Here is a 288358-nt window from a genome sequence, read left to right as displayed (position 1 = left end):
TCACTAAACTTTTCCCAACATGCCATTTGTGACCATTTTTGAAAGTGGTTTATGTGAATAGTAACTCATGCCCTCATTGTCTCCAGATGCAGCATGATCTAATTTGAGCCGCTTGAAGATATCTCAGAAAATTCAGCTTGTGAAAAAATGAGGTATCCTACTTGCTGATCATTTAGAATTATTTTGGGAGGATAATGCCCACATTCTGCGTGCTGTATTGGTGATTTGTTTCTGAGTCTAATTTGAAGACGATTATAATTTGGATTCAAGTTGTCTTCAGAATTCTTGTCACTAAGGAATTGTGGTCAATTAAGGCCAAACTTAATGTTTTACCTAGGGGAAAGGATTTAACAGTTGGACTATTTACATCCCAAAGATTCTCTGCCGACTCACTTAACAAGTCTATTCAGATTACAAGAGAAATAAAACACCCTGGAGGATATATATGGGGTTCCCCTACTCAACTTGCTAGTACTGAAGAAGCTATTTCATTAAGCAGCAAAATGCTTCAAACTACAAGAATAAAAGACCATTTGCCATGACTCAGCATTCAGGCAACTCTGCTTGGATGACTTGAGCATTTCCATTGACAACTCATCATAGAATATATGAAGAACAAATAATTAATATGTAAAAAAAAAGAGGAATTGAGCTTGAAAGACTTGACTGTCCCTTATTATTTTTAGGAAATGCTTTCTATTGATTCTTCAGAAAATATAACTAAGCAGGGATTAAAGAAATAGGAAGAGAAAGGATGGAGGGAAAAACAGAGTAAGAAAAAAACGTGCAAATATAACAACAATCAGGAAAACAGATCTTAAATTATTTCATTAGTCAGAAAAATAAGCACATAGAGCCATGATAGCAAATCTATGGCACACGAGCAGTTGCCTCAGCGTAGCTCCACTGCTCATATGCTCCTCCCGCCAGCCAGCTGGTTTACGGGTCTCTACTGTGCATGCACTGGGTCATGCATGAATGTACAGGTGGGGGGTCACACGTGCATGTGGGGGGGGCAGATAAATGTATTGAATTTAGTGGGGCTTGTAGTACTTTTAAATAGGATTGTATTAGAAGAAAGGAGCCATACAATCAATGGAAATCAATATTCAGTAAAATTGACACTGCTTAAACCGTGTGACTATTCTATTAATTGATCCATTAACAGCAACTTCCAAGTCTTTGGTACCATTTATTGATAGTCATCAACCGGAATCATGCACTATAACATCTGGTTGGTAGTGAGCATATTTTATCTGATGAATGTTTTAATGAAAACATTCATTAACATCTATCAGACTGTGAAAAAAAGTATAATGTAATCATCTTAAAATATCTGAGTAATCACAAGTAAGAATATGGATTGATTTCCATAAAATATATTATGTACATTAATTGGAAGAGTTCTTGTAAGAAGATGGTATAGTAAACAAATTTATATAATCCACCAAATCTTGTTCTTTGTTTTCAGAGTTATCTTTTGCCTCATCCTTTGCAATTTAACTGATTAATATTTAGAGAGCTCTATAATTTAAAGATAAATCTTTCCCTCTGAATTAATACTTTCCTCAAAAAAAAATTCCTTAATGATATAATCAGAACCTGTGAAATTCATTTAAAATGAAGTCAATTTAGGCATCTCAGCATGCTCATATTATTGTCAACAGAGAATTAACTAAGCCATATGACGCCCAATACAGTACAAGACAAGATTGCCTCATCTCCATTTTTTAAAATTTTAGTCTTGGATGTTTTGAATTAAATATTAAATAAGTTCAATCCTGACTGACTCAAGGTTGTTTCAGCATTCCAACCTTCTGAAGTCAATACAATGAGGAGCTAGATTGTTGCTAACTCTGTAAACTGCTTTGACAATGCTGTAATGCACTAGGAAGCGGTATATAAGTCTAAGTACTATTGCTAAAACATTTAACTTGGATGTAACTTTGATAAGAAATGCAATGGTTTTGAATGTGAAGAAAACTGAATTTGAATTGTATTATGTGCCAATGATGAATGTGTTGTTGCTAAGATTTATATGATGTTGAAATTGAAATTGAAAAATTAATGTATTAAACATTACATGATTTAATGACCTAAGAATTCTGGTTGCAATATAAAGCTTGAACGGTGGAAAATATAGGATGAATGGTTTGAAATTTACCTTGAATTACAGTCTGAAAGAAAACTTTTACAAAATGATGTATTGTTGGTACTTAACATCTTAGAAACTGTCAAGACCGGAAGTACCTCAATGAGACAGACAGAAAAAAACATGGGCTCTGAAGAGCCTCACATAAATTCTGTCTGATAAACTGATGCTGATTGATCTTCAGATGGGAACTTTCCTGGGGGGAAAGTGAAGAAGGAGCTGCGTCACATTAGACCCAGAGGAATGTAACAGGTTCCTCATAGGTCAGAGATTAGCTCTCTGGATCAGCGTTGGGGGAGGCAGCATGGCTGCTATCAAATTGGGGGTTTCTGGACTAAGCATTTGAGGAGGAGCATTGTAGGAATGGAATGTGAAACCTGATAAGAAGATCTAATTAACCAACTGACATAAATCAGAATTTGGAAACAGCAAAGAACCTTGTGAATATAAAAAATATTGACGGATAGATTAGGATTTTGGAAAGAAAGAAGGGAAAAAATGTGGTTTAAATCATTAAGCCCAAAGAGAACTGCTTGTTTTAAACAACTTGGAGAAAGAAATACAAACTTTGAATTTGGATTTGAAAAGATTGTGTCTTTAAAAGAAGATTAATTGACAACTGACAATTGGGAATTCCATAAAGGGAAAGAAGGAGAGAAGAAACAAAACTTAAAAATATACCAAGGCACTTGCTTTGTTTGAGTTTGTTCTAATTTACATATTCTAAGCAACTTTAATCAAAGAGAGGTGGAAAGTAACAAGGAAAAAAATCAAGAAAAAGCACTATTTTCTCCGCTTTTAATCCTATCGTCTGGATTTAAAACTGGATTTAAAACTATCAAGCTGTATTGCTGGCAATCATCGAGTTGAAACAATATGGAGCCATTTGCCAGAGGGAAGAACAAAGAACAAAGAAAACGAAGTGATTAAGATGGCTTCCCCTTCTCTTCCTCTCCATTTTAGCTGAACTGGAATATAAATTGGATCAGAATTGTGAAATAAGAAGAAACCTTGGAAAATTTGGAACTTAAATTATAATTAACTATATAACTAATTGTAATCTTGGAACTGGACATTATGGAAAGGTAGGAATTTGAAGAATTATGTGAAATTATAAAAAAATATGCATTAATCATTAAAATTAAGTTTAAATAGAATCTTGAAGTTAGAAATTGAAGAGAGGCAGGAATGAGGGAAAAAGAGGAGGAGGGTAATGAAATGGTAGAAAAAGCAGACAAAAAATTTCACTGGGTTAAGAGCCAAGGTGGCGCAGTGGTTAAATGCAGCACTGCAGGCTACTGCTAGATCAGCAGGTCAGCGGTTCAAATCTCACCGGCTCAGGGTTGACTCAGCCTTCCATCCTTCCGAGGTGGGTAAAATGAGGACCCAGATTGTTGGGGGCAATATGCTGACTCTCTGTAAACCACTTAGAGAGGCCTGAAAGGCCTATGAAGCGGTATATAAGTCTACTGCTATTGCTATTGCTATAGTGGCATAGGGAAAATTGAAAAGGGGGAATATGTCCCAACAAAGAAAAGCGAAGAGACAGGAATAGAGAAGAAAGAGAAAGAAGAAAGGAGCGATAAGAGAAAAGAGGAAGAGAAGACAGGGAGACAGAGGATATGCCAAAAAATGCAGCAGTGGTTGGAGAAGAAAAAAGATATACCCAGTAGATAGAAAAAGCAGTTTAGAATTTGGGAAGAAATCAGATATTTAGACATTGTTATGTGGAGAATATAAAGTAGAGGTATGTGATTTACTCTTTTACATGATAATTAAACTGAGTTACTAATTATTTGAATATGATAATGGAACGATAATTAAATATAGGTCAAATATATGAAATATGGATACATATAGAATTCTTAAGAAGATGAACAAAAGTGAGGTGTATATTGCTTGTTATTTTATATAACAGACTAATGGAATTGTAATAAACATTGAACAGCAAGGATTGTTATTTAAAGACAATTAAATGTAAGCTAAGTTAAGATATGGAAAAATGGAGGGGAAACATGAAACATACTTATAATGGAAAATCATTAAAATGATAAAGACAGAACTAAAAATTTGGGGCATATAATGATGTATAACTATACAATATTATGATGAGAATAGCTGGGAATTGTAACCAGGTCCATATTTCAGCCAAAAATAAGTGTGTGGGGGTGGTTTAAAAATATAATTACTAGATATTTTTCTTTCAAAAAAGGAGGAGGAGGATATACAGTATGTTAAAATCAAAGATGTTTATTGAAATGGAATTATAAATACCATCAACATAAAATGGAGTCCACTTAGAGGGTGAAATAAACCAAGTAAATGAAATTAAGAGTGTGGAAGAAAGGAGAGTAGTAAAGAGAGGAAAGTTAGAAGAGAGGAGGAGAGGAGAGAAAGGAGAAATGGAAAGGAGAGAGATGAGAAGGAGAGAGGAAGGGAAAGTAGAGAAGGACGACAGAGGGAAGAAAGGAGGGAGGGAGGAGGGAGAAGAAAGTGATGGATAGGGTACAAATATGGTATATGGAGGAGAGCAGAAGAGCCAATAATAGTTCTTGGGGGTTGATGGTAAGACGAATTGATGTAAATATTTAATAATACAAAACAATGTTGGTTATGTAAAAGTATACATGTGGTTATTTGTATAAAAATGAAAAAATAAAAAAAATCTTAGAAACTGTCAAAAATGTATAAAGATTTTTCAACCATTTTTTGAAAATATAATTGTAAAGAAGGAACTTTTTCATTTTTGGTTGACTTGTGATAAAGCAAAGATATACTGGGGCCATATTTATGTTTTCTTTCTTTCTTTCTTTCTTTCTTTCTTTCTTTCTTTCTTTCTTTCATTCATTCATTCATTCATACATACATACATACATACATACATACATACATACATACATACATTCATTCATTCATTCATTCATTCCTTTTAGGCCTAATAGAAAAAGAGCTTGGAAAAATTGGATTTTTCTTATTGTATAAGTAAAACTTGAAGTTGTAATTGTATTTTGTATTTATTGAATGGAAAAAAAGTTGGAAGTCATTGCTTTTCTTTTTTGCCCTCTTACCTTTTATCTTATTCTCTTTTCTTTTTCCTTCTGTATTCCCTTATTATTTTGGTTTTACGTTTTCTATAATAAACTTTAATTTAAAAAATGATATAATCAGAATAACCCATGAAATTCAAAATGGAAATAATTAAATAAATTTATTATCATGTTTAAAACAAAGTTTCTTGAGTTGAAAATATCAAGTGATGCCAACACCATATCAGATGTGTTGAAACCAAAGCATTCTGTACATATTCAAAGCATAGTGCAAAAACAAAAATGCTAAAACTTGGAAATAAAAATTGGCTGGGAGCTTAAAGCTACAAGTAGGGAGCCCTATTGTTCCTATTTCAATAAGCGATATGGGTCAAGTCAAAGGTGGAGCCACAGTAGAGGGTCTCTGGCTAAGACTTCAATCTTAAAAAAAGAAATGCTTCCTTCTATGGGTTGGAAGAGTATAATTTGCAAATAAGTCCTTTTTTAATAATCCTTTTTCTGATTTTCATTTAATTTTCATTTATTTTTCTTTTACTAGTTATTATGGAAGGAGAAAAAATTCAATCAAACAAACCTGATGTTACTTTATACTTTTTGTCTAGATTGGCAGATTGGTTAATCAGTAAGTGAACTTCACAGACCTATGCATGAACTTCTGTAAATCTTATTCACTGAACTTGAAATGAACTTGAAAATAAATATAGTGGCACTAAATGTATGTGTCACATATTAACCTTTAACCAGGATGGCAATAAATACCAATTCTAATTGTACTCTTCCCCCAAAGATTGTGTTTGTCACCGAAAAAAACATTTATAAAACCTTGTAGCTATACAAATATTTTTAATCTACACAAAATATTTTTACAGATAGTCCTCGCTTACTAACCACTTGTACATCTACTGTTCAAAGTTATGACAACACTGAAAAAAGAGGTTTAGGATTCAAAGTTGTGGTTATGCAATGTTCCCTGTCATGTGATTGTGATTCAGGCACTTGGCAACCAGTGCACATTTATGATAATTGAAGTGTGTTTTTTTTAATGTTATATGCAGCCCTGAGTCCTTGGGAGAAGGGTGGCATATAAATCCAATAAACAAACATAAACAAGTGTCCTGTAGTCAAAACATGAATGTCTTTGCAACCTTCATAGCTAGCTTCCAACAAAGAAAGTCAGTGAGAAGCTGGCAGAAAGCTTTCTCAACTGCAGTGATTTGCTTAACTGCAGCTAGAGCTGATGTCGTAGGTTGGTGCAGTCATGTGACATTTCACTGTATAATCACAATGTTGAGTGAGAGAATTGTCAATCCAATTGTGGCCAGTAAATGAGGACTACCTGTACTTACATTTTACCATTAATGATGAAATAATATTCCCATCTAGGTAAGAGATGCTATCTTAGTGATAGTCAAATTATAAGATATTTGCCATGAATCTTGAAAAGGTTTATTACTTCATCTTTAGTGGTAAATTAGGGACTTTTTAACCAAACCTGTAACAGAAGCATGGGATAATATGCATTAGTCTCACTCTCTTAAAACTGTGTCCTCACTATACTGAGTAGGAAGAATTTTGAAGAACTTTTTCATGTATGTATGTATGTATGCATGCATGCATGCATGCACGTACGTACCGTGTTTCCCTAAAAATAAGTCAGGGAACCCTGAAATAAGTGTTTGGTCTTATTTCAGGGAGGTCTTATTATTTTTGAGGTGCAGGTGGCAGCGAGCATGGTCACCTCATGGGTGCTGCTGTGTTGCAGTATTTTCAGGGAGGGCATATTTTCGGGAAGGGTTTATTTTAGCACATGCACCAAAAGCCTGATTGAGCTTATTATCCAGGAAGGTCTTATTTTCAGGGAAACATTATATGTCTGTCTGTCTGTCTGTCTGCATGCATGCATGCATGCATGCATGCATGCGTACACTATAAGTATAATTGTTGTAAGCTTAATTATTCAGTAATAACAATGATTTTTTAAAAAATGAAATAGTATTTTGCTAATACAGGTGAAACTCAAAAAATTAGAATATCATGCAAAAGTTCATTTATTTCAGTAATGCAACTTAAAAGGTGAAACTAATATATGAGATAGACTCATTACATGCAAAGCAAGATAGTGCAAGCCATGATTTGTCATAATTGTGATGATTATAGCTTACAGCTCATGAAAACCCCAAATACACAACCTCGGAAAATTAAAATATTACATGCAATCAATAAAACAAGGATTGTACATAGAACAATATCGGACCTCTGAAAAGTATAAGCATGTTTATATACTCAGTATATGGTTTAGGCCCCTTTTGCAGCAATTACTGGCTCAAGCAGCATGGCATGGAAGTTAACATCCTGTGGCACTGTTGAGGTATTATGGAAGACCAGGATGCTTCAATAGCGGCCTTCAGCTCTTCTGCATTGTTTGGTCTCATGTCCCTCATCTTTCTCTTGGCAGTGGCCCATAGATTTCTATGGGGTTCAGGTCAGGTGAGTTTGCTGGCCAGTCAAGCAGAGTAATTCCACGGTCATTGAACAGGTTTTGGTGCTTTCGGCAGTGTGGGCAGGTGCCAAGTCCTGCTGGAAAATGAAGTCAGCATCCCCATAAAGCTTATCTGTGAAAGGAAGCATGAAGTGCTCCAAAATCTGCTGGTAGACAGCTGCATTGACCTTGGACTTAATGAAGCACAGCGGACCAACACCAGCAGATGACATGGCTCCTCAAATTAACACAGACTGTAGAAACTCCACACTGGACTTCAAACATCTTACAGTGTGTGCCTCTCCATTCTTCCTCCATATTCTGGGTCTTTGGTTTCCAAATGAGATGCAAAAGTTGCTCTCATCAGAAAAGAGGACTTTGGACCACTGAGCAACAGACCAGGTCTGGGGTTTTTTAGCCCAGGTAAGACGCTTCTGATGTTGTTTGTTGTTCAGGAGCGGCTTGACAAGAGGAATATGACATTTGAAGCCCATGTCCAGGATCCGTCTCTGTGTGGTGGCTCTTGATGCACTGACTCCAGCCTCAGTCCACTCCTTGTGAAAGTCCCCAACACTTTTGAATGGCCTTTTCCTGACAATCCTCTCCAGGCTGCGGTCATCCCTGCTGCTTGTGCACCTTTTTCTTCCACACTTTCCCTTCCACATAACTTTCTATTAATGTGCTTTGATACAGCACTTTGGGAACATCCAACTTCTTTTGCAATTTTCTTTTGAGGCTTTTCCTCCTTATGGAGGGTGTCAATGATGATTTTCTGCACAACTGTAGGTCAGCAGTCTTTCTCATGATTGTGATTCCTACTAAACCAGACTGAGAGACCATTTAAAGGCTCAGGAACCCTTTGAAGGTATTATAGCTTAATTAGCTGATTAGAGTGGGACTCTTTGAGCCTAGAATATTACACCTTTTCACAATATTCTAATTTTCTGAGATTGTGGATTTGGGTTTTCATGAGCTGTAAGCCATAATCATCACAATTATGACAAATCACGGCTTGAACTATCTTGCTTTGCATGTAATGAGTGTATCTCATATATTAGTTTCACCTTTTAAGTTGCATTACTGAAATAAATGAACTTTTGCATGATATTCTAATTTTTTGAGTTTCACCTGTAGGTGTATTATTATTCCACAGTAAACTAGAACTTACACACTAGCTGGGAAATTCTGGGAGTTGAAGTTCAATTATATTTTAAACTTATGAAGATTCAGAAATCTGCCAAATAATTAATATTTGAAACCACTTTGTATTATATATAAGATAACTAATTAGTTATCTAAAGCTCAGGAGCTTTAGATAACTAATTAGTTAACTTTAGATAAGATTTAAGACCAATGGAAATGAAACTGGTGAAATTAAAATACTTTAGTTAAAGTAATTTTTGGAATATTGAATCATAATGTATCTTGATAATTTTTAGCCTGGCTAAATTCCCAATACTTCACAATATAATATCAAAACAGGGCATTCCACAAAGCACAGGATATCTGGTAATTGTATAAAATACCCTCCCACCCTTCACCACATTCTACAAAGGACAAATCCTCTTACGTCTCTAATTTTTAGCTTAAAGGTTTAAAAAGGAATAATTGTTACACAGATACATTAGGCACAACAGCCTTTAGGTGATTATGAAGCACTGTGCATATTTCACTTCTAGGAAAACTATTGATAAGCACTTAAATTTGCTGCTTTAGGAATAACTAGTATGGATTAAATTATATTAGTAAAAAATGAGTGAAAGGAAATATGGTTTTTTTGATAGAATTTAAAACTTTTTTTTTCAGTATTAGTTTGTACAATGGGAGGAAGGGAAACATATATACATATAAAAAAACCATATTTAAAACTCTTTATCAGGAATTAGGAAGTCCTCTAACAAAATGCTGAGATTGTACTTGTCCAAAAATTTCATACTTCTTTATTTAATCTATAACTTCTTTTTTCATATTCTACTCTTTTAATTTACGGTGTATAATGAAATTTTTGTCTTCTGACTTTTTAATGATTCATCACTGGATATGAACTATCTGATTAATCTGTAACTTCAGAATCTCACAGCTTCAGTGCAGTTATGACAATCTTGTTAATCATACATTTTTATGTCATAGATGGGGTTACAGAATCAAATGCAAAAATTGTACTCAACTTTTCAATAGCTTAGTACATTTGTTCTATATCTTCCTTATAGTCTTTACAATATCCCTTCTTCTTTAAATCTTTCCTTTATGTCCAGGAGAAAATAACAAAATTGGGACATGATCTTTTTGGGCCATTGCTGTATGGCCATAACCATGACCATCACAAAATCTATTACTTATTATATAATTAAACATAGAATTAAATATAGGAATCTAAAATAAAAACTAATATTGTGATTTAGCATATCCATTTATTCTGTTGCCAAATCTGTGTTCCACTCAACTTTTAAAATGAGAAATTGTTGAAATATTCTGAGAAATAGAAATATACTGATATAAAATATGTAGTTTAGTCACAATTTTAAAGATTGTGACTTTAAAAATAGGGCTATTATTTCAGATAAATAACATATATTCCATTCTCTCTCTTTGAATTTTATTATAGTACTAAAAGCTTATTTCTATTGTTTTAACGTCTAAGAACTATTGAAACAAAGTACATAATATTTTTTATATATTAAAAGTCTCTAAGCAGCAATAGATTCCCAAATAAATACATTATAGCAATAACAATGATTAAAATAATAAATTTAAAGTCTGATTCAATTGAAGACATTTATATAATTCCATCCAATATCACTTGCAAAAAACGTTGTTACCACTAGAGGAAGCTCTTGTATGAACAGAATGTCTTACTAAAGTTCATTTAAATCAACCACTTTAACTATATTATGACGTGCATTTCTATAGCTCAATTTGCAAACAATTTGGATCTTCTAATTAAGTAAAACAATTACAGTGGCCCCAGCAAAATATGTTTTTTGAATACTGTTATATATTGCTTTGGTATATTTTGTGAAATTCTTAAATTGTACTATAATAGAGGTGAATGAAGGCAAATATATTTGTCAGGATTAATACAGATAGCCTTTGACTTACAACTACAATTGAAAATGGAACTTGGTAAGCAATGTAGTTTAGAATAGAATAGAATAACAGAATTGGAAGGTACCTTGGAGGTCTTCTCCCTGCCTAGACAGGAAACCCTGTACCATTTCAGAGGAATGGTTATCCAACATCGCCTTTAAAACTTTCAGTGTTGGGGCATTCACAACTTCTGGAGGCAAGTTGTTCCACTGATTAATTGTTCAGGAATTTCTCCTCAGTTCTAAATTGCTTCTCTCCTTGATTAGTTTCCATCCATTGCTTCTTTTTCTACATTCAGGTGCTTTGGAGAATAGTTTGACTCCCTCTTCTTTGTGGCAACTCCTGAGATATTGGAACATTGCTGTCATGTGTCCCCTAGTCCTTCTTTTTATTAAACTCGACATATTCAGTTCTTGTAACCGTTCGTCATATGTTTTAGTCTCCAGTCCCCTAATCATTTTTGTTGCTCTTCTCTGCACTCTTTCTAGAGTCTCCACATCTTTTTACATCATGGTGACCAAAACTGAATGCAGTATTCCAAGTGTGGCCTTACCAAGGCATTATAAAGTGGTATTAACACTTCACGTGATCTTGATTCTATCCCTCTGTTTATGCAGCCTAGAACTGTGTTGGCTTTTTTGGCAGTTGCTGCACACTCATATTTAAATGGTTGTCCATTAGGTTTCCAAGATCCTTCTCACAATTACTACTATTGAGCAAGGTACCACATATAGTGTACCTGTGCATTTTGTGGAACCTTACTTTTTTCACCATTAAATTTCATTTTGTTAGATAGTGCCCAATATTCAACTTTGTCGAGATTCTTCTGTATTTTAAGCCTCTCTTCTGGAGTGTTGGCTATTCCTGCCAGCTTGGTGTCATCTGAAAATTTGATGAGTTCCCCATTTATCCCCTCATCCAAATCATTGATGAAGATGTTGAAGAGTATTAGGTCTAAAACACAGCGTTAGGGCCACTGCATACTTCCCTCCATGAAGATGCAGTTCCATTAAGGACTACATGTTGAGTGAGGTTGGTTGCCAGTTACGAATCCATCTGGTGGTGATGCTGTCTAACCCACATTCTTCTACTTTATCTAGTAGTCATTTATGGTCTACTTTATCAAATCCCTTAGTCCTAGTAAATTATATCAACGGCATTATATCCACCAATTTTGTCACTTTGTCAAAGAATTCAATAAGATTAGTCTGGCATGATCTATTTTTGACAAAACCATATTGGCTTTTGGTTATTACTTTGTTTACTTCTAGGTGTTCGCTGATTCATTGCTTGATTATCTTTTCCAGACTCTTGCCTGGTATTGAGGTCAGACTGATAGGTCTGTAGTTTTCTGGATCTATTTTTTTTCCTTTTTTGAAAATGGGAACTACTCCAACTCTTTCCCAGTCCTCTGGCAGTTCCCCAGTGCTCCAGGGCCTCTGAAAGATGTAGTTCAGTGGTTCTGAGATCTCATCTGCCAGTACTTTCAGAACCCTGGGATGTAATCCATCCGGTCCTGGTAATTTGATTTTTGTGGTGCTGTTTTTGATAGGTTGGACTGTTTTTTCCCCCCTTTGTGTAAAGACAGATGCAAAACTATGAGTTAAATAGTTCTGCTTTCTCCCTGTTGCTTGTCACCTTGGCACTTTCTCCCAGCAATGGACCAATTGTTTCCTTGACTTTTTTCTTGTTTTTAACATGTTGGAAGAAGCTTTTTTTATTTTTTACTTTTGTTGCAAGCCTTTCTTCATTTTGAGCCTTAGCTGGCACTGGGCTGCAGCATTCCAGAAACAGGGCTATACAAATAAGCAGAGCCCCATCCGTGGGATGCAGGCAGCATGGGAAACCATAACTCCTCTGGTCCGCAGAAAAATCTTTCTCCATGAAACTGGTCCATGGTGATCAAAGGTTTGGGGACCTGGCTTCGATACAAGGACTAATTTGACAAAGAAAAATATGACTTCAGAATCGAGTATATTCTTTCTGATTTATAATATTTAATTTATGATATCAAGTAAATCAAATAAACAGTAAAAAGCAGGTTAAGCAATATATGGGTTCATAAATGCATATGATTCTGCTTTGAATTTCAGACCTGAGTACTTGAGAGACCGCCTGCTGCCAATTACCTCCAACAGACCTATTAGATCCCACAGAGTAGGCCTCCTCCGAATTCCATCTACCGGCCAATGTCGATTGGCTACCACCCGGAGGAGGGCCTTCTCTGTGGCTGCTCCGGCCCTCTGGAACGAGCTCCCGTGGAGATTCGGACCCTCACTACCCTTCAGGCCTTCCGCAAAGCCCTTAAAACCTGGCTGTTCCGACAGGCCTGGGGTTGACGAGTTCCCGTCCTCGCTCGAACTGTGTGGTTGTTGATTGCTTTTAAATTCTTTTGTACTTGCTTGTTTCCCCCTTGTCTGTATTCCCTTCCTTTGATTTGTGAGCCGCCCTGAGTCCCTCCGGGAATAGGGCGGCATATAAATGCAATAAAATCAAAATCAATCAAATCACTATCATATAATACTCATAGTTCATGATATAACATGACAGTACAATGCAAACCCAGACATTGCAGTTGATTTAGCAAGCTATAATTTAGCAATACACGAGGTAACATGAAATGATAACTAAATTATGCATTCAAAGGTACTGGGAACTACCACTGTTATTTCCAGTGGTTATTCTGTTATTCAGACTATGTTATAAAAACTCTAATTGTTATTCTAAACTGTTTTAGGTGAATACGGTACTTGATGAGTATAATTGTTTTGTTTATTTCTTTCATATGCCAGATGTTTAGTTTTTAATGATAACTAGGATTAGCTCATGGAAAGAAGTACTAAAGTATCTTTAAAATGCATTTCTATAGCTGTTAGGGCTAAAGGCAAATATCTTTATTTAACTAACCATATTTTTTCAATGAAGTCAAGCTTTAAAATTCAAAATGGATTTGTTGATCAAGAATGATGACTCCAAATGAATGTAGTATATAATTAATTGGACATAAATACATTGACATGTTGATTAAAGAAAAGAAACTCTATCCAATTTGACCTTAGATAGGTAAGAAAATTGCTTGTTTTATTTTATTTCTTGTATGATTGATCCATTTTTGCAGGCCTCATCACATAGTTTACATAATAGAACGTGTATATAACTAGGTGCTATAACAGTTTACAATCTATCTAAAACAGTGTTTCTCAACCATGACAACTTGAAGATGTCTGGACTTCAACTCACAGGATTCCCCAGCCAGCATTTGCTGGCTGGGGAATCCTGGGAGTTGAAGTCCAGACATCTTCAAGTTGCCAAGGTTGAGAAACACTGATCTAAAAGGTGGATTGCACGCAGTTGTTGTACTTCCATATTTGGATATCTGTTCCCTGACTCTACAATACTGAGGATTTATATATTTTTGACCCTTGCATTATATAATGATTTATGAGCCGTAGTGGCCCAGTGGTTAGAATGCAGTACTGCAAGTTACTCCTTTTTAAAAAAATATTTTTTAAATTTTTTTTTAGTTTAAAACAAATACAGCATCCTTCTTTACATGCTATAGAAAGTGTATCAGTTGGTTACAAAAAGACTTTTGTGCATCTCTTCCACAGTCAACAAACATAATTCATATTAACTTGTGTTTTAACTCAAATATTTATACTGTCACCATTATATCTCCATTTTCATTTGACTATAATTGCTTAAGTATCCTTCATAATAAAATATACCAAAATTTAATACATAACCACGTACTGGCCTTTCAATTACTAACCAAGGACCTAGGAACTGTTAAGGTAACATCAAAGGATATAAGCTGTTCCAAGTAGGGTGGTTTTTTGTAGAATCAGAATGTTCAAGTCTGATAAATTTAGAGTTTCCAAATAGCGAGATAGCCTTTTAGGTATTGTTCTAAGGGCTCCAATTACAATCGGGACAACACACTATTTCTTTTTCCACAGTCGCTCAACTTCAATTTGCAAGTCCCGGTAGTTTGTGATTTTTTCTTGCTGTTTATCTTCAATTCATGTATCTCCAGGTATTGCAATGTCAATGAACCATACTTTTTTCTTTTCAACTATTGTTATATCAGGTGTGTTGTGGGCCAAGTGCCTGTCAGTCTGGATTCTGAAGTCCCACAAGATCCTGACTTTCTCATTCTCTAAAACCTTGTCAACCTGATTGTCCCAGTGGTTTTTGCTGTACTCAAATCCAAACTTTTGGTACATTTTCCAGTGAATGGTCTTAGCATTCTAGGTAATCAGTTTGTGAAATGTTGCTGGCACCCACTGATCAAGTGGTCGATTGTCTCATCTTTCTCATTACAGAGGCGACATTTGCTGTTGGTGGTAACATGTTGAATTTTTGCCTTCATGTAGTTTGTGGCTAAGGCTTGTTCTTGAGCTGCCAAAATAAAGCCACCTGTTTCTTATTTCAGTGCTCCTGATCTTAACCAGTTCCAAGTTAGCTTTTGGTCAGCTTTGCCTTCAATACTTTTCATGTATTGGATATGCATAGCTTTGTTTTTCCAATTTTCAGTTCGCTTCTCAATTACTTCTTTCTTATATTCAGCTTTTGACTTACTTGTCTTTAAAAGGCATCCTTTATTTACTTCCTTAATCATTGGTTCTTCACTTTTCTGGATGTAATCATTCAAGCTGTGTTTTTCTTCTTCCAGTCTGTTTTACTTGTAGGAGTCCTCGACCACCTTTTGCTCTTGGTAGATATAATCGGTCAACATCACTTTTAGGGTGCAAAGCATGATTCATTGTCATAAGCTTTCTTGTTTTTCTGTCCAATTGTCCAACTCCATCTGGTCCATCAATTATTCCTGCAGAGTATCAAATCACAGGTATAGCCCAGGTATTTATAGCTTTTATGACGTTTCCTCCATTCAATTTGGACTTTAATATCTTGCAAATTCATCAAATGTACTTGGCTGAAGTTAATTCCTTGACTTTATTATGCAATAAGTCAGAGGATTCTAAAATCCCCAAGTACTTGTAGCCTTCTTCTGTTTTACTGCTTTTATCATTTCTTCATTCTCAAGTTCTATTCCATCATCTTCTATGATCTTGCCTGCTTTGGTTGCCATTGTTGCACATTTGTCAATTCCAATTTCAATTAATAAATTCAGTTCAGCTTTTGTTTTACCAAACAGCTTCAAATCATCCAGTCCTTTCTTTGCAAGTTCATATCCACAGTTCATCTTCTTCAAAATGATTGTCAGTGATAGCATTGAGAGTATAAAAAGTAGAGGTGAAAGGGAATCGCCCTGGAAAATGCCTCGTTTAATTTCAACTTCACCCAGTTCTTCATTAGCTGTAAGCTTCCTTTTCCAGAGGTTCATTGAAGTTTCCATGAATTTTTGTATGTTGCTGCGATGCCAAAGATTTTCAGGCATTTCTTGATCCAGCTATGGGAAACTGAATCAAACACTTTCTTATAATCTATCCAAGCCATGAACAGGTTGGTTCGTCTTTTCTTTGAATTCTTTAGGATTAGCTTGTCAATCAGCAGTTGGTCCTTTGTTCCTCTTGAATTTTTGCAGCATCCTTTCTGTTCTACAGGAAGCAAGTTATTTCTTTCCAAGTATCCATAAATTTGGTTTGCAATGATACCAGTAAGGAGCTTGTATGTTGTTGGCAAACAGGTGATTGGCCTATAGTTACTAGGGTACTTTCCTTTTTCTTTATCTTTTTGGATCAAAAATGTCCTTCCAGTTGTCGTCCATTCATCTTTTTCAGGTGTTTTTAAGATATGGTTCATTTGGGCTGTCTTTTGTGCACACTTGTAAGTGCCTTTAATCAGAAGCCATGTAACTCATCTGGTCCAGGTGCATTCCAGTTCTTGACTTTTCTTGACTATCTTTGCACCATTTCTTTTGTTATTTTCACATCTTCCATTTTATGCACTTTAATAGAATCCTCCATCTGTTTGATGCATTTTGCATTTCTGTTGTGGTTCTTGTTGTTTTTCCACAAATTCTTCCAGAATTTCAGGGCTTTCTCTTTATCAGGCTTTTCATTTGTTGCTACTCCATCTCCACTTTCTAAGCTCTTATAAAACTGGTGCTGATTTGCTCTGAACTGTGAGTTTTCCTTGAACTGAGTTACTCGGTTTTCATACCTTTTAATCTTTTCAGCAACAGCAACAACCCTCTGCTTCAGCTCTTCAATTACTACCACAATCTCCTTATTCTCCAAATTGTATCTTACTTCCAGGCTGCTTTTGACCTGCTTGTTCTTTAGCTGACCTTGCCTTAGGTTCTTCAAGTTACTCAAGTCTCCACAAAATTTTTTGATCTTCAATTCCAACCGAATTTTCTACTTAGGCTTCCTCTTCTTGCCTCTTCGGTTCTTTTGTATTTTCAAACCCAATTCTTTGGTGGTTATGAAGGCTGCTGCATACATCAGCTGGTTTGTTTCAGCTAATGTAGTGGTTTGAATGGTTTGCACAGCCTCATTGACCTTTTTTAGTACCTTTTTCAATTCTTTCCGGTTCATTTGGTTCAGCTTTGGCAAACGTGTTCTTTCGGCATCTTCCATTTGATTCTTTATTTTCTCAGCTAACTGAACAATATCTGTTGGTGTTTGTTCTTTAGTGTTTCCTTGTTCTTTATCTTCATCCATTTCAGCATCCTCTTCCTCCCTTTCTTCCTCAGTTTGCTTTTGAGTTTGCAGATCATTCTTGATGCTACTCTTCTTTGTTGGTATACTCAGACCATTAGTTGCTTTCTCTTCGATTCCTATTAATTCTGCTGTAGTGAAAAATTTGTAGCTTTGAATTACACGTCATTGGTCCATTAGCCTTTGTTCACTGATATCACAATCCGTGTGGTTCACCTTCCAAATCTGATACATTCGTTTTTGAAATCCACATTTTGCTGGCTCAGACTGATAGTAAGCATTGATAAGAGAGATGTTTTCTTCCGTAGTCCAGATTTTTTGCTTTTTCTTCAAGTAGCTTGTCAGCACCATGCCCTGGTTGCCTAGCAGAGGGAGCTGAGCCCTGTAGCTCATTTTGCGCAGAATGCCCAGGAGCCATAGCATCCAACGGAACCCTTGTTAATCCGGGCGACGTTTCAGCCGGCATAAATTTCATTTTTTTTTGTATTCACCATATTTGAACAGGTTGTGGAGCAAGTTTTGTCTGGCCCTTCACCTGAGACCTGTCTGATATGGTTGCACCTGTTCAGCATAGCCCTTAGGATCATTAAAGTGCGCAAGCCCCTCCAACACGGCAAGATAAAGCTCCTCAGAGGGATTATTATTCAATTGTATCACAGCGGCCAGTTGTTTCACCAGATTTGGCATTGGTTACTAGTCGGGCCCCACCCAGAGGCCTAGGACATCATAACGTATTTTCATAATATGCATGCACATCCAAGCAGTGCGGCTTTTTGCATTTGACTGATGTTGATTTTGTCAATTTTTAACTGTTTTAAATGTAATTCCAGTGCTTTTGGAATAGCACCCAGTGTGCCAATTACCACTGGAATTACCACTGCTGGTTTGTGCCATAGTCGTTGAATTTCGATTTTTAAGTCCTGGTATTTTGCTATTTTCTCATGTTCCTTCTCGGTGATCCTGCTATCACCTGGTATTGCGCTATCTATGATTGTGACCTTATTTTTCTCAGCCAGTGTGATGTCTGGTGTATTATGCGCCAGTATTTTGTCTGTTTGTATGCGAAAATCCCACAAGATCTTGTCCATCTGATTTTCGGTGACTTTTTCAGGCTGATGTTCCCACCAATTTGTTGCTGTTTTAATATTATAATTTTTGCACAAATTCCAGTGGATCATTTGTGCTACTGAATTGTGCCGCAATTTATAATCAGTCTGTGAGATTTTTTTACAGCAGCTGAGTATGTGATCAACAGTTTCATCACCATTATTATTATTATTATTATTATTATTATTATTATTATTATTATTATTGCAACAACAGAATTGTATCACAGCAGTCAGTTGTTTTGCTGGATTTGGCATTGATTACTAGTCGGGCCCCACCCAGAGGCCTAGGACGTCGTAACGTATTTTCATAATATGCGTGCGGATACAAGCAGTGCGGTTTTTTGCATTTGACTGATGGTGATTTTGTCAATTTTTAACTGTTTTAATTAATTATTATTTATATTATTTAATTATTTATAATCCCAAGGGACTGCTAATCTTCCTTACATGGATACCATTCAATATTCATATCCAATTATACTCATCATAACACTACACATTGTATACATTAGTAACATTATCAGTTATTTATTTAAGCTATATCTATTATCAATAAATTTCACTAAGTTTACCTAGTTTTAAATTATATTCTTCCCTCTATCAACCTGTAACTTTCCAATAGCAAAACAGTCTCATATATTCTGCCATTTGTTGTGCCAATCCTCTAATCATCTTCTTGAACAGCTTTGTATAGCCTTCTCTTAGCAAGTCCTTGCTTATAAGATCTCTTGTATAATCTTGATGCCCTCTTTCTGTTTCCTTATTTAGCTTATCTTTAATTGTAAGCAGTGTTATCAATGCTTTTGCTAGTAGAATCTGTCTCTTTAAATCCATAGATTCTTTAGTTTGTTCTTCTTCTGTATCTTGCCCTCTGGAATAGATTTCCTCTCAATTTAATTCCTATTTCAGTATTCCATTCTTTCCATTTTCAGAAACAAACCAATTACCATAAATATCAGCAAGTTTAATTTCTTTATATTCATTTTCCACTTTGATTTTTTGGGTTGCATTTGATAGACATCCTCAATTTTTTCATCATATTTTATTGTTATGTGCTCTAAGTATTCCAGTTTTTTCTCTATTCTTTCATATAGTTACTCCTGCTGACTTTTGGCTGCAGTTCAATTATCTTCAACTCAGGCTTGACTCAGCTTTCCATCCTTCCGAGGTGGGTAAAATGAGGACCCAGATTGTTGTGGGCAAGATACTGACTCTGTAGACTTCCTAGAGAGGGCTGTAAAGTGCTATTGCTATTTTGTATTGTGTTGTGATATTGGATTGCCTAAGATTAGATAGATCCCTCAAAACCACTTCATGTACAGTAGCCATTTAACCTGATTGAATTTTAACTCAAAAATTGGAGTGTTTCCGCAGGTTGTTTATATGACACAAATGACACTACAGGGTATGCTTAGTACTGTCCTCCAATTCTACTTCCAATAGTAGAATTTCCTGTCTAATGCAGGTACATTTCTCTCTCTTAGCCCCCCCCTCATTACTTGCATATGGATTATTCTTTATACTATTTATTTTCTTTGTATTTTTTGTCATGGATTGCACCAGTGAGGCTAAAATCAATTTTATTGTATACATTATGTACAATGACAATAAAGGCTATACTACAGACGTGCTGAGGCTAGCTTGTTGATCAGATAATGGAAGAACCACCCAGGTTTATGTCTGCTAGAGGCATCAAAATTTATTCTATGGCTCTGGACAAGTCACTCTCTCACAACTAGAATGACTAGATATCTGGACAGGCAAGAGTGTAGAAACAATTGGAAAGGGTACAAATGGGAGGAACTGAAATAGAACACACTTCTTGACAAAATCACTGCAAAAAACTGCAAAAAGAATACTTAGGTCTAAATGTACTGTATATAACATTACTTTTCCAATATCAGAAAGACTGGGTTTTTTAATCACAGCATTTTTCCAAAAAATCTTTATTTTCAAGAACTGATGGTAGTGATAGTATAGAATCAACAACAACACTTTTCAAATTTCACCATTGAAATATGAATATATTACATATGATGACTCAGATGATCTACAACCTACAGTGATCCTATATTTGAGGGGGTTGGATTGAAGCCCATGGAATTAGGAAATAAACAATGTAAAGCTAGGCAGTAGAGTCTGTTTTCTGAAGAGGGAAAGAAAGCAAACAATTTACAGTTACAATACACAAGTTTGAATGAGTACTATTTTGAAGACAGCCTTATTTTTAAAAAAATACACAAAAAGCAGGATAATGGACAATGTAAGGACAAAAATAGGATATGTCCTCCTCAGTGAATATCTGGTAACCCTATTCTCAGCTCAATTTCCATTTGGATAGTTGGTGAAGAAAGAAATAGTACATAGGGTGTCTTACCTTGAGCTCTGAAAGGAAAGATATAGGTACAAATAAATAAGGCTTCCTAGACCCTACTTCTTCCTGGAAATTGGTTGTGGTTTTCTAATCCTTTGTATCTCTCTGTGTATGCACCTACATGTCTGAACGTGTCTATAATTGGGCAGGATTCTTGACTACAAATTATATGCAAGAATAAATATGGTTAATGCTTGGAGGCTCTGGGGTCCCTGTGTTTTTTTTTAAATAACCTAAATCTATTACAGTACCTAAATTGGCTGAAAAACGAGAAAAAAGGATAAAAAGAAACAGAACAAAAAATCTAAACAGGAATTGGTTAATACTTGGTTGAGAGACCACCAGGAGATCTCATGGCTGCAGGCTATATTGGAATTTTTTTTTTGAAATCGCAGAAGAAAATTACCTAGGAATCCTTGTGGGGCAGAAGTTGAGAAGATCTTTATTTTTTTTCTATGTATACAGCCTTGCAATAGGAGCTTGCAATTATGGCTATACGCAGAAAACTGCATAGCGATAACCGTCTTAGATATGTATATCTTTTATTCTCGCGGTGGATTTTCCGCGCGGAATACCGAAAAGCAGAATATATTTGGGGTTCCTCAGACCTCTCCATATGTTCGATGGATTTCTGCTGCTACGCCCTCATTGCAGATTTCCCAAAACAATGACTCGGTCAATAAAACCAGAGCCGTTCTCTACGAACCCTGGGCGCGAGGCGAAGCAGCAATCGCCGTAAGAATATTCCCTTCGGGTTAGCGTCGGGACAACGTTAGCCCCGCCCACAGCCCATCCGAAGACCCCCCGATCTACTTCGTTTTCTATTTACCTGATAGACGCTTCCGTTGCGGGAGAAGTCGCGAGCTGGTCCTCAGAAGCGCATCCCTGTTTAAGGCCCGCCCTCTCGCTCTCCGGATTGGCTGGCGAGGCCGGTGCTCTGCGGTCTCTGTTATTGCTGCTGTGCCGTTGCTGCAAGAAATTTTGTGGTCCCTCTTTGACTGCGTTCAGCGGCTGGGAGCCCATCCTTAAAGAAGGAGAGAGGTGAGGGGGCGGTTGAGCGACCGCCGCGGGACTCGGGGACTCGCTGCGAAAGTTATCCATCACCTTGCGAAGTGGCATCTGGGGCTGAAAAGAAGCGGTGGCGGCCGAATAACCCTCCCTCCCTCCCTCTCCTCTGGAACAAAGGCGCCGACAAGGCTGCTTTGCCCTCGCCGGAGAGATGGCGTCGTTCAACTTCGGGGGGCTCAACGCCGCTTCTCGGAGGAAGAGCATTTATGCTCGCAACGCAGCCGTTGAGAGAAGGAATCTCATTACCGTCTGCAGGTAAGTTGAGCTCACTGTCTGGCTAGTTGCATACTATTCATTAATATGTGTGGTATATGTATATGTATATGCATATTCCTCTTTTTGGCCTTTTAGCTGTAAATAAAATGGATAGATATATATTCCCTGAAGTTTGCCTCTGGTGGAAAAAGGTAAGCAGGGCTGATCATAATTCATTCTGTTGGAAGAAATGTCCATCTGGGTTCAGTTCCAAGTGGGAAGAAAGATACTGGGCACGTGCGCCATCACCAGCTGCTCTTCTGGTTTCTGGCATGCACATGCACACCAGCCAGCTAATTTTTGTGCATTCCGGAACCCAATGACCAGCGCATGTGTGTGCCGGCCATCTGGTCTTTGGGTTTTCAGAGATCCAGTGCATGCGAAGACCAGCTGGCTGGTGCGCATGCGCACGGCAGAAACCAGAAGAGCAGCTGGTCATGGCACACACGGTCATGCGCACTGGCCAGCTGGTCTTTGAGTTTCTGGGGCTCCGGCAAGCAAGTTCTGGTTTGACCGCCATCACTGTTGTAGGTTGTCTTGAGTCCCAGGCTCAAGGATGAATCTTGCTGGGTGATGATGTAATGAAGAGGATTGTATTCTGAAAAGGTGTTGGGCAATTCCTATGGCTTAATGGCTTTGTCCTGATTTGGATCATGGGTGAGGGCTAATCCTATCATGTTCTGATGGTGAAGGTCTTTTGTTTTGTAGATAAGCTGGCCCAGCCCTTTGTCTTATAGATAGGTTGGCACCAAAATATCTACTGGGAGGCAGGGAGCTGAAGTTCCCCTTTAGGGAAAATATAATATTCTGCCTTTTTAATATTTCCTAGAAAATTTCATTCTTCTTGGAGATGGGTGGGTGCTAACTTCCTACAATACTTACATGGTGTTGATGTGTGTGTTTGTGTACGCACACAGACGCACACACCAATACTAATACTATATTTTAAAAAGGTAAAGGTTTCCCCTATCCAGTTGTGTCTGACTCTAAGGGGTAGTGCTCATTTCCTCCCGGAAGAGCCAGCATTGTCCGAAGACATCTTTGTGGTCATGTGGCCAGCATGACTAAACACAGGGAATGCTATTATCTTCTAGGCCGTGGGTCTCAACCTTCCTAATGCCGTGACCCTTTAATATAGTTCCTCGTGGTGACCCCAACCATAAAATTATTTTATGTTTTCCATATTTTTTCAAAACTGTGTGTTTTCCAATGGTCTTAGGCAACCCCTATGAAAGGGTTGTTCAACCCCCAAAAGGGTCCCAATCCACAGGTTGAGAACCACTGTTCTAGGCTGAAATGGTACTTTCATTTACATGCTTTCTAACTGCTAGGTGGGCAGGAACTGAGGCAAATAAAAGGATCTCACCCCATCACATGGCACTCAGATCTCATACCTGGGCTGGGAACTTTCCAGCTCACAAGCTCAGTGTGTGTGTGGATGTATATATTCTCTGAAGTTTGGCTTGGGTTGAAAAAGCTCAGCTGGTTGAACATAATTCAGACTTGGATATATGACCACCAAAAAATATGTGGAAAGATTAAAAAAAACCATCCCAGAAGAAGGTACTAATGCATTTTCCCCCCAAATCCCATTCTGTCCATGTTTTCTCCAGTCTGTGTATCTTGAGTTCTGTTGTCAGTAAGATTTTCTGGTACAGTGAGTATGCATAATATTACTGCCTGTTGGGACTAGAATGATTATTTTGCAACTTTTTATTTTCTGGTTTTATAATTACTAATAGGTTTTCCAGTTTTTGCCTTAGGAATTATTCACCATCCTGTTATAAAAGCAGCGCTGTTGCAAATGTTAAAAATGCTAATGGGATAATGGTAGTTTTTATAAAACTTTTGTATATATCTTCTAAGGAATTTCTCGTCTTTACCACTGCAGTTTCTTCATTTTGCCTCTGAATTCTGAGTTTATTTCTTCCTAAATCTGAAAACAGATAAAATGACATACCATATTTTTCAGAGTATAAGATGCACCAAGGTTTTGAAGAGGCAAATTTAAAAAAAAAGTAGGTAGAGGGATAGAGAGGAAGAGAAAGAGAGAGAAATATAGTAAGTAGGTAGGGAGAGAGAGAATAGTTAGATAAAGGGATAGAGAGAGAGAGAGAGAGAGAGAGAAATAGAGATAGAGAAATACAGTAGGTAGGTAGGAAGAAAGAGAGTGTGTGTAGGTAGGTAGGTAGGTAGAGGGATAGAGAGAGAGAAATAGAAAGAGAGAGAAATGCAGTAGATAGGTATGGAGAGAGAGAAAGTGTAGGTAAGTAGGTAGATAGAGGGATAGAGAGGGGGGAGGGAGAAATACAGTAGGTAGATAGGGAGAGAGAGAGAGAAAGTGTAGGTAGGTAGGTTTGTAGGTAGAGGGATAGAGAGAGAAATAGAAAGAGAGAAATACAGTAAGTAGTGAGAGAGAGAGAGAGAGAGTAGGTAGATAGAGAGATAGAGAGAGAGAGAGAGAGAGAGAGAGAAATACGGTAGGTAGGGAGAGAGAGAGAGAAAGTAGGTAGTAGATGTTTCCAGGTGTATTTATCCATGTGCTGGAGAAGGAAATCACTGGCAATCTACAGCACCTAACTTTGTTCCTGCAGGCACAGCACTTGATTAATGTAATTCTCATCAATCAATTAAAGAGCTTTCCAAAAGGGGGAAAATGTTTTTGCACTATGCAAACCTTTCCAAAATGCCCCCCCCCCTGTTTTTTTTGCAAAAACGAGCCTGTTTTTTTTAAAATAAAAGCATGAATAGCTGGGGTGGCTTTCAGAGTGCTCCTGGGGGGGGGCAAAGAGAAGCAAAAACGGCCCATTTTTCACGAAAACGGTCCCGTTTTCTGTCAAAAAAACTGCTTGCATTATGGAGGCTTATAGAGTGCTGCTGGGGGCTGGGGTGGCAAAAATGGTCCATTTTTTTGCTTATTTCTGCCCTCCCCAGCCCCCAGATGGTGTCTGAAAGCCTTCATAAATGCTATGCATGGCCATTTTGGTGAAGGGGGCAGGGCTTCAGGAGGCAAAATAATACTGTATTCGATATATAAGACGCACCCAGATTTTCAGCCTTTTTTGAGGAAAAAAGTGTGTTTTATACTCCAAAAAATACGGTAGTTTTATGTCACTTTCTTGCATTGGAGTAAGATTTATGCCCAGAATTTGTCATGTTGGTTAACATGTACTTTATTCTGTCTTGCTTCTCTTGTGTGTTTTTGAATTTTTATGTTTTTGTAAAAATGTCATTTCAGAAATACTCCTGTAATAAATCATATTTTTCTATATGTCCTTCTGACCATAAATAAGGGTTTCATACGTTATTATGAGTAGTTATGTCTCAATTTGATTTTTTGATTTAGTAATCTGTAGTGAAGCCCTTTTTAGTTTAAATCTAATTAGGATGAGTGACTTCATGGATGTGTTTATGTAGTTTTCGTGGCAACAATGAGGAGGTGGTCTGCCTTTGCTTTTTTCTAATATTATATTTCTTTTTAGTGTAGAACTGTGGGATTCCTTAATATTAGTAGGTTTCCATATTACTGCCGTTGTATTGTGTTAGGATGCTAAATCCTGAGTATCCAGAAAAGAGGATAAGCTTTTGTAGAAGAATATAAATTCTTCTAAATGAATAAATATAAATGAATTCCCATTGCAAAGAGAAAACAGCATTTGCCCTGTACCTCTTACCACTATAATTGGATTTCTACGAACCCAGGTTTAATGTGGTAATCTAGTGTGTAATGCAAATACAACCAATTTATAACTGAAAGTTGATTGAACCATATATAAAGATATTATGCAAATACAAATGATGCATCCTTAGTTCATTTTCTATATAAAACAAGGCTGACATTTATCTTGTGGAGAGGTAAAAGCCTCTATTTAAAGCAAAACAAAATGGATGGCATGGAGTACTTTATGTGATGAAGGCAAAAATGAATAGCATAATTTCAGTGACAATTATGTATGTCATGCATGTTACAGCATCTCACTGGGAAGCCTAGCAATACATAGGGCCTTGTTTCATCATCATACTCTGTCCTAATGATAGATATTTTCTTTATCAGCTACTTTCAAGTATCTCATTTCCCAATATTATTATCACTGTTCGCTGAGTGATTCCAGGCAGAGTTCTTTTAGAACAGTACTATGATATAAAAGCTATTGCAGATCTATTCCAACTGCACCTGTTTAATGAATTTTTTCTAGAGAAACAATACAATAACTAATGGAAAATATATGACTGATTAAAAGTAAAAGATAGTACTGTCTGAATTGCCTGAAAAATTCCAGGCAGAGTAATTGCATAGTAATGGCCTTATCGACAGCATACATTCTTTGTAAAATTTTATTTACTTTGTTTAGCTAGTTCACTTTAGCATTATGATTATGAGGTGGTGTTGATGTGTAGAAATAAAATATGTAGATTAGTATGCAATACATACTTTAAGCAAGAATAATAAACTTTGCAGGGTAAAAGCTAGGAGAGTGTTAAAATTAGAAAAATGCTAAAATATTGAAAAGCAAATATTTCAATATGCTTCCAAGTTGCTTTAATACTGTACAAAATTTGATATGGTTCACACATCCTGCTAAGATATATTAACCATGTTTAACCATGATTTATTACATGTATAAACATTGTGTGAGTTACACAATATGATGAGCCATAATTAAATATTGTAAATCATATTAAGACTAAATCAGAAAAATGGATTCCATTGCAATTTGACAAGTATAATAAAACTAGCTGTTCCCCGGGTATTTATTTATAGGGGGAAATGTCCAGACCAAATGTTATTTATAATGTTGGATTTTCCCTCTTATCAGTGGGAGCCCACTTGTGGAGTAATGTGAAGCCATTACCATGACAACTCCACTAGCTGTACAGTAGAAGCCATTTTATAGCAGTACAGTAGAAGCCATTTTAAGGCACAAGAGGCTGTATCTTAACAGAACACACCTGGGGGGTGTCTTGCCCCCAAAGTATTTGTTTCCAGAGAGTAAATCTTCTGAGTTTGGTTGAAATTGCTTGAGTCATTCCAGAGTTACGTGCGCGTGCGCACACAGACACACACATAAACATACACACACACACACTTTAAGTCTCAAATGTGTATGTAACCTTTAGCCATTGATGTATGTAAATACTTCATCTAAATTATTATATTATATTCTAGTAATCTCAGATATTTTTTGCTCTATAAGACACACTCCCCCCCCACCCCAAAAAGTGGATGGAAACGGTGCAGGTTCTTTTGTGAATAGCAGCCAAGCTGCGGAAGCGAGGTTCTTTTACAGTGCTGAACCCCGCCTCTTCTGTCTCTTTTCTGCAGTGCAGGAGTCAGTCAGAGCTGACACATGAGAGGACAGCTATCTGTGGTCCTCTCAGGCTCCACCTGGTATTTTTGTTCTTGTTTTCTTCTTCTAAACCTAGGTGCATGGATCTTATGGTCTGGTGCGTCTTATGGAGTGAAAAATATGGTAATTGCTACAGTTCTTGTAACATATGGTTGCTTCCATTTTTGTTCCCCCAAATTTGCTAAGTACTGAAAAAAAATAACTGTTTTGCCAAAACACATTTATTTTTATAAATTAATCTACCGTATATACTCGAGTATAGGCCGACCCGAATATAAGCCGAGGCACCTAATTTTACCACAAAAAACTGGAAAAGTTATTGACTTGAGTATAAGCCTAGGGTGGGAAATGCAGCAGCTACCGATAAATTTCAAAAATAAAAATAGATACCAATAATGCCATTGCCCATTGAATAACATATACAGCCTGCCTGTGCCCATTAAATATACAGTAGCCATTGTAAAAATTTGCTCTGCATAGCAAATTATTATCACACAATACCGGTGTATTCAATGAAATACTTCACTCACCTCATGATGCTGATGTCCCGCTGTGATGATGTCCCGCCTCCTATGACACACGGCACAGTGATTCCTATCATTGGATCACTGTACCAGAGGAGGTGGGACATCGCTATGTGGCTGCTTGCCATAACAAGGAGGAGGTGGGACATCGTTGCAGAGCGGCAGGAGGGGGAGGAAGGGGAATCGTAAGATAGCCCTGCATTACATTAGAACATGAGGAGGGGGGATGGTGCAGTGCACGCTGCGCGGCAAACTGACACAGAGGGAGGGGAAACTCAGGGGCACTGGGCCATTCACGAGCGTCACCCAGCGGCATGGCCCCGCCCCTTTTTCTCCTCCATTTCGGGCAAATTTTTCACTGACTCGAGTATAAGCCGAGGCGGCTTTTTTCAGCTCAAAAAGTGGGCTGAAAAACTAGGCTTATACTTGAGTATATACAGTACTAATAACCTTACTTCTATCAAATTTGGTAGATATCTGGAAAGTTAAATAAGGAAGGAAGGAAGGAAGAAAAAAGAAAAGGATGCGCAAATGAAGACAATACTTTATGCTTTCTCATATTATTCCTATAAATTCATCTATTTCTATTTGCGTAGAAAGGATCTAGATTGTTCATATTTTGTTTTATTTTACTAATATATTTCCTAAGTTTCCTTGAAAATATCTTATTCAGTAAGAAACTACAAATAACAGGAATAAATAAATACTGAGGCGGGCAAGACTATTATAATTAATTTGTTAACATATCATAGATCATTTGATATGAAATGTTGTACTGTATATTATTTCATTCTTGTACATATATTTTTCTGTTTTCTAATATAGATCTTTTTACTTCTTTAAATAAGAGTTTACTACTTTCAAATGAAGTCAGGCTAATATAGTTCTGTGTTGTTTCTTCTTCTATGTTGATTAAAGATGTGCAAAATATCCTCATATGTAATCTTACTATATAAAGCTTTATATATTAGTTATCCTGTCTTTTGAAAATAGAATAGACTGCATATTGCATGCATGATATAAGCAAATATAAATAAAATGGAGTTAATTGCAGTAGTTAATTGTACTACTTTACAGGTATTATATCCTTGATTAAAGACTGAAGGTACTAGGTCTCTTCCTATCTTCCACAGCATAGAGTTATTTTATGTGTGCAGGAATTTTCATGAGTAGGGATAGTTTTCCACTGCTGTGTTCATCTTTCAAAAAATTGAGGGCTTGTTAATGGACAATAAAAAGGAAATAGAACCAATGAGTTTGTATTCTCTCTCAGCAGCAGGTTTTGTTGAGTTAAGAATTATATATATTTCAGCTCCTTACATACATCCTGCTTAAAAGTTTGTGAGCCCTTTGGAATTTTCAATATTTTTACATAAATATGACTTAAAATATGATATGTTCTCCAAACAAACCCTAAAACTAAATAAGAGAATTTCATTTAAAAAATAAATGAACAAATTAAGTTTTTGATTAATTTATTGAAAAAAATGAAGCTATAAAGCCGCTTCACTAGCAATTAACATCCATATGAGCAGAAATTTACACCAAGATTAACATTAGACTAAGAAATAAACAATATCCCAATCAAAGAAGAAGTAAACAATATCCCAATCAAAGAACTACCAATGAAGACAAACAAGCTAATGCTAAACAACAGCCTAATCAAGGAGCCTCCAAGAATACTCATACCAACACTGACAGGGCAAGCCACTAGTAATATAAAAATGAAAGCAAACTCCAAATCCTTGCAGCACTGATGATGCTTCCTAGTTTGGTAATGAAATGTCTGTCAGAAAACTCAGTACTAAAGACCTACAGTTCAACCCTGAGCTCCATGTAATATTGTCTTCTATTACTGCTACATATTTATATGTAGCAAAAAATAGGTGTGCCTTTAGGATAATCAGTTCATTTGAAGGTGTTGAATGAAGGTGTTGAAGGTGTAGAATGAGGTGTTTTAATATATGGAATGATACTGGTGTGTGGAAAGTCATGCCTTATATAAAGAACAACATTGTGGTTATTCAGTCTCCAAGTTTGAACTTTGCAATTCCAGTTTAAAACCTTTGATAAACTAACATTTTCATAATACTGTAAATATTGTAATGAAAAATTATACAGCTCTGAAAATACATTTAAGATTAGAAAAGGGCATAAATAATCTGTTATTAGAACAATGGAACAAAAATCCCCTTCACTTTTGCTTGCTACCTTAGCCAATTTGTTTTTAGAAACTGACCAAGTGAGATTTTCTGTGAGAAAAAAAGGGGGGGGGAATAGAATAGAATTTTATTATTTGTATGCCGCCCTTCTCCGGGAGGACTCAGGGCGGCAAACAATTCAAGGGGGAAAAACGGGAACATAAAAAACAAAAAAAACAAAATACAAATAGTAAAAGTAAACAACAGTCGCACAACCATACATGTCGAGAGGGGAGGGAACTCATCACCCCCAGGCCTGCCAGCAAAGCCAGGTTTTGACGGCTTTTCGGAAGGCTGGAGAGAAGTGAGGGTCCGAATCCCTGTGGGGAGTTCATTCCAGAGGGCCGGAGCTGCCACAGAGAAGGCCCTCCCCCGGGTAATAGCCAGGTGGCATTGGCTGGTAGATGGCACCCAGAGGAGGCCAACCCTGTGAGATCTAATGGGTCTGTGGGAGGTAATTGGCAGCTGGCGGTCTCTCAAGTACCCAGATCCAATACCATGAAGGGCTTTATAAGTTACGACTAGCACCTTGAAGCGTATCCGGAGACTGATCGGTAACCAGTGCAGCTCGCGGAGGATAGGTGTAATGTGGGTATACCGAAGTGCACCCACAATCACTCGCGCGGCTGCGTTCTGGACGAGTTGAAGTCTCCGAATATTCTTCAAGGGCTGCCCCATGTAGAGCGCATTGCAGTAGTCCAGTCTTGAGCTCACGAGTGATGGACACGAGTGCCTCCCGGTCCAGGTAGGGACGCAACTGGTGCACCAGGTGAACCTGGGCAAATGCCCCCCTGGTCACAGCCGACAAATGGTGTTCTAGAGTCAGCTGTGGCTCCAAGAGGACCCCCAAGTTGCGAGCCCTGTCTGAGGGGCATAGATTTTCACCCCCCAGCCTGAGTGATGGAATATTGACCAAGTTTTTGGGAGGGAAACACAACAGCCACTTGGTCTTGTCTGGATTGAGTACAAGCTTGTTAACCCCCCATCCAGACCTTAACAGCCTCCAGGCACTGGCACATCATGTCAACCGTTTCACTGAGTTGGCAGGGGACGGACAGATACAACTGTGTATCGTCCACATATTGATGGTGTTTTATCCCGTGCCGTCGAATGATCTCACCCAGTGGCTTCATGGGAGGACAGGACTGAACCCTGAGGAACCCCGTATTTCAGGGGCCTAGGGGTCGACCTCTCCTCCCCAACTAACACCGACTGCGACCTGTCCGAGAGGTAGGAGGCAGGGGTGGGTTTCAGCCGGTTCGCGGCGGTCCCTGCGAACCGGTTGGTCGCCGAACCCGGAAGTAAGTAACTTCCGGGAACGGCGAAGGGCCCACCCGTGCGCCCGCGCCCGCTCCTTACCCGGTTTTGATGAATTCTGCGCTTCCACGCATGCGCAGGACGCATACAGCGCTTGCGCGATCCTCCAGGAGCAGCTGGAGCATCGCACAGATGCTAGTACCGGTTGGAACGGGGCAAGAAACCCACCCCTGGTAGGAGGAGAACCATCGAAAAATGGTGCCTCCCACCCCCACCTCTCGCAACCGTCGCAGAAGGATACTGTGGTCGATGGTATCGAAGGCCGCTGAGAGGTCAAGGAGCACTAGGATGGAGGAATGAAGTTTTGATGTTGAGATTTGAATATTAGATTGGATTTAATTAGGGAAATATTGTGGATTGGTGTGTATGTGTGTTTGTGTGTGTGGGGGGGTTGATTTGTTTAAATATGTTTGAATATTAAATGCAATAGTTAAATAGTTCAACTAAAACAAAGAATACATGAATATTGGATTTTTAAAATATTAAATGCTACTATTTAAAAGGTTGTTTATTCTTAACACATTTAAGAGATTGTTGTATTTTATTATTATTTCTGTTCTTGAAAAATCATAGGTCACCCTTCTTATAAATGTCACTTTTTACCTTTATCCATTTTATCCCCTACTTTTTTTAAAATGTTATGTTTTGTTTTTACTTTATATGTGTGTAAATATTTGTATTTATATATGTACTAGATAAATACAAATTATATATGTATTTATATATAAATGCTTCAAATTTTGTATATATGATAAATTATGTTATTTTTTTAGGTTTTCTATCAAGACATTGATTGATCGCTCATGCTTCGAAACTATTGATGATTCTTATCCTGAATTCAATAATTTTGCAGCTATTTTGGAACAAATTCTAAGTCATCGGCTCAAAGGTACATAAAATCTGATTTTATGTCTTTTGTGGAAGAGACCATCTTCTACAATATACTTTTTTTTGGAAATATAATGAGATTTAGTTGCTGTAATTATATATTTTTGCTATACATAGGTTTTGAGATTCTATGATTTTCAATTAGTCTTTCTCTGAATTGAAGTTAGGATTCTATTGCGAGCTGAATATATCTAGGTTGCAAACTGAAATTTTGAAAGATTATTAGAAAATAAAAATAATAGTAGGCTGTAGCCCAGCAATGGGATCATGTGGGACATGCCGCAACCATAATGCAATGTGCAATCCTCCCAGTGCACATATACACATGAGACGTGTGAACCCCCCTCCCCCATTTTTTGCATGTTTTTTTCACCCTTCCCAGGCTCCAGAGGCTTTATAGGAGCTTGGGGAGGGCAAAAACAGCCTCCCCCACCTCCCTGGAGGCCCTCCGGAGGCTTCAGGGACCTTCAGGAGGCTTCCCTGAAGCCTCCGGAGGGCTTAAACCGACCCTACAAGCAAACCGGAAGTCCATTCCCAAACTTCTGGTTTGCCCATAGGGCTTGTTTTTTGTGCTCCGGATGATTCAGGGAAGCTCCTGAAGACTCTGGAGGGCCTCTGGGTGGGCAGTGGAAGCTCTTTTTGCCTCCCCAGGCGCCTATAAAGTCTCTGGAGCCTGGGGAGGGCAAAAATGGCTTTTTAAAAGGCTGAAGTCAGCTGGCCAACGGCCACATGCGCGCTGGACAGCTGACAAGGCAACGCCTTGCGTGCCCTGACAAATGGCTCTGTGTGCCACCTGTGGCACGTGTGCCATAGGTTCGCCATACCGGCTATAGCCTATAGGCTAATTCTCCACAGGCAAAACAAAGCCATAAAAATACTCTTGAGAGTCTTGAGGAATGTTCTTGTACATGACTGTTGTTACCACAAGAATACCATTTGTTAAGTGATTTATCATAATTTCAAAATTTTAAATGCTCCTTAGCTCCCAAAGTTGGTAATTTCTATGTTATTTAAGGACCTTTTTTTATACCTCTAGGTTTTTATAATTCTTCAAATAATCAAATCATTTAATTTATAAATACTTTATGATATGCACACTTTATTTTAATAATTAATTTCTTTCTGTTCCCTGATTTTTCAGGTCAAATCACTTGGTTTGGGTATGAAAGCCCTCGTACTTTCTGGGATTATATTAAAGTGGCTTGTCGCAAGGTTTCATATAACTGCATTTGTAGCATTGAGAATATGGAAAATGTTGCTTCTTCAAGAGCTAGGGTGAGAATTTTAACATTCATCTTACTATGTGTTTGATATTGTTCAAAAGAGAGTAGAATAGAGTAGAGTAGACCAGACCAGACTGTCTGAGTGAGGAAAACATAAGGAACTTCTGGTTGCATCTGCATTACATTTAAATTTCCCAGTGCCTGCTGGGAGGTTGTGAGTTCAGGGGGACTGAGAAGTCGTCCAGTGGCGCAAGGTAAGCACCTGGAAATGGCTACGAATCTAAAACAGCAGCAATACATTCTTGGTAAGTGCATCTTTGATTGCAGTTCTATTTTATTTTAGCTTAAAATAAAATATCTGGCTTAGTTCAGTGCAGTGTTGCAACTGTCTTACACAGACACATGGACAGATCGCTTATCTCGAGTCTTTGCTCTTCAGATAGAAATTAGGTTTCCGGCTCAGCCATTCTTTTAATTGACCTGTCCCGCTATAAGCCTCCTCTACCACAAATACGCTGAAGGAGAAGGGCAGTATGAACAGCGGTGGGATCTGGCAAGGTGAGAGCTGTGAATAACAAACACAAAGCTTTCACTTTGTCCTTGCATAACAGATACAGTACCCTTGCTGACCTTACTAGGGATACTAAGGTAGCAGGTCAAGGCAGTTGTGATGACAATAACTCAAATGAGCAGAAGATTGTGGTCCAAGACAAAGAACTTGTTTTGGCTAGGGGAAAATATGAATCAGGTACTGTGTTTCCCCGAAAATACGACAGGGTCTTATTTTCTTTTTACTTACAAAATATGGCCTTGGGCTTATTATAGGGGAGGGCTTATTGTTTTGGGGTTGCCGGGCAACTGCTCCCTTGCAAACTGCCTCTCGAAGAGCCGGGCACAGGGTCAGGAGTGAAGCAGCCATGAGGTGACCAAGCTCACGAGCAACCGCTCGGCAAACCCCCTCCAGCCAGGCAGAGCACCATTCATTGACCGAAGGGGTATCCCTAAGGCCCAAGCCACGTGGCGCTCTGCCCGCTCCCCAGTTCCCGCGGCTTGGCACATTAGGGATACCCCCTAGGTTAGTGAATGGAGCTCTGCCTGGCAGGAGAAGGGGGTTGCGCGAGTTCCTGTTCCGCCCGCAGTAGGCATGCCTCCTAGCCTTAACATGTCCGGGCCCAGCTCTCCCTGCAGCAGCAGCTGCTGCTGCCACACTCCGAACATAACATCTTCTCCGGTACTAAACTCCAAAACTTGGCTGCCGAGTCTTCCAGCTGTGGCCGCTCTAGTAGTGCGCTCTATGTTGTGGGCTGACTGCTGGAACACTCTGTCCAGAAGATTCTGTTACAGAATCTTTATTCTTATTATTATTATACAATTGTATCACCGGCGACCCTGCTATCAATCATAGACATCGCAATACCAGGTGGATAGCAGGGTCACCGAGAAGGAACATGAAAAAATTGCAAAATACCAGGACTTAGAAATCGAAATTCAACGACTATGGCACAAACCAGCAATGATAATTCCAGTGGTAATTGGCACACTGGGTGGTATTCCAAAAACACTGGAATTACATTTAAAACAGTTAAAAATTGACAAAATCACCATCAGTCAAATGCAAAAAGCCGCACTGCTTGGATCTGCACGTATATTACGAAAATATGTTACGACGTCCTAGGCCCCTGGGTGGGGCCTGAAACAACAACAACAACAACAACAACTATTATTTTATTTCTTAAAATGAATTGTATAAAAACTTGAACATAAATAAATATGAATAGGATGAAGTATGATAACTTTGTTATTCTGTTTGGGTTTCAGAGATTGAATGACTGGACCAGATTTCTGTTTAATAATATTTATATCATAATTTTGGATTTCAGGGAAGAGCTTGGATTAGAGTAGCACTTATGGAAAAACACTTGTCTGAATATATTTCGGCAGCTTTGAGAGATTTCAAAACAACCAGGTATTAAATATTTTGTTAATAAAGTAGATTTTAAGTTATTATTTAAAATTCCTAGTTATTTATCAGATTTAGTCAGAAAATAATAACATGCATGCCATCCAGTGAAGCTACGTATTGGAAAGCAGACAAAAGCAAACACTTCTTTACTGATCACAAAATGAATTTGTAGAATTCATTATCATAAGACATGATGTTGCAACCAAATTTAATGGCTTTATAATGGAAGTAGATTAATTCATGGAGAAGAGGGTTATCAAGATTACTGGTCTTGAAGACACCCTGGTTTGGTCCTCCAAAAATCAGTGGCAGCAAATAATGGTGGGGGATATGTAGCTTTCCACAGGCACTATAGAGGCATCTGTAACTTATTTGAAAAAGAAAATGCAACACTAAAATAGTTTATTGACCTTATTAAGCAACACTGTTCCTATGCTCTGAATAAGTGTGTGTGTGTGTGTGTAAAAGTTCCTTTCTACCCCAATTGCAGCCTGATATTTTTTAAAAAAATATATAATAGTTAAGTTTTATCCTAAAAATATGCAGACATCTTTATTCTGAATAATTTGTTGTTTATAAATAGGCCCATAAATATATCAAATCCAAATAGTTCCATAGTATCCCTGATATGTATAAATAGAGAAGGTAATTTAAATTACTGTACAAATGAATAATTTTCTTAGCAATGTAAATTAAAATTTGGTAGCTCTTGGCATTAACCACCATCACTAATTTGAATATTTGGCATGTTATTTGTTAATCTTTTTGTAGAAGATTCTATGAAGATGGAGCAATTGTATTGGGAGAAGAAGCAAACATGCTAGCTGGCATGCTGCTCGGACTCAATGCTATTGATTTCAGGTATTCATTCTTGTGAAAGTGAAATGAAACAATTTTATTTAGTAGGATATAGTTGATTTTATAATTAACTTATTATTGGTCAAAATGTCATATTTAAAATGTGTTTATTTATTTTATGGAAGTAAAATTTTAGAATATAGAATAACAGAGTTGGAAGGGACCTTGGAGGTCTTCAAGTCCAACCCTATGCCAGCGATGGCGAACCTTTTTTGGCTCACGTGCCATAAGTGGGGGGAGCGCAGGGGGATAGTGTGCTGGCGTGCCGCACCCATAATGCAATGTGCGTTCCCCTGAGTACACATGCACGCACTACAGGTGTGACCCCTCCCCATTTTTTGCATGCTTTTTTCACCCTCCCCAGGCTTCAGAGGCTTTATAAGAGCCTGGGGAGGGCGAAAACAGCCTTCCCTGAAGCCTCCACAGCAGTCAAAATGACCCTCCGAGCAAACCAGATGTCACTTCCAGTTTGCTTGGAAGGTTATTTTGAGCGCTCCAAAGGCTTCAGGGACCTTCAGGAGGCTTCAGTCAAAACGACCCTCCGAGCAAATCAGAACCGAACTTCCGTTTTGCCCGTAGGGGCAGTTTTTTGCGCTCCGAAGGCTTCAGGGAAGCTGATGAAGCCTCCGGGGGGGGAGGGGCTCTTTTCACCCTCCCCAGTTTCCTATAAAGCCTCTGGAGCCTGGGGAGGGCGAAAAATGGCTTTAAAAAAGGATGAACTCAGCTGGCCAGCTGACAGGGTAGCGCCTCGCGTGCCCTGACAAATGGCTCCACGTGCCACCTGTGGTACGCGTGCCATAGGTTCGCCATCACTGCCATATGCTATTTCAGACAAATAGTTGTCCAGTCTCTTCTTAAAAACTTCCAGTGTTGGAGCATTCACAACTTCCAGAGGCAAATTGTTCCACTGATTAATTATTCTAATAGTCAGGAAATTTCTTCTTAATGTTAGGTTACTTCTCTCTTGATTAATTTCCATCCACTGCCTCTTGTTTTGCTCTCATGCCTTGGACAATAGGTTGATTCTGTCTTCTTTGTGGCAGTCTAGATATTGGAACATTGCTATCATGTCACTCCTAGTCCTTCTTCTCATTAAACCAGACATACCCAATTCCAGCAACTATTATTTATATGTTTTAGCCTTCAGTTCCCTAACCATCTTTGTTGCTCTTGTCTGCACTCTTTCTATAGTCTCAGCATCTTTTTTTACATCCTGATGACAAACTTTTTTGCAGTATTCCAAGTGTGATCTTACCAAGGCATTATAAAATGTTATTAATACTTCATGTGATCTTGATTCTGTCCCTCTGTTTATGCAGCCTAGAACTGTGTTAGCTCTTTTGGCAATTGCAGCACACTTCTGGCTATGTTTAAATGATTATTCACTAGGACTCTCAAGATCCCTCTCATAGTTGCTAGTATTGTGTCAGGTGCCACCTATACCTTACCTCTATGTTTGATTTTTCTTGCCTAAATGTACAACCTTACTTTTTTTTCAATATTGAATTTTATTTTGTTAGATAGTGCCCAGTATTCAATTCTGTCAAGGTTCTTCTGTATCTTAAGCCTATCTTCTGTAGGGTTGACTATTCCTGCCAGCTGGTGTTTGCAAATTTGATCATTTCCTAATCCATCCCCTCATTAAAATCATTGATGAAGATGTTGAAGAGTACTGGGCCTAAAACAGAGCCTTGGATTACCCCATTGTATACTTCCCTCTATATAGATGCAGTTTCATTGAGGATTACATGTTGAATGTGGTTGGTCATCCAGTTACAAATCCATCTGGTGGTGATGCTGTTTAACCCACATTTTTCTATTTTATCAAGTAATAGGTTGTGATCTACTTTATCAAATGCCTTACTGAAATAAAAGTAAATTATATTTACAGCATTCCTGTGGTCTATTTTTTGTCATTTTGTCAAAGAATACAATAAGATTTGTCTGGCATGATCTGTTTTTGATAAACCTATTTAGGCTTTTGTTTACTACTTTGTTTGCCTCTAGGTGTTTGCAGATTCATTGCATGGTTAACTTTTTCAGTATCTTCCCAGGTATTGAGGTCAGGCTGATAGATCTGTAGCTTCCTGGATCCATTTTCCCTCTTTTTTGAAGACGGGAACTACATCAGTGTTTTTCCAGTCCTCTGGCAGTTCCCCAGTGCTCCAGAATATTTGAAAGACATAGTTCAGTGGCCCTGAGATCACGTTCAGAACTCTGGAGTGTAATCCATCTGGTCCTGGTGATTTGAACTCGTCTAGGGTGGACATGTGCTTGACTGCTTGTGATGACATAGACATATCCATAGGTTGTTCTGGGCAATATCACAAAACTAGTTTTCCATTCATTTCTTTTATAATTTTGTTAACTATTTCTACATCTAACCTACAGTTCTGATATTTCTTGATAGTCTCGTGTCTATGCATTGACCAATTTTGATCTGCTTATCTTTCTAGATATTACCTAAGACTTGCTCATGTAGAGCTGCATTATACATTATAATTAGATTTTAAATGATTATGTATGATGGATTTCAATCAGAGATTAAAAGGCCCTTTGTTTTACATATGCTGTGGCTAGGTAATGATAATGAGTGGCAACTTTATTGTCATTTCTTTTTTATTTTATTTTTATTTTATCTATGAAGATCAAATAGATTATTTTGCTTTCCTTAAAAAGTATTGAATTCTTCTCCGGTATATATAAAATTATTAAAAAGAAATATTTGGAAAAAGCGTTCTTTAAAAACCCAGAATGACATTTTGATTGCTGGTGAAATGGTAGGTATGTCAGAATCTACATTTAAGGTTGAATTTTCTCATGTTAAATCCTGTTCTTACATAATTTTTGCAGTGGTGATTTTGTGGAAAAATGAATTAAGTGCTGAGATTATTTAATACTAATATGTTTTAATGTTCTTAATTTCTGATTTCTCACTCCACATCAGCTTCTGCCTCAAAGGTGAAGCTTTGGATGGCAATTATCCAGCTGTGATAGATTATACACCATATCTGAAATTCACCCAAAGGTATCTGTTCAGTCTGTAAAGTTCATCTGTGCTTTAAAGATTTCTTGTAATATATTTTCGTATGGTTTTTATTTCACATATTGTTTTTAATACTTTGTGATACTTTCTATTGGGAAGGGAAAGAATGAAGGAGGAGTTCCAAATGCCATTGAAAATGTTTTTATTGGAACATGACATGTATCATAATGAATTGTTTTCTCGTGGCTAGCCACACAGTGGTTAAAGGACTGCCTTCTCAGAGTCATTTTCCTGTAGCCATTGTATTTATTATAAATATAAGTGTAAGGAAGCTTTTTTCACAAATCTTGTAAAGGTTTACACCACATCTAAGACCAGCATGCATTTTGTATGCTATAGAGTACTCATGCCTTAATATAGATGCAGACAAATCTGTTACAACTCTCTTTCCCTACATCCCACTTTTCTATTTAGTGGTCCCATAAATATGTTTTTCTTTCTTTAGTTGAACTACTGATAGAAGAAAATATTTCCTTGAGCTTATTTTAATATACAAGACAAGTTGACAGAAGTTAGAAAGAAAATGGATACATTGATAATAGATATAGTTATAAAAGATATAGGAAGTGGTACTTATATTATGTAAAGGGAACCATCCAATATCTGCACAATATGACAATTTGTTCTGGATCATAGAATCATGTCCTTTTCCTTCTTCTATCTGTAACAGTATAAACCATCCTTAGCTATACTGAGATTAAAATAGTATTTCTTCTTTTTATTTCAACACCATCATAGAATAGTTGGAAGGTATGTACATCATGTTAGATTTTGTACCTGTTATCTTGGAGGTAATCTACATGATAGCAGTTACTTGCAACAGGAATAATAGAGGCAGAATTGGACTCAACAGCGGGGAAAGGAAACTGATCCATGAAGAAGTAGATAGCACTTTTCTGCAATGCAGAAACGCTTAGCGAATGGATGATATGTTAGCTTTTGTTTTTAGGATCTAGAATAATTTTTGCAAATTCATGATTATAAGATTGATCTCTTATTGGAATATCTAAAAACAAGCAATTTCGAATAATTCAGTTTTTCCATTTAAATTTTGCAAGTTATTGTTCTTAGTTGTTAAGTTTGATTTCTCAGTTCTGACAGCATCAGTAGTGATGAGGAAGAGCTAAGAACACTGGGCAGTAGTGGTAGTGAAAGCAGTACTCCAGAAAACATTGGTCCTCCTTTCAGCATGGATGAGAATAGCTGGTACAACAAGTGCAAACGGGTTGAACAGAAATACCTCCTCACTCTGGAACAAAAGGTAAACATTAATTGAGATAAAGTGACTGAAAATAACTGGTATATTACAATTGTTACAGTAACATTAATTCAAAGATTTAATTTAAAAAAATCTTACAAATGAAAATTATTATTTATTTAATGTAGCATTGTAATATTTTTAGTTAGCTATGGTTCTGGGAACAAGGTAATAGAAAAACTGCTTTTGATCGCACAAGACTTACTTCTTAATCAGATAATCCTTAAGTTATTGTATCTATTGAAGCTGAGAGGCAGCCAGAAAGCCTTCTGGCAGAGGAATCCTCAATTGTTCTTTTTCTTCCATCTTTTTCAAATTCAATTTCTACCTCTTGTTCCTGAAGCAAGAAAAAGTACAACAAGCAAAACTTAATGGCAATGTAGGAAGTTGTCTCTTAGTAAAGTCTTTAATCATTTATAGCAGAGATAAAAATTTATGCTCTTCCTTTTAAATTTGTATTGTGCTTTGTGATATATGGAGGAGGCATGCATACAGGAAATGTGAAGCATTTCAGTTTTCATTACATATATAGACAAAATGCAACATATATATAGTCAACATTATTGATCACAATGCAACAATATCTAATGTCTTCTTAAAGAGATATTATTTTTCTAATTTATTAAAGATATTAAAAGTCTTGATTTAAGTTTTTATTACTGAGTTTGCTTCACTTTTTTTACCCTCTAGTGACTCTTCTACCCGCAAAGATAGTTGGATTTGTTCTACAGAGACTGTTTCAATCCTATAGACAATTTCCAAGGAGTAGTTGCAGATCTCTACTATTTTCTGTTCTTTGGCATTTTTGAAACTGTCAGTAAGCTTGCTAATCAACCCATATAAAAGACTGGAAAGAGAGAATAATATTCTTACATAACATTTTAGATGGAGATTTGTAAAATCATTCAGTCTTTCTCTCGTAAATGCTATTATGCCTATTTTCAGTTAGGCTTTAGTTTTCTATAACTAATATTTTCGAGGTTCAACTGAATGGAAAAGTTTTTTTTTAATTTAAAAGCTGCCTGTTTGCACATTATTATGGATGGCTTACATTTTACACAATGAGCAATCATCACCCACATCCTAGAAGAACAGTCAGATTATCAGTTCATACGAACTATACATTCTGGCTATCTAGGCCTTTAAATAGACACAGAAACTATGTATATAGCTGGCAAATAACTTCAGTATCTGCATTTAATACATAAGCAGTAATATAGTCCATTTGAATGATTTTTTTCATAGGTTATATATCATCCAGCCCTTGTGTCAAATTAAATATATTGTCAAAGTACTTTTAAAACTAAAAGTTCATGAAATACTTATGTTTTTAGGGTTATCTAGAAGAGCTAGTACGCCTCAGAGACTCTCAGATGGCTGAATCCATCTCTCAGAAGAAGGCCTTGCAGCAGAAGATAGAATCTATGAATCTGGCTCATAAAATGGAAAAGGAACAACTTGAGTACATCATTGTAGAACTGCAGGATCAGCTGTAAGTTAGTTATGGTACAGATGTTTTCCCAAATTTGCTGTTGACTAAGTTTTTTTTTTATACAGAAAAGTACACTTAAAATGTTGAGGAATATTAATGTTGCTAAAATTAACTTTTAAATTTAATAAAAGTTACTAAAATTAACTATTTTCTTTACAAAAGATAGAAAGGCTGTAAGTTGTATCCTAGTTTTTTAAACACACTTTTTTTTCTAATGTTTAATTTTTAAATATTGTAAATATTATATAGCATATTAAGAATCATCAATTTCAGTAAGTGGATTCAACATTCATTTTTGGGTGCCATTTCAGCACCCAATTACTGCGTTAACCAAACTAACATCAATACACAAAACAGAAGCATTAGTATCTTTTCTACCTGAAATATTTGTCCCAAGCCATAACTAGATAATCTTTAGTGCTTCAGTGAAATTGTACAGCTTAGTTTTCAAAGCTTTGAGAGTTCTAAGCACTAATCATTTCCCCTTTCCTTTACAAATTGTTAATTTATATTCTTTTTTGGGGGGGTTATGCTGAGGACAGAAAGTGACTTTTTAAAAATTTTCATTACTTAAAAATCATTCTAGAATATGTCCTGAATATGCTTTTTTAAAGTCTCCTGGACTTTGTTTTTTGCTTTGAAAACATTTTGCTTCTCATCAAAAAACTTATTTAGTTCTAGACTGAAGAAGCTTAGATGAGAAGCAAAACGTTTTCAAAGGGGGAAAAATCAGGTCCAGTTGCCTTTTGAAAAACGCACTTGGGACCTGGAATGATGAAAATCTCCATAGAAACTCTAGAGTGGGGTTTTTTCAGAGTTTTCACTGAATAATATCTTGGGATAGGAATGGATTGTTCTCTTTATCAGAATATTTGTCAGTTTTCAAATGAAAGTATGTAAAAAGAGAAACAATTTAATATATTTTCTTTATAGTTTATGAAGAAAACTGGATGATTGAAACTATTTTATCACTATTCTCAGTAAAATGTTATGTACATAATTTTTAATCTTGATGCCTAATTGCCAGAAATAATGAAGATATGACTGTTTGTTTTGAAAAATTAAGAGTGTGAAGATACTACATTACGTACTCAGCAGTAACGATTTGTTGACTTCATTTAGTTACATAATACAATTAAAGAATAAAACATACATATGATAATATAAATGAACATAAAATAACCCAAACTCTAAAATGATAAAATAAATAAATAAATTTTAGAGTTTAACTCATGCTCACAGTAAAAAGAAATTAAGAAAGCTACTTTGCATCCATCATTGGTCCGGCGTATTTGGTTTTTCCCCCCACTCTTGGCTTGTACCCAAAATTTGCCCACTTTTAAATATGTTTCTAGGTATGAGTTATCAAGCAAAAAACTGATTTGTAATTCCTTTTTATTATAGCATGGTGGATCTTAGAAATGAGATAAAGAGAGTGTCATACTATGCACCTTTTAGAAAGATAAATTCCATTCATTCAACTTTCCAGAAGTCTTTTATATTATATTATTATATTATATATAAATTGTATACAATAGAAGTACAGTACAATACAAATACAATACTGTATTTATCCAGTAGAATAGCTGCAGACAGTTTCCTTTTTCTAAATGGAAAATTGATATAGTCAATAAAGTGTAGGAGATGAAAAGGGAAGGGTTAAGCACATCATCAATCTTGAAAGCCTTTGTATCAAGAAATCTACTGTATTTTTCGTAGTATAAGACGCACCAAGGTTTTGAAGAGGCAAATAAAAAAAAGTTTTTCCACTCTACAAACGTCCCAAAAACAGCCCGCTTTTCGCAAAAACAGGCCCATTTTTTGCCCCCAAAATGGGCATGGATAGCTTTTAGGAAGCTTATAGAGCGCTCCTGGGGGCTGGGTTGGAGGCAAAATTGAGCAAAAAATGGCCCGTTTTTTGCTCATTTCTGCCCTTCCCAGGAACTCTCTGAAAACCTCCTACAAGTTATGCACAGCCATATTGTTGAAGGGGGTGGGGTTTCGGGAAGCAAAAAATGCCATATTCAGTGTATAAGATGCACCCAGGTTTTCAGCCTCTTTTTTGAGGGAAAAATGTGCATCTTATACTCTGAAAAATATGGTAAGTCCAGCCCACCTTGAATTCTGTGACTCCTTATCTATCTCCAATTTGCTTTGACCATTAATAGTACAGATTTTTGTAAAAAGTATTAGCACACAATAAACCCATATGCATGAGGACCCAGATTGTTGGGGGCGATATGCTGACTCTGTAAACTGCTTAGAGAGGGCTGAAAGCCCTATGAAGCAATATATAAGTCTAACTGCTATTGCTATTGCTATTGCTATTTCAATTGCTTGGATTCCTGTGCTTGACATAAATAATATGTTTGATGCAGAGTACTTTTGATTGTATTCAGGTTACAGTAACTTCGACCTAGTATCATTAAATATTATCCCTGGAGGTTTGAACTAACCTGAACCTGCAAGGTATAAACAATCTTTTAAAATCTATTTCTCTTCCACCCCCATTCTCGGATTTAAGTTGGAGTCTGTTTATCCGGTGTGCATTATTTGTTTCACTTAAAGCAGAGGTGTCAAACTCAATTTCATTAAGAGCAGCATCAGGGTTGTGTTTGACCTTGGAGGGCCAGGTTGTATGCGTGTGTGTTTGTGCATTTGCGCGTTGGGTGGTTTTCTGCCCTCTGGAGGCTTCAGAGAAGCCTCCAGATGGCGAAAAACGGCCAAAAAAGAAGGCTGAAGTCAGTGTGCGCTGGAGCTGACAGGGCAGAGTCTCGCTTGCCTAATAAATGGCTCCGCATGCCACCTTGTGGCATACCTCATATGTTCGCCATCACAAGGATAGGCAACTGTAATTGGAAGTAGATGGTCAGATTAGTCCAGTCTGGTCCAGTATTGTATAGAGGTTTGTATGTAAGAAATGTCACCCTTACATAAGGAGATTATTGCTTTGTTTTCTGTATTTCTCTCTTTAATCTTAGTAGAAAATACAACAGTATTTTTGTGACCTCTCTTGTGGCATGCTCATTAAATACTCCATCAGGGATACCTTCTCCAGCCTATCTCATAAGAAGATGAAGTTTAAATTATTTTTTGCTGTTATTAGAAGTTACCTAAAGATATGAAGTGGATCTCAATGAATAAGCATTGCTTAGTTAATCAAAAGGGTTGCGGTGGCTCACTGGCTAAGATGCTGAGCTTGTTGATGAGAAAGGTTGGCAGTTCAGTGGTTCGAATCTCTACTGCCGCACAACGGAGTGAGCTCCTGTTACTTGTCCCAGCTTCTGCCAACCTAGCAGTTCAAAAGCATGTAAAAATGCAAATAGAAAAATAGGAGCCACCTTTGGTGGGAAGTAACAGCATCTTCAGACAGCGCTGGCTCTTTGGCTTTGAAACAGATGAGCATTGCCCTCTAGTCTCAGGAAAGACTAGCACTTATGTGTGAGGGAAACCTTTACCTTTACCTTAGTTATATCATTCAAAAGCCTGTAAAGTGTCTTCTTGTAGTTTCAGTAACTCATTTAATATTGCTGAAATTTACTATGTAGTTTTCTAAAACATATAGCTGATGTTTATTGCATAACTCTACAAAAAGGATGCAAGTAGTATATTGTGATGCAGATGCTGTGTTCTGATACTATGGTACTCATCTTTTGGAAAATACGTTCAGAGTTCTATACCACCCATTAAGTACCAAACAACTGGTAAATATATTGTTCCTAATCTGCAAGTACTAAAGGATTTGTATTTATTTTGCTGCTGCCTATCTTAAGTACCTCTGTTTCAGTTACCTCTCTGGTTTGCCCTGTGACAAATAAATTTTGGATCATATTGTATATGTTGTGCTGATTTCACAAGATAAATTATGGGGAAAAGAAGTTATATTAGTACTTACACATGAATGCTGATTTGAGGAATAAGCTCTAAGTGTGATTTCAGATATATCTGGCTAAATGAGGATATTAGGAAGTCCTATTTGTATTCTGAGCCTGATGGACAATACTTATTGGAACCAAATATTCTGTAGTTCATTTTATAAATTGAGCTGGAAATGTTGGATTGTGCTATACTGAATTAAGAGGTCATTTGTCACAAAAGTGGTTCCTTAAGACAGCTGCTGTAGATTCTTATTTGTTGAAGTTATGGTGAACTGTGTAAGATTTTTCTCTGTCCTCCTATGAGCTTCATTTTAAAAGTGTGTGCGAGTGTGTCAGAAAGAGAGAGAGAGATAGATTGAGATTTAGCATATGACGTTTACAGAGGTCTTGCAATCACTGATATGCAGACTTAATTTAAATAAAGCATATGTATGGATATTATAATTCAATATTTATATTTCAATAATTATATAGATGTAATAATTCAATATTTAAGGAAGCTAACCATCTAATTACTTTGATGTGGTTGCAATGAGATTATCTCAGGTGTCTTGAAATTTCCTGAAGAGATATTCTTGAATTATACTTTATGCATTATAGTTTGTACAGTTACATTTTGGGCTCTTGCCATTCCTCATTTAAAGAGCTTTGCCTTAGTTGTGTCCTGTCCTGATTCTATTCAGATAGCATCATGTTTTTTTGGGGGCGGGGGGGAGACTGCATTCTTGAAAGTGGTTTTGTTGGATCTGTGTGATCTGTTTGGTGGTGGTTATTAAAAGTCACCCATCTTAAACATCATTCTTCATCTAGATTGTGGTATGTTATCCCATTTATGTGAGAGCACTAGCACTAGCAACAGCACTAGCAACAATATTCATATAACTAATACCTTTCACACTGATTCTGTACCATATATCTTATCTGAAGATTTAATTAATGCTTAATAAGAGAAGCAAAACCTTACTGTTGTATTTCTCAAAGAGATTTTGCACCCTAGGTAATCTGTAATATGTCTCATCAATGTATTTTAATTGATGTAGCTGAAATAATGAAAAATATGAAGATTGAACTGCTTTTCAGAGTAAATCAGAATTGTCTCAAACAAAATTTTAGATATTTGGTCTTTGGGACCCTGTGTTATATGAGACAGCTCTGTTAGCATATTTTATTCTGTATTAGTCATCTGCATATCGGTAATAAACATTCTGAAGAAATATGTGAAATACTATGTATTTTGAAACATCCTGATGGAGCAAAACCCTGCAGATTCAGATGACAGTACCATCTCAGTCTTGTTTTTAAGTTGAACATCCTTTAGCTTGCTTTCTGGAAAATGGATGTCTACATAACAACTTCTCAAAAATCTTAATTTTGCTTTCAGTTTCCTTTTCCCTACATCCAAAATTAGAGGTGTTTGTGTGTGTGTGTATTCGTAGATTTTCACAGGTGTAGGTATGCTGGTCTTGTTGTATTCAGATCTTTTCCCATGTAAGATTGAGATTGTCTTGGCAACGTTTCAGCGAGGTCTCACTCGCCATCTTCAGGCTGGGTTTTGAGCTTAAAGCGTAGTCAGAGCTGCCGTCTTTCTATAAATCTTGGTGGAGTGGGGTGGGGTGTGTGAAGTGCTGGCATTTTTTCAGTAAGTGGAATGATTGATTGTGTGGTTGTATCATGATTGGTTGATTGGTGCTGGCTGTGTGTCCATTGTTGTTTTGTGTTGTAACGGCCTGGGTGGTGGGTGGGGCTTGTTTGTTGATTAGGGTTGGTTTCCAGATGTCTGGTAGGTGGGAGGTATCGTCATGTTTATTCATGTTGTGGGGGTGTTTCTCTATTTCGATAGCTTCCATAATTATTCTGTTGTTGAAGTGTTCAGTTTTGGAGATTAATCTGGTTCCTTCAAAATTAATTTCATGTCCTATAGCTTTAAGGTGCTGCAAAAGGGAGGAAGCTTTTTCTTTTTCTTTTACTGCGTTTTTGTGTTCTGTGATGCCTGCATTTATTCTCCTGTTCGTTTGTCCTATGTTTGTTGCAGGGCAGATTTTGCATGGTATTTCGTAGACTCCTTGGTTTTCTAGCTGGATTTTGTCTTTGGGGTTTCTTAAGATGTTGGCTATTTTTTGGTCAGTGTTGAAGGCTGTCTTGATTTTGTATTTGTGGAGAATTTTGCTGATTTTATCTGTGGTGCCTTTGATGTAAGGGAGGAGGGCGATGCCGTTGTCTTGTTCTGTGTCTCGGTTTCTGGGAGTCTCCCTTTGGATGAGGTTGGTAATTGTTTTTCTTTGGAATCCATTGGAGATTAATATGTTTGTGAGAGTGTGTAATTCAGTTTTCAGGTGGTCTTTATCAGCTAGGTGTTTGGTTCTGGAGTTGAGGGTCTTGGCTACAGAGTTTATTCAGCCTTTCTGATTTACAAGGTCAACGTCTTAGCCAATGAGCCACTGTGTCCCATATATATGTGGGTTGCTCCCTGTTCAGACCGGTAGCGGAAATTGGGCCTGGATTGCCAAACCAGTACTGACAGCTGGCCAGCCATGCCCCTGAATTGGCCCACTCGGACATTCGCCCTGCCTCGCCTTCGCCACATGGTTCCACAGAACTGCCTTCTCCTGCTACATATAGGTAAGCAGCATTCATGCTAGCCTAACTCTCCCACCCGCCAGCTGCAACCTGGGCCCCGCCTGGTCAACAGGGTGGGAAGGTAGAAAAGTGGCGAACAAGTGGCCTGGCCTCTAATTTTCCATTTGGCATGGAAGCAAGCAGTAAGGGAAGCAAGCCCCAGGCTGCCATCTCTGCCTCTTTCCTCCAAGAGCTGGCTTGGGGGATGGCCATTCTCCCCCGCTGCTGCGCCCTTCCCTCACTGTCCCTACTGGACCGAACATTGGAGGTCAGGCTGGTCCCGGGCTGCCCACCCATTCGCTTACCGCTTTCCCAGTTGGTGGCCCAGCTGACCAGGCGGGGCCTGGGTTACAACTGGCAGGGAGGGGGTGCACGTAGGGCAAAATGGGAGGTGTCCTGTTGGCAGAGGGTCCATGTGGACAGCGATGGAAAGATGCAGCAGTGGGGAGGTTGGCCATCTCCCAAGCTGGCTCTCGGAGGAAAGAGGCAGGTATGCCGGTCTGTGCTCGAGTCCCTTATTGCTCACCACTGCCCATGCCAGACAGAGCATTGTAAGCCAGGCCGGGCCTGGCCACCTGGCTGCTCACTTGCTGCCGGCAGGGCACCTCCCCACCACTGTACCCTTCTCTCACCATCCACTTATTTGCCACTTTCCTGGCCTGCCAGGAGCGGACGGCTGGCCGCGACTAGCCTGGCCTCCAACGCTCCATGCAGCATAGGCAGAAGTGGTGAGCTGTAAGGGAAGCAAGCTCTAGGTCAGCATCCCTGCCTCCTTCCTCCAAGAGCCGGCTTGGGGAACAGCCAATCTCATATAGCCTCTGCCAGTGGGCCCCCTTCTATTTTGCTACACACACATACACCCTCCCCAACAACTGCAGCCCGGGCCCTGCCCGGTAAGCTGGGCAGTTGGCCAGGAAAGCGGTGTCCAGCGCGACCTGGACCAGCATTGCTTCCAACACTCCATCTGGCATAGGCGGAAGTGGTAAGCGGTAAGGGAAGCAAGCTCCGGGCTGGCATCCCTGCCTCCTTCCTCCAAGAGCCGGCTTGGGGGATAACCAGCCTCCCCTGCTGCTGTGCCCTTTGTTTGCTGTCCATGCGGAGCCTCTGGCAGCAAGTTATTTCCCATGTCGCCCTACATGTGCCCCTCCCTGCTGGCTGCAGTCCGGACGCCACGTGGTCAGCTGGGCAGGCAGCTGGGAAAGTGACAGGCAAGCGAGTGGGACTGACCTGCCTTCCAACGCTCTATCTGGCATCTGCTACTGCCGCCACCTTGCAGAAGATGGGAAGTGAGCCATGGGCCAGCATCCCAGCCTCTTTCCTCTGAGAGCCATGGCCAAGGGGAAAGCGAGGCTTCTTTGCCAACCTCCCAGCTGGCAAAACATAAATTTTCGGCAGTTCTGTGGGCGTGGCTCGGTGGGGGGGATGTGACTGAATGGGTGTGTTCATGACTAATGTCAAGTTGGCCATGGCCACTTAGTCACATGTCTTCCCACTTAGCCACGCCTATAGAACTGGTAGTAAAAAAAATTGAAACCCATCCCTGATCTTTACATACTGTACATACATACATACACATACACACTCACTCACTGTTAGGAGTAGGTTATTAATTTTTTCTTGCTTAGATAAAACATTTTTATTAGATACTCTGGATTGATACTATTTTCATTGTAGCAGTTATAATCCTGTGACTCTACCTCATACACTAAAATAGTGTGCTAATGGGAAACAAGTTCTAGGTATTTGATTTCTTGTTAGTAAGATTTTTTTACATTAGTTGAGCATAAATTATATATTTAAGATGTGAAGTTATCATCATTAGATTTGGATTTTATTGTCATAGAAGATTTGTAAACTCATCTCATTTAATTCTGAATCCAGTCATAAGTTTGTCTATCTCTTTATCACATGTTTGAATCCATACTTCTTTTTAAAAAGTTCCAGCCAGAAGACATTAGAGTAGATTTAAATTTGCAATAGTGATGAATATCTGTAGCTTGGGTGTAGGATGAGGGTGTAGGATGAGGGTGAAGTTCACTGTCCGAGCTTATGGGCTGGTTTCTGAACGTTTCCTTACCAGGCTAGGTAATATCTTCAGCAGAGTTTAGGATCAATATCAGTGTTCTTCTACTTATAAGGTTACAGGTGTGGGTGTGTCAAATGAAGCTTCTTCAGCTGTGACTGGATGATGAGGAATGGACAGATTTATATTCCTTGCAGCTGCATTTGCATTATTTTAGAGAGCATTGTCAGATGTTTCTCAGAGACCAAGCCATGAGTTGTTGAGCGGTTTACAAATCAGCACCAGCATCTTAATTGGGCTAGTAGGCAGCTGACAACCAGTGTAGACCTTTCGGTGCAAGCATCAAAGTATTGTATACTGGATAGCAATCTACTTGCACCATTTTATACCATTTGTAGTCTGTAGTTTTCACAAAGACTGGATGCCTATTCTATATAGAACATTGTAAGAATACCTTTACATGAAATTATAATTTCATAATATAATATAAATGGTAATTATAATGATAAATTATAATAACATTTTCAAATGTTTCTGGCAGAAAGAAAATGACATAATTAATCTGAATTTATTTAAGGAGCCAATAGTTTATATAACCTTAAAAGTAAAAAAGTGTGAAATATTTTGAAATTAAGAATTGTTCAGCTGAAACAGCATACAAACAAAATACTAGATGCAAAATTTCTTCAGTACTGATTTGGACATTTTCCCCAAAATTAGAAATTTTGACATTTGAATGTTTCAAGAGGTTCAAGAGAAAACTATTTCAGTCATTACTTGAGAGAAAAATAATTTGGTTTGTGGTAACATAGATAAAAAATAGTGATTTAGATGTAACTGATATTTAATGAGGCCATCATAGTATATGATCTGGATTTTTTTTACACTTGTTGCACTGCTCCCTTTTCCTTCTTATTGGGAGAGAGTCCCAGAATGGAAGCCTGGCAAATAACCATGATCAGCAGAAAGACTGCGTATCAGTAACTTGAATTCTACTATTGTTATCTCCTCCATAAATCCGCAAACTCAGATTTCCTCAGCATGCTGTGTTTGTGTTAGTTTGCTTGCTTTAGGGACTTTCTAACACTATCTACTAACATGAAATAAGAAGACAACTAACACACCACATGGGCTTACATCCATGACATTTGAAATTTCAACAGATCTGAGTCGTCAAGGTGGTGATCAGAACTCATTCCATAGAGAGGGATATGTGAAGGAGATTACCCAATAGGAGAATTCATAGTATGGTACTGGTAAGTAATAAAGCTGTGGTTGTACTATTAGTTATAAACACTCTGAATCTTTCCCAAGTGACAGCCTTTATTGAGACGCATACTGAGGTTTGATATTTCTGACTAAGAGTGACAGTCATGAAATTGGGAAAAATTATTTGTACCTTAGGGTGGTTTCTTGCTATTTTAGATTTTGTGACATATAGTTCAATGCATTTTTCATAGGAATGAAAGTATGATGTATGTGTTTATGTATGTAGCTATATATTAAATGCATAGACACATACAACTCCCAAAATATTTAAACCTTTTTTCAAATTTGTAAGAATAACATTGCAAAATGTGATGTAGCCTATTTGTTTGGATGAAAATTATATTGTTATTTTTAAAAGAAAATGCTAAGGCACCAAACAATGCTACTATTGCCATAATAACCCATATAGAAACCTATACATCTTAATTTTGCTGCAGCAACGTATTTGTATGAAGCAGCATTTAAATCCTGCACCCCCCATTTGAAATAAATATGAATATATACTTCATTACTTCACATCAGCTGTTCTTGATTCAGAAATAACTTTTCTGAAAAAAAGGTAGAGAAACAGAGAGGGCTCTTCTATAAATTAGCAGTTAAATTAGCAATCTTAATGTATACTGGTAGTTTGCTTAGCATCAAATGTGATAAACTATGTAAGCATTTTTAATTTATTGTATTTAGTTCCATATTTATAATTGACTGATCATCTGTTCTTGTAGAATACAAGAAAAACATCCCTTACTCTAGTGTCATGTGAATTCAATTTTGTTCTTCAAGAGCAAAATTTTCATTGAGAAATCTCTTGAGAGAAAATGCTTTAGTATGCTAGCTGGAAAACCTTTCAAGAACAGCCTATTTTCTTCCTTTATTTTAAGATATTACTTTTAATGGCATGAAATTCACTATGTGTTCACAGAACTGTGCTAAAGAATAATGATTTAAGATCAAGACAAGAATTAACTACCCATCTCACCAATCAGTGGCCTTCCCCAGGAGCTCTGGATGTTAATGCTGTTGCCTTGGATACGCTGCTTTATGGAAAGCAAAATAAGCAATGGGATGAGTAAGTTGATATATTTGTGCAGTGCTCCTAAAATCCCAGAAATCTCATTCACCTTCCTCCACACACATATCTCATCCATCAGAATTTTAGATCTCAGCAGACAACCAAAAGTTGCTGAATGCCTAATTATTAAAACAGTGCAGAAAGACTTGTGATAAATATTTCATTACCTTAAAACACATGTAGAGTGCTATAATACAAATAGTTTATATAGTATCCAATATACAATTTTTACACTGTTGTGTGTGCACAAAGTGATTTACAATTAATGTAAATCACTTCCTATGTAAATAGGTTGTTTTTGTTAATTTTGCTTGTCCATGCAAATTGTTCAGAAAATTTATTATCTGCTATATTAAAAAGATGGGAAGCAAAACTAACATTCCAATTATTTTGACATTGCATAATTTTTGAGAGCACTGCATGTGACAATGGCTGTCCTTGAGAAATATATCAAACCTGTGTGAGCATAATGGAAGGATTGCAAATTGTTCAGATACTGCCTGTCTTGTGTTTTTTCTTATGTGAATCTTTTTCCTTTTCCAAGCTTGGCTTTACTAACCATAATTAGAAACATACTGAATCATATATAATGCTTAAGAATTGTAGACAGATTCCCCAACTCATAAGAAAGATTTCTATACTTTGTTCAGCATTAAGGCTTTGGTACGCTTTAAATTTTACATCAGGTTTGCATTGTTTTTCATTTCAAAATTTAAATTTGCATGTTAGCCCAATCTGACAAGGTTATAATTAAGCATATTGTAGTATATTGTGCATCACAGAATACTTGTATTTGATTAATTGAGCAATAGTTCAACATTGGAACAAATATTTAGATTTTCCTAAAATCTTCAATTAGTTTTTCTAAAATTGTTGGAACCAAAATTATTTGGGGCAATATGGTACACTGCAATAATTAAGATCATAGAAGTTATGCTTTTTAATTTTGGGTACAAATTCCCATTAGGATATTATTGACTGTTTAACATGGGGTTGTTTATTATTAATGCACATGCTATCAAAATGGGTATTTTATTTTTAGTAACAAAATGTGTACCAAAATATGTATAGTAGTATACAGGCTTATTCTATCTCAACCATAGTTTAAAATTTGTTGTTACTTGTTTCTATGAGTTCTTTGGAACAAATATAGATTTCCTCATTAATAAATTGTAGTTCACCCATTACAGCTTATCATATTTTGCTGGCTGATATGAAAGTGTGGACACATAATTTTTTAAGACACACATTTAAAGTTAGTTTTAAATAATATTAGCAACCTATTTATGCATATGTTTTGGAAGATTCTCTACATTTTCTTGAAACTTAGGAATTCTATTTTGATTTCGTTAGTATGTAAGAAAGTAAGATAAATCCTTATCAATAAGGCCCAAAGCCTATTTATATCAGCCTATTATTTCTTGCAGTACAATGTTGAACATTACATGAATCCAGAAAACCTCAAAACAGGACACGTAGGTGACAGTTCACCTTTTATTTTACTAGTCACAATTTAGAATTATTTTGGAAATAATGAATAATATATAGGTATTCATAATTAATAATCATTGATAAATCTATCCTCCATTAATGTGTCTAATTTTATTTAAATAATTTAAATTAGTCATCTAGTAGCTCTGAATTTCATAGATAGCCATATGTTGATAATGTATAAGAACTTCATTTGTTTTTTTCGGATTTATAGAATTCCATTTAATTATTAACCCTCCACTTATGCCAACATAGGCCCAGAGTTTATATTGGTCATGAATGGATTATAATAATTAGGGTTAGTAGTACTATCAGGTATTTGATAGCTTAGTTATTATATTTTATCTCCTATTTAAGCCTTGCTTTCCAAGAAAAATAATTGAAATAATTTACAACTATGTTTAATGTAATATTTTGTAAGAACATATTTTTTTGTTGTGAAATGAGATGAGCTGATAATCTTTGCTTTTGCAACATGGCATGTGCTGGCTTTATGTGAGAGGCAAGAACAAGATAGACAACAAGGAAAGAAGTAGTAATGGCAATAGGTTCAAATTGGCATGGTTAAAATAATATGTGATTGGTAAGCAAGTGATAAATTAGCTGTGCTTATTATTTTCTATTAATTTTTATATTAAAGATTAATTACACTTAGAACTATGATTGGGAAAAAGACTTGAAATATAAATGAGATGTTGGTTTGGGTAACCCTTTGCTCAGATAGCACCTTTTTTATCTAAGCGACATACAGGTTAAAAAAATTGGATCTGATTACGTTTATATAGACTGCTGTTAAGGTTTAAAGTTTCCATTTTTGGTTAAGTAATGTTTTTAAAATGCATAAATCCCTTAACAAAGACTGGGACTGGTTTTTTTTTTAAATTATTGCTTACAATAAAGAAAAAAACACAACTAGAACAAAAATAAATGGAGAAAATATTTTTCTGAATACTCATGATAAAATGCATTAAAGTTATTAAAGAGTAAATCGAACTCTGACCATATGAAGAAATATAATCAAACTGTCTAGACATCAATACCGAGCAAGCTGATAGTAGAAAGTAGATATGTTTCATCAGTCCAGGCTTTTAAATAAGGTTTGAATGTATTTTCATTAATTTCTAGCTGCAATTCATGCTTGATATGTAGAATTCCAATATGCTATTAAGATATCTATTAATATTTTACCAAAAAGTGACCATTTTGGAGCAAGCCAAAACATATATGCTAATGACCCTTCCACAATTTTATACATTCAACATATTGAAAGTAACATTCAACTCTTAATATTTTGTTATGAATTTAATATATTTCAAAGAGGATCTTTCACTGTATTAACCTTATTTTAAATGCATATTTAATGTTGATTAATAAATTAGTAGTTTTATTTTTGAAGACAAAATATTTCAACCAATTAGCATAATTTGTGTTTCTGTGAGTGCATACATACAAAAAAAGAAGTATATATAGGGAAAGTGTAAGACTAAACACATCAGTATCATCCAATTATAACAGTGTATCAATTCAATGCATGATAGGCAAATGATACAAAAGGGCATAAATAATAATGCACTAGTTGTATCCTGCTTATATGATGGGGGATTTTTGAATGTGACACGTATATGCTTCTATGGTATTACAATTCATTTTAGCTTCGTATAGCATTGATAATATAACTGTTATGAGTAATTATTTTTGTTAAGTTTTACTGTATCTGCCTTTGGTAATGTTTCTAACTGCAAGATACAATGAAATATTAATAACACGGGATATTTTTGAAAGTATTATTAGAAAAAGTATTCCTTTCAGTTAAATTATCTAGATATTTTTGATAAATACTAAGACTTGATAGCAACTGGAACAATTATAAGTCTGTAGCTAGTTATATATAAACATATATATTAAAATTTTCAAGTGATCAAATAACCCAACACTTAAGAGCAAATATATTATACTACCATTAAAATAATACAAAATCAGAATGAAATACAAGCAAAAATTTTAAATGTGAATTTTTTTTAAAAAAATGTATGGACTGGATTTAGAGTAAATTAGTATAGTATTAATGATCTTAACTCCTTTTCCAATTTTATGTACTATATTGTGTTATACATTTTTGGGGAAAGGCAGGGGAGATAATTTAAAGAATGTATAGTTGTATAAAAAGATATACTGGAATTAGAAAATTGTGAAAAAAAAGTTCAAAAGTTCAAAAATAATGAAATGAATTGTCACTGATATTGCAGAAAGAGTTATCACAGCCTGGATCAGCTCTCTGCTGATGTAAGCTTTTCTCAGACATCCCTGGATCCAAGTAATCCACCAGATGCAGATGGGAAGCAAGATGGACTAAATTTACTTAGTGAAGGTAAAGTGAACAACCCCAAATATCTGTGTATAATGCCTAATTTCCAGGTATACCTAAGACTATACAGTTGTTCTACGTATAGCTTAAGAATTACAAATCTGCAATTCAAAATTAAATTCAGTTGAATTAATTTAATATAAATAGCAGCGTAAATGTATGGTTTCTAATCTGCTTACATATTAGTTTTCTGGTCTCTAATGAAGGTTTGAGACTAAACTTGCCTGATTTGTAATATTACCGGTTTTTATATATTGTTGTGGAATAATGCAATTAGAGTATTTGGAATACAGTATCCTGCTTTTTCTTACCTTTTGGAGAATAGGTATAATTATATAGTTTTCATAGATAATACAAATTTATGCAATATTTCTATCTATCTAATACCTTTGCTATCTGTTCAACTTTGATTTTGAGAACAAATTACAATGCTTCAGCATCTGTCCTGGTATTGATTATAGTGTGGGGTCTGAAATTAATATGAAGGTGTCATAAAAATATTTTCAAAGAATTGTAAACTTGCAAGACAGTTTGTGTAACATAACAAATTAAACCTACATTTCAATGTAAGTCTGATATTTTAAACGGACTGGACTGAAACACTTTTGACATTGGTTTCTGTCTTGTGGAATAAAATAGTTGTGTTCGCTCATCTTCAAAAAACATTGAGATTTTTTTCTTTAGCCACAAGAGCTCACTGCCTCTGCCTGGTGGGATGAGGAAGTAGCTTTGGAGTAAAGCTGAGCAGTCTTGTAAAGGAGTCATGGGTTGTCTAGGGTAAATAAATATTTAACCTTTCTAAGCTCATTTGGATATAGCACAGTTAGTATCTCAACAAAAGTGCTGATTTGAAAATAAACAGGCTAAGATAAAAAAAGAAAAAAATGTTGAAAAACATAGGCATAGCAATTGGTGAAGTACACAATGCTACTTTCTTTCTTGAAATAGCAGCGGTTTGGGTAAAAGATTTAGAGAAAGGAGAACAATTTAATCCTGCCTTGAACATTTCATAATGTGTTTACTATTACTATTAAACTAAGAGTTAAAACTTTCTTTAATAGGGAAAGAAGACACTCCTTCATTACTTGGCCTTTGTGGTTCTTTGACATCAGTTGCAAGTTACAAATCTCTCACCAGCTTGAAATCAAGTGAATGTCTTGCAAGCCCTACAACAGAGATAACAAGTCCTGGACTAACACCTTCTTGAACAAGTCTAAACAGAAAGAAGCTTTTGTGTCTGCATTCAAGTGGCATTCCTTAATTTATCATTAAGACTTATAAAATGTCAACTCAATTTTTAAAAATGCTTTCTTTTTTGTTTCCATAAATCTAAAATATTGTGTTTAATAACTGTCTTTGAAAACAAAGATACACATCAACTCCGTAACAATATTTTTCATGTTTTCAACAAACAATTAAAATTAAAATCCAGTATAAAGGAAAAATATTCTTAACCACTAGATTCAATCTGCAAATAAAATATTACAATTAATAAGGGTTCATTCTAAAACCTCTAAGAAAATATTACACTAGATTTTCATATAAATGTTTTAAGTATTTTGCAATTTTTTGATTCAAATCTATTTTTTGCTATTTATTCTGTAATAAAATTTTAAAATGAGGGCCAAATAGCTATGATAACAGTAAACTTTATTTAATTTTTGAAGCTTTGCAATTTAAACTTTGAAGTGCAATTCTATTTAGTAAGAGTTTATTTTCCAGCATTACTGGCAATGGTTGAGTATATTAATACAATCTTGTGTAAAACATTCATATTTACAGGGACCTCTAATTTTGAGGACTATGAGGAAATGCTTTATTGTGCCAAAGAAGTTCTGTACATTGTTTACTAGTGTGCTGCAACATGTGGGTATCTACAAGTGCAGAAATTTAATTGTCAGTGTGACTATTACTAATTTAAACAAATAACGTGCCTCCAGTAAGACTTGCTTTGAAAAACAAATGAGATAGGGAGCACATGATTACTCAAAATCTTGTATTGGTAAGTTTACTGTGTTAACGTATGTGGTGAGCTATTTTTTTTAATAAAATAGCTCCTGCTTAGTCAAATGACATATAGCTACCTGATAATTTAATGCATGTTATCTCTTGTGAAATTAATATCTTTTAAGAACATAATGAGAAATATAATGTAGACTAACACTAACAAGCTTGTATGTGAAATCCAGTATGGTCCAGTAAGTTGTTGATTTAGAACAGTTACTTTTTTATAATAGCTGAGGACTGATTGGCATAGATGGGATGAAAAATTTTAATGTATGTATGAAAAAAAAACCTGAATCAATGCTTGTGCATGAAGAGACTGCCTTGAATTTGAAAACTTGCCAAGCTTTCAGAATGAAAAATTATGCGAATGTGTTGAGCTGTTGTATCAACATTGCAGATACATTAAAACATTTTGTACCACTGGCAACCTATAGTTGTATTATTTCTCGATGACTGGAATATTGCCCATATTACATTCAATAGCACTAAGCAATCAAAACCAACCGTGGAAACTGATTTAACTATCATTGGAACCTAATTACTCAAGACAACATGTGTTTATTAATAGTTACTGTACAAATACAGGTAGTCCTTCACTTATGACCACAACTAAGCCCAAAATTTCTATTGCTAAGCAAGATAGTGCTGTAGACAAATGCTAGGAATAAAGTTTATTCTAATACTGAAAACTTGCTTTTTAGCTGGAAAAATAGATATTCCACATAGATATTGCTGTACCTGAAAGTCAATCAGTGCTTCAATACCGGCAGCACAAGGAAAGATGCTGTTATATTTTCTTTCTTCCTTTGCAGTTTTCAATATTACCAAACATATATATTGGAGAATCACAGTTTGGGCTAAAATAGTCTTTAAAATCTTCAACCATGTTATCATCTTTTGGGCACAGAATTTTATAAGAGAAGGCATTCTGGATGAAGTTTTCCATATGTCACTTTAATAAGATCATTTATATAGTATTAGTCAACATGGAATTAGTTGTTTTCTTCTAATCTATAGATATTACCTTGTTATTCTTGTATGACACATGTAGCAAACAGGACTACATAAAGCATTCTGGCTGTACCTTTTAGTACACAACAGAATCAAGAAGCAGCTTTTAAAGTAATAACAATCACTCACATATCAATTCACTGAATATATGGCTAAGATAGTTTTTCTGATTTTGATAAACAAGTCTACTGCAATTAGTTTTCAATATAAATTATCCTAATCCTTCATGAGAAGGGCTATGAGCAAAAAGAAATGATGTTGCTCTATTGATATTTGATTCTACTAATTCAAAGCAATATTTAAGTAATTTACAGTAATTTATAAATCACTGTATATAATCAATTAATCTAGTACTTGAAACTGTATTGTTCCAAGAAGTACTGTATAAAAGTATAAAGAAACATGAGGGTTGGATATATATGAGTGAGGACCTAGGTGCTCTCTGAGCTTGGTTGTTTTCTTGCAAATATTTCCTTATCTGATTAAGTAATTTAATTTTTAGTACTAGGAGTGGAGCTTGCTATCTATTTATATATACATGCTGGTGGAAGTATTCTTGGTGATTCCTTCATCAGGTTGTTATTTACTTTTTGGTTGTTGGTCTAGTGTTTGATTATCTAGATAATCCACTAATTGGTCTATCAGATAATCTCTGCTCTCTAGGTTTTAAAACAGCTAGCAGACATTAACACCAAAATTAACACTAGGTCAGTAATCAGCACTCACTTGAGGTACCCAGTGATCTTCATGATTAGATGAGATTTGAATCTAAATCTCTTTCGCCGCAGTAAAATATATTAAGCATCTCAAAAAAAGGTCATATAAGAAACAATCTTATTTTCCTTTTCTAAAAATGTATCTCAAAAAAATTAGATACCTAGATAAATCCTTTCATTTAAGGTAGATAACAAAATGTAACACACACACACACACACACAAAGTTTTAAAAATATTTGGAAAATTCTATTAGGCACCAGATATTTAGTTCATTTAGTTATATGACCTCTTCAAATGCACATATGAATATTAACTACCTAGTACGTTTAATCTTTTTTTGAACCACTTGAAAGTTTTCTTCCAAGACACAAATACTAATTTGTAAAAAATTACATTTACAGTGATACCTCAGTTCTCATCGTTAATTGGTTCTGGGAGGCCAAAACGACAAGCACCAAACAAATTTTTCCCATAAAAATAATGTGAATAAGTTTTATGTGTTCCTGAAATAAAGACAATGCATATTTTAAGTAAAAATAGGATTGTATATCATTACATGAGAAATAAACGTAAAAGTTAATAAATACTGTATTTAAGATTGAATAAAATAAAAACTTAATTTTACCTGTACTGAAAAGAGTATATGTCCTAATGGGATTGGCCTGTTCCAGTCCACATGCACGAACTCTCAGGGAGTTTTAAAAACTTTATTTACATCAACTGCAAAGTTCCAAGCCTGCTCAAACTAGACACAGGGTTATAAAGTCCACAGGCAAAAGCACAAATCCACAAGTCCAATCTGAAATTCAGGCACAATCCAGGATCTACACACAATAAATCCAAGTCAAGGCACAAATCCAAAATGAGAGAAGCAGGTTTGGAATCCAAACATGCAGTCAACACAGCACAAATCTGAAGTCTCAAAAACTGGACTCATCGAATTGGAGCACATGCACAGCAGAAAAAAACAAGCTGCTATTTCCAATGTCGCATTGCTCCATGTGTTGGGTTAAATAGGTGTTGGTATAATTCATTAGTTTATTAAACATTAGGATGAGCCTACTTCCTCATGAGTAGCCTCGCTGACACTGTTGTGCCTCTCTTTGTTCAGTGGGATCTAGCAGAAAAGGCCATTCCAGCCTGCAACCCCTACAGGTTCAGCGACTCAGTCCCAATTTCTACTACTGGTTCACCCGAACCGGTGCGAACCAGTAGCAACCCACCTCTGGGTCATTCCCTTGATAGTCCCGCCAAGGTTCCTAGCCTCTCTTCTTCCTCTGACCCATTTACTTTCTGCTCAGAGTGAACAGAGATCTTGGTGTCTTCCTGATGCTTCCCTGTGACCTTCCCTGAAGCACCCAGAGTTGGCTTTTGCTCTTTGGGGAAGAGTGAACAGCAAGAGAAGTTACACAGAGTGTTACTTGGAAGGAGAGTTCCCCACCAATAAAAACATTAATCATCAGATGTTTTTTCTCTTTTCTGCCATTTTTCAACTTGCACCACAGCATCTGACATTCTGCTTGTTTTCAGAGTTCCTTGAAAGTGAAATTGGTCATTGAATAAATTCACATTTCAGCTCATTTCTGTCAAAGCTTTGCCCAGATGATATTTCTTCCACATGAATGCATGCAGCATGTGTGCACATGCGTGCAATACGCACATGCATCCTTAACGCCTGCAATGTTCCGTGACACTCCAGCTGGTCAGTAGAGTGTTGTGCAGGTGTCGTATTTAGGTATTTAGGTATTTATTAATGCTTATAGGCCGCCGTTTTCCCTGAGGGGACTCAGGGCGGCTTACATAAAATAAGGGGGGGGTATACAGACAATAGACACAACAATACATAGAAGTAAAATAGTAAGCAACATTCATTCATCATTCGGGTGGGGACAGTTATCTTTGTCCCCAGGCCTGACGGGCTAGCCAGGTCTTAAGGGCTGTGCGGAAGGTCTGGACGGTGGTGAGGGTACGAATCTCCACGGGGAGATCGTTCCAAAGGGTCGGAGCTACTACTGAAAAGGCTCTCCTCCGTGTAGTTGCCAGTCGGCACTGACTGGCAGATGGAACTCGGAGGAGGCCTAATCTATGTGATCTGGTCGCAGGGAGGTAATTGGCAGGAGGCGGTCTCTCAAGTACGCAGACCCACTACCATGAAGGGCTTTATGAGTAATAAGTAGCACCTTGAAGCGCACCCGGAGATCAACAGGTAGCCAGCGCAGCTCGCGGAGGATAGGTGTTATGTGGGTGAACCGAGGTGCACCCACAATCACTCTCGCGGCTGCGTTCTGGACTAGCTGAAGTCGCCGGATGCTCTTCAAGGGCAGCCCCATGTAGAGCACATTGCAGTATTCTAGCCTAGAGGTCACAAGGGTCCGAGTGACTGTTGTGAGGGCCTCCCGGTTCAGGTAGGGTCGCAACTGGCGCACCAGGTGAACCTGGGCAAATGCCCCCCTGGTCACAGCCATCAAATGGTGGTCAAAAGTCAGCTGTGGGTCCAGGAGGACTCCCAAGTTGCGAACCCTCTCTGAGGGGTATAAAGTTTGACCCCCCAGCCTGAGCGATGGAACAGTGATCGAATTATTGGGAGGAAAGCACAACAGCCACTCGGTTTTCTCCGGGTTGAGTACAAGCTTGTTAGCCCTCATCCAGTCCATAACGGCCTCAAGACCTCGGCTCATCACATCCACCGCTTCATTGAGTTGGCACGGGGCGGACAGATACAATTGAGTATCGTCCGCGTATTGATGGTATCTTATCCCGTGCCTCCGAATGATCTCACCCAGCGGTTTCATGTAGATGTTGAATAGTAGGGGGGATAAGACCAAACCCTGCGGCACCCCATATGTTAGGGGCCTAGGGGTCGATCTCTGCCCCCCCACTAACACCGACTGCGACCTGTCCGAGAGGTAGGAGGAGAACCACCGTAACACAGTGCCTCCCACCCCCACCTCCCGCAGTCGTCGCAGAAGGATACCATGGTCGATGGTATCAAAAGCCGCCGAGAGGTTGAGGAGAACCAGGATGGAGGCATGGCCTCCATCTCTGGCTCTCCAAAGATCATCGGTCAATGCGACCAAAGCGGTTTCTGTGCTGTAACCGGGTCTGAAGCCTGACTGGAAGGGGTCGAGATAGCTCCGTGCTTGTGCGCAGAAGCCCTGAAGAGCTCAAATATGGGAAAGAAGCACGGGTGGGTGGGCCCTCTGGAGCACCACACTGGAACAGTACCCAGTGCTCCTGGCAGGCACCGGTGTCCCCATACTGGGGCATACCGGTTGTAACCCACCACTGTTGTTCACCCTTTTGAACTTCTGCCAACTTTTTACACATTTCTTTTATCAAGGAACTGGGAATATCCTCTCTTATCTCACCTGAAGAAATCTTTTTAACCATGTTGCTGCTTTTGTATTCCTGCAACTTCTCAGTGCTAAACTCTTCATGATATTCTTCCATTAACTCAAAATCCACAGCACTGATCTCCAGACCCTTGGATTTGACCAAAGATACAATATCAAGCATCATGGTACCCTCTGTACTACGAGGCTTAGGATCAGCGTCAAACCATTCAAAGTTTCTCTGAGTCAGTTTCTGGCCACAAATTCTTTCACACTGAATTCATTGTCTTATAAGAGACTTTGTTCCAGGCCTTAACAGGTAAAGTTAAGGCAGGGTAGGATATTGAAATCCTTCATTCAAAATTCTGTGAGGGTTAACTGAGTGTCAGAGATTATTTCAGAACACTTCTGAAAAAGCCTTGGAGTAAAACTTTTTGAAGTTTGAAATGACCTGCTAGTCCATGGGCTGGGTGAGAGTAGTAATGAGGAACAAGAATCTTATAGTGATGAAGCTGACTCCTCCAATGTCATGTTCCAACCCCGGAGGATGGGTATGTGCATTGTCCATTAGTAGGAGAGTTTTCAGAAGCAAATCTTTCTCCAGCAAATATTTTATCACAGAGGGACCAAACACTTCATCTACTTGGTGAAAAATTGCCTCATGACCCAGCTTTGCTGTTTGCTCTCCATATCACATGGAGTTTTATTTTTAATGACATTATGCTTCTTGAAAAATTACAGGTTTTCACTATGATAGACATAGTAGAGGCTTGATTTTTAAGTCCCCACTAGCATGCCCACAAAACAATAGGATGTCTTTCAGTAGTTTGTGATCTGGTAATGCATTCTCTTTTGTGAGGTAGGTTCTACTCGGCATTTTTTCCCCAAAAAAAGTTCAGTCTCATCACAGTTAAAAAAACTGGTGGGAAATAAAAACCATCACAGGTGAATTCACAAGCAGCCTTTTTATTAGCATTCACTGCCTTGTCATACCTCACAACACTATGGATGTCAATTATTTTCAAAATTATCAAGAGTGGTTCTAGTGCCAGTGTCCTTGAATGAGGCTGCCTGGGCACTCTCCTAACCCAGCCCCGGGCCATTCCCTGTCCAAGTACTTGGTCCCAAGCTGGTGAGGCTGTGGCTGAACACAGCCTACGGAGGTGAACAAAACATAAGCCTGGCCCAGAGGTGGTAAGTGGGGCATCCCTGATTGCCAGCCTACCTGACAATCAAGAATGGCTGATCAGTGCCAAGAGGTGGCTGAACTTTTCCCTGGGCCATCTCCCTGGGCCTCAGCCAGCCCCAAGAAAAGAGGGACTAAGGCACCATCCAAGGGGTCTACCAAGTCAGGCAGGTCTAAAGCATCATCCCACAAATCCTCTGCATTAGATAGAGATGCCAGTAGGAGATTTAAGGCTTTGGAGAAACAGTTTGCTAGGGCGCAGAAGGTGCTGAGGGATAATTCATCTCCTTCAAGGCAGGCCTTTGAATTTATTCAGGCCAGGGATGAGGCACAGGATTGGCCCCCAGATGACGTTTTGCTCTCCCAGGGTTTCCAGGCAGCTTGTTTCAAAGATGATTTTGCACCCTTTGATTGTTCTCCCATTGCTGCCGAGGACTTACCTAGCAACCCAGGGAGGCTGAGTCTTTGGCTGACCTTAGATCCACCCCAGCAGGGTTTTCTGTGGAACAGCAGGAATATATTTCCCAGGCTATTCTGCAAGCCGTGGAATTGACCCTTCAATGCAGTGCAACTCTGCCTCCATCAGGAACCAGGCCCCAGATACCCAGGCCCAGAGCAGGGATAATCTCTTTCCCACTCAGAATCTCCCTTCTCCCAAACCATCAGTACAAAGTGAGGATGCACTAGCAGCAGAGGAGGTAGCTACTGAGCAGGTCCTCTCAGAAGATGAGGATATGACTCCGGACAAACATGCCTTTGTGAGTATCTTTAGGTCCAGACTTTTCAAGTCGCTGCTCCACAAGGCAAAGCCGGTCACTAGCTCAGAGATGGCCCGTATCTCAGCTGAGCCAGCCAAGGAAACACCAGCCAAGGCGCCCAAGGGCAATAACGTATTCTTGGAATCTCTGACCAAGCATGAGATTCCTGCTCCCCAACTCTTCTTAGATGTTGTCCAATGGCAATGGGCATAGCCAGGTTCCATCCCAGCTCCCAGGGGCTGTGACAAACGATTGTATTTGGTGGCTCCCGAAATGGAGAACCTACTACAGTGGTCCAAGGTAGATTCCCCTGAGGCCGCACTCACCTCATCAGCACTTATTCCTTCTGATCTCACAGAAGGGCTGAAGGCGAAGGACAAGAGAGCAGAGTCCTCTTTCAGGAAGGTTCACCAAGCTGTGTCCTGGGCTATTAGGCCTCGACCTCAGCTTCTTTTTTTAATAGGACCACCCTCATGTGGCTGAGGCAACTTTTAATAAATAAATAAATATATCTTTTATGTAAGATTCCTGTAGAGGATTCCAGGCTCTGCCAGGACTTAAACAATCTGGTGACAACTGCAGAATATCCGGTGGATGCCACCCTTAATGCCACCAAGTTTGCATTGTGAGCATTGTAACGTAACATCCAGGCATCTAGCTTCGCTTCACCATTGGCAGGCAGACATGCAGTCCAAGTGGAGCCTTGCTTGGCCCCATTAAAAAGATATAAACTCTTTGGCGAGGCCCTTGGCCCTGTATTGTTGGAAACCAAAGATAAGAAAAAGGTCTTACCAGACCAGTGCAAGCATACAAATAACAGTGTCTCCCTATACTCCCGCAAACAACTCTTTCATCAGGCTGACTTGGAACACAAGGTCCCCAGTTTCAGAGATCATATTCCCAGGGGGCTAATAGGTTCCAGGACAGAGAGATAGGCAAAAGCCCTATGGCAGACAACATTACCAGGGGAAGGTGTTAATAACAAGCCCTTCTGGAGAGCAAAGTGACTATTGACTCACGTTGCCCATTGGTGGTTGTCTACAGGACTTCTTACCCCAGTGGAAGGAGACGACCACGGATGCCTGGGTTCTCCAGATGGTGAGGCTGGGACTCAACATAGAATTTCTCTCTCCACCACCCCACCACTTTCTGAGTTGCCCCACTCCCAAGAATCCCTCAAAGACAGAATTGATGGAAACTGAGATCTGCCACCTCATAGACATCAAGTTGATAGGACCGGTTCCATCGGGTCAGGAAGGTCTAGAATTCTACTTCATACTGTTCCTAGTACCCAAGAGTTCGGGGGTGAGGGAGGGGTGCAGATTCATTTTGAATCTCAAAAGGCTTAACTCCCATGTAGCATACAAAAGCTTTAAAATGCAGTCCCTAAATTCCATCCTAGGCAGCATTTGGGAGGGGGATCTACTCTTGTCCATAGACCCCAGGGAGGCTTACCTGCACATACCCATCAGACCATCACACAGAAGGTTCCTGCAGTTCCACTATGCAGGGCACCACTTTCAGTATCATACCCTGCCATTCAGCCTGTCATCGCCCCTCAGGACTTTCACAAAACTGTTAGCAGCAGTAGCAGTATACCTCCGATCCCAACTGGTGTGAGTACAATGTTACTTGGACGACATTCTATCCAGTCATCATCTGTCAAGACAGGCACACCGGCATATGCATATCATGATGCTCGTCCTATAGAATCATGGCTCCTTCGTAAACATAGAGAAGAGTCATCTCCAGCCCATTAGCAGACTCTTGCACTTAGGGGCCATGATCGACACCTTGGCCTGCAGAGTGTCCCTCTAATCTACGACAGATGGTCACCTCCATTCAATCGCAATGCCAAGTGCCACTGATACAACTTCCCCTCCTGCTAGGGAAAATGATCTCTTGCTTGTCGATCATTCCCTGGGCAAGGTTGCATGCCCAATCATTACAGTGGCTCCTGTTTTCACACCAGCAAACCAAAAGAAGCAACTCCTACATCAAGATGCACATTTCTCCACAAATCTGCATTTCGCTTCTTTGGTGGACTTTTCCAACGATACAGAAAGGTTCTTTCTTTAAGGAACCACATCGGGCAACAGTGACGTTAGACGCCAGCCTGTCTGGTTGTGGGGCACACCTTCAATCACAACTGTCTCAAGGGTGTTGGTCACAGAAGCTGGAGAACAGCGTCAACTGGCTGGAACTGAGGGCCCCACACCTAGCCCTACACCGCTTCAGGGATTGAGTTCTCAGCCAACACATCCTCCTGCTCAGGGACAATGTGGCCACCAAGGCCATGTCAACCGCCAAGAGGGCACTCATTCCAAGGCCCTAATGCAGGAGGAGGAGAAACTGTCTGGAGGGGGGGGGAAAACTCATTTACTATCCATCCGAGCTGAGCACATCTCAGGAACAACCAACACTCAGGCACACTGACTCAATAGGTCTACCATTGAACACAAGGAATGGGGACTTCATCTCGACCTCTTTCAACAGCTCTCCGACATATTCAGCCGACCACAAGTGGATCCGTTCGCCTGATCGGAGAATACACATATGCCGAAGCTTTTCTCCAGGTTTCCGACAAAAGATGCAGAAGGAACCGATGCCCTCTGTAGCCCATGGCTACCAGCTCTCCTGTATGTGTTTCCCTTGCTTGCTCTCATCCCACAAGTGGTCAGGAAGATCCTCATCAAGACAGCAGAGGTGGCCCCGACGTCCATGGTTCATGGACCTAGTCAGTCTGCTGGTCTCCCACCCATGGAGGATACCCCAGGACAGGGTATCTCTCAGCCAGGGAGTGCTAGACTACCCAGAACCTCAGTTAACAATCTGGCACTTGAGAGGGACCACCTAAGAAAACGGAAATTCTCTGGGTGGGTCAGCCAGACCATACAGGCTTCCAGACGTGACTCTACTATCCACATTTACGACACAACCTGGGGCACCTTCTGCAGGTGGTGCTCCAATTCCATCAAGTCCACTTCGGCCTCCATTCCTCAGGTGCTCGAATTCCTTCAACATGGACTTGACAAGGGGCTTGCCCCAAACACTGTTCAAAGGCAGATCACCATCTTATCAACAATTCTAAGATCAGGCTCCAATTGCACTCTCTCAAGACATCTGCGTCTACTCTCCTCCTGTGTGCAGCTAATCTGCGACCACCTGTAATTCACCAATATCTCACATGGGATCTTTTCCTGGTATTACAGGCTCTCATCAATCCATCTGACACTGAAAGTTGCCTTCCTTGTGGCAGTTACTTCTGCAAGGTGTATTTCAGAGCTGGCAACTCTGTCTGTCCAAGAAAACCTGTGCATCATTCGGCCTGACAAGATCATCCTCATACTGTACCAATCATTCATCCCTAAAATAAACTCTCATTTTCACAGGTCTAAGGAAGTAATTTTACCTGAGTTTTGCCACAATGCCACTCATCCCACCAAAAAACCATGGCATAATTTGGATGTCAGAGGGACGATTCGATGTTACATCAAGAGAATGGCTTCCTTTCATCGAACTGAATCATTATTTGTGTCCTTTCAGCCGTCTCCATGGGCAAGATGTCATCAACTGTTATTGGCAAAGGGCTGAGGGCCTGCATTGTGCTATCCTATGAACAACAATCCAAACAGCCACCTGGCTGTATCACGGCTCACTCCACTTGCAGCGGAACCACCATAGCAGCTTGGGCTAATCAAGCTTCAGTGGAGGAAATGTGTAGGGCACCCACATGGGCCACCCCACTGCCGTTCATCAAAAATTATAAACTTGATTCATTTGCTGAGGCATTGTTTGGGCAGGGTCCTACAAGCAATCTATGAAGCTGACAGGGCCCCAGACAGTTTGTCATCCCGCCCATAGGACATTAAGCTTGGGCATATTCCATGCTTTGACTCTCCAAGCAGCGCACAGAAGGACCATTGTTTTACCTGAACGGTAGATCTCTGTGTGCTACAGGAGAATCCAGCTCCACCCAAAAGTCTGGGTCCACATCCAGATTACATGAAGATAATCAAGTCGAAACACGCATCAGGTTGTCAAAGTCTTCTTATTATCCACATCTTTGTTGAGAAACTGAGGCAGTTAAGTCGGGAGGCATGGCTAAAAGACTCTAAAATTAACTCTATCACTGGACAGACAAACTGAAGTTGAACGCATGCTTGGATTCTCCCGCAGCACAGAGAACTACCGTTCAGGTAAGATAACAGTCCTTCACTTTTTCACATATCATACCTTCTGATGCAATGTCATCCACTGCTTCTTGTTTTTGTTTACCAAAATCAACAGTTCAAGTGTTCAACTTCAAGTGTTTGGGAACACTTCTTTATTCTTAATGATATTGTTCTAGGCACACTGTATTCTCTAGTAAATCAGTAATGCTAATGCCGCTGTCATATTTGTCTATTTCCCCCTCTTTTTTTCTTGGTGGTGTAAGCAATTTTCTTTTCTGCTCAACACTATTACTCTTCTTTTACTTAGGATCCATGATTAGAAGAAAAGCACAAAAATATACAAAATGACCACAGAAAAACTAAGAACGCAAGAGGATGTGCATAGGGCCACAGATAACATGTGACCCTCTTTTTGGGCTGGAAACGGCAGGGAGTCATGAAGCAGCTGATATCAAGAAGTTCTAGCTTGTGCGTTGAGCACCAAACAAATGTCAATTACCAAAACAATTTTTTTGTATAAAATGTATCAAGTACAAAATTCTATAACTTTTAGAGCAGTCAAATACTGAGGTACCACTGTATGTATCTGAAAATTGCTTTAAAGTTTATGTACTTACTTGTTTTGCAGAAACATATGCTTATTTCAATCTTTTCTTTACCATATGTTTATGCAAGATTAACTATATTTTATGTTTGAAGCATGATAGAGGTTTTGGGAATATCAAACATACAGGGAATAATTCTGAACATAATGCTGGTAGAGGCATGGATGCATGTGCAATGGAAGTAAAATCTATGTAATAAAATACAGCTTACGTGGACCTTTATGCATACTAAGTACTGATATTTCAATTTTACAGAAACAACATTAATAGTTCTTCATATCTTTGTCTTTATTTAATCTACGAAAGAAAGTTTTCCCGTATTCATATGTGCTGATCATTATGGCACAAGCAGGAGCAATTTTTGTCAGTCTTGGAATAATACCTGTGGGGAAAAAAATTATAGGCATTGAAAAATGAGGTGTCACAAAAAACTAGATATTGAAAAATAACTTCCAAAACAATATACTGTTTATAAAACCACTGCTTGCTTTTTTTATATTTCCATAGAAATATTTAAAATGGATCTGCATGATAACTTAATGCTACATACAAGCTAACAATGTGGTATTAAAACATGCTTGAGAATAAATTCTGTATAATTGGGATGTTAGTCAAATTATTTTTTGATTTTATTTATTTATATGTATTTATTTGTATCCTGCATTGATTATTTTTACAAATAACACATTTTTCTCTTATTTTCCCTACAACAACAACACTGTAATATGGGTTGGGTAAGAGAGCCCAAAGTCATCCAGTTGGCTTTCATAACTTAGGTGAAACTTGAACTCACAGTCTTCTATTTTAAGTATGATATTTTAACCACTAGATCAGTGATGGTGACAGAATGCCAAAAAGGTCCCGGGGAAACATGATGTGTGCATGCGCTCATTAAGGCCGCACTCCAGAAAAGCTGAACTTCCGGTTTCTAGTGTGCATGCGATCCCAATGATCAGCTGGCCAGCACGCATGCACAGGATGGTTTTCCGCACTGCTGTGCATATGAAGGGATTGTGCTCTGGAAAAGCTGAACTTCCGGGCTCTGGCGCACATGTGCACCCGTCAATCAGCTGGCCGGCATGCCAGAAACCCGGGACACAAACAAGCAAGGCTACGCATGCCAGGCAACATGGCTTCGCATGCCACTTTGGGCACACATGCCATAGGTTAGCCATCATGGCACTAGACCAACACAAACACAAATGTACACATAATGGCAACTCTGACAAATCCCTGATATTTGCAATCTTTATGAGATTCATTCATTTTGAGCCACTAGTAATTTGATTAAGAAATTAATCAGATTATATGAGAATTTTAAAGGAATTTAATTTTCTTGGTCAATACCAAATTACACATTTTGGAATATAAGCTATTTTTTTTGTCAATAGTCACTTTTGATTCCACCTCAAGTTGATATAGACTTTTAAACATAAGGCTATATTAAGGTGTCAACATTGTTTTATTCTACTTTTTAATATACTTAACAGATCAATTTCTTATATGGCCTTTTAGCAGTCTTTCATCAAAGATGGTAATAAATATTTCCAAACTAATTTATTGAGTTTATCCCTAAGATTTTATTTATTTTGGAATTTTATTTTTCAAAGCTGGCAAAACAGTTTATAGGGAAATCTGCAGTGTGGTAAAGCTTTCTTAGTTTATGTAGTAAAAACTTTGATATTGCTATATGTGTAATATATAGAAATAAAATATTTTACAGTCAGCAGCAAACAAGAATTTACCAGTAAATAATCCAGTAAATCCATTTTCAATCACAATTCTCTTCATTACTTCCCATATTGATCTAGTTTTCTTCTGTGGAGCTGAGTAAAAGAAAAGGCATTTCATTTTTCTACACTTTTTTTTAGTATGATTTAATGTCAACTTAGTTTTACCCACTGTATGATAATAACATTAATCTTTCGAGACTATTTTCAGATGGGATACAGTGAGAATCTGTTCTGAACATTTCTTGTCTTTTAACTATAAGGCAGTTTAACAAACATGATTTAAAGTAAGTCTACTTAAAATGACACACAAAAAACCTGCAAAACAAAAGCATCCTATTACCGTATTTTTTGATCCATAAGACATATTCCTACCCCCCAAAAGTAGATGGAAATGGTTCTAGTCCTTTGGTGAATAGCAACCTGGCTGGGGCGGCGAAATCCGTTTACAATGCTGAACCCCACCTCTTCTGTCTCTTTTCTGCAATGCAGGAGTCAATAGGCAGAGCTGGGATGTGGTGGAGAGGACACCTAACTGCGGTACTCACAGACTCCGTCTGATTTTGTTTGGTCTTGTTTTCCTCCTCTAAAGCTAGGTATGTCTTATGATCAGGTGCATCTTATGGGGCGAAAAATACGGTCTATTCCCTATAATCAGAAGTCATATTCCTTATAGTTGGAAGGCACTATACTAACCATTAGAAGTAAATTTATATAGTAGTATTTGTAATAAGAGATTGTGTTTTCTATCCTATAGCTATACGTTATAAACACGAAAAAGTCCTTTTCAAATATGACATCAAGTTTTTAAGAATGTATTCAAAAATGTATAATGTAATTAAACATTTTCTGAATATTATTTTCCTTCTTACATAGTAACAACACTGCCTGCACCATTCTGCAGATTCAGGTACTCTAGGATTGAACATATTCAATTCTTGATATTATAAACACATCAATAATAAAAGCCTGAAGCACCAAATAGGGTTTATGTATACTAAAATATGAAGACATTATGGAATTAGAATACTTCTGAATCTTAAAAAAACTTACATTGTGTAATATCAAGTTCCCAAAGCTCAGTCTGTCGGTATGTTTTTATTACATCAAATGGTAAAGTTAATGTAGCTGCAATCTGCAAGGAAAAATACTCATAAATATTAAGTGGCCAAAATGCAAATAGTGTAACTTTCAAAATTGGAATGTAAATGTTTAGCAGAATTAACATATTATTAAAATATGCATTTCTATTTCTAAAAAATTATTAGGAAGAATAAATGAAGAGAATAATGATACTACACAAAATAGAAGGAAAGGGGGATATAAAAGAAGAAAGAAAAAATATGTACAGATATGAAAAATAAACTTTTTGAGTTCTATGGTTTTACATATCAGAATATAGTAAAAATCATCTGGTCCTTTGCAGGTCTTAAAAATAAGTATACAACTTCAGATAAACAACATATGACTTATTACACCATGTCATTATTTAATTTACAAAAAGAAAGCCAAAATGGAGAAGCCATTTGTGAAAAACTAAGTAGACCTTATGATTCAATAGCTTATAGAACCAGTTTTATCAGCAATAACTTGAAGTAATCATTTTTTGCATAAATTATCAGTCTCTCACATTGTTGTGGAGGAATTACGGCTCACTATTTTTTACAACACTGTTTCAGTTCTATGGGCATTTGTTTATTCACAGCTCTCTTAAGTTCCCATCACAATATTTCAATCGGATTGAGGTCTGGACTTTGACTAGGCTATTGATTCTCCCCCCCACACACACACCCATTCTATTATAGATTTGCCGGTGACCTTGGAATCATTGCCCTGTTGCATGACCAAATGTCAGCCTGGCTTTAGCTGTTGGACAGATGGCATCAGATTAGGCTCTAGAATGCTTTGTATATAGGAGTTCTTCGTTGATTCAATGACTGCAAGGTGCCCATGGTCCTACAAAACAAGCCCAAACCATTACTCCTCCATCACCATGCTTGAGAATTGGTATGTAATGTTTGTGCTGATATGCTGGGTTTGGTTTTCACCAAACATAACACTGTGTGTTATGACCAAACATTTTCACTTTGGTCTCATCTGTCCAAATACACTGTTCCAGAAGTCTTGTGATTCTCTTGGCAACCCTTCCAAACAAACCATACTTGTTCACTCTTTTTCTAATTGTACTGTGATAAACTTTTAACATTTAATATTCTAACTGGATAGCCAATTGAAATAAAATATCAAATATTGATTCTATTCTAAAGCAGGAGCTTATTCCTATTGGGAAAATTTACATGGAATAAAACATGTGAAAATTTTAGCAAGTTGTAATTGTTCATTAAAACAAAAAAGTTACTACTTGTATCGTAATAGTTTCAACTATATAACAACTTTAAAAAATAATATTAAAAATCTAATTTAAAAGAACACTTTATAAAAAACAATATATATAACCCAAATTTATGTAATCAATTTCTGTTTTGTGCATATATTTACAAAGAATAGTGATGGAGTTCTTATAATGTAATAACCAATTTGATAGCTAATAATGTAATAACCAATTCAATATCTAGTTATTATAAAAAATCATTAAATTAAACCACATTCATTTGACTAATTAAAGATAGCTAGGCAGATTTTCTTTTTGTCAGTGTGATCAGTTTAGCTAATAAAGAATGCATTACACATATAGTATAGTAGCTTGACTTCAGCAAAATATTTAACAAATCTACCATTAAATCTTGATAAATAAGATGGCAAAACATGAACTTGACAGTGCTATTAGTTGGATGTCAAATATATTGAATAATCATACCAAAAGTGTATGTGTCAATGTTAAAAATATCTTTGCCCAGTCTTAGACTGTGCACTTTCAACAGATGAATACATGACTTGGATCAGGAGTTAGAAAATGTTATGATGAGAGATAAAATCAACATAAAGGTGTTGTGTTTTCCACATATAAAAATTCTGGAATGAGCAAAATTCTTCCTAGCCTGGGGAGAGTTGGTATTGGGAAGCAGTACATGGAAAAGTATCTGTGTTTTGGTGGAGGACAAGTATAACATGATTCAATTATGAATTACAGGCTGCAAAAAGTAATCAAAAACAAAATAAATGCAATCCTACTCTACATCAACAGAAATACAATATTAAATCGAGCGAAACCATTCTTCATTTATATTTAACATTGATCAGGAGACACCTAGTATATTGGACAACACACTTAAGGAAGAACATTTACAATCTGAAAGACAATCAGGATTGTAAAGGGTCTTGAAGAATTTTTTTCCAAAATGACTAGACGCACTAGGTACATTTAGCCTAGGAAAGAAAAGACTACAAAATGACATGATAGCTGACTTCCTAAGGACAAAAAAAATCAAAAAATTAAACTTTTCAAATCTTCTGGTTATAATTATGTGCCATCAAATCAGTATTGACTGTTGATGATTGTATGGATAGAACTCCAACATGAACTGTTCCTAACCTGGTCCTTTAAACTTCCAATATTACTGTATATCCATTGTGTTTGTAATAAGAGTCTGTCCATCTTTGCTGAGACTTGTCATGTTCTTTGTTCTTCCACCTTTTCCAGTATTATAGATATCTAAGAGCGCTAGGTCTTAGCATTTGTCCAGAATATAATTTATGCTTGGTGGTTTGCACATTAAGTGAAGTTTAACCTATATTTTGTGGAGTGATCTATGTTTTCTTGTTATCCATTATATTTTCAGGAGTTTTCTCCAACACCAAAGCTCGAAAGTGTAAATCTCCAACTTCTGCTTCCCTTGGTTGAGCATCTGATTTATCATCTAGTTGCATGTCCAAAGCAGATGAGTTCCTTCTTATTGATCACTATTTCAAAGAAGTAAATATTTTTAAACTTCATCTAATTACATGTATTTTAAAATTTATTTTGTTCAGTCAACATCATTAATTTAAAATGTTTGAATGTTTGAATGTTTATTTTATTTATATGCCGCCCTTTCCCCCCGAAGGGGACTCAGGGCGGCTCACAACTCAAACCAGGGAAGGGGGGATACAGACAAAAAATTAAAAAATGACACAAAACAATGCATAATTTAAAACACACGACAGTCATACCATTCGAGACGGGGGCAACAGCTCTTTAGCCCCAGGCCTGTCGGAACAGCCAGGTTTTAAGGGCTTTGCGGAAGGCCTAATAAATTTCACAAATTTATGTTTTCTTATATGAACTATTAGCAAAAGAAATTTGGCTTACAGAACCAGCTGCTGCTCCTGATGAGAAGATGATAAAAAATGTTGGCTCATTCGAATTTGTTTTTTTGCATAAGCTCATCTTGAAATATTCATAATTGTACCAGTACAGTGCTATGGGATCAAATAGTGAGATATTGAAAAGTTTGAAACTGCAATTAATTGATTGCTTATGTGCTAAAAAGTTGTTTTAGAAATTTGAAGTGCAACAGAAATTTTAAATGCTTGCATGATGCCTTGCCTTGGCAGCAATCACCCCTAACCTTGCTGCACTCACAAAGAGCCTGGCAGCCTCAGCAGCAGCCAAAGGAAAAAGATGATGAAGGTCATCTGGGGGCAGCAGGAGTGGTATAATACTGGCAAAGGTGATGGTGATGGGAAAGATAGAGTAGGTGGTGGTGGGCAGTTGAAGTGCATCTTGCAATGTAAATGTGGGCAGGCTATCAAATATGTGAATTTTCACTGTATGGCTGTAGGGGTGCTACGATATCCATAACTTCAATAACCAGGCATAAATACTATTCATTCAATGCCATCATACCTTCAAATGGTTACTGAACAAATGATTATACCCGTACCACATAAGCTTAGCTCTGAACAAATAGCTCAAATCATTACATAGTCACAAAGAAAAATATGTTGTATCTTGATATACATTATCATCTGTCTGTCTGTCTGTCTGTCTGTCTGTCTGTCTGTCTGTCTATCTATCTATCTATCTATCTATCTATCTATCTATCTATCTATCATCTATCTATCTTATATCATATTTCATTTAATAAAAAAGCTGTCATCAGTTGCCTATTTGAGCATGCGCTGTGGTGGTGCAGTGGTTAGAATGCAGTATTGCAGGCTAACTGTGTATTCCACTGCCAAGAGGTTGATCCTGACCGGCACATGGGTGACTTTTAGAGAGTCCTTTATTGCTCTAAGATTCTAAGTAAATTTTGTACCAAATAGCCCTCCAATGACTGGTAAGGCTCCACCCCATGCTACTCTGAAAGCAGCCACCCTCAATTCCCAAACAATAGCCTGTATATAACAAAAAAAGTCCACAGAGTAGGAGCATGGTCACAGAGCAAGGTCCAGGATCTCAAGCCCAGTCCACCCAGTTAAGCAAGTCCATGAGGCAAAGTCAAGATAAAAAGGCTCAAAGCAAAGACAAGGTACAAAGTAAAAGGCAGTTCTCAAGGTAAGGCAAGACAAAAGGCAGAACTCAAGGCTAGTAAGGCAAAAGGCACAAGTCAAAGCTAGGGGAATGTAAGCCAAAACAAACAGATTCCCCACAGCTTCTCTTTAAGTCAATCCACTCAGGTGTTTTTTTTTTGAGGAGGAATGGCACAGCCCTTCCAGAGTTTGCCTATATTCTGCCCTTTGTGCCCTTGGATTGAGTGGGGGAAGCAGCTGTTCCGCATCAGAGGGGATTGCTGCCTATCAGCATCACTGCTATCAGAAGCCGATCTTCCCCTGTATCTGTCCCAGGCAGCTTTCCATCCACCCTGACACATCCTTTCAAGGTCGATAAAATGAGTACCCAGTGTGCTGGGAGAAATATGCTGACTCTGTAAACTGCTTAGAGAGGGCTATAAAGCAGTGCCAAGCGGTATATCAGTGTAAGTGCTATTGCTATTTATGACTTATCTGATGGGATGAAGTTTCTATGAAGCATGATGATCAATACAAATAAGATTCAAATACTGTGCTAACGCATAAAACAGTTTATTTAATTTTAATTTCAGATGAATATGATGTGTGAATGTAACTAACTGTGATTTATGTAATAAAGCATTTTTAGGAAACCACACTTAAGATGAATAGCATATAAAAGTTATTTCACCTGAGCATTATTCCAATTCCAAATAATTGAAAATAATAATAGAAATATCAGTATATATCAATGTCCAGTACTCTTCCTTTGTCAACTATTGAAAAGCTTAACTCTTCTTTGTTTTAATAATAGCTAGGGATAGCTATGGTTCCAGCAATGAATTATGTCAAAAATTAAAGAGCAAGATGATTTGGTTAATATCTGAAGGAAAGAAATGCTGGTATAAAGCCAAAATCATCAACTACTAAACTATAAAAACAGTGTTGTATTCTATTAACTGAGGAAAGTAAATTTGAAAAATATAGGTATCTTCTACCTATGATATGCACATATTTTATACTACTAAAACACAACTGTATTTTTAAAACGTGTATCTTGTGAACCCTAAAATCCTCAGTAGAAGAGAGCTTGTAGTAACCAGCACATATAAAAATATGTATTTCTGAAAGAAATCATACCTGAGAATGGCACATCTCTAAGGATTGTGGGACCCCATCCTTTCCAGAGTGAAAGCCAGCCATATTGGGTCACATCTGTACTGATGCGAGCAAGGAGTTGTGTGTAAGTCAATCGTCCAGACTGTATTCTTGTTCTAATCATTTCAATTGGACTTATTATAGTAGCAGAACATACTAAATTTGAGACAGAAATACAGTGCTCAAAATTTACAAACTTTTTTCTGCAAGACATTTGCTTTAAGTATATGCCCATATCTATTATTTTTGGGCATTAAACATTTCGCTACATAATAAACATATGGATAGCTATTGATTCAGCAGTATAATTCATCCCAGAATTGTTAGGAGTGAGGTATCATACACATTTAATAAATTAATAATTCAACTTTCATGTAAAGAACTCAAGATTCTAATATTGTTTATTGTAGATTGATTCTAAATTCAGGGAGTGCTTCATTAACCCAGATTTATAGTGATGGGAATGAAATGCTCTAAATGTAAAATGCACCTAGTACCTTACCCATCAGGTTTATAGCCCCAAAGTCAGTGCACGGCTATGAGGCTTCTCTTTTCTCTTCTCTTTCCCTCCTTGATTACTAAGCTTCAGATCACTGCATCTCCTTTGTAGATCTACCATAGCAGAATTTTAGGAAGAAGATGAAAATAAAGATTCTTCCTTCCATGGTGATCCTTAACAAATCCATTCATTCATGCATTTGCTTATAGCTTCAACATGGATCACATATAGCCCTGAGAGCCATTTTATACCACACACATCAGGTATAATTGTACATGACCTACTGGAGTTAATATTAACCTTGTTCTAGACAGCACAACAAACTATTATCCCTAATTAATTATTAAAGAAAATTAGTCATTATGAAAATATCACATTTTCATAAAAATATCACTTTTGGTCACCTTACACTCCACTGCATATTGCAGAATCCAAACATATAAGATTCTATTGGCTTGTCTCCAACCTTCACTGAAGCCGATAGGCCATTCTCCAGGAATGCTTCAAATGAGCTGCAGAACACACACTGCATTTCTGAGAAGCCCTTGTCCTCATGCTGGAAGGGCTACTTTCCAAAATGCAAGTTGCAGAATATGAATTGTACTTCCAGGAAGTCCTTATCCCTGAACTTCCTCTATTGGATGGCGTCCTGGAGAACCATCCTTTAGCCTCCTGTGAGAGGTGGAGGCAAGCTCAGGGCCAACAGAGCCTACGTGTCTGGATCCTGGAGGGAGGTGTAAAGTGGTGGAATGTAAGGTGGCCAAAGGAGCAGAAATGGGTGGGAGTTGAAAGAAAGACAATTATGCAGGACAGAAGCAGGCGGTCCCAGCCTTACAAACAAATTTTTGACTAACACTAAACAGCATGGTTATGTGATCTTTTCCTTAATGATTATTTTAGTGATGGAACAACTATTTTAGTGATGGAAATTCCAGTCCGAATTAGGATTGTAACCCTAGGATTACAAATAAATTAAAATTCCTCTTTCAAGTAAGGTTTATGACAATTATTGTAGGAAACTGGAATGCATCTTTCAGAGACTTTCTTCCCAATTATATATGAAATGTGCTTTAAACAAGAAAATGCTGAACAGGTAAATACAATTCATAACTGGTATATTACAATGGCAACTTGTCATTTGATTGTATAATGGAAACTGGTCTTTAAAAAAGTGCTACTCATATTCTGTTGGCCTGCTAGTTAATAATATTCTAGGCCGGGAGTTCCCAACTACCATGCCGCAGACTGGCACTGATCCATAGCTCGTGAGGAAACAGGCCGTGCAAGCAAGCAAAGCCCCCATCTGTCCACACACAGGATCCAGGCAGTGCCCGAAATCATGCATCTATAGTAAAACCATCCTCCATGGAACTGGTCCCTTGTGCCCAAAAGCTTGGGGGCTGTTGCTTTAGGCCATGAAATAGGACAAATTTTGCATATATGCTATATTCAACTCTTACATCAACATATTTTCCATGCTCACTATTAAGTTTTAAGTTTAATCAGTATTATCTTAGACACAGTAAAGGAGGAGGAATTCAAGATCTAAGGAAGAACCATTTATGCTAAAGGTATCTCCTAACTCTGAATCATAGTTAAGAGACCATAAAATATTATATATGTATTAGGCAATATTCTTAGATTAAGAATGTACACGTTTTGACTATAAAGCAGAGAAATAATTAATTATACTCATTTATTTCATATAATGATTATTTTCTATGTCATATTGGTTAATTTTTAATATATGTTTTGTTACAGTAAACAGTTAATAGTAAACTGCAAATTAGTAAACTCACATCTGGCTATGGCACCTGCAATAAGTGGAATGTAGTCATTTTCTCCTAATTTATAAACGAGGGCATCACGTAGTTGATCATAGCATGTAAAATAAATTACTGTAGTTGGAACTGAAACTGCTCTAAAATTGAAATATAAGCATTTAATCAGTTTCTTAATCATTTCAGTTTTACCCAAATAATTGTCAAACTTCTAGCTAAAATATACTGGTAAGCATTTTAGATTTGGTCTTTGGCCATAGTTCACAGAACAAGACACATGTTACACATGTTACACTTACATAAAGATCATGGGGCCAATGTTCCCTCTAATTTTTTTTCAGTGTGAGTAGAAAAGTATAGTGTTTGAGCGGCATATTTTCATGCCTGAGCACCTGAATTTTTTTCACAGATGTCACCTAAGACAACAACGAAATCAGTATTATTTGAAACTCAAAGTTATGTTTATTCAAGGTACCCACTTAATTAAGTGTTATATAATATCAGTATCACTTAACAACGGTCCTGCTTAGCAACCAAAATATTGGCTCAGAAACTCTGGCATTGAAGCATGCAAGTCTTAAAGCTGTCAAGTTACAAGACCCTTGCACCCCTAACCCTTTAGAAAAAGAAAACCAGGGGTCTTCAAACCTGACAGCTTAAGATTTGTGGACTTCAACTCCCAGAATTCCTCCTCCAGTCATGTTGGCTCAGGAACTCTGGCATTGAAGCATGCAAGTCTTAAAGCTGTCAAGTTACAAGACAAGACCCTTGCACCCCTAACCCTTTAGAAAAAAAAAACAGGGGTCTTCAAACCTGACAGCTTTAAGATTTGTGGACTTCAACTCCCAGAATTCCTCCTCCAGTCATGTTGGCTCAGGAACTCTGGCATTGAAGCATGCAAGTCTTAAAGCTGTCAAGTTACAAGACAAGACCCTTGCACCCCTAACCTTTTAGGAAAAAAAACCCAGGGGTCTTCAAACCTGACAGCTTTAAGCCTTGTGGACTTCAACTCCCAGAATTCCTCCTCCAGTCATGTTGCAGCAACGTCATCTGCGTGGATCTGCTCCATCTTCGGGTTTTTTCACAGGGGGCAGGGCTGCCGCTGAAGATGCCAATGAGCCCCTGCCACCACTAAATAGCTGCTGCTGCCTCCTCCTCCTCCTCCTCCAACAGCACCAACATATTTGCTGCCCAGCGCTGCAGCCGAGGTGAAGCCTCCAAAGCTCCCGCAGGCTTCCCCGCCCATGGCAGCAGCGGCGGTGCCGCCCCCTCCGCTCGGAGCACCTCAGCTGGGCTCTGGGTTACCCCTGCCGCCGCCTCCACCTCCACCGTGCTTTTGAGAAGCCACGAGGCCTTTTCCCCTGCTCCCGCCCCCTCCGCCGCCTTCCTACTAGCTCCCGCGGCCAAATGGCTCCTCAAAAGCACGGCGGAGGAGGAAGAGGGAGGGATAACGCGGGGGCCAGCTCAGGTGCTCTGCGTTATTACCAACTCTGGAGAGGAAATAAGCAAAACACAGAAATGGCTGTATGTTTGATTACCCAGTATAGGAGAATCATGTACAGTAATGATAGAGATTAGCATATACATAATGAAAAAGTAATGAAGGTGGCTTTAAAAGTAGCCAGAAAGCATATCCCTCATAACTTGCAATGGGAAGAATGCCGCCAGCGAAGGCTGCTTTTGCTATCAGCCAGCAGAAGGGACTATGCTGCTGGGCAAGGAGGACAATGATGCCTAAATGTGTGAAAACCACCCATTTTTCATCATGGTGATTTGGAGGTGGGGAATTTTGCTGTAGCAAAAGTGGCTGGGCTCTGTGGCTGCAGTTACTTCCTCCACATTTTCAGATAGGCATTTTGCATTCCTCCTGACTGAGAACTACTATATTTTTCAGAGTATAAGATGCACCCTTTTTCCTAAAAAAAGCTGAAAATCTGGGTACGTCTTATACATCGAATACAGCGTTTTTTGCCTCCCAAATGCCCCTTCACCAAAATGGCTGTGCATACCCTTATGGAGGTTTTCAGAGGGGCTGGGGAGGGAAGAAATGAGCAAAAAACAGGTGGTTTTTTGCCTCCCCACAGCCCCCAGCAGCACTCTATAAGTCTCCATAAGGCTATGCATGCAATTTTTTTTGACAAAAAACAGGTCCGTTTTTGCAAAAAAATGGGCACTTTTTTGCTCGTTTTTGTTCCTCCACCTCCCCCAGGAACACTCTGCAAGCCCCCCTCCCCAGCCTATTCATGCCTTTTGTTGGGAAAAAAACTGGCTCACTTTCATGAAAAATGGGGCATTTTGGGGAGGTTTGCAGAGTGCAACCCCTTTTTTTTTTACTTTTGGAAAGCTGTTTAACTGATGAGAATTACATTGATCTGTGCTGTGCCAGCAGAAACACTTACGGTACTTATCTACTGTATTTCTCTCTCTCTCTCTCTCCACCTACCTACGCTCTCTCTCTCTCTCTCTCTCTCTCTCTCTCTCTCTCTCTCTTTACCTACCTACCTACCTACCTACCTACCTACCCTCTCTCTCTCCCTACCTACCTACTGTATTTCTCTCTCTTTCTCTCCCTGTCTATTCCTCTATCTACCTTTTTTAAAAAATTGCCTCTTCAAAACCTTGGTGCGTCTTACACTCTGGTGCATCTTATACTCCGAAAAATACAGTAATGGCAGAGAATAATGATCCATGTGAAATGCTTTAATCAATAGTTACTATGACTCAGAAGGACTTGAATGAAAGGATTTATTGGAATAGGACTAGTCATCAAGTTGGAAAGTTTAGATTGTAGTTGATCCTGCTCACCTTTCTCATAGTTAAGAGCTGGGGTGGCGGTGGGGAAATGGAATCATTTGGGATTGTGAAATTGAGCCCTAAGCAATCTGGTGGAGTCTAGGACTTTTTGCGTCTGCCACATACCAACCCCTTCACTCCCACTTTTCAGCCACCTGCTGGGAGGCGTGGCTGCTCGTCTCTTGGGGCAAATCACTGGAGTACAATGATCCCTCTCTGAAACACTCATGATAGGGAGGCATAGGTGGAGGGCTAGGAGTCCATTGGCATTGAAGAAATGCCAGCAGAGGTTCAGCTGAGTCTAAAGGCTCGCTATCAATTGGCTGTGGCTGGAGGTGAAAGGGGTGCAAGCATGTGGTGGAGACGAAAGTGATCTGGTGAGAGGAGACTGAATGATGGTATATTATAGTTGGTAGAAAGAAGATGAGATGAAGTGGTACCTACTTTATTAAAGGGGCTGAATGCTGTATTCTGCAGAAACATCTCAAGTATCAGTATTGGTTGATTGTCGGTTGTGTGTATGAGGTGGGGAATATGAGCCTAAATATGGACTTTTCTGGAGAGAAGGGGGAAAGCTCTGAAGGAGCGTGGGAAGGTTGCAACATCCCAATAATAAGGGGTAGAGAGAACTATCAGGGTAGATACGGGCCAGCCAGCCCATGGAGAATGAATTTGCTCCTGGATGGCATAATTTCAAGGCCCTGCTTTGACAGGTGCACCCTTTTCCAAAGAGGTTGTCACTTGACATTAGTAATCTGGACAGTTTTTGTCCCGTCTCCAACTGTGGCAGGAGGCAGATTGTGGCTGTTTGACAATTGCAGATCATTGATAAAGCAGATTATTAAACCCACTTTCAGCCATGATTCAGGTCAGGTTACAGGATAATGTGGCATTTATTGTGCTCTTAGATGATTTCTCGTCTGAACAGGATGGGCGTATTTCAATTATCCTTCCACTTCTTGACTTCTCAGCTTGACTTCTTTAATAACTTTATTCATGTTATTATGGTCTATCATACAGTTAGCCAGATGTTCAGACAGGATTTGGCATTTCTGTCTATCAATTCTTTTCCAAAATCTGGGATAGGCAGATGTGGATGTTTATGATTCCATTATTCATTCATCATCATTTATTAAATTTGTTTGCTGCCCATTTTACTGCAAAGTGACTACTCGATCAACCACCTCCAATAAGGTACTCCCCCATTACAGCCACAAGCCAACTGGCCAAACCAGATCTTCGGGCTGTTGAGGAAGCCAATCTCACCTCAGGAGGCAAGATGTTCCAAAGAGCCAGGATTGCAGCAGAGAAGGCTCTTCTCCTGGACTGCACCAATCAGAATTCCTTGACTGGTGGGATCCAGAGTATGCCATTTCCACTGGAAAGGATGGGGCAGGTTTTTCCATGTGGTGAGGTGGTTCTTTAAATAACCTGGATCCATCTCATGCATGTCTTTTATAGGTACGGTAATAATCAGCACCTTGAATTGCACCTGGAAACAAACTGGTAGCTAGTGCAGCTCACAGAACAGTGGTGTAATGTGGCTCACTCTAGGGGGTCCCAAAGACTGCTCACACCACTGCACTCTGCACCAGTTGAAACTTCCTAATGCTTTTCACGGATGGAGATATAAAATTGAGTATTATCCGCAAACTATGATTCCTCAACCCATGGTGACAGATGATCTCATTCAGCAGTTTCATGTAGATGTATAAAGGAATGGAGAGAGTACCGAGCTCTTTGGCATGCCACAGCTGGATCTCTCATTCCCTAACAACAATTGGGACCAGCCTTGGAGAAAGGTGCTGAACTATTGCAAGACTGTGCTGTCCAGTGACAAGGTTTTTCATTCTTGGTTCTGGATGGGGTGGCATTGCTCCAAGCAAATCTTCTACAAAATGAAGAGTGGGGATGGGGAATTTTCTTAGCCTCATGGTGCCTGCTAGAAGAGTAGGTGACAGCTATAGCCAGAAGGGCCTTTGCACAGAGTTGAATGGAAGAGGCGTTCATCCCTGGATTAGGAGGCTATGCTCACATTTACTCATGCTCCTCTCTGGATACTGTAGCATACTTTATATGGAGCTGTTCTTGAAGATCATTCAAAAATTTCAACTACAAAATGTGGCTGCATGTGTAGTAAATGGTGTTGGATATTCGACACGTACCACTACTATAGGAACTGCACTGACTGCTAGTGTGCTTCCAGGTACATTCAAGAAGTTGGTTGTCACCATTAAAATCTTGATATTGGTTGCCTAAGGGACTGTCTTCTAGTTGTTTTAACTTGTCCAATTTGGTCTGTCAGTTTGGCATATTATGAATTCCATCTACCTAGGAATGTTGACTGGCAGGCACTAAGAGTCATATCTTCTTGGCCATAGCCCTGCCCTCTGGATAATTCTTCCTTCAGAGATTAGGATAGCCCCAACTCTGTTGGCCCTACATAAGACTGTGAAGACCTAGTTACATATCTGGATCTGGGATATGTTAAGAGCCCCATTTCTTGATTCTGTTAACACCTATGGTAAAAATTTCATTCGGCAACCATATATATATTTGAAATGTTGTTTTAGTTTTTTATGCACACTGCAGTCCCTTGTTGAGACTGGTAGACACAGAAATCAAATGAATATTTTTTTTCCTTTAAGCTGCCTACTACTTTTCTTACTGTAGAACTGATTAGATTTCCTGTGGCAGAAGAACAGCTGTTTCCAAGGGTCATCTGGCTGGGTTCATGCTAGTCAAAGCAGAAATATTTTGGGGCAGGGTTTTAGGAAGTGCAAGGGAACTATTTTTTACAATATTTACCTCCATTTCCTATCATAACTTTCTTCATTTTTCTGTGTCATGTCAAGGATTTTAAGACTGACCCATTTGAACGCTTCCTCCTTTTAACTTTCAACTGTTAAAAAAAAACATTTCTAACACTATCTTGATTTTTTTGGAAATGCAGGCCAAGTATTCTTTTTACTACTCCTTCTAGTAATAGGATTTATATAGCAATAGCAATAGCAGTAGACTTATATACCGCTTCATAGGCCTTTCAGGCCTCTCTAAGCGGTTTACAGAGAGTCAGCATATTGCCCCCAACAATCTGGGTCCTCATTTTATCCACCTCGGAAGGATGGAAGGCTGAGTCAACCCTGAGCCGGTGAGATTTGAGCCGCTGACCTGCTGATCTAGCAGTAGCCTGCAGTGCTGCATTTAACCACTGCGCCACCTTGGCTCTTATAGCAACATATAAAAAGTTTCATCAATTAATATAGCCCAAGACACATGCATAATTTGATTAATTAGAATACACATTCCTATGTTTACTTAACTTTGTACCTTAAAGCAACTGTTGGCAGTAGTAGAAAAGACATTAATAAAATTACTTCTCAGTTATTTTGTTACTAATTTTGCTGTCAATCTTAAACAGCATTGATAGTTTCATAACTCATTTTAACTATTTTTATTCAGGTTTGATTTTAATGTGAGAGATTAATCAAAGGAAGGAAATAAAAAACTTACAGTGAGGGTGGCAATCCACTCCACAATGCTTTCACACCTTCTCTTTGAACAATTTTTGCAAAAGCATCCTAAAAAAAGGAAAAAGAGTGATATGTTGGGTTGTAGATTTCTTGAACTATCTACCAAACACTATGTATTTAATAGTTTAATAAAATATTGTTTTTTTAAAAAACTGGCATACTGTATGTGTGTAGGTGTCTGACCATTCCCAAACTCACACTCTCACACCCAAACAAACACACTTAATTTTGTGTCGTTTGAAAAGAGACCTGGACATTCTAGGCTCAAAGGCAATGTCTGGCCCTTTGGTTGTCCCTATCTGACCCATAGGGGCAGGGGCCAGAGCAGCAACAGCCCTATTGTTTGGCCCTCCACAACAGTCCCTGTTTGAGAGGCTGAACACACTCATCACACTTGCTAATTTAAATAGGACCTGCATGTTCTTTTGTGAACACCTCTTTCAGTGTTGATCTGAGAAATGCTAATATGAAGTATGAAGAATTTATCTATAAAGATATTATACCTAGAAAAATGTTACTTTATATAAAATATATATTCATATCTATGTATTGATCTTTAAAGGTAAAAATAATCAAACTTCATTCCTTCTTAAATCAAGAAACATTTCTATCAAATCATGCAAAATTGAACTAAGAAGATGTAATAAACCAATGTCCCTAATGTTTTGGGTATCAGGGACCAGTTCCATGGAGTGGGATTTCCTGCAGACCAGGGGGGGCATGTTTTTGCCTGCTGCCTGTATTCCTACAAATGGGGCTTTGCTTCTTTGCACAACCCAGTTTCTGGCATGCTGCAGACCAGTGCTGTCCACAGACCGGGGATTGGAGACCTCTGCAATAAACCACAATGAGCTAAACGCTTTCCACCAAGACCAGAAACTTTTATTTGAATGGAATTGTGAATTTCAAGGGCACAAAAAGGCCCTCAGTAATCTATGATACTAAGAGCACTTTATAACTGTATTTACATTTGTGTGCCCATGTAGTTTCCTTGCACATTTTTGAAGCTGATAGCCATTGCCTGTTTTCCTACGGCTGAGAAAAAGTGATTGTCTGCAAGGACACCCAACTACTTCCTTGTCTAAGGTATGATTATAACATACCACGAAAAAATAAACTGGCCTGCTATATGACATGGTGAATGATTAAATTACTACATGGATTTGGGTTTGCACAACATGATAACCTTCAATGTTATTGGCTAGATTGTCATATGAACAAATCTCAAGTATCATGTATACATAGCCTACTTTTACAATAAGTTAAGTGACAAGAATTAATTAATCAAGCATATTTTTTTATTTTCTTACTTTCTATCATATTAATCTTCTCATTCGCAATTGTTGGAAAATGGCGTACCAAGTATCTTTATGCATTTACATAAAATGTAAATACAATGGGAAAATTTAATTTTAAATTATCATACTGTAATGAATTGTATTTTTCCTGAGCTTAAAATGCTATGAAATTATCTAATTTAATTTCAAAATTTAAATTGGTCAGACAACCTTTGAAGAGTTAAAAGTTAATACTAGTGGAAATGAATATGCATTTTCTTACCAACATGCCAGTAAAACGGGCAGATGTCTTATTCCAGGTTTTGCCAGTTCCATTTTCATAAAGATAAATGTGATCGGTCAATCCATCAGAATCCAAAAAAGACTTTCCTGATAAAAAAGTAAACAAGAAATCTTTTCTCCTAAGTGTTGCAAAGGGGTTGATGAAACACAGCATAAACTGGAGGACTACAGTATATACTTATCTATATATAAAGTTTGTACAATATCCTTAATGTTACATGGGAGTGTCATAGGTAAAAGTAATGGTGTAATCTTAATCTCATGCATTCATTTTATATAATTAAAAAAGATGACTTAACAATTTCTTTTTTTCCAAAGAATTTTTATTTTTTTATTCTCTTACATACCATTTAAAGTATACATTCACATAACTGTTATTGTTCTTTACATTTATCATTATTCTTATACATTTATTATTTCATTTAATGTTATAATGTAAAATTTGGGTTGCTTTATTTACCATCCCTTTCTCCTTTTGTAACACTTCCTTGTTTTCCCTTTCTTTTCTCCCTCCCTCCTCTACTTCCTTCCTTCCTCCTCTCCTTCTCCTCCCTTTTTCCCTTACCTTTCTCCTACTCCTACTCCTGCTCTTTCCCTTCCTACCCTCTCACCTTCTCTTCCTCTCCCTTCCATCCTTACCTCTTTCTTATTTCCCTCATCTTCCTTTCATTCTCTTCTCCCCTCTCTCTTTCTTTTTCTATTATTGTTGGTGTATATTATGTTTCCTTGGGATGGAATTTCCGTCAACCCAAATATATTTTAGTATCATTTCTTATACCCTTACCTTCACTAATTTATTTTGGTTATATTTTCCTCCCTTTATATCTCGTTCTTGAATATATACTTATATATTTAATATTTTCTTTTCTGTTTTTCCCTCCTCCCCTTTCCATTTAATAGTGTGTCATCTGGGTACTTTATCTTCTCCCTACTTTCTGTTCTAGTTTGCTTTCTCTAGCCAGTCATAAAATCTTCCCCATGTCTTGAAGTACTCCAATTCCTCTTTATCCTTTATTTTCATTTTCAACCTATTCATCTCTGCACAATCTAATATCTTTTTTATTATCTTTTCGTCTGTTGGTAGCTTATTTAACTTTCCATTTTGGGCAAATACAATTCTCGCTGCTGTAGTTACATATATAATCAAATGGGTACCTTCTTTCTTGAATTTCTCTGGGATAATACTTAGTAAAAACATATCTGGTCTAAATTCTATTTCTTGTTGTAACATTTTCTTTAACCATACTTTTATTTTAGTCCAATATTTCCTAGCTTCTGCACATGTCCACCACATGTGGTAGTATAAACCTATTGCTTGTTAATATTTCCAACATTTCACTGACTTGTCGTTAAACATCTTAGATAGTTTTCCGGGTGACATGTGCCATCTGTCAAATATTTTATATAAGTTTTCTTTGTAAGCTGTTGACATGGTTAATTTATAATTCCTTTTCCATAGTTGTTGCCACTTTTCTAGTTCAATCGTATGGCCAAAATTCTTTGCACAAGTTAACATTGTATCTTTTACCACTTCTTCTTCTAGCATAGTTCTTAATAGGTAGCTATATAGTTCCTTGATTATTCTTTTTTCCGTTCTCATAAGTATCTTATCCAAACTTCCTAAGTTAAAACCATACTCCCTTTTATCTTTTTCATATCTTGATTGTATTTTCAATTGTGAAAACCACCCTATATCAATCCCTTGTTCTTCTAATTCTTGTTTTTGTTTCCCCCCTTCTATTAAAATATTATTAGATATCTTTGTATCTAATAATATTTTTCATACTATTAATATTTGGATGTGTCAATGCTTCCATTGTTGAAAACCACATTGGTATTTCTAAATAATGTTTCCCTTTCACTCTTTCCCATATTGTTAATAATCCATTCCTTACATAATGACTTTGAAAATAGCCATGTGCCCTACTTTTATCTTACCACAAAAAAGCATGCCAACCCAGTTGCAAATCATACCCCTCCAGTATCAATAATCTTGTATTTCTCAGTAAAATCCATTCTTTCATACAAGCTATACCGGCTGCTTGATAGTACAATTCCCAGTTTGGTAATCCAAATCCACCTCAAATCCTTGCATCTTGTAACATTTTTATATTAATTCTTGCTTTTTTCCCTGAGGAGGGGTGTGGCCTGAATCCCAGCAACAGGACATATTCTCCAGAGGGCTCTCTGAAGAACCGTCAGATTCCTGCTGTTCGGGGGAGGGGTTATTTGCTTTAACTCCACCCTAGCTATCCTGGAGAGACAGTGAAGAGGAGAGGTGCAAGTAGGTATGGTTGGGGAACCCACAACTCCCTGCATTTGCCCTTGGACCCAAAGCAGGAAAGGTAGCCAATGCGAGTTATCCCAGCTGGAAGGCCAGACAGAGCCAATAGACAGAAGAAAGGAAATGATAGATCTTGAGAAGTGCTTAAGGATGTTAAAAAGCAAATCAGAAGCTTTTGGTGTTTAACTTTCACTCTATGCCTTTGATTTTCTTGGTAACTTTCAAAAATCACTGAGATTTGCTTTTGCAGCTAGGAAAAGGAAACATGTTGAATTAATTGTCTGCATTGCTGTGTAGTAAGTAGTAAATGGTGCCCGGTAAAAGCTGCCTAAGAAGAGTTGACCTTGAATCATTGTGGATAACAACGAACTGATAAAAATCCACTAGAAGAAAGAAATAAGACCAGCTGTGTAAACATTGTCTTCCCTTCCCTTGCTACATTATAATGGGCTGCTGAGAAATGTCTTCCTGATAGTTTCTCTTTCCCCTCTTTTCCTACGGAGGTAGGGGGTGAGTTTAGAAACTTGGATAACCCAGATAACTCATACTAAAGGTTTTTTTTTATTCATTTGGTTACTTTGGATCACTTTTTACCTACTTGCCCAGAGAGGTACATGTAAGATTTGTCAAAAAAAAACAACCTCTAAAAATGAAATATTGCAAGCAGTAAGAAGTACCACAATAAAATACAAGTCTACAGAGATTGTGGTATTGAAGCAAGTCCCAAGGAAGTTCAGAGAAATGAGAAAGTAATACCACTTTCTGACTAAGAGTCTGATCAAAAAAGGGGTGAGTTTTAGATGGCTTACTCCAGAAGGGATTTTAGTAAACTGGCACGAACAAAGGTACAGACTAGATTCATTAGAGAAAGCAGAAATATTTTATTAACAACATATAGCAGCACAGGAGGGAAAGCTGGTAAGAGAAGAGAAAGGAGCTAAACACCAGGAAGCTAAGATCAAAGAGAGATGGAGAAAGGCTAAGAGAAGGAGCAAGGGCCAAAGAGTCAAAGAGCAGAGAGAGCTAAGAGAAATTAGATCAACTAAACCTATAAACCAATGACATGAAGGAAGAAATAAAAGTAATCTCCATTAATATAAATGGATTAAACTCGGCGACAAAAAGAACATTCAACAAATTAGAGAAATTGAGATTGGACATTATATGCTTACAGGAAGTACATATTAGAAAGCAACATAGAAAATTTTTAGAACAGGCAAAACTATGTAATTTATATACGACTTTGACGAACCAAAGCAAAAAGGGAATAGCATTATATATTAGAAAGACAATATAATCCAATAAAAATTTTGAAGACGGGGAGGGAAGAATACTGATGGTCAAAATAACCATGAACATGAGAAAGATAATATTAGTGACAATATATGTCCCAAATGACAAAAACAAAAATTCTTTGGAAAATTACACAAAAAGATAATAGAATATGACTATGAAGATACACTATATTGCCAAAAGTATTCGCTCACCCATCCAAATAATCAGAAGCAATTGTGAGCGAATACTTTTGGTAATATAGTGTATATGTATATTAGAACACTTTAATGCAATTGTAAATAATGGAATAGATTATAAACCTACAAAGATGAACAAGAAGCTGAGAAAAATCCCACCCAAAATGTTTTTCACGATGATGGAAGAATTAAATTTGCAAGATGTCTGTAGAATAAGACACCCGAAAGACAGACAATATACATTCTACTCAGACATTTTTCGTGGTCAAGAATTGATATGATATGGATGTCAACAGAGCTAACATTCAAAACAATTAAGATAGCCATAGATATAAGCACATGGGCAGATCACAATCCAATATCAATGACTTGGAAGGGATGGAGGAAAAAGGGGAGATGGACTTTAAACTCAAGAATATTGAAATAATTTTTTTTCCAGCAATATATGGAAAAAGAATTGACATATTTCTTCCAAGAAAATAGAAAGGAAGACACATCATTATAGAATGTAAGGGACACTTGTAAAGCATATATCAGAGGCCTTGCAATGACATATTTAGGGAAAAAGAATAGATAGAACAGACAAATTTAAAAGAAGTTGGAATCAGAGTACAAAAGTCTGGAGACGGAGCTGCAGAAAAACCCACAAAATAAAAAAGTAAAAAATATGATGGAACTGCAAAAACATAAATTGAACCTGATAGAAAATGAGGACTTGGCAAATAAAATAAAATTGGCAAAACAAAACTTCTTTGAAAACACAAACAAATAGGACATTGGTTTGCTTACAAGATGAAAAAGAAAAGAGAAAAAAGGCTGATAAATCAATTGGTGGATGAAGAAGGGAATATACAATATTTAAATGAAAACAAAAGAGAAAAATAATCGAAAACTTCTACAATAAGTTGTCGCAACATGAGAAGGTTCCAGAAGAGAAAATAAGATATTTAGAGAAAACTAGAATAATCAAAATCCCAGAAAAATTTAAGAAGGCTCTAGAAGAAAGAATTACAATGATGGAGGTAACAGAAGGCATCAAAAAGAAAGGGAAAACACCAGGACCAGATGGATTACCGGCAGAACTGTACCAAACACTACAAGAAGTATTGAGCAAAGTAATAATGACTTATTAAGGGAGACAAAAATGCTAGAAACATGGAAACATTAAAAGAAGAGTCAGATGCACAACAAGTAAAGAACTATAGACCGATTTCACTATTAAATATGGATTATAAAATTTTTGCATCAATAATGGCAGAAAGAATGAAGAGACTTTTAAATGAGTTTATACATACAGACCAAAATGGATTCTTCCCCAAGAGACAGATCAGAGACAATATGCTGAATTGTATTGAACACGTATTGTATTGAAAGACCGTTGGCTTACCTGAACGGTCGTTCTCGGGGCACTGCGAGGAGACTCCAATGCTGGGTTAACACAGCCTATCTGCCCTTGGACTGAGTGATGTTTTTAGTTGACCACGCCTCCCTTTGCCTCTGCATGCTCAGTTTGAAAACAAAGGAAACCGTCCTGTAATCAGTTACAGTCAATACAGTCACATCGTTCAATATAATAAACACCCCGGGCGGGTTTGGACTCTCCTCGCAGTGCCCCGAGAACGACCGTTCAGGTAAGCCAACGGTCTTTCTCCAGTGCACTGCTCGGAGAGTCCAATGCTGGGACATGCCCAAGCTATTGAGTCCCAGGGTGGGGAAGCGCCGTAGCCTCTGGCATTTCAGCCACTCTTTGTAAAACTCTTCTGCCAAAAGAGGCTTCGGCTGAGGCAAAGGTGTCAATCTTATAGTTTTTGATAAAGGCCGTGGGGGAGGCCCATGTGGCCGCTCTACAAATGTCTAGAATAGAAGCCTGGGTTGCCCAGGCTGCAGAAGCTGCTGCGCTCCTAGTGGAGTGTGCGGTGACTCGTCTCGGAGCCGTCTTGCCCTGGCGTTCATATGCCAGCTTGATGCAAGTGCGTAGCCAACGCCCCACTGTGTGAGAAGAGACCTTGTGGCCCAGGGACGCAGGGAGGAAGGAGACAAAGAGCGCCTCTGAACGGCGGAAGTCTTTTGTCCTCTTTACATACGTGTGCACGGCTCGTCTCACGTCCAACTTGTGCCACTCACGCTCCTTAGGGTGAGAAGGATGGGGACAGAAATTGGGTAAAATAATCTCTTGAGTCCTGTGAAACAGAGAGTTAATTTTTGGAATAAAGGACGGATCAAGCCGCAGAATTACTCTGTCCGGGTGAACTACACACAGATCCTCCCTGATAGAAAGAGCTGCCAGCTCGGATACCCTGCGAGCGGATGTAATAGCTACCAGGAAGGCAGTTTTGATGGAAAGGTGGAGCAGACTGGTCTTTCTCAAAGGCTCAAATGGGGCTTTTGTCAGAGCCTTAAGCACAAATGGAAGGTCCCATGACAGATACCGGTGAACAGCTGGAGGGCTGATGTTCGCAGCTCCCTTGAGAAAGCTCTTGATCTGAGGATGCTGACTCAGAGAGCGAGAGGAGCCCCTAGCCAGGATAGTAGACAACGCTGCAACCTGACGTCTAAGGGTGCTGACCGCAAGACCTTTATCTAGACCCCCCTGCAAAAATTCTAGGGTCTGAGGGATCGAGGCTGATGAGGCCTCTATGTCTCTAGTCTTGCACCACTGTGAGAATGCGGCCCAGGTGGCATCGTAGATTCTAGTAGTAGAAAGTCTCCTGGACGCCTGTATTGTTCGAATGACCTGGTCAGAGAACTTCTGCTTCCTCAGGAGCTCCCCCTCAAGTGCCAAACGGCTAGCTGTAGCCACTGGGGCTCCGGATGGGTGACGGCCCCCTGGCTGAGGGAGATTTGGTCCCGAGGGATTCGCCACGGTCTCTGAACTGAGAGACTGACCAGGTCTGCGTACCAGGGCCTTCTGGGCCAGAAGGGAGCCACCAGGATGAGGTCTGCCTTTTCAGCCAGGAGCTTGTTCACCACCTGAGGGATGAGCGGAAGTGGAGGGAAGGCATACAGTAGTCCCTGAGGCCACACTGACCTCAGTGCGTTTGTTCCCTCTGCCTGGGGCGAGTGGTAGCGACTGAAGAAGTGTGGGAGATGTGTGTTGTTGTGTGTGGCAAACAGGTCTACCTGTGGCTTGCCGAATCTCCTCACAATCTGCTGGAACAGGTCCGGGTGCAGGCGCCACTCTGAGTGGTCGATGCGTTGGCGACTCAGCCAGTCTGCTTCCCGGTTGCTTACGCCGGAGATGTGATCTGCACTGAGAGAAGCCAGATGACGTTCCGCCCACCTGCCCAGCGCTTCTGCCTCGAGCATGAGGGCCTTTGATCGAGTGCCCCCTTGCCGGTTTATATGCGCTTTTGTCACCACATTGTCTGTCATCAACAGTACAAGAGCCCCTTTTACTAGAGCGGCGAACCTTCTCAGCGCGAGGCGAGCTGCCCTCAGTTCCAGCCAATTGATGCTGTGGGCGGCCTCCCTCTGAGTCCATCGGCCTTGGGCTAGGTGGCCCTGACAGTGGGTGCCCCAACCCCAGGAGACTGGCGTCCGTGGTGACAACTAGTCTTTCCGGCTCCTTGAACAAGCAGCCCTTCTTGACTGCCTTGGACCTCTACCATGCCAGAGACTGGATCACCTTTCGTGGGAGCCGAACACGCCTGTGTGAGTTGCTGGCCTTGGCCATCTGCATGGGTAACAGGAACCACTGCAGCTCCCTGGCGTGAAGACGAGCCCAGGGAACCACCCTCAGGCACGATATCATTATCCCCAGGAGCTGGGACAGCTGAATGATTGGTACTGACCTGGCAAGGCTGCAGTGTTTCACTCTGCGTCTCAGGTTGGACAGCCGATCTGGAGAAAGAAATACCTGGCAGGAGGTGGAGTTGATGACTGCACCCAGGTGCTGTATACAGGTGGATGGCCGGAACTGGCTCTTCTCCATGTTGACAGAGAAGCCATGGTGCTGCAGGGTCTGCACAGTTAGAGAAACATCGCGGTGTGCCTGCTTGGTGGTGAGAGAATGAATAATTATATCGGCCAAATAACATTCCAGACGAACTGGATGACTGCGGAGATGAGCCGCTAGCACTGCCAGAATTTTGGTGAATGTTCTGGGCGCAGATGATAGCCCAAAGGGAAGAGCCCTGTATTGGAAATGCTTCCCTTCCAAACAGAACCTCAGGAACCGCCTGTGGGCCACATGGATGGGGACATGCAGGTAGGCCTCTTTGAGATCTATTGATGTCAATAGGTCCCCCTCCCTCACACAGTCCAGGATGGAGTGGAGTGACTGCATCTTGAACCTCTTGTAAGCCAGATGCTGATTTAGACTTTTGAGGTCCAAGATGGCCCTCCACCCCCCTGAACTCTTGGGCACAAGGAAGAGGATAGAATAGAAGCCCCTCCCCTGCTGATCCCTGGGGACTGGCTCTATCGCCTCTATCTCTAGGAGATGGCGGATTTCTGCTCTCATGCGTTCCCTCTTCTCTGGGTTCCTGGGGGTAGGACAGCGGAGAAACTTTCTCTGAGGAAAGGTTAGAAAGTCCAGGACAAGGCCCCTTCGAAAGGTGTTGAGGACCCACTTGTCCGATGTTATCTCTTCCCACCTGTCGGCGTACAGCCGTAGCCGACCCCCGATGGGGGGATCCCTGCGACCGTCACTTTCCTTTACGAAAAGGATGGGAGCTACCACTGTTGTTTCCTCCTCCTCGGAATGTTCTCCGAAAGGAAGACTGGGATTGGTTGGCACGAGCACCGAAGGGTCTGTCTTGGTGCCTATCCCCCCCTGCTTGAAAGGGTCTCTGGTAGGAGGAAGGGTGAGAGGATTGTCCTGTTTCCTGACTCCTGTAAGGTCTCTTACGAAAAGACCCCGCACCTTTCCGGTCACCCCTTTTAAGGGTTGCAGGAAGGATCTTGCGTTTGTCTTTGGTTTCGGTGACAAACTTGTCCAGGCCCTCTCCAAACAGAAGGCCTCCCTTAAATGGGGCCGATGCCAGCTTCCACTTGGCTTTCATTTCGGCTTGCCAATGCCTAAGCCATAAGAGGCGGTGTGAATTGCATATTGCATATTGGAAGCGAGAGCCCTGGATGAGAATTTGGCTGCGGTAATAATTTTGGTTAGCTCATGGCGCCATCTAGACTTCCTGGGTGGTGGCCTAGACCTGAGTTGGCGCAGCCAGAATAAGGTGGCCCTGATAAAGAAAGAGGCAGAGGTGGATACCTTAATGGCCCAGGCAGACGCCATATGTGTTTTCTGACACGCCTTTTCTGACCTCTTATCTTCTGCCTTTAGTCCCTCTAGGAGCTCAGCTGGCAGGTTTGAGTTGGAAGTTAGAGACACAACTGGGGCATCTACTTCAGGGAATTTCAGGATATCCTCCATTTTCCCCTCCAGGGCATACAGTGCTCTGTCCCCCCCACTGGGGTTGGTTAGGGTGCCTGGCTGTAGCCACTGGCGCTGCACAGCGTCCATAAAGAGGTCAGTCACAGGGATAACCTCAGGAGTTTCTATTGTCTCTTTGAATAAGCCATGCTTGTGATCCCTGGATGTGGAAGCCTGAGTGGCCTCAGGCCTGGAAGTGGGGCCTAACTCTGTAGCCGTCATGGCCTTGTGCAAGATTGATTTGAATAATGACAGCTTAAACAGGCCAGTGAATGCTGGTTTGTAAGGGGTAGGGTTTTAGTCTTCAGAAAGCACAAAAATTTCCCCTTCTTCCTGCTCAGAATTTGAAAGCCCAGAGTGAGATGGGCTGGAAGATGGAGAGGAGGATACAGGCTCCTTGGAAGTGGAGGCCTTAGGCTTGCATTTTTCCTTTGGGGCTTTGCCCTTGTGAGAGCCCCTGTGCTTAATGCCTTCAGCTATCCCTTGGGAAATGGCTAAGGAAATTACCTCCCTCATTTCATCAGAAAGAGCAGGGCCTTTACCCCTCTTCAGTTTCTGCTTACTGGGCCTGCGATGGCTAGGCCTGCCTGAGCTGGATTCACCCTTCCCACACTGGGAATCCTGGATAGAATCTCGTTCCTCTCCAATGGAGGAGCTAGGGGAGTCGGGGTACCCCCAAGAAGCTTCTGGAGACAGATCCCTGGACCTATAGTCATCCCCAGACAAGAATTCACTGTCCCCAGGGGATTGGGCCTCACAATCAGGGGAAGCTGACTCCCTGTTGCGATGGTCTGGGCTAGGTTCTGGCTGATGGGGCCTAGAAACCTCCCTGGGATCCACTGTGGCTCTTGGTGAAGACCTTTCAAGTGAGCCCTTGTGCCCTTTGCCTTTTTTCACAGAGGGATCCAGTTTGCTGCGCTTGCTGGAGGGCCCTGCCTGTTCCCCTAAGGCCTCCCTGCATTCCTCTGCCATTTCAGGTCACCCACGGGGCCTGGAAGATAGCTTGAGCTGGGATGGGCACGCGCTAGCCGTTGAGGCTCAAATGTGCTCGCAGACTCTTCAGGAGGGAAGGGCCGCCTGGGGGTCGGATTCCTTCCTCCCACCACTCTCGGTTCCCCGAGACTTATCTTCCTCTCAGGAGGGAGAGACTAGCTGGCTCCCCAGGCTAGTCCCCAGCCTCCTTGCGGCGTTCTGCAGTCGTTGAGGGCTGGCTGTGGCTTTGCTTGGGCTGCCTGGGCTCTCCGCTTCTCTGCTTTCTCCGAAGGCAAAGCTGGAGGAATCAGCTCTCCACGTTCTCTTTCTCCTCAACGCGCTCCGAAGCGATTCAAAATGGTGGCGGCTGTGCGCGCAGCCTCCTCCCGCTCTTTTTAGCCTGACAGCCTGAAAAGCGCGCGAAGGTTCCAACCATCGCTGCTGTTGCCGGGCAGAATTGAGCAGCTGAATGGCCCCTAGTTAGAAGGCCTGCAGGCTCCCAAACCTCCGTTTGAGGGAATTTTTCTCTGGGGCTCAGTTGGGGAAGGTCTGCCACCGCCCCTGCCGCTCGCCAACCTCCGCTGGGCGAGGGATTACAGTCCCCTGGAGCGCTTGCGACCAGCAGCTGCAGGGAAGCCCGGGTGCCCTCTTAAAGCGACACAAACCTCAAATCTTTGACAGTTCTTGTAACAGATATAATTTTCTCTAATATGAGAATCCAAACGTGGTCCAAAGTGGGAAACTTTCCAGCCTATCTGAACTTAGACTGGAGCTCTCCCAAAACAGTCCTAACGGGCGGACTGAGTTTTCGAACTGGGCATGCAGAGGCAAAGGGAGGCGTGGTCAACTAAAAACATCACTCAGTCCAAGGGCAGATAGGCTGTGTTAACCCAGCATTGGACTCTCCGAGAAGTGCACTGGAGAACACGCTAGAGTACTATGAAGCCCACCCAGAAAAGCAAATGGTGTTGTTGTTTCTGGATGCTCAAAAGGCCTTTGATAATGTGAACTGGCAATTTATGATAGTGCAACTTCAAATGATGGGTTTTGGTGAGGGATTTATAAATATGATTAAAATGATATATAATAACCAATCAGCAAAGGAATGGTAAATGTTGATATGACAGGAAAGATAGCGATTATGAAAGGAACTAGACAAGGATGTCCACTATCAGCATTATTATTTATACTGACACTAGAGATTTTGAATAGAGAAATATGACAAAGAGGTAAAAGGTGTGAGGGTCAAGAAAGAAGAGTATAAATTACAAGTATTTGCGGATGATTTGGTGTTTTAATTATGGAGGATCCAAACAGGGCCAAAACTAGTTAAAATAATAGAAGAATATGGAGAAGTAGGGGGCTTGAAGATTAATAAAGATAAAACAGAAATTATGGTGAAAAATATGACAGAAAAACAGAAAAGAGTTGATGGGGAAACTGGACATACAGGTGGTAAAAAAAGTGAAGTATTTGGGTATTCAATTGACATCAAGGTGTGGAACAGTAAAGGAGGATAACTATTATAAGGTTATAGAAATAGACTTGGAAAGATGGAAAGATTCTTCCCATTATCATTGATGGGAAGAATAGCAGTAGTAAAGATGAATATATTACCAAGATTGTTATACTTATTCCAAACAATACCGATAAAACTAGAAAAAAAATTCTTTGAATGAACAAAATAGTGGGGAAATATATATGACTTAACAATTTCTAAAGAAAACATACCAAATGATATCTTTATGTTATAAATCAGCATCAAATAAAATGTATATTCATCTTAGCAAGTGCAGATCAGCAAATGCAAATAACATTTCTAATATGGACTTAAAGAGTAATATCAATTTCATAAATGTGAACCTTTGAGAAGAAATTATAAAATTTTATCTCCCATCAACTCTGCAAATACATAAAGATATGGGTTTACCTTTCAGGGATGGATTGCTTTGAGCCTGAAGTCGAACTTTGACAACATCTAAAGGTGTCACTAAGACAATCAAACAACCAACATATTAAAATGCTTTTTTATGTTAATAAATAGATTTTTAATAGATTAAAAACAAAACTAGCCATGTAACTTTAACTAAGGGAAGAAAAACTTAAGCTCTGATTTCTAGAGCACAACAGTTGAATTCATCTGAGCAGAAAGATAGGAGCAATACTATAAATACTATAAAAGCACACTTAGGTAAATTTTTCCCCACACACGCGTGTGTGTTTTCTGGCTATAGGGGCGATGCTCATCTCTGTTTCTAAGCCAAAGAGCCAGTGCCGTCCAAAGACGTCTCTGTGGTCATGTGGCCAGCATGATTCAATGCTGAAGGTACATGGAATGCTGTTACCTTCCCACCAAAATGGTCCATATTTTTCTTTTTGCATTTTTATGTGCTTTCGAACTGCTAAATTGGCAGAAGCTGGGACAAGTAATGGGAGCTCATTCTGTTATGTGGCGCTAGGGACTCAAACTGCTGAGCTGCTGACCTTCTGATTGACAAGCTCAGCATCTTAGCCACTGAGCCACCGTGTCCCTTAAAAAGCAGATTTAGGGAAGTTTAAATGGTTCTAATATTTGATCTTACCCAAAACGGATGTTAGAATAGCACCACAACAGGAAACGACAATTTGCTGAAGAGTTGTTATTCCTTGGGATATATTTCCTTTGTCTTCATAATCCTTCATTTTTCTTGGGGTGGGTGGGGTGGGGATACCTGTTAAAAATAATTCAACCTTATGGCTCTGATCTGTCACAGGAGAAACATTCCAGAATCCAGTTAGAATTTGCTTCAATGCAGGCTAGAATATAATTCAAAAAGCAATTTTTTAAAAAACCCAAAACACTTTTTTTCTTTGAATCAGAAATACTCTCAACACCTATGGATTATTTGAGATATTTTCTGACCCCATAAAACATGGGAACTGCCATTCACAAGAACAAAGGATACCTCTGGGATTGGGCGGCCTATAAATCTAATAAATTGAATTGAAATTTTATTTCTGTTAATTGGATTGGCTCAAATCAGCAGAGTCCAAAGTTAACATGTTGGTTTCAAAGCAGTCAAGCTAGTCCTTGGTTTATCATGAAATCTTTTGAATAGCCTTAAGTGATCACCTAGATAATTCAGCCTTATCTATTACAGCAATTCTGTAGGCTGCTAAGCCTCTTTTCTGAGGAAAGGAGGGCAGAATAAAAATCTTTCAAGTGAGTGAATATCTTGAGACCAGAGCTTGGTTGTTTTCTTGAGGACCATTCACTACACAAATTAGGTAATAACACCATCAGTGCTTATTAAGGAGGGGGATTTACTGTTTTTATTCTATGACTTGCCCTGTGGGTGTTGGCGGGAGATTCTTTGGTTGAGCTGTTTGGCAGTTCCTTGATTGGGGCATTGTTCACTTCTTAATCCTTGGCCTGATGTTAACCTTGGAGTTAATCTATGCTCATTTGGTTGTTGATTGCTGGTGGGGAGGTATTTTGTTTCAACCCTGAGCTACAAATATTCTTTTATTTGTACCTTCTGAGATGGTCCCTCTTCTTATCTTGCAAGGAATTCACCCGGGTCTTTAACATAACAAAAGCTAATGCCAATTCAATCAACGCCTCTTTTCCCATAGGAGACTCATTCTCCGTATCTCTTGAGGATTATCTCTTCCTCCCCGCCCTCCCCGCTTTTAAAAAGGCATCGTGCCCTCTTAACATTTAGGACTTCTACCGAGGCCGCCAGAAGAGGAGCACCCTTTTTTCACCTCACAAGGTAACTTTCAACAACCACATGTTTAGGGGGAAACCGCTCTTTTAGCGAGAAGATCGGCACGTGTCCGTGCTCCTTGCCTCTTCAATGGCCATTTACCGAAGAGGTGAAGGGCGGGGGAGAAGATCACGGCTAGCCACTTTCCTCTCACAGCGCCCCGAAGGAGGAGGAGGAGGAGGAAAAAAAGGGATGCTTTTGCCCTGTCAGCTCTGCTCCTCCTTGTTGTGTGGCGCCGCCTCTGCCCTAGCTCAGCCCAACCAGGGAGGCAAAGCCAGCGCCGACAGTGCCTGGTAGGCCCGGATGAGCAAAGGCGGGAAAGCGCGGCTGACAAAAAAAAAGCGCGATGGCCGACTGGCGCAGTAGATCCTGAACAGCGACCGTCACCAGCCCCATGGGATCTTCTGGGTTGGGGTGAGCCGAGGCCCGGGGATCGGTTCGAGCGGCGGGAATGTACATTTCAAACACCAACCGTCCCTTCGGGGGTGGGGGAGTGGACGGGGCCGGGCAGCGGCGGGGCGACGGGTACGGGAGGAAGATTGCAAATTCCGCCTCGTGAATGGAGGGAGGGAGGCAGAAACCTTGGGAGGAAGCCGTTAGCTGCAGGAAGCGCACCCGGAACCCGCCCCTCAGCTTTAATTGGTTTTTTTAAAAAAGAAAGAATTTTGGGGCATTTTAATTGTTCTGCGCTCTTTCCTTGTAGATCGTAACCGTCGTGGGGAGATGAGGGTGCAGAAAATGTGACTTCCCAGCAAAATGAAACCGGGTGGTTTGAAAAGCGGCAGCAAAGGACAGTTTCCCTGTAAGTCTTCATTTTGCCTTCTGTGTGGCGATCGTGACTCGAGAAGTGATTTGATTTGTTTTCCCTCCGAAAAGGCCCGAAAAAAACTTTTTGGGTTCAGATTGGCTTTTCTTTCTTTTCTTTGCGAAATTGAGAGCGCTAAAATTCCCCTTGATAAGTTGAAGGGGGTGTCTGGGTCAGAAAAATAGCTAAAGTTTCTGATTTTTGGTATTTCTGATGTCCTCCTGAATTTTCACCCCTCCCCCACCCCGGCTTATTCTGTGCAGTATTAGCTGAATTATTTTATTGACTTGGAGTACTGTGCCAAAAAGAGTCAGTGTTTTCGCTTTAAAAAAGATATGCTTTAAATACACAAGTAGGTAAGTATTAGATACGTAGGCAATGGATAATCATAATGAAGTTGGTTGTCTGTAATTTATTTAAATTTATTTATTTGTTATTTATATTGGGTGACATTATTTATTTAAAATAATAAGCAATAACTTAAAGTAACCCAGTTGTAATTTTGAAATATCTTTCTCTGCATAAGGGTGATTTTAAAACCAGTACTGAAAATCTTTCTGAGGCTAATATAGCCTCAGCCTAATAGTATACTTGAAGTCAGGCCCCATAGACCAATTATATATTTTATTTATTCTTTTCAGAAAAAATGTTATTGTACCTAGGAATGTTTCAAAGGGCATCAAACAAATAATGTTTAGAAAAAATGGCACCAGTTTTAATGTAATTTATATAATAAATGGTGAGTGAGACCACCTTGTATAGTTTATTAAGAATTGATTGTTAAAACATTTAGAATAACAACAGTTTCTGGGGAAATCAGTCCCTGAGGAGATGATAAACTGACAATTGACCACTTGGTTGTAATGAAATTAAGCATATATATGTTTATAGGATTGCTTTTCTTTGTCTTGGAATGTTTTTCGTTTACTTGAAATGGAATTTTCTTGATTTCATCTTCCTAATTAGGGCTACAATCTAAATATTTTCCTGATTAGGACTACAGTCTAAATCCAGCAAACTGAAACCTTTGAGTTTCAAATCTATTATCTCTATTCATTTTATAAGTGTGATCTCTTGATAACGCTACATGTTGGAATATGCTCTATGTATGGTCTACAAGCAAAACTGATATTTAAAAGTGGGATTGTGAAGGAATATGAATTATATTGGCTAGTAATTTTGAGTATAGGGTTTTTTTTCTGCATCCACTGAAACATGTTTGTGGACATGTCTCTTTCTGTCATTCACACTTTTGATACTTCTAATTAAATATTAAGAAAAATAATATCTTTCCAAAAAAAACCTGACATGTAATGATACCTCAATACTCATTGTTAATTGGTTCTGGGAGGCACAATAAGTACCAAAAATGATGAGTACCAAACACATTTTCCCCACAAGGAATAATGTAGTGAGTCACAAGGCAGAAAACTGACAAGTTCTAACTGGTGCGATGAGTACTGAGAAAAGTTTTTTGGGTTAAAATATGCTGAGGACCAAATTTGATGAGTTTCAAAACAGTTGAATACAAAGTTTTGCAATATTTATTGTTTTTAGAAAGTAAATTTAGGAAATACTAGAAATTTCAATGTGGTAAGAAATTGGAAAAAATGGCGTTGCCTGATCCAGGGAAGAAGTGAGGAACTTTGATACCAATGGGTGGAGGATAAAACAAAGACAAACAGAGTAAAGAGAGGACTTTTGAGGCAATTCTGAATGTGACAAAAATTCATTTTCTAATTTGAAGTTTATATTTTTGAACAGGTTCTGTGTAGCTGAACTAGTTTGTGATAGTGGTGAATATTTGTATCTCGGTGTAGGTTGACGGTGAAGGTTCGTTCTCAGAGCTGGTGGGTTGGTTTCTGAACATTTCATTACCAAGTTAGGCAACAACTTCAGTAGAATTTAGGGAATGTCAAGAGTGTGTGTTCTTTGTGTGGTCAGAAGGTCTTGTAATGGGAGGCTCACGTAAGGTGGGGGTCTTGTGATGGAAAGGTCAGGTGAGGGTCCTTGGGAGGTAAAGTGCTGGTGGTGGAGTTGTGCGAGTTGTTTGAGGGTTGGTGCTATTGATGGTTGTGTGATTTGAATTCTCAGAGCTCATAGGCTGGTGGTAGGTGTCTATTGTGTCCCATTGATGGAATTGCTTATGAAGTGCCAGGCTTTGATAAATTTGCATGCATGGCGGGTGATAATGTGGCTGATGAGTCTTGCATTGCTCCATTCTTTGTCAGTGTGAATAGGGATGAAGGATTTGGGATTGGCGATTGATTGCCAGATGGTGTTTATGGATTCTGATTTTCAGTTGATGCAATGTTTGTCCCACATGGAATTGGTTGCAATTGTTAAAGCTGATTTTGTAAATTACAATGTTTATTTCATCCTTCTGTATCTTGTCTTTAGTTCTGGATAATCCCTGGCAGAGTGTGGCTGTGGTTTTGTGCATTCTTGTTATCCCTAGAGGTTGGAGAATTTTGGCTGCCATTTCAGACATCCTTTTTAATTTTGGGGTAGTGGTTGGTTGTGTGGTATGTTTTGGTTTGGCTAACGTGTGTCAGAATACAAAGTTTTTACTAAAGCCATTGTGGATAAAGATGTTAAGCAGCTCTTTCTCGTCTGCTTTTCTTAGTGCTGTGGTGCTGCAGTGTGTCCTGGCCCTTCTGAAGAGGGCCGCTGCACAAAAAAAAGCTGCATTCAGACCCTCTTCAGTCAAACTATTTCCAGTCTGTATTGTCCAAATTTATCATGGACAATTGCTGACCCTCCAATACATATTTTGGAGAGGTGATAGAGGTATAAGGAGATTGTTGGGGGCAATAGGCTGACTCTGTAAACCGCTTAGAGAGGGCTATAAAGCACTGTGAAGTGGTATATAAGTTTAAGTGCTATTGCTATTTGCATATTATTTATTTATAACTCAAGGTGGCAAACATACCTAATATTTTTCCGGGTCTTAATACCTCAAATATTAAGGCTCAAATACCTACACATACTTTTCAATAATCCTCTTTTGCTTCAAAAGAGGCTTTAAGGATTAAACAGATAAGTTTCTGATAAGGATCAAATTCTTCACTTTGATTGCAGGTGACATGCAAGAAAGAAGGGAAAGAAGCAACTCTCCCCTAAAAAGTATAAAGAAAGATTCTACAAAGCCTGATAAACCAAAATGCAAACCACTTACTGGGAAAGTGTTCTATCTTGATATTCCATCTAACACCCTCTGTGATAAAATTGCAAAAGATCTTAAGGAACTAGGAGGGGTAAGTCAATATAAATGTTTTGCTTTAAGATAGAAAAGAAAAGGAATAATGCAGATTCAGTTTATGTATGTTATATTCTTGCTAAGACTGAATTACTAAGCATTTCTCCCAAAAATTTTACAACCGTTCAGCTACATTTAATGCTACATGGTTAGGATTTTTTTTATTAAAAAAATTGCCATTTCTCCAAAATTTTCTATAAAATTATTATATCAGAGCTGAGGGCAGCTGAGACTTCCTGGGACAAGAGACTTTGTGTTGCGTTGCTAGGCTTTGTACCATACTAGTTGGCAATTTTTTTCATGCCATGCTGTTGGGGCTTCCCGAAGTGATCGCTATTTGCCATGTGTAACTCAGAGACTTCTTACAGCCGGAGAATCATGACACACCAAGAAGCCCCCATGCAGTGGCATGAAAGATAACTGCCGAGCAACACACTATTGGGCCTGCTTTGCTCTGTAAGATAGTTTGGGCGAGGGGTTAGAGATATGATGGAGATGGGTAGCAGGAGTTGAAGACGAGGAATTCCCTTATCTTACCAAGCTTCAGATTAGGAAGGAAGCTCAACATGGCTTGAATTGGAATAAGTAATTAATGACTCATGATTCATAGTTAATGACAATAACAGAATGTGTAATGTAATGTTTTTCTTTACAACTGCATTGCTTAATGATGGAAATTCCAGTCCTATGTTGCATATTATAAATATGTTTATGGTATTTTATATAACTATCCCAACCTATATTGCATGATCTATATCAAAGGTGTCAAACTCGATTTCATTGAGGGTGGCATCAGGGTTGTCTTTGACCTCGGGGGGGGGGGGGGACATGGCCAGCTCAAAGTCATTTGTGTCAGGGGCATCTGTGTTAGCCCAAGCGCTCTGCCAGCAAAAATGGGCTCCTGAGCTCCATTTTTGGCTGTAACGGCTTTCTTCAACCCTCTGCTAGTGAAAACGGAGCTTTGGCACCAGAGCTTGGCTTGTCCTTCGCTGTTTCGAGGGCAGCGCCGTGAGTCATATCTAACCACCCCGATCTAGCCCCTGGGCCTTGAATGTCACACTCCTGATCTACATTGATTTTATGAAATATTTATGATTTGAAATACACTTTTTGTATAGCAATGTTATCCCAACAACCCTTCTCCCAATCCGGCTGCTTACAGTCAATGAATGAGAATTAGAGATTCTGTGAAGTAAGCAGTATTACTCAAATATTTGTATAAGTGTTCCCATTCCAAAATAATATTTTTCTTTTTTTACAATTAGAGAGTTGAAGGATTCCTCAGCAAAGATATTAATTACTTGATCTCTAATAAAAAAGAAGCAAAATTTGCAGCCCTTGGACAAGTATCTCCAGTCCCAAGCCCAGAATCTGTATGTAATGTTGGAAACACTTCACCTCATCCAAGCAGCAGAAGAGACAGGACTGATGGTAGTACATTTAAGCTGATGGACACGGTAAGTTTCATTCTTACTTCTTCCTTTACTCTCTACAAATGCTGCACAAATGCTGCATGTTAAGTAAAGCAAGTTCTGCATAATTTTCTATATATTTTAAAGCTAGTCAAACTTCAGGCAGTTCCTTGAGCTGAGAATGGTTTCATGAAAATACTCTGGGAAACTTGTAGCCCACCAGATAATGCTGAACTAGGACTCTAGTCAGCATAGACAGTGGCAATACATTTACATTTTGTAAGTCATTAATTTAATGGCACCTATAAGGCTAAAACAGTAATGGCTAACCTTTTTACCACCGCGTGGCAAAATGGGGAGAGTGCAGGGGGATCACCCAAAATTCTATGTGTGTGACCCCCTCCCATGCATGCAAGTGTGACCCATCCCCCTGCATGCGACCACCACCCTCCCCACACTTTTGCCATGTGATGGACCTGTTTTTCTTTCTCCAGCATGCACACTGGAGCTGACAACTCTTCACGTGCCCTATAAATGATTCCATGTGGCACGCGTGCCATAGGTTCGCCATCACAGGGCTAAAACATTGTAGTATTTTATTCTGTGATATAATTCAGGCTTTATTCTTTATCATTAAAATAATTTTTCAGAAGTCTTTAACCAAATTACTTCTATTGCATTGTTTTATTTTATACATACTACTCTAAACACAGCATATATTTGTATAAGAGTAGCACAAACTTTAATTGTGTATGTGTATATAAGATTAAAACAAAATTCAACAATTGCCACATAGCTACTCTATCATTTTACTTCCATAAGATCTATATTAATCTTTAGTGTAGCTATGCTCAAGACATTTTTAAAATTAGATAAAAGAAAACATATTTTCTTTATCCAAATTTTGCTGTGTATAGAGTTTTGCTTTGCATTGTATGGATAGACAAATATATTACATAATAGAGAAGATTATCAGTAATAAATTTTCAATCTGAGAACGACAACAAGAGTAGGATCTTTTAGTATTACAGGAATTTGCTAATACTTAATCATTTCTGAAGGCATACTTTGTGATATAGGTAGTCCTCAAGATATGACCGGTCACTTAGTATTAGGTTGAAGTCACAAAGATTCCCCAAAACTAGTTATGATCCTGTTTCAAAGTTACATCTATTACAGCATCCTTGTGGTCATTCATCCTTACTACTGACCGAAGGATGCTGCAGCATCCTTGTCCATCTAATTCCCTGCTGGTTTCCCATAAGCCTTGGATCTTCTCTCCACTCACACACTCACCTTTTAAAGATTACTGGTCTTCATCTTGGGAAAGCCACTCATCCCTGGGCTGTAAGGCTGTCTCCCAGAAGCAGCTGCCATTTCAAACGTGAAAATTCCTTGTAGAAATGGCAGCTGCTTCCAGAATAATTGGCAGGCAGTTGGGAGACTGCAGGCCTCTCCTGCCTCTTGGTAGGTTTTGGGGGAGCCACCCCCTTGCATGCAAAGGCAGCAGCTCTGGGTTGAGCTTCCCCAAATCTTTCCCTTACTTTCCAACCTCCACAAACTCACATTTTTGCAATTAAAAAAAAGAAAGCTGGAAGGAACAGACTTCCTATCTTAGATTGAAAAATATACCATTTGATCTTTCTCATTCTCCCCCCCAAAATTAGGTACTAAATCTAAATTGTCACCTTTGCCCTCCAGTCTTAATCTCCTTAGCCGCTTAATTAGCTAAACTTATTACAATATGTGCACCAGGAAAGAGAGTGACAAAATCTATAAGTGAATTACCTTTATCAGTGACTGGCATGGGACAGGCTGAAGAGTAAAGAAAGGTGGTTTAGGTTTGTTGGTTTTTAAAGGAGGGCTTAATGAATGAAGCAAAGAAAATCCTTCGGTGGATTGTTTGAGTGGAGAAAAAAATACTCTGCAAAGTTATTGGGAGTATAGCACATACACCAAACAGTTGCAGCAGAAACTAAAGAGTCAGACAAACAGCAGAAAGCTTTCCAAAGGTTTCCAAACTTTTTGCTGCTGGTCCGGACTCTCTTTAGGATCTTTCTTTTGCTTTTGCTGGATATGCTGCGCCCTCATTGGAAAAGTATTTTCTTTCTGTTTTTCACTCTTTTCCTCTGCTCTTTAACTTTCTAATCACTCAGCAAGGCAAGTCACCCTAACACACACACCCTCCCCGGTGGGCTGTTTTTGGTTTTGCAATGCTTTTTGCTGCTTGTATGCCTGCTTTTTGGACCCAGCTGGGTGGTGGGATTCCCAGGGTTTTCCTTACCCCTGAGGCATCCTATGCTCTAATTAACAATCCGCACAATCATTTAAGAATTCCATTAGGGAGAGCACCCCTGCTAAGTGATGCCATCTCACTTAATGGCTGTTATGACTTGTGACTGTAATGGACAGGTTCCATTATGGTCATAGATCAAGGACTACCTGTATTGAACTTTGAATGTTTGTGAGGTTTGTAGAAGATTTTATTAACTTATCTATTTTATGGACCATATCAATTTACTATATTACTATGCTGCTGAGTTATCAGTATGACAATGGGGAGAAAAAGACAGGCTAAATCCTGACAAAACCAAGAAACTGTTTGGTTGGGTCTTTTGACTCTGGATACTTTCCATCTCTACAAGGGGATCATACATCTTCATTGAAACTGGTATACAATCTGGGAGGTTTAATTTGAGCCACCGTGCTTTGAATAGTAGGTGGACATTTTTTAATATTGTGGCCTACTAAGAGTTGAGTAATCTCAAAGTAGAATGAATCATTCTTAATTTCCAAACTTTAAATTAATTCTTGCAGCACCAAAGATAAAGTTGTATTTGAGAGTTAATACTTACCCATCAATTCATATCACATAATTCCAATCAGTTTGTGGAATTAACAAACTTAAGTGTTGCTTTGAATTTTGGGAGAAGTAAATTTGCAAAACTAAGCAGAACCTTTCCATTATAAATTTTCATTGAAGGTAAAACCAGTTTAGTTCATAGAAGAAAAGCCTAAGTACTTTTAAGAAGCTCCAGATATTTTTTTTGCAGAACTTATTTATATGCCTTGTAAAAATCTTGGATAATGGGCATTACACCATCAAATTCCTTCTCCAAATAGCATTTGCAAGATAATTTTCCCATAGAACAACAATTTTGGGTGTGCTAACTTTCCTTTCATTTGATAAAAAATTATAAATGTCTCGATAGTTTCAGTGATTACAATTTTGACATATATACTGTGTGAGCCTTTCAAGATAATGTTTTACAAAGTATTGTAAATTTCTAAACTGTTCTAAAGCAGCCCATCCAAAAGACTATTTAAATGTTTTCAAACATTACCTCAAATTTATAACTTTGCTATCTTTACTATAGGCGTAACTCATTTGTAGTTGTTCCTTAGAGCAATAATTGATTAACTTCTTAAACATTATCAGTTCTTATCAAGAGACAAACATCAGTGTACACTGAAATAGCTATCTTTAAAAAAACTGTGGTTGACAAATAAGGCATCACCAACTGTATGTAAAAATTAAACAATATACTGAATATTACTTCCATAAGAAATGCATATAAATTTATCCTCACCCTAATAGTTGTATTAAAATATAAATGTTTCACTATATAAAAAAGACAGTAATCTATATCAGTGTTAACTAATTGTCCATATTTTAAAGGTGCTTTTTTTAAGAGGCAAGTGGACTTTCTGGTTTTTCTTTGAAGACCAAAAAGCTTCTTCAGCTGTGACTGGATGGTGGGGAATGGAAGGATTTATGCTTCTTGCAGACAGCTAGTCATTTGCATTCTTTTAGTGGGTCATTAAGGTCACCTAGAGGTTTTTCTGTGTCATCAGAGGGTCACCTGAGTTGTGCAAGTTGGTGTGGAACCTTCTTGGAAGGCTGAAAGGACTGTGTTCGTAGATGATGGAGATACATGACTCCCCCTGTTGAGAGAGTATGTTCAATTTTGACATAAATGGCCTCTTCAACCCCTCTTTTATGTCAAAATTGAACAATTTGCACCATTCAGGTGATCCTGATGACACAGATAAAACTCCAGGTGACCTTAATAACATGCTAAAAGAATGCAAATGACCAACTGTTTGCAAGGAGTATATGGTAAATCCTTCCATTCCCCACCACCCAGACAGAGCTGAAGAAGCTTCTTGGATGAAAAGTGAAATGTCTTCAAAGAAAAATCAGAAAGTTCAGTTGCCTCTTGAAAAAAAGCACCTTTGGGACAACCACGACCTGGATGACAGAGAATCTCCATAGACATTTAATTTATCCATAATTCATTTCTGCTGGCTGAGTTAAAACGATAGTCAAATCAGTGAACATTACATGCAGATGTTTTGTACCATTGCTTATATATTCAGATAGTAATTTGTGTTTTTGTTTATTTTTTAAATATAATTACTGTTCAGTCTTTTTAAGATAAGTTTCCATTTTGGTAATAGAAATACAGTAGTTTAGCTAGCAGACATCAAATTAAAAATAATCACAAATAAGGTGATTATGTGTACTCATACATAGATAGCTAACCTTACTAATCTTTTCTCCCCATTCAGTCATGCCCTATTCTTGAACATTTCCAGGATAAGTCCCAGCAGTTTTCTCGGCAATTTTTTCAGAAATAGTTTTTTATTGTCCCCTTTGCTAGGACTAAGACAAAGTAACTACTCAAGGTCACACAGCTAGCTTTATGCCTAAGGAAGGACTAAAAGTCATTGTTTCTGGCATGATTCCTTAACCAATACATCAGATTTGATATCACTAATTTATTAATTTTAATTTACTAACTTTAATATCATGCTAACCTAAATAATTTTGTAAACCTTTAAAAAATTCAAAGTAATAAACTTCACTAAGTAACTATTTGAAATAACCCTGTGTGGAGTAACAGCTGTAACCCATATATACTCTTTATTTCTTCTTCAATATAGGTGCGCATGAGTAGAGGAAAATCTTTAGTGGAAAAGGCAATCAAGGATCAGGTATATGTCACTTAATAACATTATTTCATCTCAAATTAGATTTCTTCTCTTATTATTTCCACATGAAATTTACATAATTTGCTAATGGATAAATATCTAATTTTAGGATAGCTTTTTTGGCACTGCTTGTTATGAAATCAAATGTTTGCCATTTTTTTCCTATCCTAATTTATGACCAATTGTTTAATGACCATTTAAAGTTAAGATGGCCTTGGAAAGGGTGCTTATGGCCTGTAAATTACTTCTGATCAATATAATATTGTCACCATGCCCCCTTCCTCCCAAAGTTGGCTGATTGCTTGATCTAAGTCCTTGGTCACCTATCCAAAATTATGATAATTACCAAGCACCCAGCTTTTTCATTCCGTCTACTTAATGACCCAGGAGATCATTTAATTGCAACCCATGATTGCAGTTGTCGAGAAAAGCAGACATGTGAGTGTCTCATTTAACAACCATTTCGCTTAATTTTTCCCATTTGTGGTTGTATGTTGAGGTCTACCTGTATATTATAGTTTTTAGTAAGGCATAGTGCTGTGTTTATTCAAGCTTAAGTTAGGCAAACCTTATTTCTATAGTGTCACAAGACTGATTGGCATAAATGGAATTTTACTTTTATACTTTATTCTATTAATAGGGTGGAAAGAGGCTTAGGATACAGAGTACCTGCACTTCAAGTTTTTAATTGTATTTAAATATTTGTATGCTCAAATGTAATGATAGAAATATTCAAATTATATTACAGGAATTGATCCCTTCTGGTAGTATACTCTCAAATGCCTTGAGTTGGGGAGTGAAAATACTTCACATTGATGGCAAGTATTTTTAAAATAAAACTGATTTTATTCCATCATATAAAAGACTTATTCCATTTAAGCAACTTAGATGACATAAAATAATAATTTTAATTATTCTTTTCTTTTTGAAAAAAGATATTAGGAACTATATTGAGCAAAAGAAAAAAGACCTCTTTTTGGTTAAGAAAACAAGCACAGAAGCCAACAATGTCGTAAGTAAACTACTTAATTTCCAAGAAAGACAGCAAAAAGCAATAAATGGGATTACTTCTTTAAAACTTCTAATTAGTATTTATTCATAATTTGCAAGAGGAAGACTGAGACCTCATAGATGTGTGAAAGCATAAAGCTCCATTAATCTCTCTTGGTATTTGGAATGGGAAAGATTTAAAAATATTAGTGCAAACCATTAAAGAATGCTCAGCAGCATAAACAATAAAATTTCACACACACTCAAAATTCAGAAAATCCTGGTATCAGTGTCCGAGACACAAATCTGCTCACTTTGCATTGTTGTCTTATCAGTAGTAGCTATCTTTTACATGGGCTCTGTTTATCAAAGTTTGCCCACTCCTGAAATAAGATCATGAGAAAATAAACTTTTCTGTTTCTACTTCAGTTAAAGAAATTTATATCCTAATCTGTATAATGGGTTCCTCATTTAGCATATTTTTTCTGTATGGATTAATACTAGATTTTTAAAACTAGAAACATGGTATATATTATTGTTAATTTAAGTAATGTCAGTTCTTCCAGATAAACCAGACAAGAAAAACAAACAATTGATCTAATTCTGTTAACAGCCTGATCAATTAGGGCAAGTCCTTCCTCAGTTTCTTTCTTCTAAAGTTAAAACACTGGAGGCTCCTCTGTCTCTTGTCTGATCATTCCCTAGGCAGCATTTCTTCCTCTTGTGCCTCAATATCATTTCCATATACCATTATACTTCTTTATCTTTATGTTTTTCTGATTTAATTCTTATTTGTCCACCTAGAACCATTGTTAGAAAAAAAAGCTATGTTTAATCGATGTTTAATTTAAAATAGTGAATAATAAACAATTTATAATTAAATTAGGGATATTTTAGTATGCAGTTCAAACTCAATTCTCAATTCTACCAGAATTTCTTTATTAGCATAGAAATAAAGTTGAGTTGTGATACAGAATGAAAAATGTAACTTATTTCATTTACTTGTTTTCAGAAAATATGGAGAAAATAAATGTAGTTGCACATTCAATCCTCCCAATTCGTTTATGTGTACTTTAAATATTCCAGAGCCTAAAACGTGATTACTTAAACCAAAAACATTTTTCATCACAAATAAGAATGATAGTTCTTGTTTACTGACCATACATTCAGCTTGAGGTTAAAATGTTACTGAACAAGTGGCACTTACAATTGAGTCACAGTTATGACTACCCCAGCATCTTCCTTGTCACATAACAGTGTTTGGCACCCAGGTTGCACTTATGACGGTTGCAGCACCCCATGATCATGTGTTCCCCATTTGTGACTTTCTCTACTGACCTTCCACAAGTGAATTAAATGGCAAGCCTTCAGGGAAGTCACAAGCTGCTCTGCTCTGGCCTTGCCCACTACAATAAACCCTTCTTCCTTTGGCCTGTCTGCATTTGAATATACCCGTGTACTCTTTCCTCATATTTCCCCCAAGTTGTCTTAGGGTTATGATGGCAGGAATGCTTAGATTATAATCACTAACAATGCAGCCATGTATCACGCTTTTTGACTGCATCTCTTAACAATGGCAATTTCAGTTCTAATTGCTGTTGTAACCCAAAAATTATTTTTATGTGTTTGGTGACTCACACTTAAAACTATTTAGAGGGCCAGTTGCTGAATATAGATGATTACTTGTAAATTATACAAATCTCATAACTATAGTATTATTATTTCTCTTAAATAGGAGAGAGGATCTGCAGATCAAAAAGTAAAAAGTAAGTATTCAAAAGACAACTAATATTGCTACCATTTTTATTAAAAGAAAAAATATAGTTATCGGAAAGATTATATATTTAATAAGCAAGGTGTCTAAAAAGAAAAGCCACCTTCTGCTTGGTGATTCATTTTGTAAGAGATGTGATGTCAATTTAGGAAAGGATTTGGAGGTTTTGTAACAGGTGAGGTGTTTGCCTGGTGCTACTGCCAGCAGAGAAAAGAGACACATTGTTAAGATAGTAAGAATGATAGTAAGAACTATGATGATGATGTACATCTTGGCACCAATGACCTATCTGAAAAAAGATGTACTTTCTGTACAGAATGATTTACAGAGATTGGGAACAGAAATGTAGCAGGATAGGCAGTAGTACTACTTTTTAAGAGGTTTTACCTGTATATAAGGATCAAAAAGGAAAAGGCTAGCATATAGTGGCAAAAAAGAAAGGTTCTACATTTAGGCAAGAAAAGCCAACTGCACAGGTATAGTATAGGTCCGGGATGGCAAACCTATGGCACGTGGAGCCATTTGTCAGGAACGTGAGGCATTGCCCTGTCAGTTCACCAGCGCGCATGCGCGTGCTGGCCACCTGATTTTAGCCTCTTTTAAAGGACATTTTTCACCCTCCCCAGGCTCCAGAGACTTTATAGGAGCCTGGGTAGAGCAAAAACAGCCTCCCCCCCAAGAGGCCCTGAACTTCCCTGAAGCCTCCAGAGCAGAAGTTCAGGAATGGACTTCTGGCCTTCAGGGGCCTTCCAGAGGCTTCACTGAAGGCTCTGGAGGATGAAAAACTACCCTACGAGCAAATCGTAAGTTACTTCTGATTTGCTTGTAGTGCCGGTTTAAGCCTTCAGGGGCCTTCTGGAGGCTTTCCTGAGCGCTCTGGAGGACTAAAAATGGCCCAATGGACAAATTAGACTTCAGTGAAGGCTCCTGAAGGCTCCATAGTGCTTAAATCGGCCCTATGACCAAACCAGAAGTCCGTTCCCGAACTTCCTGCATACCCGTAAGGCTGTTTTTTTGTGCTCCGGAGGGGGGCAGGGGAGGCTGTTTTCCCTCTCCCCAGGCGCCTATAAAACCTCTGGAGCCTGGGAATGGCGAAAAAAGCATGCAAAAAATGGGGGGGTTCGCACCTGTCATGTGCGCATGCGTGCTGGGTGTCGCACATTGCATTATGGGTGGGGCACGCCCGCACACGACTCCCGTCCCCTGTGCTCCTCTTGCTTTTGGCACGTGAGCCAAAAAAGGTTCGCTATTGCTCGTATAGGTGGTACTTAGCTCAATAGAAGTAATTAAGTGCTAATAAACAATCACTTGAATATGAGCCAGCAACATGCTGCAATTGCCCCCCAAAAAACAAATGCAATCTTATGCTGCATTAACAGAGGATAGAATCATGATCATGTGAAGTGTTAATACCACTTTATAATACTTTGGTAAGATCACACTGCATCCAATTTTGGTCACCATGATATGAAAAAAGATGAGACTCAAGTACAGAAAAGAGCAACAAAGATAATTAGACTGGAGACTACAACATGAAGAACGATTTCAGGAACTGGGTATGTCTAGTTTAATAAAAAGAAGGAGTAGATGGTGACATGACAGCGGTGTTCCAGTATCTAAGGAGCTATCTCAAAAAAGAGGGGTTAACTTATTCTCCAAAGCACCTGAAGGCAGGACAACAAGCAATGGATTAAACCTAATCAAGGCGAGGAACTATAACTAAGGAGAAATTTCCTGACAGAACAATTAATCAATGGAACAACTTGCTTCCAGAAGTTATGGAAGCTCTATCACTGGAGCAATTGGACAACCATTTGTCTGAAATAGTAAAGGGTTTCCTGCCTGAGCAAGAGTTTTGACTAGAAGACCTCCAAGGTCCCTTCTGCCATATAATAGATAGATGGATGGATGGATGGATGATAGGCAGGCAAGCACACATGCACAAATAATTTGGTTTAAATTCTTTTACATAGGTAAACTGAAAAATCCTTTTCTGAAGGTAGAGGACAGAAGGTGGTAAGTGATATTTTTAGATGAATTAAAATTCTACTCTCATGTCCTTTGGCTTTGTTGACTTTATTTTATGCAATGATAACTATAAATTATTACATTCAACTTTAATTTTTGTTTAATTCAGAGTTAGTCATGTTTTATATGGAATGTTGTAGAACAATTCAAAATTAACATGAATAGCCTGTTATTTTTATTTTAATAGATCTATTCAAAGTTATGAATTTTTGAATTGGCATATGAGAAATAGATATAATCCATCTTTATCTCTTTCATTTTTTTTTTCCATTTAAGGAGATTGGCCTATAACGTGATGCAATTACCTAAATGTTAATGAATTAAGGGGATTGGAACACATGCTTTATATGCTACTATGCTACATTTGTTCTCAGGCATATTTTAATTTATTGATATAGTTATACTAGATGTTATTTGTAACCAGAACCATTTTTACAAGTACTGCCTTTGTAGCAGTATTCTGCAAAGATAGTATTCTGATGTAGATGTTGTAAATGCTTTTTAGGAAAAAACATCAATCTACTGTTTTCTGTTAGATATAGATAAATCTAGATTTAAAATTTCAAAGAAACCATTGTATTATCTTAGAAAGTCGGTATATACTCAGCACTTTGAGGAACCTGTAACTTTTATCTACTTGCCTTTTCTGGTCTGCACGCTAAGAAAATATGCAATTGGGTAGATATGATATCCATAGTGGGTAATAAATGAAATCTTGAGATAAGGAATTGTTGGCAGAATTGCCCACATTAAATGTTTGATGCTGCTAGAAATAAAGGTAGGAACTGAGGGAATACCTTGCTCAGTTCTGATTAAAAAAATAACTGTGCTTGTGGTCCAGAATATAGAATGATATAAACAACAAATTAAAGTTTCCACATTTTTCTCATTTAATTTTACTCTAAAGCAATGTTTTTCAAACTCAGTAACCTTAGCAGCATACTGGCTGGGGAATTTTGAGAGTTGATATAGCAATAGTACTTAGACATATATCTTTTTAAAGTTGCCATGTTTGAAAAACAAAGATGTAAAAGTGACTATTGGATGAAATAGTATTTCAAGGAAGTACAATATATACAGTATAAAAGGCATTCCTTCTGATTATGTGTATGTTTTGTAATGAACTGACTTTTTTTTTAATAGTCGCTATAGACCATTTTACCTTCAACTGTCCAGCTTCCCTGTTGTCAACTATTCTAATCCAAGGCCTTGCAGCCCATTTGATGTAGAAAAGAAAAATGCTCATGGCCAGAAGCACATTCACAATAAACAAAGGTAATGTAAGATAAATAAGATGAAAATGCATTGGTGAATGACAAAATTTAGTTATGCAGAAATATATGGAAGCAGGTCTGAGTTTTACTACCTAATTTAAGACCAGCCTATGGCTTGCTCTATAATTTTTTAATTTAATAAACCTAGCTGATATCTGACTTGGGGCTCTCTGTAAACCTCTATCACTAAATAACTGTTTCCATATAATTGATTTCTTTTAAGCAGCTATATGACATTCCCCGCCTCCCTCCATATTTGCAAGCTAATTATCCATTAGACTGTAATCTTAAATTATACAGGTGATCCTCACCAACCACAATTGGAACCGGCATCTCTTTTGCTAAGTGATGTTCTTGTAAAATGAAGTCACATGACTGTGTCTTAGTTAAAACATTGATCACAGTCAATAAACAAATCATAACGTGTTGTTAATGTTAATGGGTTGTGACTCGTGAGTTCCTGTTCTTTTAACTTTGCTTATTAGAAACTGGCTATGAAAATCACAAATGGTAATCATGTGACCTCGGGATGCTGCCAACCACTTTGTGATCATGTGATTATGAGAATGTTGCAATGATTGCAACTTTTCAGTCCCACATAATTTTAACAATCACTGAATGAGTGTTCAAGTAAGCAAAGACTATCTGTAATTTTGATTAGGTATAGCAAACTGCATTAGATGTTTTAATTTTGTAACTATAGAAATAAAATAGCATATGATGTAATCCTTAGTTATAAAATGCTATGCATAGATGAAAAAATATGTCCCATTTTCTAATGGGATCAACAAATGCTTTTCCTCTTAAGAAAGAAACTTATTATACCTACTGATAGGTGGTGCTAGAGACTAGTTTTACATATTTAATATCTTTTTTCCTATTTTGAAACTAGAAATGAGATACTGTTTTTTAATTGAAGTCTACATTCATTAGTAGTCTTAATATGGTAGGGTTATATGCCTTGCATATTTGTTATAGAATTATAGTAGTCTTGTCCATATCTTATGTTAGAATAATGAAGAAAACAGAAATGTTCTTTTTATGTGCAACATGCATTGAAGTATTCTATATCATTATATTGTCAATGTTATATATTACTTGATGTTCAGTACTGAACGTTAAAATGGTTTTCTGAGTAACTATTTTGGGCAGAGGTTTGTGATTTTAGATTAACAATGTTATTGTACTTTGACAGACACATACTAAGCAAGAGTACAATTATTTTTAAACATTAAGGATTTAAAAAACCTCTTGTATTCTCCTCACAATTAGGATTCAGGTTCCTTTTTATTCTTTATAATTACATGAAAATGAATATGAAATGTGTCACAATGGGATTGGATTCATGACTGGCTACTAAAATTGGCCAGAATTTTTACTAGTTCCTGTTGGCTTGTCTTACAAAATATAAATAAGATGTTTATTTTCTCTTGAGAATAGAAACCCTACAAATAGTGATAGAGAAAAACGCCCGAATCAGGTTCCTCCAAAGCATAAAAGGAGAAAAGGATATTGTGAATGCTGTATGAAGAAATATGAGGATCTTCATGCAGTATGTACATCTTATCTATTTATTTATATAAAGTGGATATTGCTAAATTCTAATATAACAATCTGCTATATTGCCTTTTTCTTCGAAACAATAGTTTTTTTATAATTTTGTATCATGTTGGATTCCTGTGGAGAAATCAATTACATAGCATATTTTTCTGTCTTGAAAGTTGACTCCTGTGTAAGGGAAAAATAGTTAGAAAAAATATATAAATTCAAGAAAAATCCTATACAGGTTTTCTATCTTTGAAATGAAACTGAAACCAAGCCTGAAGATTCACATATTTTCAAGAATGTGATATACTTGTAAATTGGTACTTCATTCATAAAATTAACTGATCTTCTCTCTATTACATATATCAGATACTCCCATACTTAAAACGCCAGATAAATAATATAAATATGGACACTGTTCTTTACAGCAGAAATAGCAAAAAGAACAACTGCCCATCCCAGATTGGGTTAAAAAGGTAGTAGAAAAGGGGAGAAACTGTAGACTAAAACTAAATGGAAATAAAACAAAAAGAGAAACAAAATAAAGAGATATTTAGACTTTACAAAAAGTTAATATTCATGAAATAAGCAGACCAGAGGTAGGATTCTACTGGTTTAACAACTGTTTCGCTGAGTACAAGCTTTACCACAAACAAAGTTAAAAATCAGACAGAATGCCAAGCTTGCATCTTGCCTCTCAGCCATTTCTTCTATGGCTATGCCAACCCTTCTGTAAATAGCTGTTCAATAAAAGTACAACAAAAAACTTGGAGGGTGGGGGAAACTCCGGAGAAGCTCAGCTACGGACAGAAAGTCTGGGCTACTGCCAAGAATCATTAAGTTTGTTAGTGGCAGTTTCTGCGGCAGGGACGGCAATTAAGATAAGGATTAGGCTAGAAATACAGGCACACTAGAATCTTTCCTTCCTGCATTCCTTGCAGGATTAGCCCTGTAAAGTGGGAAAAGATTTCTTCCAACAGCCAAACTGTTCAGAAAATTAACATATGGTTCTCCTGAACCAGGGCGAACAGGCAGGAGCCCACCACTGCTTTAGAGCCAGTGTGGATTTGGATGGCTTCAGCTCAACCCAAAAAAACCCAAGTCTTGTTATTGTTACAGTATAAGGGTCCGCTGATTCCAGAGACTTACTTTCTCTTGTTCTGAATAAGGTTGCACTACTGCAAAGAGAACCATGCATAATTAGGGGCCTCCTAGATTTGTGACTCCTGTTTGAAGAGCAGGTGATAGCTGACTAGGAACATCTTTCCACAATGTTGTATTATGTGCAGTTTGTCTGTTCCTGCACTGGGAGACTCTACACATGGTCACTTGTATCTTGCCCAATTCCTGAATGGAATGCTCTTTACTTGGGACTCCATTGAAGAGCATCCAGAAGCTATATCAATGCAGAATGTAGCAGTATGGGATATTTGAGGGACTGCCTTTCTCTGATTATATCTACCCATCTCAAAGAGGCACATTGAATGTGCATCCCATCTGTTACCTGGCAGGGCAGAGAGTTTTGGAATATCCTCCTCCCACAGATTATTTATTTATTTTTCAAATGTATATATAGGTGTCTATCTAATGAAAAATGGATTATGAAAATGAAAGCCCTACTGGCTTTTTGTAAGATCTTAAAGAAGTAACCCTGCCACCAGACTTGGGGATCTGGATGTGATAGAGAACATCAAATCAGTGGTTTTTGTTGAAAGTTGTCAATGGATTGTATACCTTGGCTGTTCATTGTATTGGTTTTGAGTTGCATGTGTGGGTAGGTGGGTGGATGTGAGGGAGGGGAGGGAAAAAGGAAAGGAAGGAAGGAAAGAAAGGGAGAGAGAGAGAGAGAAAGAAAAGAAAGATCAAGCTCTAGCTTGAATACCTCTAAACAGCTTTGCCCTGGAAAAAGAAAAGGACTGGTAATATATCCTGGTTACATTAGTATATGCATGTCCAAATGTTTATTATTGTGAAATATGCTATTTTAGGTTATACATAAGCTATGAATAATGTTAGCACTTTTGTTCAAAAAAAATCTCAGCAATAAAACATGTACTTAGGTCTAATTTTGTGCACTATAGAAGTATATATTCTGTGTGTGTATTTTCTTTTTTTTTGTTTTGTATGTTTTAAAGTGTGTTTTAATTTTTTTTAAAAAAAATACTACATGAAGTAATAACTTGCATACAAATGATACTAGTTTTTCCTTTCTTTCAGCATATTGAAAGTGAACAGCATCAGAAATTTGCAAAGAGTTCTCAGTATCAAGTAGTGGATGATATTATTTCCAAGTTTTCTTGTGACTTTTTAGAACTGAGAGAAAACACACCAAATGTTAAAAGGTAAAACAACTTTTTCTAAATGTAGCAAAGCATATGAAAAAAAGAAGAGCAGATCGTCATTTTACATCACTATAGCAACCCATGTGGACTCTTGGATCACTAGTGATGCAGTATATCACTGGGGTAGACAGAAATCTCAGAATAAGTCATTCTAAACTTATTGCCTGATCTAAGGGATTTTTTTTCTATCAAAAATAGAAAATATAGACCAAAAATAGAAATGACTGGGTGGAAAGCTAGTGAAATTACTCACTCATAGACATTTATATATTTGAAAACAATAACCTATTTTTTCCCTTACATTTGTCTTTACACAAACGATTAGAGGCTTCACTGATAGAGGATCCTATCTCAGGAATAGCTGTGATTATGTGCTACTTTCACATTTCATGGCTCCATTGTAGAAAAATGGTACATTGAGCTTAACATGGTAATCCTTTTTCTACAAAAATATCAGGACATTTGGAGTGCTCATTCTCTTAGTTCCTTTTATGTCTTGACTCTTTGAAAGCAGAGCAAGGAACTATATGAGAATGATCTCAAATTCTAAGCTCTGTTGTGGTCTACTTCAGATCTTAAAGTTTCTTAACATACCTTGATACTTTCCCCCTGTGGTTCTTTAAAGGTTCTCTTATAATGTGTTGTTATGTTTACTCATAAATATATTGTTTTAAAATTGCTTAAAACTTTGTTAAAAACCATATATCCATTTGTTTGAGACACAGTAACCACCTATTATGTTTCATATTAATTTCAGCCAGTCTGCAGGCAGACAGACAGATAGCTATAGATCAGGGGTGTCAAACTCAAGGCCTGCGGGTCATTTCAGGCCTGATTAGGGGTGCTAAATTCTGGCCTGCAGGGCCAGCCTGGAAATAGCAAAGGATCGGCCATGGTGCCTCTGGCAGCCAAAACGGGGGGTCCCTGCCCTCCTCCCCCCATTTTGGCTGGCAAAGTGCTGCAAGAGGCTATCCAGGTTAAAAGTAAGCCACGTGGGAGCTGCACACTGCCCCACGCAGCCCGTTTTGGCCACCAAAGTGCTGCAGGAGGCTGTCCAGGTCGACCCTTGAAGAAATCCAGTTTGATACACCTGCTATAAATAGGTACATACAGATATAGATACACAGACACAGGTGTGTGTGTGTGTGAGTGTGATTTTTTTCCCAGTGATCCAGTAACCATTTATTTTATTCACAAATTTAAAAACACAGACTCCCCCCCCCCCAAAAGAGAAAAAAGTACAAGACCAAGACTACTGCAATGCGCTCTACATGGGGCAGCCCTTGAAGAGTATTCGGAGACTTCAACTCGTCCAGAACGCAGCCGCGCGAGCGATTGTGGGTGCACCTCGGTACACCCACGTTACACTTATCCTCCACGAGCTGCACTGGTTACCGATCAGTCTCCGGATACGCTTCAAGGTGCTAGTCGTAACTTATAAAGCCCTTCATGGTATTGGATCTGGGTACTTGAGAGACCGCCTGCTGCCAATTACCTCCCACAGACCCATTAGATCTCACAGGATTGGCCTCCTCCGGGTTCCATCTACCAGCCAATGCCACCTGGCTATTACCCGGGGGAGGGCCTTCTCTGTGGCAGCTCCGGCCCTCTGGAACGAACTCCCCGCAGGGATTCGGACCCTCACCTCTCTCCAGGCCTTCCGAAAAGCCGTCAAAACCTGGCTTTGCCGGCAGGCCTGGGGGTGATGAGTTCCCTCCCCTCTCGACATGTATGTTTGTGCGACTGTTGTCTACTTTTATTATCTGTATTTTGTCTTTTATGTTCCCCCTTTTTTCCCCTTGAATTGTTCGCCGCCGTGAGTCCTCCCGGAGAAGGGCGGCATACAAATAATAAAATACAAATACAAATACAAATACAAAACTAAAGAGATGAAAAATGTCCTTAAGAAACCCACATATAACTAGTTTGCCCCTCCCCCATTGAATAATGATAAATATATTTCAAGAATAACAATTCTCTCCCCCCCCCCCCCCTTGCAAAACAGGTCCACAATTTATGAATGTTTACAGCTCTGTTTATCCAATCAATTTGACCTGGCATCTATCTACTATATAAAAAACTACAACCAACAGATAAAGCCAATAGCAAAGTTAAATTTCAAAGCCCTCTGTTAACAATCTATTATTGTATTTAACTCATAGAAAGTCCACAACAGCCTCCAATCTGCCATAAACCACTATAATCAGTATCTCGGGATCAAATATCCTTGATTGATTCTTAATAATTAAAAAAATTGTTTTTTGTTTTTTTTACTGGAATCTTTCCCAACATTTGCATCTCATTCCTCAAAGGTATTTTTGTAGCATTTGTTGTTCAAAAAATCTTCCTACAAGTGTAAATGCAGCAACTCTTGAAATTGTTTTCTAATTGGATATAATAAATCAATTTCCCAATTTCCATCAATCATCTTAAAATCCAATCTATCACTCATTGATCTGTCATCTCTAAGATCTTTGAATTCATGCCTCTTTCAGCCTATAATTCTTAAACTAGGCTCCGCCTTCAAATCTGCCAGCAACAAATTAGATTCCAATCCATCCAATTATAAGATTGGTTTAACTGCCATTATCTGTATCTGAGGGCCATCTTTGATTTAAAACCATTGTTCTCTCTAGATTTTTAATTTTAATTTGTATGTTTAAAAGCATTTTTAAAAGGCTTCCCAAAGGGATTTAACATTAAATTGATCTGATTCTTGCCTTTTATATCTCTTTTTATGAGCATTGTAAGGAATATATGATATATAATATTCAAAAGCCTTAATTGTAGTTTCCATTTTAACATAATTCAAAATTCTCTTGTAGCTGAGCTTTCAAATCAAAACCTAAATAGTTCCTCTCAAGGACAATAGAAATACATGACAGAATGACGAAAGAAAAAATTGAGATAATATTTCCCACAATAAAAAGTGAATAGAAAAAAAGGAAGTTTCCGTCAAGAGGTTAAGAGAAATAAGACCAAAGCTTTTTTTTAAAAAACTAATGGAATGCAAAATCCTTTTAATAAAAATTCAATGTAAATGTAAATCAAGTCAGATTACTTTCACTACACAAATGTGTGTCCTCACTGTTAACTTCCATGAGTTGAAAGTGTAAGTGGTTCAGAAAATAAAGCAGTGAAAACATGCAAACATGCAAAAACTACATATTCAAATCCAGCAAGAATAAATCAGCATTCAACCAGTTGATTAACAGTTGAAGCTGAAAGTGAAAAAGAAAAGGTAAACATTCAGGTAAAACAAGGTGAGCTTAAAAAAGCAAAGAGCTGAAAGAAAAACGGAGGTTTAGGTTTATTAGATTTATATGCTGCCCTTCTCCCAAGGACTCAGGGCGGCGTACAACATTAAAAGAAACATAATACAAAAGTTTTTTTAAAAAAGTTTAAAAAAAGAGACTCAGGAAAGCATGGGGGACCAACACACTGGCTGCTCCAACCGAAAACTGCAATTATCAAGATTCCTCTTCCCAAGTAGATACAAAGTCCTAAATCATTCCTAGTTTGCCCCATCAAACCTGGGGGACTGCATCCCCAAAGAATTAGCTTTGGTAGTAAAAGCAGTTGTGTCAGCAGGAGGAAAATATCATCTCACCACTCAGCATGCCATTTTCAGAGAAACTTCCTTGGAACAACAACAAAAAGATATAGTGTCTGACATTTTTATTTTATTTATAAAGGAGTAAACAGCATTCTAAGTGTAATGGTTTCTTTGCTAATAATTATTCAATACATAATATGGATGGGATATATACTTTTGCAATCGTTTAAGAGTAGCCAAAATTTATTGGAGTTGATTTCCTCAGTAAATCAAATTTGAGAATTTGCATTGACCTTTTTGTCTCAAGTCAATCTGCTGTATTTGCAGTAACTTTAGCACAGGGCAGCTATTGAAACTTAAGGAAACTCACTTTGAAATTATCACTGACCACATCTATTTTATTAGGTTTTCCAAATTCCCGCATTCTGCGTATAATATTTGCGAAATACATAACACTTCTGCTAATATGATGAGAAAGATTATTAATATATTTAGTTTTATTAAGAAAGATCAATCTAGCCATTAGCCACAAATTAATATATTTTGTCAACTATTCCTTATCCCCGGATTTGGGAAATTGCTAATATATAGTTTAAAATAATTTTACACCTTCTGCTACTGTCAGACAGCAGAGAATTTTAATATGCACTTTATTATTTATGAATATAATGGTTCAAATATAATATAATATTTTGAAATATATAGGTATATTTACTTCACATGAAAGAAGTCTACATGACCTTTAAACTATGCATAGATTTCCTAGCGTATGAAATTTATTATACAATGTGGAAAATAATAATTTGGGATTTTGGGTTTTTAAGGCTGAAGCAAATTGATTCTAAAATGTATTCTGTAATTTGTTTTTTGTTTTGCAATTTGCAAGGTTATTAAAAATTCTCTGCTAATGTTTTTAGCTCAAGAAATTGGGGGAATAGGTATAGGTGTTATTTCTAATTGCACATTTGGCAAGCTATTTTTGTTGCTCTTTTAATGCCAATAAACAAAAGAATATAGTTCAGTTTAACAGCTTTGACTTCCTTTTTGAGAAAAGAATGCAGCTAATTAAATAATTTCTCCTGTGCATACTGTCAGGATACTATTTACCACAGGCAACCAAGTTTATGGTAAATTGCAAACTTGTTGTAACCTTTTGACAATTGATCTGTATCATTAATGACTTACTACTTACCCCGTGTTCATACAGTAAAAGAATTGTTCTTAATTTTTACTTATATTAATTTCTTTAATTTTAGGCGCAAATGTAATGTTGGACAGTTTGCTCCTCTCATTGGAACAAAAAAAGACGAACAGAAAGAAAGACTGATGAGACGAGATATTCCATTGAGATGGTATTCTCGGGAAAGCATGGCAATGGAAACCTTGAAAGAAGGTTCTGAATACATAGATGGATATACTAAGTCTACACAAAACCATTTTACCTCTGAACCTTCATGTTCTGTTTGTTCTTCTCACGCCTTCTGTTCTTCAGAAACATCAAGAAAACTAAATGACAATACTGAAAAAACCAGAACACCTAAAAATTTAAACTTGAAAGAATTAGTTTTATCAACAAATTCAGTACAGCTACATCTTCCAAAAGAAAGTACAGCATATATGAAAAACTTGCCAGAAATTTATGAACACTGTGAAACACTATCAAGACAGAATACATTGGGATTGTCAGCAAATATAAACTCACTACATACTCAGATCCAAGCATCTGAGTACAGTGAAAGAAATAACACATTAAAGTCAAAACGAAAATTGAGTAATGCAATTCTTCTGCCAGCAAAATGTTTGAAGAAAGTAGCTACTCATTTACCAATTGACAAAGAATTTGTTGACTGTAATGTGGCAAGCCATTTTCCAAGAGAACTTTCAGTTGCTTTAGAGTCAGAAAAGCCACCCCATAGTTTTCTTGCAAACAAGGATCCAGTTTTGTTGACAGATATTAATATACAAAGCTCACCTAAAATAAAACCCAATAAAAATGTCATACATTCCATAGGATGGAATAAAAAAGGAAATCAGAAACAAAATATGGAATTATGCTTACAACAGGCAGAGAAGCCACCTGTTCTAGAAGAAACAAATGAACAAAGCTCATCAACCCAAGCTATGTTACAATTGTTTCAGACCAGTGATGCAAATTTAGATTTTAGGGGGTTTTCAAGTATGCAAGAGAACAAAGATTCAAGTTTAATGAAAAATAGTTGGGAAGACCAGCATACAGATGCCCTCTGGTCTTTGTTTTCTACGTCTGTCTCTTCGTCACCATTTACTGAATTTTAATGTTGCTTTATTTAAAACAATGGGTATAGAATAAACGTGCAAATTGAAAAAAAAATGTGAATATGTGTTTTTATAATAAATGATTATAATAATGATTGTTTAAACCACTATGTGCATATTATTCCATCTGGGCCTACTATTCATTATTTCACTAACTGCAGACAGAAAGCTCTCACAGAATCCTTATAATAAATAAATTCTCATAAGATTCTATTTTTACATATGTATATAATTTACTCGAGGCATTTGTTGCCTTGACTTAGCACATATATTCTAGAGTATATATGATTTGTGATTTTCAGATGCAATGGACAACATTTTCATTTAGGCATCCGAAGTAAGTGCCTTAAATGCCTAGTAATTTGAACAAGGCTCTTAAATGTATATTACATTATATTTATATTATTTGTCATTTGTGTAAGAGGTCATTATACAAATGTAATAAATTGTAGTTAATGGCATACTTTTGGATTTAACAGACATCCCTAAGTAACAAGCCCTCCCTTCCCCTAAACCGTCAGTTAAATTGAGATTTTACTGTAATGGAGAATTAGGATATAGCAATTTGGAGTCAACTTCTAAAACTGGCTAAATGCCTAGCTAAAGGACAGGAAGTGACATGCAGTTCCCTGCCTACATACGTGTTCTAAGAATAGTATTTAAATGCTTAAAAGAGTTTACTCTCCATGACAGTAGTTGAAATTTTGAGCTGTTAAAATATAAATCTTGGAGCCACAAGATCCAATTAAGCTGAATAAGAAAAAAACCACCTTGGTTTAACCAGTTGGAATAACTGTTCACAATGGCTTTTTTTTTCTTTTTGTGAACACAAATGTGCTCTTTTTGAGAACAAAAGCAAATCTTAAGGCTAAGAAACAGGATATTGTGCCTTAATGCAGTAGTCCAACATAAAACATTCTAAGCACTATCTGTATTGCCTCTGAGAAGAGTGAAGCTTTCCCCAATCGTTTTCCCCAATCTGAGTGTCCTTCGGTGTATCAATTTTTCTTGAAAATGGCAATACTGTTTGAGAATTCTGAAAATTAAAATCCATACACCAGAAGGTTAAGAAAGATTTTTGATAATTGGTTTTAATAGTGACAATCTCTCCTAGTTTGCTTTAAAAATAAAAATATTGAACCAGCATCTGCCTTTGTTATTCCCATCATTGGGTCTTGACTTTGGAGTAGTAAGTACAAATTATGGCTGCCTTATGTGGAACAAATCAGTTTGGTCCAGTGGTTAAGGCACCAGGTCCTCAGTCTAAATCATGCTACAGGGTTTTTTGTGGGACATATTAAGTATCCAATTTGCTACTTTGAGCTACTTATAAAAAATAATAAAAGTAAAATACAAATCTCTGGATACTGTACTTGAAAGCTATTTCCTTTTCCTTCCTCTCTCCCTGCCTTTTTTCTGGGTACACTGTTCTCACCATCTCTTTGTAAAATTTGTTTCTCATTTCAAATATTTGTTAATCTCTTCTAATTCACCCGCAATCTTAAATTCTGTGGTGCCAGAACTGGACATGCAATCTGATTAAATCAAAATAATAGAATATTTTCTTTATTTGGAACAATAGAATAGAACATAATTTTTATTGGACACAGAAGGAATTTGTCTCTGGTGCATAAGCTCTCAGAGTATATGCAAGCAACAAGTGATAAATCATCATAAACATAAAATACCATCATAAATCATAACTTATGCAAATGATTTTTTCCTAAGCGAACTAACATGCTTTCTCTCTAAACTACTTCCAGTGCATTTAACTAATCTATTAGATGTATTGGACTAATTTTTGCATCATCTGTGATATCCCCATCTTGCCATTCAAGTTATGAAAAGAATGTACCTTAAAACAGCATCTAATTGCATGTTGAATCATTGATGACACACAGTTATGGTTTCAAGATAGATCCTAATCCTAAATCTAATCTATCTGCCAACTAGCAAACAAATATTTAAGCATTGTCTAAATTGAGAAACCTATATTTACATTTTTGTAAGTTTCTAGTTTTGGTTCCTTGCCTGTAAAGTAGAATAGTTTTGAATGTCTCAGATATTATGATTACATTCTGACATGAAGGGAGGAAAAGGCTTCCTGGATTATAAATTAGTGTTCTTGGAGCAGATTAATTACTTCATCCCAATTTCTGACCCATAGAGTTTAATTTCAACATCTGGAATGTTAGAAAATTCTAACTCAACATCTCAACACGTGTTCTCAACTTTTCTTCTGATTGTGTCTTTCTGAAATATATTGGGTTGGGTAAGTTCAATAGTGTTGCGGGCTATAAAAAAACACAACTACCATTCTAGAAAATGGCATTTAAAACAAGCATGTTATGCATTTTTTTTCTTTATATGTTGTTTGGTTAGGAACTCTGGAAGATATACTGTCCAGAGAATCATATTAAACATATAATAGTTTATGAATGACATAGAGATAAAATATATAATGGCTGCCTAGGTTAAGACGTAATAATTTTTAACTAGTTCATTTTGCAAACAACAGTGGCCTGGTGCTACATAAAACTAAACTGTGTTGGCTACACTAATGCATCAAACAAGACATGTAATTTGTCTAGTTTTAGCACAATATTTATTTTAGAAAATTCATATAATAGCCCAACTTAACATCACTCGGGTGAACAATGAATATTCCCCATAACTCATTAAAATAATACAGACTAAAAAAAATGAGTGAACATTGAGGCACCACATAACAATTCTATAAAACACAACATGTTTTGGTCCATACAACATCTTCATGCAATCTAACCAATTGTGATTTTTTTTTAAGTACTTGAGCAACCTATAAACTTGCAAAATGAACTGTAGTAATGTCTGAACCCGACTAACGTGAAGAGGAGGTTTCCAGGAGCTTCTGTCAAAAGTAGCTTCCTAATCTATTTTCAGGAGTGTCTAATTTGCTTTTACACATTTCATATGAAGTACATGAAGTTTCCATTTGGACATCCAAGAAAACTAATGAAGCTTTTCTCAAAATGTTTACCATTTCATTTTTATTGATTATAACTTATTTATTAAATTTATATGCAACCACTGTTGAAGCGACTCTGGGCAGCTTACATTATGATGTAAGTATGAGTATAATACCCATTTCCAGTAATAATTGAACTTTTATTTGACATGGTGGGCTCACACCTTGCACCAAATTATGGTTTGTATCAACCATAAATTGGATACTAAATCATGATTTGTGCAATACAGTGGCTGGAACCCAATTCCAGTAGTAAGCAAATGACATTGAGGTTTAGCAGGATGTATTCTGTCAAGATTTAGTAACCCTTTGGATTGTTACCACAATTTACAGTATTTGGCCTGCTCTGTCTCCACATTAGCTTGAAAAATAATTTCTCAACTTCAACGAAAACATCATGTGCATAGGAAATCTGCTTAAATCGAATTTAAGTAAATGCATTTTTCAGATTCTCTCTCTCTTGCCGTCACCTCTCTCCCCCCCCCCCCCTTACAGTCACACTCCCAGCCATTGGGTCTCTTTCTCCAGATCGGAGGCAGAGGGATGCAGAAAGGAAGACAGCTTGTCCGACCGTGGGTCCCCTCGCCTGGAGCTGAGAAGGAAAGCGAGAAGGGAGGAGCTTGAAGCCTCTGAGATACAGCAAGATACCCAATGCAGTAAAAGCTCTCGACGCGAGCGGAAGCCGGCGGCACACAATGCAGCACTGAGGCGGTGGCGAGGAGGCGTCTCTCCCGCTCGCAGCAGCAGCAGCAGCAGCCTAGCCGTAGGAGCTCTCTTCCTCTCCCTCTCGCCTTGTGATCCTCGCTTCTCGCGGGCAGCTCACCTTCCTCCTCCCGCCACTTCTCCCAAGAGCCAGCCATGCACATCGCGGCTCCTCTGCTCGCCTGGATGCTCTGGACCGTCGGAATGCCCTCGAAAGCTCGCTGCGGCCGCGCAGGTAAGAACCTCCTTACCTTCGCCCAGCGGCTGCCGCTGGGAAAACGGCTGCCGCTGTTTGTTGGACCTGCCGGGGTATGGAGAGCTCGCCTTGCCAGGAGCTCGTCTTCGCGGGTTTAGGTGACTCTCGGCGCTGCAGTGTGCAGCATCCCAGGCGCCGCCGGCCCGGGAAAGAAAGAGAGGAACCAGGGTTAGCTGTGTGCCGTGCGCGCGTGTGGGAAGGAAGCTCATGGCAAATATCACACGTACAGACACACACTGTGTGCATGTAAGATGCAGCTGGCCTTTGCTTTCTGTCTCCGGAGTGGAAAGCAGCTGCCCCATTTTTCCACCCGCACCCTGTAACCGAGGGTCGTCGTTATGAACCCTTCCAGCTGGAATTGGTTGACCGCTACCGTCTCCCCCCCTTCCCACCCCCAGGAGACACCTTGTTGACTGAGATGGAGAGGAAGGCTGCGGATCGCTTCAGGGAAATGCAGAAGAGCGTCCCTTTTCGGCTCCTCTATAGTGCCAGTGAAGGCAACGAAACTCCGCACGACCTGCTCGACACTCGCATCGGCCGTGGCTCTGTTGGGAAGCAGGTAAGCGACGCCAGTGGAGTAGGCAGCCAGAGGCCCGCCTGCTCTTTGGGATTTTCTGTTGCCCGGAGACGGGCGCTTGGGAGGAGGCGGCGCCGGCGGACTCTTCCAAAACGCGACTCCGCGCCTGATGCGCCGTGCATAGAAATTGCAGCACGCGGGGAGGGAAATGTAGCCATCTATCCACCAGAGAGCGATCCGAGGTCAGACTTCCTCCCCCCCCCCTCCACCTCCCGAAGCCAGGTGTTGTTGTCTGAATGAATTGAGACTGAACTGTTAAGCTCCCCTTTCTCCCTGCTGCATCTGGGAGTTAGGAACACTACAGTCTTTTCATGTATCTAGAGAAATGCATTGAATTTTTTTTTTAAAAAAATCGAGATTGATTGAACCTTGGAATTTCATGGCAGGAATGATGTATTAGGAAAAAACAAACCTTCAGATGATAGAGGTGTTCAGAATGTGTGTGTATGTGTGTGTGTGTGTGTGTGTGTGTGTGTGTGTGTGTGTGTGTGTGTGTGTGTGTGAGAGAGAGAGAGAGAGAGAGAGAGAGAGAGAGAGAGAGAGAGAGAGAGAGAGAGAGAGAGAGAGAGAGAGAGAGAGACTGTTTGTGTCTCTTGTGAAAATGTAACTATCTGCACAGAAATATGCATTTTCAGCAAGATGGATTTGGATTTGGCAGCAATATATATTTGTCCTACCTAAAAGCAATCCTGGAGGACCTCTGGGTGCTCATTGAAAGCTTTCTCAAGTGCCTCTAATCAATGATTGGCTATGTCTTCCCTAACTTCCAGACAGGATGTTCTCTAAGAGCATTAAACTTCCAGAGAAATCTCTGCTTCTTTGAATTACAGAGGCATTCATGATCTCATTTTGAATATAAAATGCTTATGATTTCCTCTCATCTGGAATGTATTTGAGGGCTTAGTTTTTAAGCAAGTTTAAAAGAAGATTTTGATACTCAGAATCCTATTTGAAACCAACTTTTTTATTTATTCAATCTTCAATCCTTTATACATTTAACTCAAGGAAGTATCCTTGAACTGAATGCAATTTTCTTTTAAATAGTCCCACATAATATTATGTTGTTTTAAGATTGAAATTCTAAATTATGTTTGAAAAATAGTCAGCCCCATTGAATGACTATTTCGTTCCAAGGGATTACATAGAAAGTTAAAACTAAATAATTTTAGGATTGCGTAGCTCTTAAAACCAAAGGGAAAGAGCGCCTCAATGTGTGTGTGTATGCACAACTTGTCACAAGTTTTACATTGTGATCCCAGGAAAATATCCTGCTGTACAAAGGCTGCTATGTGAGAAACACTGTGAATGTTGCATATGTCTAGAATTTATGCTGTCAAAGTTAGTCTAAAAATTTAATTCAAGTTTTTCTGTTATAATTACATATTTAGTTTGCAAGAGACAAATGTACATGACATAAATCTATTTATTGGGTTTATAAGCCCATCAGGGTTGGTCCTAACCAGAGTAGTCATAAGCTCTTGTAAAATTAATTAAAATAAATCAGGAGAACAAAGAGCAGTATGGAACTTTGAAACATGTCCTCTAATTCTAAACTAATCAAAAAGACTTCAAAGTAAAAATAGTAGGACTTGTGAGTCCTGTGTCATTTGCAGATTTGCAATGTTTTCATCCAACTCACGGTAAGTGGTGAAACTTAAAACTTGTCCATTCCAGGTTGATGTGGAGGTATTGATGAGTATGCTCTGAGTAAGATTTTTGAACCAGAAATAGATCTATCAAATAACATTGCTGCTGTTGCTAGTCAGATTATTTTGACAAATGTTTTGCCATATGGTATTTAAAATATATAATTTCAATATAATTTCTGCAATTATGTTCCTAATTCAGATATTTAAGTCAATATTCACAACAAAAGCTAGGCAGTAGCACATAATGGTGATGGTATTGTGTGAGAAACATTCTAAGAAATGGGATAAAGAGATGCTGCCTGGGGAATAGCAGGTAAGAGGGGGCATAGCCTAAAGGGGTTGTATAATAAGTGGAGAAAGAAGCTGAGGAGGGATCCTCCTTAATGTCTCACACTGTAAAAGAGATAGCAGGAGACTTGCAGATTCTGTCAATGCAGTCTTACAATTAAGTAGAGCAGCTCATCTAGTTCTGTTTCCTGTTGGTTTATCTGGAAAGGCTGGCATCAGTCTTGCAAGTCTCATAATCTCTCAGGAATGGCCTCTGATCCTCAAGGAATTCCTCTACCTGCTGAAGATCTGATAGTTATGTTGTTGCAATGCAAGTGAAGGCACAGATGACCAATTTGCAGACTGTCATGATACAATTGCAACAGCTGCACAGAATTTGTCTCAACCTGCAGATGGTAGTTTAGTTAATATTCTTGCGTTCCCATGGGAGCTTGAACTTGGAGAAGTTCAGAGGTGGCCAGGATCAATTCTGGACATTCACTGCTCAATATGAAATGTTTGCGACAGGCAGGCCTGCAGAGTTTCCCACATTGCACCAAGGTGACTTTTGTGTTGGGTTTGCTGAAGGAGATAGCAGCTATGGGCGATGTGCCCACTTACCTGACTATACCTCAGGCAGAATCGCTGTGTTTTTCAAGATCTTTCTCGCATACCATCACCCAACCTTCAAAAGAAGCTAAACAGGTCGGGTCTAGTGAGTACTTGCATTGGAAAATGAGACCATATGCTAGGTAGGAAAATAAAAAGAAATGGAAAAAACAGTGGTAACTCTCTCCCTCTCATCTTTACAATCAGTTTGCCTGCTTGCCTGCCTGCCTGCCTGCCTGCCTGTCTGTTTGTATCTATCTATCTATCTATCTATCTATCTATCTATCTATCTATCTATCTATCCATCCATCCATCCATCCATCCATCCATCCATCCATCCATCTATCTATCTATCATCTATTTATCTATCTATCATCTATCACATTTCTGTAGCTGCCCACCTCACATGAAAGTAAAACTTATTGTTACCAAGAAAATTATATGGACATCTCTATGTATTCATTTAGAGCCAAACCTGCTTTCATGCTCAAAGTCAAAGATGACACAATGAAATCCAATCAAGTTCAGTCCTTTATTTTCTTATACCTAATGAATAGAATCTTGCCAGAGTGAAGTTATAACTCTCTACCCTAATAGAGGTTAATCTCTCCAACATTAGAGATTCTGAGGTGTGACTACCCTGAACTTCTTTCTCTCTCCCCAATCGAGCTTGGGACTGTATAGTTTCTTAATTTGAGATTCTTTCTGGAATGCACTGCCTCCTCCCTGGGAAATTGCACTGCTCTTGTGGGAATTACCTCTCCCCCTTCTCCAGGTGCACATTCCATTACATCAGCTTTCCGTAACCAGATGCGTTCTATGTATATTGAGACAGTAACTCCCAGAATTCTCACGGATTATTTGTGTGAGAGAAATTGTATTACAATTTACTATTGTAGTATAATTTATAATGTACAATGTAATTCGTATTAGTGCAAATTAATTTGTACCTCCAACACCATAAAGAGTATCAAATTGGGAAAGCATATCACATCATATTGGGAAAAGCTGTTTTAAATAGGTCCAAATTGAAATTAACCACAATTTATTACTCCAAATCATATGACAAATATTGATTAAAGCAAAGCTCCCATCTCTTTCTTGGCTATGTTCAGTAAAAAGAACAGGGAGAAACTCAGAAAGACAAGATGCATTTTGACTTGCTAATGTAATGCTGACCTAAGATTTGGCAACTTTTTCCAACTCCTGAGTATAAAAACTTTGCTAACAATTTCAAGTTTGCTGACACTGAGGCTAACAAAATTTCACAGAATTCCAATAATTAATAAAAGGAAGTATCTGAGATCTCTAGGCAATCTGGTGCTGTCCAGAATGTTATGTTATAGAAACTCATGATCCTTGCATTTCTGGTCGTGTCAGTAAACAGTTGTGATTCTTGCAGATTGTTGGTTGGAAATAATGAAATAGGAGTTACCAGATATAATGCCATGACTTAATTCCTTCTTTGACTTTAATGCAGCTTTAAATCCCTCCAGCAAGCACAAAATCCACTCCTTTTGAGATACTAGATTTCATTCCTTACTTTTTAAACAAAATAGAGGAAAAATATAGCTCCTGAGTACAAAAGAACTACTTACCCTTAGTATGATTGAATTTGATACTTCACTAATGTAAAGCGCAAGTAAATGGATACCCTAAAACTGGTGTTGATATTTGTTTTTGCATTTACAATGAATGTGCCTGGAGAGATATTTATGCAGTTCAGATATTTATTTAACCATTATATTGCTGACTACTAAAAATCTTTATAATACTTCTAATGAAACAATTATGCAGAAATATTAAAACGGTTGCTTTAAAAGCTGACTTTAAAATGTAGTTTTAGTGCATTTTAAAAAAAATCAGCAGACTTATTAGGACTTTAGTTTTGCAGAAAGCTTATTCCAAAGTTATTGGATCCGATGCTTGTGATGACTTCTTAATCCATGATTTTAGTGGGAAACTCACAGTGACAAAGATAATGCACTTTCATTCTCTTGTGGCATGTGACTACTTACCCATCTTTTTAATGTAGAAAAGTATTTATGATTTACTGGGATTATTTTTTCTGTTTCTCCCACATCCTACATTGGGAAGTAGGCATACTTTAGTTTCTTAGCATTGCTGGTGATTTGAGGACTGAAGGGATATGAGTATCACGGGAGAACTGATGAATATTAACCTGTGCATTATATCTCATATGGACTTGTCTATGACTTTGGGCCTCAAACAGCAAAGGCCAGAGTGTGTGTCATGTTGCAATTCACATTTCATCATTTCCCCGTCATCACTTTGTACTGGCTGCATATATACAGGGTGAAGAGGTGTCCACAAAATGGGGTCAAAAAAATTCACACAACGCTCATTAAGATGCTACTGAAAAATCAGACACAACTCTGATTGAATCATTGTGGCCATCATCTTGACTTTTTTGACCATATCATGTGAATTTCCCTAACAAGAAAATGAAAAAATTACCCTGGAGGAGTTGAAAATGAGCTTTTAAAAATGGCAAAAAAGCTGTTTCACCTGCACTGATTTTAGCCCTTGTTTTATTTTTAGTGCAATTTAAAATTCCAAGCAAGTGTCTGAAAATTGTTGGTTTGCTGCTTAATTTTACTGTTGTGATCCTGCAGTCCTATGGATGCCATTAAAATCAGTTTGGGAGATTGTAGAAATCTGTCTTAGATTATTTCGGAAAGCCTGCAGTTTCTCAGACAAGTTTTTCAAGCAACAAGAGTAACAAAGGGAGGAGAAGGCAATGGAAAAACTAGACATTTTAAATCAATTTATTCTCATTTAAATGCATATTCAACCCTGGAATAACAGCTTTTCTGTTTTCTGCACATTTTATTCCATTTTACTGTCTTATTTTCCTGTATTTTAAAAAACTTTTAGGGAAATATTTACTGTTTTAAATAATTTGATAATTCATCCAAAGAACATTAGTTACAGTATTGGGAATAATAGATATATAATGCTACACATTCAAAAACTATCTTACAATTCAATCAATATAGTCATGATCCATTTTCTATAACTACAAGTATGTTTCCATTTGCTTGCATAAATTAATTTTGAAAACAAGATTGCAGTTGATGTTTTCCATGGGTTGAGGTTGCCTAAAGGAGGATCAAGGTGAAAAACTGAAACAGGCTGATGCTTAGGTCTGAATGATCAGGAAGTGCTCTATATTTAGTTGAATATTTTAAGTTTAGCATTTCCATTAGGAAGCAGCATTTTTTTTTGTCAAAAAACTGGAAAGAGATTGGAGTGGAGCAGCATATTTGCTGCAGAGGTACCAGATGGAAGAGTTCATTCTCCAATTCCCTGGTGCCATTTCAACTTTATGTGATAGCTTCAAAATGCAGGTGCAAATATTCACTTTACCTGTTAGGTAAATGTCATGTATTAGTCAGTGCTTTGGGTGTGCATCTGTCTTCTTGACTATATGCAAGCATTTTAAATGCTTAAAAATGATAGTCATATTCTACCATACGCAATACGTTTCTGCCCAGTTGAAGGCATTTTGACTGATTGCTTCTATATTTGTAGTTAAGTAAATGTTGTCCAGTGTTCTGAAGCAAGTATGTGTTCTAACTAATATTGTATCAGAAGAAGTGAGATGGTGCTTTTTACCTGTACATGTTTATAATATTAAGCATAATAATTCTTTAAACATATTATAGTCTTGATCATTATCATTTCACAAAGTAATGTGATGTAGTGTTTAAGGGGTTGGATTAGGAGCAGAGATATTCAGTTTCTCATCCATCCTTAGCCATGGAAGTTCTTGGAATATCTTGGGAACCAGTCATTCTGTCTCAGTATTTTATAGGATTATTGTTTCAAGGAAATATGGAAGGATGCAGCACCACGAATGGAACCTTGATTTCTAGAACAAAATCTAGAATATGAATTAAGTGACTGATTCCTTTGTTTTATATGGCCACCTATATTGAAACAATAACTTTGGGCAGTCAGTTTAATACATCCATATAAATGACAAGTAATAAAAAGCAAAAAACTACCAAGAGTAAAGGAACTGAGGATAAACCAAGCAACAGTGAATTAACAACAGTTTATGGGCCCAACTAATCTTCTGACCATCATGTCTGGGAAAACCACCATGTTTAAAAGCTTTCCAGTAGAGGAAAGGCCAGTAGAGTTGGGTGAAATCTAATTTCAGATGGTATGGTCTTCAAAAGAGTAAGTGCCACATCAGAAAATAAAATAAATTCTAATTGCTTCTTATGTGGAAATGTAAAAGCAAATGAGTTCCTTGTATCGTAAAATGAAATTTAATCTGAAAAAAGTGCAGCAAATTGTGGGCAAGATAATGTAAATAATAAAAAAAAATCTTAAATTAAAAAACAAATTGGGAGCTGTAACATTCTGAAAATTGATGTGTTCTATTTACCTTTGAACAGTCACTTTGTAGCTCTTCATTAAAGATTTTTTAATGTTTGTTGCTTGGATTAAAAGTGCTGCAAAGAAATGAGATCAGATACATAGTTGGGATTTTGGTAAATAATTAAGAGAGGTATCTGGAGAATTTAAAACTCCATTTGTGATATCATTTGCTACTCTAATGGAACAAGCTAGCTATGTTTTGTATGTAGTATATGTTAGAAAAAGTTCTTACCTTTAACTGTAGACCTTATCTGTTAATAACAGCAAAGGCTCCATCTCTATACAGGTAATCTTCAATTTACAACAGTTCATATAGTGACTGTTTGAAATTATAAAGGCAGTGAAAAAAGGGAATGACGACCATTGAAGCATCTCCATGGTCATGTAATCAAAATTCAGGCACTTGGCAACTGACTCATATTTATGATGGTTGAAATATGCCAGGTTCATGTGATAATCTTTTTGCCACCTTCTGACAAGCAAAGTCAATGGGGAATCCAGATTCACTTCATTAGTGATACTAATTTATCAAGTGAAGGAGTTCATTTTTTAAAACAACCCTGGCAAGAAAGGGCACATAATGAAGCAAAACTCATTTAACAATTGTCCCACTTAGCAACAGTGGTCATAAGTCAAGAACTAACTTGTGAATCTTGACTTTGTAAGAAAAAAAATGTTTTCTTATGAAAGCAACTTCTTCTAAGATTCAAAATTTCTGACGTACTGCTTCTTTCTAGTAATGAATTCTAGCAAGGAGTAATTTCAAAGTGGTATTTGCATCACCAAAGTTTAATTTATGACTATATGTGCTGTATTCTATTGTTTACAGTGAATAAGATGATAATTTAATACACTACCTTGTTTTTTCAGTAGAAAGTAGCTTTAAAGTCAGCAAGCTGTAATATTGCTGTAGACATCTTATTTATGAAGGGATATTAATTATAGTTTTATTCGAGAGATTTTGTTTAGTGGCAACTCTCTGTGTTCACATTATCTCTAAAGTTGGTGACTATTTCTGATTTTTGACATGTTTTTATCAATTCCCTAAAGTCCGACTATGAATATGGAAGATCCTGCTGGAAAGAAAAAATAGTGAAATGGGAGTCTGGTTTCTCTAGATCTTTTTGATCCATGTCCACACTTCAAAAATAATTATTCTGGGAGAAATGCAAACAGTTTCCACTGTGACTCTCAAGAAACCTAGGGCCAAAACAAAAGATCAGTCTACAGAATGTGAATAATAGTCAAGAAATATAAATATATCCATTTAACTCACAGTCCTTTCTCCAAAGCGTAGCTTAATCCTTAAACATGATTGAGGCTACTCATGCAATGAAAGGTTCAGTCTGAAAATTTTTTTATGGACTATTGGTTATATGTAATAGTCATGGCATCTTGGGTTTTGTGATAAATGAAAGGATAGTTTAAAATGTAAAATAGACTTGATCTAACTCAATGGTTTCATTCATGTTGGGTTTTAGAGAAGATATGAAAATATCACTCTTTAAATTAATTAAAATCCTAGTATTATTTTAGTTTTTACACTGATTAAAATCTCAATACTGTATTAATAATGTCAAGATTGAGAACAGTATGATCAAAATTTGAACTTTCAGGCCATCATGTTGGCTTAACTGATGACATCCTATGAGACCTGTGTAATAATGTAATAAATTTATAATTTATTTTAATTTTATGTGAGTCTATTTTAGAGTGGAAAATTAAGGAACTGGGGAGGGACAATCTCTACAATGGTGTTTGCACTTGCAGCCTGTATGTCAATGGCAACTGGATATCAAAGCAGCAGTGTCAAAATGAAGAAAAAAGCATGATTAAATCTGTTATGCAATAAAGGCAATTATTTATTAAATGAGTGGTGATTTTATATTGAAGACATGTTGAAAAAGGTTCAGGAATTATAAAGTCAAGAAGAATATTGCACTGGATTAAAAATAAGTAATGTGGTTTTAGGCATTGATCTGTATGTTCTTCAGAGAATGAAAGTTGTCCTGACCAATGTATTTAAAAACATCTCCCTTCTGTTATGTTACATAGACTTTAGAGAACCAGAAATGGTGTTTTTGTTTAAAATCAAATCCAGTTTATTCTCAAGCTTAATACAATTCTTACCTAATGAAGCCCTGTATCATAATGTTCGTTCAGTGCAGGAAACTAGTTTCTTACATGTGGCATCAATAAATTTGCAGACTATTTTTATTAGCATAAGAATTCCTTTCTATGTATATTATTTAAAAATAGTGTATATATTCACATACAAGTATTGACACACCTACGTATCAAACTACCTAAGAAATAACAATGTCCAACTGTTTATTAGCTTGGAATTACATAAAATAACCCCATAGAATTGCATAATTCATAACCTGTCACATTTTCTATATAATTCCAAATTCAGTAAAACTGAAAAAAAAAATTCCAGGAAAAGCCCATCATAGCCTTCTTTGACTGCCTCCACTAATATTGAATTTCTTTCCAACGCTGGATATGGGTAAAACAAATAAAATGGAAAGGATACAGTAATACACATTGCAAATTCAGCAGAGCATAGTGCAGTGCTAATTTATAATTTATAATGTGTCACTGACCCTAAATTACTTCTCCACTATTTTGAAATATAGAAAATAGGAGAGACAACCATCAATGACTTAGCAATTGGTTGTGCAGCATGCAATGTCTGTCTGTCTGTCTGGGTGTGTCTCTCTCTGTATCTCTCTCTCTCTCTCTCTCTCTCTCTCTCTCTCTCTCTCTCTCTCTCTCTCTCTCTCTCTCTCTCTCTCTACCTACCTACCTACCTACCTACCTACCTACCTACCTACCTACCTACCTACCTACCTACCTACCTACCTACCTACCTATCTATCTATCTATCTATCTATCTATCTATCTATCTATCTATCATGTATATCCATCTAACTATCCACCTATCTTACTAGAGGTAACTATATAAAAATTCCAGTAAAAACCAGATACAATGTAGAACATTCATATGTTACTCTTCTTTGGATCAGGACCAATATTATACTGAGTTATGGAGAACATGTTGGATGACGACAATCAGGTGAGATAATGGGTGCCTCTAAAGTCACTGTAAAACTAATGAAAATGTGAATGCAAAAGTCTCATCAAGTTTTGACTTTATCATATCTTAATTAAACTTCCCCATTCACTTTAAAATAACTGTCATTGCCACTGTCAGCCATTCAGTTATGTCCGACCCTCAGCCACTGTACAGATCAGCACTCCCTATGACCTTCTGTCTTGCATCACCTCCTTCAGATCCTCCATGGTCATCCTGGTGTTGTCCTTTATAGTGTCCAGCCAGTGGATAGTATGGCAGCCCCTTCTCTTTTTTATGCTGATCACTCCCAGCATGACTAACTTTTCGAGTGAGTCAGTTCTCCCGACATGATCAAAGTATGACAGCCTCTGTTTAGTGATCTTGGCTTCAAGTTATATTTTTGGAGACATTCGGTCTAGGATTTCTTTGTTTGTTATTTTTGCAGTCCATAGGATGTGTAATAGTCACCTCCAGAATGCACCACAGTTCAAAGGCATCCACCCCAGTCCTAGCTGCCTTTTTCAGAGCACGTTTTGCAGCCATTAGTAGCAATTAAAAAAATATTGCATTAATTAATCTGCATTTGGTTACCAGGCTGATGCCTTTACTCTTACAGCTGTTATTCGTCCCAGACATTTCAGTTCCTCCAAGTGCTATACACCTTCTGATCTCAGGGTTCCACTTTGGTCAATTTTTGAAGCCCAGGAAGATTAATCCTTTTACCATTTTGATGGTCTCATTGTCAATTTGCACTCTGGCCTGTGTGTTCTCTGCAGTTGTCATTATTTTTGTTTTCTTGATGTTAAGGTGCAGTTCAATTTTTTCACTTTCATCTTTGACTCTCAGGATTAATCACTCCAAATTCACCTTGCTTTCCACAAACGATGTTGCATGTCGGAGGTTGTTGATGTTCCTAGAGTGATTTTAATCCCAATGGTAGATTCATTCAAATGGACATTTCTCATAACAGTTTCTATGCATATGTTGAACAGTATAGGTGGCAGGATGCAATCTTGCCAAATGCTTTTTTCAATTCTGAACCATTTTGTGTCTCCATATTCCGTTCTTACAGTGGCTGCCTGACTAGAGTAAGATGACTGAATGAAGTAGTGAGATGATATTTCCAGGTCTTTTGGCGCATGATCAGAGCTTGCCATGGTCAACGCAGTCAAACACTTTTGTACAATCAATGAAGCTCATATAGAGAGGTCTTTTGGGTATTTCTTTGCTTTTTCCATCATCCAACGTAGATTGGCAATATAATTATGTGTTCCTCTCCCTTAAAAAAAACCCCTGCTTTTACATCATGCAGTTTTCTGTTTGCGATTGGATTCAAACATTGCTGGATTATTTTCAAGAGAATTTTACTGATGTGTGGTATCAAGGCCACTGTTTGTAACTATGTTTTGTATCGCTTTTTTTTTGGGGGGGTATTGGGATAAATGTTGATCTTTTTCTTTCTTTTGACCACTTCCATACACTTTGGCAAAGCGCTGTCAGTGCTTTTGTTGGCAGTGGTATCAGCAATTCTGTAGAAATTCCATCAACTCTTGGGGCTTTATGGTTAAGCAACTGATTGTGTGCCCACACTTCTTTCTCCTCCAGGATATCTGGTTCCATTTTTGGTACGTCAGCTTCTTTTCTTATAGCTTGGTATTATTTTTTGTTTGTGTAAAGTTATTCTGCATATTCCCACCATCTTTCTCTGATTACCTGTTGGTTCATCCATCAAATCCAGGGGTGGGATTCAGCTGGTTTGGACCAGTTCAGGTGAACCTGTAGCTCTGAAGATCAGCTGGGGAGCAAACTGGTTTTTTCCAATGATCAGGTTGGCCTCTCCACCCACCCCTGCATTTTACTTACCTGTATCCTGTCAGCTGATTCGTGCCACAGAGCAGATTGCCGCACCTTAGCTGTGTTACTCCCCATAAGTAAAGTGGAAGGTAAGTTTTGTTAAAACTGTTGACACGTTCAGAGTGGGCACATGCAAAGCATACAGTCACCGAACCGGTTGTTAAATTGGCAGGATCCCACAATTAATCAAGTCCTTTGACTGTAGCCTTTCTTGACATAAATGGGTCCCTGACCTTCTTTACATTAGTGAAATACTCTGTTGTATGACTTCTCATGGCTGCTTCCTCTAATTTCTTACATTGCCCAGCCCAATACTTTAGCTTTCTTGCCTCTCTCTGGAACTTTGCATTTAGGCTTCTCATTTCTTCCTGTCTTCCTTGTGTCACCAATGGCTTTTGCTTTCCTTCTCTTTTTTGCAGTCTCTGTTGTACCATATGATATCCATGTGGCCAATTTTACTGGATTTTTTTTCGTGTATAAGATGTTCTTGAGCTACTTTGGTGATGGTTGTTTTTATTTCCTCCCACAGCTTAAAATAAATAGTTCTATTCAAAACATTCACTTGATCTTACCTATATGCACTTTTACATAGCGTATTTTTCGGAGTATAAGACACACTTTTTCCCCTCAAAAAAGAGGCTGAAAATCTGGGTGGTTCTTATACATCGAATACAGCATTTTTGCCTCACAAAGCCCCACCCTTTCATCAAAATGGCTGTGCATAGCTTTATGAAGGCTTTCAGAGAGCTCCTGGGGGCTGGGGAGGGCAGAAATTAGTGAAAAATACGCCTTCCCCCCCTGCAGCACTCTATGAGCCTCCATAAGGCTATGCATGTAATTTTTTGACAAAAACAGGCCCGTTTTTGCTCTTTTTGCCCCCTCCTGGAGCACTCTGCAAGCTCCCCCCCACCGCAAGGCTGTTCATGCCTTTTATTTGAAAAAACATATGGGCTGTTTTTCGGAGGTTTGTAGAGTGCAAAAAAATTTTTTTTCCTTTTGGAAAGCTCTTTAACTGATGAGAATTACATTGATTGATCAAGTGCTGTGCCAGCAGGAACAAAGTCTTAAGGTTTGGCAGCGATTTCTTTCTCCAGCACATGGATAAATATACCTGGAAACATCTACCTACCTACTCTCTCTCTCCCTACCTACCTACTGTATTTCTCTCTCTCTCTCTCTCTCTCTCTCTCTTTCTCTCTCCTATATTTCTCTCTCTATCTGTCTATCTACCTACCTATCTACTCTCTCTCTCCCTACCAATCTCCTGTATTTTTCTCTCTCTCTCTATTTCTCTCTCTCTATCCCTCTCCCTACCTATCTACATACTCTCTGTCCCTACCTTCCTACTGTATTTCTCTATCTATCTCTATTTTTCTCTTTCTCTATCCCTTTATCTACCTACCTACCTACCGTATTTCTTTCTTTCTCTCCCTCTCTATCCCTCCATCTACCTATCTAATTTTTTTTAAAGTTGCCTCTTCAAAACCTTGGTGCATCTTATACTCCGATGCATCTTATACTCCAAAAAATACGGTATATCCTCTTTGTCCCAAATGAAGCTAATGATGATACCAAGACTTCCTTCCATTTATCTTTTGTATATTTGCTCTTATATGAAAGAGTGGAGCTTCCACTGTGATATGCCTTTTGATCATTTTGGCTTTGTCATGATTAGGTACAGAAGCATATGGCTCTGGCTACCATTTTTATTATCTATTCTGCTTGGCTAGTAATTCTTCCATTGAAGAAAAATTTAGGCTAAAAAAGAAGTCTGCTTTGTTCTTTCTAGAAGAAGGCTTAAATAGTTTAAATTTAAATTTAAACTCATATTACGAACGTATGTCAACATAATCTAATTTTAAGTCTTATTCCTTCTTTTTTATTTGTTTACTATTCACGGCTGTTTTTTGAGCTGCCTTAGATACTTGCAATACTCTTAACGGAATCATTGATTTAATGATTGTGGCAAACATTCATGGATGTTCTTCAAGAAGAAGGCATCTCATCCATTCCATTATTCGTATTTGAAATGTTCAGATGGATAGATGTTTTCATTTAGGTCAGTAGACCTAATTACTTAAAACATACCATGGAAAAGTTACTTTATTATTTTAGGTTTTCCACATATTTGTCCTTGCCAGTCCATTGATTTCACATGGAGAAAAACATAACATTAAAATGGATGCAGTGAGAAAAAGCTGATTTTATAGAACTCTGAAATATACATCTGCCCCTTGGGATCTCAGTGTCTTAAAAAGACATTGTTGTGCAAAAGTACTTTAATATGACCTTGAATCTTTGCCTCTTCATTATAAAATTATATTTTTGGAAACTTAAAAAAAAAGATTATTCATCTAAATTAGTTGACCTGAATTCTTCTGTTTAAAACAAAAACAAATAAAACTTCAAGAAAAAGTGCTAAAGTGTTTAGATTGATGGTATACAATGAACATACATTTCAATATTAAAGAAAGAAGGTTCTGTTTGTTTGTTATTAATAGAGCTGCTGTTCGCCGTACAGTTGGACACACACATGGAATTGAAGCGTTCCATATGGCAGCCATCATTGTGTGTGCAGTCTTTGATGTATAGTGATTAAATATGTTTGGCATGCTTTGCTTTTAATGTTGCTATATTTGCTGTGAAGATAATTTGTCTATAGTAACAATCCCAAAACTGCTTAGATCAAGTGGTGAGTGGTTGCACACATAACACTCAGCCATGTGATGACAGCCACTACATGGAGTATTGGGAAATGACATTTGCATGGTGACTCTGACTTGTACACAAATCCCTTAACAATGGCCAAACCTATAATTAAAAACTGTATTACAGCGGTATTAGGTTTAAGCCATAGTTTGCCAGAGAATTAATTATTTCCAGAACTCAAGAAGTATCTGGGAATGCCAGTTATGAAAAAAGAATTATACATGATTTGGGTTCTAGAAAATAACTGACTGAGCATGCAGGGGAAGAAGTTTCGAAGGAAGACAGGATATATTTGTCATAAGGTTTATTTTTTTATTTCTTCCATTCTTTTTCTCTCACCTGTGTTGTAAAACCATAGAAGACTTGACGTGTCTATGTGGGGTGAATGGATATCATATGTCCTTGTTATTGAAATAAAATAACTGTTTTCAGGAAATTGCTTCTGACTTGTCTAAAACTAGATTTCACATATACTTAGCTTTTGCCAATGTTGTGTATTTTGGTTGTGATGATTTGGTTCCTTACTATGTGTGTTGAGAAACAAACCTTGAACTTTTTGTATTTTAATTATTTTATTCTTGTAGTTATTGCTGTTTTGATAGATCTGGACATGGATGGAAATAGATCAGTGTCTGGTTGTGTAATGTTTAATGTTCAGTTGTGCGGGTTGAAGATTTGGACAAACTCTATCAGATAGTGTCTCAATCTGTTTCCATCTTTATTTATGAAGTCTGCCAGGGGTGGGTTGGAAATTTAGATCTCAGAATTGATTCATTCTTCAGTAGGCATTATTATCTTCATAAGGAGAATTTTAATTATTAAAAATAATAGGAATACTGTGCTTTATTGGTAATTTTGGGCAAATGTTGGAGAATGCAGGGGTTTATCAACTAATTCACTGTGGGATTATTCTAATTATTTAGATACATTCTAATTTAGTTTCTGACCTACTTTGAAACGGAGGCAGCTTCAATTGTTCTGGTGGATGACATGAAGTGGGACAATGAATCCTCTTCTAGATCTTACCTATTAGCAATATATTTGCATGAAAGACCCAGTATTATGGCAATGTCAGCCCATTCTGAAAGAGGAGAACTGTGTTCAACAATACAGTCAAAGCTTTGCCACTGTTTATGTTTTATATTGTGTTGTGTTATATTATTAAAAAATGTTGGAGAAAAGCAACTGGTTAATGATGAAGATACATTTATTTGTTTATCAAATTTATATAGATACCCATCTCACCAAAAGTGAACGTGGGCACTGCACAACAATATGATAAAATCAATCCACTTGCCATAAAATTTACCTACCAGTCCAATTTATGTCATAGGATTATTATGAAGTGGAAAAAAATTACCAGAGATTCCCATATATACTGTCTTGATTCGCCTCTTGTCTTAGCAACTGAATGGATTTTTTTAAACCATTGTCCAGAGGCTGATTTGAAATTAAATGAGTTACGGTAGTTAGCTAGCTAATTAATGTAACTGCTTATCTCACAGTAGAGACTCTAGATGGTTTAAAACGTTGTTTTTTTTAAAAATACAAGCACATTATATATGAAACATAAACAAACAGCCAAGCAGACAGAGCAATTCAAACAAATAACAGTTATATCATAGATTTTAATTAACATTCTTTTAAATATAATTGTATTAAAAACTAATACAAACTAATATAAAACAAGGGAAAATGGAACCTAGAAGAGAACTTAAAATCCAGAAAATGACAAAAAGGGAAAAGAAAGAAAAAAGGTATAAAGAAGTGTCTTTCCATCTTCTTTATAGCAGTTACAAGTAATGTAAAATTAAAATTTTATCTCTGATTATTAATAAAATATTTAAAACATTTTAATATTTTCATATATTATATTTTTACATGCTTTCAAACTGCTAGGTTGGCAGAAGCTGGGATAAGTAATGGGAGCTCACTCCGTTATGCGGCACTAGGGATTTGAACCGCCGAACTGCCGACCTTTCCAATTAACACTGAGCCACTGAGCTAAGAATACATATAAGAATGCATATATTACAAGTGGTCTTCACTTAATGAACATTCGTTCACTTTCAACTAGCCCTTGAAGTTCCAGCCACTGTAGTATTCCTGCAGTCATATTATCATGACCGAAGTGCTTGGGGTCTGGCTTGCAATTACAATATCATGGATTCTTATGGTCATATGGTGACCATTTGTGATTGTCTTTGCTAGTTTCCTACAACTGTGTGCACTTTGAGATTTTCCAAGTCTTCTACAACTCCCTGAAAAGACAAGAAAGCTGATTGATATGAAGAAGAAAGCATTTTTGGCAGTGATATTTGTCGTTTGTCTTAATTTTTTCCAATGCAAAATGTAAAGGAAGGTCTGACAATTTGTATAAGACTTGTGCTAAGGAATTCTCTATTTAATTACCAGGATTCAGGGCATTAATTTAGTATTCACAATAGAGGTCATGTTCTGATCCAGTCCTGGACAGTTCTGGCATTGGCTAATTTTTACAAGGACAATCATATGATGTATAAAGATTGCGATAGCTTTGATCTTGAAAAAAAAATTCTAATGTTATTCTTTTTAATAAAAAGGAACAATTTGGAATGCTCATTTCCTATAGTGGTACTAAAATTAATAATTGGAAACAGGTGGATATCTTCCTGGAAATCTCCTTGGCCAGATTGAATGGCATTACAATTGAGATAGTAATGGCTAAGAAGTTGAACTATTTTTCCTAGTTGTGAGCCTGATGGTGCAAGTGATAAAAACATATTATGCAACTGCGCTACTTTTAATTACTGATGTTTCTAAAACAATTATTGAGCAAACATTAAATCTCATGTTGCACAATAACACTCCCCCTCCCCCCCCCAAAAAAGTATGGGATCAATTCTGCTTCTTAAGAAATAAATACCTTAGTCAATTTCTGGACTAGCTCAGGTAGTACAAATGTAACTTTCAAGATTTATAAGTACCTGAAATAGATTTCAGACCTTTAATGTTGCTCTTAAATCTATGTTACCATCAGCAGTTTGACACATTTTACTTTAGCTCAATTCCTAGCAAAGCTTAAAGTGACATTTTTAGTTATTACAGACATAGAACAACTGTACCATGCAAAGGTCTTCCTATTTTGTGTGATATATTTCTTCCTTTCAATAGACAGAAAATGAAGATAGTGCCAATTTTTGGCATGTATTTTCATGCTACTTGAAAGCTGTATGATATGAGAAATTTGTGAAAAACTAATTAAAAATAAAAATCGGATTGCAATAAGTCTGCTAGCTTAAGCCTAACCTCTAATTGGTTTTTTTCAGGGACTTTTAAGTGTTATTAACTGTTACTTGATAGTCTTGCTATGAAATATCATGCAGAGTTCTTGGGAGATAAATGAAATATTGATATGATTATTTGGGATGATAAAAATGTATGTATTTGTGATTTCAAAAGATGGGTTATACAAATACTTGAACTGTCAAGTTTTTTAAAGTACTAGCAAAATGATGTCTTGAGATTTTGGCAAGGCATAGAAGAAACTTATTAATTAGAGTGGTTAATTGCCATGTTTTGACTCCATCCTTCAGCTAATACCAAATTGCTGAAAATTTCATCTGTTGGATATGGGAAGGCATTCACATTAAGTATTCCACTTTACAAATGCAGGAGTTTGTGCTATACACATTTAAGGCATTTAGCCATATGAAATACAAAATCTGATGTTGTAATTTGAGATTCCTGACAATCAGTCAGGTCAACATTCTAGAATTTTTAAGCTCTAAATGAACAGTCTTCAGGCATGCAATTCCCATGTGGGGAATTAAAGAGAATAGTCTTTTTTCCCTGCCACCCACTTACACCAGTGGAGTACTCATTAATAGCATTATGCTATAGATACCTCCTGTAGTTCATTCTATATTCTCTTTTCTACCTGATTTTTAGACCCCTTTCATTTAACAATGCTAGAGAGTTGGTGTGCAGTAAAAGGCCAGCCTCTACTGTTATCTTTATTTAGGAAAATGCCTCTGGGCCACCTATGGACTCTAAGCATTTTTACAAAATAATTTTATAAAATGATGGGTTGTAGACCAGAGTTAGAACAAAAGTACTCTGGGAATTTGTGATCCTGGAGAGCTAAAAGGAAGTGGGGAACAGTTTCTCTTTCTGAGAATTATCTTGGCTATGTCCAGCAGAGTAGCGTATCTGTTTTATAATAAGTATGTGCACCTCAACCCATATTGGCTGCATATGATTGATCTCAATTTTTTATATTTATATTTAGACATGTAGAAACAGAACATCTTAAGTATTAAATCTAAATTTTAGTCTAAGTCCCAACCTTGAATTGTTTTGATCTTCAAATGTGTGGAATCAATGTTCTTAAGGACATGAATTACTTGTATAGAAAACCATGATGTTATTGTACTGATCAGTTACAATTCTATTTTTGCTTAATCAACAACATTTTTGCCAGTTGGGTAATCTTTTGCCATAACAAGGAGTAGATTCCAAGCCAATCTATTGCTATTTTATATATCACCTTTCCTCCAAGCAATTCAACATAATACAGATAGTGTGCTCCAGAGGTGGGCTTCAGCCAGTTCGGGCCCGTTCAAGTGAACTGGTTGTTAATTTTTTTCTGAGCAGTTCAGAGAACCGGCAAATCTCACCACTGGCTGGTCCATTGGGCTGTCTGCACCGCACTGGATGGGGATGTGGGGGGAAAAGCCAAAATCCCACTCGGTCCGTAATCACCAGCATGATGGCAAATCTCTCTTCCAGCTTGCTGGTTCGGGCATTGGGGGGTAGATTGTGCACCCAGAAATCTGCCTGCTGTTGCTCCAAGCCCGGCTCTGGCTGCAGAGGCCACCAGTGGGCTTGTTAAGGCATAAATATGCTGCCGGTAAGCTCCCTGGTTCAGGTGACAGCAAGGAGACCAGCACTTAGCAGCAGTATATTGCTTGCTTTTCACTCGAAGCAGCCTGGGCTGGAAAATGCATGAATGGGGAGGAGTGGTCCTCCTTAACAAGTGCCAAACCATTGCTTCTGGCTCTGGTTGCAGAGGGTTCCGGCGGTCTGGTGAGTATGGACCGAGTGGGCTTTTTGCTTCCCCCCCCCCATCTCCCCATCCTGATTCAACATGTTCCAAGACAGGTTAATCTGGGGTTACATACTCAGTTCTGTTAATATACTTCAGTCTATTTTATATTTATGTTATTTTTGCATGTGTTCAATTTCAAACTTTTCAGATTTTTGCAATTTATTCACTTCTACCGGTGCTGATTTATTCAAATTGTGTACAAATAGTTCTCTTCCAGTCTGTCCATTAGGGTCAAAGGTCAAACTGCCTCAAGTAATGATCAACATCCTTGCTCTCCTAGTGTATTAGTAGGGTAATTAGCCCTAGCTCATTTGACTCAAGTTACCCAAGGCCATGCTTCTCACCCCCTGGGTGCCTTGCATGCTGGCCCTTTCCAGCAAGAAATCATGGCAGGAAAATGCTGATGAGGGCACCTACCTTCCCTAATTCTGCTTCTGAGCTTTCTCCTGCCAAGTTGCCCTGGACCAGTTCTCTAGCCGTATAGGGTTTTCTGCACCAGTTGCCGCTCCTCCAAAATCAGCTAGCAAGTGGGAGATTGCAAAATTCTCCTGCCTCTCTAGGCTTTGGGAGGCTGACTCCTGCATAAACAACAGCTTGAGGATAAGCTCCCAAAATCTTTCACTTGCTTAAAACGCTCCCCCCACACCCTATCCAAAGTTACATTTCTTCAATAAACAAAAACAAAACCTGGGGGGGGGGCAGGCAGTCTGATTAATCTTCCCTCCTTCCCCCCATTAGGTTCTAAAACTAAACCTCTGCTTTCTAATTTCAATTCCTTTTAAAAAAACTTTCTTTGACTCTAGGTCTAAAGCAATGAAACCAGCAAGGACAGTTTTTTTGCAAATTTTCCAAAACATGGACAAAAAACTATCATCTCAATAACTTGTATAAGAAAATGGAGGATCCTGGGTCTTTGCAACTTTCGGTGGTCTGCCTGACTGCTCGTAGAGTCCAGCTTGGTGGACTAGCTTAAAGGCTAGATTGTAGACTGCCCTCTATAGGAAGTCAAAAGAACAGCTAAAGCTGGCAATGACCCAGTGTCCTCCATTTTCTGGCACAAGTTTTAGAAAAGACTTTTTTTTTTTAGTTCAAAGGAAAAAGATTTTATTTCCTTGCTCCCTTCTTCTGCTTTTCAGCCTGGAGTCAAGGAAGATTTTTAAAAGAGATATTGGTTGGAGGGCAGAGGGAGAGTTTGGTTTTAGCACCTAATTTGGGTGGAATGGAGGGGAAGGAGGAAAGATCAATGTGTCTGACCCTCCTAGAAATTTTTGTTTTTGTTTTTTGAAGAAATGTGGCATCCTGGCAAGAAAAAGGTTTTGGGAAGCTCTTCCTAAGGATGCCTTTTATGTCCCAAAGCTAGGCAAGTGGCCAGGAGAGCTTTGCAGCCATCTAATGGCCTGCTGATAGGCCTAGAAAGTTCTGAAAATAGCATCATTTTAGGGTTTTTTGAAAGTGGCTTCCAGGAACCACAGGGAGCAGTCTAGTGCTGCAGGAATCTCATTTGGGTGCAATGGGGTGGGGGAGATAGGTGACGGTGCTGCAGCACCCCTGTGGTCTGTTGTAAATGTGAATGACTTCTGCATCTGTCATAACTTTGAAACAAGTTCCTGTGTAATCATAGTGTGTTGGCTGTAATTGTGAATGGTTGTTAAGTGTTTCTCAAGAACTACCCCTACACTTTTCTTTATAAAATAAAAAAAAAACATTTGCATCCCATAATATATACTATTGTTTATAGTGTATTGTAGTCCATTGTGCGTTAGATACCATTTTAACTATCATTTCCTTTCTTAAAAAAACTTTTAAGGGCTTTTAGGAGACAATTTTGCTTTATACCTATTCCAAATTCTCAACATAGCGTGCCTAATAAAATGATTTTTGAAATCTACATTTATCTTAACATGTTGTATCACAGGTAACCATGCCATCCAAATCTTTAATCATGTCCTTTCAATTCAAATAACCTACTGTTTCTTAAAGACACTCACTCTATCATCCAAATTAAATAACACATTGCAAAATACAATTTTAAATTTGGTAGTCAGCTGGTCCATAAGATGATTAAGATAATTCATTTTATCCTCATTTGGAACATAGAAATTTGACAAGTAAACTGAGTGTCTTCCTGGATTCATGGCTCCTGCTTACGTAACAGGTGGCAATTGTAGTTAGGACGATGGTTGCTCAATATCATGCTGTACTTGGGTTACACCCCTTCCTGGAAAGGGAGACCCTTCTCTCCATCGTTTACCATTCTGGTCATGTCCTGTCTGCATTGTTGCCATGTCCTTTATATGGACTAATCTTGAAAAAAATCCAGAAGCTTCTATTGATACAGAATGTGGCTGTGTGAGCAATGGATGACACATCTAACACCTCTGCTGTTCAAGCTGCACTGGATGCTGTTTTGCTTTCAGGTTTACAGTAATTCAAGGTGTTGGAGATGACTTTTAAAACCCTTCATGACTTGGGGCCAGGTTACCTGCAGAAATCATTACATCAGCTCATCCTATCTTATCAGGCAGAAAAGTTATGTTACAGATGCCGTCAGCTAAAGAATTTTGACTGACAGAATCCAGAAAGACATTTTTTCTATTGCCCTTGCCTTCCTGCAGAGGTGAGGCAAGCCCAATTCTCCAGTTCTTTCAGAAGAGTTTGAAGACCTGGTTCTGTTGACTTGCTTAGGGCTCATAGAGCAGTATGTAACCTTAGCATTGGCTAGCCTCTTGAAGCCCCCATTTTTTTAGAGTAGAATAGAACAGAACTGGAAGGGATCTTGGAGGTATTCTAGTCCAGCCCTCTGCTCAAGCAGGAGCTCCTATACCAGTAATGATTAACCTTTTCAGTGCTGAGTACAGAAGTGTGTGAGCATACCCATAATGAAATGTGTGTGTGACCCTCGGCTTGTGCCCTGACCCCCGCGCATATGCGGCAGAGTCCCTAAAACCAGTTAGCCAGTAGGAGTTGCACATGCATGCATGGCGGAGCTGAACTGGAGCGACAGCTCGCATGCCTGCAGAGAGGGCTCTGCATGCTATCAGTGGCACATGTGCCATAGGTTTGCCATTACAGTCCTATATCTTTTCAGACAAGTGACTGTCTAGTCTCTTCTTAAAAACCTGCAGGGATGAAGCACCTATGATTTCTGGTTCAGGGTTCAATAACCTTAAACACTCAAAGAGCCACAAAGGTCCTAACAGAAAGCCCCCCCCCATTCAATTCTGGAGCCAACCAGATGTCTGGTTTCCCCACCATAGAGTCTCCTCCTAGCACAGCATCCTTTTTCCTCTCCTGTCCTAACCAAAAAACCGATCAATTGTAAAGCTGACCGGAAAACCCACCCCTTGCCATAGAGATACCTCCTGGCATACCCTGCTCCCCCCCGCAATTGGAAGCTTCTCTCAATATTGTGGTGCTGTGGGAGCCACAGCAGAGAGATGAAAGAGCCACATACGACTCCAGAGTCATGGTTGCTGACCCCTGCACTGGTTAATTGTTCTGTTAGGAAGTTTCTTCTTAATTTTAGGTTGCTTCTCGCCTTGGCTGGTTTCCATTCATAGTTTCTTGTCCTGTCCTCTGGTGCTTTGGAGAATAATTTGCCCCACTCTTCTTTGTGATAGCCCCTCAAATATTGGAATACTGCTATCATGATATTCTCTACTCCTTCTTAGTCTCCAGCCATTGATTATCTTAGTTCTTCTCTGAACTTTTTCCAAAGTTTCAATATCTTTTTTGTAGTTCGATGACCAAAATTGGATGTATATTCCGGGTGTGGTCTTACTAAGGTTTTATATAGTGGTATTAATACTTCATGTGATTTTGATTCTTTGTCTCTGTTTATACAATACAGGATTGTATTAACTTTTTTGGCTGCAGCTGCTGCATACTGCTAGCTCATATTCAAGTGTATCCACTAGGACTCCAAGGTCCCTCTCACAGTTACTGTTTTTGAGCCAGGTCTTGCCTAATCTGTATTTATTCCTTTGGTTTTTCCTGCCTAAATGTAAAACTTTGCTTTTCTCCACATTAAAATTCATTTTGTTGGATAGGGCCCATTTTAAGCCTGTCAAGATCTTTTTGGATCCTGAGCTTGTCTTGTGGGATGTTAGCTATTCCTGCCAACTTAATGTTATCTGCAAATTTATTGAGTTCCTCTCCTATTCCTTCATTTAAGTCATTTATGAAGATTTTGAAGAGTACTGCACCCACTTCTTACTTCTTTCCATGTAGATGTAGTTCCGTTAAGGACTACACGTTGAGTACGGTTTGTCAGGCAGCTACAAATACATCTGGTAGTGATGTTGTTTATTCCATACTTTTCTAGTTTATCATTTTTCTAGCTTATTTATAGTCTGGCTTTTGCGGTAATTTTATTGGTAGGTTGGGCTAGTTTCTTTTTGCATGAAGATTGATGCAAAGTATGAGCTAAGCAGTTCTGCTTTGTTACTTCCTTGCCATATTCTCTCTTTAGTGGACCAACTATTTCCTTGCCTTTTTTTCTTGTTATAAATACGTTGAAATAAACTTTTTGGTTATCTTCAAATTTGTTGCAAGTCTTCATTCATTCTGAGCCTTTCCTTTCCTGACTTTATCTCTGTTTCATCTTTGCAGGTTTTAGCTTTAATTGTTCCACTTCCTCATATTGACATATATTTGTATATTTTATATTTGTATATTTTTAATTATATAGTACTAAGAATCACTCGGTGGGTGAGTTGGGTGGTCTTTAAATTTGATGTATAAAAATAAAATAAAATAAAATGATAGATAGATAGATAGATAGATAGATAGATGATAGATAGACAGACAGACAGATAGAAAGAATTCTTTGCATTTCAACTGATTGCAGCATATTACTATGTTCATTTGTAATCAATAATTTAAGTTTTAATTGTAGATTAATATATAAAATAACTTCGTTACCCCTTTTTAAAATGCAGTTATAAATTCTTTACTGACTCTTATAGATGAAATACTTCACATCTTTTTTATTGGTGTTTTTTGTAAACAGATTATATCTTGCTTCAAATTTCTCAAAGAGTGAAAATAGATTTTCTTTTGAGGAACATGTGCTCCCTTTATAGTGCATATTAGAAATTTATAATCCATTTTCAAGAGAAACATTTATCAAAGTCCTTAGCTGCAGCACCCAAAGTAAAATCCTCTTTTTTTAGTTAATTGCAGTCCTGTGGAGCTTGATCCAGCATATCCTTAACATTTTCCCATAAAGTCTTTAGCTTTTTGAATAATATTCAGTCTGTATTTTTGTTGCTGTAAATTAAAAACGATTGCCTCCAACTTTTCCCAGTGAAATGGAATCTTTTTTGCTTCAAAATGTCTGTTAGGAAGAAATAATCTTTCCTCTTATGCAAGATCATAATAGGAGTCTTCTTTAAAACAATTACATCAACATTATCACTCTTCAGTCTTGCCTCATAGTGACATTGCAAAAATTGGTCTCTTGTCTTTTCCTCAGAAAATATGCTAAAACATCTTTTGGTGTTTGTTTCATTGCATCAAAACATGAATTCATGAGAAACATCTTATTCAACTCTTCATCTATCCTTTCCTGCTGACAGCTCAATAACTCAGTAGAGGTTTTTTTTGTTCATATATTTGCAGAAGAATTTCCCGGAATTTCTCTGAACCACAAACAAAATTTCTTCTCTCTGAATTCCAACATAGTCAAATTATTCAACCTTCTCTTTAGCTCCAAGTCCCTTTTTTTCACTAAAAAAATCCATCCTGTAATTTACTTGCTTAATTTCCCCAAAAATCTTATTTAAACTTTTTCCAAATTTAGCTTCTAGAATTGTGTTAGTCTTTTACTCAATTAATCAAACATTGCTTTCATAAGGTTCAATGAGATTGTATGATCTATTCTGGGTCCAACCCAGATTGGATCCTACAACATTATCCTGGGACATGTATTTTTACTTTCAGTGCAATTAGTTCATCTCCAGAACCTTACCTGGTACCTTTATGTACAGTCATGGTCTATATCACACTATGCTGGTGAAAGATAAAAATAATAGCTCTTGATTTAAAAAATGAAGTCCTTTATTTATATGTCCAACCAGTTGGTAAGGTAGATTTTCAAAAATGTGTAAAGACTATAATCCCACAATTTAGATTCATTAAAGAATAAGTTTTCAATTTTCAATTTTTCAAAAATAAAAATTCTTTCTATTTAAATGCTTTTAATTCTTTTTGTTTCCAGGTTTTTGCAAGTCAAGCAATTATCATAAAATTTTCAACACTTCATTTAAATGGAAATCCAGAAATAAAAAAATAAGATTCCATAGTGAAGCACTTGTCTATTCCAAAACTGCAGCTTTAGCTTCAAGGATGAATAAATCTAAAAAGCAGTTTATAAATAACAGAATAACAGAGTTGGGAGGGACCTTTGAGGTATTTTAGTCCAACTCCCTGTGCAAGCAGGAGACTCCAAAGCATTTCAGACAAATGATTGTCCAAACTCTTCTTAAAAACTTCCGGTATTGGAGCACCACAACTTCTGAAAGTAATATCACCTGTGTGGTTTCATAGCAGTACAAAGCTCATGATTTGGGCCTTTTCTTTACTTTTGGAAGGGCTCAATTGTAAGTTCTTGTATATCTAGGATGAATATGTACTGGGCAAATTTACTTTGGCTTGCAGTTTCATTTCAAACACCATTTAGCAGTTCAAAGAATATACTGCTAATTTAAAATTAGATTTTTAAATATTGTGTGTTCTACTTTGCAACTCATGCTTCCTAGTGATGCCAGTAGATTTATGAAGGAGTGCTAACATTGGTGCCTCCTAAAAGGTTTTACAGATTGCCCTCAGGTTACAACTATTAATTCAGCAACCTTTCGAAGTTACAGCACTGAATAAGGAAGACTTACAACTGATCCTTGAAATTGTGGTCATTACAGCATTTCTACTGTAATCGCAGTTCAGGTACTTGGCAACTGGCTTGCAATTATGATGGTTTCAGTAATCCATCTCAGGGTTGCCACAAAGAAGAGGGAGTCAAACTATTTTCCAAGGCACCTGAGTGTAGAACAAGAAGCAATGGGTGGAAGCTAATTAAGGAGAGAAGCAACTTAGAACTGAGGAAAATTTCCTGACAGTTAGAACAATTAATCAGTGGAACAACTTGCCTCCAGAAGTTGTGAATGCCCCAACACTGGAAGTCTTTAAGAAGATGTTGGATAGCCATTTGTCTGAGGTGGTGTAGGGTTTCCTGCCTAGGCAGGGGGTTGGACTAGAAGACCTCCAAGGTCTCTTCCAACTCTGCTATTGTAATCCATGGTCACATGATCCCTGCCAACATTCCATAAGCATAGTCAATAGGGAAATCGGCAGAAGGTCACAAGTTGCTCCTATGAGTCTCTCCTGTCACTTTTTTCCCCAAGAAGCCCCCATCCATGACATCTGTCCACCCATGCTCAATAGTATCTGCCTGTAGCTCTCTCCTGTCAACCTGCTTGCCTGGGAATCTGGTCTCTTCCTATGTTGCAGTTATGTGAGGTCATCCTGAACAAGCTGCTTAGTCCTTGAGTATTATAATGGCAACTGGGATTGCTTGTATTGTTATTGCTAAGTGATGTAATCACATGACATAATGCATTACAACTGCATTGCTTAGTAATGGAAATTCCAGTCCCAATTGCTACTGTAACCTAAGGTCTACCTGTATTAAACATAAATTCAATATTGCTATGCCAATTTTAGAAATGTCTTCACCTTCCAAATGGATTTCTGTAACATGTTGTGGCCTGTTGGTGCCGGCCCCTCCAGCAGCCGAATCAGAAGAGGAGGAGGCATGAAAGTCAGGGTCAGCATCAGGGCAACCTGGGAGCTCTGAGGGGGAAGAGGGAATGGAGCTGGTAGAGGGACAGAGGCGGAGCCTAGGCCATCCATTAGCCCTCAGTTGGAAAGTCAACAGCTCTCAGGTTTGGAGATGGTTGATGAAGAAGAGGAAGAACAACTGGATCCGGTGCCTGATGCACATTTGCACAGAAGGCATAGGAGAGCAGTGGAAAGCCGTGGGCCAATCCTGTGGCAGGAAGAACCATCACTGCTAGCGAGGCCCCACCCTAGCTCTGGGGATAAAAGGCAGGGGGCAGAGATGAAGAGATGTGGCATAGATGTGGAATAGACTCCAGCCTGTAAGAGAAACATTTTGCTGGGGCTGCTGGCAATCCTAATAAAGGAATCTTTTGAGTTCACATCAGAGGGTTTGTCATTTTTGGAGAGCTGGATCAGAACATATGTTCTACAAAAAGCTCCCTTATGTACTCCTAAAAGTACTCAGAAGCTTCAGCTGGTCCATAATTAGGGGTACTTGCAACTACCGTGTTTCCCCAAAAATAAGACAGAGTCTTATTTTCTTTTGCCCCCCGAAATACGCACTTTGCCTTATTTTCGGGGAGGTCTTATTTTTGAGTTGAAGGTGGTGAGCGTGGTCACCTCATGGTTGCTGCTGTGTTGTGATATTTTTTGAGGAGGGCTTATTTTCAGGGGATGTCTTATTTTGGGGAAAACAGGGTATATCTGTCCCTAGTAGGATAATACATTGATTACCAATTGGACCAATGCTTTCAGGTCCAATTGAAAGTGCATGCTTACACAGCAGGGACCAGGTTATTTGAGGTATGGCCTCTCCCCAATGATATCTACCTGTCTCATCTTGTTCAGTAGGAAAGGCATGCTACACATAATGTCTTTGAAAGATTTCCTAAGAAACAAGCCTTTTCTCCCCAGTGAAGTTAACCCTTTATGGCCTTCTAGAAATCACTTAAAATGTGCTTTTTTCCAACAGGCCTTGCAATTTGCTGTCAACATATAATCTGTGTGGATATGATGATGCATCATATGTAACTTTCCTATGCATTGCTTCTTATGATCTTGCTTGTATGATTATTTAATATTTTAATATGGTCTCATAGAATTTTTAATTGCTTTTAATATAATTTTGCAAAATTTTATTGTACGCCACTTGGTGTGAAATGGGCAGCTACGGTACATACATTTAAATAAAAAGTAAAAACTCTAAAGTTGCTAAAATATGTGGGAACCCACAATATGTGTAATATGATACAGCTAGCTTTTTTGTTTCTCTTCTCTATAGAAACACCTTAGTTATAACTTTTCTACTTATGCATTAATGCAGAATTTTGTTTTTTAGGATGATGATGTGGTACTAACGAATTGCAATTATTTTTATATTGCAGTTAACTCATATTGCTCGAGCCAGCTTCCAGGTTGATGCTTTTGGATCTTCTTTCATCCTGGATATAGAATTAAATCAGTAAGTCTATAAATATATTCATCTTCTTTTATTTTTAAGCATTAGATGAAGCATTATTTTAAATATATATTCCAATATTGCTCTTTAATATCATTTTTATTTAAAGCTTATAAATTACCATTCTGTTCAGAGCGCGGATTGACAATCTGATGCCTGCAACCAAATTTTTATGGTTTGACCACCCAGAAAAGGTTAGCAGTAATTTAGCTGTCAAGTTAATATATTGTAGAGGCTACTGTGAGTTCTAGTCCTGTTTTTGATATAGTATCAAAAATAAGTGAAATGTAGTGCCACTTTGTACATCATTAATGAAGCCACATTTGGAATACTGTATCCACTTGTGGTCACCACAATATAAAAAAGATGCTGAGATTCTAGAAAGAGTGCAAAGACGAGCAACAAGGATTATGGGTCTGGAGACTACGTCCCATGAAAAATGGCTGAAGGAATTAGGTATGTTAACAAAGAGAAGACTGAGATAAGACATGATAGCTGTCTTGCAATACTTGAAGAGCTGCCACAGAGAAGATAGTGTTGATTTACTCTCCTTGGCACCTGAGGGTAGGGCAAGAAACAATGAATGGAGTCCCATTAAAGAATAGTTTTTTGGCAGTGAAAACTATGGAGTAGCTTGCTTTCCAGGATTGTAGGTGCTCCTTCCTTGAAGGTTATATTGAAGAAAAGATTGGACAATCATGGACTTCCAACGTCCCATCTAGCCCTATGATTCTATGAAGACAGCCGGATTACCTTAGGCTGTCTCAGAAGATGAAGATAATGCCAAACCACTTCCCAAGTTTTGCTGAGAAAATTGCAAGGACTTTTCTAGATCATTGCAAGGAGTTAAAAACTGATATGTAGGCACTCCAAAAACAAACAAACAAACAAACTTGATAAGTTAATAAATTGTGAATGTATTATTCTAATAGTGTATGCAAATCTTTTGGGGAATTTGAATGTTTGTCGGGTGGACGCTTGTTTAGAGGGAAAGAGACAGGTGTAAAAATGTTAGTATCTACAATATATTTGGTCAGTTTGTCTTTTTCCTTGCTTTTCTTGGTAAACAGTGTATAACATTTATATTGAAGCGTAATATGAACTGTAGATCAAAAACACATTTTACCATGCAATAATAATGGCTATAATAATAACAAACGTGAGCAACTTCAGTAGAAGTAGTAGCAAGAAAGTAATTTTTTAAACAATTACATTTAGTAAATCCATGAAAACCAGGAAGTGAAGTGAGCACTGAGCAAGAGGTCTTGAAAATATTCTAGTCTTCTAATTAACATATTTGATAAAACAGTGTATGCACCACAACAAGAATCAGACCTACGTATTATAAAGCTATTGGGAAAAGGGAATAATTTTATTGGATGTATATTAGGGACAGTTGAGTTTGATTCCTGGAGGCAGCATCCATGCAATAGTAGTAAACAAATGGTTTCCTTCCATTTAGCCTACATTCCAGAGCGATTCAGGCCAGACCCTGCTTAGTTTTTAAGGTTCTAGAGATGGCTAGAAGCTGTCACCTTCTGAGACTAGCAAAACCAAACAAAGAACAAATCAAGAAACCTCTAATAAATTCCACCATCCACATAGGTAGTGTGCCAAGTCTCAGTTCATTCAATAAGCTAATAATAAATCACAAGGTATTGTATATAGCTGTGGAATTTCCCCAAATACAAGAATTTCTGAGGATCGCAGCTGACTTTGTATTTGCTGTTTGCTGTCAATGTCATAATAGAGAGCACTTGGGGATTGAAATGTATTGTGAAAGAGAAATCCAAAGTGGATTTCTTATATATCTCTAAATGGAATACATCTGGAAGGCATTAGTTTGGACAAAGTTTTTCTTGATTAACTGTGAAATAGGATTTGAGTATAATACTAAGCTATACACCCTCCCCCCAATTCCCCCCGAAGCAAGAAAATGTGGAGGAGTAAGTTCATGCAGCTAATTTATGCATCCAGTTAATTGAGACAAAAATGCATTGGTTTGCTCTTCTGTTGAGTAAAATATTCATATGATACGCTGGAACAACTCATACTGCTGTCTCAACGGCACTTAGGGCATTGACTTTTCCTGATCTACATTGTTCTTTCTTTCCAAGGCTTAACATATTTTATAACAGCAAAAATTAAGAGTTTTTTTCAGATGATATTACAAGATAAACTAAGAGTACACCGAGTATTAATTGTTAAACTGAATTTGTAAGAATCGTTAAAAGATTTCATTTGATCACCCACTTAGTAAAAAACATGTTTTCATGTGTCTATTCTTTTCTCCATGGAAATCTCTGACAATAAAATATGGCTATGTATGGCTTGAATAAATTCTGTATGTTTTTAGTTATATCTGAGGAAGATTGCCTTAAGTTCTTGGACAAATTCAGTCTGTATGGCAAGCATGATAGCAATCAGTCAATCAATTTTTTTTACCAGTTTCATAAATACCATATTTTTTGGAGTATAAGACACACCTTAATTTTGGGGGAGGAAATCAAGAAAAAAATCTTTCTGCCTCTTTCCCAGCAGCATCCATCAGTATTCATCTGGCTAACGTCTTTGCTGCCTCGGTTGGAGCCTGATTCCTGAAGCTGCCTGGGGAACTGCGATGAAAGCCTTTTCAATTAAAGCATTTTGAGCTGTAGGATCCCCTCTTCGATTCCAAAAAGGATGCGTGCAGAGGCCGAACACAAGTGCATTATGTTTCAAATGGCAGGCAGTTCCAGCACGCGCTACCACCTGAAAATGCTTTCCTTCCCAGTTCCCTGGTGCACACCGCAGAGCCATGCATTCCCCTCCTCCTCTACAGACTCGCTGCCTGTTTTCTCCTGGCCAGCACTGTCAGCTGGGGGAGGCAGGGAGAAAAGTGAGAGGGTAGTGCAGTCGGTAAGGGTACAGGAGCAGGGCACGGACACAGGGCAGGCAGATTAGAGGCAGCCGGCCGATTGCCGGTTTGGTTGCTGGCCATCCAGAGTGCGCAGGCAGCAAAGGAAACCTGCGTCGTGGCTCTATTAAGATGCACATTTCACAGTGGGGCACAATTTGGGATTAGCAGGTGGGGCAAGGGACAGGGTTGCCCTTGCAGCTGCTTCTTGGAGCCCACTGCCCACACCCTTAAGGGTCACTGCCAGCAACCACAGTTTCACGCCCCCCCTCCCGGATAACAGTTAACAGCAGAGGAGAGGCAGTGCGTCAGGCGAAATTTCACCAACCTCACCCCAACGAGTGAGGGGTGGGGAGAGTCCAGCAGCACCTGGGGCACTTCTTTGCCACCGGCAGGGATGCCGGACCCCCATTCCCTGCCCCACCTGCCACCCCCAAATTCTGCCCAAACATCTTTTTTGAGTCTGACAGCTCCAACACTTCTCTCTCTTGACTGTTCTGTGCAGGGAAACATCTCACTGCTGCTACTCAACCTTCTTGAGGCATGTAGGCAGGAGGCAGCGGCGGCCACAACGCAGGTTTCCTTTGCTGCCTGCGCATTCTGGGTGGCCAGCAGCCTAGCCGGCAAGCTGGCAATTGGCCAGCTGCCTCTAATCTGCCTGCCCTGTGTCTGCACCCGACTCCTGCGCCTTTACCCTACTGCACTGCCCTCTCTATTTTCTCCCTGCCTCCCCCAGCCGACAGTGCTGGCTAGGAGAAAACAGGCAGCGAGTCTGTAGAGAAGGAGGAGGGCATGTGGCTCTGCGATGTGCACCGGGGAACTGGGAAGGAAAGCATTTTCAGGTGGCAGCGCGTGCTGGAACCGCCTACCACCTGAAACATGATGCACTTGTTTGGCCTCTGCATGCACACTTTTTGGAATCAGGGAGGGGACCCTACAGCCCAAAAACGCTTTCATTGAAAAGGCTTTCATCGCAGTTCCCCAGGCAGCTTCGGAAATCAGGCTCCATGTGAAAGTGAGGATCCCCACCGCATGGAGCGGGTGGGTGGAGCTACATTCGGAGTATAAGATGCACCCAGATTTTCACCCTCTTTTGGGGGGTAAAAAGGTGCATCTTAGACTCCAAAAAATATGGTAATAGCCTCATAAAGCATTATGAATACTTGGAACATTTTATCTCTTGTGCAAGGCTGCAATTTTAGCTAAATCTAATAGTAACAAGCTTTAAAGATTCTCTGATATTTACTCTAGCGCACTGACAATCCCTTTCATGAATATGTATCTATTTTTTCCCTTTACTTTGTGCCTTAGTGAAACTTTGTTACTGATATATGATATGCTGCCTGGCACATACTTTAGTGTGGGCAGGTGACATATAGGTGGGTGAGAAACAGTCAGAAGACAGACAGATTAATAGCTATAGATGTATATAGATGTATATGTATATCTATACATATATGCAAAGAGAGACAGTGAGAGAGCGAGCACAATTGTTTAAATGTGATGTTCCCCATGTCCCATATGAATTTGTATATTTTTTCAATATTTTCCCTGACAATATTCTTTGGCAAAAATGAATTTTAAAAATCACTATACTTTTAAAAAAAAAGTATATTTACAAAACAAAACCGGTGAAAAATACTATATTTCAAAATAAGCTGATTTTGGAAGATTTATAGATTTATTTTAAAAACTTTTTGTCTTATGTAATCTGCTCTAACAGTCTGATCACAAAGAAATAATCCCTACTTGGTATATTAATAAATGTAAAAGCTAACATTTCATAAATGGGTATTATTTTGCTGAATGAAATATTTTTGAAATGTCTAGTATTTAAATTTACATAATGTGATATAATCAGTTTTCTTTCTTCCAGTGTTAAGGACTGCTTCATTATTTAAAATTGTTTTTGAGATAGGTACAGGAAAAAAATCTATTGGCTTGGCATTTAAAAACCATAATTTACATTTAAATGGCACTTATATGTAAGTTATTATTGCTATTTTTCTTAAAAGTGCACATGAGAAGCATATCGATGTTTTAAGGGTTTTTTTTAAATTACAAGTTTGTTGTGATTTTCATTTAGTTCTCTAAAACATTATAATCTCCCCCCCGCCCCTCTCCGTCAGACAAATACATGAAAAATTGCAACGGGTCTTTAAATAAACCTATATGAGCAGCAAGAACACATCTGAATATAATTTTAATGTTTATGTACCATATTAACTTTTACAACTCAACACTAGCTTTTATTTACAAAATAATTACATTTATTTACAAAATGATGACACTGTTGTATATTCTTTGAGAAAACACAATTCCATTGCCATTAAATAAAATAAATGTTATATATTTTTATTTGAATTTAGGCTCAAATGTTATATATTACATATTTATGACAGTTGGATACCCATTAATACCTTTAACTTGTTCCTGGGCCAAGTCTAAACTTCCAGCAATCAATAGTGATTAAACATATTAGCATGCATATAGAAAGACAATGTTATTAGAAATGTATGTATGTATATAAAGTTGCAAAAGTTTCAAGGGGCATACTTGGCTTTGGTATGTTTAATCAGCCAGAAGGTTTTATGCAATTGTTTTGGAGCCAAATTAGTAGAGGGGTTTAGAATTTCTCCCTCTGGCTACTGCCTTACAAAAAACTGTTTTCTGTATGCACGTGAACACTTACAAAGTACTGTAGTGTACTTCATTAGGGGATTTCTTTGGATACCGCGTTATTTCACTGCCAGTGTCTAGGTTCTGGATATAGAATCACTACCTGTTTGAATTTTACATTTGGAATTTTAAGAATGTCTTGGGCATACTCATAAATGGTCTGCCATCATTTTAATAGGCAACCATAAAATATCTATCTGGCCAGTTGGGGACAGCCTTTGTAGTAACTCTGCAAATTTTCCAAAGGACACAATTGCTTTAACACTTCAACTAGAGATGGCTTCTCATGTACTTCCATGGTCTGCAGAACATCTTTTCTGAATGCTTTGTCCAAATGGCTATTTGTCAGAAAGTTTAATAGTAAGGCCTCATGTTGTGAATTTATGTTATAGTAGTTTATGCTGTTCCAGGCGATAGGCTGCCATTTTAGTTGCAAAAGGAAGATATTATGAAAACTTTGATATGGGCTAAAGTAGATCTGCAATTTATGGGCTCTTGGGCCATATATGGACTTTTGGCTATCTGGACTGTGTGAGGTCAACTAGAAATTAGAATTCAAATGTAAATAAGTACATGCCAGCAGGCAATATAATTGCATTGCTTTTCTTTTGAAGGCAACTGCTATTTTTTTTCCAATTTACCTATGTTGTGCGTGCATGCCTGTCCACCTTCATAGCCATATTGGTTCAGTCCTCTACAACAGTCCCAATTTCTCATGTAGCCCTTGGGAAAATAAATCTGGTCTTTTAGTTTCTTCATAAATCATTAATTACTATTATAATCCACATTGCTTCCGGTCATCCTCTACTATTTTTCTTTCACTTTTCCCAATATTCTAGACTTTTCAGGGGAACCTGATTTTTTCAGACTGTATTCAAAACATTATAGTTTGAGCCTGATCATTTGTTCCCCAAATGAAAATTCTACATCAATTTAGTCTATGATCCATTTGTTCTTTTCCAACATCAGCATTAAAAAAATAATCACATTTTCTACTTTCTTCTTTCTTCAAAGTACAATTTTCACATTTGTTATCTCTACAATTATAATTTTTTTAGATACAATCACATCAGAGCCTCTGAAAATATTTTCCAAGGCTTTCTCTGCTACCCTTACCAAGTGCTAGTCTGAAATATATTTTTTGACTTCTGGCTTTCTACTGTTAATTGTCAATTGTAAAAAAGAGAAGCTAACCACCATACTTTCATAGTCATTTATAAGCCTAGTTGCCCGTACCTGTCATGTTATGGTCTTTATTATTTAATCTTAGCCCTATTTTTCCCTCTGCAACTTGATTTTCATTATTATAACTTGCAGGTCATTTGTATTTTCAAGGATCAAAGTAGAATAATTGGCAAGATATTGATGTTTCTTCCTCCATGTTTACATCTTTCTGTCCACCTTTGCTCAAAATATATTCCATATATAGATTGACGATAAAGAAAGAGAATGCAGCCTTATCTCATTCTGTTGCCAATCTGGAATCAGTTTGTTTCTGTCTGGAGTATGACTTCCTGACCTGTGTATAAGTTTTCCACGAGGACAATGAAGTGCTCTGAAATTTCCATTTTATAAAAAATGGAATATATAGCTCTATTGTAAGAATTTTATTACATTCCTTCCATCTCTGATCTTTTTGAACCAGTTACTGTATGTCCATAGGGATCTTTTAGCATACTAATCTGAGATTGGAACTTCCTTCTAATTTACTTTCCTAAAATAAATCCTTTGGGAAAATTTCCCTGTTTCTGTTTTCAGTGTATTTAGAGAAAATGTTGTAATACCGCACCTTGTCTCTTCTAAAGCTCCCTGAAATTCTTTGTTAAGTTTCTTCATGAAATCTTTGTATTTCTTGGCTTTAGCTTGTCTTTCTTTCTTGGAAATTCTCACTGTTTATTCTGACATATAGTTTACTTTCTTTTATTTCATGTCAATCTCTTTTTACAATGGACCTTAAAAATTGTTCTGTTTTATTTGATAGTTCTAGTTCCTTATCAAGAAGGTTCAGGAACAGCTCCTAAAAGCTGTTATTCGAAGTGGTAGGTATATATCAAGATCACATTATGGAAACTGGTTGGTTTTATTCTTCTGCTTTATATTGCCTTGAAACTTGAATGATTTATATAATATATGCTACAATTAGCTTTTGGCCACAACTTTGCTGTTATACCTGATCTCTTCCATCTCTTTGTACAAAAAAAGTGTAGTGAACTTGATTTCTGTGAGTTTTATTACACTGATAGAATAAGAATGTATTGTATTGGTCCAATCTTTGGTTCCAAGTGTTTTCTTCAATTTCTTAAAGCAATTTAAGTTTACAGAACAGATAGAAGGTTATGTCTTTTTCTTGGATCCATAGCACCACAATTTCTTTTACAGCTTATTTCTGTCTTGCTTTGGGGAGAGGTAGACACTGAGCTTCTTTCCCTTTGTAAGTTTTGTTTTCCATGTCCTTTCAGAACTTGAACTACTGCTTTGCTTTGAATCTTACTGGCATTTTTTTTCTAATTTAAATAATATAAAGATGATAAAAGTGTATGGGATGGACTTTGGGAAATAATATGCTTCCAGATACATTGCCATCTGTAACAAGTTATAGGTAGTTATAGGAATTGTTTTTTCCTATGCTGGACAATGAAAGAAGCAGGAGGGGGAAAAGCAGGCTCATTTGAATTACAGGTTTGGAGACAGCTGCTACGTATACCTTGAGCATCAAAAATAACAGGCAAGTTGATTATAGACTACATCAAGCTTGACATTACACTAAAGCTAAGTTTACCAAGCTAAGGTTATCTTATTTTTGTCGTGTCATGCAGTCATATTCTTTAGAAAAATAAATTATGCTAGGAATGTCTAGAAGTGCTTGAAAATGAGGCTGGCAAAGAGTATGCTGGATAGATGCCATAGATTAAACACAATGCCATTTTAAACTTTGAAACTTTGTAAATTAGAAAATGGTAAAATGGAACACTTGGAGAACGTTAATATATAGAATTTTTGAATGTTGTATCTGATCAAACGGATAAAGTGAGAGATATAGGCATTCATTGATGCCCTCATAGTTTATTAGTTTAAGCTTTGTCAACAGACTACGTCATTTTTAAACTATATAATACGTGGAATTGCCTTCAGATTGACAAATAAAGATTGAGGATTGATATTGCGTAAATTGTGGCTTTCTTTTTACATCAGGTGGCTTTCTTTTATATAAACACATTATAACATTGAAAAAGCCTATTTATTCCATGGAATAAAGTAATATTTTATGTGCTGCATGTTCAACAATCTGTTGGTTTATAGAGATGTGACTTGTGATTCAACATAACTATAGAGCTCCAGATTTGCAAAATCTGCTTTAAATGGTGACACAAAGCACACATTTAAAGCATTTCTATCCTATTTTGTTTTCAGATTGGCATCATTAATAGTATTGGCTAAGCTTAATTCCTGCCCTAGAAAGGCAAGTCTGTTTGATAAATTGTTATAATAAGGATGATCTGTGGCTCAAAGAAAGTAACCCTACATTTTTTATGAATATATTACACAATGGATAACATAAATTAAATTGAAAAAAACAAAACAAAAGATTAGCAGCACATGTTTGAAAAAACTCTAGGCTACATCACATACAAGAAATTCCTCACATGGATTACATATTATAATGAAAACATTTGCAGACACATGTTTTATACGTGGCACGACAAAACCGCGCTCGTCAAAATCGCGGTGATAAAATCGCGGCGCTAAAGCCGCGATGTCATCACCGCGCGTCATCACCGCCGCGACAACAGTGCGGCAACAGAAGGGCGCTTTAAAACAGTGCCGCGGCAGAAAGCCGACTTCAATTAAGGTAAGCGTTGGGATTAGGTTTAGGGGTTTGTTTTAGGGTTAGGTTTAAAGTTAGGTTTAGGGTTAGGTTTAGGGTTAGGTTTAGGGTTAGGGTTAGGTTTAGGGTTAGGTTTAGGGTTAGGTTTAGGGTACTGAGTGCTTAGGAATGCGCGAATTTGCCCTCCGCGATTATGTCATCACGGTAGGATCACGTTTTTCCTTAGCGCTTAGAACGGCGCAAATTAGTCTTCGCGCTTATGTCTCCGCGGATAAGGGCTTCACAGATTTGTGGTGGAACCGTTTTTGCATGTAGGAATGTGGGATGCTTAAATCTGGCCTCTGGGGTTACCCTGAAAACAAAGAAGGACCAGTCCATGGTGCCTTTGCCAGTGAAAATGAAGATCACAAGGGCCCAGGAGGTCCTCCTGAGCTCCGTTTTCACTTGCAGAGGGTTACAGGAGGCCATCGCAGGCGAAAAATGGAGCTCAGGAGCCCATTTTTTTCTGGCAGAGCATTGGCTCCCACAGGCAACCAAAACATGAGTGACGTTGAGTTGACCATGCCCCCCTGCTCCCTGAGGTCAAACACAACTCTGATGCAGCCCTCAAATTGAGTTTGATACCCCTCCGGTAAATGATCTTCCTTTTTGCATGTGAGATACATCTGCATTCAGATCGGACCCAAATCTCTGGTTATTAGATTCCAGTCACTAATTATATAACAATTATAAAAAGGCCCAATAAAACATCAAAAGAGTCTGCTGAAAATAATAATTAAGGGAAGCAATGGTTTTTAGAAAAAGTTAGAAAAGATGAGACCAAATAATACAAATTATTAAGGATTATTAAGAATATGGAGGAACTGACAAATGGAGAGATGGAACTATTTAACGCAAGATGGAAAATAACTCACATGAAAATAATTTAATGTAATGAATATAACTGTAAATCAGTGACTCCATTACTATTTCTTCATTAATCAAGACCAAAGATGTATTCATATACATTTCTGGAAATTGGCAATATATAAATATTTATACCATTCATGTAAACAGAAAAAAAATGTACATATGCTTTGTAATTAGAAAAGAGGTCGTCCCGCCCCAGAATATACATGCATTCCACCATGGCTGGTGATATATTTTTATAGCTCTGGTAAAATACAGTTTGCAACTTGTAGCAAGAGCTATTTTAGAGTGGCAAAAGTTACATAATTTTTATTCTTCCATTGCATTTTTGTTTGCGACATAGAGTAAAACATTGTTCCTCTTCCCCAAATGCAGCTCTTCAGGCCTTTTGGAATGAGCTTCTTGCTCACGGTACTATAATAAGCACTGCTTCCAATTTTTGAAAGACCCTCCTTCTTTATGATCTACACAGTATTCTCAATATAGCAACTAGAGCTGTGATGGCGAACCTTTTTGTCACTGTGCCGAAAAGGGAGCACTTTGCATGTAGGTGCCAGAAAATGAACTTCTGGTTCCTTTTCTCCTGGTTTCTGGCATGCGCATGCACACTCGCCAGCAATTCTTCCAGTTACTGCCACACATGTACACGTGCCAATCAGCTGGCCGGCATGCATGCTTATGCTGGAAAATAGAAGACCAGTTCTTCCAGTTTCCAGCACTACTACATGCACAAAGGCCAGCTGATTGTCATGTGCACATGCGTGCCAGAAACCCGGAAGAAGAACGGGTGACACTACACGTGCCAGGTGACATGGCTCCACGTGCCACAGGTTCGCTATCATGGAACTAGAGTGTCAGAGTTCTTATCTGTATACTGAGTGGGCTTTGTTGATAGTCTTCCTAGAGTATTGGTGATTAGAAAATCCCCTCAGAACAGAAACCGGAATGGCTGATTTTTTTGCCAATTCCACTAGGATAAGCCCATGTTGACAGAGAGGGCTACTTCAGATCCCATCAGTCAAAAAACTCTAAGTATTGGGATCCAGAAGAAGGGCCACCTTTGCTGCAACACCTACCCTTTGGAACATCTTATCTTCTAGGGCAAGATCTGCTCATCCTCCTAACCTTCTGCAAGAGCCAGAAGACCTGACTCTGCCAGGTGGCCTGAGATTCAGATGGAGAACTTCCATGCTGTAGGTGGCTGCTTGATTGATAACAGACTCTGTTATCTTTCTGTCCATCTTTCTGTTACCATGTTGATGTGTTCTCATTATGTTTTTCATTATTTATTTTATTCTATTATTTTACTTCTTTTTTGTTTATACTCTTTTTATTTCTTCCTTTTTATTATTGTAAGTAGAGTAGCCCCATCATGAGATAGGTCGCAAATAAATTTAACTAACAAGCAAATTAACAAATACTTGGTAGGCTTTGAAGTTTGCAAAAACAGGACTTTCTGGAAAAATCAGCAAAATATATTGGATCATCAAACTACAACCTTGGCAACTTAGGAAGAAGAGAGAGAGTAGGAGTCAGGGAACAGTTGTTAGGGCGGAGGAATAGAGGTTATGTGGGTGTATACATACATATATATGATATGTTCCCGTGTCTATGTATCTCTATATGCTTCTTTACAGCCAGCAGAGTAAGCCTTCTGAAAATACTGAAGCTCCTTTCTTAAACCCCCTCTATATAGAAACTACAATACTTGTTAAATTGTTTGTAAGACTGCTGAATGGGACATTTTGTGAATATCACCTTCTGTGATCCAAACTCAGGAAGCAGTGATACCTGAGCATCCTAATCCTTTTAGTATTGTTCTCTTTGCCAGTCCCCAGATCCTTTATGGATAGAATACCTGGATGTGAATGTGACTCACTGAATCAGCACTTTTTCCCCAATGAGTCATTAACGAATCCACATAGAAAATAACAACTGGGGGGGGGGGGATGCATAGTACTTCCTTTTTCTCCATCCCAAAAGAACATAAATAGCATAGTTTGTTAATTGTTAAAAAATGGAAGCAAAACCTGGGTGGCCCTTCAGAAGGCAGTGAGAACCCAATTGTTTTATAGAACATATAGTGTTGGCTGAAGCTAAGGAAGGATGATACAATGGGTTATTTAAGAGAGCCTTTTTTTCTCCTTTCTGTTGCCTGTAGAACAGCAGCTCTCCAGAAATCTAGATAGCTGAAACTGATAGCCTTCATAAGGCATGAAAGACAGCTCCCCCGCCCTGCGCTCCGCCCCCGGGCATTTGGCCTGGAAGGTTAAGTGATTTCTGTTGGTTGATTTTCTATTGTATATTACAACTGCTTTTTGCAACCGTGTTGCTTGGTTGTTGGTGTAATTATTGGTTTTAATTCTTGTATGCCACCTAAAGTCATTGCTATGTGATGGGTGGACAAATAAATCATGTAAAATGTAAATGAATAAATAAGTAACACATATTTTATTGGTATATCTAAATCATTGAAGTTGGACATGTAGAAATGCCTAAGCAAATGATTAAATAAATAGATAATTCTACATTTTATGTCAATAAAATAGTCCTTAAAAGGGCTATATAAATTCTCAGCCTTTAATAAAATAACAAGAAATAGTTCCTTAATTTTGGATAGTTTCTTTTGAAACTACTTTTTGTTTGTCAAAGCAAGCTTAAAATGCAAGTGAAAAAGTTCATTGTCTCCTTAAAGGGAATTTAATTTCGTAATTGGATCAACATATGGTACTCCTCATCTTACTGATGATTTTTTCAACAGACTTTTGTCAGAATTAATATTGTTTCCAATCCTCCCAATCAGTGTTTTTTTAGAATTCATAAGACAAATGTAAAAATGTATTTGAAACTTTTAAAGATTTGTCTTCTTATAAATTTAATTGTATTTTTATTTTACTAATTGTTCATTTTTCCTTAATTTAATTTATAAAAAATGGATAATAAGCATCAATTGCAAAATAATATTTCAGATTCTGCAGCCACTTCAGAAACTCTTATCAAGAAACCTTTATCACTCAGCAGTTCTGCATTTTTTACATTAATTCTGCAATTGTGGCCAGTGGGAATTTTCACATTGTCTTAATGGAATTAAAAATGTACTGAACATAATTTTAAAGACATATTAGAATTCATAAGTCCTGCTTGCTGTCTGACTTCCTTCTTTTGCAGAATCAGTGTCTCCAGTCTAAAGATCCACTTATGCTAAGTGAAAAGTAATAAAATTTGCATTAATCTAGAAAGCGATAAAAACAAGTTTGGTGTAGTGTAATTAAGGCAACAGGCTAGAAATTGGAAGACCAAAGTTTTACTGTTGCCTTGATCAGGAAGCCAGCTGGGTGACCTTAGCTTAGTCACTTTCTCTTAATCTTAGGAAGGAGACAGTGGCAAATCACTTTAGAAAAATCTTGCCAAGAAAACAACTGGACCTGTCTAGCAGTTTCTGAGAATCAGACAGGAGCAAAAAACAAATCAAAATACAACCTTGTACTCTCCAATATGTGAATTGTTTGCTATTCCTGAAATTACTGTGATAGCTTCTATGATTGAGAATTTCAGAGAAAAAGAATTAATCCCAGAAAAGTAGCAATACCTCTGATCAGTTGCTTCCCTCCCCATCTTCACTATAAGGAAAGTTTCATATTCTGTGGTCCATGGCTATAGCTAGTGCTTGTATATAATACCCTGAGGCCAGGGGTGACATTCAGCCGGTTTGGTTGGGTTCGGGTGAACCAGATGTTAATTTTAATCTGGTTCACTGAACTGGTAGTTGGAAGGGTTGGCTAACCCTCCCTGCCCTGCCACTCCAGGAGTCTCCACGTGGCCCATTTTGGATGCCAGATAAGTGCAAGGCCCGCCTGGAGGCTCTGGGTAGGGTACCAGAAGTACTGGAAGTCCAGAAAGGTCCTCCTGGAGACTCGAAGAAAGCCTCTGCAGCCTGAAGAGGGTGAAACACACAGCCTGTAGTGTAGAAAGCTGTCTAGACCATGCCCACATGACCACACCCACTCAGCAACTAGGCAGAGAACCAGTTGCTAAAGCTTTTCAAACCCTCCCATGCCTGAGACTCAAACATGTGCTTTTGAATTATTTATATATATTTTTAACGTGATGGAATGGATAACTCCTTAAATACATGGAGAATATCTTTATTAATTTTAAGTAACAATGAATTTAATTCAGTTCAGGTTTTTATCTCAGTCCAGTCAAAGAACTGGAGCATGGTCCATAGCATAGTATTCAAAGGCTGCATGTATGATGTAGATCATGATTTTCTTGGGAAATTTAAATCTTTCCCAAATGTGTTGCAGATTGCTCTACTAAGATTTGGCTAGTCAAAATCATAAATTCCCAATACTATTTCCATATCAGAAATATTTTATTTTACTCTATTTTTAGAAGGATTAGTAAATAAAAAGACCAAGACCTAATCCTTTTAAATTAGTGAGAATGTATTGTAAGGATATTCATAAAAACATAGAATACTATAGACTGCACATAAAAAGAATGTATTAAATGGATGAATTAAAATTCATCCTGCCTACCTAACCTACCTACCTAAAAAAATCCTACCTAACTTCTCTCTCTCTCTCTCACTCACTCACTCACTCTCCTGTATTTCTCTCTCTTTCTGTCCCTCTCTGTCCCTCTATCTACCTACCTACTTTAAAAAAAAAGCCTCTTCAAAACCTTGGTGCATCTTATACTCCGGTGTGTCTTATACTCTGAAAAATACGGTTTAATATTTATAAATAGCTCTCCTTGATCCCAAATAATGAATTAATTTTCAAATATTAATGCAAAATGCGTGTTAACTTGTTTCATTTTATTTTGTTGATTTTGGGTTATACTTTATAATTCCAGCCACAAAATATATTGTTCATATTCCATATCAGACAATATTCAAATCATAAAATATTTTAATTCTGACTTGCTTATTGATGAATATTAGAATAAGTAATTCTTGTAGCATTACAATGAAAAACGAAAATAACTGATTGAGATGTATTTCCTTCTAATGAAAACAATGAACAAACCTGAAAAAATGCTGAAAACCTGTGTAGAATTTCACCCAATTAAAAAAAGAAATACCAAAGATTAGGAACAAATTTAGCTGATGACCTCATTCTGCTTCACTCTCTTTTATTATTTGCCTCATGAGAAGCCAGTATTGACATATGATATAGTTCCATCTGTGATAAACAAAGATGTTTTTTGTCTGTTTATAGCAAAGATTTCTTTCTAGTCAGTGTAGCTTGAACAACCAAATTCAAAAAGCATGGTTCCTTATTTATTTATTTTTAAGAGATTTGTAAAATTGCCCCTCACATAATTCTTGCCTCTGGGCAGCACGCAATAATACAACTAGAGGAAAAAAATAAAACAACAATAAACTATACCAAACCAAAATCAGCAACCAAAATCAACATATAATGAATACATAATCAAGTCTAATTGTAATAGCACAAATTTGTGCTCATCATGACAGATGGTTAATTTACTATCCTGATCTAGCATATGAGAGAAAAGCCACAGCTCTATAGAAGGCCAATAAAATCAAGGCTATCTGAACAATGGATGGTGATGGAAGTGGGCCAGGCAGAACTCACTTCAAAAGGCACCCTTAACTAAGGCATGTCCTATGTCCCTTAAGATGGTATTCCTTCATAGAAGGGACTAGAATTGATATTTGTAGCTGAGGGTTCAAATGAAAGGACAGAGCTTGATTGTTTTCTTTCAGATGTTTCTTTCAATCTCAGAGAGCACCAAGGACCCCTCAAGAGACTTGCACCATGCCCACACTGTGTAGTCCCTGGGACAAATAAAAGACAACTGCTTTTTTCTATGTTAAAATTATTTCTAGATATCATAGTCCCTCCAAATATGTTAGATTTTAAATCCCATTTTATCTTGCTGGAGATGTGCTTCCTAGAGGGGAAGAAGAGGAGGATGCTAGTTGGAGAAGTTTATGTTACACCATGTGTTGCATATTTCAGCAAGTGGTGAGCAATTACTGACCTTGGAAAAAAAGCTAATTTTGTTTATAGTTATGGAATGAAGAGATAAATGTTTGGAACTTTAGATATGGGGAAGAGCTACCAAATTTGTTTATATTTGAACTTTGGAAGTCACTTTATATATTTTCTCTTTTTTATTCTTGCTTTACTCTTTCTCTTTTTCTCTATTCTTGTTTTTTTTAACTCATTCTCTTTTTTCTTTAAATTTACTTCGTATTAGGCTTTACTATTTTAAATAATTAGTGACACACACTGTGTGTGTGTGTAAGGAAAAAAAAGCTAAAGATCAGAATGAGTTAATGGGTGAATAGATGATTATTGAAAAATCACTAATAGACTAAACTAAAAAGTTGAGAAAAAAACCCCGAAAATAGGCAATAGCAAATAATACCATATTGCTGCCAAAAACCCCTACTATGAATGTGTATTCACCAGGAATTTAGCTCAGCTGAATGGAATCTTTACTTTTATTGTACATTAGTATTTGGCTGGGAGAAAAGCTGTAGCCATAGATGCTGCAAATTCATAATTGCCAGCATCGCGGTTTGTAGGGGATTCTAAGAGCTCTACAGCAGGATTACAACTTCCTGCCTCCACTTTAAAAAAAAAGAAAGAAATATGTTTCTTCAAGACTATTTTGATTCTAGGCAGGTTTTCCCAATTTCTTCTTCCTAGGACCGAGAGATTGTGTGGCCTAAAGAAGTAATGGAACAGATATCATAATCATGAGCTAGAGCAGTTAAATTGAGAGCAAAATTGAGAGTTAAGTAAAAGAAAGATGTACTAAGACAGCAAACTCATATAAAAATTAAAGGCATAGAAATAAAAACAAAATCAGTTAATGACTAGCAAAATTGTAACAGCCCAATTTCACATAGGTCAATTTACAAAGTAATATTGTACAGATGCCTAGTTTTGAGATTCTTAGAAATCTAGTATCTTTCCTAGGAATAGTCTGAGTAAAAAAAAATGGCTCAGATCCAAGTGATCTATGAGCAATAGATGTTTTAATTTTCATTACAACATTATAAATCATTAGAAGTTGTTGCCAATACTGTCATTTAAGACAAAATACCTTGTTCTTGGTAATTGACAAAAGGGGAAAAAAATAATCAAATCATTGCTCTTTGTAGCACTTTGTACCCAATTGTAGAAGATCAAAAAGAATTATCTTTGATAATTGTGGGAAGTGCAATGGATTAATTAGTGGTAAATTGACAATTGGCAAAGTGACACATTAAATTAATTGTAGCAAAAACTTTCCCACAATGCTTATAAAATGGACCATTGGTGGTATAAATATAAAAGCTGCAATGCTGTATTTACCTGTGAAACTATGAAGCTGATTATTGAGTTAAAAATAGTAAAATAAAAATATATTTAAAATCGGAGAATAAATGATCAAGTCAACCATAATCAGCAAGCAGAAAGGGAGAAAAAAACCTGAAGACAGTGAAATAAATTCAATGATATGAAGATATTCCAGATGCAAATCCAATGTTACATGATTGCAAAAGTTTATAATTCCAACAGAGTAATGAATTTAGTGAAAAGGGAATAGGGTAAAGTATTGAAAAGAGAAAATCCAGCTCATTCTAGCATAAAAATATCTTGTGATTGAAGGAAGATCTGCTGTTTATCTGATTATTCAAGTAATCTCAGCTATCATTCATGCTGTTATACAATTTAGTAGGAGTCCTACTCAGCATAGCCAAAAATTGTGTCTTTGGGGATTATGGAAATTGGACTTCACTGTATCTGAAATAGCCGAGGTTAGTAAAAGCTGAATCGGAGTAACCAGAAAGGGTCAACACCTGGAGATACTAGCCTGGGGAGACATGATTTTCACAATAAATCGGAATGACTCTAATGATATTTTCATCACCCTTTTCTACTGCTAAGTGTTTTTGTCAAGTCCCATTTTAGATTGCTTAGTGTCCTCCAAATATTCTTGGTTATACAGAAATACATCTAAGAATTACTAAGAATTTTCATTAACAAGTAAAATATAGATAAGATTTTCAAAGTTTTGTTTCTTGTTCAAGACTGTTATTGGATAAAGCTTTTATTTTCTGTAAACCTGGATTTTCTTTAGATAGCCTTTCAGTGCTAGGTTAAACCAACATAGATATTCTTTGTTCACATTCAGTATCATAAAGACTAATTTTTATGCAATTCAACGTTGTGCTTCAGGAAGTACTTTTAATTGCACAGAGTAGGTTCTGATTTTTTTTTTTTCATTTTGGGAATAAATTAAGATGAAACAATGTATGTAATTGTGTTAATTTCTCAGAAGACTTTGTTGCTTTAAAAATAATCTCTAGAACAGTGTTTCTCAACCTTGGCTACTTGAAGATGTCTGGACTTCAACTCCCAGAATTCCCCAGCCAGCATTCGCTGGCTGGGGAATTCTGGGAGTTGAAGTCCAGACATCTTCAAGTAGCCAAGGTTGAGAAACACTGCTCTAGAAGTATGGGGTTCATTTGCTTTAAAAAATGTCAAAATGGAATATATTATTCAGTTAATGGAATTGATGGTTACAGATTGTATCAGTGGCATTTTGTTTTCTATTGTGTTGTGTATTTCTTAAACAGAGGGAAGAAACATGTAAACTGTATATCATGGTAGAATTTCCATGAAAAAAGAGATTGAGAAGGGGAAAAAACTATCTATTGTTTTTGAGCATGCATACATATTTAATATTGTTGTCTGGGTAACAGTATAAAAGCCTTTGACTCAACAAAGAAAGATTGATTGTTATCTTGCTAAGTTTGTGCACTTTCCCATTTCTCTTTTTTTCACATTATCCCAATCATTATGGTTAGTAATTTGCTGGTATTGATTAATAACTGCAGAAAGTAAAACAGAATTATAGGACACTACTCATGTTATTACAGTATATATTGATTTAATTTGCATGTGGCTTTGTGCTCAGCAGGATAGATTGAGCAATTCTTGCTGTTACTTGAGATTGGGTACAATAATGTAGAATTGTCCTCAATGATTACCCCCCCCCCCTATTCTCTGCCACTCCCGGGTCCTATCATCAGTTTTGCCCCACAACATTAGAGTTGTTAAAGGTGCTTTGCCCAGTTCACTGTGTTTGTGAGGAGTAAATGATGCAACCCAATTTAAGCAGAGGTGGTATTCAGCCAGTTCTGACCTGTTCTGGTGAACTGGTAGTGGAAATTTTGAGTAGTTCAGAGAACCAGCAAATACCACCTCTAGCTGGCTCTGCCCCCATCTATTTGCTGCCTTCCGAGTCCCAGCTGATCAGCTGGGTCTTCTTCTATAGCCCTGCAAAGAGAATAGAGCTGGAAAGCAGGTTAGTGGGGTGGGGAGGGAATGGGAATTTTACAGTATCCTTGCCCTAGAATGGGAAGGAAACGGAGATTTTATAGTATCGTTGCCCTGGAGTGGGGAGGGAATGTGGATTTTGCAGTATCCTTCCCCTGCCATGCCCACCAAGCCATACCCACCAAGCCATGACATGCCCACAGAACCAGTAGTAAAGCTTTTTTGAATCCCATCTCTGAATTTAAGTATGAAGCATTTGAAGTTAGACCCTGTTTATAAATAGGCTAGTGTCTCTAAAAAAAACAAAAACAAAAAATTATTGAGGTCAAGACTTGTGGATGGGAAGAATGTTTTGAATCTGAAACATTTCCAGCTCAAAACCTCCCATTTCAAGTTTGAAATATTACTTTGGAGTTTCAAATGAGCTTTTGCCACTTGACTATAAGTGTTTTGAGCTGTTCGAGCAGACTATTTTGATCTCAGAAACATTTGGAATTTCTGGAGCTATCCATTCTAAGCTAAACAAAAACAAAATTGGTTATATACTAAAAAGGGCTATTTAGAGCTCAAATTGTTATCTGTTCCCTTATTAGATTGTATACCTTTCTTGATAAATCTTCAGAATAGCTAACAGATCAATTTCAACAACCAGCTTTACTATGAATCCATTATTGTACTAATTGTTATTAATACATTATTCCATCACACTGAATGCTTGCCCTGTCATTAAGAAGCAAGGGACACCTCCTAGGAAATTCTGTAATTGTTTCTTATAATTAAAAATGGCAAAATCTATGGATTGAGAAGAGTATAGTCTGAAAGAATGGTCATAGGAGAATATTTCTTACACACATTTTTGAACCAATGTCCCCAAGACTAGTCCATCTGTTTCATAATTTGTAGTGGGCCAAGAACCATAAAAGTAATGTTTTGTTCTGTTTTATTTCTGTTCTGTTATGTCTTTTAATTTTTTTGTTTATATGTATTTGTATCAAAAAAGTTTTTTCTATATTTTTCTTTCCTTTCTTCCCCACACTCCCAGTTTTGTTTTTTGCCCTTTTTCCTCTTTTTTCTTTAATTTTTCGTCCTATTACTTAATACAGTTTTAATTAAACTTTATACTTAAAATTAAGTTAATTAATAGTTTTTGAAAAAAAAAGATAGAATAAAAGATAAACCAAAAGAAAAGAAGAGGGGGGGGGATGGAGGGAAGAAAACCAGCTTAAGAAGAAGAAACAAAAAGGAACCAAAGTTTCATAATATATAAATGATTTCTCATTTTTTTCAGTAGATAATTGCATTTGTATTATCACTCCTCCCTCTTAGATATTATGTGAATTTAGCACCTTATTTAATTCACATCTTTATTTATCTTAAAATCCATAAATCATCATTCAGCAAAAAAGTCCATGTAAGGTTTTCAGAAATGCTTTTTTTCTTTCACCAAATAAATCAGTTTTGCCATTTGTGTGATTTTTTTCAATTCAAACCCATTTCTCCACTATAGATATTTCAGTATTCTCCTATCATTGTTCTTACAATAATTTTTCTATATTTGCCAAATATTAAATCAGCCTACCATGAGTCTTTTCTAATTTCTTGTCCATAACTTCCAATAAAAAGAATTATTTTTCATATTAATCTCTAACATCATTTGCATTTTTGTTTGAATCTGTATTCAAAATTTCTTAGTTTCTTACAAGTTCAGCATGTCTGATTAAATGCTCTCTAATGTTTTTCATGCTTTACAACACTGGTTTGAAATACCTTTGAATATTTTGGTAGTTTTTCAGTTGTTATATACCAATTATACACTTTTATAAGCAATTATGACAAAGTAAAAATTAAACATCCAAATTGATCCAAAATGAAAATACATTACTTTGTTATTCAATCTTTAATTTGTATTTTTTTCCTGCTTCAAATCTTAACAAACACTTATACATTTTTGTTATTACATGTTTCTCATTTGTACATAATTTGTACATATTTCATTTCTGGATTTTAACCGTTGATTCATATTTGAGATTAGTAGTAGTGAGAAATTCTATAAAATATATTTAATTTTTATCCTGATCCTTCCCACGAATATATTCCCATAAAATTGGAACTTCTTAGCCTTACTGGAGGGATCTTCATTTGAGAAAGAGAATGTTGACTTAGATAAGCAGAACAAAGGCCAACCTTTAGCACCAATATTATGACAGATCCAGGCCATACAACTCCTGCAATCCTGTACAAGAGGGATGTCAGCTTCATCTGGTAGACCAGACCATGAAAACAACTCCACAGGAAGTCTAAACTACTTTTATTGAGATCGGCTCTAATAACAGAATCTTATGCTGTGCCTCTTTTTTCTTTATTATTCTGTGACTAAGGAAATATTTTTCTGAGCAGCTCCCAAACATTATCTAGATATTCTAGAATTTAACAATTTTTCAGACCCGTTTGTATAGGGATCATCTTCTGCGTATCTCCATCAAGATCATCTTCCTTGCTCTTTATACTTAAACCCACTTTGACTGTTTTTGATAAGGGAGTGGAAAACATCAGGTATTCAAGATTCCAGTAGCTTCCATCAATAAAATTTTCAGTGTAAAGTCCATTTCCTGATCTGGCCTACCATGAAAGACTAACAGTAAGAGCCATCATAAGAGCCATTGCATCTGGAAAACTGGACAGAGTACCAGGTTTCCCTGGAAAGTACCTTGAGAATAATGGTCTATTTAAATTAAGGAGACCAGATGTCCCGATTTCAGCGTGGCAATCATGCTTTATAACAATTTGTCCCGTGTCCCGGGCCGTTTTAAAAAAGTCCCGATTTTCTGGCTTCATGTTGAAAGCCCAGTGGATTTGCTTAAGAAATCCTAACCGGGGCAAGACAAAAGACACCCTGTCTAACCTCTCTCTCTCTGTCTCAGTACTTTCATTGAAGATATTAAAACGTTAAAGCAACAAAACGGACCCCTCCCACCCTTTTACCTCATTTTATAAGAAAAAATTACCAAGTACCATAGAGCTCCAGGAAACGCTTGGCTAGAGGGGCCACGAGTGTTACTTCCTGGATTTTCCGGAGGGGAGGGGCACGGAGGTTGAAGGTCTAGAAAAAATGGTGGCAAGGTTTCTTTGAAAAATGTTTCCCTGACTAATTTCACCATTTCAATTTGCTCAGTTCTTTGTATTAACATCTACATCATTCTGGGTACACTTGGAGTGCAAGCCTGCTGGTAAGTGAGCTGGGTTTTTTTTCTTTTATTTTTTTAATGTATTTTAAAATAATATTTTATTTATTGTGCATAGGATTTTTTAAAATTCTGTGTGGATTTTTTTTTAAATTGTCTTAGACTATTTAAAAAAAGATTCTATCCACAATAAATTGAAGTGAAACCATGTTTAAAAATTCTATGCACAATACTTTGAAATATATTGTGCATAGAAAGAATAGTTTGAAATGTTTTACTTCAATTTATTCTGTGTGGATTCTTTTTTAAAATTGTCTTAGGCTATTTAAAAAAAGATTCTATCCAAAATACAAAATACCAGCTGCAGTTATTCACTTAAGAACTGTGGCAAGAAAGGTGGTATAGTGACCAAAGTTACAATGGCATTGAAAAAAGTGACTGATGACCATTTTTCACACTTAGCGACCATTTTCACACTGAGCGACCATTGCAGCATCCTCATGGTCACGTGATCAAAATTTTGATGTTTGGCAACAGTTACAATTTATATTTCTAAATTGTAGTTATGTTGAAATAAAAAAAATATTACAATACTATTTTTGCGTTGTATGAAAAATTTTGTTGCTCCGTATAAAATTTTTAATCACCCCCCCCGTCAAAGGTGTCCCTCTTTACCAATCTGAAAATCTGATCACCTTAATTTAAATCTACTTTTTTTTGCTTTGGTCATAGTCTGATGTTGGAGCCCTGGTGTGTGTGTGTGAGTGTGTGAGTGTGTGTGTGCGTGCGCACGCGCACGCGCACACGCACACACACACCAATTTTAACAATCTAGTTGAGGAATACCAGCTATGTTCAATGGTAAGATGGAGCTTTAAGCAGAAAGAGGTGCTATGTGGAATGCACTAGAGTAAATTTGTGATGGCTGTCATAAGGTTTGCCTGTCTATTTCACTGATATTTCACTGACCTGAGAATGCACTACTGTATCTTCCGAATGCAGAATGTGAGAATAGAGTTCTGTGTACTTTGGACCCTGAACTAGTCTGTGATTCTCCTTCATCTAATAATTATTTTATGAATACTTATAGGAATGTTTGATTGTTGTATAAATCCTTCAAGACAAGACCATGTAGGAGCATCTTGTTGATTGATTATGGGCTAAAATTTCCTTCTGAGAAGGAAAGCTGAATATGAACCTGAGTCAGAGTCCTGGTGAATCTATTTTACAATTCTGATTGGAATGATGGTGGTTTCCTTCTGATGTCAATGTACATATGCAGATAGAGTTGTTGGAACTTGAACCTGAACATTACATGTACAAATGCTCAGCATGCATTTCAGGGATTTTCAATCTTATCAAGTATCTGTCACAATTCCCAAAGAAAAAGAATTAAACACTTTTCCTTAACATTTTACATATAATTTAATTTGAAGTTATATAGATTCTATCTAGGAATGCCATTTGGCACCTTGACCACTCATTGTCAGCATCTTCTGATTTATGCTGATCCCCAGCTTTATCCTATCCTAAGAAAGGATCCTAAAGTTCTATAATATCTAGAAAAAAAACCCCAAACTAAACAAAAAACCCTGAAGTGGCCAAATTCAAAAGATATAATTTAGTCCAGTTATATACCATATTTTTCAGACTATAAGACGCACCAGAGTATAAGACACACCAAGATTTTGAAGAGGTTAAAAAAAATGTTTTTGCACTCTGCAGGCCTCCTAAACCCTCTTCACGCCTCGGTTTTTGTGAAAAACAGGGCATGCAGAGAGTTTGAGAGGCCTGCAAAGTACTCCTGGGGCTGCCACCACCCCCCAAAATGAAATTTTTTTTGTGAAAACGGGCCCGTTTTTTTGCAAAAAACAGGGAATGTATAGGCTTTGGGAGGCTTATAGAGTGCTCCTGGGGGCTGGGGGGGAATGAGCAAAAAACGGCCTGTCCCCAGCTCCCAGGAGCACTTTGCAGATATTCCAAACCCTCTACAGGTCCAGTTTTGCAAAGGGGGCAGGATTTCAGGAGAACAAAAACGCTGTATTCAGTGTATAAAATGCACCCTTATTTTCACCCTCTTTTTTTGGGGGGGGGGGAAGGTGCATCTTATACTCTGAAAAATATGGTAGTCTTATCAAAATTTCAATATAGAAGGTAGCTCTTTCCCACCTTGATGGAGGAAAAAATTCTCCAGGGAAGTAAGTTGTTTCATTTGAAAGCTTAGAGAGCTTTTACATGCCTGAATGGAGACATTGAGTAGCAAAGTATTTCCCGCCCCCCCCATCTGTCATAGGTTTGAGTTTGCTGCTACCCTCATCATCCTTTGTTCTTCACAAAACCTTCTCCTCATCCTCTCTGAGACTAAAAATGTCACTCCCTGATGACTTAGTTTTCTTAAACGTTTGGCCTGTTTATTGTAATGAATCCAGCCTCCAGTATCGGTCTGTTTTGGAAGCAAAGCTCCTTTTCAATGTTGGCATGGATCTGTGCAAAAGTTGAATTCCTGCATTCCTAACTAGTGTGAAAATTATACCACTTGGAGCAGTTATTTGGGGAAGGTTCCTTCTTTTTAGAATACGATTCTCACTGGCCAAAAAAGATTGACTTTCTTGGAAGAACATTCAGAATGTTTCTGAACTGCTTTGTTGCCATCTGTGGGAGAAATACCAGATGGAAATAATAGGGAGCAAAGACACATCTCTTGCAGAGGGAAACCAAATCATAAACACTGCTTATGAGCACTGGCAAATCATCCAGATAGTATGTAGATTCATTAAAAGGTTCATTTTTGAACCAACTACGTCAAACTTAGAGAATGTGTCCAAAAACCAGGACCCATGGTTCCTGTAGAATGGAAATTTGGCAAATTTTAGGAAAAAAAAATGTGACATAAAAATTATTGTAAAGCAATTTATGACATAATTAAGGTGACCAGATTTTCAGATTGGTAAAGAGGGACACCTTTGACCAGGGGGGGGTGTGTTTGATTAAAAATTTTATACGGAGCAACAAAAATTTTCATATAACGCAAAAATAGTATTGTAATATTTTTTTTATTTCAACATAACTACAATTTACAAATATAAATTGTAACTGTTGCCAAACATCAAAATTTTGATCACGTGACCATGAGGATCTGCAACGGTCGCTAAGTGTGAAAATGGTCACTAAGTGTGAAAAATGGTCATCAGTCACTTTTTTCAATGCCATTGTAACTTTGGTCACTATACCACCTTTCTTGCCACAGTTCTTAAGTGAATAATTGCAGCTGGTATTTTGTATTTTGGATAGAATCTTTTTTTAAATAGTCTAAGACAATTTAAAAAAAGAATCCACACAGAATAAATTGAAGTAAAACATTTCAAACTATTCCACACAGAATAAATTTAAGTAAAACTATTTTTAAAAATTCTATGCACAATCTATTTCAAAGTATTGTGCATAGAATTTTTAAAAATGGTTTCACTTCAATTTATTTTGGATAGAATCTTTTTTTAAATAGTCTAAGACAATTTAAAAAAAGAATCCACACAGAATAAATTGAAGTAAAACATTTCAAACTATTCCACACAGAATAAATTTAAGTAAAACTATTTTTAAAAATTCTATGCACAATCTATTTCAAAGTATTGTGCATAGAATTTTTAAAAATGGTTTCACTTCAATTTATTTTGGATAGAATCTTTTTTTAAATAGTCTAAGACAATTTAAAAAAAGAATCCACACAGAATAAAACTATTTTAAAAAATCCTATACACAATAAATAAAATATTATTTTAAAATACATTAAAAACATAAAAGAAAAAAATCCAGCTCACTTACCAGCAGGCAGACACTCCAAGTCAATCCAGAATGATGTAGATGTTAATACAAAGAACTGAGCAAATTAAAATGGTGAAATTATTAGTCCCAGGGAAATATTTTTCAAAGAAACTTTGCCACCATTTTTTCCACACAAGCCGACCTCCAACCTCCATACCCCTCCTCTCCGGAAAATCCAGGAAGAAACACTCGCGACTTCTCTAGCCAAGTATTTCCTGGAACTCTTATAAAATGAGGTAAAAGGGTGTGGGGGGGTTCCGTTTTGTTGCTTTAACGTTTTAATATCTTCAATGAAAGTACTGAGACAGAGAGAGGGTTTAGCAGAGTGCCTTTTGTCTTTCCCCGGTTAGGATTTCTTAAGCAAATCCACTGGGCTTTCAACATGAAGCCAGAAAATCGGGACTTTTTTAAAACGGCCCGGGACATGGGACAAATTGTTATAAATCGTGACTGTCCCGCCGAAATCGGGACATCTGGTCACCTTAGACATAATACAAAATGTGGTAAAACATTTCCTTTGCTGAGGTTTGTGCTATACATGTACTATTTCAAAGGCAGATATATCTCTGTATGCATCTAACATATACAGTGAAGGCTGTATATTACAGGCAGGTCCTCAACTTATGACTTGTCTTTTAATGATCGTTTGAAGTAATGATGGCCTCAGAAAGGATGCTTTACAGCCTCTAAAGCATTCCCAATTGTCCTAAAATGTTGTAAATCTTCTCTCCCTGTCATAAAACTGCCTTTTGGGCACTTAGCGACTGGCTCACATTTACAACTGGTTGCAGTGTCTTGCAGTCATGTGACCACAATTTGTGGTCACATGATTGTTTCCAGGAAAAAAATGCCCATTGGAGTACATTTAACACTGTGTGATTTGCTTAATGATTGCTATAAAATGGTTGAGAAATTGGGCTTAATCCTATTAGTGCCTTGATTTACAACACAAAATCCAATGCTAACTTGAGGACTACCTGTAGAAGTTGTGTCATGGTTAAATTTGGTAAGGAAATGTCTCTGAAAAGATGAGCTAAGGGGTTACAGGTTGTCTAATAAACTCCAAACCTGGTCTGAACAGATTTCAACTGATTTCATTTTCCTACAGAATTTAAAACAGATTATTTCCATTATCAATACGGTTCTCTCTATACACTTGCCCTCTTATAAAAAAGAACTCTTTTAATGTTGTTTGTCTGAAATACTAACCATAATCGCTTCATCTTGATACGCCTGATTCTTACTTCAAAGCAATTTTTAAAGATAGGTATTGTGTAACTTTATATTTTAAAATGTAAATTCATAATTTAAATTATATCAGGCATAATATAACAGAAAGACTTTTGAGGATCATCTCAAGATTCTACATTTAAATTCTACAGAAATATGTAATATGACAAAAATAGAGTACTAAACATTTCTCCCCTCTCCTGTCCTCCTCCTTCTCCTCTCCCCTCTCTTCTCCTTTTCTCCTCCTCCCCTCCCCTCTCCTCTCCCTTACTGAAGAATATCCCAGTTCTTTTTTTCCCTTATCCTCACAAATTTTTTATTTTCATTTTCATTTTCATACACTCACATGTATACTGTACATAGCCAACACCATACAGCATTAAACAATAATTGCATCAATTCCTCTTGTCACCAAGGCCCCAGAAAATAGAAACCCAATATAACTCTTCCGCTCTCCATACACCTCTTTCTTCCGCCACCTACCAACTTTCTATCTTCCCTCCATCATCCCCCTCTACCCTACTTCCCCTCCCCCTCTACCACTCCTCTCTCCCCATCCACTCCCCCCTTCCTTCTCACATTTCCCTCCCATCCTCTCTCCCATCCCTCTCTGCCCATCTTTCTTCTTTCCCACTCGTCCGCTCCTTGGTGTATTTCCACTACATATCAATATACTTGGCCTATCCTATTTTTAAAGAAAGATTAAAAAAGAACAGTATGCATGTGAAGTCACATTACCTTGAGATCTAACACATCTTGTCTAACCTAATATATTCCCTCCCCCCACCCTCCCCCCGACCCCCCACATCCTTCCCCCCCTGACTTCCCAGAACCCGTACACGGTATAGATTTTTAACAAACACGGTCTAAAATATATTGAAAAGAAAAGAATAAGAAATTAACAACATCTCTACATTGAGCTTAGCTCCTTCTTGCTAAGCTATCTTTAAACAATTTAAATCATTCCTGATCTTAAGCATAGGCTATCTGGAATTTCTTAGTCCCATATTTATTTTGTATATAATCAATCCATTTTTTCCAGTCTCGTTTATATCTCTCATTTGAGTGGTCTTTAAGATATGCAGATATTTTAGCCATCTCGGCTAAATTTGTGACTTTCAATGTCCATTCTTGAATTGTAGGCAAGTCTTCCTTCTTCCAATATTGCGCCACCAACAGTCTTGCTGCCGTTATTAAGTGCACTCTCCCTTACTGAAAACATCCCAGTTCTTTATACTCTAAGACCACATGTTGAAAAACTGTAATGCTGCCTTTGTTGAAGTAGGTGCACTTTGAAATGCATATAAAAAGTTTACTAATCCTTTTCACTTCCGGTGCTATTCTAGGGAAGACTTAAGTCAGCATTTTTTTAAAGAGGCCATCAAGGAAGTTAATGCATTTATAAAGAAAAGGCTGAGCTTCCAATGTCTTGAGCAGATTCTTTGAGTATATCCATTTCAGGACTGGCAATAAGTTCAGGATTCCCCATTAGTTGTAGATCTGGCTCCATCTTCCATTTCACATTTATTCATAGCCTTTTTGTCTGAAGATATATACCCAAAATGCTTATAGCTAAAATATACATGCATTCAAAACTAGATAAAACACATCAATAACAAACCATTGTGGCCATTCACTTCCTGCTTCTCTTTCTCTACATCATTCATCAACATGAATATTATTCTGTGTAATAATACATACATATCAACAGTTGCATATCATATAGGATCACCAATTTTTGCTTGGTCTGGTCTGCAGCAGAATTCTATCCCAGGAAATCCAAAAGCTGAAATCAGTAACCTTGTTCTGAATTATTTCACGTTGTTCCTCCCAGGCTCAGCTTGTCTTTGTCTCTTGTTGGCAGAAGTCATGAAACGATCACTGATATCATGATTCTGAGCTTACACCAACTTGAAGAAACAATTTCTGATGTCCCTGCAATAATGATAAGAAATTCTATGGAATCACTTTTGGCAAGCTCATTTGATTCTCATTTTGTCACTTTATTTTTTTCTCTCTCTCAATGGAATGATTTTGTAGCCAGTAAATTAATAATAGTAACCAACTATTTTCCATCTGCAACTTGTGATGGCTTGCTAAGCATTTGGCAGTGCCTGCCTGGATTTGTCTGGGCTCACGATAAAGCTGTTTGGAACTTTGAATTTGAAGAGAGTCCTTGGCTTTTAAAATGTCTCAGAGATCTTCCCAGGATTGACCCAGCCCTTTTTTATTTGTATCTAACAGACAAAAAATGGGCACAGTATGTTGCCCCCAGCTTTTGTCATTTATCATTTTGACTCAGCTGTAGATGCCCTTGGCCACATAGTAAGATGTGTTTAGGTATTTTGACAATTGTTTTCTTGCTTTGAGATTTCTTCAGTCAGACTTCTTGCTTTTGGTTCTTCCTAATTAAATGTATGTCTATAAATGATTGATGGGCAGCTGCTCAAGATCTTGTGGTCTTGTTCTGGGGGTTTGTGGTTGGATAATTAAGATCAGTTCAATTCCCCTCTCCATGTTGGAATTTAGCAATTCATCTTAATAGAGTGGAATGGAATAGAATAGAATAAATTCAATTCTTTATTGGTCAAGTGTGATTAGACACACACGGAATTTGTCTCTGGTGCATAAACTCATACTGTACATATAAACAACAAGTAATCATCATAGATCGTAAATCATAGTTACAATTGTTAATCATTACAAACAACAATTGATGAATCACAAGAAACCAATAAGAGAAGGCAGTAGGAAAGATGAGAAGATGAGAAAGATGAGAAGTCCTGTGGGAATTGATTGTTCAGCAGAGTGATGGGACAGGGGAACAAACTAGCTTTGTGGTAGTTGTTTTGGCATGCAATGCTCTACAGCAGCATTCTAAGGGGAGAAATCGAAATAGATTATGAGAGGTCTGCAGATATTTTCTCAGCCCTCTTTCTGGTTCAGGCAGTATACTGATCCTCAGTGGAAAGCAGACTGGTAATATTTTTCTGCAATCCTAACTATCCATTGAAATCTGTACCTGTTCTATTTTGTTGCTGTGTCAAACCAGGCAGTTATTTAGGTACAAATGACAAACTCAATAATTCCTCTGTAAAACTGCATCAGCAGCTCCTTGTCTGAGCTTTCTCAGTTAATGCAGGAAGAAAATTCTATTTTGGCTTATCGAATTATCTGAGAAGTTGTTGGTTTTGTTTTGGTGAAAATTTTTGGAGCCACTCCAAAGAGTTTTCTGGAGGCATTTTTTATTTTACTATATTATCAATCTCTGTATTTATGTTCTAAAAATTAAACCATTGATAAAAACCAAAAATGATTGAAAGAAGAAAATGGTTTATTGAGCAATGTGTGGCTATAGATAGATACATACATATGTAATTTTAAAGAAATAATAACCATTTTAAGAATTCATATTATGAATAACAACATATGTATTGGCAAACATAATATATAAGAAATGACTTATATTGCTTCAGTTCAATTCAGAACTTGGAATGCACTGATGAAGCTTCAAAATAAAATTATAAGTAATATAATAATACATTAAACTATGGCTTTAAGCAAGAACTCAGACATAATAGTGCTCTGGATATTATTAACATTTATGACTTCCCTTGTAAAAAGTCAAGTGCACATGTGTTTGCTATAAAATACTCTTTGGAACCTAATTGTATATTGTTTTGTGTGCCATCATTTTTATCCAGAGAGTGGGTTTATGTTTCAAAGAAGATACTAAACCACAGGTGTATTTTATTCTTAAACATGTTTTCTGCCTAGTTCCTCATCTCTTTAGCAGCTGTGCTGTAGGATTGTCTCATCCTCTGCCTTTCAGTTGTGGAAAATCACAAAGAAAGCTTTGCTCGTGGAGTTGTTGAAAATCATAAAAAAACTTTGCTCACGGAGAACTATTCTACTGAGAATTATTCCTGTATTTTAGCTCTTTAAAAAAACTTCTCTGGTTCTTCTGAGGAAGAAAAAAAATATGTCCTTTCCTCTTTCTTGATGAGAGTGATGATGATGTATCAAGAATTTATTTTTAAATATTGTAGTCCGGCAACTGATGAATATTTAATATACATTAACAACTACAAAGAAATTTAGCTACCTGTAATTAGTCTCTGACTAATTGATTCTGTCCAGCCAGCTCTTGGATTGAGTTAGATAGTTCAGAAGTGGCTTGCCATTGTCTCCTTTCTAGGATTTAGAAGGTGTAAATCAGCCAAAGTCACCTAGCCAGCTTTGTGCCCAAGGTGGGATACAACTTTCAGTCTCCTGATTTCTATCTCATTGGTTTAATCTGTAGACCAAATGAGATAACTTTAAGCTAAGTTATCTTGCCATTTTCTAGTTATCTAGATCATTAATATGATTCAGTGGTTGGAGCAAGTTAAATCACCAATTCCTTGATAAACAGAATGGATAACAATTTCCAGAAAGCAGTTGTAACAAAAATAAGAAAGTACAGATAATCATCACTTAATATCCATTTGTTCAGCAAACATTTGAAATTACAACGGTGCTGAACAAAGAGACTTAGGGCCATCTTGAAGTTCTGACTGTTGTAGTGTCCCTGTGTGCTCATGTTTAGCGCATTTGAACTCACCTGCACTTAAACTGCCTTTTGACTGCTCTTCTTCTCACTGTTGCCAGCTGATCCTGCCCATTGTCACAGTGGCCATGGCCATGACACTGCATACCATTACAGTGCTGACTGGGCCCCTCTTTGTGTCAGTGCAAGGCCAAGGCCTCAATTTGGAGGACAAGGTGCAAGACAAACCCTGGCTGCATCAGTGTGAAGGAAGAGGCACAAAAGAAAGTGCTTGCCAGTACAATATTGTTGCATGGTGTGGTGGTGGGCACCTGGGCAGCAGGAGAAGCTGGTGGCAGGAGAAGGCTGGCAACGAAAGAGACAAGGTTGGGAAATAGGTGGGTAGGGAGACTTGAAGAGAAGGCAATTCCTTATCTTACCGAGCATTGTAGATGGACAGGACCAAGCCAAAGATAGCTTGGGTCCCCACCTAACAAATGGTAGAATTCATTTAGCAACATAATACAATGACACATTGGGATTGACATTGTTAAGCAGTGTGGTGATGTGACTTGCACTTTATGATCATATTGCTTAGCAGTGGAAATTCTGATCCCAAATACTGTTGTAACTCAAGGACTGTATGTTCTTAGTCCTCAAAGATTTATTCATACTAGCAATAGTAGAAACTACAATGGACAGTATTTTGTTGACCCAAGGCCAAGGGCATTAATATTTTAAAGGACAGTGAGATCTGCAGTGAGATAACAGTTATAAAAAAGGTGAGAGTAGAGTTATAGATATAGTAGAATCAAAGTTTTCTAGCTACCCCTCCCCCCATGCATTTTGTGAATTCTATTTAAAAAATAGGAAATTCTGTAATAAAACCTGCTAGCTATTTTCTTTATTCCCCAAAGACAGAAAAGGCAGAAAAAGTATAACTGGTGTGCTGCTATTAGCAGTCACAGAAAGCAGAATTTAAACCATGACTTAATTGCCTGGAACTGCCTGAATAAATCCAGGCAGTTCCTTGACAATATTTTTCAAAGTGGTTTTCCATTGCTGTTTTCATAGGGCTGGGAGAGACTGATTGGCTCAAGTTTTCCACATGATTTTATGCTTAAGGTTTTCTGGTTCTTACCCTGGTGTCTTTAACATAGGGTCGAACTATCTTATTATGCTCATGTTTTATTTACTGTAACATTTGTATAAATCACCACACCAGTTATGTTGCTGCTTATCTGTTGCATTGTTCAATTCATTCAGGATGATTTTATGTTTTCCCCTTACTGTCAGATTAAAAAGGACTTTGTTATATATAATATTGCAAAAAATTATGTAATAAGCAGGAATCATTGGCATTAGATTGGTAATTGGTCACAATTTAATGTGTATTTTAAATGTCTTGAGTGCTTTAGACTGTTTTTGTGGTGTATCAGTGTATGTACCCAGCTCCATCATGCTATATAACAACTGAGTTAATATTTGTATATTATTTGCTTAAAATTTTATCAAGCTGCCCATCAGGTTTAATGAATCATGTGTATATCTAGGTTCAGAGTTCTTCAAAACAAATATTGTACTGTTGTTTGTCCAGCCACTTATAAAAATTAATGAAATGTTATGCATTGCATTAAAAGGTTCTAGAAATCTGATTTTTTAAACATGCTTTTTACCTTAAGTGATGTTAGATTAAATGTCAGGATGATTCTTGGGTGAAGTGTGCTTCACATTCACAAAAGAGGTGTTGATTGCACCAATCATGGCTGTGAAAAGCATTTCCAGGCAATTTTCTCTCTGTGGAACCTAGGAATAATTTTAAAAATAAAGAGTGTATTTCCTTTCAAAAATGCCCGCTTTCTTGTAGCACATGGATATTGTATGAAATTGCTTATATACACATGACACATGCTCTTAAGTCAGAAGGTAGGATGCCCTGAAAACTTGCTAATATTTAGGAGATGCATAGAGTTTCAAATTAAGACATTTCTGCTCAAAATACTCAATTTTGAATTTGAAAAACTCTGAATTCTGAATATTTGAGAAGTATTTCAATCTTACAACAGATACTTTGAGTTTCAAAAGGGTCGAAAAGCATGCCTCCTGATGTCCATGAGAATTATGCTAGGGATTTTGAGAAACTCACTATGTCTGTGCCCTGAACTCTTATCACCTTTTAAGGTTTTAGGAATATTTTTAAAAGGGCTGTCAAGCTCATGACTTGTGGGCTAGATGCGTCACACTGTGGCCATGCCAATGCATGGTTTAATGAAGGGGAAAAACGTTGCGATATGTCATGTGATGCCACCCTGACGCCACAAATTTGCCATCTCTGATTTATAACATGCCAGAATCCCTTGTGACCAAAATGCTTACTTCCACGGAGCTAATCACCTTAGTAACTATGAGAGAATATTTGAAATAAAGATGATATTGTGCAGAAATGTTTCATAATATGTTAATACATACAAGAGAATTAAAATGACAAAAGCAAAAAGAAATGAGTTCTGATGCATGTTGTTTGCTTTATCATATTTAGAAAAAAGTAATACATTTTTTTGGCAAACTGATTTTTAGATAATACTGTTTGTGAGACAGTGATAGCAGTCATGGAATCAATATTGTATAATAAATTTTATATTTTATTTGAGAAGAGGGCTTATATAAAAGCAACCGAGTTATCCTTAAGTGTAGATGTTGTATACGTTGTAATGAGAAAAATATTGCATGTGAAAGAGAGGCTTAGTGGATTTACCTGCCAAGTGTTTTTAGCATATATATGAACATACCTAAAAAAATAGTTTCTATCAGGTTTATTCACAAATGGTACTTTTTATTAGGTGGTTAGCACAGAGATATAGTGGAAAATAACTGTGTGTGTATAATTTTTCTTGTGAGATGAGAGGCATATAGATTTGATAAATAAATAAATATTTTTTTTCCTATTGTTTCAGTGATCTACTGTCTTCAGAATATCTTGAGAGGCATATTGACCGCAATGGGAAGACGGTGGAAGTTAAAGTAAGACTCTGCACACTGATACTTATTTTTGCTGTACTGTTAATGTGATTCAATTACCAAGTTGTACTGCAAGTGCTGTTGTTAGACTCCGATCCTAGGCAGCTGAGGTGGTTTTTAAGTGCTGTAAACCTTGTAATTTTCCAGAGAGGTATATGTTTGCGTTTTGTAATTCTGTTGAAGGATTACCTTTCATGATAAAAATTGATATCTGAAGGTTGCTGATTATAGTTCCCACCGAGAATGAACTCTTGATAATAGTTGTAATATAAACTCATGTTAATGCGTTCAGTACATGCTTACTTCATAGCATTGGCATAGAGAAATCTGAATGGAATGGGGAATTCTGAGTGCAGCTGGCTCCACATAATTATTCATGTTAAGAACATAAATAGGGTATAGAATCTTGCTGTAATTTTTCACACTGAGAAATAAAACATTTATTTAGCATTTTTTTGCAGAATTGTACTTGTATAGACAAAGTTATCTCTTTGGAAAATATATTGAATAAATGTAGGATTTTCAAAATTCTAGGTTTTATTAATTTCTATGCCAAAGCAATTTTCCATACCTTTACACTCAACTGATTCAATAAAAAGGTACATTAACATTTCCTAGGGTTTTGTAGTTATAGACGGCAATTAAAATTCAGGAAAGGAATTCATTTCTGATGTCACACATCTATTTTATTTGCTTTAATGTATAGTAAACAAGAGGGATGTGGTGGCTTAGTGGCTAAGATGATGAGCTTGTCGATCAGAAAGATTTGCAGTTCGGCAGTTTGAATCTTACTCCGTTACGCTCACTCTGCATAATGGAATGAGCTCTCATTATTTGTCCCAGCTACTGCCAATCTAACTGTTTGAAAGCACCTAAAAAATGCAAGTAGAAAAATAGGAACCACCTTTGCTGGGAAGGTAACAGCGTTCCATGCGCCTTTGGTATTTAGTCATGCCAGCCACATGACCACAGAGACATTTTCGGACACTGCTGGTTCTTTGGCTTTGAAATGGAGATGAGTACCGCCCCCTAGAGTCTGGAACGACTAGCACATATGCGCGAGGGGAACCTTTACCTATAGTAAACAAACAGTACAATTAGTTGTAAAACATTATTAGGTGACTTTTCCAGTTATTTAAACAACAGAAGTATTAAATGTAGATTGCTATCAAAGAGGATGAGATATGTTTCCTTTCCTGCCAACATAATTTAGACAAATTCTAATAGATATATATGAATTATCCTCATGGTCAATTTTTTAAATTACTATGATAAATTTTAAATGTTTGTCATATGTTACAACAAAAATCACTATGTTCAAATCCAAAATCTTTTACTTATAAAAGAATTGTAGTAATATTCATTAAATATAGGTTAAAAGAACCTGTTCATTCCAAAGTGTAAACACTAAAGATGTTGGTATTAAAGGAGATTAGGGATTTAAATTTCTATTTATTGGATATATAACAAATGCTTTTAAAATCCAGTTAGATTCTCACATTATTTTAATAAGAATAGTGTTTTTCTATAAAGTAAAGCCACTGAGACTATTTTTGACAAGCTGAAAGGTAGGTATGGAATGGAAATACTTAGTCAAACATTTTCTAAAGCATTTTGTTATTATTTCAGCAAATCTTGAGAGGCTTCAAAATAATTAGCAAATGTAAATATCAAAAAATTATAATATTAATGTTTGAGCAGGGAAAACATGAATGCTACTGGCCCCACATATATGCCATGGCGTCTATAGACTGTACATTACAATTCCTTAATTATGTGGCCTTCTTCAGAAAAGTAGAAATGTAGAATTCTTTAAAATCTAATGTTTAAATTTTGATTTGTGGCTGTAAACTGGACAATGATTTAAATGTGAAGAAGTACTTCCTTAAGTGTTAGGAAAACGGGGACATTCTTTCAGTACTGATACTTGGATGTTCTTTTTTTTTTTTTTTTTACTGAGAATGATAATGGTGTCTACATTTCTTGGTTGTTTCTCATATGATAAAATTTGGATCATGAGATCTACTTTAAAAGAAAAATGATTTCTGAGATCTGTTATCCATTATAATCCATTCACTGAGCCAGATTGGTTTTGTGCTTAAGGAACAAGGCCAGGAACCAGGGCATGGTATGTTTTAGTGACAAATTAGCCATGAAAGCCAGCTGAGTGACCATGGGCCAATCTCCCTCACCTCACGGGGTTGTTGTTGTGGGAACAATTGGAGGAGGAAGGAGCATTAGATAAGTTTGCCATCTTGAGTTTCATTAAAGGAGAGGTGAGATAGGAGAGAGAGTGAGTGAGAGTGAGAGAGAGACAGAGACAGACACACAGGAGTTAAACATTTGTCTTAGTGGATTTTTTTAAAATCCCACTTCAGTGATGGGATTCAATTTTTTTTACTACTGGTTCTGTGGGCGTGGGTTGATGGGTGTTTCATGGCTTGGCAGGCATAGCAGGGGACAGTGACGTGCGGTGAGATTTATGGCCAGTGAGGCAAGTGGGCAAGAGTCGCTCTATGTCTGCTGCCCTATGTCTGCCACCACCGTGGCTTCAGCGGGGCTTTCAGAAAGCCACCCCCTAAGCCCTGATGCGTTCCGCTCTAGGGCGGACACGGCGCTGGGACTTTAAAGCCCTGCCGCAATGTCCACCATAGAGGGGGATGCATCTGCATCTGCCGGGACTTTGCGGCAGGGCTTTAAAGTCCTAGCGCTGTGTCTGCCATAGAGTGGGACGCGTCCCGCTGTATGGTGGACAAAGTGGCAGGGCTTTAAAGTCCCGGCGCCATGTCCACCATAGAGCGGGACATGTCCTGCTTGTATGGTGGACACAGTGGCGGGGCTTCGGTGGGGCTTCGGGGGTTACCTGAGCGGCCATGATCCCCCCCTCCCCAGCCAGCTATCCCACCCACCTCCCGCCCAACCTACTCCCCACCTGGCTGGCCGGACAGCACAAACCCTCACCGTTCTCCTCCTCCTCCTCCTCCTCCTCCCCGCTCAAGCGGCAGCAGGCTCTGCGGGACAACAGGGTCTCATTCCTTCCACAGTGCGGCAAGCTCCAGCAGGCTGGATGCGGGTGTGAGGGACCTGGCCCCGCGGTGCCTCCTCGCTCAGTTGCAGCCAGCGAAGAAAGGGGAGAGAAGGAAGAAAGGGGAAGGGGAGCAGGACAGGGCTCCCGGTGGGGGGAGAGGAGAAAGGGAAGGGGGGCACAACGGGCAAAAGAAAGAATGTGCAAGCTCACCACCAGAGGCGGGTAAAATACCCGCCTGTGCTTGCAGGCTGCCCCTCTCTTCTCAAACAAGGCTGCCCCTCTCTTCTCAAACAAGGCTGCCCCTCTCTTCTCAAACAAACTCTCTCTCAAATTGAGAGAGAGTTTGTTTGAGTGAAGTGAAGAAACAAACACACACACACACACAAATTACTTACAATAAAAAGTTACTTACAAATTATAATTTTGAATTCCTCCCCCCTCCCTCCGATCCACATACCTTTTCCAGATGTGTCACAGAGGATTTCAACTCTGCTCTTGTCTGACATGATGAAAATGTAAAAAACGTAAAAAGAAAAAGGCAAGAGCTGCTGAGGTCAGGCTGGCTTAGCTGCTGCCAGAGCCCCCAATGGATGACTCTGCTTAACTGTTTAAAAAAAGCCTCTAAAAATGCCCTCTACAGGAGGAGGCAAGAGAACCATGTGCCTCATCTAAATAAGGAATTTTTCAGCTTTTAACCCTTGCTTAACTCTGCTCAAGTGATCATAAAGCTAGACTGAATGAGGCGCGTGGTTCTCTCGCATCCTCCTGCAGAGGGCACTTTTTTTGAGGCTTTTTAAAACAGTTACGCACTAAGCAGAGTCATCCACTGTGACTCTGGCAGCAACTACCTCAACCTTTTTCCTTTTATTTTTTTTCTTTTCATGATGACAGTGGTGAGGCCCTGCCTCTCCTGCCTCCCCTGACTGCACGTCACTGGCAGGGGAAGGATACTATGAAATCTTTATTCACTCCCCACTCCAGAGGAAGGTTACTGCAAAATCCCCACTTCCTCCCAATCAGCTGGGACTTGAGAGGCAGATAGTAGATGGGGGCAGGGCCAATCAGAGGTGGTATCTCTGAACTACTCAAAATTTCCGCTACCAGTTCTCCAGAACTGGTCGGAACCTGCTGAATACCACCTCTGCCCCACTTTTACTTTAACTCGTAATGCCTAAATTTCTGTAGTATGTTGTAGCTTTTCTATATGTGCCAACTCCCAAGCTATACACTCTGGGATCTGTTTTTGTGTCTTGACTTAGATTTATTTAATAACTTACTCTATGTGCATTTTGAGATATAGCTTAGCCAAAACCAGTCTGCTTTATTTAATGATCATTACTTCCAGATTATCTTTGTTTTTCCAATGTGGTTTTAAATATTCCTAAAAATTCATTCATTTTTCATCTGATATTTGATCACAGAAATGGTAATTGCATGTAAAATACCTCCTAAGGAGGAATACATGCTAAACTCATAGTTTTACTTTTAATAAGCGTATTAGCAATTCAACAGATGTAATAGGATTTGTTCTAAATCCTCCACTGATAACTCGTTTAGTTTCTAGTGAACTCTTATATCACAAACAATAACTGGTTTCTTCCTAAAAAATCTGAGCAGGATGAACATTAAGAAAGAGAAAATTTAAATTAGCTAAAGCTTAGATGATTTCTTAAAATACAAAGAATATCAGAAAAAGTATTTCGTGTCTTATTATCCCTGTCTGTAAAATAAATAGTTTCTATATGCTTAATTCCAAGACCTGATCACCAGCTTGCATATTTATTTTTTTACTCTTTCTCTCAAGGCTTGATATTCAAGGAAAGAAGGAAGGAAGGAAGGAAGGAAGGAAGGAAGGAAGGAAGGAAGGAAGGAAGGAAGGAACTTTCAAATCAGATAAAATCATGTTTAAACTAGCTCACTGAATGCTTAGTTGAAGAAAAAGAACTTGATTACTTTTTGAAACTACTGAGAGCAGATCCTGAGGGAATTCATTCCATTAGTTGGAATCAACATTTTTTTATTTTTATTTTCCAAATATGCCACAATTTTACTCCATATATTAGCTGCAGTAAACCTAATGTTTCAGGACTGATATTGTTACTGGAAACAAAACTTTCACTGTTTATTGTAGAGAAATCTTATTCTCTGGCCCTCACTCCAAATTTTGGCTGATGTGCCATGAGTTTTTCCCCCATCAAGAATTGACAATGCCAACTTTAGGGACAGGTGGTGACGACCCGAAGACAAGCTTTGCATGTATTTATGGTGGATAGTATTCGTAATATAAAACAGAGTGGTCATGTTTGTGGAATCATTAGAAGAGGATATTAGACAAAACAACATTACATCCACATTGTATAAACAGATGCAATGCTATTATTATTGTTATTTGTGTCAGTTATCTAAGTTATCTACTGTAAGTAACTTAGATAGGAAAGCACTTAATATGAAATATTTCTTAGAATAAATGGAATATTGATCTCTGTTCCAAGCAAATGCTCTGGGATATATCTATTATGTAAAGCATTAGTGATACTATTTATTTGTTCTCAAACACATGCATCCCAAGTAGCTTCTGAAGGAAAAGCAGGAGAAATTATGTTCTCTAATTTTTGGTCAGGTCCAACATATTTGTTGTGAATCTATTCTTTTTATAGTTTTCCATTCCTATATGTTTCTGTCCTTGTTGGTTACACATTTGAGAAGATATCCTGTTTGTCATTCTTTGTTGTTTGAATAATCTAGAACAAGATATTATTATTATGGAAATTTTGTCAACTTATTGTGTTTTACTATGTTCTCAAAAGTTAGTTTTTCTCACACAAATGTTCCCATATGTTTGTGATATTTTGCCTATTCTGTGGCCTAGTATCTGTCCCAAGTAGATTATGATCTAAAGTGCCTTAATTTTCTCACTAATTCTCCTTCCTTGTCAAGACCTGGTTCAGAAATGAGGACTTGCCTTAATAAGCTAAGGCAACTGCAGACTATACATTTGTCACTCACTTGTTTCTTGTTCAATCATCATTGCCTTTACATGCCTTTACATGCTTCTAGCCTTTCCCCAACCAAACTTTGGCTTGCTTCACCCCAGGTCAAATTTTCCATCCACACGCTAAAATGGCAAGTCATTACTAAACTATATATTGCCACTATATATCCAAAAATTAAGCGATTTCATATATTGGACAGTGACCAGTTTTCTAAATTTCTGCATGCTATAACGGTATATATAAACTAGCTTTGTTCCATTATTTTTGCAGCATTTTTGTGATAATAGGCATGTGCTATGTGCCTTTAAAAAGTTCACTGCATGGCTAATTGCATTATCAAAATGAGCTAATAAAGAAGTTGAAATGTAACCCCTTTTCTCTCCATCTGACAGAGAAGTTGGAACTATTTCTCATTCCAGTTAGTACTGGGCAAATTCAATAGATTTCTATAAGCTTTCTTTTTTATTTTGCAAGTTGCTAACTTAAGCCAAGTTGATAATTGAAAACGTGAATATTGTTGTCCTTCCTCAGAAGCAGAAAAGAAATTGATTCAGGAAATCAGTTTCTCCCCCTCTCTCTCCCACCCATTTCCTCCTCCCAGGAGGTAAAACTATTCAGGTTTTTGACTTGCATAATTCACTTTCTCCTAGGGTAGCCCAATTAGAATTTTAAAGTTAAAGTACAGTGCACAATGTGTTTCTGTTCCATGGAGATGTATTCTGCTGCCAGTTGTGCTTTGTTTGGTGAACTCCATTTTTTCCTCTCCTTCCTTCAGTGCAAAGATCCCTGCCCACTCCAGGGACTTTTGTAATACTGAAGAAATTTGGGGCTAATGTTAAATGCTCATGTGGTGTAATGAGTACTATGCATAATTCTGTGCATAAAAGGCCTTCCATTAGATAGTCAAATATATACCTCCTTTGTTTTTGTTCATTTATTAGTTCTACATGGCAACTTCACAACGCTTTGTATTTGAAATTGACTTTAGTCAGAACCACTTGAAAGTAAATATTATACGAAGGAATTATAAAGACCTAGCAAGAACAAACTATTATATGACAATAATGTTCTTGTTAGGAATCTTTTAATTATCAGATCACAGTGAACTGATGGAATGAATATTAAAGCATCAGATGCATTCAACTCTATGTTGGGTTTTGCCCTCCTCAAGGAGCTGTATTTATAGGATGAATGTCAAAGCAAAACATGCATTCAACTCTGTGTTGGATTTCTGACACTCTTGAGGTGAGATCTTAATTCTTGGTAGAGAATATGTCTGGCGTATTTATTTAAAAATACTGTAGAAGAATGGAAAATAAATGACATTGTAATCACAATAGACTAAACTTTCTGATTTGATATCTTCTAAATGGCAGTCAAATCCAATGCTTCTGAAGAATAACTAGGACAAAGGAAGTTGCAATTGGTTTAAGGTGATGTAATGTAGCACTTTGGCTTCCTGAACCTCTAATGTATATACTCTGTTTCCCCAAAAATAAGACCTCCACAGATAATAAGCCCAATTGGCCGTTTGAGCGCATGTGTTAAAATAAGCCCTCCCCTAAGGTGACCAGATTTTCAGATTGGTAAAGAGTGACACCTTTGACTGGGGGCGGGGGGCTTGATTAAAAATTTTATACGGAGCAACAAACATTTTCATACAACACAAAAATAGTATTGTAATATTTTTTTTATTTCAACATAACTACAATTTAGAAATATAAATTGTAACTGTTGCCAAACATCAAAATTTTGATCACGTGACTATGAGGATGCTGCAACGGTCACTAAGTGTGAAAATGATAGCTAAGTGTGAAAAATGGTCATCAGTCACTTTTTTTCAATGCCATTGTAACTTTGGTCACTAAATGAACTGTTTGAAAGCTAAGGCTAGCTTGCATCATAATGCCTTATGCTAGCTTACATTTTCAAGAGAGAGAAGCTAAACTCCTTATTAGAATTGAAATAGAAATGAATAGAGTAGAGTAGAGAGGAGTAGAGTAGAATAAAATAGAATAGTTTATTAGCCAAGTGTGATTGGACACACAAGGTGCATATGGTCTTTGGTGCATAGGCTCTCAGTGTACATAAAAGAAAAAAATACATTCATCAAGAATCATAAGCTACAACACTTAATGATAGTCATAGGTTACTAATAAGCAATCAAATTATACTAGGAAACAAATTATTGGATTTTTAAATTATTGGATTTTTTTTTCAAAGAAACTCAGTATGTGCTTCCTGATTATTAAAAGTGCAAATTCAGTGTCAATGACTCCTGACTATTTAAAATGTAGTCTAAGACAATTTAAAAAAAGAATCCACACAGAATAAAATTATTTTAAAATATCCTATGCACAATAAATAAAATATTATTTTAAAATACATTAAAAAAATAAAAGAAAAAACCTGGCTCACTTAACAGCAGGCAGGCACTTCAAGTCAATCCAGAATGATATAGATGTTAATATCTGCGGACCACCAAAATTTTCTCACAGACCACCAGTGGTCCACCACGAACCACTGGTTGGGGACCACTGCTCTAAAGCAGAATCTGCAGAGGGGAAGCAGGGAGACGGTTCCTAAATAGAACGTCCCCTTTAAAAATAGTAAGTTTTTAAATGACTCAATGCAGCCAAGTTCATTATATGGCACCATGCAAGGCTTGTCACATCTGATTATGCCATCATCTCTAAATCTCTTTAGAAAGTCTACACGAATATAAATCCCCCTATATTGCTCCTTTCCCCTGACTCCTGACGCTGGCAGGTAGACTGCCCTTGGCTACAGAAGCTCAAGAGGAGAAAATTGGATAAAGCACACCTTAGTCATGCTGGATGAAAATTTAAATTTCTAACTTGCCTCTCTTTGGGGGGGTGAGGGGGGAGCGTCAAGGCTGCCCAGGAAGACCAGCAGAATAATAATTTTAAAAAAGAGATAGACTTAATACGATAAATAGAGAAATGTGTAAAGAAATGTAAAGAATGAAGAGGAATGGATGGATGAAAAGGGGGAAAGATGAATGAGTTTTTAAGAGTCTGGGGCTGCAAAATGGGGGTTATTAATCTCTCTCTCTCTTTCTCCCTCCCTCCCTCCCTCCCCCCCTCTCTCTCTGTGTCCAGCCTTCATTCCTGCTCACTTCACACTGGATGCACAAAAAGACCAGTCAAAATGTGTGTGTGTGTGTGTACGATTTTTACCAGCAACAAAAGGGGAATTGCTAGCAGCTAGCAGGGTCTTTTATTTGCAGTTGTTAAGTGCTCGGTTACAGCAATTACGAGCTCTCAGGAGGAATGGGGGAACCTGGGGAGGGGGCGCGGGGGAGGGGGATCAAAGATCACAAGGTAGGAAAGGGATAGATTAAAAAAATAAGAGGGGATCGTACGCCCCCACCCACCCACTCCCAACCCCATCCGACAGAAGGAGACGAGAGAAGAGCAGCGGAGAGAAGGAAATCTCCATCCCCCGCCTCTTCCAAATTATATACACAGACACTGTCCTCCCCATCCCGCAGCCCCAATTCCAGCCGCACCAATTCAAGCTCCCAGATCTCTCTCTCTTTTTTTTCTCTACTCACCCCCCACCTCAACCAAACAAACGAGCAAAGGAAATACAAGAAAAGCAACTTTTTAAAAAATAAACAAAGAAATAAATGAAATCCAAGGCACGGGAGGAAAATCCCCCTTTCCCCTAATTCCCACTCCACCCCCATCCTGCCTCCTGATCCATTTGGGGTGGATTTCTTTATTTGCAATAAATCCTGGGTTCCCCCCCTTTTTTAAAGGAAGGAAAATGACAGATCTTCTCCCCCCCTCCCGCCCCCCCTCACCAAAAGGAGACCGGAGAAAAACAACCAGATCGAAAGGAAGGGAGTTATGATCGTGTTTGGAAGAGCAGGAGGGGAGGGAGGGCTGCGAGCAAGCCGAGCGGAGGGAGGGAAACCACTGCCCTCTAAAGGCTACATCGAGAACGACACTTCAGAGAAATAAAAACTTTTTTTTTTTAACAGCGTCCTTTTAAAATCGGGACTTTTTGAACACGCAGCGGGACACGGGACAAATTTTGAAAAACTGTGACTGTCCCGCCAAAAGCGGGATGTCTGGTCACCTTACCCTCCCCCCCAAAATATTGCAACACAGCAGCAGCCATGAGGTGACCATGCTCACTGCCTCCTGCATCTCAAAAATAATAAGACCTCCCTGAAAATAAGGCCAAGTGCTTATTTTGGGGGCCAAAAGAAAATAAGACCCTGTCTTATTTTCAGGGAAACACAGTATTAACTAGGCTGCACAAAGAATTAGATTTTGTTTTATGTAAGTTGGATCCATATAAAATAGTAAAGGAGTTTTTGTAAAGGAAAGTGTGTGAAAGAAAGATTTCAGAACAAACAATAATTGTTTTTATTTTCTTGTTTTGTTTGTTTTGAAGTGTCTGGATTTTGTTCTAAAATGTGTCCAGACTTCCTGTATCACAGTAGTGTTCCAGTGCAAGCAACTGTGTGATTATTCTCTTGCCATTTTATTTTATTTTGAAAGATCCTTTTCCAAAAATAAGTCAACCACACAATTTAAATAGTATTATAGAACAAAAAAAAATATTCTGGATATTTCACCACTTTTTATTTTCAAAAAATGGACTGGAAGAGCAATAAAAACACGTTATACAATAAACCATATTGTTTTTCAACATTTTTAAATTATTCAGGAATTGTAGACAGTGCCTATTTAATTTTTCCACAGCAAATAGGTAACAAAGAGCTGCTTGTTCTATCCATTGATTTATTTCTGCTTTAGGAAAAGTTCTGAAGTGGAAATTGGGAAGAATTGATTTGGGAAGTAAGTATGTAGGGGACTTAGCAATAGAATGCACTCCCCCCGCCCCCGGTTCCCCTTCTCTGTAACTGCATTACTCTAGCAAAAATGCCTTTGGAAAACTCCCTTTGCTCATTTTTACCTTAATCCTAACCTGTAGTTCCACTTTATGTGATAGTTCCATATTGGGTTAAGTGAAATGGACGCAAGTGACATTCTACAGTATGTATCATCTGAATCATGATGATATTGTGGAAATGACACAGATGCCCTAGTGTTTGGTGCCTTATTTTATAATACTGTTGTAAAATTTGGATAAGGTAATGGAAATTTCTGTCATTCTATCGGAAGTTCTCCAAATGTAGTTGCTTAGTATGTATAACAAATGACCTAAGGGGAAAGGGCAATATTGGAATAATTTATATCATGGTGAATTAAAATGAATTTGCTTAATCCTTTTGTGACCCCCTTAGCCCTTCTTTTCTCTTATAATTCTTCCCTTTATTTTTTTCCTTCAATTTTGTTCTAAATCAAAAGGTGAAGATTAATTTCTGAATTTACAAGAGTAGGAGAATTGAAGGAGCTTAGAAAAAAGATGAAGCAATTGTCAATTCTTTTATTTTCAATTAGGCCAGACCCAGGAGTGTTTTCCGGAAAAAAAAAGTAACTGTATTAGGTTAGAAGCAGAGGTGGTATTCAGCAGGTTTTGACCAGTTCTGGAGAACTGGTAATGGAAATTTTGAGTAGTTTGGAGAACTGGTAAATACCACCTTTTACTGGCCCCGCCCCATCTATTCTCTGCCTCCCGAGTCACAGCTGATTGGGAGGAAATGGGGATTTTGCAGTGTCCTTCCCCTGGAGTGGTGAGGGAATGGAGATTTTACAATATCCTTCCTCTGCCACCCCCACCAAGCCATGCCATACCCACCAAGCCACACCCACAGAACTGGTAGTAAAAAAATTATTGAATCCTACCACTGGTTAGAAGGCTTTCCAACCTGGCATTTTTTTTAGCGTTGTAACATTCAGAGAACACCATGTTGGTTTGTACGTGTTTGTATATAACACGTTTGATCTACATTGACTCACATCTGTGCATGTAACTTATGTCAGAGAGTTGAGAGAGTAAATTAAGTCAAGAATTTTGCCTTAGAGTTTGCATTTCCTGATAGTAATTATTATGATTTGTTTAGAATGAAGAAGGCAAGAAAAAAACAGTCCCTAATTTTCTTCCCTTTTTGTAGGTGCGATTCAAAGCCAGTTCCTTTGGTCTTAAGCAAAGCAATCAAAGGACAACTTTCTGAGCAGATGTTGTCATATCTTTCTTGCCAAATGTCAGAAAGCCATCTTTCCATACCTTGCAGCTGACTGCATAAAATGTCATATCAATAGCATAGCACTCCCTCGTCATTAAGGACACTATACTAAAGTTGATGCAGCATTTGCATTGCTTCTGTGGTTTCAGTTGACTATACCTTGCTTTCAAATATGATATTTAGAATAATGATTTATATATTCTGCTTTTGATAAAAAATGAGATGACTTTCCAAGTAAAAACCAATTCAACCAACCATTTCACTTAATCATGTAGTTGTCAACATATCTCCTTCTTCTTCTTCTAAGAGCCAAGGTGGCGCAGTGGTTAAATGCAGCACTGCAGGCTACTGCTAGATCAGCAGGTCAGCGGTTCAAATCTCACCGGCTCAGGGTTGACTCAGCCTTCCATCCTTCCGAGGTGGGTAAAATGAGGACCCAGATTGTTGGGGGCAATATGCTGACTCTCTGTAAACCGCTTAGAGAGGCCTGAAAGGCCTATGAAGCGGTATATAAGTCTACTGCTATTGCTATTCTCATTCAAATATATTGGGACCAAAATGGGATGGAATAGATATCTATGATTATATATGTATGTCTCAGAGGTACACCTATCTCATTTATTGTTACTTAGAAATGTATTCAATTATTATACAATTTTGTAATTACATAATTACAAAGTTAGAACCACAAAACTGCATTATAAAACAAGGCACCGAACAGTAGCATACATTCAGTCAAAAAACCATGTAAATTAGTGGGTTGTCATCTAGTATAAACAATTAATAAATTCTTGTACCAACTATAATTGGAAGAGAATAGAATTCTGCAATGAGACACAAACATTTTGAACATTCCATTTTTGATTGACATAAAATAGCAAGTGTGTAATTATCACATTGAAGAACAGCTGCAGGAATTGGATACGTCTGGTTTAATGAAAAGGACTACAGGTGACCTGATACCAATGTACCAATATCTCAGGGGCTACCACAAAGAAGAGGGAGTCAAGCTATTCTCCAAAGCACCTTAGGGCTGGACAAGAAGAAATGGGTGGGAACTAATCAAAGAGAGAATCAACCTAGAACTAAGAAGAAATTTCCTGACATTTAGAACAATTAATCAGTGGAACAACTTGCTTCCAGAAGTTGTGAATGCTCCAACACTGGAAGTTTTTAAGAAGATGGCGGATAACTCTTTGTCTGAAGTGGTGTAGGGTTTCCTGCCTAAGCAGGGGTTGGACTAGAAGATCTCCAAGGTCCCTTCCAACTCTGCTTTTATATTAAATGGCATCCCTCTTTGATCTTCTTTATTGGAAAAGTACATACAGTATCTTCCCATTCATCAGTCTCAGTCTTAAATATGTCCCAAATTATAACCAATGAAAAAATCAATAGGAAAAGATAGGGAAGGAGAGAAATAGAAAAAAGTCTAGTTGATAAGCATGACTAACTTACCTTTTCAGCAGAATATGGCCCTATTCACTTTCTCTCTTCATGCCATCCAACAATTCTGCCACATCTTTCTGATTTTTCTTAAGGTTGTTTCTCTTTCTACATGTCTGCATTCCTTCAAAATGTGTCTTGGAAATTGATTGGAGCAGAATGATATTTCCCTAATGCATTGAGTTTCTAGGCCGTGCAGAATGAAGTTCATGTCATATATGCCACAATATTATTTGTGGGCATGCACAATTCTTCTTTTCTCAATGTACTAGTAGCCTTTGTTAGTAATCTTTGCATGATCTTTCTGCCAATGGATATTTGTGATGTTTTAATAATTAGTAATAAAATTTACCTCCATGCTGAGAACAATGATTTCTCAACCCAGCTCCCTTGCAATGGCTGCCTGCTAGGAAACAAAAAGGTTAAATCATCTGTCGGTATTTCAGAAATATCAGACAATTCATTATCTTGGCTAGGTCAGGGCATCATTGTAACTAACAAATGATGTCACTTATTGCCTCTGCTTTCCTTGGAAAAACAAATTGTTAAAGGACATCTACATAAGAATGATAGAAAACATCATTTTACTTTCATCTGGAACTGAGTTTTTTAGGACAGGAAGACCCAACTTGAAAAGCAAGCTTTTTATGTCATATTTATTGATTGCAATTTAATGTGCTCTATGGAAATAGACGTTTATTCCATATATAGTATGAATGCATAAATCTAGTTTTTAATTTTAATTAATTTAAACGTATTTAGTTATTATTTATTAATACTTGGCAACAATATTGATTCATTTAAGGTTTGCTTATATTTCACTGTATTCCCAAACATTGAAGATTAGTCTATACTAGATGAGTTGAAACATGAATAAATTACTTAACGAGTGACAAAGTTAACATATTTCATACCAAAGTCAACATATTTCTATTATAACAATGGGTTATGCTTTTTCAGGGTAATTTTTGTTATCTGAAAAAGAATTGTTGTTGAAAACTTGCACATGTCTGCAAAGCTGATTTGATAAATGACCATTACAAGGAGAGATATGCACTTTTGAATTATAAGCAAAGATTGTGTTAGAATGTTGCTTTGGAAAGCCATTACTTGCAAGCAAGCAAGAAGTATTTAAATCAGTGTTTTTAAAACTTGGCAAATTAAAGATGTGTGGACTTTAAATTTTAGCTTGCTGGGAGGTTAAAGCCTAATGACTCTAAAGTTGCCAAGTTTGAAAAATACTGGTTTAAGCCATATATGGCAACTGACTGTATGATCTTTCAAAGTAAATACATATTCAATGGAGCTAAGTTGTTAAATTCATTGACCATATTCAAACTAGGATCTGTTTGTCTTGAAGATGAGCAGAAGTATTTTCTGTCTCAATTTAATTGCAATCATTTATTGTGAAGTTTTATAATCTTTTGGGGGTGGGGAAAGTACAGACAGCCCTCAACGTACAACAGTTCATTTAGTGACCATTCAAAGTTACAACGGCACTGAAAAAAGTGACATGGCCATTTGTCACACTTAAGACCTTTGAAGCATTCCTGTGGCCACATTTGACCAAATTGAGATGTTTGGCAACTGGTTCATACTTATGACCGTTGCTGTGTCCCAAGGTCATATTTTTGCAACCTTCTCACAAACAAAGTCAAGGGGGAAGCCAGATTCACTTAAACAACCATGTTAATTCTGTAACAACTGCAGTGATTCACTTAACAAGTGTGACAAGAAAGGTTGTAAGATGGGGCAAAGCTCACTAAACAAATGTCTCACTTAACAACAGAAATTCTGGGCTCAATTGTGGTCGTAAGTCAAGGGCTACCTGAATGTGGAAATAAAACCTACTTGGAAGAATTCTTTATTCTTTCATTAGATCCATTGACAATATTTTATTAAAATTGTGTACATTTAAAAGTAAACACTGTCTGATATAAAGCTATGTATCGGTACATTTATTAATTGTAAACCACCCAGAGTTACTTAGGAGATGGATGGTGACTAATTTGATTAATAAATAAAAGAGAAAAAAAGAAAGAACAGAGCAGAACTAGTACCAGTATTTCTGGTCTTTCCTGTCTTTTTCAATTATAAATCAGCATTCTAAGCAAGAGTAAGCCAAAAAAGAAAGAAAGAAAGAAAGAAAGAAAGAAAGAAAGAAAGAAAGAAAGAAGGAAGGAAAGAAATTACTTTGTTTGGGCTAACCTTTAGATCAGGTACACAGGAAGGCCCATGTAGTTATCCGTGTATTGTTCAGCCATTTATTTCAGCTTATCTGATTTTACAACTTATTTTGGGGTTGGACTAAGAACTGTCTTTGGGACATGTTGGAAATAAAATGAATTCATAGTCTTTGTTCTAATTGCAGGGAGGAGAACATTGTTATTATCAAGGTCACATCAGAGGGAATCCAGATTCATTTGTTGCTCTGTCCACCTGCCATGGACTTCAGTAAGTTTCTGTTAAGATTAAAATGAAATGATTAAAATGGAACAAGGTGGTTTTGAAATTTCATTATCTGCTAAAAACTAAGTCTACTCTACTTCTTTAGAATAGAGATTGGACAGTGTTATGAAAATTGATTGATTAGAATCAATTCATAGTTGGGTTTGATTGCAAATGTTAAATAAATAAAAGTGTTAAATAGATTAGCTCCAAAGTCAAGAAGCTTTGCTTGGCACTGAAAAATCACTTGGGCTCTCCACTCTGGGACGGAAAATCCTCCATGGCTGAAAATCTTGCTTGGATTTCAGCCTCAGGGGATTTTCAGCTAAGAAGTGAAAGATTTCAGAATTCTTTACACTCTGGTTTAAAAATGCTTTGGGCTGAGAATCCTGCTGGGATTTAGGCATGGATGTTTTTCTGCCAGAGACCAGAGAGAATTTTTTTGCTAAGCAGCAGTGACTTTTTAGCTTTCCTTGCATTAATTTTCTGGAGAACTGGCAAGGTAGATTGTAAGTGGCAATCACATTATTTTGCGACACTTGGCAACCAATTGTAAATGTGAACCAGTTTTCAAGCACCTAGATTGCAATTGTGACCAGAGAGATGGTTCAGTGTGCAAAATCTCAGGAAGGGATCATAAGTCTCTTCATTTAGCATCATAATAACTTTAAATGGTTGCTGAACAAATGGTCATAAATCAAGGACCACCCGTATGCTGTTGTGTGAAATCTGTGCTTCAGATCTTATCCCAACTGCAGGCTTATGCAAATTAATAAAAGGAATTTAGGCAAGCCCTTATAGCCTTTTCCTACTCCTATCTAACCAGTAACGCTGGGAACGCTACTCTATTTTGCAATACTGTAATTTTTGAATTAATGTATATTAAAAATTTAATACATTCTAAATGCTAAGGATTATTTACTTGTTTGTTTATATGTCATACAATATGGATTCATATGCTTATATTTCATATGCATATTTCATACTTCATGCTTCAGAATACTCATCCTAGTAAGATATTACTTCTAAGGTCAATTGAGGGATGCTGCTGTTATAAATAGAAGCACTTATCTCAGGATTCTCTGTCATCTTCCAATTTCCCTGAAAGGCTGGCACTTATCTTAGGGGAACTTCATTGATTGATGGCTTAATTCTTTCAGTATCACTTTTCAAAATACATTTAAAAATTATTATATACATATTTTTCAGAATTGAGGATTGTATTTAGTTGCACGTAGGAGTATATGTGTGTGGGTTTTAAATTGTTCATTTTATCTCTTGTCAGATTGGTGTGTGCATGCTCTCGCTCTCTCTCTCTCTCTCACACACACACACGTGCGCGTGTGCAAAACAAAGGAATTAATATATAATCATTCATTTTTGGAGACTGCCTGGACATACTCTTGTAGTTTTCCTGGCAAGGTTTTTCAGAAATGATTTGCCATTTCCTCCTTCCTGGGGCTGAGAGAAAGTAACTGACCCAAGGCCACCCAGCTGACTTAATGCCCAAGGCAGAACTAGAACTCACAGGTTGCTAGCCTGATACCTTAACCACGATATGAAACTGGTGATTTCTGTCTGTGTGTCTCCTTCTCTCTTTCTGCACTTGTGCTCACATGCACACAGACACAAACGCTTTTGCAAATTTTTGGCAGATTAACAGAATAACAGAGTTAGAAGGGACTTTGGAGTTCAGTCCAACTCACTGTTCAAGCAAGAAACCATATATCATTTCAGACAAATAGTTATCCAATCTCTTCTTAAAAACTAACACCCACAACTTCTGGAGGCAAGTCATTCTACTGATTAATTGTTCCAACTGTCAAGTTAGTTGTCTTCTTGATTAGTTTCCATCCATTGCTTTTTGTCCTGCCTTCAGGTGATTTGAAAAATAGGTTGACCCATTCTTTTTTTGGGAGCCTCTTAGATATTGGAACACTGCTATCATGTCATCCTTTTCATTAAACTAGAACATACCCAATTCCTGAAACTTTTCTTTTAGTTTCGAGGCCCCTAATCATCTTTGTTGTTCTTTTCTGCACTCTTTCTAGAATCTCAACATCTTTTTTATATCGTGGCAGCCAAAACTGGATACAGTATTCCTAGTGTGGTCTTAGCAGGGCATTATAAAGTGGTATTAACACTTCGTGTGATCTTGATTCTACCTTGTTAATGCCTAGGACTGCTTTGGCTTCTTTTGGCAGCTGTAATATGCCACTGGCTCATATTTAAGGGAATGTCCACTAGGAGTCCCAAGATCCTTTTTACAATTATTACTATTGAATCATGTACCACTTACACTATACCTATGCATTTGTTTTTTCTTGCCTAAATGTAGAACATTACTTTTCTCACCATTAAATACTATTTTGTTAGTCAATGTTCAAGTCTGTCAAGATCCTTCTGTATCTTGAGTGTGTCTTTTGAAGTATTGCCTACTCTTACCAGCTGGTTATCATCTGCAGCTTTGTTGAGTTCCCATCTATCTCCTCATCCAAATCATTGATGAAAATATTAAAGAGTACTGGACCTAAGACAGAGCCTTGGAGTATCCCACTGCACATTTCCCTCCATGTAGATGCAGTTCCATTAAAGATTACACCTTGAGTGAGGTTGATCAACAGTTACAAATCCATTTGGTGATAATGTCTAACCCATATGTTCTTTCTTATCAAGTATTAAGTTGTGGTCTACTTTATCAAATACCTTGCTTAAGTCCAGGTAAATTAGATTGGCAGCACTTTGCTGGTCCTCTAATTTTGCCACATTGTCAAAGAATGCAGTCTTGCACGATCTGTTTTTGGTAAAGCCATGTTGATTTCTGGTTATGACTTTGTTTGTCTCTAAGTGTTCTCAAATTTGTTGCTTGATTATTTTCCCAGTATCTTCTCAGGTATTGATGTCAGGCTGCACACTAGGTTCATGTCTTACAACTGAGTATCATCCTAAAATAGTACTTTAAATGCAGGTCTTTTAGGTTTTGGCTGCATGATCTTCTTTTATAGTAAAGTTTTAGTTCTTTAGTTCTCTTCCTAATGATCTGTCATTCTATCTGTCCCATTTCTGGTCCCTATTCCTTTTCAGTAATTTAAAGAATCAGTAAAGTAGAATGCTAGCTTTATTTTTCCCCATGCTTCATGTTGCATTCATGCTAATGATAAAAACTCAAGACTAATCAATTTGGGAATATTTTAGGCAGTATACCACAAATGCAAGCAAAACCCAGTTTTATCCTGAGGTATTCTGTGCAAGCCAGACTCTCTAATGTGAAGATGACCTTACTAGTTAGCCTTTTGTTCAGAAGAGAGTTAATGACTTGAGAAGAAGTAGAAGATTGAGAATACGTTATTGGAGTTGTTGAAAAATATTATAATGAGTAATTTGAAAGCCAAATGCATAACTTAAACTAGATTAAAAGCAAATATTATTTGCAAGGATATAAAGTTAGGAAGAAATATAATGAATACTATGTTTATGGAGATTCTCAGTAATCCAGGTCATGGTTGTCCAAAGATTCTTTTTCAAGACTTTCTGGTTTTTCTTTGATGACGTTTCGCTTCTCCTGTGTGCTGCTTGGAGAGTCCAAGCATAGGTTAATTATGTCTGCCCTGGACTGAATTGAAGATCTTTAGCCATGCCTCCTGTGCTGGCACCTCAGATTTTTCAATTCAGTCTAAGCCCAGTGGATGTGTTACAACGTGGTTCCTACAAAAATCCTTGATTGGACTCTCCAACTAGCTTTCATCCGAATTTATTGCAGTATACAGGTCGGTGAGCATTTTTTGGAAACATTTTCTCTGTCAGATGCATCAATCTGCAAGCTGATATGTCCTGGGCTTCGGTCGGGCATGTGCCAGCTTCTTCAGCTGTTACTGGATGGTGGGGAATGGAAGGATTTAAACTCTTTGCAGACACTGGTCATTTGCATTGTTTTAGTGGGTCATTAAGATCACCTGGCAGGTTATCTGTGTCATCAGCGTCACCTGAGTGGTGCAGATTGGTGTGGAGCCTTTTTGGAACTGTTGAAAGGACTGTTGTAGACTGAAAATAGATGACGTCATATCCCTCCTCCTCTGTTAAGAGAGATCTGTTCAGTTTTGACATAGATGGTTTCTTTGACTCCCTCAGCCAACATAACATACATGCATACTTCAAACCCAAGAAAACAGTAAGGCAGAAGCTTATCCACCCCAAGGATAAAACACAAACTGAGCAATGTGGTATAAACAGTACAATGCAGTGAATCATGTGCAGATCTGTACATTAGGGAAACAAAAAAACCAATTACTTTATAAACACATGGCACAACATAGGAGAACAAACCCATCAGGACTAGATTCAGCAGTCCATCTGCATTTAAAAGACAAATGCCACTCTTTTAAATACAGCAAAGTCCACATTTTGGACACAGAGGATCGCTGGTTTGAAAAAGGGGTCAAAGAGGCCATCTATGTCAAAATTAAACAGCTTTCTCTCAACAGAGAGGGGGGCAGATACGACATTATCTCCAGTCTTCAACAGAGGCTTTTCAACAGTTCTAAAAAGGCTCCACACCCATTTGGATGAGAAGTGAAACGTCTTCAAAGAAAACCAGAAAGTCCAGTTGCCTCTGGAAAAAACACCTTTGGGATAAAGAATGCTGTGGTGTAAAATAGATTTAGTTCAATTTCCTTTTAATTTCTGTTTATCTTCTGACTTTTGTTCTTTTGCTTATTATTTATCCTATCTATGTTTTGTATAAAGTTTGTTATCCTGAAAGGAAATAAAGACATCGATATACATGTATGTATGCAATGACAATTTATGTACAATCTTTAAAAAACGATTGCAGTGACAATTTATGTACAATCTTTATAAATCCGTAACAACAGCAAAAGCAAAATTTCAAAAGATAATGAAAACTGAAAATTTCTGCCTGTCCATCTAATACACTCATATAAATGTGATATTAATTAAATGCTGAGTAAGTAGAAAAAATGTACTAAACAACTGTCGCTAGGAAAAATCAAGGAGAGGAATTAAAACTCAGTTTTTAACGATGATCAGAAATCAGTAATTAATTTAACCAGGTAGTACAAATAATATATTCATATTAAACACTAAGTACATGCAAATGAAGAGGAATCTGCCTAAAAGGATCCTTGATGAAAATATGCATTGATTTCAAAAGAAAAAAATATTACTACTGTACAAACAGATATTGATTGTTTTAAGTAAAAATCGTAGTCTCTGGGGAATAGATGAGTAGCTAGTTATTTCTTAGTTCATCCCACTGATAATGCAGTATATAAACCTGCCATAGTCTAATGCATAACATACATTATTTAATCAGCTTGCCAGTTATACATGCAAGGTCAGAATCCAAGTATTAAAAATACTTGGCCAAGAGAGATTCAGTTCCTTGAAGGATCTACAGTAAATGCAAAAGAGGACATAGCTAGGGAGGCAATTATGTGCAGTGCTGTATCCTGTAACATATTTTATCTGTTCAGAAAAATAGATGCTATATAAATAAACTTTCTAAATTGATTTTGATTTTCAGCTCTTTCTTCAAAAAGTTGTTGATCTGTAGAATACAATAGCGTAGTTATATTTTTTCCTTATTTTCCCTTTTTTAAGTTTCTGAAATTTTAGAGTGTAGATCTTCTAAATCTAAAATTTGTGTAATTCCACTTCTTTGTTTGTATTGAACTTTTCAAGAAATAACTGCAGTGAAATGAGAATAACATTATATATGGAATAAAAGCAACTGTATGTGAGATTAAAGTGATAGTACTTATTCACAATATAACTTATTGTTGTAAGAGGGACTGCCTCATGAATACTTTTCTAATTCTGTCATTCCACTGAACTTGTACACGCAAATCTGAACACCTTCCTGAGATCAGATGTTGTCCTCCAGGTTGCCCTTACGACTCTACGGGTATTTCTCAATTTATGACCACTCATTCAGTGACTGTTCAAACATGTGATTATACATAATAAGTGGCACAACTGTATCTCAAAGTCATGGCTGTTGCAGTGTCTCTATGGTCATGTGATCACCATTTATGACCTTCTTTGTATCCAGCAAGCAAAAGGAATTGGGAAGTTGACAGGAGGTTGCAAATGGTAACCTTATGATGTCCTCACTTAATGACCCATGATGATTCATTTAGCAATGGAAACCAGGTCAAATTGTCGTCATTAAGCGGTGCGGTCACATGATATTTTGCTTTATTATTACATTGTTTAGTGATGGCAGTTGTAGTCCCAATTGCCATTGTAAACCAAGAACTATCTGTAGTTTCTTTTTTTATTTGTAGCCTGACCTGCTTTGAATAGCCAAACAGGGAGCTTAAACTCTTTCTTGTTATGCAGGAAACATTTGGCTTTCCAGTATTCAGAGATATTGATGCGTAGAGAGCACAAAAACTGAAAAAGGATAGAACTATTATGCTTTTTTTAACTCCTACCACCAGCATAGATCTTTGATAGTACAAAAAATGTAAATCAGAGGGACCTGACAGATAACAACCCAGAGTTCTGAAGGAGCTGGCAGATGTTATTCAAAACCATTGTACCATATCTTTCAAAAATCCTGGAGCACTGGGGCACTATTTGAGGATTGGGATTTCCATCTTTAAAAAAAAGGAGTGGGAAACACGAAACTACAGACTAATCAGCATAATATCAATATTTAGGAAGATACTGGGAAAGATAATCAAAAAACAGATCTGCGAACATCTAGAAACAAGTAAAGTTATAACTAGAAGCCGGAATGAGTTTGTTAAATACAGATCATGCACAATCTTATTTTAGTCTTTGACAAACTGACTAAATTAATAGACCAGTGAAATGATTGGGAGATAGTATACTTAGATTTCAGTAAAGCACTTGACAAAGTGGACCACAGTCTACTTTTTAGTAAGCTAGAAAAATGTGGGTTAGACAGCATCACCATCAGATGGATTTGTAATTGGCTGACAAATTGTGCTCAAGGAGTAGTTCTTAATGGTACTGCATCTACATGAAGGGAAGTAAGCAGTGGTATACAACAAGGTTCTATCTTATGCCCATTACTCTTCAATATCTTCATAAATGACTTAGATGAGAGAATAGAAGGGGAATTCATCAAATTTACAGATGACATTAAGCTAGCAGAAATAGCCAACACCACAGAAGATAAGCTCAGGATCCAAAAAGATTTTGACAGACTTGAAAAATGGCCCCTATCCAACAAAATAAAATTTAATGGGGAGACAAGCAAGGTTTTACACTTAGGCAGGAAAAGCCAAAAGTACAAGTACAGATTAGCGAAATTATGGCTCAAAAGCATTAAGTGGGAGAGGGACCTTGGAGTGCTAGTGGATGATCATTTACATATGAGCCAGCAATGTGTGGCAGCAACCAAAAAAACATAATACAATCCTGTGTTGTACAAACAGAGGCATAGAATTAAAATCACTTGAAGTATCAGTACCACTTTATAAAACCTTAGTAAGAGCACACCTGGAACACTGCATCCAGTTTTGGACACTACATTACAAAAAGGTGCTGACACTTTGGAAAGAGCGCAGAGAAGAACAACTAGGATGATTAAAGGCCTGAAGACTAAAACATATGAATAAAGCATCAAAGTATAGGGAAAAAAACAATGGATGGAAACTAATCAAGGAGAGAGACAACCTGGAATTAAGAAAAAACTTACTAATAGTGAGAACAATTAACCAATGGAACAGTTTGCCTTTATCAATGGAGATTTTTAAGAAAAGACTTGTTTTGTCTCAAATTGTATAGGGCCATGATGGTGAATCAATGGCACGTATGCCTGAAGTGGCACATGGAGCCATGTTGCCTGGCATGTGCAGGGTCTCCCATTGCTCTTCTGGGTTTATGGTGCACATGGGTGCGCAATGATCAGCTGGTCTTTGTGCGTGCGGCAGTGCGGGAAACTAGAAGAGCTGATCCTCCATTTTCCAGTGCATTTCCCGCGATGCGCGATGGCCAGCTGATCGTAGCTTGCACATGCATGTCAGTGACCAAAAGAGTAGCTTGTATGCACTGAAAACTGGAAGTTCATTTTCCGCCGTATACATACCCACTGGGCAGCTCCTCTTCTGGGTTGTGTCAAAGACGAGCATGTGTGCACATGTTCCTTTTCGGCACTCAGTGCCAAAGAGGTTCACCATCCCCGGTATAGGTTATCCTGCTTGAGCAGGGGATTGGTTTGCAAGACCTTCAATATCCCTTCCAGCTGTATTCTGATTACATTAAAAAATATAGGAATTCCGGGGACAGAATATCTCTTGCAAATTGCAAGCTGGTCTCTGCTGGAACACAGACAATTCGGGAGAGCTTAACCCTCTAAAATAATTGGCTCCATTGTCATTTTTAAAAAAATCCATCAGTGGGTAAATATAATCCTAAAATTTAACTACAGTGGATTTACTAAGCATTGTTACCATATGTGGGATAACTGCATGAACTGATTTGATAGCACTGTGTAGAAATTTGAACTGAAAGATATGCTATTATTATTTTTAAAATGGCACTCTATATTAAAGGCAAATCCTTTAGAAACAAAGGTTTAGTGCAAGAATTCTCAAATGCAACCTCTAGTATGTAACAATATATTTTCTGTATACTGTCCTTCTGTACAATATAGAGAAAGTATATTGTTGTCTCATTTGCATACAGTGCTAAAGATTAGTTCCCAAATCATTGGCATCGTGTTTTGTAGATTTGCAATAGGTATTGACTTTCAATAGGCTCACAGACTTGAGAACTACAGATAGTTACAAATAAACATTTCTTGAAATTGTTGTAGTTAATAAGCATGTATTTAAAGCAAGATCCTAACTATCCTAAAATAAATACTGTAAGACATTTTTATCAGCTGGCAATTTTTACTGCCCACTGGTGGCAAAGCATAAGTGCTGTCACTGCCAGTATAAAGAACTAAAACTAAAAATTACTATGGTCAATAAATAATAGTTTCATATGATTTTTTTTCTGTGCTGTGAAGAATTCTGCAACAGGTGTATTATATAATAGCATGGAAGGTAGTAAATAGTTGTGCTGTTCATAAGAGGAGAAGAGAGGAAATTCCTCAGGATTTATCTCAGGAAACAACTAAAATTAACCTCACAAGCTAGTTGGAGGATTAAAAATTTACGGGGCAATAATAGCCCATTTCTACATGAGATTCTCTTTTGCATGTAGTATTATTTTATGTTTACTTGTTAAATTATAACACGCAAGTCAGAGAGCTGCCTTTTTTTTAACAGTGGAATGTTCTATGATGGGAATCACACATATCTTATTGAGCCAGAAGAAAATTGTACATCTCAAGTAAGTACTGTAGAATTAAAATACAATTATCCTCAGATTATTCTTTAAAAAATTAATATATGACTTGCACTTCTTATATAGATTCTAGTTGTAAGAATTCAGAAATAAAAATGAGTTTAGAAAGATATTCTTTAATGTATATATTTGCATATATGTATATAAGTATGCAAGTGTGTGTATGTGAATTGGTGCTTATATGTGTCTATATGCATATATCCAGAATACTATGATCTGCAATTTCCTGGGTATAAAAATGCATAGATCTAGCTAAAGTATCAGCCTTAGAATGATTTACTAAATTTAGATGTCTTTTATTTTAGGAGGAATTCCATTTACACTCTGTATACAAATCCAGATTATTTGAATTTCCTTTGGATTATCTTCCATCTGGTATATTTTTAATACTCTTATTGTTGCATTTATTTTGTAGTTAAATCATTGCTGGTTATTTTTATTCTGTTGTTGTTAATATTATAAAAGCCTCTCTGAACACAGGATTAGAAAACAACACATTTTCCAAAAAAGATTTGAAGACTTTTGATATTGCAATAGTAATTCAATGATTGGCTTTCGAAAGAAGAGTCTTTATAGGTCAAAAGAGACTAACCTGTTATACATACAAAGCTAACCTGTTAGAAAACAGTTCCTGTCCAAATGCTGAACATTTCAAGAGAATATTTTTGGTTCCATAAGATTTTAATCCGTTCTAACAGAACTTTCAATTTATGAAAACGAGACTCCCCTTCCCTCCACAAAACTAATTTATAATAAGCAAGTCTTATGTTTACTTCACCTTTCTCTATTCCAGTTTTCTTAAAGACAGAACATGGGAAAACTGGAACCAACCTTTTTTTTTTTTTTGAGAGGCTCTCCATGAGAGTTAGAACCCTTGGGAATCAGGATTCTAAGTTGCATTGAGAGTATGTGGCATGTGTGCATGCATGTGTGGAAGCAAATTTGTTACAGATGAATTTCCTGTTATTGATTTTTAAATGCCTGAAAAAGGTTAATGTCAAGATTTGACCAATGTTGTGACTTCATATAGTTTGTCATGTTTTAGAGTATCATTTGATATCACCACTATATAGATCATGTGCTTATTAAACAGCATTTTCATTGTCTTGTAAATGCCTGATGATTACATTTTAGCTTGAATTTTCATAACTTCTTTTTTAATACCCTGTTTATATGTAAAAAGTCTCATTTGTTAATGAAAAAAATGCCTTTCCAAGGCTAATATCTGCGTCCAAGAATACATTATGCAAGAAACTATTCTGAGTGTTTATATTTCCTTTATGTTTATTTCCTTTCCTTATTGTTCGCTTTAATTTAATTTGAAGTTTTTCAGTGTACCTTAAAAACTATTTTGTTTCAGCTTTCATCACTCTATAACCCACTTGTCAAATTCATGAACTTGTTACAAAGCAGGTTTTTTTTTAATAAAAATGCCAGCCTTTGCACTGATGAATTTCCAATATCTTGTTTTTGTGGCAGTAGATAATATGACTATGTCTAGTATTTTCTTGAGTTCTGAGTAATTCTTAAAATATTTAAAATAGGTATTTATTCAACCTTGTGCTTTATTTATTTTGCTTCTAAAAGTGCTTGTCTTAAGCAAGACAAGCTGTCATTAAACTGACTGTAATGTGTGTCCCATTCAGAATTCTGGCACATGAATACTACATCACAGAAATTTGGTGTGAAATCAAGATATAAAAGAAGAAAAAGGCAGGTATGCCCTCCTATCCTGTTATTTATTTTCGCAATCTTTTACAAAAAAAATATCATTCAGCCTTCCTTTTTCAGGAAATTCAAGGCAGATGATTTTGCCTGCTTCCTCATGTCTCCATTATAAGCCCCCTTTTTCATGCTGAGAACATCCAACAGTGTTCTTTGATAATAGATATCAATCTAAAAAGAATAGTCTCATCAGAGGCTGGGAGGAAAGCAAATGTCTCCTTTCATTTTGCCGATTGCAAAACCAACCAAAAAATGATTTTCTATAGCATGACTGTTTAAGACAATCAAATTGAATCTTTGTTATTTAAAAATTGCTCTTAGTGGGTGTAATTGACACATCTCTTCAATATCAAGCATTTTATCTTCATTTTGATGAGTGAGTGTTAATATTACTTGCATTTGACTAAGCTGTAGGTCTACAATCTGACCAGGGAATGGGTGTCACCATACAATTTCACCTGTTATTTATTGCAGGAGCTAAAATATAAAGAAATAATATATATTAAGAAAGATAAATGCCCAAAGTGTTAAGAACAGAGAAATTTCAAGGTTGACTGTTTTATGAGATTTTGAACATTTGCATTTTAAAAAAGAAATAGAAAAGGAAATGAATATCAATTCATACTACTTGCCTGAACATTGAACCAAACATAGAATATTCTTAGGTATCCCTATGCCCTGCATTTGGGGGTAGCATTCTGGGCATTATTGATAAAGTATATAAAACCTGTGAAAAAATAACATCACACAGAATAGGCATGTTGTGATGTATATTTTTAATATAAAAAAAGCACAAATATAAACATCAGCCATTAATAAAACATATGGCTTTGAAGATATTTAATACATAGAGGAATTCACTAATGAAGCTAAAGGCTATAGGAATTCCTTTAAAAGGATGGAATCTTATCAAACCGTATTTTGAAAATTGCTTATTAAATTTATTTATTAAATCTATATGCTGCCCATTTAAGTCCAGTACTGGTCAATATAACAATATAAAATTATCTCTTATATTTCTTCTAAGCTTACATTAGAACTAGATTGCTTAATTTTCTGTCATTCAAATGTTAGACATCCTGATATTTTCTTTTTCTAATTGGGTATCATGAATTAGTTTTAAGTGCAACGAAGGAAAGAAATCAGCTCAGAATAATTAGTCTAGAAACCAGGTGTTTGTTGCTGACCTTTTTAAATATATACAGCATCTTCCTCTTTCTGTAGGTCCAACTGAATCTACCTAGAGTTGAAGATGAAACAAAATATGTCGAGCTAATGATTGTAAACGATCATCTAATGGTGAGGTTTTACATACAAGGCTTTTTAAAAGTTATCAATAATGCATGCATAGCTTTGTGTCTATAATAGATTCAACAATAATGTACCTATTGCAAAATGATTCTAATCATTCCACTGAAGTCGGGCTGTCTGGAACTGTGCTGGAAGTCACTCAACAAGACATCTAAGAGCAGAGATTAGATTGGTAATTACAACAGAACTTGGCTTTTTTTTTTTTTTTTTTTTACAGAATATAACATTTTTTTTCCTGAATAATTTTCCTGAAGACCATATTTAGCTTTGTAATTCATTCACAGATTTTAAAGAGCTATTTATATTAACTATTGAGTGGTTGGATTACCTCTCTCTGGAGATAGAAGTTGGATAGCTTTCTATTGAAGACCCTCTGTATATTTGTTGCATCACACTGGAGATTGGAAATACCTTTTTCATCTTTAGTTGTGATTATATTCTCTCTAATATAGTGGGACCTCTAGTCATGACCGTAATCTGTTCCAGGACTTCCTTCGGCACTCGATTTAGTTGTGACCAGAAGCAAGACTGACCGGACAGGCACATGCACATGCACGTGCACAAACACACACACACACACACACACACACACACACACACACACACACACAAGGCGCAGAAGGAAAAATTGTTGCAGCTGTGTTTGATCACCACCCGAGGATGTGTTCATGAACAGAGTGAAACATTTAGTGTATTTTTTGGTTGGCATCCGGTTTGGTCATGGTCAGAACCGTTCATGACCTCAGATCCCACGGTAGTATAGTATCTACACCAAACATAAACAATCTTTTTAGTCAGTAAATAAATTTGGAATTTTACATACATGCAGAGATCCTTTTGTAAACACTTCTAATGGGAAGATATTTGCTTGTTCATAAACTGTCTTCCATAATGGAACTAGACTCAAAACATCTGTTTATCAAAATGCTGTTCTGTATTATCCTATGATGCTATCTTTGGCTTTTTTCTGGTCATGGGATCATATTTATGCAAAACACTAGGCAGCAATTATCGAAATCTAAAGATGTCTGGGATGTTTGTGTGAGGTCAGAAGCATTCATGGAAAAGCAGATTTTGTTAGAAGGTGGGTACTTTGTTTTACGGCATACCACCTTCTTAAAAAATTAGTCTGGATCATCAGGGAGCTTAGCTATTGAAAAAAAAATCTGAAATATATACATTACACTGTGACTTTGCAAAACTGATTTAGCTACATTTTGGGCATGGATTTTTCTTAAAACTGCTGGTGATTAGAGAATTTTTTTAGCGAATCGAACCTAATGCCAATATATTTATTTCAGGAGCAAGAATGACTTTAAGCAATATTGAGTCAGCAAATCTTTCTGTAGGCATTCTGTTGGAATTACGGATGCTTGAACAAAGATACAGTATGTCATGGTATAGGCTGAAGTGGAATGGATCATGCCCTCTATCATGCCATGAATGTATAGGTTGGCTTTTTAAATCAAACTTTATATTTCTTTGCAAGGATTCCCTTTATGTTTGGCCTACATATGCATTATTATTTTTTCTTATACTATATACAAGCAAATCTAGAGATAAATCTTTTTACAAGTCAGAAGGTATTTCTCCCCCTCCTCCCGTTCCAGATTTTTTAAAATGGAATTTCCATTACAGTGGAATCGTAATTCCTCATTTAGGCTCTAAGTAAACGGGGGAGGGGATCTCATTTAAACCATTATATCAGGTGTCTCTTAGAAGAAGAAGAGGTTATTGATTGTTTTCTTGCTTCTTCAAGGAATAGGAAAGAAAGTAGCTGTATTTTATTGGGTGTCACATGAGACTCTTCGATTGCCCTTATGTTTATACAGCTATCCATACTTGCGATTGCCAAGCAGAGAAAGGTGTACGTATGTGTAAAAATGATTTTGGTCATTATTGCCAAAAGCTGAATTTAATTCCAATTCTTGTTCTGAATCTTCAGTTCAGCTATTTATAAAGTATTGAAATATACTGAAATAGGAATAAGCAGAACAGCCATTAATCAAAGTAGTGATCTTTGTGTAATCTCACTATAATCCTCAAAATATATGGAAAATGAAGTAACTAATAGTAGTATCTTATATATGTCTGTTTAATAATAAACTGGATCCTTGTACTACTTGGAGAACCCTGAAGAGGTTGAGAGTTGGAGCTGCTAAGTGTAAAGCCAATGTTCTGAACTGGAGGTTCTTAGCACATAACAACACACTGTGTGAATATGGAAACACACAGAGTCCAATCCATCTGCTGGTATGTTGGGTAATATCAGAAACAGATACCAATAATGGCTTATTTTTGGTCAATAACAAAGTCAAAAAGCCGGCTTTATTCTGGCAATTTATAGTTTGATGTAGACAGGGAAGAGGAGGAGGAGGAAGAGGAGGAGGAGGAGGAAGAAGAAGAAGAAGAGGAAGAAGAGGAAGAAGAGGAAGAAGAAGAAGAAGAAGAAGAAGAAGAAGAAGAAGAAGAAGAAGAAGAAGAAGAAGAAGAAGAAGAAGAAGAAGAAGAAACTGAATAGTGTTGACTTCTGCTTTATTCTTCTTCCCCGGTTTTCAATTTTTTGTCACCATTCTATTGAGTACCCATGCCTTAGTACAGTGTTTTTCAACCTTTTTTGTGCAAAGGAACACTTTTTTCATGAAAAAAATCACGAGGCATACCACCATTAGAAAATGTTAAAAAAATTTAACTCTGTGCCTATATTGACTATGTATAAAGTAATTCTCCCACCGCACACCTTACACTATGTCACGGCACACTAGTGTGCCGCGGCACAGTGGTTGAAAAACACTGCCTTAGTAGAATGGAAGACTCAGTTCCCTTTAACAAATGCTTTCTTTTAAATTATTGTTGGGCTTAATTTAAGTTTGCCATATTTCCTTCTTGAGTCGTAATCAGGATCTTTTTAAGGGTAGGCAAGGGACTATAGCACAGATCCCATAGCTGGAAGAGGCTCTTCCAAAGGATAATATAGAGCCAATTTGATCTAATGATTAAGATCTAGTGGTGTATATTGTGTGTTTATGTGGGGTGTGTGTGTGTGGTTGGTGAGCCATGGCTTATAACACTATGACATAAGTCTATGGCTTACATACTTGTGTTAGATTTTGGATCACAAGTACACAAGACTAGAGGATGCAATGTGTTAATAGTACTCTTTTGGATATCTAAGGTCTAATCCTCAAGGAAAATGAAATGCTATAAAAACAGCATTAACAATGCAAAATATTACAAAAGCCAAGTGTTTTATTATCCAATTGTATATTTCTTATGTTCTACCATATTTTATATTTTTGTTGCATTACAATATTATTCTCATGATCCTTTCACCTTTTCTTTCAGTAATTAATATTATGATATGGAATACATAGATTATAATTATGATTGTATCACAGGTGCCTCATATAATTTAAATTATTTATAATTGTTTCCAGAAATGCAGATAAAGAATCTTCTGAGATTGGCATTTTACAAGTACAAATTTAGAGATAATCTGAACAACTCTGTGTTGCTTTTGTTATGACAAAATCTAATACAGAAGAATAGTCATATCTAGAAAATGACACATGACACATATGTAGATTGTAAAAGGAGGACCAGTGAGCACATACAGCTCTCATCTGATTAGGTTGTTGGAATCAGCAATATTGAGGCCACTTTGTTTTGGTAAGGTATCAGATATAACACGCGCCCTGACGCTCCTTTTAATGTTGCAATTGGGTCTTTAAAAAAAACAATTAATATGTATTTATATTTAAGAGCACACAAGAGGAGTTTCAATCAATCAATTTTATTTTGATGAACCACTAGCATGCTCCATACAAATAATTAACCAAATAGAAAAGACATGTGATTCAAACTTGCATCAGTTGTTACCTTGTTTTTATTGTGAAAACGTAGAATATAGCTGCCATATGGATTATAATTTCATAGCTGAGAAAAAGAGGTTCACACAATGACTTGTTCTTTCTGTCTATTGATTAGCAGGTATAAGATACTCCAAATATATTGTTGCACATGCTAAACTATTTCTGTGTCCTTGGGTCCGCATGGGCAGGGATGATCAGTTAAATGGGGTATTACCTATACTGCAGAAGTTCAGAAGGAAGGATGATTTGCCTGGCCTTCAAAAATGTTTTTTCAACTTGGAAAATGAAGAATGATTAAATACTTTTTCAGACCCCATGCAACTTTTATAGCCAAATTCAATCTGATAGTCCAACTTTTTAAACTTTAAGAGAACATTAGTCTAGCCCAGGGATGGTGAACCTTTTTTGGCTCATGTGCCATAAGCAGGGGGAGCGCAGGGGGTTCATGCCCAGGTGTGCCACACCCATAATGCAATGTGCGACCCCCAGCACACATGCGTGCATGACAGGCGCTCCCCCATTTTTCATGCTTTTTTCGCCCTCCCCAGGCTCCAGAGGCTTTATAGGAGGATGAAAACAGCCTCCCCCGCCCCCTGGAAGCCCTCCGGAGGCTTCAGGAGCCTTCCGGACGTTTCCCTGTAGCCTCCAGAGGATGAAAAACAACCCTATGAGCAAACCGGAAGTCACTAAAAACAGCCCTAGGAGCAAACCGGTTTGCTCATTGGGTCATTTTTTGTCCTCCTGAGCCTTCAGGGAAGCCTCCGGAAGGCCCCTGAAGCCTCTGGAGGGCTTAAACTGGCTCTACAAGCAAAGTCCATTCCTGAACTTCTGGTTTGCCATATGGCTGGTTTTTTGCGCCCCGGAGGCTTCAGGGAAACTCCTAAAGCCTCCGGAGGGCCTCAGGGGGTGGTGGGGAGCTGTTTTTGCCCTCCCCAGGTTCCTATAAAGCCTCTAGAGCCTGGGGAGGGTGAAAAATGACTAAAAAAAGACTGAAAACTGGCCAGTGCGCACATGCGTGCTGGCCAGCTGACAGGGCAACACCTCACGTGCCCTGGCAAATGCCTCCGCATGCTACCTGTGGCACGCTTGCCATAGGTTCACCATCCCGGGTCTAGCCTGTTCATAAACCAAACACATTAAATATGCTACTGATAGCACATATGATTCTACTTTTTAAAATGTACTGCAGCTTTCTATTGTGATAAATAATTATTAAGAAAAATTAAAGGCGAAAAATCTGTAGGAACAAAAGCAGTGCAGTTTTGATATCAGAATAAATTTAACTCTATACATTAGCATACTCATTACCAGCAATTTAAGCTTGATGTATGTCAGGTTGCATATATAAAAAGAGCTTGAATGCTTGCACATAGTCTTGTGGTTATGAAGTTGATCGTAATAAAGATATTGCCTCTAATTTGGATTTTTTTAAGTGCTGTTGTTCTGTAGACATTTGCATTATCTTGTGGGCACCTCTCTCCTCCAATGTGTATAAAAGCTGACCCACAGTATACAGATATTATATTACCAATTTATGTTGCCTGGAAGCTCACCAAACAACAAAGTCATTTGGTATTTTTAATTTTTATAGTGCTGTATTGATTTTAAAATATATATATATTTATACTTGAATAAGTAGCCCTTAACCCACATATCTGAAGTAAAAGGTAATCTTTGGCTGAAGTCATTCCTGAAAGCACATGATGTTTCAGAAAGATGTTTGGAATTTGTCTGTGTTTTTTTTTAGCTGAAAAAACATCGATTATCAGTTGGTCACACAAACAGCTTTGCAAAATCAGTAGTGAATATGGCAGATTTAGTAAGTATAATTCTCAAAGTCTGCCTGCCTGCCTACCTGCCTGCCTGCCCATCCATCCATCCATCCATCCATCCATCCATCCATCCATCCATCCATCCATCCATCTATCTTCTATCTACTTATAACTATTTCTGTGTGTCTCTTTATCAGCCTCTCTGTGAGTGAGATAGAAACCACTATCTCACTCACTCTATGTCATAGAGTCAGTGTGTGTGTGTGTGTGTCTGTGTGTGTGTCTGTGTCTGTGTGTCTGTGTATATATATATATACAGTATAGCAATGTTAATAAAGGAATGCCAATTTAAAGTCAAAGGGGACAAAAGAAAGTGTTAATTCATTATTCAGTAATTCTACTTCGCTTGATTCTTAGATAAATATGAATGAAAAACAGAAGCAGAATGGCAGGTGCTGTATTTTTTGGTTGTGTATGTGTTTCACCTGGCATTCTATCAAAGCTCCAGTCAATTCTGAAGCACTCCACCTTTCAAAAGAATGACGTTAAAACAGTTTAGCTTTTTCACAATGAATTTAATATATTAAACTATGGTTGTCTAAACTTTTGGGGTGCTTGGGCTGCACTAAGTGAAGAGGAATTGTTTTAGGCTGCATGTAAACTATAAAATTAGTTAATGAATATAAATCACATAATAATATTAAAAGTTTACAATCTTGTGGGGCTGCATTACTAGCTGCCCATGTAGTCTGCATGCCATGGATTGGACACATCTGTGTTAGGCTATATATGACAGTGATTAATGTAAGTATTGGATTTAGTCACTTTTTTGTATATTGCTTAACAAAACAATATTGACACTATTATTTTATGATCATTCATTTTTCTAATGTGCTAGATTTATAAAGAACAACTGAACACCAGAATAGTCTTGGTTGCCATGGAAACCTGGGGTACTGATAACAAGTTCACCATATCTGAAAATCCACTGGTAACTCTACGTGAATTTATGAAATATAGGAGAGATTTTATCAAAGAGAAAAGTGATGCAGTTCATCTTTTTTCGTACGTAATTTTGTATTGTTTGGTTATTATTGGAGATGAAGGAAACTATTGAAAGTGTAATTTGAGACATAGAAATGGTTGTATGGCTTAGTGTTATATAGTTCCTTTGTCGTGATCATAAAGATATCAAGTGCCTTTATTTAAACATGCTTTACTTTTATATTGAACTATGAGTGTGGCTTAAGGAAAATAAAAATGAAGTTGACAATTCCCCCACTGTTGCCACTGTTAAGATGAAGTACACCTTGTTTAGATATAATAAGCATCTATATCCCATTGAAATATATATATATATATATATATATATATATATATATATATATATATATATATATATATATATATATATATATATATATATATATATATATATAAATTTTTCCCTCTTGTCACGATACTGAAATGTCCAAAGGGGATTTGATGAACTATGGTTTCCTTATTGCTAAATTGGAAACCCCCACTTGACGTTTGAGTGAGGTGTGGCACAAAATTTCAAAAAGTGGATGACACAGGGGCAAAAATGGGTGATCAGAAAAAAAGCTAAAATTGATGCAATTTCAATTTCAGTTTAATTAATGTTAAATTTAATGAAGTTTATGTGTGTTTTTATTTCATGTACAGTACTTACTTAGAATGTTTAGAAGAGCTGTAAAGTTGTATTTCGTTTTACTGATATTTTTGGTATTGAATGATATTTGTACACAAATGTATTGAGAAAGTTATTATAAGAGATTAAGAGAGCGGGAATTGAAACATTTCTTCTCACAAGTTCCAAACATTTGAATCCCATTTTTGTTTTAAGATGCTTAAAGTAAGCATCACCAACATTGTGTTGGCTGGAAAACCAAAGGCAAGTCAGATGGCACTGTTATCATTTGCATTTTAGCATTTTCAATTTTTCTTATTTTTTGTGTGGGTAAATCCCCCAAAAAACTCTATATTTTAAGGCTTGTGATATAATTTGGTAATGTCATGGCGGAGCATGACAGGAAACTATGTTGCTCATATTAACATTTCACTGAATGAATGTGTTTGGAATATCATGAAAAATGGAATCTGAGGAGCTCCACATTCCTCTCCCCTAGTTTAAACAGAATATTGTCTCCAGTGGTATATTGGTGCCTTTACAGTTGTCCTTAACTTCTGATGACTACATGGATATGTCTTGTCTTCTTAACAACATTATGGAACTGGTTTGCCATGTATTTTTCAATTTTCCTGTCCACTCTAGAGCTCTAGTCTAGTGGTTTTCCATCCAGTTATGTCACTATCTCATCTCAGATTGTACTAATTGTACTAATTTTCTAATTTTTTCCCACACAAGTTTTAAGACATAAGCATTCATATTGTAGTGCAAATTGTTTTATCATGCTTACCACAATCTTCACATAAAATAATACATAATGCAAAAGTGACAAGGTGAAGTGAGAAACTTTCTGAAAATCAGCCCTCCCTATCATCTAGAGCCACCGAGATGTGTGGGGATTGCATTGCCCAGACATTAATGATTGAGGTTAACTCATCCTTCCATCCTTCCGAGGTTGATAAAATGAGGACCCAGATTGTTGGCTGACTCTGTAAACCACTTAGAGAGTAAATCACTAAGAAGTGGTACATCGGTCTAAGTGTTATTGCTATTATTCTGGAATTCTGTCCCAGAATTTTGCAGTCCAATTAGATCCTCAAAAATTTTGGCCCAGGATAACATTGTTAGGACTACAAAATGCTTACTTTTTTACTTTCCAAAGGATAACTGTGTTTTTCAATGGTTAGTTTTTAAATTAAAAGAAGATATAGTGCCCTCAAGGTAGCTTTGTTTTTTCATTTTCAAATATCTGGTTCATACAAGTTAAATTTGTGCAGATCATTCTAATGGAACTGTAGTATTCTATACAGAAAACATTATTTTGGCACAGTCTATAAAAACATATTTCTTGCGCGCGCGCACACACACACACACCCTGTTCAATGTTTAGGAATTTTTGAGTGGAGGAATATTAAATTGCTGAATCTTTTCTTGTTATAACTCTTTCTATCATGAATACCCCTACATTTTTTTTTTGGTTGAAAATGTATTGTAGTTCCCCAAATGCGATGGATTTTATTAACTGTATTGCTGTTTCTGTTTTGTTTTAAAAGGGGAAGCCAGTTTCTCAGTAGCCGTAGCGGGGCAGCCTTTATTGGTGGCATTTGTTCACTGCTGAAAGGTGGTGGTGTAAATGAAGTATGTCGGCATTATTCTACAAACACAAAATGATAGTCCCATAATTGTCAAATTATTTCTACTTCTGCTTTTATTTATACTTTGCATCAAGTTCCTGCTTTATGTCGTTTCCAAGGAAAAGCAACCATTGGCCAGGTCTTTCCTTTAAATGTTTGGGACTCCTTAAATAGGAAAAATCTCAGCTGCTCATCTGTGATCTGAAAAATTTCATAGTATATGCATTTTAGGCTACAACATAATATTTTAAAATTTATTTTTGAAGGAAGGGAATGCTATTTCCATTTGCAGAAATGTGTATATTTTATTTACCCAACTGTCTGAGGATGGAAGGCTTAAACATTTTGCCTCTTAACATGAGCCTGGTTAGAATTTTATGTTATTTTTTTTAGTTTGATTCAATTTATTTTATTTTACTGGATAGAGACAACTTTACCAATGGTTTTTGTTAAAGCTTCTTATTTCACCCCAAATAGTAGGTACTGTATACGGAGCTTTAATTATCCGCCTAGTTTGGAAAAGGACAACTTGTCGCAGCCAACATGCTGCGAGACAACTCATCATGGGACAATTCAACAAATACAGAAGTTAAATTAATTTTGATGGAACTATGCCCAATAGTAATAAAATAAAGAAAGTCAATCCAGAAATTCAAAAGTTACAATAATTTCAATGAAAACTAATAATAAAAGTAACTGAATGAAAAAAGAATACACTGTTGAAATGTCCCATGGCAGGTGGCAAGTCAGCTGTGATGAGTTGCCCTGTGGCAAGTTGGCTATAGCGAGTTGGTCACAGTGAGTTGGCTGTGGAGAGTTGTTCTAGACCATTCTAGCTGTCTTTTTCATATATATTTTTCCTTTTATTTTTAAATTGTAAGCTACACAAGAGTTCCTGAGAATTGAGACCCCTCACAATCAAATAAATATAATAAATAATCATAACAAAGAGTGACAAAGAATTATGGTTAGGGGACTTATCTAGCACTAGAGTTAACTCAACCACAGAGTAAAAACTTAATTGCCTAACTCAAATAGGTTATTGCAAGCATACAGGGCATTTAAAAGAAAGTTTATACAACATAATGAATATGTTTGGCTCTGAGCCAAACTTATGCTTAATATTTCATCTGTCTTTGTTTTTATTGTTTTAAACAGTGCTTTGCAAATTTTTGCTAGTTTGTTTACTCATCTGCATTTCAAAGCATACTTTGGGGAATAAATGCCCCAGGATGGTTCAATATGTTTTGCTAATTTAAAATTTCTAAAATGGAAATGCTTTAAAGTCATTGTCTTGTTTTTCAGTTTGGAAAGCCAGATTTAATGGCTGTTACATTGGCACAGTCATTGGCACACAATCTTGGGATCTTCTCAGACAAAAGAAGGTTGCAAAGTGGTAAGAAATGTTGAGGTTTCAATACAGATTCTTTTTTCTGGTGAATAAATTCTCATACTTTTTATTCCAACAGAGCCATTGTTAGCTTTGGTAATTAAATATGACTTTTTAAAAAAGATTGCTTGCAATGTCTGTAGGAATCCGGTTGAATTAACTGAAAAGGAACCTTAAAAATAGTCACAGAACTGAAATTCTGTCCAGCTTGTATCACAGTCTAAGATTTTTTAGCACTTTTTAATTCCAATTTGCCTTAATTGAAAATCTAAAAAGTGCATACATTTAAACATTAAATATAGCATTGCCTATATAAGATATAGGGACTTGGTGGCTCGATGGCTAAGATGCTGAGCTTGTCGATCAGAAAGGTTGACAGTTTGGTGGTTCAAATGCCTAGCGCCATGTAACAGAGTGAGCTTCCATTACTTTTCCCAGGTTCCTCCAACCTAGCAATTTGAAAGCATGAAAAATGCAAGTATAAAAATAGGGACCACCTTTGGTGGGAAGGTCACAGCATTCCGTGCACCTTCAGCATTTAAACATGCTGGCCAGATGAGCTTGGAGACGGACAGCGCTGTTCTTCAGCTTTGAAATGGAGATAAGCACTGCCTCCTAGTTGGGAACGACTAGCACATATTTGTGAGGGGAACCTTTACCTTTACCTTATATAAGATGTTGAGAAAAAAATTCCTGGAAAGTTATGAGATCATCTATGGCTTAAGTCACAGCAATGTTAGTTTTCAAATTGACCCCATGTCAATTATTTATACTGGTTTTGCAAAAACAAAAAGAGTTTGAGAATAATTTCTACTCTGCCTTGAAAAATCTGAAAGGAATCTTTCAGATTCCTTCAACTTCTTAAAGGACTAAAGGGATGTTGACATCCTAATCAATTTATCAGATTACAACAAAAATAACAATAATGTATTTTGTGTTGTGGCCTGCCAGCTGCCAGCAGATTCAAAAAAGGAGGAGGTTGGGGAGGAACATGGACCAGTCCTGGAGTCTGGAGAAGACTCTGATGAGGGCTCTGTGTCAAAGACAGAGAGCCATATGCTAGAGCCGAATGCCAGTTACCAGCTGCCTTCAGAGTCAGACATCAGTGAGACAGATGAATAGCTGGAACCTATTCCCAGTGTGCACATGTGCAGAGTTGTCAGACAAAGAAAACAGCTAAAGAACAGGGGTCAACTTGGGAGTAAGGCCACAGGTGGATGATGAATGGCCCTACCAGAGGAAATAAAAGAGGAGCGAATGGGGAGTGCAGTTGCAGGAGACAATTAATTCGCTTAATTGGTTTGTGACTTTCCGACACTCTTTGCCAAGTTTTGGAGATATAGGCCAGTCAACTTTCCAAGCCAGATAAGGTCTGTGAATGCAAATCCTCCCTTGAAAGACTTTGCTGGTTGTGAAAGAGCAGAATTCACAGTAAATTAATAAAAGGGGGGTTTTCTCGGGACAAAGAATTCCTTCATGCTCTTGGGAACCCTAGGTCAGAACATTTTGAGGGAAAACACTTTATCCTTTGTATACTGATTGTATAAGACATGAGATGTAGCTATTGTGATACACTTATATTGCATTATGATATACTGAATACATGTATTTATTTTTTTGGAACAAACATTTGAAATAAACCATGTATAATGGTAAATGTTGTGTTCTAGGTAGTTCTTGACTTGACCATAAATGTCTTCAAAATTTGCTTTGCTAAGTGAGACATTTATTAAGTAAATTTTGTTCCATGTTACAACCATTCCTGCCATAGTTGTTCAGTGAATTACTGCAGTTGTTGTTAGTAATATAGTTGTTAAGTAAACCTGGCTTTCCTGTTGACTTTGCTTGTCAGAAGGTCACAAAAGATGATCAAATGACCCAAGGACACCGCAACCCATTATAAATATGAGTCATTCGTCAAGCGGCTGAATTTTGGTCATGTGACCCTGGGGATACTACAACAGTCATAAATGTGAAAAACTGTCATAAATCACTTTTTTTCTGTGCCCTTGTAACTTTGAACAGTCAGTAAATGAACGTTGTAATTTGAGGACTATCTATGTAACAATCTGTAAAAAACAGAACACAAAACAAAACAAGAGGATATCCATTCAGTCTATACAAAAATACACACACATCAAGCAAGGGTTTCATCCGTTTTAGTCCAAAGGTTGGGACAATAACCAGGCTTTTGTCCCTTACTTCCAGAATACCAACAGGGTGGGACCCCCAAAGATTTTAGGGGAGCTCATTTCCAGAGGGCAGATGCTGTGACAAGGAATGCAAGCTTTCAAGTTCATCTTTCAAAAGATGGCACTTTATGACAAAATAGAGAGTTGCGCCAAATTTAAATAGTAACAAATTTGTGATAACACACTGCTTCATTTTCTATTAAAACAGAGAGGTATACAATTACCTGCTGCAAGATTGCATGATGTTTTTTATTTAATTATAGTTCCTTATTTAATATAACATGTGATTGCTCACTTTTATATTGTAATGTGAATTGCCTATTTTATTTATTTTAGGTGAATGTAAATGTGAGGATACATGGTCCGGATGTATAATGGGAGACACAGGGTGAGAGGTTTTCTTTCAGAGATTTCTATGCAATAGAAATGTAAATTTGCAGATAGTTAATAGATGAAAACCTGTGGCTGCTTAAAGCTGTTAACAGAAAAATGATATACATATGACTCAATTGACACTGATGTACCAATTAGTGAATTAATGCATAGTTAATTAGCTTCAGAGCCAGTTTTGCGTAGTGGTTAAACCATCAGTCTAGAACGTGCGAGGCAATGAATTCTAGTTCTACCTTAGGGACTAATAAGCCCATTGGGTGATTTTGACCCAGTCAATTTCTTCAAAGAAAAAGAAGAAATCAGAGAAAACAATTTCCATTTCCATAACAATGTTGCTGTGAAAACTGTGTGGACTCTCCAGAAGTCAAGGGAGATTTGAAAACAACAAATATAAATACTTTACATTTACAGTTTTAGAATCATATTTGTACAGATGATTATGAATTCCAAGGATTGATTATTTGTTACATTCAGAAAAGAATATATTAATCTATATTATTCTAGATATAATTCCTGACATCTCCAGTCCTAAGAATATGTATAGTAATTCCTCATCATCTGGAGAGAGATATGTTGACTACAATTCCTTAGAGATTTGCACCTTGGTTCCTGATAGACAATTTGAAAAGAATTTAGACAAATTTATGGTGCATAGGCTGCTTAACAGATATTAATTACAATTAAGTGGTGAAACCTCCAGATTCAGGGCTACTCCAGAAGCAGTATAGATCTGAATCTGGAAGACATATGAAGCTCTCTGGATTAAAAATCTCTCTGGCTGGTGAGTAATATGATGTATTCTCAGAAGATAATATACTACCCTGACTACTGGTCCCAGCATATGAAAAGATACCCTTTCTACAAAGTCTTTGACTTATAAAGGACATGTCACGATTGTTGTCAGATACTGAGGAGTCTAGCCTAGAAACAAGTATTCCCCAAAACGTTCTCAATGTTGTCAGTATTCATAGTTCTCCCAGAGAAAAATACAATGCAAGTTTAGGCTGCAATTCTATATCAAGAAAATAACATATGGTCAAGGATATTTGACTGGACACTTGCATTCATAACACTTGTTTCATATATCTTAGTAGCAGGTGAAAGCCTATATTGTATTTGCTGTATAACTTTGAATATTTTTGTATGAAGTTTAGAGAATTGTGCATTAATAAAGCCCAAGTTGAAGATTGCAACTGCATTCTGCATCAACTTAAACATGTTTTTAAATGTATTATGTAATTTTCAGGTATGAATGTAGAGAAAAGAAGTGCTCAATTAAAATGATCTAGCCTACTGTTCCAGAAAATTTAGAGTTATGGATAGTTTTCCTATTTTTTTTTATATTTGGTCATGAAATAACTTATTGGCCCAGCTGCAGAATGAAATTTCTTTTTAATTTTGTAGAAATGAACTGACTTTTTTTTTTTTTTTGGATCGCAGTTATTATCTTCCAACTAAGTTCTCCAAATGTGATATTGAGGAATACCATGAATTTTTAAATAATGGTGGTGGAGCCTGCCTTTACAACAAGCCTTCCAAGGTAAAAACAAAAATAATTTTGTTTGCAAATTTTTCTTTCAGTTCTTAATTTAACAGTCTCATGACAGTTGTGTTGAAATGCTTAACTGAAGTGTTTGATAGTAAACATATGGAAGTTATTATAATAATGCTTATTATGGTTGGTTTCACAGTCAGCCAGATTATTATTATTAGTGATTTTCCTAAGCATTTTAGAAATCAAGATGCCCAAATTATTTTGATCAAGAATGGCATTTCATCTCTAAATGATGTAGCTATCCAAAAATAGTAATTGATCACAGAAAAAAACCTTTAATTTCAATCAGTTCTCCTACTAAGAATCCACAGCTAATATGTGAGGACTAATATTTAAAAATTCAGGAGCAAATACACTAAAACCAGACTAACAAAGTAAAATCTTCAACTCAGAAATAGGAGGTTTTTATATCAAATGTACATATAAAAATAAAGCTTCACTATAAATATGGACCTGGATATTATACTTGGCAATTACTGATATTCTTTCTTAAATTTTATTCTAATTCTTGCAATAATTTTTGAATATCATAGACTTCCATCCTTGAAACACTACATACTAAGCCTGATTTTTTATTTAAAAAAAAAACATTTTTGTGTTACTATAGCAGGGTGCAATGGCTTATTGTGGTCCTGGAAATTTTTTCCTCATTAAATGAAAATGTGAAAATCAAGACTTGTATACAGGGAGATATATAGCACCCATTTCTATAATTATATCTACAGTACATCTTTTCTGCCATTGAAATAATGATCCTCTACCATCTGTCATCATGCATGGCAAGATACTAATATGTTACATTTTTAATGCTTTCTTCTTTTTGTATTGTAGCTCCTGGATCCCCCAGAATGTGGTAATGGTTTTGTTGAAACTGGGGAAGAATGTGATTGTGGCGCTCAATCGGTAAATTTAACATTACATAGCTAATTAGAGGCAGCTCTTCTATTCTAGTTAAGAGGCTCTTTCTAATGGTTTTAGATAAGTTCTTCAATATTGAATAGTTTGTGAAAAATGAGTTCTTTGCACTCTAATGGTAGAGAGGAAAATTTGAAGAGTTGCAATTTGCAAGCAATTATTCTTCAAAAACCAAAATGAGGATTTTCTTCACAGCTTTGTGACAGTGAATGAAACATAGACTCCTCATTATGATCCAGAAGCAAAGTATCAGCCGTGAAATAAATATTATCACAAAACTTCACCTATGGAAACAAAAATTCAAAACACAGGATTCAATAGGAAAACTTATAGTTGTCATTTTTTTGAGGTGCAAGTGCTATTATTCAGATGGGCTTCATTGTTGCCTAGTACGATAATCAACTAAGAGTGCTGCATTTTAATACTCAAAGACTTTGAGGCAAATTTTAAACAAGAGTTCAGAAGTGCAACAAGAAAATTTTGCTGCAGTATGACAATATAAGATCCAATACCTCATGAATTATCCAAGAAGCAATTGCAAAACTGGAGCTCAGTGTTTTACTCCGTGTATTATACAGTTTTGGTGCCACTCATTTCACAAAATTTTCCCTTCCTGGGTATTTATTTCACTGAAACAGATGAAAAATTGAAAAATTAGAAAGAATGATCCTGGCTAAAGAGACAGCCCAGAGACATTTTGTGACAGCTTTAGGAAGCGTGTCCGTCATTTGCAGAAGTGTGAAAGAAATGTAACAATGTGAAGTGTAACAAATCTGCTTATGTGGAGAAAAAAACACAGGTAAAATTAAAAACTCACTTAAAGCATTATTTTTCTATTTTCCTACAATGGTCCTAATTAAATTTATTGAGGTGAGGGTATTACTTTTCATCCAGTCATACTACACAAATTACAATTGAATTAATGCCATCTTTAACTCCAATGTGCTCCTTCTTTGCTTCCTTCCTCAAAAAAGGGAAAAAATGATCTAGGAAACTACAGACCAATCAGCCTGACATCAGTACTTAGGAATATTCTGAACAGATAATTAAGCAACATATTTGTGAACACCTAAACAGTGTTTCTCAACCTTGGCAACTTGAAGTCCGGACATCTTCAAGTTGCCAAGGTTGAGAAACACTGACCTAAAAGCAAGCAAAGTTATAACCAGAGGCCAACATGGATTTGTTAAAAACCCAATGTACTAAACAAATCTTATTTCATTCTTTAACAAAGTGACTAAATTAAAGGATCAGTAAAATACTGTGGACATAGTATACTTGGATTTCAGTAAGGCATTTGACAAGGTAGACCACAACCTATTTCTTTGTAAGTTAGAAAAATGTGGAATAGAGAGCATCACCAGATAGAACTGGCTGACAAATGACACTCAACATATAGTCCTTAAGGTTGTCTTAGGTCCAGTACTCATTCACATCTACATAAATGATTTAGGGATAGAAGAGGAACTTGTAATTTGCAGATGACACCAAGCTGGCAGGAATAGCCAAAACTCCAGAAGACAGGCTTGAGATATAGAAGGATCTTGACAAACTTGAACATTGAGCTCTATCTAACAAAATGAAATTCAGTGGTGAGAAAAGTAATGTTTTACATTTAGGCATGAAAAACCAAATGGCAGGTATAGAATATGTGAAACCTGACTCAATAGTAGTAACTGTGAGAGGATCGAGGAATCCCAGTGGACAACCACTTAATTATTAGCCAGTAGTGTGCTGAAGTCACCAAAACAAGAAAGAAAAGAAAATGCAGTCATAGGCTGCATTAACAGATGGATAGAATCAAGATCATGTGAAGTGCTAATACCACAACCTAATCAAGATCATGTGAAGTGCTAATACCACAACCTATTCTTCTTCTAAAGCAGGACAAAAAGCAATGGATGAAAACTTGTGTCAAGAAAAGACACAATCTAGAACCAAGGAGAAACTTCTTGACAATGAAAATAATTAATCAGTGGAACAGCTTATCTCCTGAAGTTGTGGGTGCTACATCACAAGAGGTTTTTAAGAAGAGATTGGACAGACATTTGTCCAAAATGGTGTAGAATCTCTTGCTTAGGTGGGGTGTTGGACTAGAGGACATCTTGGGTCTCTTCCATCTCTATTATTCTGTTCTGTTATTCTGTTATTTTTTTCTGCGATCATGTATATCCATCCCGTCAAGCCTAAAGAAATCTGGAATAGTATAGGTTCTCCTGAAATGAGCAGGCAGTTGGACTAGAGGACATCCTAAGTCCCTTCCAAGCCTATTATTATAAGTTCTTTTCTGGCGTTCTCCCTCATGCTATCAAAATACTGTTGTTTTCTTTGTAATCTGAAGTGTGCATTATGCCCAGAGTAGGGAGACAAGTGAAATTTTGAGTAGCAAGCATCTCCACAGTTTTCTGGCCAAGCTGCAGCACGTTTCGGTCAAACTGCTGTTTCACCATTGGTTCCATTCCCTAGGAATGTCATGCTGAAGGTGAAGATTGCTGCAGTTCCTGCACTCTAACTGCTAACTCTCAATGCAGTAATGGACTTTGTTGTAGAAAATGTCAGGTACGTATTGAAATGACTTAGGGGGGGGGGAAGGAACCCATCTTTATTATGATTATGAAATTATTTATTTAGCATATGGCATATCATAGGTGGACTAGTAATATATACTGACATTTCATCTAGATCAGTGATGGCTAATCTTTTTGTTGTCGTGTGCTGAAAGCGCGTGCCCCCTGCACCCATAACACAATGGGTGCATGACACCCCCGTGTGCCGCCCTGCGCATATGCATGTGCCCCCCCTTTGGTCCCCCTCCTCTCCTGTGCATGCACACGTGACCCCCCCACTCGATTTTGGGCCTACTAGGCCTCCCTACAACCTCCTTGGACCAAAAATGGACCATGGGGGGGTGGCTCTGTCCTTGCACTCCCCTTGTCCCTATGCATGCACGAGGGTCCCCCCACCCCCATGCATGCATGTGCGTCTTCCGCCTGCACCCTGCCCATCGTGAATGTGTGGCAGAGAATGTGTTGGAACAGCCGCTACTGCCACTGCTGTCCTCATCACCGCCATTACTGGCCGTTTCACCACCTCGCAATTCATCATCTGCTGCGTTTTTGACATCTGGCTGTTACTCTTACATATTATCCTTAACACTGACCATTATTATGATAGACATAAGCTTCCCGCTACCCCCCCTGAACACTGTCGGCTGCCCCCCTCCCATGGACATGTCATCTTCTCGTTCCATCTCCCCGTGATATCATCCCGTCTGGTTGATGCCACACTCTCCTCTATGTTATACTGTGACAGAACTTTATTCCCTTCGGGAACTCCCCCTTTCCTGGGGATGGCCTTCTTGACTATCAAGATGCTTCCTTAATGACAGATCTTGGGATCCCGAGAGGCGGCATGCGAAGAAGAGACTTCTTAGGTTTTTTTTACAGGGGTGTTTAAATCAAATTTTTAAGGGGGGAGCAGGGGGGTTGATTTGGATGGCTCAGACAGGTTTGGGGGGGAGTCTGCCAGGGCACAGGCCAGAGTTAACTAAGGGATGCGGGTCGGGAGTGCTGGGAAGGGTTGGGATTCCGGGGGAGACATTAAGCCATTCCATTGGGGGGTTTACCATCTCTACTGTTTGTGGGAGAGGCAGATATGGTGGGGGCCGAGGGCCAAATTATGTTTGGGGGATGTGGGTTCACTGTTTAAGAGCGATTGCACGTTCCAACCCTCATCATCCTTCTTACACCCCTGGGATTACAGGATCCTGGTCTCTGGTTGGTGTCGCTTAATGCCAGGCCCGTGGTACAAAAGGCTCCCCTCATTTACGACCTCATACAAGAGAGTAGACCGGACCTGGTGTGCATTACGGAGACCTGGTTGGGCCATGAGGGGGGTGTTCCCCTTAGTGAGTTATGCCCACTAGGCTTCCGGGCGTTTCAGCAGCCGAGAGTCCAGGGCAGGGGTGTGGGGGCGTGGCGGTGGTTATTAGGGAACGTTTCGGACCTCAGGAGGTCACTGTGCCTCAGATAGCCGATGTGAGTCCCTTTTTGTGAAATGGGACCTTGGAGTTCAGGTGGGCCTTTTTGTTACGTACCTGTCTCCCTGCTATGTTTCATCGGCCCTGCCGGAGCTGCTGGATGTGTTAGCTGGATTGGCGGTTGATTTCCACAGGCTTATGATCCTGGGGGATTTCAATCTGCCTTCCATTGGCGAGACATCCGAGTCAGCTCGGGAGTTCATGGCTTCCATGACGACTATGGATCTAACTCAGTTAATTTAAGACCCCATCCATAATGGGGGACACACGCTCAACCTGATTTTTGTCTCTGGGCAGTGGATGAATGATCTAGATTTAGGGGATATTTCTATCCAACCCTTGTCATGGTTGGATCATTTCCTCATCAGGCTTAACTTCCATACTGCTACCCCTCTCCGCAGGGAGGCGGAACCGACTAGATGATTCTGTCCCAGGTGCCTGATGGACCCTGAAAGATTCCTGATGGAGCTTGGGACTTTCCCTGAATCCCTTGCTCATAACTCGACCGAAGCCCTAGTGGAAGCCTGGGATAGGGTGGCCACTGAGGCTTTGGATCGTGTTGTGCCTTTGCGGCCTCTGACCCGGTGTCAATCCTGGGTACCTCCCTGGTTTACTGTGGAGCCCCGGGAGATGAAATGCCAGAAAAGATGCCTAGAGACTGGTTGGAGGGCCAGCCGGTTTGAATCTGATCGAACACTAGTAAGAATTCATATTAAATCCTACCTAGTGGCGATAAAAGTGGCAAAACAGCAACATTTTTCTGCTCTAATTCCGTCCGTAGATAACTGCCCAGCCACCTTGTTTAGGGTGACCTGCTCCTTACTTAACCAAGGAACTGGGAAAGACCCCTTGCAGGGTAGGGCTGAAGAATCTGTTCAGTATCTGCAGGATAAAATCACTCAGATCCGGACTCTGGTTTGGACTCTGACTGGGTAGATTCAGGCGAGTTGACGGGGATGAATCTTGTAGAGACCATCTGGAATGAGTTTGATCCTGTGACCCCCGAGGGCATGGACAGGATTATGGGGAGACTCAGTGCTGCCAGTTGTGTGCTGGACCCGTGTCCCTCTTGGTTAGTCTCGGCTTCCCGGGAGGTGACACGAGGCTGGCTCCAGGCAATTACCAATGCTTCATTGAGAGAGGGGTTCTTTCCCACCGCCTTGAAGGAAGTGGTGGTGAGGCCCCTTCTTAAGAAGCCTTCCCTGGACCCAGCTTCTTTAGCCAACTATCGTCCGGTCTCCAACAAAGCGAAGGTTGTTGAGAGTGCGGTAGCATGTCAGCTTCCCCAGTATCTGGATGAGGCTGTCTACCTGGATCCGTTTCAGTTGGGTTTCAGGCCCGGATACAGCACAGAGACGGCATTGGTCGCGTTGGTCGATGATCTCTGGTGTTCCCGGGACAGGGGCTGCTCCTCTGTCCTGGTTCTATTAGACCTCTTGGTGGCTTTCGATACCATCAACCATGGTATCCTACTGTGATGACTCGGGGGTTGGGAGTGGGGGGCACTGTTTTTCAATGGTTCTCTTCCTACCTGTCGGATCGATCACAGTTTGTGTTGACTGGAGGGCAGGGATAGACCCCGAGGCACGTCACTTGTGGGGTGCCCCAGGTGTTGGTTCTCTCACCCCTCCTGTTCAACATATATATGAAACCACTGGGTGAGATCATCCGTGGTTTTGGGGTACGGTATCATCAATATGCTGATTATACCCAACTTTTCATCTCTACCCCAAACCACCAAAATAATGCCCTCAACGTGATGCCCCAATGCCTGGAGGCTATGCGGATCTGGATGGGGAGGAACAGGCTCAAGCTCAATCCCTCCAAGACTGAGTGGCTGTGGTTTCCGTCATCCTGATTTGTGCATCTTGTTCTATCTTTGATGATAGGGGGAGAAATTTTAGCCCCCTCAGAGAGGGCCCGCAATCTGGGAGTCCTCCTGGATATGCAGCTTAGTTTAGAAGAACACCTGATGGCCGTGACCAGGGGGGGCTTTTTCCAGGTTCGTCTGGTACATGAGTTGCGCCCCTTCCTGGATCGGGATGCTCTGTGCACAGTCACTCATGCCCTCGTCGTTTCTCGCCTGGACTACTGTAACGCTCTCTACATGGGGCTGCCCTTGAAGAGCACCCGGAGGCTTCAACTGGTCCAGAATGCGGCTGTGTGAGTTATCATGGGGACACCTAGGTGCTCCCATGTTACACCCCTTTTAGGCAGCCTGCACTGATTGCCAGTTGTCTTCTGGGTGCGATTCAAGGTACTAATTATGACCTTTAAAGCACTCCATGGCTTAGGCCCAGGATAACTGCGAGATCTCCTACTGCCACCGGTAGCCTCCCACTATCCAGTGCGATCCCACAGAGTTAGCCTCCTCAGGGTGCCGTCGGCCAGACAGTGTCGGCTAGAGACCCCCAGGGGAAGAGCCTTCTCTGTGGGAGCGCCTTCCCTCTGGAATGAGCTGCCCCCGGAGCTTTGTATAATCCCCGACCTCCGGTCCTTCCGATGTGCCCTAAAAAGCTGGCTTTTCCATCAAGCCAGCCTGGCCTGAACAAAACAAAATAAATTATTTATTATTGTTAATTTTAATGAAATTTGTTTTTAAAAAATGTTACTGTTAATCTTAATTGGGTTTGTTTTGGATATTCTATTTCATTTTTTTTAAAAAAAATTGTAATATGTGTTTCTTTTAATGTTGTACGCCGCCCTGAGTCCTTGGGAGAAGAGCGGCTTATAAATCCAATAAACCAAACCAAACCAAACCCAAAAATTAGCTGGCTGGCAGGAGGTGTGCAGACATGCATGGTGGAGCTGAGCTGGGGCGACAGCTCACGTGCCTGCAGAGAGGGCTCTGCCTGCCACCTGTGGCACATGTGCCGTAGGTTTGCCATTATGGATCCAGATTAATTAAATACAATAAAATATAAATGTTGAAAAGATTTATATTCAAATACCAACGTCTAGGGCATCTAACCATTGAAGCGCAACATTGTTTATATGAAAGAAAAAATCAGATACTGAACTGTTATATGCCCTCAGCTTAGCTGGTCATGATGTGATCTACAGTTTGACATGGAAGTTGCACTATGCCCCATTCACACAGAGAGTCCTTGTAGACCCCATGTGAGGTAGGAATCCTATTCAGGATTGTACATTGGCATTTTTGGGGGTGAGGTCATTTATATATCTTCCTTTGTCTGGGTGTACAGAGATCCATTTTGGCTTTCCATTGGGAATCAATGTTAAAAGTTGTTGGGCAGGTGCTGTTCAAGTGCCAGTGGGGGCTTCCTGGATTTGAATCTTCCAGTTGTGGTATGAAATTAGTTGCCTCCTCATGGTGCACCTGGTTAGCATCATAGTGTAAACTAAACGACTGCAACTGCTGACTTTCCTGGCTCTCAAAATACATGGCAACAAAAACGAAAAAGTGAGATAATGAAATGATTTAAAAATAGTCTCATTCAGTACAATGCCAAAATATATAAACTCTGCCATACAAAATATCAAAGGGCAATCAAGGATTTTTTTTACTTTTTATTTCTATGCATGTTGCAGTCTAATACCTTAATCACTACACTATAAAGTAGAGTACACTGGCTGTTTTTATGATTCTGGTGAAATACGTTTCTTTATGATTATACAATTTAATTACACAAGAACTGAACTCTGGAACCATGAAGATATTCCAAGCATATGATTGTTGATACAAAAAACAATGTCAGCATTGTGTGCTGATCTTGTTGTTACAGATTATCAACCAATAAATTGATTTTTTTTTAAAGACTGAAAATCTTAAACTGAACATTTGAGAATCATATCTTTAATTATGGGAGTGGTATTGAGAATCTCCAGTAAACTAGAAGTAAAAACATTACTTATATATATGTGTATGTGTATGTGTATGTGTATGTGTATGTGTATGTGTATGTGTATATGTATATGTATATGTATATGTATATGTATATGTATATGTATATGTATATGTATATGTATATGTATATGTATATGTATATGTATATGTATATGTATATGTATATGTATTCAAACAATTGTAAATATATATGGTAAATGTCTCCAAATGTTACTTTTTATATTTCAGTTTGAACTTAAAGGTGTGGTGTGCAGAGAAGCTGTAAATGATTGTGACATTCCAGAGACATGCAAAGGGGACTCTAGTCAGGTAAAGCTCATTAAAAAAATGGAAAACATAATTTTTGGAGACTTTTTACAGGTAGTCCTCAACCTACAACATCAATTGAGCTCAAAGTTTCTGTTGTCAAGTAAGACATTCGTTAAGTGAATTTTGCCCCATTTTATGATTTTTCTTAACCTTGGTTGTTAAGTGAATTGATGCAGTTGTTAAGCTAGTAACATGGTTGTTAAATGAATCTGGCTTTCCCATTGACTTTGCTTGTGAGAAGGTTGCAAAAATTGATCACATGAACCTGGGACACTGCAACACCATAAAATCAGTTGCCAAATGTCTGAATTTTGATAATATGTCAATGGAGATGCTGCAATAGTTGTAAATGTGAAAAATAGTCATGTTACATTTTCCCCAGTGTCATTGTAACTTTTTTACAATAATAAATGATTGTAAGTTGGGGACTACTTATATTTAATGAAAAGCAAGATTTGGAAAACTTTTAAAAATTAATTTTAGATATTACAGTTATCACAGGGTTGATTATTTAATTCATTCTGCTTTATCTTTAGTGCTCTCCAAATCTCTACAAAATAGATGGGTATTCATGTGATAATGAACAGGTATGTACAATGTATTCGATTTTTATTATCAGAATATAAGGCAGATTGTATCCTAAAACCAAGCTGAGATTCTGAAAGGTTGTTGCATTCATGGTTTCCACCAAAGAGTCCTATCTGTAATTGATTGGTACAATGGGAGCCTTCAATACTAGACTGATACTTTCTTCTTACAATGAAAAGAATAAACATGTGACTTGAGTTTAAATATTGGGTCATGTACCTCACCAATTGGTTTTCTGTTGCTGAAGAAAAAAATTTCAGTTAACGCTTCAGTTAAGTTTGTTCCTCTGATTATTCATGACCCTATTGTATGTTCATTGTTTGGCTCAATTCCACATGTTTATTATTGTATCTCTTTTCTCTCGCTAATTAGAATGCAAAATATATTTCAGCAAGGTCTGTAACCAAGAAAAAAAAATACCCCTTCATTTGCTGTGTGACATTATGCTAACAGATACAGTCTTAAATATGTAGCACTCATTATGCATGTTGGCTTTACAAAATTGATGCATTAATGATTTTTAATGGTTAATGGTTAAAATGGCTTTAAAAAATCCCTATATGAAGAAAAATTAAAAAGCTGAACAAGTTGGACTTGTTGAAATTTATAACTGGTTCTGCTTAGAATGGAAAGATAAAATGTATTTCAATGATGACCACCAGATGGCAGTACAACTCTAGTAAATAGCTTCTGGCTTTGAAGTCATAACCTGTGTGCTTCTGATCAAATGGAAAATTCTTCTCAAAGCCTTAGCAATCAGCAGTTCGACCAAAATGGGATGTTGGAATTCATAAGCATTTCTCTTTCAATATAAATAGTATTAAATATATAAAACAATATATATTGTGCTAACAATACTCTTTTGAGATGGCCATAGAACCGGTCAGAAGCTTACAATGCCTCACCATTATTGTGAACCCATAATAACACAAAAGCCTGCTCATTCTGCCAAATGATAGAAAGATGACCATCTTGCAGCTTGTCATCTGCTTTCAGTATGCAAGGCTGTGGGAAGGAGGCAGGAAGGATAAGTTGGAGTGAGAAGAGGCAGTACAGCCTATATATGAGGGTTGTGGTAAGAAATCATTTGAAAGAGCCTCTGACTTAACTGGCTCACTATATGTCAGCCCAAGAATTTACTGTTACAGTTTTAAAGGTTATATTTTCACTCCTGACTGGCATTGAAAATGTATGTTTGCCAGCTACATGGAGCTTGATGTTCAGATGATGAGATCTCATAGTCTGATTAAGCTTCAAAGTTAGCATCATCTGCATAAACTCAATATCATGGATGGCATTTCTCTTCCATTCTTTCCATGGATGCTCATCTCCTTTCAGTACCTAAAACCTCAGAAAACTTCAAGATGTTTAGCAATCCCAACAAAGTCAATGAGATCTCTCATGGACAGTAGACATAAATGACCCTCTTTCTAGATCCAGTTTACTATAGAAACCTTCCTTGGGAAGGGAATATACTGTCTATGTTAAATAGCCCAGGGAGTGAGAATGCCTAAAGGATCATAAATGTCGTGGAACTGTAAGCAACATAATTTCCCTTGGAGAAGTTCCCCCTAAAAGGCTGCACATCTTCCTCTGATAGACCATGTGACCAGTGGTGGATTCAAATAATTTAGCCACCAGTTCTCTGGCCTGACTGGCTGAGTAAGCATGTCTGGGTGGCTGAGTGGGCAGGGCCAACTCGACATCACTCATGTCGAGGGGCACCTCGCCTTGCCCAGCCTCTCCTTGCCATGCCTGGCCATGCCTCACCCCTCCCCTCCTTGCGACTCCTTGTCACTGGCCTGGATGAGCAGCTGGGTGGCCGAGTGAGTGACTGGGCAGCGAAGCGAGTGGTGGCTAGGAGGAGAAGGGCAAGGTGGGGCCAGGCAAGGGGAGGCATGCTATTCAGTTGATTTGCTGAACTTCACAAAAAGTTAGCTACCGGTTCTACCGAACCTGTGCGAACCAGCTGAATCCCACCACTGCATGTGACAAAATTCACATCAGGAAGGAGGGAGATAGCAGACACAAAGAGTGAGATTTTAGTGAATGGAGATCATTGGACCTCTGAGGATTACAATGTGTTTGAATTGTATTCTTCAGAAGTCCAGTGATGGATCACCTAGCAATCCTCATTGTAACAGGTTATGAAAATTGAAGAAAAAATAGACATAAATAATCAAGACATAGAAGACGTCTGTTCACAGCTTATCTCATAAAGACAACTCAGCACAGGCTGCAAGAACCGGAAACTGAAATGTATTTGAATATAAGTAAGAATTGGAAATAATTTTTTCAAATGATTCAAAGGAATTCCTCATACAACATACAAGTTTATATAAACTATCATTAAAAAACATGCAATCTCTGCTGTTTTATTTTCTTCATCTTGTCCAAGGGTTTAATATTCAGCATAGGACCTACTAACCACCAATCACAAGATGGAGCAATTCATTTCATTTTCTGATCTATGAAACAGAAGCCATAGGGCCGCCTGGCCCAGTGATGGTTGCTTGGCACTGATGTTTTGTAGCATATGAACACATATTTGTTATTGTTAATTAAAAATAATAATAAATAAAGTATTGCATTCACTTCACACAAGTTTTGAAGAATATATTGGCAGTCACGTTGTTGCTCTTAGGCGTCATATTGGGAATCTAGTTAGTTAGGATAAAAGAGAGTTTCAAAATATCAAAGGACTTTGCGACAATTATGGGAGTTCAGACAGACTGCAAAAATACTATGAACAGGATTTGTTTTTTAAAATGCTTTAAATCCATTGAACAAAAGACAGCTAAATATAAATAGGGTAATTGAATTTCTCTTGGAAGCATGATACTGTTCTAAGCTATTTGATATATTAAGAAGGTAGTAATTATTAATTATTTTTTTAAAAAACCATCAGTTCAAATCTAAATGAATTTACTGGCAGGAAAGAAGGTTGCATTCAGATATGTTGTGCTAGGTATTTATGATTTTGGGAAGCTGCCCAACGTTGAATTAGTAAGTGAGAGCACTCAGTCCTAAATCCAATCAGTAACAGCAATTACAGCCCTTAGAGGTTCTTGTTTACAGTTCTTGTTCTGTGAATTTACAATAATTTGTACTCAGTTCCACTGTTTTTTTGCAGAAAATGAAAACTTGGAGCCATAATTCTTGAGAATGTTTAAGCAAAATACACGGCACAGAAATACCTATGTATTCAGTATCATCTCTGTTCCTCTGTAACAATAAGTAGAGAAAGGAAATTGTTGTATGCCACTCAGAGTTGTGAGACCAAGATCATATACATTAATCAAATAAATCACTTTTCTGGATCTGGTGGCATTCTGTTTTGAATCTTTAAGCATTTGAAATTAACAATTTATAAACCTGAATAAATTTTATGTTAAGTTGCAATCCTGAATCTCACTAAACACAGTCAAACTTACTTTGGCAGCACATGCCTGAATATGTTTACTTCCTAGATAGAAAAATAGATAAGCAATGGTTGTTTATTGAACAAATATTTACAAAATATGGTGATTACTTTCTAACATTTTTCTTTAGGGCATTTGTTTTGGAGGAAGATGCAAAACAAGAGACAGACAGTGTAAATACATATGGGGAGATAGTGAGTAATATCTTGAAATTGTGTGTTTTTGCTTCTTTTGAAAACTCGTTGATTAGGTATTAATGTTGATTAGGTATACCATGTATACGTATTATATGTTTCTTCCTCCTCCCAAAATGTGGTACCTTTCCAGAACTTTACCAGATTTCATTGTTCAAGAGGTGGTTTGGCAGTTATTGGAAATAGATTCTCTTAAAAAGCACTGAATTGAAATGGTCTGGAGATAGTTGAGATCCAGAACAACTCTGTGTAATCCATTTCTACGAAAATTCAAACCACTAAACTTACTTTCAGAAACTGCCTAATCATCCAATGATCCAGAGGGAGGAATGGAATAATCTGGAGTTCTCAAAAATGTTCCATTTCTGAATTGATGAATTTTGCACATCCTTATCTATTGCATGAAGGACGCGGTGGCTCAGTGGCTAAGATGCTGAGCTTATCGATCAGAAAGGTTGGCAGTTCGACGGTTTGAATCACGTAATGGAGTGCCCTCCCGTTACTTATCCCAGCTTCTGCCAACCTAGCAGTTTGAAAGCACGTACAAAATGCAAGTAGAAAAATAGGGACCATCTTTGGTGGGAAGGTAACATTGCTCTGTGCGCTTTCGGCGTTTAGTCATGCCGGCCACACGACCTTGGAGATGTCTTCAAACAGCACTGGCTCTTTGGCTTTGAAACGGAGATGAGCACTGCCTCCTAGAACTGGGAACAACTAGCACATATGTGCAAAGAGAACCTTTAACTTTTGTATCTATTGCATTTTGCCATTTTCTCTGAGCAACTGATGAATTTTTCTCTGTCTTATCTAAAGAAAATTTAAGGAATTTATCTTATCTAAAAGTCCTTGTTGTTCTTAGCATCATTTGGCTACCGCAGCAAATTCTTTTCCTGATGCCATTCTCCAGTTCCAGGAAAACTTTCATTTTGACTTGGTCCTCTTTATACTCCTAGGTGTTTTCAAAGTTTCATTAAGCGTGTTGGTTTTTTCTGTCTTCCATTCTTTTTAGTCTAATTAGAAATTCCCCCCTCTTCAGTTCTTTTTCCCATTAGTTTTCCCTAACGGAGAACCTATTTATCTATGTTCTGAATTTATTATAATTCATATATATGGAGCCAGAAGACTTTCAGCCATCAGGTAAATCTGTAAAACACTATAAACTGGAGTAAAAAATAAATTCAATAGAACTAGATAAAGCATTTTCTCTTTCATTTCCTTTTCCTTTCAGTATTTCTGGCATGCTGACTATGGCATAATGGAACATTAGGTTGAGTGCAAATAAAGATATCAGGTTGGCAAAGACTAGGTTAGATGGCATCATTTTAGATACAAATTCTTGTGTGTTTTTTATGCTCCAGCAGTTTTTTATATTTTATTTTTATACGACTATAAGAAAAATAATTGAGAGCATATAATATGTGGCTTTAACATGAATATTTACATTTACAATGTTGAATTTCTAACTCCAACCACACATCATTATCTTTTTAAATATATTTTGTGTGCAGAAGTGACATCAGCTGATAAATATTGCTATGAAAGATTAAATATAGAAGGAACAGAGAAAGGTAGCTGTGGCAGAGACAAAGATACTTGGATTCAGTGCAAGAATGAGTAAGTTAAGCCCACTCTGCTTGCATAATATAGTATTTGTGTTTGTATTCTATCATGGTTCATAAGCTTCTTTAAAAATATTCTTTTTCACTTTTAAACTTTCATGCTAATCTATGTAATGGTGATTCTTATTCTCCCTACATTTCTTGTAGAATCTTTGTTCTCCTAGTGCTCCTTCTCTAATGAATAATTATTAAATTGGCTGATTAGAATCTTGTGACTTTGTTTACAGCAGATCTTGATACTCCATTAATATTAATGGCAGGTTGTGTTTAGTTGCTATGAATAGCATTAAGATTGTACTTCTGAACACAAGTCTATAGAGTCCTGTAGCCTAGAGCAGCGTTTCTCAACTTTGGCAACTTGAAGATGTGTGGACTTCAACTCCCAGAATTCCCCAGCCAGCAAAGCTGAAGTTGAAGTCCACACATCTTCAAGTTGCAAAGGTTGAGAAACACCGGCCTAGAGTATTTTTTGGAGTAGGAAATTATAGTTAAAAATGTTTTTAAGGCTTTTTTAAAAATAACAACTTGCTTAATATTTTTTTTCCCCTAGAGATGTTCTTTGTGGATATCTACTGTGTTCTAACATTGTCTCTAATATTCCAAGACTTGGAGAGCTTGATGGCGAAATCACATCTATTTCTCTCCAAAATTTGGGAAAAACTTTCAATTGCAGGTAATCTTTGGCAACAGATATCTCTGTATTTTATGGCTATTGTATTTTTTATCTTAGATTTAAAAAAAGATAAAATTAGTTATTTTATAGATAATTAATTATTTCCTCACCTCCTCTAACCTTTTACACTGGGCTCGCCTAACCTTCCCTTCCCCAAATACTGAGCAGTAGACTAGCTGTGTTCATTGCTCTTCTTTTAACTAAAGTTAATTAAATTCACTATATTTTCAACCATCTAAGTTATAAAGTACTAGTATATATGAGGTAATGTTTCTCCTAACACTTTAAAGTCTACTTTCTATTTCTTTCTTTTAGTCCAGAATTTTTAGTAATATATTATGCATATAAATTAATTAAGGTGATGATATACAATCTAGGCACACTTCTTTTTCAATTTGAAACTATGTAGTTGCTCTAATTATTGCTTTCTGGTTATCCTACAAGTTCATCAATAGGATGGAGAGGTGACTTGGTACAGTATACTCATATTTTTAACAACTACTCACAATTTGTGGTGTAGTCAAATATCTCTATCAACAAAGAAAAAAATAGATATGTTTTGGAACTTTCAAGTGATGTGAACTCAGGTGTCTCTGCCTCTTCTGTATTTGGCATCGGAAAATTCTCATTAAATATTTTGTTGAAGCCTGGACAGCAAAATCAAGCATTATCTATCTAATATGTGAAATAGATGCAGTTGTTCAACAATTTGAATATTCATCAGCACTGTCTAATTTGGATATTAGAATGATCTTTTCCATAGTTGGCTTATGAACTACAAGTAGAACTTTAATTGCATCATTTTGGAAGATTTTAATCAATTTTACTGGTATTTCATCAATTCCTGCAGCTTTGTTGGTAATATTTTCAAGGGTCTATTCCAGAATGTGTGGCTCTATTCCATGATCATTACACATATTATCAATGTTACGATTTCTTGGTTTCCCTATACAACTGCACCATCTTTTTTCTGTATTATTCCTTCCCGAAGGTATTTGTCTTTTTTGTCTTGTATCATGTTCAACCAATCTTACCCATCTAGGTGATCTTCTGTGAAAATATGTTCCCACAGTATAGCTCATAGCTTTATTGTATGTGTTGCTTTTCATCGCAGCAAGCTAACAATCCATGAAGTTGTCCTTACAACCCTGATATTCCATGGACTGATCCATCTTAACTTCCATGGCCAGGCAAGGTCACCTACACATACATAGTGATCTACTAAGACTTGTACAGATACCGATGGGCATAATATCTTAGTATAGAATAATACGGTTGAATTTAGTTCAAAATGATTTTTATTTGGTAAAATGTTTTCATTAACTAAACCTTCTTACTCTATTTGTAGTGGTGGTCATGTGAAGTTGGAGGAAGATGCAGACCTGGGTTATGTAGAAGATGGGACACCCTGTGGTTCTAGTAGAATATGCTGGGATCACAGATGTCTCTCAATGGATACTTTTAACTTCAGTTCCTGTCCCGGAAGTACAGATGGCTTTATTTGCTCAGGACACGGAGTAAGTTTAGTCTTCTTGTCTTGAATTGGGGGAGTTCGAATGTGGAGGAAATACGACTTATTTATTATTTTTGGATATTTGAAGAAGCCAAGTAATGCACCAGTACATGGATGAAGAATAACGATAAAAGTGCCTGTAAGCTGAGCTCATTTCCTAGTGATTACATCAACCGGTATAATTTTCTTTGCGCAGTGTAGAAGCAGTTGTTATTACCTTTTTCTATGAGCTTTTTTTAAATTATCCAGTTTAGAATATAACCCTGGGATTTTCTTCAATTCTGCAGTAAAACTTTGACAAAACAAAATGAATCTTTCTGTCCCTTGTAGACAAATGCCTTTAATGACATTCCAAAATAAATGGAGTAAACCTGGGAGACATCTATTAACAATTCGGTTTCAGGCAGTAGTTCTAAAAACGAAAGGGGAGCTTTCAAATGAAGATGTGAAAAAGTGCGTAATTGTATATCCATGCATGCATGTTCCTTTGAGAAAGTTTATTTCTGACTGATCAAGAGTGTCTCTTATAGGGAGTGATAATTTCAGCATATTAATTTTTGTATTGCCCAGAAGAAAATAACTGTGCCCCCATAAACACTTTCCCCCCAAATCCTTACATATGTTATTCAGTGCCACTAGTTTATATTCCCTTCTCTCCCCTTCTCTTAAAATAATAGTGCCAGGCTTTCAGATTCGGGTTAATGTCAGGGTTCCAAATAACATCCAAAATTAAATCAGAGTCCAAGGCAAGGTATTGCTCAAAGTTCCAATTTATTAAGAGAGTCATGTTGGCACATCTGGGAAAACCAGAATCTGAAAGCTTCCCGGTTTTCTCCACCCAGTTGAAAGTTCAAGATCCTGCCCCCACATTCAGAACTCCATCACATGGCCCAATCTTCCACTGCAATCCAGTTCCGGTGAGGTGCAGGGGTGTAGAGACAAAGGATAACTTTAGATTCTAGAAAGGAATTTTATTTTGACAACATCACATTCTACTCCTTACTATTCCTCCTCTCAATTCCCCACTAATGATACAGCATAGTAGAATAGAATATTCGTGTGGCAGGCCAAAGATCCCAAAAGGAACCAGCTGCAGGCCTGACAAATAGTTTGCCTGTTAAACTAATAAGATCAACAGTTTAGAAGTGGTTAGTGTTTTTGGTTGAGGCCATTACTTTCAAAATACTTACCATTTTCAACATCTGAGAGTGATAGGAGCCATTACATAGTCATAAGCAGGAATGATTTTAAAAAAAAATAGTGGAAGCTGAAAAAAATAGATTTTCTGGGTTTTAAATATAAAGAAAACTTTATATTAAAGACCAAAGTCTTGAAAACTTTCCACCAAAATGTAATGGAGAATCCTGAAGAAGCTCTATTGATTCCCATAATGGGAGTGAAGGCCACATGAGGACCATGAGTCAGTTTGGTTTAATTGTTAAGGCATCAAGCTAGAACTGGGAGACCTTAAGTTCTAATCCTGCTTTAGGCATAAAAGCCAGTTTGGTGCCTTTGGGCTAGTCAGTTTACTCACAGGACTATGGTGGGGAAGATAGGAGGAAGAAGTATTAGGTATCTTAAGAAACTTCTTGGATGAGAAGCGAAATGTCTTCTAAGAAAAATCAGAAAGCCCAGTTGCCTCTTGAAAAAGCACCTTTGGGACAACCATGACCTGGATGACTTCAGAATCTCTATAGACATTTAAGTATTAGGTATGTTTGCCTCCTTGAATCATTTATAAAAATAATAAAAACGGGATGTAAACAAACAACATGCATTATAGCTTATCCATCCATGGTCAACTAATTAAATATGGGAGATTATAATATGTTGTTTAAAATTCAATACTGTAGTTTCTTAGATTCCCAGGAAACATATATTAGGATTTTTCTGTTTTAAATTTGAATTGCATCCTTTGTAGGTTTGCAGTAATGAAATGCAGTGTGTCTGTGAGCAGTTATGGACAGGTGTAGATTGCAGCAAGCGTCTCATGAAACCAATTATTGATGGAAGCTTGCACAATTCAGGTGTGTTATATATATTTTGTGGCAATGTTACTATTCATGTGAAATGCCTTGAACATGATCTGTACTGAAATAAGGGTACTGATTCTTCAGTTAGCATTTTAAGGAAAGAGTTCTCCATCAAATTTTGGTCTTGATCAAATATAGTCTCACTTACATTCTTACATATAGAATTAGAAAGAATAACAACCCATAACTATTTTTGATCCTCGTCAGCGTGAATCCTGTGTAGCTCACTGTTCACTTAGGTGTCCCAGAATCCCCCCCCCTCAAAATTTTACATTAAAAGAAAAAAAAGATGTGTCTAATTTTAAGTGGGTTTCCCCAATAGTAATGCATTAAATTCTTGTTTTTGTTTTAATCTAGGTGTCACTAGCACAAATATTATTATTGGTGCTATTGCTGGTACAATTTTAGTGTTGGCTCTTATTATGGGAATAACAGCATGGGGTTACAGGTAAGTAATTTATATATAGAGAAAAAAATGTAAGCTAAGAAATAAGCTAAGGGTTGGTAACGTGTTAACAAAGAGTAAAGAAAAGAGCAAAAACCATTGGTTTCATCAGTTAGAAAAAACAGTAAGAAAGCAGGAAATATAATAATATATTACTTAATTAGATTTAAAGTCCAGTAGAGTAGAATAGAATATAATAGAATACTTTGTGAATAAATTTTAAAAAACACTTCATTTTCAAACATATATTTTTAAATAGATCCAATGAAGAAAATATTAGTGGAGAATTAAAGAACTGATATGCTCTTAATTTTAAAAGTATAGAAATCTGTCTCATTGTATGCAGAAGCACAAAGTTCGTTGTATTTTAAATTCTGTATATAATATTAAAACTGCTATACAATTTTGAAAATAATGCAGAAAATGTTTAAAAAAACCTCATTTCTTGATGTTAGCCACTGAAGCTGATTTACGATAGTTTCAAAAAGGGCACAAAGCCCCCTTTATATAATGTGTAATTAACAGAATTTGCTGCAGTGGATTATAGAGATGAAGATGAGAGAAAGAGAGAAAATAATTCAATTGACAAATGACTTTCCAGCAAATTATTAGGGCCCAATTCTGAAGGTTTAAGATACTAAAAGAAAAAAGGGTTGATAAATGCAGAACTGCTAAGCATAGCTAGCATTTTAATTTTCTGAAAGCATAAGAATCATATCATCTAAAAAATGTGAGGTATATATGTGAGAAGGGGGAAGATAGGTCTGTCTACTCCCATGCCCATCATCCCTGCCCCCTCCCTTCCCCCTCCCATGCACTCCTCTTTCCTGTCTTGTCTACAATCCTGGCACTTTGCCCTGAAGCATTTGTCTGACAGGGAGCCATTGAGAGGGGCCTTTCTTCCCCCTACTCCCATGGCCGCCATCCCTGCCCTCTCTCTCCCCCCTCCCATGCGCTCCTCTTTTCCACCCTGTCTACAATCCGGGCACTTTGCCCCAAATCCATCAAGCGCTTCCCCGTTGGTCCACTGGAGGGCAAACATCTACAGCTGGCTTTCTAGAGGAAGCTGCGAAGGAGCTGACAGCACAAACAATTGCCACTCTAGGATGCCACACTCATTCTTCTTAACTTATATCACATATATACATCACATTTGCTGTTGCTTCTTGCAAGTCGGTCTGAATGAAGGCACTTTGCCTTTTCACAAATCATGTGCCTCTGAAATATCAGTTATTGGTAGAGTTTTAGTTGAAGTTCTGTTTTCCAAGAAGTATTTTTTGTCTCTGTGGATATCAGAACAATTGACTAGAGTTCCAGATTTCTAGTGATCATAAATAACAGTCATGGTGCATGAATCTTTCGTTTCAATAAACAGGTTTCTTGCATTCAAGGTTTCTGAATTCCACTTTTCACGCTAAGCATCTCTTGATAGGTACCAGAAGAGAACTGTGATTTCTTTATATTTAGGAAAAATGAAATTGTATGCATTCATTTTCTTAGTACTTGGAAATTTTCACCAAAAATGTTGTTGAATGTAAAACAGAGAGTTCTTCGCATGCACTTGTCAAACATAAAAAAAATGTGTCTCCTAGTTTTTCATGGCAGCAGCATATTGTTTTAAATATAATTACATTAGATTCAAAAATCTAAAATCATTAATATCTACTAGCATTTTTTAAATATATTGTGATTCTATCCTTAGAATTGCTTATAAGAGTGAGATCTGATGTCAAACAACAACTTTCTACATAAATTCTCATCTTGTTCCTGCAGTTCTCATAAATTTCTAAAGAATTTTTTTTGGTGTACACATGAGGGGAGGGAAAGGGTGATTAATGGTGTAAGATACTATCGTATGAAGGAAAATGTAAGATTGCCTCCTTCTTCTCAGAGTTTATTGGATCCAAATATTTCTTCAAAACGCTAAATAAAGTGAAAGCAAATGCCACGTGATAACTCATTCTTTGTTTCTCTTCCTTTCTCTTGTAAGAAACTATCGAAGACAGAGGTAGGTGCAAATAAAGTATGACCACATTGACTAAGAATGCCCCCCCCCGTTTCTTATGTATTAGGGGGATAGATACTTACAGACATTTGTGTGAATCAAAGTGCCACATATCACCTTTATGTTCCACTGAAAGTTCTGTTTATTTGTGGACTTGTCACCAAAAAATAACATAATTTAATTGGTCTCTTTTTAAATTTTTAATCCTTCCTTCCCTTGGGTTTATATTTTTTATTATAATTTTTGTTCTTTAGCAATCAAAATGCTGAACATTTATCCCTAGACAGCCATCCACAAAAGTATATCTTAAACTTTTTAATTGTTAAGGTGCTGCTAGACATTGTAGGTACAGTAGACTAATAAGGAGAATTTCCTCTCGAAAACTGAGCCAATTAACTGATAGTTAATGACTTCTCAAACCCTTTAGATTATTAGCGCTTTTAAAGAGTTTGAATTTGCCTTTTACAAAGTTAAGCTGCTGCTTTTTATAATTTTTTAAATGGAGTCAATTCAGATAGTTATATATAATTTCACTTCCAGCTGGTATCCATCATGTTTTTTTTTTAAACCATGGCTTTAAAAAAAAAATAGTCAGAGACATGTAGAGTAAGAATCAGATATACTATCTTGGGTCTGATCTGATTGCATGTCTCTACTCAGTGTAACTTCTGAAGTTGCATACTGACGGCATTCTTCCATTCTCTCTGGAATGTGTGCAAAAAAAAAGCTTTTATATAGAGCCAAGGTGGCGCAGTGGTTAAATGCAGCACTGCAGGCTACTTCAGCTGACTTCAGTTCTGCAGTTCGGCTGTTCAAATCTCACCGGCTCAGGGTTGACTCAGCCTTCCATCCTTCCGAGGTGGGTAAAATGAGGACCCAGATTGTGGGGCGATATGCTGACTCTGTAAACGGCTTAGAGAGGGCTGAAAGCCCTATGAAGTGGTATATAAGTCTAACTGCTATTGCTATAGAGAAATAAACATTTATTTAAGAAATGAATACAATTTAAAATATGACACTGAGCAAAAACTAACTTTGTGATCACTATAATCAATAAGATTGCAAAAATATAGGGGCAAAAAAATCAATCAAGCTGTTATTATGAAAATTGCACCATTTCAACCTGTTTTCAGTCCAATAAAGTTCTAAACATCATTTCTGGTTTAGAATTAAACTGAGCATCCCTCAGGAAACTACCTCAAATGCAATTGGCTTTATTACTATTTATTGTATAATTTAAATGCTATATCACCTCTTTCTGAAATAACATAATTTAACTGTTCTTTGACTGCATGGAAAACTCAAATACATTTCATCACAATTTCTGTAGTGTATGTTAATATTCTTTTTTTTTTAAAAAATCCTCAGTGTTCAAATGAATGTTATGAACAGAAGTCTGGAATATATTTTATTTATATAGCTGAATTTTTATGAATTTTTAGAAACAAAATGGTTCTGTTGCTAAGGAGATAGGAAGAGTATTCTTTGTTCCATTTTTTTTTAAAAAGGCACAAGTGATTTCTTTGTTTTTGAGGACAGGAAGCATAGAAAGCTCTCTTGTCATAGCCAGGTACTTATAGATAACATCCATACAAGATTAAGGAATAGCAAAACTTTTTAAACAGTTTGTATCAATTATTCAGGAAACTGGAGGGAAACAAAGATGTGTGCAGTCATTAAATGGGATAGAAGCAGGAAAATACATGCTTCAGCAGGATTCATTACTCCATTTCTAGGGAAATCTAATTTAATTTCATAAAATTATTTCCTTTAAATATAAAGAAGCTTATCCCATTTCATTGGTGCATATTACATATGAACATTTTAGAAACTGCAAGATTAAACAATTATGTATTTTAGAAATACATTTTTGTACTATAGAATATATGCCTATTTTCCTCTATCACCTGTCTTATTTGTGTGATTGTGAGATAAAATAATTTAACCGCTTGCTAACTCTTTTTTCTTGACTGGAGAGAGAGATAGTGAGTAAGTCAATGTATTTTCAGCCTATGCATGTATTCTGTTGTTACTGACTTCAAAATGTTTATTATGCTTTAGACAAATTCCTCAGGGAGATTATGTTAAAAAGCCTGGTGAGGCCGACTCCTTTTATAGCGACATGCCACCTGGAGTCAGCACAAACTCTGCATCTAGTTCTAAGAAGAGGTCTGCTTTTCTGTCGCATTTTCAGATTTCTACCTGTTCCATCACACATTATTCCATTAGTCAGAACCTTTCATTGTTTTGCAGCAGGTTTGATTCCTTCTTTCCTTCCTTCCTTTTGTGGGCTCTGTTGAAATTCCTCCATCTCTGATTACTGACTCTTGCACCACAAATATTGATGAAACTAGGCTTTAATGAAATTTTAGGCTGTGAGATGATTTCTGAGGCCACTTCAAAATAAAACAAAACAAAAGCCAGGGGAATACTTGGCCTAACTGGTCCCCCCCCCCAAAAAAAGCTCTGAAATGTATATCTTTCAGGCTGAAGTTGTCTTCCACTGATAACACAGACACATCTAACACTAATTGGAGTGTCTAATATTAATGCCATTTTCTGCTTGGAAGTAGCTTATTTCCAGTTGCTAATGTGTTCAGTGGTAATTATCCTATTTTCATTCTTGTAGTCAAACAATACTTGAAAAGACAGGGTGGAACTTGGCATGGGATACTGTAATATTTGCATCCTGCACTGTAGATCCTCAATGAGTAAGTGGATTTTCCTGGAAACTTTCCAATTCTGTGATACCATGAAAACATTAAAGCCAACGAAACACCAAAATTAGCTTTATTTTATAGCTTGCTCAAGTAACCAAAGATGGAGGATTTTTTTTTACTCATACTTTTAACAATTGTAATAGATGAACAAAATGTAAGAATATACATGTTATATGTTATCACCACTTTGCTGTTTTTTGTTCTTATCTTACCTGGCATTTCCAGTTTACATTTCACATCTTTACCAATCATGTATGTTTAGAGCAAATCATTTGGTTGGCTTATAAGATATATGCACAATAATGTTGCATGAAGTAGAATGCTACTTATAATCAGCTGTCCTGTAAAAAGATTGTTCTGTTACAGATCAGGTCACAGAGATATTCATAAATCTTTGATTCTGCTAAAATAAATTTAATATTCAGTCGATTATCTTCGCTTGCAATATTTAAGCAGTGAATTATCAAAAAAATGCCTTGACTTCTGTGAAAGGAAGACTAAAGGCAGCAAATTCAAATTTTATTCTAGATCCAGAGTGTTATGCTTAACTTAATTGGACTAGATATCGCACCATTTACTGAAAAAGATATATTCATGATTTCAAATTATAAATTTATCTCTATTTAATAATAATAAGCAGATAAAGTCATTTTGATATCTTCCTTCATTATTTTAGTAGAAAGAATAATCAAAGTGTTTTAATGCTTTGTAAGTGACCAACCACCATTAGAGTAGCATAATGATAAACAATTAATTACAGTGCAGGAATGTAACTTTATTTAAAAAAGAAAAAATATAACTGATTCAGATTATTATTTTGGTGGTTATTCAAATGGGAAACTGAAATGGAGGAAGAAAGATTTTGCTATTTGAAAATGTTATAATAGTGTTAAATTTGGATTTTGGATATTAGTCTGAAGTACCTGGAGAACAGATGGGTGGAAAGCGGTACTAAAAAACACATTATAGTGCTAAAATAGTCATGTAATTAAGATGTTTTCCTTTATTAAACTTCAGTAAGATCTTTCTGATGGATGCCTATTTGAAAAAGAACCCTAAATCATTCCTGAATTGTTTGACAAAATTGTCTGATGTTAAATATTTTCTGAGAACCATATTTGAACAATGTGGAGTATTCCATTCTTGAATGTCTCCAGAAAATAAATTAAGAAATCTTTGGAATATCTGTTTCCTAAGATTTTTTAACAACTTTTGCAGGGTTCCAACATTATGTTCTTCCTGTGAATTGTTGACTGACTTTTAAAATGGGCATTGCTTAAATATTACATATTTATTATGTTTCTTCTACTACGTATTTCCAGTAATTCCTTCAGTTATTAGTTCTTAAGAACATTATAGTTTTATTAAAGTCTGCATCTTCTGAAATCTACAATAGCTGACCTTTTATTTCGTAATCAGAATATTAATACTTTTCAAGAGTTTTATAACAAGATTTAGTTTTAGCCTTCTCTAGTTATTCCTGAATTTCCACCTGCTGGTTGTGCTGCTAGAAATTCTAGGAACGGTAGTTGAGATACATCTGGGGACCATCTGGCTAAAGAAGGCTGGCTTGATTGTTGTTTCTGATAGCAACACTTGATATGCGGTCCTCCTATAACTTACATTTTGGCATGTGGGCAACCAGTGTTTATAGAATAGCAAAACTCATATGTAATCCTCAAAACATATATGCAACAATCCATTTTGGCTTTCTAATAAGAATTATCTGACTATTGCCTATAGGTTTCTATGTAACACAAAATGAAGAAGCAGAGTATCTAAAAAAGGATGGATGCCTCCAGTTTACTTTGCTCTCTGAGTCTTCTTACTGCTTACTTTGGCTTTCATCATATTATTCTGAACAAATATTATCCAGAAGGTTTCCTATCCTAATTTTATATTCTGCAGAGTAAAACAAAGCTTAAAATAGCGTTTGATGGCCTGATGCCTCCTAGATTTGTTGGGTGTGCTTGAGATGAAATAAAAACTACAGGACATGTGAAATTTAACCTATACTGCTAATTAATTTTGATACACGTTTGAGGATGTTCAGGAAGGCTTTAAGTTTCCTCAGCCTAATATGTAAGTTAATAATGGGACTATTGAAATACCAACATGCCAAAACCAACTGTTGCGTATGGATCTTGCTCTTTATCTTAGGTCAAACGGCTTATCTCATTCATGGAGTGAAAGAATCCAAGATGCAAAGAATCTTTCAGACATCTGTCAAAATGGGAGACCAAGGAGTAATTCATGGCAAGGTGGGAAACACTCTTGCTTAGCATGACAGATTTCAATGAGTCATGATTACCTAAAGAAGTTAGATTGTTTCTTAGATGTTTAGAGTGTAACAGAATTTTAAAAATTTGATGTTCTGCCTCCCGTTTTTCTCTTTTATCAAGGAGTTTAGATTGTAAACACAACCTGAGACAAAGTATAGTCTGATTTAAATGGGTGTGCCCTGAACCTAAATACATTGTATAGAGGTGAAACTCGAAAAATTAGAATATTGTGCAAAAGTTCATTTATTTCAGTAGTACAACTTAAAAGGTGAAATAATATATAAGGTAGACTCATTACATGCCTAGTAAGATAGTTCAAGCAGTGATTTGTCATAATTGTGATGTTTATGGCTTACAGCTCATGAAAACCCCAAATCCACAATCTCAGAAAATTAGTATATTGTGAAAAGGTGCAATATTCTACGCTCAAAGAGTCCCACTCTAATCAGCTAATTAAGCCACGACACCTGCAAAGGTTCCTGAGCCTTTAAATGGTCTCTCAGTCTGGTTCAGTAGGAATCACAATCATGGGAAAGACTGCTGACCTGACAGTTGTGCAGAAAACCATCATTGACACCCTCCATAAGGAGGGAAAGCCTCAAAAGGTAATTGCAAAAGAAATTGGATGTTCCCAAAGTGCTGTATCAAAGCACATTAATAGAAAGTTATGTGGAAGGGAAAAGTGTGGAAGAAAAAGGTGCACAAGCAGCAGGGATGACCGCAGCCTGGAGAGGATTGTCAGGAAAAGACCATTCAAAAGTGTTGGGGACTTTCACAAGGAGTGGACTGAGGCTGGAGTCAGTGCATCAAGAGCCACCACACAGAGACGGATCCTGGACATGGGCTTCAAATGTAGTATTCCTCTGGTCAAGCTGCTCCTGAACAACAAACAACATCAGAAGCGTCTTATCTGGGCAAAAGAAAAACAGACCTGGTCTGTTGCTCAGTGTTCCAAAATCCTCTTTTCTGATGAGAGCAACTTTTGCATCCCATTTGGAAACCAAGGACCCAGAGTATGGAGGAAGAATGGAGAGGCACACTGCAAGATGCTTGAAGTTCAGTGTGAAGTTTCCACAGTCTATGTTGATTTGGGGAGCCATGTCATCTGCTGGTGTTGGTCCACTGTGCTTCATTAAGTCCAGGGTCAACACAGCCGTCTACTAGGAGATTTTGGAGCACTTCATGCTTCCTTCTGCAGACGAGCTTTATGGGGATGCTGACTTCATTTTCCAGCAGGACTTGGCACCTGCCCACACTGCCAAAAGCACCAAAACCTGGTTCAATGACTGTGGGATTACTGTGCTTGATTGGCCAGCAAACTTGCCTGACCTGAACCCCATAGAGAATCTATGGGCCACTGCCAAGAGAAAGATGAGGGACATGAGACCGAACAAGGCAGAAGAGCTGAAGGCCGCTATTGAAGCATCCTGGTCTTCCATAACACCTCAGCAGTGCACAGACTGATAGCTTACATGCCACGCCACATTGAGGCAGTAATTGCTGCAAAAGGGGCCCAAACCAAGTACTGAGTACATAAGGATGCTTATACTTTTCAGGTCCAATATTGTTCTGTGTACAATCCTTGTTTTATTGAATGCATGTAATATTCTAATTTTCTGAGATTGTGGATTTGGGGTTTTCATGAGCTGTAAGCCATAATCATCACAATTATGACAAATCACGACTTAAACTATCTTGCTTTGCATGTAATGAGTCTATCTCATATATTAGTTTCACCTTTTAAGATGCATTACTGAAATAATTGAACTTTTGCACGATATTCTAATTTTTAGAGTTTCACCTGTATGTATCTTTAGGGCTGCTGAATGCCTGAATTCCAAAATTATAATTTACTATTATCTTTTTTACTATTATGTTTTGATCTCTTTCAGGTAATATAGGAGGCAACAGAAAGAAAGTCAAAGGCAAAAGATTTAGGCCACGGTCTAATTCAACTGAGTAAGTTTGGCCTTTTAGTTGAAAAAGGAAAACAGAAAAGCTCTCAAGCTACATTTCCTTCCATTCCTTCTTTTAAATGTTTGATATAGACCCTTAATAGTTACTTATGTTTTGAATAAAAGTACCTGCTGGTAAATAAGGTGGCAAATTATCTGTTATCCATTTATGGGTTTCTTTATTACCCTATTGTCAAACCACAGCTACTCTTTTTCCACTTAAAGCATTTTGTAAGAAGTAGGAAATCATAGTTTTAGTTAAGGGAGAAGGTGTTCCCCCTACCATTTTCCTTTTCTTATTTGTCTCCTTATTTCCCTTATTTCTTGTCATCTCATCTTTTGGGGAAATTTTCTATTTTAGAAATAGAAAATCTGAGTGGAGAAAAATTATTTAGCAGCTCCTGGAGACCACAGAAATCAGCCTGTGGGATTCATGAGACACTATCAGGTAAAAAGGTATCAAATAGTGGGCTACAGGAATTCAATTTGTTATTTTGGGGTATTTTTCCTGCAAAAAGGAACAACAGATGGTCAATCAATTGTCATTAAGCATATTGATTACCCATTTAATCTTGTTCTATAATGCTGAATCCCTAGACACATTCACCTACTTTGCTTCATCATTCTGAATAATGGCAAACAGTATTTTAGCATTCTGTGACCAAAGTTGGTTCTTGATTGATTTAGTGCTAATGACTATTCAGTACTGTTGTGTAATAGGAAAAAAAGTTAGTCAGGAATTGTAATTCAAAATTTCTCCATAATGTTTCCAAATAATTATTTGATAACATTATAGTGACTTTTTTTGTAAAGAAATGAAGTATATTGGGCAGGATAATCTATTAAAATCACATTGGGAACCATTTCATATTGCAAATTTCTTTTGTGGTGCTTCTTGAAAGGTTTTAAGAAATCTGCAAGCTGCTTATAGTTTGTTTCTGGAACCCTTCCTGTCTTGTCTGTCATTTTCTCCCATTAGTTATATAGTTTAATGCATTATTTAGAATAATACAAGACAACCATTTCAGTGAATGTTATTGATTGTGCAGAGAAGCTTTTATTGTAAAAATAACCCAAATGTTTCATCTCAAAGACACTAATAGGGGAGATAATGTTTCACTCTATAAGATTTTCTAAAATCACTTGTTTTGAGTTCCACTTATCAGAAGTGGACTGCAAAAACGTAGACAACCAACTGGAAACAACAAGGAGGTATTGAACATTCATTATAGTTTTTTACTGTCTGGATATTTGGAATCCAGATCTGGTAGCCCCAATTTGGGTAAATCTAAGATGTAAATACCAGTACCAAACTAGGCAATTCATATATTGTGTGTGAGGATTCAGTTGCACTACTTTAAATAATTTAATCTAGGTATAAATGACATTTGCCCTAAATAAGCCAATATCAAAGCTGTTGTCACTGGATTATAAGATACAATAAGTCACCCATACCTCTGAGAAATAAATTCCACAACCTCTGTCTATTCTTTGCAGATGGGTATGAATTGTTCCCCAATCCTATTGGCTATTTTGGTGGTTTATTTTAAGACAATGGTTCTTTGTTAAAGCAGTGGATGACTTTGAATATTATAATAAATCAAAGATTGGGAAGAACTTTTCCCTGTCTTAAACATTTTCTTTTTCTTCTAGATGTAAGAGTTTAATAGTTTTTATTTCTAGTTTCAACAAGCTATATAGTATTGCCATATTCAAGACAAACTCTTAAGAGTAATCACATTTTCTCCAGCTTAGGATACACAGCTGCTAATTGGACATGGATGAGAATGCTTCCAGATTTCTCTTCAGAATTATAGCAGTGGAGGAAACGGGCAGCATGAAAGCAGGGGAAGCAGCCCACCCTACATACAATAAAAATGCCTTACAATATGATTGACTGCAGTTAGTGAAAATGCCACCAGATCTCTCTTTAGCTTTTATGAAGTGGCTGTAGGAACAGAAATATATTGCCTTGATGATTGCAAAGGCCAGAGTTATAAAGCAACCATTTTTCTTGCATCAATACATCATTTCTTGGTGTATTAGTGAAATGGAAGATCATTTCTGACTGGGAAAAACAATTTCTGCAGTGGTTTTTCCTTTGTTGGTTAAATGTTGACCCTAGTGAAATGTATTTCATTCTAATGCCTGCAAAAATAAATGGATGGTCATATAGATTGTTCACCTACAAAAATCAGAACATTTATAATTGCATAAGAGCATGTGTTAAAGCATGTCCCAAGTATTCATACTGGCTGTCTGTTAATTTAAACTAACTTTACCATTAGATGTGCATCTTCCTCATTGTTATAAACTATATAGACTTTGGCTTAGATTTTCTTCTATTATATATTGTGTTTTTGCAGCAGGGTATCCCATGCTTCTGAGCCTGGGCTTTCCCACACCAATCAAATCCCACCCCAAGGCATAAGCCAGGGGGATTCTCACCACTCCCAAACAGGGAATCGGAATCACAGGTCAGTTTCAACTGCCTTTCTAGTTTGGCAGCCACTTTTACCCAAAGTTCCTTTTCCAAAATTTTACTGTGATGAAGAATTTTGATTGCTTGGAAGATCTTATGCTGATGGCAGTGCTAGCTAAGCCCTGTTCCTTGCTGGCCTGATGTATAATTTTCCCCCTCCTACACTATTGTAAAATCTAGGGTCCTTGCATTATTGCATGTTGTGCTCAAGCCAATTAAAACCATTAATTTAGTTTAAGGCATTTCACGCAAAGTTTTACCATCTGATCAGACAGGTTATTCTAGATCAGTGTTTCTCAACCTCAGCAAATTTAAGATGGGTCGGCCTTAACTCCTAGAATTCCTCAGCTTACATGGTGCCTGGGGAATTCTGGGAGTTGAAGTCCATGCATCTTAAGGTTGCTGCGGTTGAGGAATATTGCTCTGTATCAATGATGACTGATGCACAATTACCCCAGAGATGAATTTTTAACCTGTTTTAATTCTGCAAACTGGCATGATATTAAATTATAAGTGCAGGTTGATCAATAGGATTAGAAAAGTTAAATGGTTATGTATGAACATGCCTCATAACTTTATTGTTTGAATAGCTGCATGTTTTTGTTGCCATGCTAACACTATCTTTTTGCATTACAAAATCCAGATAAGGAGTGCTTCGTGTTTATTAAATGAATCTTTCCAATAAAATGTTGAAGGTTTGGCATTTTTTTTGCATTTGTCCATCGGAGTGGCAAGAATTAGCACAGAATGCCCTGCTGTGTTGCCTTTCCTTTCCTAGAAAATTACCCTGCGGTGATACTTCTAACTTGTACTTTTTAATTAGCAACTGAGCTGGAAAACATCAAGCACTTCTTTTTTTTAAGCTATTGTTAATTAGATGCAGTCACGGCTGATAGAAAATTGATGCTATGTTTGTGCTTACGCAATGGGAGTGGGAAGGAATATTGCAGTTTGGACAGCTATTATCTTAATAACATTGGAGCGATGGATTTAACAAACTAAGCTAGTCTGGATTTGATTTATTTTAAGAATGCAAACTCTACTAAACTAAACTAAACTCAACAAAGGCGGTGGCAAGTTTATTTTTTATTATTTATTTATTAATTAAAATTTTATGCCTCCCGTCTCCCCAATAAGGTGACTTTTACCAAGGGTTTTAAAATATGGCCATCTAAAGGGATAGAAGAATGGTGATACTGATATGAATCTGGGTTGAGATAAGCACCTTGTCCCTGTTAATTTTAAATTTCAACTCACATGAGTTCCAGGTATCACTGTAAAAAGCAAGAAACCATGAAATTTCTAATCCAAGGTACTTAAATAACATTAAATTGCCTTTTTCTGTCCTAATTTTTATGAAATGCTCCTGTACAATTAGTTAATTGCACATTGAAAAAGCAGTTAGGTCCTAAGTGGATGTTTTAACTTTCTAACATGTTGCATATGATAGTGATCAGCAGCCTATTTTGTCTACATTCAATTTATGCACAAATTGCCTAGCTTTTTCACGCCTCTACAGCAGAGTTCATGCTTACCTCTTATGTAGGGGTAGCTTGTATACAACAGAAGACTATTCCAAATGAATAATCCTATTGATTTCAGAAGGATTCATTTGATAAATCAGTGAACATAGGATTGTAGTCTGTCTAAATTATTGTATTGTTATTTAGTATCTTTTTGGGATACTAAGATATATGCCCTTACTTAGTAGTCCAAAATATGGGCTCCATATTTATGATGTATTAATTAAATGTCTAGCAACAATTAGTACATATAGCAGTTTACCAGATGGAAATCACCTATTTTCTTAAACTTTTCCATAGATTTTTCTTCAGTGACATAGAAAAAATAAAATATTTGGAATGTCTAGTTATGTAGATTATTGTTCGAGAACAGCTGTCATATAATCCAGGAAAAATGATGCTTAAGGAGGAATTATAAGATTGGATCAGTCAAAGGATCCATATTTGGCAAATCAATAAGATTTCCTCTTGCTTCCTACAATAATTTTATTCCTAGAAATAATATAAGGAAAAAGACACACACACAAATGCATATGCACATGCATACACATACCCACACCCACACGTACTGTCAACAAAACAAGATCAAGGCTTCTTCCTGAATCTGATTTGTAAATATCCAGGTACTTATACTACTTTTCTATGACACCAAATTAATAATCATTTGTTATACTCATAGAGGTCAAATTTATGGCTTTGAAATAACATGATTAGCCTGTTTAGGAAAATGCCTATAGAGCTACCAATAATATTCACCTTGGAAGGATTTATAGAATTTTCATGTTATGCTGTTGTGATGCACTGCTTCCTATTCTGGCTACTTGTGATTCATTTTTCTCCACTCCCTCAGAGCACTAAGTAACATTAAAATCGGCTTCTTATGAGTTCTTCTTTCAATTATAAAAAGTGGATAGTCCTTGTGTTGTCATGGTTTTTACACAAGGACAGATTCATGGCAAGTAAATAGAACATGTAAACTTAAGTTAATTTCTAAATGGGTATATTCTATGGGTCTCTTTGTTTAGCATTTGCACTGAGTTATAGTCCTTCATTACTGAGGGATAAAGGCATCCTTTCTGAGCTTGTGCTGTGTGTTCTCAGATATTTCTCTATTCTTCTTCTGCTTTCTTTGTTCCTTCCATTGCTTTTTGCAGGTATTTAAACCCATGGTTCAAAAGAGAATATAATGTAGCTAAGTGGGTAGAAGATGTGAATAAAAACACTGAAGGACCCTACTTTAGGTATTTTGTGAATTCATTCTCTCTACTCTTTAAGAACAGCTTAAGCATACACCAGATATTATGTGGCCCTTCTCTTGTATGTTCCAATACAAGTAATTTCTTTTAAGGTGTCAAGGGCTCTTTGTTCATTGCTGCCTTATGGGGGCTTCATTGTGCAATTACAATTCTTTTCTGTATGCCTTAATGAAACCTTTTGAAAATGATGCTCACGGTGCTTGCATTCTCATCACCATCTTTAGCTTTCAGCAGCTTCCTCTTTATTTAATGCCAAATAATATTTTAAGGGCATGATCAGAATCTTCAACTAATCAAGTAGCATTGGTAGTTTAAAATGAGTGCATTGGAGCCAATAACTTTACTTACAATGTGCTTTCGGTGCAATTATATGCCCTTACATTTAGGGGTCAATTCCACTTGCAATAAACAAACCCAATGTTTGAGAAGACATATTTAGAACATTATCTTGTAGAAAAGAAAAATGTTCTAAATTGCAACTGTGAGCAGAATTTTATCTTAATGCTTAAATTGAAATACAGGTAGTCCTTTCTTAACAACCATTTGTTCTAAACAACTTCAAATTACAACTAGCACTGAACAAATGGTATTTAACACTTGAAAATTATGCCTACTGTAGTGGTCTCACAGTAATGTGATCAAAATTTGGCCACTTGGCTGTCCACTTAACAACTGTAGAGTGCACCAACTCCCTCCATCCACTTAACACCCCCCCATCTCTACCCTTTATGCTGTTCTGCACAGTGGTACCCCTTGGTACCACTGTGCAGAACACAGAGCCAAGGTAGCACAGTGGTTAAATGCAGCACTGCAGGCTACTTCAGCTGACTGCAGTTCTGCAGTTCAGCTGTTCAAATCTCACCGGCTCAAGGTTGACTCAGCCTTCCATCCTTCCGAGGTGGGTAAAATGAGGACCCAGATTGTTGTTGGGGGCAATATGCTGACTCTGTAAACCGCTTAGAGAGGGCTGAAAGCCCTATGAAGCGGTATATAAGTCTAACTGCTATTGCTATTGCTATTGCTATTGGTAGCAGCCACACTAAGGCTGAAATAGAGGTCTGGTCTTCAACAGATGTAATCGCCTACCATTGTCCCAGACCTTTATTTCAAGTCCTGGGTTGCAGCCAGCCACCCCAGTGTCACAATACAAGTCCCCAGCTCTGCAGGTCCTGTGTCACCAGCTAACTTTCCCATCTTCCTCCCACGGCTGCTGAGGCATGCTCTAAGTGAGGCAGCTGCTAGCCAAACCAGTCCTCAAGACTACTACTGCTGTTCCTGCAATGGTTTTGAAAGCCTTTTGAGGTCTTCCAAAACATTGAGAAAAAGCTGAGTCTGCCGTTCTCCAAATAGCGCACCATTCTTGCAATGCTTTGGAAGGCCTGAGAAGTTTATGCTGTCCTAATAGCTCTAACTTTAACTTTCATGTAACAAAAAGGGGAAGTAGCTTATTTTTCTGCCTATATTTTATTTTGACAGGCTTTGTTTTCTCACAACAGAACCCATATTATTAATTACTTTTATACTAGCATTTGCACATTTAAAAACTAACCATTCCTTTTCTCATCTTCAGTAAATGTTCTATCTAGGTGCACCAATTCATCTATTCACCATATATGTTTTACATAGAATGTGAAAGTATTCATCCCTGTGAAATATGTTTACTTTGATCTTTGATACATTTATTTTTAATCTTTTTCATCATACAAGTTAACATTAACTGCAAATCATCAAGAGTCTTGTCCAACATCTGCGTACAAAAGTGCATTCACAAAAGTGTTCCTAACCGATATACATCTAATGTTGTCACAAGCAGTCCTTTATACATTTATCCATAAATATTATAAACATCTTGGGGACATCATACATTCTTGCTTTATTTCCTGTTCAATATTGAACCATTTGCTGAATATACCTTTATTATTGTGCATGTTTTATTCCTTCATTTACTGTTCTTGTTGCATTCTGCAATCAATTATTATGCCTTGAGGTCCCGAGTAAAAGGAAATACATCTAAATAAACCCCATATTCATGCAAAATATTACATAACACACAATACATTTTCCTTCTCACATTGGTAACAGAGATAATTGTCAGATGCATAAAAGAGACAATTTCCTTAAACTTCATCTGTCTATAGCGCTATGAGGAATTAATATTCAAAACTTTCTTTTTTATTTGTCTGACATCTGATGGCTTTTTTTTATAGTTTCACACAGAATAGATGACATAATAAGTTTTTAGTTGTTGCTTTAATCTATCTTGTTTTTATTTCTTCTTTTAGGTAATAGCTTAACATGAAACACATCTTGGTTTTATGACTGGGATATATGCATAAACGTTACTGAAATCAAACATCTATGAAATGAGAAAGATTGATAACCCTCAAAGAAATAAAATTCCAGAACATGAAAATGAATGCATTTAAAAACAGATGTTATGACCTAAGAAAGATTAGTAGAAAATATAGTAGAAAAGTTAGGGTTTGCCATTAGTTCACTCTTAATCAGTAGATTTCAAGATTAAAAAAAAAAGGCTGAGGTTCTGAGCCCTAGACATTAGTTTGTAAGAATAGAGTCCTTTCTTTTCTCCAATAAATTAGGAAAACAGTTTGATAGGATGAAGTTCCATATTGTGAACTGTCCTAAGTCCCTTAATTTTGGATTTAACCAAATGCAGATTTCCCAATGCAGGAAAAGTGACTTTTCTGAATATAACGGAAGACAATTGTTTTAAGTATCCCTACATTTTGAAAACATGGAAACACTGTGGACTTTACTATTTAGAATTTGCTCATGCAAATGTTTGAAGCTAGAAACCAGAGATGCAGATTTCTCTTCTACAGTCTCTAGCAGCACAATTACCATCATCTTGTCCTAGTCCTCAAGAGATAAGAGCTCCCCCTTGAGGCCAGGAAGGATAAGTATCTATAAGGGGTTCATTAAAAAAATATGGAATAGATTATGTTCTTTTATATATTTTTATATGAAACTAAAGAAGGTGAGATTATTTTTTTGTTTGGGACTGAACTGCAGTTTGATTGATTCCAGACCAAAATGAAAAAAGCCTATGATAGAATATATAAAGTTATCTAATAAGTGTGATAGAAAGAGAACAATAATGCTACCTATTTAGCTGTTCTGGGTAACAGAGGATTATGCAGTATAAAATAAGATTCAGATTATATACTGATTACATACTTATTTTCAGTATTTATTTATTTGATTAATACTGCCTCCCATCTCTCATACATGCTTTACAGAGGTGGGTTTCAAATCCAGGCACTACTGGTTCACGCATGCTTGCGCGCAATGGTTCTGCGCATGCGCAGAAGTGTCCAACCAGGTGGGAGGAACCTCCCACCATCACCACTATTTGTTCGTCCGATCTGGGCCAAACCGGGTGCAACCAACCTCTGATGCTATAATATATGTGGCCTTCAGCACAGCCAAAAAAATACATCCAGGGGGCCCAGACTCAAGCACAGAAGTAGGTCTTCAAGGCCTACAGAAAGTCAGCTGGATTGAAGAAGGGCAATATAAATTCTGGAGGTGAGGGCAGTAACCACTGCAGAAAAAAACATTTTTTTAAAAAAACCCTGCCAGCCAACATTTCTTGGCCAATAGTACCCACAACACATTTTTTTCCTGTTGGATTGGACAGGTAGAAACAATCAGGAAGAGATGGCTCTATAAATAAGCTATTATAGCTTTAAAAAGTGACTGTTGGCACCTTGAATTGCACCTGCAGAGGAACTGGTAGCCAATGCAGCTAACACAGCAATGGTGTCACATGCCATCATTAACACCCTGTGCCACCTCATTCCATATCAACTGAATGCTCCAAATGCATCCAAATGCCTTTCAAGGGCAGCCCAATATAGAGAATACTACAATAGTCCAAATAGGCTGTTGCAAGAACATAAAAGTCTGTGAGTAAAACCCCCTAGTCTATGAATAATGACCAATGATGCTCAACACAAATTTTTAAAAATCTGCCTTTGGCACCACTGCCCTTGCTCTTTCAGCAAGAGCCGTGAGTCCAAAGGTACTCCCAGACTGTGCATTAGTTCTATCTGAGACAGTGCCGCCTCATCCAAAAGCAAAGATGGAAGATCCTCATGACCGGGTGCTCCTAAAACCCAAAGTCACCCACTTGGGATATATTGAATTTTTTGGTAGGTCCCCATATCCACTAAGCCAATGATGGTGAACCCTTTTTCCCTTGGGTGCCGAAAGAATGTCTGTGCGTGCTATTGTGCGCGCATGCATACCCACACCAATAATTTAATGCCCCCTGCACTGTGTCCCCTGCACATGTGCAGGTGACCACCCCTGCTGCCTGGGGAGGGCGAAAATGGCCTTCCCAACCTCCCCAGAGGCTGAAAATCTCCTCCCAGAGCTTCTGTGCAAGCCCTGTACTTATCTGCTATCATGTAGAGGCTCCCAGGAAGGGAAGAGCAGTGTGGGCAGGCCAACCAAAAATCAGCTGGGCAGTGTGTGCATGATCATTGAAACCCCCAAAGAGATCAGGAAGAGGATGAATGCACCATCCTCACGCTGGTCCCGCCAGAGATAATTAAAGAGTGTGATTAATTTAACCTTGGTGCCAAAAGTAAGCCTCTGGGTGAAAGAGTTCTAGATAACCAACATCCCTTGAAGTTGAGAACAATCACTATCTTCCCTAAAAGGGAAAATATTGGAAAACTGGATGAAAATTCTCCCAAATGACCAGTTCCAACAATGGCCCTTTGAAGAAAAGATGGTGGATCCCCCTTGTCACTTCAAGAAAAATTAACCACTGCTGCACCCACTTGACTCCCTCCCAAGCCTTGATCATCCTGGAGGGACATGGATCTAATTTAGTGCCGACAGTCACAAGAAACCTTTCCAAATCCCCCGGCCCAATAAAACCAAAATCCCTACAGATAACAGAGATAAGCCCATCACCTCCATAGGATTTGCTTCAAGATCAGAATCTAACTTTGAATGGATCTGATCAATTTTATCTGTCAAATGTCTGGCATATTGTTCACAATGGTTTTGCAAGTGAAACCAGAGCCACTCCCTCCCAGAAGGACTGTATTCATCCAAAACAAGATCTTTGGACCTTGGGTGCACGGGTGCAATAAGGATGTAAAAATACATTTTCCTCCCTTACTGCCACAAGATAAGCCTCCCATATCACTCATGTTTGATCAGATTTACTCCTTATCATTTGCTGTAGGTATCTTCTTTTCCACTTTATATCCCTTTGTTCCTCCATAAATTAGGGAAAGTTCTGGGTCTGATCTAATCCAGAGTCAGGCTGTCATCTCATTCTAACCAGCTACTAAGGCTTTGGTCAGATCATGAAAAAGGTCCTATGGGACAATCCAAATGGGTTTGTTAATAATCTAGGGTGAATTGATTTAATAGATCCAGCTCCTCCATTGGAGTGGAGTATATGCACCCATAGGTTATCTAAAGAATGATGGTTGACCATGAGACAGAGAAACAAAGTCATTCACCCAAATCCAGATTATATCAGATTGATAGAAGAATCAGTCAGGCATACAACTGTTATATAACTTTATGGACATTGAATGATTTGGGAGATGGCAAAGTTGTCATTGTGACCATGAATTCACAAGCTACCTCTAACCCTACACCAAGAATAGGCAGATTGAAGCCCCCAAGACCAAAAGCATATCCAGGAAATCAATGAGTTCAGTAGAGAGATTGCTACACAGCTGGATGGTTGATATACTGTATGTTCTTATAGGAACAAGAACTGGGGATGAATTGTTGAACAAGTAAGTTTAAACGTAGTAGGTTATTGGAAATATTAGCATATTTCCAACTGGAATAATCAGTTGTAACCTCTGTAGTGGCCTAAAATTACCTCCAGAGCAATTTGTTTAGGAAATGGCATTATTTCAAGTATAATGTCATTTTTTGCAAGATGCTTTGTGTGTGCATATATGATGCAGTAGTGGATAAGACCAATACAATGTTTTTCAGAAGTGCTAAACTTCAGATCTTAGAGCAGTTCTGGAAATTCAAAGCATTTGAAGGGTAATTGTTTAGGGAGGAACTAGACTGGGTTGATGAACTATGTCTGTGGGCAAATTTATTAATTGAGCTCTTTACTTATTAACCTTTCTCTCTGAGTTATGCTGATTTCTCCCATCTAACTCTAACTCTAATGAAGCATAACCAAACTAGAGAATTTAGCGTCTGCAATAAATCTTGCTATACCTTAAACAATGCCTTTTTCCTTCAGATATGGTGCATTCAGTTAATGCTAGTCAATATTAAGTCAGTGCTCCAGAACAATAGATACTTTAATACAATTGTATAAATATGTAAAAATAGTTCCAAAGGAAAGCAGTTACATGATTGCAGGATTCATAGTGCCTAAATCAGGGATAGTTAGTTTTATGCTTTTATGTTGTTATTTTGAAATGTAGCTCTCATGGTCCTTTATTTTAATCACTTTAGCAGGCTTAGTTGCAAATTCAAGTCTACCTAGAGGCATCATATTGCTGATCTTTGAAGTAAACTAATTGCATGTTTACAGAAGTGCTTTGTTTACCTTCATGAAAAATAAATGGTCCACAGTGAAATAATCATCAACTTCTTCTTTTATTGTTTCTCTGTTGAAGCAACCATTGAAGATGGTTTTTTTGAGTTGGTAGAGAGATCTATGCCTAAATAGGTTCTGAGATGCTTGCAAGAGATCCCAACAAATGGATAGCACAGCTGTATGAATTAATAATAAAACAAAAGTCCTATCTGAGGTTCACCTGCTTGTCAGATGTTTTGTATTTGAGGAAGAATTAGATAGAATGCATTTGATACTTCATCCAAGTGGCACGAGATCAGCTGAGTTTCTGTTTTTTTTCCCATGGTAATAATTTTGTTTTATTTTGAAAGAAAAAAAGTATCAACAGCCATGAAATTATACCACAAGTACCAAAACAGTACTGTAACTTAATAGTTGTATTTATGAGCTTATTATAGTTTTTTTCAACCTGACTGCTTCCTCACGTGGAAGGGTTGCAATTCTAGATATAATGTGGGCTGGAAATTCGTAGCTCTCACACATTGGATGGGCATTAATTTGAGAATGGCTGAGAATTATAGGAGAACTACAATACAGGTTTAAATTTTCTTACATATAATAAAAATGCAGGATTTCCTAGGATTCCCTTCCAGTATTACTGATGTGAAGGCTCCTGTTCCTGCTCTGACATCTTTACAAACAATTGCATTTCTACTAACGTCAGAAGAGCAACACGGCACCTATGAAATTCAGCTGCTTGTAAAGATGGCCTAATGTCAGAGCAACTGTTTATACCTAGAAGTTTCATAGGGTCATGATAGCTAGCTTTGGTGATATTTGATCATGTGGACTCTCTCCGAGGAAGAATCCCCATGTCATAAAACAGAGTTCTTTTATAAATTATTGCACCCAGTAAATAGAAGTAGGATCTTTTAGACCTGGAATTCAAAAGTATGATCCCATACTTGTTTTAGCGTACTTAAGGACTGGTGCAGAAATAATATTTGCCCAGAGATCTGGTTCCTTTGATTCTGAGATCAATCACTCCTGGCCTTATGAGTAAAAGTGAAAAGCTTTTTATTGACTTGGAAAAAAACAGAATGCCTTACATGTGACGCAAATGTTGACTTGCTACTGCTTATCTGACCCACCTTGTTTAGAAATGCTGATAACTCAGTCCATTTGTCTACTCTCTCCTCCGTCCCACCCTCATGCCCTCAGATACCATGGTTGGCTGGAACCACAGTATATTAAATTATGCTTGCATGTGTATTGATTGAGCACCATTCTAACTTTTATACTGCATGCCTCTGTCTATGTTTTTGTTTTGTATACATGATGATAAATGGATCTTCTCTGTTGATTCTAAACTTGAGCTGCAACTCTGTGCATATAGAGTTTGGAAATGTGAAATGAGAGCTGGACTTTTAAAACATGGTGCTTAAGAACTGGGCTAGTTAATTATCTCTCACTTGTTCCTAACCAGGAACTGTCCTAATGCATTGGAGTGTATCATGATTCTCAGCTAACAGGGATTTATCAACTGGGAGTTATAATCCAAAATATATGGAAATTGCCTAGTTTTAAAAGTCTTGAGGTACATTGATGTAGGTACAGGTAGTCCTTGACTTAGGAGCAGTCATTTAGTGACTGCTCAAAGTTAAGATCTACCTGAAAAAGGGGACTTAAAACCCAAAGTTCTTACACTCACCCCTTGCCCTCCCAGCTACTTGACTGCACTTTGGGTGTTTTGCAACACAGCCATATTTACAGCTGTTGGCAGCATTCTGCAGTCACATGACTGTGTTTTACAATGGTTTTGTTGAAAACTCAGTGCTTCTTTTTGGGGCGGGGGGGGGAACCATGCCCATTGCGATCAACGGGTTCACTTAACAAATACTGCAAAAAATTAAAATCAGGTCAATCAGACTATGACCCATTTTATGATTGTTATAACTTACGACCATAATGGGCAAGCTGCATTATGGTTGTAAAACAAGGACTACCTGTACACAATGTTATCAGTATAAATTGGATTGGTGTAGATCACAAGTGGAAAACCTGCAGCCTAAATACCTAAGTCTTCTCTTTGCAGCTTTTGAAATCCCTTGACCATGGCTGATGCAAGCCAAGTGCATTGCTTCCTGTCCTTTTGAAATGGGAAACAAAATATTGCTGTAGAAGTGCTAAAACAAATAAGTTTGTTTTGCCCTATTCATAATGTGGCTCCACCTTTTTTAGATCTGTTAACACCCTCTCAAATGTTGAATGAGGCACTAAGCCACTAGAAGGTTGCCTATCCCTAATATCAATGATCTCTTCAGTACTTTTATTTGTATTTTCTCAAGCAACTCCAAAACATCTAAAAGCAACCATTTTATTGCATGGAATAATAACTTTTACTAGGGTTTCAAAACATGTTTCCCCAATCTGGTGTCTCCTAGTGGAAACAGTGGCCATAATCACAGTGGCCATAATCATAAGACACTGGCCACGATCATAGCCAATGTGGGAACTCCAGTATCAAGTTGCCAAAGGCTGCTTAGAAGATAGACCATATACTGTATGTATATATACATGGCTTCAGAAAATCCATATTGATTGTCCCATAAGTTAGACAAGTATTATTTTCTTTAGCCAAGTGAAAAAATACTTACTTGAAGCCATCCGATGTAAGCCAAAGTGTGAGGCAAAATCATTTATAGTTGCACTTCTTAACAACAACACAAACTAACATTGGCTTGTTTTGCTTTCATTTCTGTAAATGATGACAGCATAAAATTTTCTCCTTATCATTTGATTGCAAAAATGGTAAGAAATTACATCAGCTTCGTGTTGCTTCATAGCTGAGAAAGGGCATGGTCCACTTTTCCAGAGTTCGGACTAATATGAACCAAATGTCCTCAAGAAATGTGTTAGAGACAGTGCTTGGAAACTGCTTCCCTAAATGAAGGCTTGGACACCTTTAGTTCTCCTTGTAGAATGAAATGATTTAACTGAGATTCTTAGCAAAGCTTTCAGACAGTTGCAGTTTCGGTTGTCCCATGACATTTTGTGCCTCTTTTCTGTCTCTGTCCTCCAGGACTCTTTCCCCTGCAAAGTCCCCATCATCATCTACTGGCTCCATTGCTTCCAGCAGAAAGTATCCATATCCCATGCCTCCACTGCCTGATGAGGAGAAGAAGGCACACAGAGCTAGTGCCAGGGTATGCTTGACTTCTTCTTTGGTTTTTTTTTTCTTCTTCTTTGGCTATCTGGGCACAGGTAAGAGATATTTAGTCCGTGATTGGGCTGAAATTGAAACCTGGATCAGCTGAGTATTTTAAAAATAGAAAAGCAGGAATGGGCAAGCAGAGACCCACAGTCACTGCACTCAGTGGTAGGATTCAAATAATTTAACAACCGGTTCTCTGCCCTAATGACCAGCTGGGTAGGTGGGGCTCGGTGGTCATGTGACTGGGTGGGCATGATCAACTCAAAATCATTCACGTCGATGGGCGCTTCGCCTTAACTGGAGAGGCAGTTTCTGTAAGGGTAATAAATATTAGGCTAGAATATCACAGCACCAGAATGTTTCATTCGTGCCTTCCTTATAGGATTAGCCCTGCAAAGTAGAAAAAAACAACAACCGATTCTCCCGAATAGGTGCGAACTGGCTGAATCCCACCACCGACTGCACTCTTTTAGAAAAAAGTTAGAACATCAGACACTTAATCATTCCTACTAAAAATAGGATCACCTTGTTTTTATTGATGCAGAGAGTGGTTGATCAAAAAGAGATGATTCTGACCCACTGCATTACTTAGTGTTCCCCACCAGTGAAGTGCGGTGAGGGCGGCGGCGGCAGCGGCTGCTTTAAGTGCTCCCTTGTCTCACAGCTGGGGCCGCTCCAGGCTGCCGGCCGCTGACACGTGCTCCTGCAAGAGCCTCTGGGCAGCGCCAGGAGGCCGCAGAGAAGCTTCGCTCCGCTTCTCACCCAGCCTTCCCCCAGAGGCGATCCGGGACTTCCAGCGGCGGAGCTGGAGAAGCAGGCCGGGGCAGCGAGCGGCAGCATCGGGGATGGTGGGGCACTTTGCATCGCGGGAGCCGCCAAGCACCCAGGTCTGCAGCAAAGAGGCAGCCTCCTCCTTCTCGCCCACTCCTCTCTCCTCTGAAGCACGCCCCGCCCAACGTAAGCGTGCTCAAGAAGACACGATTGGCTGCTTCCAAATCAGGAGGTGGGAGAATTAGTGCTCTTTTCCATCTGAACTTCTTTGCCTTTTAACTCTTTATTAACTTTTAGAAGGCGAAAAATTCCTTATGGAAAAGAGGCCCCGAGTTCTCTCGCCTCCTGCTTTGGTTAACACTAAGCAGACACCAAGCCACTGTGAGCTGGAATCTGGTAGCAACTATCTTGGCTTTAATTATTTAAAAAAATATATTTAAATTTCTTTCTTTTTCCTGAGGAGACTGGTGAGGCTCCACCTCCCTTGCCTCTAGTGACTGCACGTCCCTGTTCCCCACCATTGGCAACATACTTTTACAGGCATATTTGGGGGTATTGTCAAACAAGAAAGCAAAACTAAATCCCATTTCTGTAGAAACTGTTTTTGGTGGTGCATTTCCATCTGTCTGGGAAACGACAGGGGCCTCAATTCCACTATACTGAAAGCTTTCAAACTGGTGCAGGCTTTCCTCTTGCATAAGGAACAAATAGAAACTAGTGTCCTACAATTAGGCATTCTTTTTTCTTCTTTTTCTTTTACAGCTATGGGAGACATCCATTTAAGTATTTAGCTTTCACCTGAGCTGTCACCAGAACTATTTACTTCAAATTTTATATAAATTCAGCATCACTGAATCACTGAACATTCATCTGCTCAGCAGACAACTTGATGGAGCAAAGATACAGATACTCACAGGATAAGCGAGTTCTCCCGTTGAAGGAAGACACTGATTTTCTACAGCTGATTCAAGTTTTGTGAATTACAAATAAAGATATTAACCTGGTATAGACAGAACTGAACATGCTAAGATACTGTGCATGATGTCAGATATTATATAGACATTCAGATACTGCTTTTGAAATCCCAATGGTGTTTTTTCCTGGTCTAACATGTCCCCAAATATCTAAAAGAGAGTGATTCAGAATTTGGTACATAATCATTTATGCTGTGTGCATGAACCTCTGTTTGCCACTATCCATGTGTAAGGGGTTACTCATTTTACTGTAGTAGAGTTAGCATGCAGGAATAAGATGTTTTTTCCACAGCTGGGTTCTAAAGAGACAAAATATTTTGACAACAGCTTCAACAAGAAAACTGTTTTTTTTAATCTGTTACAATTACATTCTCAGTAAAAAAAAAAAAGCTATTTGTAGACAGTTGTGAAATATGAGCACTGTAGTTAGGTTTTTGCCTGAAGAGCGTGCTATAAAACTTAAGAGTCAAGTTAGATATTTCATGGCAGGTTCATGAATATAGCTTAGCTGCATGCAAAGGTCTCAGGTTCAATTTCATCTACCAATAGAAACAAAATAATTTGTTGAAAAACCAGGAAAGCACTAATAGCCTCTGTTTGATAATAGTAAGATAGATGGACCAATAGCCTAGTTGGATATAAGGTATGTATGATATCTGGCATTAAAGAAACAGCACTGCAGGAGGAAAAGTTGGCAATTATAGTGCTTTGTTTTTAACCCCTCCCCCAAAAAACTGATTTCCTATAAAAATTACCAAGGCCTTTTATCTCATTCGTCAAAATGCCATTCAGAATTAAACTTTGCATTATGTTCTAAAAAGAACTGGAACAAAGGATCTAGCATGTGTCTAAAATTTTGAGAACACATATTTTTTTCCTCTTCCCATTAAAATCAATTGAATAAATCTGGATCCAAATGGAAACCATTTTTATCTGTTTGGAGCATCAGCCATTAATGTGAAGTTGGTCAAAATGTTGTATCTGCTGTTACATATTAAATACCTACTTTTTCAAATCTACTCATCTTAACCACCCAGATCAGTTTCACTTTTTAACCAAGTAGTGATATAATACTGTGTAAGCTTGTACATGTTTTGGCCAAATAAGAAATGTTCAAATGCTTGACTGAATGACCAGGGACCTTTCATCTGTGTGCAGTTGTATAATGATATGCTTTTCTGCTGGAGTGACTGGATAAGGGAGAATAGTGCACAATAGGAGTCATCAGAATGCAACATTTTTGTGAAGCTTCTAGGAACCAAGCATTGTGGGAAGTTGTCAGTTTTTCATAGAAGAGTTATCACGCCTGTGGGAGTTTCAGATGATAAGGAGGAATACAATAGAAAAAGAGAAAAATAGTCAAAGGTGAAAAAGATTGAATATCCAAAATTTCAATGCTTTCTTGCTAATTTCATATCCAAATTATGATGAGTTAAAATAATTACCACTGTCTGTATGTCTTTGGTATAGAGTTCTTTTCACCAGCTGCTCATAAGATTTAGATATGAAACTTTGGGATAGTAGAATTAATAACATATGTATGTCGGATCTGAACATTATTTAGCACTGTGTATTCTGCTTTAATATTCTCTAATGGAAGAGATTTGGGGAAAATAATTGCCTTATCATGCCATAACAGAAGGACAATATTGGCAATATTGCATGGATAGGATCTAAGGGGTCTGCCTAATGGTTCTTGCAAAATCTTAACATTAAAAGCATTCTTAGGCATATAGTATCATTTAATATTTGACAGTATTTGGATAGGAATGTCATTTGTTTTTCTGAATCTTCTACCTCTTTCGCATAATTCCTTC

At 37.5% G+C, this 288358-nt stretch overlaps 4 protein-coding genes across 11 annotated transcripts; 3 read left to right on the top strand and 1 right to left on the bottom strand.

The window, feature by feature from the left end:
• Nucleotides 1-21832: 21832 nt before the first annotated feature.
• RUNDC3B (RUN domain containing 3B) lies at nucleotides 21833-59460 on the top strand. 3 transcript variants are annotated; one of them, XM_014052199.2, is made up of 11 exons: nucleotides 21833-22197; nucleotides 32361-32476; nucleotides 33617-33750; nucleotides 35579-35664; nucleotides 36436-36522; nucleotides 39467-39547; nucleotides 40658-40826; nucleotides 42158-42315; nucleotides 53021-53167; nucleotides 56908-57029; nucleotides 58088-59460. In XM_014052199.2, exons 1-11 carry the CDS (start codon nucleotides 22094-22096, stop codon nucleotides 58231-58233), a joined length of 1350 nt encoding a protein of 449 aa, XP_013907674.1. In that variant the 5' UTR covers nucleotides 21833-22093; the 3' UTR covers nucleotides 58234-59460. The 3 variants fall into 3 exon arrangements, with proteins under 3 accessions (XP_013907674.1, XP_013907673.1, XP_013907675.1); XM_014052198.2 differs by having other exon boundaries at nucleotides 21836-22197; nucleotides 36433-36522; XM_014052200.2 differs by lacking the exon at nucleotides 53021-53167 and having other exon boundaries at nucleotides 21843-22197; nucleotides 36433-36522.
• An 11558-nt stretch (nucleotides 59461-71018) lies between these two features.
• SLC25A40 (solute carrier family 25 member 40) lies at nucleotides 71019-102073 on the bottom strand. Its single transcript, XM_087711832.1, has 10 exons — nucleotides 101964-102073; nucleotides 101312-101371; nucleotides 89263-89369; nucleotides 87683-87750; nucleotides 81395-81516; nucleotides 79079-79252; nucleotides 76797-76906; nucleotides 73601-73682; nucleotides 72563-72643; nucleotides 71019-71199 (listed from the first exon to the last, which is right to left on the bottom strand). Exons 1-10 carry the CDS (start codon nucleotides 102061-102063, stop codon nucleotides 71081-71083), a joined length of 1023 nt encoding a protein of 340 aa, XP_087567958.1. The 5' UTR covers nucleotides 102064-102073; the 3' UTR covers nucleotides 71019-71080.
• Nucleotides 102074-102996: 923 nt separating this feature from the next.
• DBF4 (DBF4-CDC7 kinase regulatory subunit) lies at nucleotides 102997-130249 on the top strand. Of its 3 annotated transcripts, none has more exons than XM_087712639.1 (13): nucleotides 102997-103136; nucleotides 103834-103932; nucleotides 107017-107192; nucleotides 108460-108651; nucleotides 113554-113604; nucleotides 114350-114419; nucleotides 114537-114613; nucleotides 116327-116357; nucleotides 118339-118381; nucleotides 119537-119668; nucleotides 121108-121219; nucleotides 123430-123554; nucleotides 128367-130249. In XM_087712639.1, exons 2-13 carry the CDS (start codon nucleotides 103887-103889, stop codon nucleotides 129403-129405), a joined length of 2094 nt encoding a protein of 697 aa, XP_087568765.1. In that variant the 5' UTR covers nucleotides 102997-103136; nucleotides 103834-103886; the 3' UTR covers nucleotides 129406-130249. The 3 variants fall into 3 exon arrangements, with proteins under 3 accessions (XP_087568765.1, XP_013927880.1, XP_087568767.1); XM_014072405.2 differs by lacking the exon at nucleotides 102997-103136 and adding an exon at nucleotides 103416-103544; XM_087712641.1 differs by lacking the exons at nucleotides 102997-103136; nucleotides 107017-107192 and adding an exon at nucleotides 103422-103544 and having other exon boundaries at nucleotides 128367-130246.
• A 2754-nt stretch (nucleotides 130250-133003) lies between these two features.
• ADAM22 (ADAM metallopeptidase domain 22) lies at nucleotides 133004-287308 on the top strand. 4 transcript variants are annotated; one of them, XM_087712637.1, is made up of 32 exons: nucleotides 133004-133349; nucleotides 133769-133929; nucleotides 162841-162917; nucleotides 198252-198318; nucleotides 214278-214360; nucleotides 223624-223687; nucleotides 224008-224077; nucleotides 225349-225419; nucleotides 226652-226726; nucleotides 232358-232429; nucleotides 233281-233447; nucleotides 235587-235671; nucleotides 236973-237063; nucleotides 239586-239637; nucleotides 241083-241182; nucleotides 242029-242100; nucleotides 244579-244671; nucleotides 250248-250328; nucleotides 250865-250915; nucleotides 254469-254532; nucleotides 256041-256146; nucleotides 256702-256824; nucleotides 258173-258341; nucleotides 260259-260364; nucleotides 260728-260818; nucleotides 262806-262823; nucleotides 267701-267801; nucleotides 269715-269781; nucleotides 272144-272254; nucleotides 274937-275023; nucleotides 284665-284788; nucleotides 286330-287308. In XM_087712637.1, the coding sequence occupies exons 1-32, from the start codon at nucleotides 133271-133273 to the stop codon at nucleotides 286348-286350; spliced, it is 2799 nt and encodes a 932-aa protein (XP_087568763.1). In that variant the 5' UTR covers nucleotides 133004-133270; the 3' UTR covers nucleotides 286351-287308. The 4 variants fall into 4 exon arrangements, with proteins under 4 accessions (XP_087568763.1, XP_087568761.1, XP_087568760.1 ...); XM_087712634.1 differs by lacking the exons at nucleotides 272144-272254; nucleotides 274937-275023 and adding an exon at nucleotides 264882-264989 and having other exon boundaries at nucleotides 133114-133349; XM_087712635.1 differs by lacking the exons at nucleotides 272144-272254; nucleotides 274937-275023 and having other exon boundaries at nucleotides 133113-133349.
• Nucleotides 287309-288358: the final 1050 nt, after the last annotated feature.

Source organism: Thamnophis sirtalis, unplaced genomic scaffold, assembly GCF_051295495.1.
Source record: "Thamnophis sirtalis isolate CommonGarterSnake01/CBP01778 unplaced genomic scaffold, rThaSir2_p1.2 scaffold_4, whole genome shotgun sequence".
In the NCBI taxonomy this organism is placed as follows: Eukaryota; Metazoa; Chordata; class Lepidosauria; order Squamata; family Natricidae; genus Thamnophis; species Thamnophis sirtalis.
This window is presented reverse-complemented; position numbering and strand designations above follow the sequence as displayed.

Coding starts and splice junctions, on each gene's coding strand:
- RUNDC3B (XM_014052198.2), top strand. CDS start 22,094: ATGGCGTCGTTCAACTTCGGGGGGCTCAACGCCGCTTCTCGGAGGAAG. Junction 33,751..35,578: donor TTGCTTCTTCAAGAGCTAGG/GTGAGAATTTTA, acceptor TTTGGATTTCAG/GGAAGAGCTTGGATTAGAGT. Junction 57,030..58,087: donor ACTAAATTTACTTAGTGAAG/GTAAAGTGAACA, acceptor TTTCTTTAATAG/GGAAAGAAGACACTCCTTCA.
- SLC25A40 (XM_087711832.1), bottom strand. CDS start 102,063: ATGAAGGATTATGAAGACAAAGGAAATATATCCCAAGGAATAACAACT. Junction 76,907..79,078: donor TAGAGATGTGCCATTCTCAG/GTATGATTTCTT, acceptor TTGATCCCATAG/CACTGTACTGGTACAATTAT. Junction 73,683..76,796: donor CAGGAGCAGCAGCTGGTTCT/GTAAGCCAAATT, acceptor TTTTCCTTGCAG/ATTGCAGCTACATTAACTTT.
- DBF4 (XM_087712639.1), top strand. CDS start 103,887: ATGAAACCGGGTGGTTTGAAAAGCGGCAGCAAAGGACAGTTTCCCT. Junction 119,669..121,107: donor CACATTCACAATAAACAAAG/GTAATGTAAGAT, acceptor TCTTGAGAATAG/AAACCCTACAAATAGTGATA. Junction 123,555..128,366: donor AACACACCAAATGTTAAAAG/GTAAAACAACTT, acceptor CTTTAATTTTAG/GCGCAAATGTAATGTTGGAC.
- ADAM22 (XM_087712637.1), top strand. CDS start 133,271: ATGCACATCGCGGCTCCTCTGCTCGCCTGGATGCTCTGGACCGTCGGA. Junction 232,430..233,280: donor TAGTGAATATGGCAGATTTA/GTAAGTATAATT, acceptor CTAATGTGCTAG/ATTTATAAAGAACAACTGAA. Junction 237,064..239,585: donor CAAAAGAAGGTTGCAAAGTG/GTAAGAAATGTT, acceptor TATTTATTTTAG/GTGAATGTAAATGTGAGGAT.